General features: G+C 42.9%; 4 protein-coding genes across 4 annotated transcripts; all 4 read left to right on the top strand.

The window, feature by feature from the left end:
• The first annotated feature begins 27,582 nt into the window (after positions 1–27,582).
• LOC120049624 (regulator of G-protein signaling 12-like) lies at positions 27,583–81,820 on the top strand. Its single transcript, XM_038995936.1, has 15 exons — positions 27,583–27,820; positions 57,891–57,912; positions 59,693–59,865; positions 60,893–60,985; positions 61,277–61,420; positions 61,819–61,998; positions 62,354–62,507; positions 63,268–63,365; positions 68,052–68,249; positions 73,141–73,214; positions 74,581–74,707; positions 75,250–75,349; positions 79,228–79,298; positions 79,838–79,934; positions 80,178–81,820. Exons 1-15 carry the CDS (start codon positions 27,794–27,796, stop codon positions 80,786–80,788), a joined length of 2,169 nt encoding a protein of 722 aa, XP_038851864.1. The 5' UTR covers positions 27,583–27,793; the 3' UTR covers positions 80,789–81,820.
• An 11,297-nt stretch (positions 81,821–93,117) lies between these two features.
• LOC120049229 (hepatocyte growth factor activator) lies at positions 93,118–111,758 on the top strand. The gene is made up of 14 exons (XM_038995464.1): positions 93,118–93,748; positions 93,903–93,966; positions 94,648–94,741; positions 96,790–96,863; positions 97,190–97,333; positions 97,637–97,768; positions 100,299–100,409; positions 100,706–100,880; positions 101,672–101,769; positions 105,216–105,501; positions 106,413–106,552; positions 110,412–110,552; positions 110,815–110,957; positions 111,460–111,758. Exons 1-14 carry the CDS (start codon positions 93,695–93,697, stop codon positions 111,631–111,633), a joined length of 1,830 nt encoding a protein of 609 aa, XP_038851392.1. The 5' UTR covers positions 93,118–93,694; the 3' UTR covers positions 111,634–111,758.
• Positions 111,759–112,115: 357 nt separating this feature from the next.
• LOC120049482 (protein Dok-7-like) lies at positions 112,116–153,000 on the top strand. Its single transcript, XM_038995747.1, has 12 exons — positions 112,116–112,169; positions 112,268–112,313; positions 114,827–115,057; positions 118,000–118,200; positions 129,702–129,821; positions 137,063–137,167; positions 137,719–138,527; positions 143,358–143,406; positions 145,303–145,385; positions 146,554–146,623; positions 150,761–150,937; positions 152,864–153,000. The coding sequence occupies exons 1-12, from the start codon at positions 112,116–112,118 to the stop codon at positions 152,998–153,000; spliced, it is 2,082 nt and encodes a 693-aa protein (XP_038851675.1).
• Positions 153,001–224,087: 71,087 nt separating this feature from the next.
• Positions 224,088–225,380, top strand: adra2c (adrenoceptor alpha 2C). Its single transcript, XM_038995463.1, has one exon. It carries the CDS (start codon positions 224,088–224,090, stop codon positions 225,378–225,380), a length of 1,293 nt encoding a protein of 430 aa, XP_038851391.1.
• The last annotated feature ends 42,575 nt before the right edge of the window (positions 225,381–267,955 follow it).

Below are 267,955 nucleotides of genomic sequence, written 5' to 3'. Positions count from 1 at the left end.
AGGCTTCTGAATTTCCACTTTCAAATTGCAGACTTGATTTTCCCTTAAGAAAAATGTATCAACCCTTAAATAAAAGTGCATGAAATATAATCCACATCATTCACATTTTCTGTTGCTGCTGGATTATTTTCCTGCTGTAGCAAACTGGCTCAAATTAAGATCCTACATCTACACTACTGTTCAAATGTTTGGGGTCACTTAGAAATGTCCTTGTTTTCCATGAAAACATACATGAAATGAGTTGCAAAATGAATAGGAAATATAGTCAAGACGTTGACAAGGTAATACATAATTATTTTTAATTTAAATGAAAATGGTGTCCTTTAAACTTTGATTTTGTCAAAGAATCCTCCATTTGCAGCAATTACAGCCTTGCAGACCTTTGGCATTCTAGTTTTAAATTTGTTGATGTAATCTGAAGAGATTTCACCCCATGCTTCCTGATGCACCTCCTACAAATTGGATTGGCTTGATGGGCACTTCTTACATACCATACGGTCAAGCTGCTCCCACAACAGCTCAATAGGGTTGAGATCTGGTGACTGTGCTGGCCACTCCATTATAGACAGAATACCAGCTGACTGCTTCTTCCCTAAATAGTTATTGCATTGTTTGGAGCTGTGCTTTGGGTCATTGTCCTGTTGTAGGAGGAAATTGGCTCCAATTAAGCACCGTCCACAGGGTATGGCATGGCGTTGCAAAATGGAACGATTGCCTTTCTTCTTCAAGATCGCTTTCACCCTGTACAAATCTCCCACTTTACCACCACCAAAGCACCCCCAGACCATCACATTGCCTTCACCATGCTTGCCAGATGGCGTCAAGCACTCCTTCAGCATCTTTTCATTTTGTCTGAGTCTCACGAATGTTCTTCTTTGTGATCCGAACACCTCAAACTTAGATTAGTCTGTCCATAACACTTTTTTCCAATCTTCCTCTGTCCAGTGTCTGTTCTTTTGCCCATCTTAATCTTTTATTTTTATTGGCCAGTCTGAGATATGGCTTTTTCTTTGCAACTCTGCCTAGAAGGCCAGAATTCCAGAGTCACCTCTTCACTGTTGACGTTGAGACTGGTGTTTTGCGGGTACTATTTAATTAAGCTGCCAGTTGAGGACTTGCGAGGCGTCTGTTTCTCAAACTAGACACTCTAATGTACTTGTCCTCTTGCTCAGTTGTGCACTGGGGCCTCCCACTCCTCTTTCTATTCTGGTTATATTCAGTTTGCTCTGTTCTGTGAAGGGAGTAGTACACAGCGTTGTACGAGATCTGCAGTTTTTTGGCAATTTCTCGCATGGAATAGCCTTAATTTCTCAGAACAAGAATAGACTGACGAGTTTCAAAAGAAAGACCTTTGTTTCTGGCCGTTTTGAGCCTGTAATCAAACCCACAAATGCTGATGCTCCAGTTACTAGTCTAAGAAGGCCAGTTTTATTGATTCTTTAATCAGAACCAAAGTTTTCAACTGTGCTAATATAATTGCAAAGGGTTTTCTAATGATCAATTAGCCTTTTAAAATGATAAACTTGGATTAGCTAACACAACGTGCCATTGGAACACAGGAGTGATGGTTGCTGATAATGGACCTCTGTACACCTATGTAGATATTCCATTAATTATCAGCCGTTTCCATCTACAATAGTCATTTACAACATTAACAATGTCTACACTGTATTTCTGATCAATTTATGCTATTTTAATGGACAAAAAAATTTGCTTTTCTTTCAAAAGCAAGGACATTTCTAAGTGACCCCAAACTTTTGAACGGTAGTGTATCTGTATGTGATATATCTGATATGGCAGCTAGTGCCTTGACTGAAAAAGTCCTCATTCAGAGGGAAGGGATATACAATATATGTTGTTAAAACAATTTTTGGGGATCACATTGAGCGATTGATTGATAGTGCAAGACATCCTAATTAGACAAATCTAGGATATGGTTAGTGTTGTGGATAATTTGAGAAGACAGTTCCATTAACTCACTTAAAACCGCATTGTCTTGAAGTGCTCTCTTATGTGAAACCATGGGATTAAATAGAAGGGAGTTGAATGTAGTTTTGCCACATATAGGCTTTGCATTTTACATTTGTGAAAACAGCTAAATAATATACAGAAAAATATACAAAAAAATATCAATAGCCTGCTTATTCGATTCAAATGACTATCTATCACTTCACTATCTTACAAGGCCTAAGGTTTTTGTCCAGGGTTTTAGTAGGCCTAAACATACATAAAACTTCTCGGCTTTCACTGTTTCCATTGACTGACTCACTGTGTCTATTTGACTGTGGTGTGCAATAGGACCATGTGACTCACTCCCCTTGCGACCTTGCAGCATTTTGACCATAATTCACTGTTTTTTTGTTGTTGTTTTTCTCTCCTGGCAGGATGCAACAAATGATGACCCCTTGAGCGGTGTAATTCATCCTGTCATGTTAATTAGCTTGTTATATATCCATTATTAATTGTGTGGTGGTTGTTGCATTTAATAGCCATTTAGGCTACATCTGCATAGTTATTTGTAAATTAGCGCATGTTGGTAATGATATGTGTTTGAAATGTGGCCTGAACAACAACAACAATGTTTTTATTTAGGCTATCAATTTCAGATGATCAGAACCAATAGGATCACCGCAAATATTTGAATATTGAGCTCTCAGACAGGGGGATTGGCGAAAGAAATCACGTGCTCTGAAAACGATGTCATGGTTACTATGAAGGACGCTTTGTAATCCCCAACAATGAATGGATGCGGGTGGAGTTTGTCATCCGTGGTTTATGGAATACCATAATACTGGAGGGAAACTTTGGAAAATATAAGTTATATTACGGAAACTACGCACGTTTGGATTTCTAACTAGTTTGGACTGTTGGGAGTATGCAACCTTTAAACTGACTTCATGAAGCTTTGAAACGGTAATTTCAGTCTCAGCACTGGCAACATTGTATCTAGACGTCGAGAGTGTGGGAGACTACTTTACATTTAATACTAGGAAATATTTTAGCAAGGCTATTTTTTGTTTTGTTGTATTTTGATGGACAATGCCGAACTAATCTGCTGTTTTGTAAACATTTAACTAAGAGCGGTAGAGAAACGATGTCAAACGAAACCAAATCAAGGCGCTCGAGCATGTTTCATTAATAAACGTCTCGCTTGAATGCTCGTGCATTGATTGAACCGTTCTTGAGAAGGGGGCCAGCTGGCGCTGTCTACTCTATGGCAAGTAGATGGTTCATTTGCACGCTGACATGGGACGAGGCTAAATGGTCTCTTCAACCCACACTTGTCTGCTTAAACTATAACAACTCATACATATATTTTCGTAAAAAAATCTGGAGATTGTTATAGGGTGCAGCATTATTGTTGCAGAATGAAATCGTACAGTATTTTCTTAACAGTGAATGTTTCTAAAATATAGGGGAAATATATTTTATGGCTTTTGTGCACAATACATTGTATCACACCATTATTATTTCGTTTATACATTGTATAACACAATATGTTGTGTACCATAATGATATCACATGTTAAGTGTTACAGTTTCAGTTTGTTAAAAATAATGTTACAGTAGGCCTATGCCTAATCATTATTTGATACACTGTATCTCACTCAGCTTAAATCTCTCTCTCTTGTCTACTTTTAGTGTTTACACTTCAGTGTTGGCACTAAAGAGATATCACTCCAGAGTGACATTCAGTTCCAACGCTCTGCATCTGAAAAAACGGCTACATTCAGGATGAGGATGCCGGGACAGGCTGAAGGGGCGCGGAGGCGTCTGGATTTGACCTCTCCTCATGAAGTCAGACGGGTTGAGGTTGTTCGAGGACGTGTAGGATACGGGTTTACCTTATCGGGACAAGGCCCGTGCCTCTTGAGTGGTATATTGGAGGGCAGCCCTGCAGACCATGTGGGACTGAAGCAGGGGGATCATATAGTGAGTGTCAACGGAACTGATGTGGCAAAGGCATCCCATGAGGCTGTGGTGCAGTTGATTGGCACCTGTAAAGGCCCCTTACGGTTGGTGGTGCTTGTCGGGAGTGGGCCCTCGGTGGACCTATCCTCCAGCGACGAGGAGTTAAGGATTTCTAGAACAGAGGGAAAGGGGCTTTTTCAGAACGGGGGAGTTTTTCGCACTGTTTCGGACCACTCTGGCAACTCGTCATCTAACTCCGTAAATGCCACCCCAGCTAAACCAAGACCTGTGTCAGAACCTGACATGTCCCACTGGATCCAGCCTTCGAACTCCAAAACCCAGCCTGTCTTCCTATCTGAGGAGGAAACTGCCCGAGTGGCAGACGGCGACTCTGTTTTCAACGAGCAGGAGGATGATGTGAATCGAGACTGGAGTATTCTGAACACAGCCATGGTGGTGGGCTACCTGGGCTCTACTGAACTGATCTTGGCCTTGTCCAGACACGGCTCAGAGGACGACTGCCTACAGGTGATCTGCGGGTGTATCAGACATATGGGCACAGAGCAGGAGACCCACACGCTGGTGATGATGAAGATCATGTTCGACTGCGTCCGCCTCTGTGATGACACAGGAGCCATTCTGGCCGCCTTCCCCGCCGAGAACCTTGTCCTGGGTGTGGTGTGTTCCGAGGACAGGCGCTTTTTTTGTCTGGTCACCACTGCACACATCTCTGGCGGCCACGTTGGCCAGAACGGTCCCCTGAGTACCTCCTGCCACGTCTTCTTCATCGACCCCGAGCTGTGCCACCACAGTGACCACCTGGGCATCACAGGGCGCTTCGGGTTCGACTGCACCCCCGACCCAGACACCCAGGGCTGCCTGGAGTTCCCCCTCACTCCCCCCTCCGTCCTCCAGTTTGTATCTGTCTTATACTGTGACATGGGGGAGGCAGTGGAGAGGCTTAGAACCAGGCTGGACAGAGACTCAGCCCACCACCTCCACACGCAACAGAATCGCAGCAGTACCGGTAAGAATGGCAGCGCCAGCAGCAACGGAGACAGCGGGATCGGAAACACCTCCCCCCCTGAGGAAAGAGCGGACAGGGATTTCCCCATCGCCCGCGGAAACGACCCTGGGGGCCAGCTCCCCAGCTGTCCATGGGAGGATTACCCCCAGGCTGAAGGAGACCTCACCCAAATAGTAGCTCATCAAAATGGCTGCCTAAAACTAAACGGCCATCCTAATCCAGGCAGCACAAATTCCCTTTCCGAATCTCTACCTGGCCCGGCGTTGTTAACCGGCCCATCCGGTGGCCCTCCTCCCACGCTGGAGTTTCAGTTCAAGCCCCCGCCACCACCGTACCCTCTGGCTAAGAACCAGAAACAGAGCCTAACAGGAGGAGGCTCCTTCAGAAGCAGTCAGCGCTGGTTCTCTATGAGTGTTAAGCAGAGATGGCCTAAGGGCCGAGGTGGAGAGCCCGAGTCCCAGGCAACACCGGCCACTAACAGCTGGTCAGGACCAGCCATGGTGGGTAGAACCAACGCTCTGCCACCCCCCATGAGCCAGATCCCACCAGACAGGTACCTGGCAGCAGAGACCATGATGCTGCTGCCCCAGAGGGAGGAGTGGGCCAAACGACTCTGGAGAGTAGAATCTGGAGAGCTGCTGAATGGAAATCACAGGAAAGATGCCAATACCAAAGTAAGATAAGAAGAGGGAATGCTGTGTCAAAGCTTGTATGTGTTTACTGAATGTATTTATCCTTTATTTAACTAGGCAAGTCAGTTAAGAACAAATTCTTATGTACAACAGCCCACCCCAGCCAAACCCTAACAACACTGGGCCAATTATGCACCACACTATTGGACTCTCAATAACAGCCAGTTGTCATACTGCCTGGAATTGAACCAGGGTCTGTAGTGACTCTTGTAGCATTGAGGTGCAGTGTCTTAGACCACTGCGCCACCCGGGAGCCCAGAGTAAATTTTTCCAGGGTGTGACCGTAACCTAAAGTTAAGATAGCTCCAATATTTGCTTTGTGCAACGCAACAAAAAATACATTTGCATGCTCCCTTCTGTTTAGCATCTGGTTTTGTGTTTCTGTTTGCTTTATGTTCAACTACATTCTACAGGAAGTGATAAAACAGTTGCAGGAGTTGAGTTGCCAGGCACTGAGAGGGTGGACAGACCATTCACTCTGACACAACAGCCATTTCACTGCTCAATTGGCTGTGAATTGAGCTTGAAAAAGCCACCTGTTAGCTTATACCTCAATGATGTCATTGTCATAAATCCACTTCCAGAGAAAGTTCAGTTCCAAACAGCCTTTTCTGTTCATCTCCTCATTGTCCACAAGATGTCCCTGTTTCACTATTTAACTGTGATGGGAGTGAGTTTCCCCATGGAAGAAGTACTTAAATGGCTACTTACAGGTAACTGCAAAAATAATGGAAACACTTGAGTAAATGAGGGATACAAAGTTTATTGAAAGCAGGTGCTTCCACACAGGTGTGGTTCCTGAGTTAATTAAGAAATGAACATTCCATCATGCTTAGAGTCATGTATAAAGATGTTGGGCAGGCCATTATTTTGGCCATTATCACAGTAAATATAATCTTATTCGTCACATTCTTCATTAACAACAGGTGTAGACTAACATTGAAATGCTTACTTACAGGCCCTTTCCAGCAATGCAGGAGAAAGAAAATAGCAAAGTAAAAATAAATACACAATGAGTAATGATAACTTGGCTACACAGGAGGTTGGTGGCACCTTAATTGGGGAGGACGGGCTCGTGGTAATGGCTGGAGCAGAATTAGTGGAATGGTATCAAATTCATCAAACACATGGTTTCCATGTGTTTAATGCCATTCCATGTGCCTCGTTCCAGCAATTATTGCGAGCAGTCCTCCCCTCAGCAGCCTCCACTGCTTGGCTATATATATGGGGTACCAGTACCAAGTTGATGTGCAGGGGTATGAGGTAATTGAGGTAGATACAGTGCCTTCATAAAGTATTCATACCCCTTGACTTATTCCACATTTAGTTGTGTTAAAGACTTTGTTTCTCACCCATTTACACACAATACCCCATAATGACAAAGTGAAAACATGTTTTTAGATTTTTTTATCAAATTTATTGAAAATGAAATACAGAAATATCTTGTTTGCATATGTATTCACACCCGAGTCAATACTTTGTAGAAGCATCTTTGGCAGTGATTACCTCTGTCTTTCTGGGTAAGTCTATAAGAGCTTTCGACACCTGGATTGTGCAACATTTGCCCATTATTCTTTTAAAAATTCTCCAAGCTCTGTCAAGCTCTGTCTATGGTAAGATCATTTTCAGGTCTTGCCATAGATTTTTAAGCAGATTTAAGTCCAAACTTTAATTCGGTCATTCAGGAACAAGCATTTCGCTATACCTGCAATAACATCTGCCAAATATGTGTATGTGACCAATACAATTTGATTTGATTGATATTGTCTTCTTGGTAAGCAACTCTAGTGTAGATTTGGCCTTGTGTTTTAGGTTATTGTCCTGCTGAAAGGTGAATTAATCTCCCAGTGTCTGATGGAAAGCAGATTGAACCAGGTTTTCCTCTAGTATTTTGCCTGTGCTTAGCTCCATTCTGTTTAGTTTTTTATCCTGGAAGAACTTCCCAGTCCTTAACGATTACAAGCATACCCATAACATGATGCAGCCATCACTATGCTTGAGTGGAGAAAGTGGTAATCAGTAATGTGTTTTATTGGATTTGCCCCACTTTGCATTCAGGACAAAAAGTGACTTAATTGCTTGGCCACATTTTTTGCAGTATTACTTTAGTGCCTTGTTGCAAACAGGATGCATGTTTTGGAATATTTTTATTCTGTGCAGGCTTCCTTCTTTTCATTCTGTCAGTTAGGTTAGTATTGTGTAGTAACTACAATGTTGTTGATCCATGCATAGTTTTCTTGTCACGACTTCCGCCGGAATTGGTCCCTCTCCTTGTTCGAGCGGCACTCGGCGGTCGACGTCACCGGCCTTCTAGCCATCGCCGATCCACTTTTCATTTTCCATTTGTTTTGTCTTTGTTTTCTACACACCTGGTTTCAATTCCCCCATTACATGTTCATTATTTAACCCTCTGGTTTCCCCCATGTTTGTGTGCATGTTTGTTTTATTGTTCAGGCTGTTACTGACGGCTGGTATTTTGTTGCCGGGTTTTGTTATTACGCCCGTTTATCTCGTGGTACCGGTATTTTTCCCGCACCATAGTATTGTGTTTATACTGGTGTTATCTTGTATTAAATACCTTGTCCACGCATCTCAGCTCTCCTGCGCCTGACTCCTTTCACCAGTTACCCACAGCCTTGACAGAAACACGCACCCACTTGGAATGGAGTCAGCAGGAGCAGGTGCCCCTGCAGTAGGTGTTGAGGAGCGAGTCCAGCAGCACACTGCCATGCTACAGCATCTCGGCAGCGCCATGGATTGCGTTCTACTAACCATGGAGCGCTGGGAGAGAAGAGGAGTCCCTCCAGCGTCTCCACCAGCACCACCAGTCTCACCATCACTCACCCCTCCTTCACCCGGGCCCAGTGGGATTCGGCTCGCCCTCCCGAGGGAGTATGATGGAACGGTGGTGGGTTGTCAGAGGTTCTTGCTCCAGCTAGAGCTCTACCTGGCAACCGTCCACCTGGCTCCTTCGGGTCGTGAGAGCGTGGCCGCTCTCCTGCCTCTCAGGGAAAGCCCTGGAGTGGGCCAACGCCGTATGGGGGGAAGAAGAAGCGGTGTTGGACCACTTTGAGGATTTCACCCGTCTTTGACCACCTGCCTGAGGGTAGAGCAGCGGGTGAACGTCTCGTCCACCTGAGGCAGGGGACGAGGAGCACACAGGAGTTCGTGTTGGAATTCCGGACCCTGGCCGCCGGCGCGGTATGGAACGACAGGGCCCTGATCGATCACTACCGGTGCAGTCTGCGCAAGGATGTCCGTCGGGAGTTGGCCTGCAGGGACACCACTCTCACATTCGACCAGCTGGTGGACCTGTCCATCCGGCTGGATAACCTGCTGGCTACCCGCGGACGTCCAGATCGGGGTCTGTCGGTTCCATCCCCCAGCACCACCGCTCCGACGCCCATGGAGCTGGGAGGTGCTGCACTTAGGGCGACCGGAGGAGCGGCCGTTCCATGCACCATCTGTGGCCGCAGAGGGCACACTGCCGGTCGGTGCTGGGGAGGTTCCTCTGGGAGTCGAGGCAGCAGGCAGGGCGCTCTCGTGTCACCCCAGGTAAGTCGGCACCACATGTTTTTGTTTATTAATTTTCCTGAATTTTCCCCGCATTCCCAGCATAAGGCGCTCGTAGATTCAGGCGCAGCTGGGAATTTTATTGACAGATCATTTGCCCATAGTTTAAGGATCCCCATTGTTCCTGTGGATATGCCCTTCCCTGTGCACGTCCTAGATAGTCGACCATTAGGGTCAGGGCTAATTAGGGAGGCCACCGCTCCACTGGGCATGGTTACGCAGGAGGGTCACAAGGAGAGAATCAGTCTCTTCCTTATTGATTCTCCTGCGTTTCCCTGGTTGGCCTGTCATGACCCCACTATTTCGTGGCAACAGAGGGCTCTCACGGGGTGGTCACGAAAGTGCTCAGGGTGATGTTTAGGGGTTTCCGTCGGTGCTACTACAGTGGAAAGTCCAGACCAGGTCTCCACCGTGCGCATCCCCTCTGAATATGCCGATTTGGCTCTCGCTTTCTGTAAAAAGAAGGCGACTCAATTACTACCCCATCGACGGGGGGATTGTGCGATAAATCTCCTGGTAGACGCAGCACTTCCCAGGAGTCACGTGTATCCCCTGTCGCAAGAGGAGACGGCGGCTATGGAAACATATGTCTCCGAATCTCTGGGGCAGGGGTACATTCGGCCTTCCACTGCACCTGCCTCCTCGAGTTTCTTTTTTGTGAAGAAGAAGGATGGAGGTCTGCACCCGTGTATTGACTATCGAGGCATCAACCAAATCACTGTGAGGTACAGTTACCCGCTACCTCTCATCGCCGGTGCGATCGAGTCAATGCACGGGGCGCGCTTCTTCACAAAATTGGATCTTAGGAGCGCTTACAACCTGTTGCTTATCCGGGAGGGGGACGAGTGGAAGACGGCATTTAGTACCACCTCAGGGCACTATGAGTACCTCGTCATGCCGTACGGGTTGATGAATGCTCCATCAGTCTTCCAGGCCTTTGTAGACAAGATTTTCTGGGACCTGCACGGGCAGGGTGTAGTGGTGTATATCGACGACATTCTGATATACCTGGCTACACGCGCCGAGCATGTGTCCCTGGTGCGCAGGGTTCTTGGTCGACTGTTGGAGCATGACCTGTACGTCAAGGCTGAGAAGTGCCTGTTCTTTAAACAGTCCGTCTCCTTCCTAGGGTACCGCATTTCCACTTCAGGGGGTGGAGATGGAGAGTGACCGCATTTCAGCCGTGCGTAATTGGCCGACTCCCACCATGGTAAAGGAAGTGCAGCGTTTTTTAGGGTTTGCCAACTACTACCGGAGGTTTATCCAGGGTTTTGGTCAGGTAGCGGCTCCCATTACCTCACTGCTGAAGGGGGGACCGGTGCGTTTGCAGTGGTCGGCTGAGGCGGACAGGGCTTTTGGTCACCTGAGGGCTCTGTTTACCTCGGCTCCGGTGCTGGCTCATCCGGATTCCACTTTGGCATTCATAGTGGAGGTGGACGCGTCCGAGGCTGGGATAGGAGCCATGCTCTCTCAGCGCTCGGGTACGGCACCAAAGCTCCGCCCCTGTGCCTTCTTTTCGTAGAAGTTCACCGTGGCGAAACGAAACTATGACGTGGGGGACTGGGAGCTGTTGGCTGTCGTCAAGGCTTTGAAGGCGTGGAGACATTGGCTTGAGGGGGCTAAACACCCTTTTCTCATCTGGACGGACCACCGCAATCTGGAGTACATCCGGGCGGCGAGGAGACTGAACCCTCGCCAGGCAAGGTGGGCCATGTTCTTTACCCGTTTTGTCTTCACCCTGTCCTACAGACCAGGTTCCCAGAACGCGAAGACAGACGCACTGTCCCGGATGTATGACACAGAGGAGCGGTCCATGGATCCCACTCCCATACTCCCGGCTTCTTGCCTGGTGGCACCGGTAGTGTGGGAGCTGGATGCGGACATCGAGCGGGCGTTACGTACAGAGCCCACTCCCCTCCAGTGTCCAGCTGGGCGTCTGTACGTTCCGTTTGCTGTCCGCGACCGTTTTATCTATTGGGCTCACGCGTCACCCTCCTCTGGTCATCCAGGCATCGGTCGGACAGTGCGCTGTCTTAGTGGGAAGTACTGGTGGTCCACCTTGGCTAAGGACGTGAGGGTTTATGTTTCCTCCTGCTCGGTGTGCGCCCAGTGCAAGGCCCCTAGGCACCTGCCCAGAGGGAAGTTACAACCCTTACCCGTTCCACAACGGCCGTGGTCGCACCTGACGGATCTTCCTCTCTCACAGGGTAACACCACTATCCTGGTCGTTGTGGATCGGTTTTCTAAGTCCTGCCGTCTCCTACCTTTGCCCGGTCTCCCTACGGCCCTACAGACTGCGGAGGCCCTGTTCACACATGTCTTCCGGCACTACGGGGTGTCTGAGGACATAGTATCTGATCGAGGTCCCCAGTTCACGTCAAGGGTCTGGAGGGCGTTCATGGAACGTCTGGGGGTCTCGGTCAGCCTTACCTCAGGTTTTCACCCCGAGAGTAAACGGGCAGGTGGAGAGAGTAAACCAGGATGTGGGTAGGTTTCTGCGGTCTTATTGCCAGGACCGGCCGGAGAGTGAGCGGCGTTCATATCCTGGGCAGAGATGGCCCAGAACTCGCTACGCCACTCCTCTACCAACCTCTCCCCCTTCCAGTGCGTATTGGGGTACCAGCTGGTTCTGGTGCCGTGGCATCAGAGCCAGATCGAGGCTCCTGCGGTGGACGACTGGTTTAGGCACTCGGAGGAGACATGGGACGCCGCTCATGTGCACCTTTAGCAGACCGTGAGGCATCAGAAAGCCAGCGCAGCGAGGCCTCGGTTTTCGCACCGGGGGACCGTGTCTGGCTCTCAACCCGAAACCTGCCCCTCCGCCTGCCCTGCCGGAAGCTGGCCATTCAATGTCCTGAGGACATTCTCAGGCCGGTGGTGGCTGGTCCATTCCAGGAGTACTGGACTCGAGGCGTCGGTCGAGGGGCCTTCAGTACCTCGTGGAGTGGGAGGGATACGGTCCGGAGGAGAGATGCTGGGTGCCGGTGGAGGACGCATTGGACCCTTTGATGCTGCGGGAGTTCCACCGTCTCCATCCGGATCGCCCTGCGCCTCGCCCTCCGGGTTGTCCCCGAGGCCGGTGTCGGCGCACTGCTGGAGCTGCACGTCAAGGGGGGGGGGGGGGTACTGTCACGACTTCCGCCGGAGTCGGTCCCTCTCCTTGTTCGAGCGGCGCTGGTATTTTGTTGCCGGGTTTTGTTATTACGCCCGTTTATTTCGTGGTACTGGTATTTTTCCTGCACCGTAGTATTGGGTTTATACTGATGTTATCTTGTATTAAATACCTTGTCCACGCATCTCAGCTCTCCTGCGCCTGACTCCTTTCACCAGTTACCCACAGCCTTGACATTTCTTCTATCACAACTATTAAACTCTGTAACTGTTTTAAAGTCACCATTGGCCTCATGATGAAATCCCTAAACGGTTTCCTTCCTCTCCGGCAACTGAGTTAGGAAGCACGCCTGTGGCTTTGTAGTGACTGGGTGTATGGATACACTGCCCAATGTCTGCTTTTTTCTTCTTCTTACCCATCTACCATTAGGTGCTTTTCTTTGTGAGGCATTGAAAACCTCCCAGGTCTTTGTGGTTGAATCTGTGTTTGAAATTCACTGCTTGACTGATAATTGTATGTATGGGGTACAGAGATGTAGTAGTCATTTAAAAATCATGTTAAACACTATTATTGCAAATTTTTTACTCCTGAACTTATTTAGGCTTGCCATAACAAAGGGATTGAATACTTATTGACTCAAGACATTTCAGCTTTTCATTTTTTATTGACTCAAGACATTTCAGCCTTTCATTTTTAATTTATTTATTAACAAAAATTGAAAAACATAATTACACTTTGACATTATATGATGTATTGTGTGACCCCCCAAAATCTATGTTTAATCCATTTTCAATTCAGGCTATAACACAACAAAATGTGGAAAAGTCAAATGGTATGAATACTTCCTGAAGGCACTGTATGTACATACAGTATAACTATGAATAAATTGACTAGGCAACAGGATGGATAATAAACAGTAGCAGCAGCGTATGTGATGAGTCAAAAAAACTTTGCGCAAAAAGGGTCAATGCAGATAGTCCGGGTACCTATTTGGCTAACTATTTAACTAACTATTTAGCAGTCTTATGGCTGGGGGGTAGAAGCTGTTCAATGTCCTGTTGGTTCCAGACTTGGTGTATCGGTACCGCTTGCCGTTCGGTAGCAGAGGGTGGCTGGAGTCGGATGCCAAGCAGTTGCCATAACAAGCGGTGATGCAGCCAGTCAAGATCGTCTCAATGGTGCAGCTGTAGAACTTTTTGAGGATCTGAGGGCCCATGCCAAATCTTTTCAAAGCCTCCTGATGGGGAAAGGCATTGCCATGCCCTCTTCATGACTGTGTTGGTGTGTGTGGACCATGATAGATCCTTAGTGATGTGGACACAGAGCAACTTGAAGCTCTCGACCCGCTCCACTACAGCCCCGTCGATGTGAATGAGGGCATTCGGCCCTCCGTTTCCTGTAGTCCACGATTAGCTCCTTTGTCTTGCTGATTTTTGGCTGCCATGGCGATGCCCCCATAGGGTGACAATGCCCCCATCCACATGGCACAAGTGGTCATTGAATGGTTTGATAAGCATGAAAACGATGTAAACCATATACAATGGCTATCTTAGTTACCAGATCTCAACCCAATTGAACACTTATGGGAGATTCTGGGGCGGTGCTTGAGAGTGTTTCCCACCACCATCGACAAAACACCAAAAGTATGGAATTTCTTTTGGAAGCAACTAGTGATGCGCGGGTTGACTCATAACCCGTAGTCCCCGCGGTTATATGTGCGGGGTGGGCGGGTTACGGGTCATTTAATATTGTGAATAATGAGATGCATTAAAATCCATAAATGGGTAGAATAAAGAGAAAACAATGCATTAAATAAATAAATTCTTGTGCAATTCATGTCTATATGCTAGATTGAGGTTTTTCCTTTCGTTCTTTTTATCTGATGTTAGTGTGTAGCCTAAGCTTTAGGGCCTGACTAGCGTGCAAAATACATGCCATTTGTCAAATAATTTTTTTACTTGTTAAGTTAATGTCAATCTACTGAGACAAAAAGGACAATGTCGGTGTTTAATTCAAAAAGAGAAAAGCTTTGAAATAGAGAGTTGAAAATAAATAGAAGGGAGGGCCAGAACAGTAGTTTAATGTTTGGAAAAGATTTGGTTAAAGAGGATGATAGCAGTGTTATGTGTAATGATTGTGAGGTGCTATGGAAATTCGACAGTCGCAAGACAGGGACTTCAAAATGTCACTTCAAGGGAACTGTACTCTTCAGATGGGTTAAAAGTATTTGATGGTCATGTTGTTGTAAGGATTCAACAGAGCCACATCCAGTCTGCTCCTGAACTCTGGACACTGACTGTAGGTCTATAACCTCTCACATAGCTTAATATAGTGTTAACCTCTGCAGAATTAGGCATTGCTTGCAGTAAAATTATACACCAAATGTACGTTTTGACTCGGGAACAGAAATGTAGAAATATTATTTATTTATTTTCGCATCATGACAGAATTACAGACGGTCCCTAACGGCGTGTTCAAAGTGCTGTCTTTATCAGCATCATAAAAGCTGATTGTATTTCAACCACATAAAATATACATTCAAGCCAAACTGAAATCTTATCAAAAACATGTTGGGTCGTTTTAACAGCTTCTAATTTTCCTCAAAACCAAACTGATGTCATTTGGAAATTTTGCACAACATTTTTCGTTATTGCATATTCTCTGCTGTCCCTAAAAGTCTTTGCTGCTTGAGAGAAGCAGAGATAAAAGCGAAAACAAACTTTACCGATGTCAACTAGATTTAAGCATTCATTCTATTGTTTTATGACATTCTGGTGAGCAAGGGTTTGTTTAGTCTTCTAGGGCAACAAGTATTGACAGAAGAGAAGCTGCATCTATCTAATTACTAATCTAATTACTCAAAGTTCACTTTATCACATACTGTGTAGAAGGCCGGTTGCAGATGGGTTATTAGCAGTTGCGGGCGGGTGAACAAACGGCTGACCCACGCATCACAAGGTCCAACGCCCTATTAAGACACTTTATGATGGTGTTTCCTTTATGTTGGCAGTTACCTGTATACTGTATACTCAATATGTTTCCTGTTGACACAGAAGTAAAGGTGCATTCTAAACTTTTGGAAAAATCCTCAAAGCATATTAAAGTACTTTGAAAAGCCAATACAGAAAGTTAACCTTTTATAATATGTTTCTCCTGTGGCTACGCTATTGCATGCATGAGTACAGTAGATAAAGATGGATGTGTTCCATGGAAAATCAGGCATGTGGCAAAACAGAATCTTTGCACAAATTGAGAGAATCCTCCTCTACCATCTGATGCATTTTTTATTTCCGCTCTTCTTTCCGGTACAGAGAGCAGATTACCCGAGTCAGATGATAGGGGAAAATATTACGCTGTTTATCGTTGTGTTTGTCTCTCGCTGTTTATCCAAGCAAAAGTTATTATCCTGTGTGCATACACTGAATGAATAATGTGTCTGTCTGAAATGTCCTCTGTTCTGAAAATAAGTTTTGCACAGGAAGCTAAAGCAAATTACAGGATAGAGCACATGTGATACCATGGTAATTACCGGCAATTCTTTATTCCAGCTCAGACATTAGGCTGGGCTTTCACCCATCATTATAATAGCAGGGCTGCTGGCGAAATGTGTTTCTCATGCTCCTTTAGTGTAGCAGTGAAACGGTGAGATTAAGGTGCAGATGAAAGGGGAGGAGTTGAGTTTGATGGAGGCTTTTGAGGTAAAGTAGGTGAAAATCTATTTTTTCACTACCTCAGCCCAACTGGTGTCTGCAAAATCGTCAACATTGTGCAGAACTGAGACTAATGGGCCGTGTGTGTGTGTGGCCAATCCGTTATTTTTGTACAATCTGTTGGCCAGTCACAGTTATGTTGTCGGACAGGAAGGGAGTTGCGTGTCAGGACCCTTGTTTATTTAAGGACACGCCATATGGCCTGAAGGTCATGGCAGGAAGAACATCTGTCATCATCTTGGTTGGTTTACATCATCTTGGTTTAATTGCCCAGTGAGATAGTCCCTTATCACTCGCAAATCTCTCCAAAACGACAAGCTTGTACAGTGTATAGGGATATGCCTATTTTGTATGGAAGTGTATTCCAGACAAAGGGATGATCACCATTGACAAGTTTACTTTACTAATCCCTAATGCTTACATCATGTTAAAGGTGTTATGTCATGTTTATGATGGTGTTATGTAGGCTCATGACCCATAGCTAAGTATGACAGAAACCATGATAGGATCAGTGGTCCATGTAGTAGTGTGATGTTTTGGCAGACAGTCATTATCCCTTTCCTGCAGTCAAATGACCTTGTGGCCCCATGGGTGGAGTGTTAATAATATTTTTCATAATTATTCAACATTTAAAAAAATATATGTCGAACAGTTTTGTTATATTTCAGTCTTCTGTGATGTATATGAAGTATCAAAATTTAATACATTTCAACTCTATATCTGCATGGTACAGGTGTCTTATTTTTTTTAAGCCCATAACCATGTGTGTGAGGTGTGTACTTTTGTTTCAAAGTAGATTTGTTTAAGACTACTAAGAAATACTCAGTGTGACCCTGATTTAGCCCACTGCAGTAAAAGGTTCTCTCTGTTCTCTCTTCTCCCCATGAAAGGGCTCCAAGTTCTGGGGCATTGGCGCCGGCCGCTCCTCTGGCCGTCGCTCCTTTGGACACTCCAAGAGGCTCAGCCTGGCACGATCACTGGACGACCTGGAGGTAGGCCCCATGTCCAGTACAGTATTTATAACTGCTGTCATATCGTTTAAAACCTAGCACCATCCTACTCGGTTTGCCTGGTATTAACCCCATTTGTGTTTCTGGAATTGGAGTTTTTTGAATTAGAGTAAAATATCTGGTGTTCAATCAACTTAATTCAATAAAACTCTGTTCTGGCTTATTGTAACATTGTAAAATGGCCCATCTTTTATGGGAACTGCATTTTGAGGGCATGCTGCTCGCTTATATGCGGAGGAGTTGGTCAGCTTGACTAATTTGGACATTCAGCCGAACCTCCCTCCCCCGTTCTGCTCCAGTTTCCACTCTTTTTGAACCTTTCATTTCTGTTTGCCTTCAACTCTCATATTTGGTGCCACACTTACGGCGAGGGTGGCTCACAAAGTGGTCTTTGTGTGGGCTCTAGGCATGGGCCCTGTTGGTTTGGCCTTGTTAACGAGCAGCCTGAGGCATGGGCCTTGTTGGTATGGCCTTGCTAACGAACAGTGCTACTAAATGACGTTCCCACATTTCTCCCCTATTAGCATTGCTCAGGGATTCTACAGCCCCTTGCTATCACACATATACACACGCACACATGCACACAGACACCCTAAACAGTAGTGTCAAAAGCTTGAGGCATCTGATTCTCTGTTTAAGTTCAATAGGGTTTTCAACAAGTCTCTTTGGAACATAAACCTCTATCTTATATAAAATGGCGCCGACAGAGATGGTCGCCTCGCTTCGCGTTCTTAGGAAACTATGTGTCACGGCCGTCGTAGGGAGGAGACCAAGGCGCAGCGTGGTATTCGTACATTCTCTTTATTTTAAGAATGAACACTGAACAAAACGGACCATGAAGCTATACAAAGAGTGCTAACAGGCAACTATACATAGACAAGAACCCACAAAACCAAAAGGGAAAATGGCAACCTAAATATGATCCCCAATCAGAGACAACGATAAACAGCTGCCTCTGATTGGGAACCAATTCAGGCCACCATAGACCTACATATACCTAGACTACCAAAACCCCTAGACATACAAAAAACCCTAGACAAGACAAAACAAGCATACCCACCCTCGTCACACTCTGACCTAACCAAAATAATAAAGAAAACATAGATAACTAATGTCAGAGCGTGACACTATGCAGTATTTTGTTTTTTTATGTATTATTTCTTACATTGTTACCCCAGGAAATCTGAAGTTTTATTACATACAGCCGGGAAGAACTATTGGATATAAGAGAAACGTCAACTTACCAACATTACGACCAGGAATACTACTTTCCCGGAACGGATCCTCTGTTCAGACCACCACCCAGGACAATGGATCTGATCCCAGTAGCCAACCCAAAATAACGTCGCCACAGAAGGGGCAGACGGAGCGGCCTTCAGGTCAGGCTCCGTAGACGTGTACATCGCTCACCGCTCCCGATTATACTACTCGCCAATGTCCAGTCTCTAGACAACAAGGTAGACGAAATTCGTGCAAGGGTTGCCTTCCAGAGAGTTGCCAATGTCCAGTCTCTAGACAACAAGGTAGACGAAATTCGTGCAAGGGTTGCCTTCCAGAGAGTTGCCTTCTGTTTCACGGAAACATGGCTCTCTCGGGATATGTTGTCGGAATTGGTTCAGCCACTGGGCTTCTCCATGCATCGCGCCGACAGAGATAAACATCTCTCTGGGAAGAGGAAGGGCGGGGGTGTATGCTTTATGATTAACGACTCATGGTGTAATCATAACAACATACTGGAACACAAGTCCTTCTGCTCACCCGACCTAGAATTCCTTACAATCAAATGGAGGCCATTTTACCTACCAAGAGAATTCTCGTCAGTTATAGTCACAGCTGTGTACATTCCCCCTCAAGCGAACACCAAGACGGCCCTCAAAGAACTTCACTGGACTCTATGTAAACTGGAAACTATATATCCGGAGACTGCATTTAATGTAGCTGGGGATTTTAACAAAGCAAATATGAGAACAAGGCTACCTAAATTCTATCAGCATATTGATTGCACGACTCGCAGGGCTAATACTCTCGACCACTGTTACTCTAACTTCCACGATGCATACAAAGCCCTCCCCCGCCCTCCCTTCAGCAAATCCGACCATGACGGCATCTTGCTCGTTCCGTCTTATAGGCAGAAACTCAAACAGGATGTACCAGTGACGAGAAACATTCAATGCTGGCCTAACCAATCGGAAGCCACGCTTCAAGATTGTTTTGATCACGCGGACTGGAATATGTCAGCCTCAGAGAACAACATTGACCTATACGCTGACTCTGTGAGTGCGTTTATAAAGAAGTGCATTGGAGATGTTGTACCTACTGTCAATATTAAAACCTACCCTAACCAGAAAGCGTGGATGGCGGCATTCGCGCAAAACTGAAAGCGATATCCACCTCATTTAACCATGGAAAGAGGTCTGGAAATATGGCTGAATATAAACAGTGTAGTTATTCCCTCCGCAAGGCAATCAACTAAGCAAAATGCCGCTACAGGGACAAGGTGGAGTTGCAATTCAACGGCTCAGACACGAGACGTATGTGGCAGGGTCTACAGGAAATCACGGACAACAAAAACAGCCACGTCACGGACACTGCCGTCACGCTTCCAGACAAACTAAACACCTTCTTTGTCCACTTTGAGGATAATACAGTGCCACCGTCGCGGCTCGCTAACAAAGACTGCTTCTCCCCCCTCTCCTTCTCCGTGGCTGACGTGAAACATTTAAACTTGTTAACCCTCGCAAGGCTGCTGGCCCAGATGGCATCCCTAGCCGTGTCCTCAGAGCATGCGCAGACCAGCTGGCGAGTGTGTTTACGGACATATTCAATCGCTCCCTATTCCAGTCTGTTGTTCCCACATGCTTCAAGATGGCTACCATTGTTCTTGTACCCAAGAAGGAAAAGATAACTGAACTAAAGGACTACCGCCCCGTAGTACTCACTTATGTCATCATGAAGTGCTTTAAGAAGCTAGTCAAGGATCATATCACCGCCACCTTACAGGTCCACAGATGACGCAATCGCCATCACACTGCACACTGCCTTATCCCATCTGGACAAAAATAATACCTATGTAAGAATGCTGCTCATTGACTACAGCTCAGCATTCAACACCATAGTACCCTCCAAGCTCACCATCAAGCTGGAGGCCCTGGGTCTCAACCCCGCCCTGTGCAACTGGGTCCTGGACTTTCTGATGGGCCGCCCCCAGGTGTTGAAGGTAGGAAACAACATCTCCACTTCGCTGACCCTCAACACTGGGGCCCCACAAGGGTGTGTGCTCAGCCCTCTCCTGTACTCCCTGTTCACCCACGACTGCGTGGCCATGCACATCTTCAACTCAATCATCAAGTTTGCAGACGACACAGCAGTAGTGGGCCTGATCACCAACAACGACGAGACAGCCTACAGGCAGGAGGTGAGGGCACTCGGAGTGTGGTGTCAGGAAAACAACCTTTCATCAACGTCAACAAAACAAAGAAGATGATCGGGGACTTCAGGAAACAGCAGAGGGCGCACCCCCCTATCCACATCGAAGGGACAGCAGTGGAGAAGGTGGAAAGTTAAGTTCCTGGGCATACACATCACAGACAAACTGAAAGGGTCCACCCACACAGACAGTGTGGTGAAGAAGGCGCAACAGCCTTCTTCAGGCTGCTGACAAACTTTTACAGATGCACAATCGAGGGCATCCTGTCGTGCTGTATCACTGCCTGGTGCGGCAACTGCACCTCCCTCAACCGCAAGGCTCTCCAGAGGGTGGTGCGGTCTGCACAATGCATCACCGGGGGAAAACTACCTGCCCTCCATGACACCTACAGCACCCGATGTCACAGGGAGGCCAAAAAGATCATCATGGACAACAACCACCCGAGCCACTGCATGTTCACACCGCTATCATCCAGAAGGCGAGGTCAGTACAGGTGCATCAAAGCTGAGACCGAGAGATTGAAAAACAGCTTCTATCTCAAGGCCGTTAGACTGCTAAACAGCAATCCCTAACTCAGAGATGCTGCTGCCTACATTGAGACCCAATCACTGGACACTTTAATAAATGGATCACTAGTCCCTTTAAACAGTGCCACTTGAAATAATGCCACTTTAAAAATGATTACATATCTTACATTACTCATATCACATGTATATACTGTATTTTATACCATCTACTGCACCTTGCCTATGCTGCTCGGCCATCGCTCATCCATATACTTATATGTACATATTCTCATTCACCCATTTAGATTTGTGTGTATTAGGTAGTTGTTGGGGAATTGTTAGATTACTTGTTAGATATTACTGCACTGTCGGAACTAGAAGCACAAGCATTTCGCTACACTCGCATTAACATCTGCTAACCATGTGTATGTGACCAATAACATTTGATTTGATTTGTACAGAACAGCTTCACACAATGTAAAGTACATTTCTTATGTCTGACCTAATTGGTTTTGACATTTTGTTTTGCTCACTTTTGCGTTTAACTTCGAAGGAGTGGGCGGAAGACTCAACTTCAAAGCCTTCTGTCAGCACAGCGGCTGAATCACTCTTACCTCAACATGGCTGTTCATTAGTACTACACAGCAATAGGATGTTATGACTTAACGGTTTCTGCTTTTTCTGTCTGAGGGATTTCTGAGTCACTGGTACTGCAGAGGAGTGAAGATAAGATAATGGTATTGTCAGTCAGTGTGTGAATCCTGAACCGGGAACTCTATATATATAGATTTGCTCCACTTCACCGTTTTCGAACGCTAGAGCGATGTCATTGGTTAAAGCCATCTCAAATTCTTTCAAGTACACTAGGGCCTTGCAGCCTCTTCAGGGTCAAGTAAACTAGGGCCTTGCAGCCTCTTCAGGGTCAACAGCTACTGTGACGGCTATGGAGAGAGACGGGACATTTGACGTGTTGCAAGTGTCTGTGAGGTCAATAAAACGAGCTACAGCTTTCATACATTATGTTAGCATTAGCTATGATCTCTGTCTACAGAGCCTGCTAACTGCACATGCTGGGTGTAAACAACTGAATTATAGGATCCTAAAAAAAAGGTCTGCTATAGGCCTACACAAAGAAAACCTGCTACCTAGTAATGAACTACTTATAGCTCTAATCCAACAGAATAAATTGGATACAAAACGTTATTGTCCACACAACGAGGAAATTTACCCTGGGCTTCACATAAATTACATTTCTAGATACAAAACATATTGCAATACTAGGAATACTTTGTCATCAAAAGCATTTCAGTTGACATGTAGAACTATTATAGAGAGAAAAATGAACATTGGGCTAAGGTCAGCTCGTATTGAATTAAATAATAACAAATTTTGATGTCTCTTTTATAATTGGGCTTTCAGGGTAGTAGCTCATCCTACTGTTTGATCCTCTCTATGACGCAAACTGTAATTCTCTCAGAAATAGTTTTGGCCTAGCAAAACAAAAGGCTATATTTGGGTTGCCACAGACTGAATGGGAATCCCCGTTCAAATTGGGAACAGCAAGTAAGAGTAGTAGGATTTCCTCAAGTGTTTCCTGGAACATTAAGACTTGGGTGTATTCCACCAGCTAAATAGTATTTTGGTCAGCGGGTGGCTGCAGAGCAGAGTGGGGCTAAGGGAATTTTAACATAGTCCGGGAAGGGAATCCTGCCTTTACTGTATAGCATTTTCCTCAAGCTGTACTTTTCCAAGTTATGAAATGGTGGAGTTAATAATTAAAGGCCCAGTGAAGTCAAAAACATGATTTGTCATGTGTTTTATATATATTTCCACACTATGAGGTTAGAATAATACTGTGAAATTGTGAAAATTATGATAATACCGTTTTAGTGTAAGAGCTGTTTGAAATGACTGGCTGAAATGTTTTGTTGGGATGAAGTTTTGGCCTGCCTTGTGACATTAGTTAACCAATATCAAATCAAATCAAATGTATTTATATAGCCCTTCGTACATCAGCTGATATCTCAAAGTGTTGTACAGAAACCCAGCTTAAAACCCCAAACAGCAAGCAATGCAGGTGTAGAAGCACGGTGGCTAGGAAAAACTCCCTAGAAAGGCCAAAACCTAGGAAGAAACCTAGAGAGGAACCAGGCTATGAGGGGTGGACAGTCCTCTTCTGGCTGTGCTGGGTGGAGATTATAACAGAACATGGCCAAGATGTTCAAATGTTCATAAATGACCAACATGGTCAAATAATAATAATCACAGTAGTTGTCGAGGGTGCAGCAAGTCAGCACCTCAGGAGTAAATGTCAGTTGGCTTTTCATAGCCGATCATTAAGAGTATCTCTACCGCTCCTGCGGTCTCTAGAGAGTTGAAAACAGCAGGTCTGGGACAGGTAGCACGTCCGGTGAACAGGTCAGGGTTCCATAGCCGCAGGCAGAACAGTTGAAACTGGAGCAGCAGCACGGCCAGGTGGACTGGGGACAGCAAGGAGTCATCATGCCAGGTCGTCCTGAGGCATGGTCCTAGGGCTCAGGTCCTCCGAGAGAGAGAGAAAGAAAGAGAGAAAGAGAGAATTAGAGAGAGCATACTTAAATTCACACAGGACACCGGATAAGACAGGAGAAGTACTCCAGATATAACAAACTGACCCTAGCCCCCCGACACATAAACTACTGCAGCATAAATACTGGAGGCTGAGACAGGAGGGGTCAGGAGACACTGTGGCCCCATCCGATGATACCCCTGGACAGGGCCAAACAGGAAGGATATAACCCCACCCACTTTGCCAAAGCACAGCCCCCACACCACTAGAGGGATATCTTCAACCACCAACTTACCATCCTGAGACAAGGCCGAGTATAGCCCACAAAGATCTCCGCCACGGCACAACCCAAGTGGGGGCGCCAACCCAGACAGGAAGATCACGTCAGTGACTCAACCCACTCAAGTGACGCACCCCTCCTAGGGACGGCATGAAAGAGCACCAGTAAGCCAGTGACTCAGCCCCTGTAATAGGGTTAGAGGCAGAGAATCCCAGTGGAGAGAGGGGAACCGGCCAGGCAGAGACAGCAAGGGCGGTTCGTTGCTCCAGAGCCTTTTCGTAGACTACACTCAATCATATGACCCACTGAAGAGATAAGTCTTCGTTAAAGACTTAAAGGTTGAGACCGAGTCTGTGTCTCTCACATGGGTAGGCAGACCATTCCATAAAAATTGAGATCTATAGGAGAAAGCCCTGCCTCCAGCTGTTTGCTTAGAAATTCTAGGGACAATTAGGAGGCCTGCATCTTGTGACCGTAGCGTACGTGTAGGTATGTACGGCAGGACCAACTCGGAAAGATAGGTAGGAGCAAGCCCATGTAACGCTTTGTAGGTTAACAGTAAAACCTTGAAATCAGCCCTTGCCTTAACAGGAAGCCAGTGTAGGGAGGCTAGCACTGGAGTAATATGATCAAATTTTTGGGTTCTAGTTAGGATTCTAGCAGCCGTATTTAGCACTAACTGAAGTTTATTTAGTGCTTTATCCGGGTAGCCGGAAAGTAGAGCATTGCAGTAGTCTAACCTAGAAGTAACAAAAGCATGGATAAATTTTTCTGCATCATTTTTGGATAGAACATTTGATTTTTGCAATGTTACGTAGATGGAAAAAAGCTTTCCTTGAAACAGTCTTGATATGTTCGTCAAAAGAGAGATCAGGGTCCAGAGTAACGCCGAGGTCCTTCACAGTTTTATTTGAGATGACTTTACAACCATCAAGATTAATTGTCAGATTCAACAGAAGATCTCTTTGTTTCTTGGGACCTAGAACAAGCATCTCTGTTTTGTCCGAGTTTAAAAGTAGAAAGTTTTCAGCCATCCACTTCCTTATGTCTGAAACACAGGCTTCTAGCGAGGGCAATTTTGGGGCTTCACCATGTTTCATTGAAATGTACAGCTGTGTGTCATCCGCATAGCAGTGAAAGTTAACATTATGTTTTCGAATGACATCCCCAAGAGGTAAAATATATAGTGAAAACAATAGTGGTCCTAAAACGGAACCTTGAGGAACACCGAAATGTACAGTTGATTTGTCAGAGGACAAACCATTCACAGAGACAAACTGATATCTTTCTGACAGAGAAGATCTAAACCAGGCCAGAACTTGTCCGTGTAGACCAATTTGGGTTTCCAATCTTTCCAAAAGAATGTGTTGATCGATGGTATCAAAGGCAGCACTAAGGTCTAGTAGCACGAGGACAGATGCAGAGCCTCGGTCTGACGCCATTAAAAGGTAATTTACCACCTTCACAAGTGCAGTCTCAGATGGGGTCTAAAACCAGACTGAAGCATTTCGTATACATTGTTTGTCTTCAGGAAGGCAGTGAGTTGCTGCGCAACAGCTTTTTCTAAACTTTTTGAGAGGAATGGAAGATTCGATATAGGCCGATAGTTTTTTATATTTTCTGGGTCACGGTTTGGCTTTTTCAAGAGAGGCTTTATTACTGCCACTTTTAGTGAGTTTGGTACACATCCGGTGGATAGAGAGCCGTTTATTATGTTCAACATAGGATATGCAAGAGTTCCAAACCTCTTTGCTAGTTTTCAGTTTTCCCCTCCCCACACAGACCATTCCCAGACAGTCCTAGCAAAATTCTTGCTTGAGAAATTGCTCTTTGCTAAGAAGCTATTTTTTGTTTATTTTTGACCATTTAAATGAAAAATAATCAAATAATCACACAAGGTAATAATTGTTTCCCAGAAATGATTTGATATTAAGATTAAAACAGCTGCATTGGACCTTTTAAGGGTTTCTTAGGAATTGCTGGTCCTCTGGGAGTTTTTTTGTTGCTGCAAAACAGCTGTTCTGTAAGCACGTCTGTGGTCTGATAAGAACTTAACAGTGGCGTATTTGCACATTTATCATTGTGCAGTCATCATTTCAGCCACCCTGAAACCATGACAAAGTGAGTGCAATTTACCCATGCTGCTTTAAGTCATGGTATACATTCCAGGTAATTACTATGAGGTTTTCTTCTAATGGTGGCCAAAGGCAATTAGATCCTCATCTATGGCTGTCGCCCACCCCTGGTTTCCACTTCAAGGGCTCATCACCCCAAGGGCTCAGCATCACCATCCTTGCTAAACCAGACACCATTGTTTCACCGGAGAACGGCATTCAGTCAAGTTTAACTACGCTATAACAACTTCACATGATCATCAGTCAAAGATCAATGAGCCACGCCGCAAGGCTCAGTACGGGAAGGAAACATGAATATGTATGCACTCACTACTGTATGTCTGCTAAATTAGTCAATGTAGAGCAACAGAAACACATCATCTGCTCTTTCTTGATAAGGAAAGTGAGAGCCTCCATTTGGCAGGCATCCTGTAAAGACAATATATGGAATGACAAACTGGTGCATGTATTGCATGCTACATCAAAGGAGTTTTACACCCACAAAGTAAGATTCCCTATGTTCCTCACCATATAAATAGAAAGTGTCATCGTATCTCAGCCTCTCCAGATTACTAGCGTGCATCACGTTGGAATATCCCATTATACAGGGATTGGAAGGTGTTTTGTTTAGAGTGTTTTTCCTACCCTCATGATTCCTCAGTCCTGTCCTCGACTCCCTAGAATGTTATTGAGCCCATTTCTCACGCTGTGGCAATCCAAAATGTGATAAGCTGCCACTGGTCACTGCACACATCTCTACATGAGCGGACAACGTGGGCCCCTGGGAGACCCTTCCCGCAGCGCTGTGGTGAGACCCCTGCTTGTGGATAACCTCTCACCGCTTGACGCTACGGAAGCTGCAAGCACATGCGGCGGCTCTGTTGCTTTTTCCGTGGTTAGTCGTGTGCGTCAGAACCGTGGCAACAGGGGTCAGGAATCAGTAAACACTGTTATATTTGACCTCGCAGAGCCTCTGACATGTAGCTACGCCAGACTGTCCTCTCGGCTAGCCTAATCTGCTGTTTTCTGTCTGTTTCGCTTGTCCTGGTTGCCATTTGGTCTCAGCAGAGGAGCTGTGATGATCAGCGGTTGATGTATTTTGTGTGTGTGTGGAGATTACGCGATAGGAGCGTCTCGCTGCACGCTGGGGCTTTGTTGTTTGGGAACTTTGTATCTCTTCTATTTATTTTTCAGCACACTTGTCAAAGCCCCGCCGGCCCCCTCCCACGCCAATTCCTTCCTCATCTCAGACTTTAATTTCTGACTTAAATCAGATGCTTTGCACACTGAATGATAAGTGTGTGTGTGTGTGTTTGGAGTTGTGGTCTATGTGTACAAATAATACATTACAAATAGTGTGAAGAAATGCTTGTGAGTGTATGCTATTTTGTGTACCTATGTGTGTGTCAAGAGTTGATGGCCCTCCCTTATCCGTGAGTCTAAGGTTTTGCGTTCCCTCACACATCATAGGCTGGATAACAAAGCTTGGTTTGCCTGCCTGAGGCTAAGAGATCCACTTTGTGGGCGTAGCAGGAACTGTGAGGAGGAATGAAGACAGAGGGAGAGAAACATAAATGGAAAGGGAAGGATGATAGAGTGGGTAGAGGGAAAGTGAGAGAGGGAGGGAGGTAGGTAGGGAGTGAGAGAGGGAGGGAGAGAGGAAGCAAGGCACAGTAGCAGCAGGGGGAGGGTGTTTGAACTCTCAGTAGCTGTCAGGATCTTGGACTGCCGCTCTCCGCCTGAGCTTAGCTCTCCCTGGCTGCATACACACACACACACACCGCGGAGTGAGCCGACGAATGGACTTGTTTCCACACACCGGGCGTGTGGAGCTGCAGCAGCACTGAAGACAAGCCAAACACAAGCTGCACACAGCGCCATACATGGAGCAAACTTTAACTCTCAACTCTGTAAGTATTCTCATCAAACTCATTGAGCGTCTCTCTCTCTCTTCTTTCTCTCATAGTTCATGCTTATCTCTGTGCTGTGGTGTCTTCCTGCATCTCCCTGACAGTTTTCTTGCCTTCTTTGGGCTCTTTGTAACTCATATTTGACTGTTTAAGTGCCTCACAGTGGTTAGCTTGTGTGTTCCTTCAGAGGAATGTTTTGGTCAGCTCCAGCCTCTAACAGAGCTTGCATGTGTGTGTGGCTATGTGACACACTGTGCAGTTCTATACAGCGATACTGTCCTGCTTCCTGAATACTGGGACCGGGGACACAAACTGAATTTAAATCAGGCATCATACTAAAAGGGTTTTGTGAAGTGATGAGTGATTTTTCTCATCGTCGACTCTCATCAAGTGTTCTTTATGAACTGTTGACTGAGCGGCGCTGTGTTTGGAGTCCCTTGGCTAGTGACCCATTTCAAATTAATTAGTGTCGTTTGGAGGAGTGCAGCACAGTTTTGGTGTAAAGGACCCAACCGACATGGAGAAGAATTTTCTTTTTAGGGTTGCCCATAGCAGCTTGAGTTGAGGTTGAACTTGATGTGGTTGCATGTGGTTTTGCTCTGCCCCTCTCTGTTTACTGTGCACTGATTCACATCCTGCTGTTAGACAGTCAGTTATGTTTTTGTCTTAAAGGAACCAGTGGTGGCACATCTGTTTTTGGTATATGTTCTGTCTCTGGTCTATTTTTGTCTTAAAGCAACCTGTAGAAACATGTAGCCTAGGCTTAGTCTAGTTGTTTTATTCTAATCTAAATGTATGGGATCAGCTAGAGCCGTATATAGAGATACACCGTATGTATACGTCTGGATTCTGCTTGGGACATTATGATGCTGCTGCTGTGACTTGAAAGGCGGTGCAGAAATGGTGTGTTTTTGGGAGGATTAGCAGTCGAGGGAAGATCACGACACGCTTTTATCTCGCAGACGTCACAGAATGAGAGCGTCAACGTGTGGGTGGACAGTTGCTCTCACGAAATGTGTCCTCGGGCACAGCATTATGGGATGTAAAGAGCAAGTGGCCTGACATTTCCTAAATGCCTCTTCACAGCGGTGCGCTTTTTTCCCCCCTGCAGAGGTTTCATTGCGTTAAATAAGCTGCCTCTCTGCCCACAGACTGGGAAAATGGCTAGCTGCATTGGACTCCAGATTCAGTTAGCTGCAGAACTCAGAGGATGGAAACTATGTGACCAAACAGACAGATGCGACAGCGGTTGCTGACCACCTTGAGACCACAGAAGGAAAGCAGTGTCTGACCAACTGAGGTCAGAAATACAGTACTGTGTACTCCCACACTGACCATGTGGTTGGTTGGTTATTGTGCATAGTACACCCAGCTCAAAACTTAATGATGTCATCACAGTGACACCAAAACCATGACATCATTCTGTCAACATTTAGCCAACTGCCTGGTGGGAAAGGAGATGTATTAAATTAGTTGGCAACAGTCAGCTCTGTTTGTCCCATTTACCTGGTTGTGTTGAATAGCCTCCTCCTATCAGAGATATAGGCAGGCTCTGGGAATAAAGCAGTATGATTCACCTCCAAGGCCATTTACCCACCCACGCTATTTACATTCCTATTTATTTGTATTTCTTTCTACTTTTCATCCATTCCTTCATACTGCATTGTTTGCAGTACATCTCCTGCCATGGGTGTGGAAGTAAGTCAATGAAGGAAAACCATGGAACTAGGACACCGTTTCTCACGAAAGGAAACGGTTTGAACATGTCGGAGAGAGAAACTAGTACACACTTGTTTAAAAAAAAAAAAAGTTTTATTTGTCTTTAACCTCAAACCTGTGTCTGTTTCGTACGGGCGTGTATCGTGTTAGAACTAGCGTGCTAAGAGAATGCGTTTCTTCAATAATGCAGGGAATGAACGCGTTTGTTGGTATCTTTGGCCATATGTTGGCAGAGAATGTTGAGAAACAATGCCAAGGTCCTGTCTCCTTAGCACCATGGATAGAATAAACACAGATCTTTGTGAGACAAGTTCCTCCCCGACGCTATTGTGAGAGCTTTGCTAGGGCTTTGCTTTGCAAAGCCAAACACTACCCTTTTCTCCCTCGTGAGATATTTCAATAACTTAAATCTAGGACGTAGGTTTATATAATGTCTCCTTTTTGCACTCTTTTTATCCAAGCATCTTACAGTACTGCATACATACTTTTTCATATCTTGCCGCAGTGGGAATCAAATTTACAACCCTGCTGTTGCAAGCACTATGCTCTACCAACGGAGCCACACAGGACTAATGCAGTATTCTATTGTGTGACCTAGTTGCTTTCTGTTGAGCAAAACAGTAACTCCTGTGGTTTGTGCTATAAAGTACAGTACATGGTATGTGGTCATGGTATTTCCAAAGGCGCTTGAGGTGTATGTTGCCCCTAAAATGACAAATCTAGGTTCAGGTTACCCTCCCCCGTTCCCTGTAGGAGGTTATTAAAGGAAAAATGACCTGAGAACTGCCTGATATCATCACTGATGTAACATTCTAATCCCCCCAAAGGCGCAGCACACATGGGTGGGTGGATAAAAGTAGCATATAGATGTAAATACTAGGATTACTTAGCATAAGTATTTCAAATTTATTTCATTGCATTTATTTAATTGCGGGCAACAACTCTCTCTAGTAGGAAGATGTGGGTGGTTCAAAGGATGGATAGAAGATTGGCCTTTGGAAGCTAAATTGGATTAGATGACACCAGTGTGTTATAATATTTCAAGTTTATTTTTATACAGCGGAACATGTAACTCTCCCTACTCTCACCCACTCAGTCTCTGTAACAGTTTGTACATAAACACAGCAATCCTCACTGTCTCTGTCTGTTTCCCTCCAGAAACGTCTATTTTTGCCCCTCTGAGAGCTGCCCCGAACTTGTCCCCATGCCAAATACCAATGAGGACTAACTAGACGACGACATCTGTTCCCCTATGGGGACTGACTTAACCGAAACCCCCATCCCCGTTTTCTCTCCCAGTCTCCCCCAGCCAGTTAAGGTTCCCAGTATGACAGTGGTGGTCGGTGCCGTTTTAAGATGAGGGAGGACGATTCTTTTTTCATGAGCATGGCGTTATTTCTATTACAGGATATTGGATGACTGTTATTCATATTCTTTTCACCCAGCTCAATGTAACATCGATAGGTTTAGGCTACTTAACAATATACTATTATACTACATTTTCCCTATACCCATCATGAGGTTGGTACAAACTAGCCTATCAATTAAAGTTCACAACGTACACTCCAGTTCAAAAGTTTGGGGTCACTTAGAAATGTCCTTGTTTTTGAAAGAAAAGCAATTTTTGTGTCCATTAAAATAACATGTATTTGATCAGAAATGCAATGTAGACATTTTAATGTTGTAAATGACTATTGTAGCTGGAAACGGCAGATTTTTCTGGAATATCTACAGTTGAAATCGGAAGTTTACAAACACTTAGGTTGGAGTCATTAAAACTCGTTTTTCAACCACTCCCCACATTTCTTGTTAACAAACTATAGTTTTGGCAAGTCGGTTAGGACATCTACTTTGTGGATGACACAAGTAATTTTTGCAACAATTGCTTACAGACAGATTATTTCACTTATAATTCACTGTATCACAATTCCAGTGGGTCAGAAGTTTACATACATTAAGCTGACTGTGCCTTTAAACAGCTTGGAAAATTCCAGAAAATGATGTCATGGCTTTAGAAGCTTCTGAGAGGCTAATTGACATAATTTGAGTCAATTGGAGTTGTACCTGTGGATGTATTTCAAGGCCTACCTTCAAACTCAGTGCCTCTTTGCTTGACATCATGGGAAAATCAAAAGAAATCAGCCAAGACCTCAGAAATTGGAGACCTCCACAAGTCAGGTTCATCCTTGGGAGCAATTCCCAAACGCCTGAAGGTACCACGTTCATCTGTACAAACAATAGTATGCAAGTATAAACACCATGGGACCATGCAGCCGTCATACTGCTCAAGAAGGAGACGCGTTCTGTCTCTTAGAGATGAACGTACTTTGGTGCGATAAGTGCAAATCAGTCCCAGAACAGCAGCAAAGGACCTTGTGAAGATGCTGGAGGAAACAGGAACAAAAGTATCTATATCCACAGTAAAACAAGTCCTATATCGACATAACCTGAAAGGCTGCTCAGCAAGGAAGATATCACTGCTCCAAAACTGCCATAAAAAAAGCCAGACTACGGTTTGCAACTGCACATGGGGACAAAGATTGTACTTCGTGGAGAAATGTCCTCTGGTCTGAAAAATCTAACTGTTTGGCCATAATGATCATTGTTATGTTTGTAGGAAAAAGGGGGAGGCTTGCAAGCCAAAGAATACCATCCCAACCGTGAAGCACGGGAGTGGCAGTATCATGTTGTGGGGGTGCTTTGCTGCAGGAGGGACTGGTGCACTTCACAAAATAGATGGCATCATGTGGATGGAAAATTATATGGATATATTGAAGCAACATCTCAAGACATCAGTCAGGAAGTTAAAGCTTGGTTGCAAATGGGTCTTCCAAATGGACAATGACCCCAAGTATATTTCCAAAGTTGTGGCAAAATGGCTTAAGAACAACAAAGTTAAGGTATTGGAGTGGCCATCACAAAGCCCTGAGCTCAATCCTATAGAAAGTTTGTGGGCAGTACTGAAAAAGCGTGTGCGAGCAAGGAGGCCTACAAACCTGACTCAGTTACACCAGCTCTGTCAGGAGGAATGGGCCAAAATTCACCCAACTTATTGTGGGAAGCTTGTGGAAGTCTACCCAAAAGGGCTACCCTTCCACAATTGTTTGACCGAAGTTAAACAATTTAAAGGCAATGCTACAAAATACTAATTGAGTGTATGTAAACTTCTGACCCACTGGGAATGTGATAAAAGAAATACAAGCTGAAATAAGTCATTCTCTATACTATTATTCTGACATTTCACATTCTTAAAATAAAGTGGTGATCTCAACTGACCTAAGACAGGGAATTTTTACTAGGATTAAACACCAGGAATTGTGAAAAACTGAGTATTTGGCTAAAGTGTATGTAAACTTCCGACTTCAACTATACATATGTGTACAGAGGCCCATTATCAGCAACCATCACTCCTGTGTTCCAATGGCACGTTGTGTTAGCTAATCCAAGTTGATCATTTTAAAAGGCTAATTGATCATTAGAAAACCCTTTTGCAATTATGTTAGCACAGCTGAAAAGAGCCGACTCTGGGATGCTGGCCTTCTAGGCAGAATTGCTCTGTCCAGTGTCTGTGTTCTTTTGCCAATCTTAATCTGTTATTTTTGTTGGCCAGTCTGAGATATGGCTTTTTCTTTGCAACTCTGCCTACAAGGCTAGAATCTCAGAGTCGCCTCTTCACTGTTAACGTTGAGACTGGTGTTTTGCGGGTACTATTTAACCAAGCTGCCAGTTGAGGACTTTTGAGGCGTCTGTTTCTCAAACTAGAGTCAGTTAAGAACAATTTCTTATTTACAATGACGGCCTACCCCAGCCCAACCCGGACAACGCTGGGCCAATTGTGCGCTGCCCTATGGGACTCCCTATCACGGCCGGATGTGATACAGCCTGGATTCGAACCAGGGGCTGTAGTGACACCTCTTTCACTGAGATGCAGAACCTAAGACCGCTGCGCCACTCGTGAGCTTGTTGAAGCACCGTTTGCAGTGATTACAGCATCGAGTCTTCTTACAAGCTTGACACACCTGTATTTGGGGAGTTTCTCCCATTCTTCTCTGCACATCCTTTTAAGTTGGATGGGGAGCGTTGCTGCACAGCAATTTTCAAGTCTCCAGAGAGGTTTGATCGGGTTCAAGTCTGGGCTCTGGCTGGGCCACTCAAGAACATTCAGAGACTTGTCCCGAAGTCACTCCTGCGTTGTCTTGGTTGTGTGCTTAGGGTCGTTGTCCTGTTAGCAGGTGAACCTTCACCCCAGTCTGAGGTCCTGAGCGCTCTGGAGCAGGTTTTAATCAAGGATATCTCTGTACTCTGCTCCGTTCATATTTTACTCAATCGTGACTAGTCTCCCAGTCCCTGCCACTAAAAAACATCCCACAGCATGATGCTGCCACCACCATACTTCACCGTAGAGAGGGTGCCAGGTTTCCTCCAGACAGATGTGAAGCTTGGCATTCAGGCCAAAGAGTTCAATCTTGGTTTCATCAGACCAGAGAATCTTGTTTCTCATGGTCTGAGAGTCTTTAGGTGCCTTTTGGCAAACTTCAAGCGGGTTGTCATGTGCCTTTTACTGAGGAGTGGCTTCCGTCTGGCCACTCTACCATCAAGGCCTAATTGGTGGAGTGCTGCAGAGATGTTTGTCCTTCTGGAAGGTTCTCCCATCTCCACAGAGGAACTCTAGAGCTCTGTCAGAGTTACCATCGGTATCTTGGTCAACTCCCTGACTAAGGCCCTTCTCCCCCGATGGCTCAGTCTGGCCCTGGCGGCCAGCTCTAGGTAGAGTCTTGGTGGTTCTCAATTTCTTCCATTTAAGGATGATGGAGGACATTGTGTTCTTGGGGACCTTCAATGCTGCAGAAATGTTTTGGTACCCTTCCCCAGATCTGTGCCCTGACACAATCTTGTCTCGGAGCTCTACGGACAATTCTTTCGACTTCATGGCTTGGTTTTTGCTCTGATGTGTTGTGCAACTGTGGGACCTTATATAGACAGGTGTGTGCCTTTCCAAATCATGTCCAATCAATTGAATTTACCACAGGTGGACTCCAATCAAGTTGTAGAAACATCTCAAGGATGATCAATGGAAACAGGATGCACCTGTGCTCAATTTCGAGTCTCATAGCAAAGGGTCTGAATACTTATGTAAATAAGGTATTTCTGTTTTTTTTTAATTATACGTTTGCAAAAATGTTTAAAAAAACTTTGCTTTGTCATTATGGGGTATTGTGTGTAGATTGCTGAGGATTTGTATTTATTTAATCAATTTTAGAATAAGGCTGTAACGTAACAAAATGTGGAAAAAGTCAAGGGGTCTGTGTACTTTCCGAATGCACTGTCAGTGAAAGTGAGAACAAAAATTGCTAAATACAGCAATCTCTCTCTCTCTCTTTCTTGCTCCTGCTTCATTTTTGAATACATGAATTTGTTCAAAACTGTTCAACTATTGTCTTTCTCTCTCTTTGAGTCAACTACTCACCACATTTTATGCACTGCAGTACTAGCTAGCTGTAGCTTATGCTTTCAGTACTAGATAAATTCTCGGTGGGCAACATGTCAGTTCATGCTGCAAGAGCTCTGATTGGTTGGAGGACGTCCTCCGGAAGTTGTTATAATTACTGTGTAAGTCTATGGAAGGGTGTGAGAACCATGAGACTCCTAGTTTTTGTATTGAAGTCAATGTACTCAGAGGAGGACGGAAATTAGCTGTCCTACGGCTACACTATGGTGCTACCCTATAGAGTTGAGGCTACTGTAGAACTTCATAGCAAAACAGTGTGTTTTAATAAATTATTTGGTGACGTGATTGTATTTAGTATAGTGTAGCCACTGCAGTATGATCAGAAGAACCAACAAGGTACTGGATCACAAGGTCACGGAATTGAACATTACACTCAGCAAAAAGTCAGGGAATGGGACTATTTCAATGTCAAGGCCAAGTCCATCTCCCTTAGTCTGGTTACACACTGAAAAACTCCAAGCCTACAAATCACAAGGTCCTCTCATCATCATAGGCTCAAACAAAACCACCGGTGATGGCCGCTGATTGGCTAAGTACTCGGGGCAAAGCAGCATGACAGAAATATGATGCCAAGTTTTCAAACTACCATTAGTTTCTTTGAGAAGATAAAGTATATAAAAGTGATCTGTGCATTTGAACACAGCGTAAATACACCAATTTCAGTTTTGCACGTCAAAACCGAATGACCAGTGCTGCACATGCTGCCTCAGTTTTAACCAGATTAGATTTAAAATGAGCAGCCAGCTCACAAACGAACGAGTACACCAGGGAGAACGCAACAAGCATGCAGATGCAATAAGTGAAAACATATTATCTAACTGGGGATAGCTAGCTAACATAATGTCACAAAGCATGATGTGCTAGACAGTTAACGTTCATTCTGAAATAACTTCACATTTACGAGTTAGTCAGAACTGAGTTTAGAAAGACTTGATATTGGCATGGGCACTATCTAGCAAGCTACCAGCTACCTATAGATAGCTAGCTGCTTATCAAAGGTAGATAACTGGTTAATTCGACCCCCCCAATTTTTTTTTACCAAACTATTTCTCAATGTGTCTGAAAATTACTGTAGCTGGCTAATTAATTTGATCATGCTTTGTGATACACCCGGTTTTATGCTGTTTTAGTCCACACATGTCACCCTTTCACCTATAGTAGAACCTGACGAACAACATAGGGGGAAGCAGTAAGCCACCGTCATGCTTTTCTGTCTTACCAGATCCTTGGTGAGAAGGTTCTAGCGAGTGTATTCCTCTGTCCTTCGACTCTTGTTGGATGTAGATATCTGGTTTATTAGGTCCCAAGTTAATTACAATTAGCTTTTTGCTTCAACGCCATCTGTACCTGATAGAGCAGATCTAGTCTCACGTGCGGAAGTAAGGCGTCTGGCGCGAAAGACGTATTGGGAGGGAGACTAGATCAGGCCCAGAAGTTCTGACTGAACGCACATTTGAGCGCCCCAGGATGGTCCTTTTTTTTTGTGCTGTTATAATTTATGCTAGCAGTTCCCCATCATAGCCAATAGCTGGCAAAACAATCCAAGCAATGTTCGCAAAGCCTATGCACCCATGGAGGCGGAGATGCTGCTGCCGGCAGTCAATGAGGGGCAGAGTAGTAAGTACACTGAACAGTTTGTTTTGAACAATACATTTTTTAAATATATTATTAAAATATATTTATTTTTTATTTTATTTTGTTGACCAATCACAAGTGTTATTTTTTTTGACCAATGACAAGTGGGGCGTGGCTCCTAATGCCATAATAAGATCACCCTTGATTTTTAAAACACTGCATGAAACCCTTCAAGCTTTTTCTCTCTGTAGTGGGGCTATTTTTGGGAGACTAAGGGGGAAGAATCTAAGGGCTAATTACAAGTGCAAGGTTTCAGTTTGGAAAGCCCATTTCTTGTGTAGCTGTGGGAGAGAAAGTGAGGAGAAAGCAGGGCGAGGGCATGTTGGGGTCTAATGTGGCCAACTCTGCACACCTTTAAGGCACTTCTCTGTCATAGTCAACGAGGCTGTGATGTTTGAATATTTTTCTTGCGTGGACCAGTTCGATCTTCCTCAATGTTCCTCAACTGATTTACTGCAAAGATGTTTTCAGCTCAACGTTGAACGTCACACACTATGGAAGGGGGTGAGAACCATGAGCCTCCTAGTTTTTGTATTGAAGTCAATATACTCAGAGGAGGACGGAAACTATGTCAATGAAAGTTTGAGATGTCAGATGTTATCCAATCTATTCTCAATGAAGTTACCAATTTTTTACGCTTCCGCCACACTGACGTATCTGCATTCAGAGCGACACTAGCAATTGCTTAATGGAGCGAATGTCATGCCTCGGAAAGACATTAGGTCACTGTACCTGTACGAAGGGTCAGGCGGGGTTAAATTGATATTACCCGTCTTTGGAACAAGGAAGAAACACTCCGTTCTGACTGTTATATAGCCTGGGTTTGGTGTGTTTGACCCTGAGAGATGTAGAGCATCAGGAATGAGAAAGGTAAACATCTCCAGTGAGAGGAATGCTAACACAGTAACACTCCCAGCTAACGTGTTATCACTGTCATGGCTGCCCTAGTAAGACCTGGCTAACAGTGACACAGATATATACACTACATGACCAAAAGTATGTGGACACCTCCACGTTGAATATCTCATTCCAAAATCATGGGCATTAATATGGAGTTGGTCCCCCCTTTGCTGCTTTAACAGCCTCCACTCTTGTGGGAAGGCTTTCCGCTAGATGTTGGAACATTTCTGCGGGGACTTGCTTCCATTCAGCCACAAGAGCATAAGTGAGGTCGGGCACTGATGATGGGCGATTAGGCCTGGCTCGCAGTCGGCATTCCAATTCATCCCAAAGCTATTTAATGGGGTTGAGGTCAGTCAAGTTCTTCCACACCGATCTCGAGAAACCATTTCTGTATGGACCTTGCTTTCTGCACAGGGGCATTGTCATGCTGAAGCAGGAAAGGGCCTTCCCCAAACTGTTACCACAAAGTTGGAAGCACAGAATCGTCTAGAATGCCATTGTATGCTGTAGCGTAAATATTTCCCTTCACTGGAACTAAGAGGTGAAACTAGCCAGAAACATGAAAAACAACCTCAGACTATTATTCCTCCTCCACCAAACTTTACAGTTGGCACTATGCATTGGTGCAGGTAGTGTTCTCCTGGCATCTGCCAAACCCAGATTCGTGCGTCAGACTGCCAGATGGTAAAGCATGATTCATCACTCCAGAGAACGCGTTTCCATTGCTCCAGAGTCCAATGGCGACGAGCTTTACACCACTCCAGCCGACGCTTGGCATTGCTCATGGTGATCTTAGGCTTGTGTGCGGCTGCTCGGCCATGGAAATCCATTTCATGAAGCTCCCGATGAACAGTTGCTGACGTTGCTTTCAGAGGCAGTTTGGAACTTGGTAGTGAATGTTGCAACCGATGACAGACTGTTTTTATGTACTTCAACACTCGGCGGTCACGTTCTATGAGCTTGTGTTGCCTACCACTTCGCGGCTGAGCTGTTGTTGCTCCCAGACATTTCCACTTCACAATAACAGCACATACAGTTGACCGGGGCAGCTCTAGCAGGGCAGACATTTGTCAAACTGACATTTGTTGAACTGGAAAGGTGGAATCTTATGACGGTGACACGTTGAAAGTCACTGAGCTCTCCAGTAAGGTCATTCTACTGCTAATGTTTGTCTATGGAGATTGGATGGGTGCTCGATTTTATACACCTGTCAGCAACAGGTGCGACTGAAATACCCGAATACACTAATTTGAAGAAGTGTCCACATACTTTTGTATATATAGTGTGGGCGTACACACGGGCGCGCTCGCATACATGTACACACACACACACACACACACACACACACACACACACACACACACACACACACACACACACACACACACACACACACACACACACACACACACACACACACACACACACACACACACACACACACACACACACACACACACAGCTCAGGTAGTCTACAACAACATACCAGTTTAACACATACCAGTTTAAGTCCAGACTGGAGCCGACCCCATCTGCTGCGGCTGTAGCGGCTAATTGGAGAGCCAATTCTTCTTAAAGAAGAATGACTGTGATTAGCACAGATCAGGGAGATTAGGAGATGAAACGCAGCGGGACAATGGTTGTTGTTCACATGCAAATCAGACTGGCCTTAAATGACAGTTAAAGGTCTTTGTTTCTGGAATTGATTACACTAAAGGCTGAATGGTTGTGTACAGCTGATTGGTTCCAGTGGGCTCTAGTTCCTTGTTTGACCTGATCATGGACCTTCCTTGCTGCTCTTCAAGGCAAAGATATTTAGGCTGCGACATCGTGTATGCTTGTGAGAAGATCTTTGTAGTAGAATTATTCAAAACAAGTGGACATTTTATTGAATTTGCAAACAAATAGCCCCAGATAAGTGCTCTAGGCTACATCCAAACACCAGCAATGAATGATCACCCATTGAAGTCATGAACAATTTATGAACACTGACTGTATGCATGCCATGGTCAGATTTTAGGAATGATCCTCTCAGTTTTATCCTTGGTCTTACATGCCCACTTTGCCTTTAGGAAGTAGATGGCACATTTAGGGAGAGTCTACTCTAATTGCGTTCAATTTTTTTACTATCCCTCACTGTCACCCAATCATCGTTCATGAACTCATCATCAGATCTGAGCTGATGTTACAGTGTCTAGCAGACCTACAGGGACGTTGTGGCTATACAGATTTCCCAGTGAAAACATTTTGAAGCACACAACACAATGCTGTCGCTCTGTCTGGGGGGGTATCTTCACTCGCTCACATATTGCCAGAGGAGTCTCCATCCTCTCTCTTCTTCTCCTCTCTTTGTTGGGGAAGAAATGCATTTTCCATCTTATCAGTCAAAGGAAGCGGCTTCCAAACCCCTCTCTTGATGTTGTTTTCAGAGGAATAGTTTTTAGTCTGCCATAAGAGAGCAGGCAGAGATTAGTTGTCTGCTTCAATTGGAGATGGCTTTGTTTAGAACTTCTGACGAGTGCTGCCGAGGTCTTGTTGACATTGGAGTATTCGCATAGGAATAGAGTATAGGGAGGAAAGGAAATATCTGACTAATTGATTTGGTTGTGGGAGTGTTGGCTCAGGGATTATTAAAGCTGGAATCATCGATGGTAAAGCTGTCACATCCGTTTGCGATATTACAACAACAAAAAAGATACTGCAAACAACAAAAACAGTTGTTTCCTCTTCGGACATCATTACACATGCGATGGAACAGCAGAATATGTACTGCACATTTTTTTACCACTTTGGGCGACGCTCCTCTCCTCTGCTTCGTCAACAAAACAATAAGAAGGGCCGTGGGGTTGTTAGTGGTGCTGTTTCCCCTACTGCGGATTCCATCTTATGGAGTCTCATCATGGGATGCCTTCATTTTGAGTATTAGAACCACTGGGACTCAATAGACAATGGTTGGAACAGGCTGAGGCATTTTGGAAAATGTCAGTAAGCATAAAGTGTGGGAATTTTCTGCTAGGCTTTCTTCTTACAGCTCACAGTCAGTAAGCAAGAATCGTAAGCATGACAATTGGATGAGGAACTGATCTAAAAAGATGCTGCACATTAAATAAAAACAAATGGATTGGTTATTGGTTATTTGTGTTTGGTAAATTTGTACACATGCTATATTAATAATATATATGCCATTTAGCAGACGCTTTTATCCAAAGCTACTTACAGTCATGCGTGCATATATTTTATGTATGGGTCATCCTGGGAATTGAATCCACTATCCTGGCGTTCTCGCCCTTTGGCTATGCTAGTTACCTAGCGGATTTCTTCCCTGATAGCTAGTAATACTGTAGCTAGTGATCGCTAGTGATAGCAGAGAGGTAGAGGCGAAGCCAGAGGGCTGACTTTGCTCCAAAATCTGTCTGTGTTAAAATAAGCATTAACCAGTCAAAAAGGAGATTTTTTTGTATGGAGGTCAATGAGAGAGTGTCGAATACGTGAAGCTTATTTGATCGAATAGAAATTTCGTAATGTTTAGGTATTTACAAATGTACTGATATAAGCGGAAGACACGTGGCATCCCGGCAACTTTGAGAAAAACAATGTTATATCGGAGTCGTGCCTGTTATTCACTTGCGAATCTGCCTTATCATTGGCTAGAATGTTACCACCTTTTAAAGAAATGTATTCCCATAGTTACAACATTGAGTCCAGTCTCTTGTGGTGATAGTGATTCATAAGCAAGGTCTATTTGAAACATCGCCATCTCCTGGTAGCAGATTCAGAGGCTTAAAGCCCACAAAAGCTTGAAAACCCCATAACATTTTTGCTGACAATTTGGAAAAAACCCTCAAACTGAACATAATTCATTATGTTTTTTTTTGTTATTTTAGTTAGTTTTGCAGTCAAAGATAATAGTTTCAGAATAGTTTTAGTTTTTCAATCGGTTTAGTTAATTATTTTATTTAAGTTTACGAAATAGTTTTTTTCATGAATGTTTGTCTTTGTTTTCACTTTCGTTTACTACACAGACACACACACGCGAGCGCGCACACACACACACACACACACACACACACACACACACACACACACACACACACACACACACACACACACACACACACACACACACACACACACACACACACACACACACACACACACACTTTTTCTCTCTTTGTCTGTCTGTCAGTCTCTCTCGCTCTCTTTTGACACAGACCATGACATAGAGGACATTCACATGATAAACATTAATAGACCATAATATACCATGTTCAAATGCACTAGGACAGGGGTGTCAAAGTCAAATGGACGGAGGGCCAAATAAAAAATTTAGCTACAAGCCGAGGGCCGGACTGTTCGAATGTTCATTGAAAATTTTTTAAATGACGCATATAGTCTAGTGAACCTAATTGAACCTACTGAAAACCTAACAAATATATTCCAATATGATCAGATAAATAAAGCAATATTTTCTTATGGCTCTGTCAGTAATCTTTAATTTTCAACAGACACAAAAGACAAATTTCCTTTATATAAAAATCCCCATAACATGAACATTAAATGAAAGAAACCGGTATTCAAGGCACCATCAGTAGCCTATATTTTCTATTTTAGCAAAAGTGGGCTAAATTTACTTCAAAGAAAAAAACAATAATAGCAATTTTCTATCATCCACTCAACTGAAATATTTTTAAAATATAATTGGATTGAAATACAATAAAATAAAGTGCAAAAATCTAGCCTTTTGTAGCCTTTGTTCCATGTCCATATTCTTGTTTTTGTCCGCGTGTTTCGTTTCATAATGTCGTCTCAGATTATACTCTTTCAGTACCGCCACACTTTCTCCACACAGAAGACACACAGGTTTTCCAGCTACCTCCGTGAACATATACTCCGACTCCCACCTTGTTTGAAACCCCCGGTTCTCAGTGTCCACCTTCCGTTTTGCCATTTTTGATGGGTATCTGAAAGTTAATTTTACTGTGATGCTGACGACTGCTGTGCCAATAAATATTGAAATGAAGCAGCCTACTGCTCGGTGCGTCACCGTTGCATTGTGGGAAATGTAGTATTGGTGCGTGTAAAAGATCTGCGGGCTGCCGGCTTGCTGCGGTCTGCGGGCCGGTTCTAATAATAAATCAAGATCATCCCAGGGGCCGTAAAAAACCTTCTCGCGGGCCGGATGTGGCCCGCGGGCCTTGACTCTGACATATGTGCACTAGGACATCAAACAATCCTCTGTGAAATCTTAAGAAGTACTGCATGTGAAACCATGGTTACACGGCACTTCCAGGCCATGATGAAATGATGGGAACTCTGTGTTAAGAGAGGAATGAAATGGAATAAGGCTTGTCCATCAGCTATGAGAAAACCTTGGAATGGGCCACCCATGTTTGGGAAAATAGAGTGGGTTCCAAAGCAATTTGCACACAGATCCCAGAGATTGCCAAAGAACATCAGAACTGCGACTCAGTCCGACTCCAATGCCAAAGGTTTCGAAACGTATTTTCCTTCTCTTTTGTGGAAAGGAAAAACTGCTAGTAGAACCAGTCAAATAGTTGACAGGATTATTTTCATTAAATCATACATTGTTTTCTTGGTTATAGAAATGGTCCATTGCTTTTGTAGTTGGAGTTGATAGTTATGGTGGATCAAATTATAGCTGAACGGTGCAACCTGATGAGGATAAATGCTAAATCTTATTTGAAAATTAATCTGGTTTCAATGTATCAGTGACTCAAGCCCTCTCAAGGTAATGCATATAGAAAACTGTGTCTGGAAACAAAAGAATAGGAAAGAGGCCAATGTGGTTTGACATTTTTCGAGGAGGAGGGAGCAGGGGGTTGTGTTTTATTTCATCCGAATCCCTCACGCACTGTGGTTGCGGAGGCTGAATGTACTGTATTGCTCATGTGGGTTGCCATGGCAACAGTGAGCGCAGGAGTATAGGGGAACTGAGGTCCTCCGGTCCGGTACCTCTTCAAATTCCTCCGGCTCTCTCCGACTTGTACAGACTTGGTGGCAGCATTCGGGTGGGTACCAGTGGCGGAGCTTTCACTCCCATGGGGACCCCCTCGTTGTTATTCCTACCAATGAGGTCCTCGCCGGTGACACTGTCATTCCTCCCCTGCTCAACATACTCCTCCTGACCTGTTCTCGGTGCTAGCTGTCGGACTCGGAGCACCCTTTCCTCGCTTTATGCTGCCATGCAGCTGCTTCTCCTGTCATTGATACGGTCACCAGATTCACTGTCAGTGTCAGGGACATTGTTGTTAGTCTCAATCTTGTCATGCTGCTCAACTTGACTAAATAAATGTGTTAAAGGCCCATGTGACCAGGTTTTCCCTTCCTTTTCTCTTTGTGCTTCAGACCCAGGTTTATACCTACGTTCCATTCTAGCCAGAGCTCCGATTTTTAGCCGGCTAGCCGGCTAGATCTGACGCACATGAGCAGACTGTCACAGATTGGTCGGATCCTAAAATGCATTATGCGAATCCATGACAACGGACGAATGCGCCAATGATATGCGAGGTAATATCTTATATAAATGCAGATATAAAAGGTAACATTTTACAGGACACCCAGCGCGATAACACGTTATGACACGGTCATATTATAATATGTCATAACAGTTGACATAACTTGTTATAATAAGGTCATAAAATACTGTCATGACACATATTTAGATCTGTTGTGACATAAATTGCGTTATTTTATGGCTGGTTATGACACCTACATAAGAGTGTCAAAACCCACAAAACCTACCACACAAGGCAAAACGTTCCATACACCAAAGCCTACGTGTCAACTGTATGTTTATGTTATATATTAAAAATATATATTTGACCATGTTAAATTATCATTGTAATTGCGCACACATTGATGTCAGACATGCACCTACCCCAATGCTGTAATCTGGGATTAATGCAGGAGCAGATTTCAGGAGCAGGACAAGACACCCTCTTTTTGACTGATGACTGACCCACCACGCTGGCGTTACAAGCGCCATACTCTACCAACTGAGCTACAGTTGGGTGGCCGTGGTCTGTGGTCTCTAAGTAAGCATTTCACTGTAAAGTCTACACCTGTTGTATTCGGCACATGTGACAAATAAAATGTGATTTGATTTGATATAAGGGCATTTACGTGATAGGCCTATCTGGCTTATATGATTATGATGATCATAATGCTTCTTGACAGTCTCATAAAGTGTATTTTCTTAGTCCAAGTAAAGTGAAACAGGATAGTCATAATGCTTCATGACAGTGTCATAAAGCATATTTTCTACAAGTTATTTAAAATATGATGAAAAAACATGACTGTAAAGAATTCATTACAACAACAACAAAGGATTTTAGAAACAAGCTTTCAAATGAAAGGAAACTTCTTGGCAGAGAAAAAAACGAATTTTAATAAATGTGGGTTTTGACACCCTTATGTAGGTGTCATAACCAGCCATAAAATAACACAATATATGTCACAACAAGTGTAAATATATGGGTCATGACAGTATTATGACCATATTATGACAGGTTATAACAAGTTATGTCGGTTTTTATGACATTATGACATGGTTATGACCTTGTCATGAAGTGTTATGACACCGGGTGTCAAGTAAAGTGTTACCATATCATTTTATTTTCTTTGTCACCATTTTTTTTATTTGATATGACAAACATTCTTGGCGGCTCCCCTTATTGGCTGCATTGAAGCTCCGCCCCTGGTGGGGAGTGTTCAGGTATGCGCTCAGACACATATCTGTCTGCCTGTTAACATACACCAGACTCCGAGAACAATGAGTCTCAAAAAGAGACTCTCCTTCAAGAAAGCCTGGTACTTCAACACCGTAAGTAAACTTCTGAGAACTTCGTAGGAGAGTTTCATTCTTTTGTCTTGTGGTGGTAAAGGACTCCTGTTTTTGTTAAAGCATCTGCTTTAGTAATTACTCTCTCTCTCGTTCTTTTTCTCTCTTTTCCTCTCTCTCTTTCTCTATCCTCTCCTCCCACTCAAAACAGCTGTGTCGGGCGTTCTCTCTCACTAACATCAATCTGGAGTGGGGAATCACATTCATTGTGGTAACGTTTGTTTTCACAGTTGTGCTTTGGGACAGATGAACTGCTTCAACTTGCGTGAAGGTTGAAAAGGCATCTCTCTCTGTGTGATCAAGAAAGAGAATAGCTCTTAACCCAAACCCTTCTAAACAAGTGAAGAAGTGGGATGTGATCTGCCATAGTTTTAACTTCTTCTACAACTCTGGTCTTTAATATAATAATAATATACGTCATTTAGCAGACGCTTTTATCCGAAGTGATTTACAGTCACATGTGCATACATTTTTACATTAAGGGGTTCCTGGGAATCGAACCCACCACGCTGGCGTTACAAGCACCGTGCTCTACCAACTGAGTTACAGTTGGGTGACAGTGGTCTGTGGTCTGAGCTACATCTCAGCTGAGCTACAGTTTGGTACCTGGGTCAGTGTTGAATGTGTGCTGTTTAGGACAAACCTGCAGGGTTTAGGACAAACCTGCATTTGTGTTGGAAATGTATGCATAGCCTGTGGCTGTCATATGTTAATGCTTACATTGGAAAAGTTTAGTTTTATTTCTCTCTTAACATCATTGTGGTTGTACATTGTCTCACTGGATACAGTTGAAGTCGGAAGTTTACATACACCTTAGCCAAATACATTTAAACTCAGTTTTTCAAATTTCCTAACATTTAATCCTAGTAAAAATTCCCAGTTTTAGTTCATTTAGGATCACCATTTTATTTTAAGAATGTGAAATGTCAGAATAATAGTAGAGAGAATGATTTATTTAAGCTTTTGTTTCTTTTATCACATTCCCAGTGGGTCAGAAGATTACATACACTCAATTAGTATTTGGTAGCATTGCCTTTAAATTGTTTAACTTGTGTCAAACGTTTCGGGTAGCCTTCCACAAGCTTCCCACAATAAGTTGGGTGAATTTTGGCCCATTCCTCCTGACAGAGCTGGTGTAACTGAGTCCGGTTTATAGGCATTCCTTGCTCGCACACGCTTTTTCAGTTCTGCCCACAAATTTTCTATAGGATTGAGGTCAGGGCTTTGTGATGGCCACTCCAATACCTTGACTTTGTTGTCCTTAAGCCATTTTGCCTGTGGAACTGTGGAAATATGCTTGGGGTCATTGTCCATTTGGAAGACCCATTTGCGACCAAGCTTTAACTTCCTGACTGATGTCTTGAGATGCTGCTTCAATATATCCACATAATTTCCTTTCTCATGATGCCATCTATTTTGTGAAGTGCACCAGTCCCTCCTGCAGCAAAGCACCCCCACAACATGATACTGCCACCCCCATGCTTCACGGGTAGGATGGTATTCTTCGGCTTGCAAGCCTCCCTTTCCCTCCAAACATAACGATGGTCATTATGACCAAACAGTTCTATTTTTGTTTCATCAGACCAGAGGACATTTCTCCAAAAAGTACGATCTTTGTCCCCATGTGCAGTTGCAAACCGTAGTCTGGCTTTTTTATGATGGTTTTGTAGCAGTGGCTTCTTCCTTGCTGAGCGGCCTTTCAGGTTATGATGATATAGGACTTGTTTTACTGTGGATATAGATAATTTTGTATCTGTTTCCTCCAGAATCTTCACAAGGTCCTTTGCTGTTGTTCTGGGACTGATTTTCACTTTTCGCACCAAAGTACGTTCATCTCTAGGAGACAGAACGTGTCTCCTTCCTGAGCGGTATGACGGCAGCGTGGTCCCATGGTGTTTATACTTGCCTACTATTGTTTGTAAAGATGAACGTGGTAACTTCTGGCGTTTGGAAATTGCTCCCAAGGATGAATCAGACTTGTGGAGGTCTCCAGTTTTTCTTCTGAGGTCTTGGCTGATTTCTTTTGATTTTCCCATGATGTCAAGCAAAGAGGCACTGAGTATGAAGGTAAGCCTAAAAATAGATCCACAGGTACACCTCCAATTGACTCAAATGATGTCAATTAGCTTATCAGAAGCTTCTAAAACCATGACATAATTTTCTGGAATTTTCCAAGCTGTTTAAAGGCACAGTCAACCTAGTGTATGTACACTTCTGACCCACTGGAATTGTGATACAGTGAATTATAAGTGAAATAATCTGTCTGCAAACAATTGTTGAAAAAATTACTTGTGTCATGCACAAAGTAGATGTCCTAACCGACTTGCCAAAACTATAGTTTGTTAACAAGAAATTTGTGGAGTGGTTGAAAAACGAGTTTTAATGACTCCAATCTAAGTGTATGTAAACTTCCGACTTCAACTGTATGTTCGTTACACATGGCTATCATACGCTTGTCTTGATTTGATTTGATTTGGATGCCACTATCAGATGTACAGCCAGGTCCATAATTATTGGCACGCTTGATAAAGATGAGCAATAAAGACTGTATAAAATGCATAATACCAATACTGCAATATATCTTATGCAAAAAAATATATCATTATTTTATTTTATACTAATACAATTGCTCAGAGAAAGAGATTTTGTTAAACAAGTTATACAAATACATCTAAAAAAGCTAAGTGTCAATTATTGGCGTCCTTGTTTTGGCACCCTTGTTTTCCATATTCTGCATCCTTCTTTTGACGCCAAAGAGACCAATTTTCGTGTCATCTGCCCTTAGCACCGGTTCCAATCAAAGTGCCAATGCCGTTTAGCAAGCTCCAGGCGTTTACATTCATTGGTTGCTCTCAATAAAAGCTTGTTTTTGGCAACCCTTCCAAAGAGCCTATTGGCATGGTGACATCTAATTGTACATTTGGAGAATTGGTGACCCAAAGATGAGACCATGCTTTTCTTTGCCTCCCGAACTATCTTCCTCACTGTGCGTGGGGACAAGATACACTTGCTTCCAATACCAGGCAAGTGTACCACTGTTCCAGTGGTTTTAAACATATTATTTGTTGCCCTAATAGTGGTAAGTGGTATTTCATTTTGTGCAATTTTTTTGTACCCATTTTGTATCCAAATGTGTGTTACCTCATTTTTATACCCCAATGAAACAGGATCCATGTAAAGGCCACAATTAAACTGAGATTAACTTAAAAAAGTAGAATGTTAATGCAGATGGTATTTTGTTTAATTTTATTTATAAGAATCTTTAGGGGTGCAAATCATTTTTTACATATTTTTTACATCATTTTTTTATACAATAAAATCAGTATTTTTTTCTCATCTTTATCAAAGGTACAAACAATGTTGGACCTGACTGTAGCCTACATTACCTCTTAGGAATCAGTGTATAATCTGTGTTCCCCCCTTGAGTTCTCTACCAGCACCTGGGCTATATGAAAACATCAGGACTTCAGTAAAATGTTTTACTACATTTCTATGCAATTTAAAAACTCAAAAATGCTATTTGGAGAACATCAAAAATGTACCCAAGCCATTATCAGATTGGATGCTGTTGCTTCATTCATCTCAATCAATTTACAAACACATAGCCTATTAGCTATACAATTAGCCACTACACATGAACTCAGCACCGGGATTAAAAACTATAATTTTATACATACAGAGGGATCTGTTAGCAGAAAAAGTATTTTATTAAATAAAAGTTAACAAATACATTTGCTTTACAGAACTTTTTCTGTTGTTGCAGTTTTATAGCTACATTCCTACAATTCTACACATTTTGCCATGGGGTGGGGAGAGATTTCTGCAGTTTTAAAATATAATTTCCTGTAATTTGACACATTTTGCCATGATGTATGCCATGTTAATATGATATCTGAGTGAGATGACTAACAAAATCAACGTGGGCCCCCCTGGAGTTAAGGGACATGATTAGACTAACTAGACTATGGCTAGACTAACTAGACAAATTTACCAATCTAACTTTTTTTTACTGACATGGGCTAATTAATTGAGTGACATACAACAACATAATGGAAACTGCTGATGAACAACAGAGTTTCAAAATTGCACCTACTATTTTAACCCAACAATAAATTGAGTTCCTAATTATTTATTTTATTTTTAAAAATCACAGAGGTCCTGACCTCAGAGTCCTCATATGTAGCTACGGCCCGGCTGCCTAGTGCCACCCATGGATAGAGCCAGTCACTGGAGGTGTGAACAGAGGACGAGAGCAGAGCAGTTGAGACAACAGAGGTGGGCAGCCATCACTTGATCTCTTCACAGGGGTGTACTGCTGTTAGAAGAAATAATGAGCTGGAAAACACACAGAGGTGTGTGTGTAGTCCCAGCAACCACTATGGGCTGTCACCACACACACACACGCGCGCGCGCGGATGACGCACGCACACATACATACACACACACACACAGACACAGGCACACACTCTGTTTTGTGAATCAACAGTGTGACAACGTTCGTAGGTGTGGCGAGATAAATCAAAGGAGTGTTGAAATTGCTATTTTTTTATGGATTATGTGTCGTGAAGTGTTACCTACATATGTGAAAGGCAACCTGACATGACATGATCTGACATGTATAATTATCGTTCATCAGAAATGTTTCTCATATGACAGATAGTGATTTAGGAGGGAAGGTACTTGGTTGGCTATGATCCGCGATGTGTCATGATGAGATGTACTGTATTATGCTCTCCTATGAGGCAACATGAATGAAAGATTGGTTGGTAAGTCCATCATCCTAGAGAACAGGATATGGCTGGCATCTCAACTGTTTTTCCCATCAATGTAACACAACACAAGGCCTTGAAATGTCATACTACTACTAGGACTATACGGTATTTGGCTAGGCTTCTACTCTAGCGACGGATTTTGTGTTGACATTTGAGTCATTTAGCAGACGCTCTTATCCAGAGCGACTTACAGGAAAAATTAGGGTTAAGTGCCTTGCTCAAGGGCACAACGGCATATTTTTTACCTAGTCGGCTTGGGGATTCAAACCAGCAACTTTTCAGTTGCTGGCCCAATGCGCTTAACCGCTAGGCTTCCCAACACTCATCTGTATAACAGGGTAGTTCTAGGAAAATTGTGTCATTTTGACCAGCTTTTTATGTTTAAAAAAGTAATAATACTTAGTCAGATAATAGTCAACCCCTTAAAAATGTAAATTAACATACATGACTGCCTAATGTATTTTGCTATTTTTACAACATATTAAAAAAATACCTGTAGCGTTTCAGAATATAATTTGACTATTTAATTTGAATATATAATCAAAGACAGAAAAGTTTCATGATAATGAAAAGATGGCGGCCATAGTAGCTCAAACCACAATTATTTTTATCAAATTCCCTTTTCCCTTTACTGTAAACTGTGGAACACCGGTGACACATCTTAAGGCTTCACATGAAATTGCCAAATGAATCATCAAATTGCTAATAGAAGAGAGATTGCAAACTCACCATGTGCTTTTCAAAACAGCCCCACCTCCGAAGAACCTTTGACCCAGTAAGAAGCTGGCCAGCATGTTGCATGTTTTTTTATGGTGGTTTTTATAATGAGGTACCATGAGGGACATGAAATTGAGAGGTATTCCCTGTAAATTATTTATAATATTTAGTTCATATTTTAGTTTAAGTAATCCACTAAATAACTATAATAATTTCCTTTGTATTATGACATTTAAAGTGTGTAAAAAATATATATTTTCAATTCTAAATATGTCACTTAACCACGACTCCTGACCCGAGGGACAAGCTAGGATATATAAAACATTTTTTTTTTTACAATACAACTGTCTTAGTTTTATTAACACAAAAACACTTAAATTAAAACAAAAGCATATATTTTGTGTTATTATCTGACGTTTTTAAGTGTTTTTCCTCGTGGTTAAGGCGGTGGACTGGAAAGCAACCACTTTCGTAGAATGACCCAATTGCATGGTTTCAGTAGGGACTTTTTATGAGTTATAAACTAACCAAGACGTGTGTCATATCATAGATGATGGCTGTCTGTAGTTTAGAATAAAATGTGGTTAATGGCGACTACTCTGTATTTAAAGGTGGTGCTTTTAGTACTTTTAACTGACAGATCTACTGAAGCAAAAGTTGAGTGGGTGCTCTCTCCATCCCCCCTCTCTGTTTTCTATTGACCCCTTCATCTTCTCTCCCTTTGACTCCTGGCTGTATGTGTTCTAGCCACCACACAAGAGGTGGCTTTTAGGACCCGTCTGTATGAGGTTGGTTCAGCAGCCTTGTGGTTGTGGTTCTTGGGACTGCCCCTTGTTTCGCCTCTGTGAGAGAGGGAAACCCCTGAGGCAAGGTTTAAATATGGTCACAATGGGTAGCCGTTTGATTACCTGTTCAGGAGTCTTATGGCTTGGGGTAAAAGCTGAAGCTCTCAACTTGCTCCACTACAGCCCCGTCGATGAGAATGGAGTTGTGCTCGGTCCTCCTTTTCCTGTAGTCCACAATCATCTCCTTTGTCTTGATTATGTTGAGGGATAGGTTGTTATTCTGGCACTATCCGGCCAGGTCTCTGACCTCCTTCCTATAGGTTGTCTCATCATTGTCGGTGATCAGGCCTACCACTGTTGTGTCGTCTGCAAACTAATGATGGTGTTGGAATCATGCCTGGCCATGCAGTCATGAGTGAACAGGGAGTACAGGAGGGGACTGAGCACACACCCCTGAGGGGCTCCAGTGTTGAGGAGCAGCGTGGCAGATGTGTTGCTACCTACCCTCACCACCTGGGGGCGGCCCATTAGGAAGTTCAGGATCCAGTTGCAGAGGGAGGTGTTTAGTCCCAGGATCCTTAGCTTAGTGATGAGCTTTGAGGGCACTATGGGGTTGAACGCTAAGCTGTAGTCAATGAACAGCATTTTCACGTGGTGTTCCTTTTGTCCAAGTGGGAAAGGGCAGTGTGGAGTGCAATAGAGATTGCATCATCTGTGGATCTGTTTGAGCGGTATGCAAATTAGAGTGGGTCTAGGGATTCCCGGATAATGATGTTAATGTGTGCCATTACCATCCTTTCAAAGCACTTCATGGCTACGGACTTGAGTGCTATGGGTCCGTAGTCATTTAGGCAGGTTACCTTAGTGTTCTTGGGCACAGGGACTATGGTGGTCTGCTTGAAGCATGTTGGTATTACAGACTCAATCAGGGACGTGTCAGTGAAGACACCTGCCAGTTGGTCAGCACATGCTTTGAGCACACATCCTAGCGGCCTTGTGAATGGTGACCTGTTTAAAACTTCTTATGGCTGCAATCCCGTTAACGGGATGATATGACAACAGCCAGTGACAGTGCAGGGCTTAAATTCAAACAACAGAAATCTCATAATTAAAATTCCTCAAACATACATGTATCTTATACCATTTTAAAGGTAATCTTGTTGTTAATCCCACCAACGTGTCCGATTTCAAATAGGCTTTTCAGCGAAAGCACCACAAACTATTATGTTCGGTCACCACCAACTCACAGAAAAATTCAGACATTTTTTCAGCCAAAGAGAGGAGTCACAAAAAGCACAAATAGAGATAAAATTAATCACTAACCTTTGATGATCTTCATCAGATGACATTCATAGGACTTCATGTTACACAATACATATATGTCTTGTTCGAATAAGTTCATATTTATATCCAAAAACCTCAGTTTACATTGGCGCCATGTTCAGAAATGCCTCCAAAATATCCAGAGAAATTGCAGAGAGCCACGTCAAATAACAGAAATACTCATCATAAACTTTGATGAAAGATACATGTTTTACATAGAATTAAAGATACACTTGTTCTTAATGCAACCGCTGTGTCAGATTTCAAAAAGCTTTACGGCAAAACACAATATTCAATAATCTGAAAACAGCGTTCAGCCACAAAAGCAAGCCATACAGTTACCCGCCAAATTGTGCAGTCAACAAAACTCATAAAAAGCATTATAAATCTTCACTTACCTTTGCTGATCTTCGTCGGAATGCACTCCCAGGACTCCCACTTCCACAAGAAATGTTTGTTTTGTTCGGTAATGTCCATAATTTATGTCCAAATAGCTATTTTTGTAGCGTGTTTGGTAAACAAATCCAACGTCAGGAAGCGCGTTCACTAAAAGCTGACGAAATGTCCAAAAGTTCCGTAACAGTCAGTAGAAACATGTCAAACGATGTATTGAATCAATCTTTAGAATGTTTTTAACATAAATCTTGAATAATTACATTGACTTCAGATGAGCGATGGAACAGAGCTCCCTCTCATGTGAACGCGCATGGTCAAAGCCTGGTCAGGTCATGGCAGACCTGACTAATTCCCCTCTCATTCGGCCCCCCTTCACAGTAGAGGCATCAGACAAGGTTCTACAGACTGTTGACATCTAGTGGAAGCCGTAGGAAGTGCAAACTCATCCATATCTCGCTGTGATTTCAATAGGATCTTGGTTGAAAGTCGACCAGCCTCAGAATTCCCACTTCCTGTTTGGATTTCTTCTCAGGTTTTTGCATGCCATATGAGTTCTGTTATACTCACAGACATAATTCAAACAGTTTTAGAAACTTCAGAGTGTTTTCTATCCAATACTAATAATAATATGCATATATTAGCAACTATGACTGAGGAGCAGGCCGTTTACTCTGGGCACCTCTGTGCACCTTTCATCCAAGCTACTCAATACTGCCCCTGCAGCCATAAGAATTTAAAGGTCTTACTCACATTGGCTACGGAGAGCGTGATCACACAGTAGTTCGGAACAGTTGATGCTCTTATGCATGCCTCAGTGTTGCTTGCTTCGAAGCGAGCATAGAAGTGATTTAGCTCGTCTGGTAGGCTCGTGTCACTGGGCAGCTCGCGGCTGTGCTTGCCTTTGTAGTCTGTAATAGTTTGCAGGCTCTGCCACATCCAACGTGCGTCGGAGCCGGTGTAGTACAATTCAATCTTAGTCCTGTATTGGCGGGTTGCCTGTTTGATGGTTTGTCGGAGGGCATAGCAGGATTTCTTATAAGCTTCCGGGTTAGAGTCCCGCACCTTGAAAGTGGCAGCTTTACATTTACATTACATTTAAGTCATTTAGCAGACGCTCTTATCCAGAGCGACTTACAAATTGGAAAGTTCATACATATTCATCCTGGTCCCCCCGTGGGAAATGAACCCACAACCCTGGCGTTGCAAGCGCCATGCTCTACCAACTGAGCTACACGGGACTACTTTACCCTTTAGCTCAGTGCGAATGTTGCCTGTAATCCATGGCTTTTGGTTTTGGTATGTACGTACAGTCACTGTGGGGATGACGTCCTCGATGCACTTTTTGATAAAGCCAGTGACTGATGTGGTGTACTCCTCAATGCCATCGGAGGAATCCTGGAACATATTCCAGTCTGTGCTAGCAAAACAGTCCTGTAGTTTAGCATCTGCTTCATCTGACCACTTTTTTATAGACCGAGTCATTGGTGCTTCCTGCTTTAATTTTTGCTTGTATGCAGGAATCAGGAGGATAGAATTATGATCAGATTTGCCAAATGTTTGGGCGAGGGAGAGCTTTGTTCGCGTCTCTGTGTGGAGTACAGGTGATCTAGATTTTTTCCCCTCTGGTTGCGCATTTAACATGCTAATATAAATTAGGTAAAACTGATTTAAGTTTCCCTGCATTAAAGTCCCCGGCCACTAGGAGCGCCGCAACTGGGTAAGTGGTTTCCTGTTTGCTTATTTCCTTATACAGCTGACTGAGTGCGGTCTTAGTGCCAGCATCTATCTGTGGTGGTAAATCAACATCCACAAAAAAATAGATGAAAACTCTCTTGGCAAATAGTGTGGTCGACAGCTTATCATAACATACGCAAGCAAAATCTAGAGACTTCCTTAGATTTCGTGCACCAGCTGTTGTTTCCAAATATACACAGACCCCCCCACCCCCCCCGTCTTACTGGAGTGTGCTGTTCTATCTAGACGGTGCTGCGTATATCCCGCCAGCTGAATGTTTTCCATGTCGTCATTCAGCCACGATTCGGTGAAACATAAGATATTACAGTTTTTGATGTCCCGTTGGTAGGGTATTCGTGATCGTACCTCGTCTAATTTATTGGCCAAATATTGTACGTTGGCAAGTAATATTGATGGTAAGGACAGATTTCCCACTCGCCGTCAGCGGATCCTTACGAGGGACCCCGCCCTGTGTCCTCTATACCTGCGTCTCTGTCGCTTGCCAATGACGGGGATTTCGGCCTTGCCGGGTGTCTGAAGTACATCCTGTGCGTCCTGCTTGTTGAAGAAAAAATATTTTTCTAATCCGAGGTGAGTGATCGCTGTCCTGATATCCAGAAGCTCTTTTTTGCCGTAAGATACGGTTGCAGAAACATTATGTACAAAATAAGTTACAAATAACGTGACAAAAAACACATAATAGCACAATTGGTTAGGCGCCCGTAAAAAGGCTGCCATTTCTTCCGGCGCCATCTATATGATTTATCTCAAGCATTAGCCTGGTTGGAAGTGCCTTGTGTAGACATATCCAGTGGACAGAAAAGTACCTCGTACCTACGGTAAAATATGGTAGTGGATCTTTGATGTTATGGGGCTATTTGCTTCCACTGGTCCTGGGGCCCTTAAGGTCAAGTAACAGGACAATTTAGCCAAAAACTTGGTTGCCTCTGGCAGGAGGCTGAAACTTGGCCAGCAAGACAATAACCCCAAGTACTAATCAAAATTCACAAAGAAATGTTTAATTGACAACAAAATCAACATTTTGCAATGGCCGTCGCAGTCTCCAGACTTGAACCCCATTGTAAACCTCTGGTTTGAATTGAAGAGGGCAGTCAATAAGAGCAGACAAAGGATATCAAGGATCTGGAAATATTATGTATGGAGGAATGGTCAAAGATCCCTCCAAATGTGTTCTCCAATCAAATTTTTACATTTTAGAAAAAGGCTGTATCGTTATCCCTTTTAGAAATATTTTGAAATTACTTTTTAAACAAAATCTCTTCCACTGAGCAATTGTATTATTATAAAATATTCCATTTCTCAATTGTTTTGAGCATACAATACAGCTCAGTATTTGTATTATTTATTATATCGAGTCTTTTTTGCTCATCTTTACCAAGGGTGCCAATAATCTTGGAGGTGACTGTATCTACCAGCATGTTTACACTGAAGTGGCGTCTCATAACCTCATAGGGAATCATACTCTCTTTCTAAATGAATCCTCCAACACACTGATTAATAGTGTGTTCTTGGACAAAGCTGAATGATGCTCTACTCATTTCCTAATTTCCTCTTCCTCTTCCTCTGCATTTCCTGCTGCATTTGAAAATATTTGCCTTTCAGCTGTAAACCTTTATTTTAGCCTTACTAAACCAATGTTAACAGATATCCCTGGTTTTCTGCCATTCTCTCACCAGCAATGTCTTCAAATTGTTTGCTAAGTAAACATTTGTAGCTGCTGCATAAAATCAACCTATTCTTGTGAAGAGAAGAGACCATTTCACTAATAAATATGCCAGCAATGAAATTCCAGGAGTGTGTATTCATTACGGAAACCGTTTACCGTTTAAGAACCAAACGGAAACAAACCTACTTGAATTTGTCCAATAGAAACTCTTGTTTGCATTTTCTGTTTGGAGTAAACAGACAAAACGTTTTGCAACAGAATCGGCATAATGATTACACCTGGGCTTTGTGATTATAATTTTTTTGTCTTTCCGAAGATGCTTGTCAGAATTGCTGATCACTCTGTGGCCTTTAGTCTTGTATAGACTTTCATTGCCCACTCAGCCCCTGAATTAGCATGTGAAAAGTGGCTTATTAGTGCAAGCAAGGGCCGCTTAAGTGGCTCCTCATGATGACTTCTAGTCTGACCACGACACCAGTGAGAGGGAACATGCCACTTGGCTTTTGTGTGTGTGTGTGTGTGTGTGTGTGTGTGTGTGTGTGTGTGTGTGTGTGTGTGTGTGTGTGTGTGTGTGTGTGTGTGTGTGTGTGTGTGTGTGTGTGTGAGAGAGAGAGAGAGTGTGCATCTCCGAATGTGTTCTGAGTGTGTTTTTGTGTGTCCAAAGCGTGTGAGTCATGGGTAGTGAGTGTGTGTGTGGTGAGAAGTGGGACTCATTCTTGAGGTGTGAACAGCTGTGTGTGTGTGTGCAGAGGCCCTGGGCTGGATCCACCCACATTTCACATTAATAGCCACACACACACACACACACACACACACACACACACACACACACACACACACACACACACACACACACACACACACACACACACACACACACACACACACACACACACACACACACACACACACACTAGTGGGATGCCTGGAGAGACATTCTGTGCTCAGGCTCCAGTGGTTCCTTGCCTCAGAGCAGGAGGAGGTCATGACGGCATCTTCTCACTCATGTCTCTCTTTGTTGTCTTACAGTCGGCTGCTTCCTCAGAAGGTGGTGAGTACATTTCTCTTTTCATTACACTTGTTCTTACATTCACTTTATCTGGGATGACAGAACACAGCACATATGTTTGTTTCCTGCACCTGTATGTACTAGGCTAAGTAATAAGCTTTAAGTTGAGTTCAATGAAAGTGTTCCAAAACAAGCATGGGCCAAATGGGGTGTTTTGTCCCTCCATGGACATTTTTGTTGAACAATAATAGTCACTTTTTGTGTGCCTTTGTCTTGAATGCGTCTTTCTCCGTTTCCTGTATGTTTGCTTTTTATTGTGTGTTTATTAAGCTCTCCACAACACGCAACTCTGTGGTTATTGGATTTAACAGGCTTGCAGAATATGATGTCAACCTATTTATTTACTTATCTCAACAAAAGGCTCTTGTGCAGTGGTTTTAGGACAGGGTTTCCCAACTCCTCGAATATTCCAACCAGCACACATGTTTGTTGTAGCCCCAGACAAACTCACCTGATTCCACTTATTGAGGGATCGATGATTAGTTGAATCAGGTGTGCTTGTCTGGGGCTGCAACAAAAATGTGTGAAGTTCGGGACACTGGAGGAATGGAGTTGGGAAACACTGTTTTAGGATAGGGTTTGGCCTTGGGTGTTTGCTGTCGGTTCCCCCTTTCACAGACGTTTAATAATGTTTGCTGAACGCCATGTTCAATGGAGCTGTGGTTTTGGAGTAGCTGCTTAGCTCTTTCAATGAGCATGTGGCGAAGAAACTCTATGCTATTTATCCTGAAAACCATCTCATTAACAAAGCAACACAGGCCCCATATTTGCTCTCTGCTGGCAAAGTCAAGATTCCAAACCATCAAATCTAATACGGCTAACTCCTAACCAAATATCATGTCAACTCCAAACCAAATATCACGTCACTGAGGTCAATTGGCAGAGCTTTGAAATTAAAATATAAACAAATGTCTGGGACAAATTGATTGGTGTAATAGAAAATGGAATACATCTCTTGCGTCTTTTAATGGGAGATGTGAGGGCTTGTAAAAACCAGCTTGTTTTATGCCTTTACAGCTCTGCTGACACCTACTGATTCAGCTGGGCGAGTTGGCTAACAAAGGCATGAGCTTCTATAGTTAGACTGTATCCCGAGGCATTACTCACGACATTGTAAAGTAGTCAGTCACGAACAGTCATGATTCAGTGTCCAAGTTGTCATGTAATATTTGCAATAGCATTTAGAGGCTACATCTAATTATTATTTGTCCCGTGCTTGTGCATGCTTATCAGTGATCAGATACCCTGGTGCTGGAGGCTATGGATTAATCTGTGTAGTGTTTTCAGAAAGCTCCCGACAGAGGCTTAAAATTCCTCAATTCCGTAAGCATTGGCAGATTGTGAACACTTCTCTTGCCTGACGTTGACCATTCAAGAGCATTTTGGTAACAGACCTTACTGTCTTCCTTTTTGTGTTTTTGTTATTTTGCTGTCTGGTTGGTGGGACTTTGAAATGGGCATCTGCCACCATGATAGCAGGCAATAACTGTGAGTCCTTGGAAGTACTTGTTTAAATAGGCCTCTTTCTCTAGATTCCACAGTTCCCAAGCTATTCCCTTCTTTTTAGTGGTTTTGGACTAATAGCATTTTCTCCCCTCTCTTTGAACTAGCTTAGAATTGTGTCCCTGAATTAACTTTTCTCTGCTGTAGACTATGGTGCAGTATTAAGGCTGTTGTTGTCAGAACAGTCACTGTCAGAACAGTTCTGGTCCCTACCCCCGTTGTCCCCTAACCACTTTCCCTACCATTTCCCTCTCTCCAGACCATGGTGGTGGTGTGCAGCTCCAGGGCTGCTGCAGCCAGAGCAGTCTGAACAGCAACGGCAGTCTGCCCGGCGCCGGCAGCCACAGGAGGCTGTCAGAGCGCCGGGTGGCCAGCTGGGCCGCCTGCTTCGAGCGCCTGCTCCAGGACCCCATTGGCGTCCGCTACTTCTCAGTATGTATAGTAAAGAACTCTGGGAAATTTAATTTAATTATAGTTCACATCATTTTAGTTCACTGTTAGTTTAGTTATGTGATCTGAAACCCTCTCATTCTCCATTCTGTTAGATGAAATCTATACTCGTCTACCTCAGACGTCCAAAATTATGTTTTAGTTTGCATGTTACGTGATGTTACAGTTATCTCTCTCATTCTCCATTCTGTTGGATGAAATCAATGTGAAGCTACCTCAGACATACAGGGGTATTCAACTCTTACCTTACGAGGTCCGGTGCCTGCTGGTTTTTTGTTCTACCTGATAATTCATTTCCCCCACCTGGTGTCCCAGGTCTAAATCGGTCCCTGATTAGAGGGCAACAATGAAAAAACGCAGTGGAACTGACTTCGAGGTCCAGAGTTGAGTTTGAAGGCGTTAAACCATTCTCTTCTTATGGAATAGAAGCAATAGTTAACTATATAGTGTTAGGTTCTAATTATCAGAGTAAGAACTCGACGGACACTATGAAAGCTTAAACCAAGTTTATTCTTCACAAAGGATCGAGCAGCTGAACCGACAAAAACATGTTTACAATAGTGGTGGTATATGTATCCCACTTTGGATGGAGTCTCCTCCTTCTCGCTAAACATTGTATCTTTATTGCTAGGCAGGAAACGAAGTGATACAGGCAATAAACTTTTCCTTCTCCCTTAACGTGACCTGACCTGACCTCGACCCCCTTCATCACTAATCCATGACTCTCTCACCTTATCAATGCCTGCCACATATGATCGTTTTCCCTGCACTCAGCACATTCCAAGCTTAATTACACCCACCATATACCTTCCTCCTACAGATAACCATCCACTTCTGGTGTAGACCCTCTAAACCATAGCACTCAATATTTCAATAGAATACCTGATAATTAACTCTATTTCAAGTTTAGGCGTTAGAATCCAGAATCCATCAATAGCCAATCAACACTGGATCCGAACACTCCAGGCTTACTGCAGGTATGATAAAGCTGTTGTTTGTGTCTCCACAGGAATTCCTCAAGAAGGAATTCAGTGAGGAGAATATCTTGTTCTGGCAGGGCTGTGAATACTTCAGTCATATACCCGCAACGGACAAAAAGCAGGTAAGGTTCTTCCTCGTACACATCACCAAGACCAAACCATACTTTCCTATCTAGTCCATAGGCTTTGGATGTCATGGATTGATTAAAAAAGATCCCTCAATATACTGGACATGTCTGTGTGTCTCGACAGACAATTCCTTGATGCCTTTAGAAGTGCTGGTTGTGCAGCACCTTGTGTGGCTGAGTGAGGATCTGTGTGTAAAACACCAGAATCAGTCCCCTTCATAACAACGGACTAGGTTATGTCATAGTTGTGTGTGTGTTTTTAAAACATCTTCCTCTCCTCTCCAGCTATCCCAGAGGGCAGGGGAGATCTACAACAGCTTCCTGTCCAGTAAAGCCACTACTCCGGTCAACATCGACAGTCAGGCCCAACTGGCCGACGACGTCCTCACCTCCCCATGTCCAAACATGTTCAAGGCTCAGCAGTTACAAGTGAGAGGACCAACTGCCTACTACTCTATGTTATGTTGTTGAATAAATAATAATATACTTTATTGTCAACCCTCCCTTATACACACACACACACACACATAAGGCTGGGAGTAGCACAGTGTCAACTGCCGGGGCAGCACTGCTGGAACAATTTTTATTATTCAGTGTCATCTGCCTGTTTCCAAAATGGCTCTTGTGCTTTACCAAGGTCAAACACAAACTGGCATACACCCCCCCCCACAAACTCACAGGCCTGTACAACGTCAGTGTAGATCTGTCCAATGTTGTTACAAACATGACTTAATCATTGCTATTACCACATATGTCATAACACATGTCATAACTGATTGTGACCCTTCATAACACCAGACCCTTTTCCCCCCCAATTTTGTCTGTAGATCTTCAACCTGATGAAGTTTGACAGCTACTCCAGGTTCCTCAAGTCTGGCCTGTATCAGGAGTGCATGCTGGCCGAGGTGGAGGGACGACCTTTACCTGACCCCTACCAGATCCCCTGTAGCCCCGCCCCCTCCAAGCACAGCGCCAGCTCCTCTCTCTCCCTCTCCACGCCCATAAAGGTACCCGCCTTGTACTAAAGTAACCTTAACAGCCAAAATAGTATCTGCTATTGTCTTAGTAACCATCACAGATGTTTGTGTCATTCGCCTGTGGGATGCACATTTTATGTTGTAGCCAGTATAGGTGTTTGTTAACCTTCAAAACATCATGGTCATATTCACTAGATACCAAATGGAAGAAAACAGACCAAAAGGGACTACCTGAACTTGTCCAATAAGAAACTAATTTTCCACTGCAATTTCTTTTTGTTTCTAAATGTTTTCAATAGCAAAACGGTTTGCTACGTTGTGCACAAATGTATACAACCCAGGTGTTAGACATGTTGTTTGAACTAGTTGTTTTGTTGACCAATAGGAGGCCAGGAAGCAGAGATCAGGAAGGTCACTTAATGAGGACCCCGGAGACGAGCATGATGAGCATAAGAAACGGGGCACCTTCTTTTCTTGGTCCCGGAACCGGAGCTTCGGAAAGGGACCCAAGAAAAAGGACATTGGCGAAATCAACCTCGGTCAGCAATTCTCAGTCATAGAATGTCACAAGGAGTTAATCTTATGTATTCAATTCAAATAATGTTTTTTCCCTGTGAGGGAACTTCTTGTGTATGGTTTCAATATTGACATGAAGCTTTCTGGCATGCATTATGTTCTTTGGTCAGGCAATACACAGCACTGCACTGCATGCTATAAATTTGTTATGATGAAAGGTGAACTTCTGAAGCGGCATTTCAAATGGTGTTTTGAGCTTCATCTGATTTATGTCATTGGCGATGTTACACAAATGTTTTCCCTTGATAGTAGCTTATCTTTTATGTGTAGTTGTGTTGTGATGATGCTTGTCTTTTATGTGTAGTTATGTTGTGATGATGCATGGATAGTCGCTTGTCTTATGTGTAGATGTGTTGTGATGATGCATGGATAGTAGCTTGTCTTTTATGTGTTGCTGTGTTGTGATGATGCATGGATAGTAAGTAGGGATGGGATGATACCAGTATCGTGCTACTAGTTTGTATCGTGGCAGCCGAAAAAAACCCACAAAGGTAAACAGACCTAATGTTGGAAACAAACGTCATTATGTTGTCATCCAGAGTCACATGTATTTATTTCCCGAGCTATAGCACACAATATTGTACATACAGTAGGTTTTTAAAGAAACAAATAGTTATGTCTGCTTCTTGTTCTCCTTTTTTGCATGGAAAAAATATCGCAATACTGAGTTAATGAGTTCCTAACTGTGACCTCTGACCTCCCTGGCCTTCCTGTGTTGGGTAGATTCCTGGAGCAGCAACGGTCGGAGGGAATCACAAGGCTCCTTGTCCTCAGGTGCCAGTCTGGAGCTGGCCACTTCCTGTTCAGCGGGCAAGATGGAGGTAACATCCGCATGCACGGCCAGGCCAGGTCACCATGGCAACACTGAACCAAGATAGCTCTGTAGTAGCAGCAGACATTATACAGATCACGACTCTGTTTAGTTTTGTGGCATGTTGCCAGAAAGTCCTCTTGACTTGGGTATGCCGCTGTCAAAATGGTTATGACAGGTGTTATATGAAACATATGACTTAACTTCTTACTGCTGAGATCCCGTTAACGGGATCGACTTGACAACAGCCAGTGAAAGTGCAGGACGCCAAATTCAAACAACAGAAATCTCATAATTAAAATTCCTCAAACATACAAGTATTTTACACCATTTTAAAGATAAACTTGTTGTTAATCCCACCACAGTGTGTCACGATCGTCAAAGGGACTGAGAGAGGACCAAGGCGCAGCGCGTGGAAAGTACATCTTCTTTTTTATTTAAAGAAGGAACAAACAAAACAAAACAACAAACAGACGACCGTGAAGCTATAAATACAAAATGGTGCTGACACTGACCATTACACACTGACATAGACACAGCTAGACTACTATACTAAACATAAACCCAACTACTCTAATAAACCCCCTAAACCTTACAACCACCCTAGATACTACAAAAAACACATACATTCCCCATGTCACACCCTGACCTAACTAAAATAATTAAGAAAACAAAGAATACTAAGGCCAGGGCGTGACATAACCCCCCCCTTAAGGTGCGAACTCCGGGCGCACCAGCACAAAGTCTAGGGGAGGGTCAGGGTGGGCATCTGACCACGGTGGTGGCTCAGGCTCTGGGCGAGGTCCCCACCCCACCATAGTCAATCCCAGCTTACGTCTCTCCCTCAGAATGACCACCCTCATTATACACCCACTTAGGTTAAGGGGCAACACCAAGATAAAGGACAGCTCCGGGACGAGGTAGCTCAGGACAGAGAGGTAGCTCAGGACAGAGGGATAGCTCAGGACAGAGAGGTAGGTCAGGATAGAGAGATAGCTCAGGATAGAGGGGCAACTCCGGACTGAAGGGCAGCTCCGGACAGAGAGACAGCTCTGGACTGAGGGGCAGTTCAGGATTAATGGCAGCTCTGGGCTGAGGGGTAGCTCATGGCTGGCTGACGGCTCTGGACGCTCATGGCTGGCTGACGGCTCTGGACGCTCATTGCTGGCTGACGGCTCTGGACGCTCATGGCTGGCTGACGGCTCTGGCAGATCCTGTCTGGTTGGCGGCTCTGGCAGATCCTGTCTGGTTGGCGGCTCTGGCAGATCCTGTCTGGTTGGCGGCTCTGGCAGATCCTGACTGACGAATGGCTCTAGCGGCTCCTGACTGACTAACGGCTCTGACGGCTCGGGACAGACGGGCGGCTCTAATGGCTCGGGACAGACGGATGGCTCAGACGGCACTGGGGAGACGGATGGCTCAGACGGCGCTGGGGAGACGGATGGCTCAGACGGCGCTGGGGAGACGGATGGCTCAGATGGCGCTGAGGAGACGGATGGCTCAGATGGCGCTGGGGAGACGGATGGCTCAGATGGCGCTGAGGAGACGGATGGCTCAGATGGCGCTGCGGAGACGGATGGCTCAGACTGATCCTGTCTGGCGGGAGGCTTTGGCTGCTCCTGTCTGGCGGAAGGCTCTGGCGGCTCCTGTCTGGCGGAAGGCTCTAGCGGCTCCTGTCTGGCGGAAGGCTCTGTAGGCTCATGGCAGACGGGCGGCTTTGCAGGCTCATGGCAGACGGGCGGCTTTGAAGGCTCAATACAGACGGGCAGTTCATGCGGCGCTTGGCAGACGGACAGTTCAGGCGCCGTTGGGCAGACGGCAGACTCTGGCCGGCTGAGACGCACTGTAGGCCTGGTGCGTGGTACCGGAACTGGAGGTATCGGGCTAAGGACACGCACCTTCAGGCTAGTGCGGGGAACAACAACAGGGCACACTGGACTCTCGATGCGCACTATAGGCCTGGTGCGTGGTACCGGAACTAGAGGTACCGGGCTGAGGGCACGCACCTCAGGGCGAGTGCGGGGAGAAGGAACAGTGCGCACAGGGCTCTGGAGACGCACAGGAGGCTTGGTGCGTGGTGCCGGAACTGGAGGCACTGGGCTGGATACACACACCACAGGGAGAGTGCGTGGAGGAGGAACAGGGCTCTGGAGACACACTGGAAGCCTGGTGCGTGGTGTAGGCACTGGTGGTAATGGGCTGGAGACACGCACCACAGGGTTAGTGCGTGGAGGAGGAACAGGGCTCTGTTGACACACAGGAAGCTTGGTGCGTGGTGTCAGCACTGGTGGTACTGGGCTGGGAACACGCACCACAGGGCTAGTGCGAGGAACAGTAACAGTACGCACAGGACTCTGGAGACGCACAGGAGGCTTTGTGCGTGCTGTAGGCACTGTCTTAACCAGACGGCTAGCACGCTCTTCAGGACAGTCTGGAGAACTGTTCCCGGTGACATTAAGTCACCAACACGTTCATTCGGACGGATGCCGTGCCTCATGCACCAAACCAATACATCCCTCATAACTCTCTCCTCCAATTTCTCCATTAACTCCTTTACTGTCTCTGCGTCACTCTCCTCCAAATCCGCCCTCACCGGCTCCTTACGGTAAACAGAAGGAGTTGGCTCACGTCTCCCGACTGACCCAACTAAACTACCCGAGAGCCCCCCCCCAAGAAATTTTTGGGTTTGACTTACGGGCTTCCAGCCTTGTTTCCGTGCTGCCTCCTCATATCTCCGCCTCTCTGCTTTCGCTGCCTCCAGCTCAGCTTTGGGGCGGTTATATTCTCCTGGTACTTCGCGGTCCAGAATTTCCTCCCAATTCCAATAGTCCTGTGTAGGTGGGTCCTGTTGTTGTTTCACACGCTGCTTGATCCGATTCTGGTGGGGAATTCTGTCACGATCGTCAAAGGGACTGAGAGAGGACCAAGGCGCAGCGCGTGGAAAGTACATCTTCTTTTTTATTTAAAGAAGGAACAAACAAAACAAAACAACAAACAGACGACCGTGAAGCTATAAATACAAAATGGTGCTGACACTGACCATTACACACTGACATAGACACAGCTAGACTACTATACTAAACATAAACCCAACTACTCTAATAAACCCCCTAAACCTTACAACCACCCTAGATACTACAAAAAACACATACATTCCCCATGTCACACCCTGACCTAACTAAAATAATTAAGAAAACAAAGAATACTAAGGCCAGGGCGTGACACAGTGTCCGATTTCAAAAAGGCTTTACGACGAAAGCACACCATCTGATTATGTTAGGTCAGTACCTAGTCACAGAAAAACACAGCCATTTTTCCAGCCAAAGAGAGGAGTCACAAAAAGCAGAAATAGAGATAAAATTAATCACTAACCTTTGATGATCTTCATCAGATGACACTCATAGGACTTCATGTTACACAATACATGTATGTGTTGTTCGATAAAGTTCATATTTATATCCAAAAATCTTAGTTTACATTGGCGCGTTATGTTCAGTAATGTTTGCCTCCAAAACATCCGGTGATTTTGCAGAGTGCCACATCAATTTACAGAAATACTCATAATAAACATTGATAAAAGATACAAATGTTTTACATGGAACTTTAGATAAACTTCTCCTTAATGCAACCGCTGTGTCAGATTTCAAAAAAACTTTACGGAAAAAGCACACCATGCAATAATCTGAGTATGGCGCTCAGACACAAAAACAAGCCATACAGGTACACGCCATGTTGTGGAGTCAACAGAAGTCAGAAATAGCATTATAAATATTCACTTACCTTTGATGATCTTCATCAGAATGCACTCCCAGGAATCGCAGTTCCACAATAAATGTTTGTTTTGTTCGATAAAGTCCATAATTTATGTCCAAATACCTCCTTTTTGTTCGTACGTTTAGTTCCAAAATCCAAACATGACGCGCAGGCCAGATGAAAAGTCTAAAAATTCCATTACAGTTTGTAGAAACATGTCAAACGATGTATAGAATCAATCTTTAGGATGTTTTTAACATACATCTTCAATAATGTTTAAACCGGAGAATTCCTTTGTCTGTAGAAATGCAATGGAACGCAGCTAACTCTCACGGGAGCGCGCCTGAGTGAGCTCGTGGAACTATGCCAGACCCCTGACTCAATCAGCTCTTATTCCCCCCTCCTTCACAGTAGAAGCATTAAACAAGGTTCTAAAGACTGTTGACATCTGGTGGAAGCCTTAGGAAGTGCAATATGACCCCATAGACACTGTATATTGGATAGGCAAACCTACAAACCTCAGATTTCCCACTTCCTGGTTGGATTTCTTCTCAGGTTTTTGCCTGCCATATGAGTTCTGTTATACTCACAGACATCATTCAAACAGTTTTAGAAACTTCAGAATGTTTTCTATCCAAATATACTAATAATATGCATATCTTAGCTTCTGGGCCTGAGTAGCAGGCAGTTTACTCTGGGCACCTTATTCATCCAAGCTACTCAATACTGCCCCCAGCCATAAAAAGTTAATGGGGGTTCATTTCAAGGTTCAGACGTTCAACATAGTTTTTTTACCCCATAGGGAATTTTGGTTTGCAGATAGGACGAACATTTAACACTACATACAATACAAGACATAGAGACATTGTTGCTGTTTTTAACTCTTGGTCCTCTCTCTTGCTTCTATTGAGTTCTATCTCTGACTATGCTTTGTCCTGTGTAGGGGGACAACCGTCACTCAGTGCCGGTGTGGGACAGGTTGTCCTCCGCCAAGCACTGCAATGTGACCTTGCCGGATGGCTCGTGCTCCTCTGTGACTCTGCGGCCGGGAGCCACCATCAGGGAGGTGCTCCGGGTCCTCTGTCAGAAACTCTGCATCAATATGGTCGCCGTCGACCTCTTCCTGGTGGGAGGAGAGAAGGTGAGGGAAGCACACTGATTCTTAGCACAGTTACTGTGCATCTCAATGTGGATTTAGAGTGACATTATCCAGATTCACTGATGTATTAAGTAGGGCTGTCAAACGATTAAAATAATGAATCGGGTTAATGGCATTATTAATCGTGATTAATCGCAATTTTAGAATTTGCTCAAATTTGGCCCTAAAGAAAGATTTTTCCATTTAAAAAGCAGTGCTTTGCGTTACTGGTAGGGCTGTTGCAGTGACCATATTACCACCAAAACCGGCACTTATGAGTCATGACAGCAGTAAAATTCCACGTGGCCTGGTACTCAGGGCTCTATTGTCCCTCTAACCACTCTGACATCAATGCAAATACAATTGAAATTCACATCAAATACTTAACATCAAAACAGTATTGTGCTTTTAAAACTCACCTCACTGTGATTGATCTAGTTGAAGAAAGAGGTTCAACAACAGGTTGAAATTGAGTGTAAAATATAGTCCTTGTGGATGTTGTTTCAAAGCCTAATACAACAAAATGGACAGCGCTTTCTAAGGTGTTTTGCGGGTACTATTTAATGGAGCTGCCAGTTGAGGATTTGTGAGGCATTTGTTTCTCAAACTAGACACTCTAATGTACTTGTCCTCTTGCTCAGTTGTGCACCGGGGCCTCCCACTCCTCTTTCTATTCTGGTTAGAGTCAGTTTGCTCTGTTCTGTGAAGGGAGTAGTACACAGCATTGTACGAGATCTTCAGTTTCTTGGCATTTTCTCACCTTCATTTCTCAGAACAAGAATAGACTGGCGAGTTTCAGAAGAAAGTTATTTGTTTCTAGCCATTTTGAGCCTGTAATCGATCCCACAAATGCTGATGCTCCAGATACTAAACTAGTCTAAAGAAGGCCAGTTTTATTGCTTCTTTAATCAGGACAACAGTTTTCAGCTGTGCTAACATAATTGCAAAAGGGTTTTCTAATGATCAATTAGCCTTTTAAAATGATAAACTTGGATTAGCTAACACAACGTGCCCTTGGAACACAGGAGTGATGGTTGCTGATAATGGGCCTCTGTACGCCTACCGTATGTAGATATTCCATTAAAAATCAACCGTTTCCAGCTACAATAGTCATTTACAACATTAACAATATCTACACTGTATTTCGGATCAATTTGATGTTATTTTAATGGTCAAAAAGGTGCTTTTCTTTCAAAAACAAGGACATTTGAACTTCTTTGGGCTGCAAGCCCGAAGCCGGGCACAATATGACAACAGCCACTTCAAGTGCAGGGCGCGAAATTCAAAAGATATTTTTTAGAAATATTTAACTTTCACACATTAACAAGTCCAATACAGCAAATGAAAGATAAACATCTTGTGAATCCAGCCAACATGTCAGATTTTTAAAATGTTTTACAGCGAAAACACCACGTATATTTATGTTAGCTCACCACCAAATACAAAAAAGGACAGACATTTTTCACAGCACAGGTAGCATGCACAAAACCAACCTAACTAACCAAGAACCAACCAAACTAACCAAGAAACAACTTCATCAGATGACAGTCTTATAACATGTTATTCAATAAATCTATGTTTTGTTCGAAAAATTTGCATATTTGAGCTATAAATCAGTTTTACATTGCAGCTACCATCACAGCTACCGTCAGAAATAGCACCGAAGCAGCCAGAGTAATTACAGACACCAACGTCAAATACCTAAATACTCATCATAAAACATTTCTGAAAAATACATGGTGTACAGCAAATGAAAGACAGACATCTTGTGATTCCAGCCAATATTTCCAATTTCTTAAGTGTTTTACAGCGAAAACACAATATAGCATTATATTAGCTTACCACAATAGCCAGAAACACAAGCCATTCCCCAGCAGCAAAAGTTAGCGATCGTAACAAACCAGCAAAAGATATATAATTTTTGACTAACCTTGATAAGCTTCATCAGATGACAGTCCTATAACATCAGGTTATACATACACTTATGTTTTGTTCGAAAATGTGCATATTTAGAGCTGAAATCAGTGGTTATACATTGTGCTAACGTAGCATCTTTTTCCCACAACACCCGGATATTTTTCTGACGCTCACATATTCTGACCAAATAACTATTCATAAACATTACTAAAAAATACATGTTGTATAGGAAATGATAGATACACTAGTTCTTAATGCAATCGCCGTGTTAGAATTCTAAAAATAACTTCATTACGACATGCAGTTTACGTTATGGCGAGAGCGTGCCCAAAATCTGGGCGCAAACTACTAGTTCACATGTTCGACAGATATATGAAATAGCATCATAAAATGGGTCCTACTTTTGATGATCTTCCATCAGAATGTTGTACAAGGGGTCCTTTGTCCAGAACAATCGTTGTTTGGATTTAGAATGTCCTCTTCTCCAGTCAATTAGCACGGAAAGCTAGCAAAGTGGCGCGAAGCTCTCCTTCCTGAACATACGCAGACAAAGCAACACGCCTAACGTCCCGAAAAAATTTCAATAATCTAATAAAACTATATTGAAAAAACATACTTTACGATGATATTGTCACATGTATCAAATAAAATCAAAGCCGGAGATATTAGTCGTCTATAACGACAGCTTTACAGAAGGCAATACCAGGTCACTTCTCGCGTGTTCCAGAAAACAGGAAATTGGGGTCACGTCATGCCAAGAGCTTTTATTCGACCTCAGATCATGTTATACACTCCATTTCTTCTCTCACTGCCTGTTGACATCTAGTGGAAGGCGTATGAAGTGCATGTATACTAATAAATATCAAGCACATTTATAGGCAGGCCCTAGAACAGAGCATCGATTTCAGATTTTCCACTTCCTGTCAGGAAGTTTGCTGCAAAATTAGTTCTGTTTTACTCACAGATATAATTCAAACGGTTTTAGAAACTAGAGAGTGTTTTCTATCCAATAGTAATAATAATATGCATATTGTACGAGCAAGAATTGAGTACGAGGCCGTTTGAAATGGGCACCTTTTATCCAGGCTACTCAATACTGCCCCTGCAGCCCAAAGAGGTTAAGTGACCCCAAACTTTTGAACAGTAGTGTATGAGCCCGCAAAAAAAACTGAATTAAAATAATGATTGTGCCATTATACGATAGATAGTCTTATAGCCTGCCGCATATTACTCACGGCAGAAAAACATACAAAAAAACGGATTTAAGATGTCTTTGGTGTAAGATATAATTGGTCTAGCCCAGTGGTTCCCAAACTTTTTATAGTCCCGTACCCCTTCAAACATTCAACCTCCAGCTACATACCCCCTCTAGCACTAGGGTCAGCGCACTCTCAAATGTTGTTTTTTGCCACAATTGTAAGCCTGCCACACACACACTATACGATGCATTTATTAAACATAAGAATGAGTGTGAGTTTTGGTCACAACCCGACTCGTAGGAAGTGACAAAGAGCTCTTATAGGACCAGAGCACAAATAATAATATAATAATAATCAATCATTTTGCTCTTTATTTAGCTATCTTACATATAAAACTTTATTTGTTCATTGGAAATTGTGAATAACTTAACACAGGTTAATGAGAAGGGTGTGCTTGAAGGGATGCACATAACTCTGCAATGTTGGGTTGTATTGTAGAGAGTCTCAGTCTTAAATCATTTTCCACCCACAGTTTGTGCCTGTATTTAGTTTTCATGCTAGTGAGGGCATCAGTGTCTTAACAGCGCGATTTGCCAAGTCAGGATACTCAGAGCACAGCCCAATCCAAAAATCAGGGAGTGGCTTCTGATTAAATTAGATTTTCACAGAACCACTTGTTGCAATTTTGATTGATCAAATATCGGTAAGTGGACTGGAGGCAGGGCATGAAAGGGATAAGAATCCAGTTGTTTGTGTCATCCCTTTCGGGAAAGTACCTCGCTCAGATGCTTCACTATATCACATTTGACATTGTCTGTAAGCTTCATTTGCACACAAAAAATCATACAATGATGGAAAGACCTCTGTGTTGTCCTTGTTAATGCAGAGAGAGAAGAGCTCCAACTTCTTAATCATAGCCTCAATTTTGTCCCGCACATTGAATATAGTTGCAGAGATTCCCTGTTATCCTAGATTCAGGTCATTCAGGCGAGAAAAAACATCACCCAGATAGGCCAGTCGTGTGAGAAACTCATCATCATGCAAGCGGTCAGACAAGTGAAAATTATGGTCAGTAAAGAAAACTTTAAGCTCGTCTCTCAATTTAAAAAAAAACGTGTCAATACATTGCCCCTTGATAACCAGCGCACTTCTGTATGTTGTAAAATAGTTACATGGTTGCTGCCCATATCATTGCATAGTGCAGAAAATACACAACAGTTCAGGGGCCTTGCTTTAACAAAGTTAACAATTTTCACTGTAGTGTCCAAAACATCTTTCAAGCTGTCAGGCATTCCCTTGGCAGCAAGAGCCTCTCGGTGGATGCTGCAGTGTACCCAAGTGGCGTCTGGAGCAACTGCTTGCACCCGCGTTACCACTCTGCCCCTGAACAAGGCAGTTAACCCACTGTTCCCCGGTAGGCCGTCATTGTAAATAAGAATTTGTTCTTAACTGACTTGCCTAGTTAAATAAAGGTAAAAACATTAAAAAAAAAATGTAATACATGATTTGGGCTAGATGGACACAGTCTTCAGCGATTTAGCTAAAAACGCAAGCGTTGACTGTAGCTGTGTTCCATGTTGGGTTCTGCGTTGAAAAGGTTCCGTGCGGAAACACGTGCGCTTAAAACGTTCCGTGCAGTGAAGAAATGGAGCCTTGATTAATGGCGTTTTGGATAAAAGCGTCTGCTAAATGTCATATATATTATTATCATTATATTGGTTAGGCATTGCTTCATGGCTTTATGAGTAGTTTTTCATGTTGGTTTCAATTTTGTTTAGCCTTTAGTGCTGGACCAAGATTGCATGACCCTCAGCTCACGGGAACTCAGAATGGAAAAGCGCACCCTTTTCAGGTAATAGCAGATGCATCTACTGTATACACTATATGGCAAAAAAGTATGTGCACAACCATTCAAATTAGTGGATTTGACTATTTCAGCCACACCTGTTGCTGACATGTGTATGCAATCGAGCACACAGCCATGCAATCTCCATAGACAAACATTGGCAGTAGTATTGCCCGTACGGAAGAGCTCAGTGACTTTCAACGTGGCACCGTCATAGGATGCCACCTTTCCAAGTTCATCAAATTTCTGCCCTGCTAGAGCTACCACGGTCAACTATAAGTGCTGTTATTGTGAAGTGGAAATGTCTAGGAGCAACAACAGCTCAGCTGTGAAGTGGTAGGCCACACAAGCTCACAGAACGGGACCGCCGAGAGCTGAAGTGCGTAGCTCGTAAAAATCGTCAGTCCTCGGTTGCAACACTCACTGCCGAGTTCCAAACTGCCTCTGGAAGCAATGTCAGCGCAAGAACTGTTCCTCGGGAGCTTCATGAAATGGGTTTCCATGGCCGAGCAGCCACACACAAGCCTAAGATCACCATGCGCAATGCCAAGCATCGGCTGGAGTGGTGTAAAGCTCGCCACCATTGAACTGGAAGTGCGAGGAAATGCGTTCTCTGGAGTGATGAATCATGCTTCACCACCTGGCTATCCGACGGATTAATCTGGGTTTGGCGGATGCCAGGAGAATGCTACCTGCCCAAATGCAGAGTGCCAACTGTAAAGTTTGGTGGAGGAATAATGATCTGGGGCTGTTTTTCATGGTCGGGCAAGACCCTTAGTTCCATTCAAGGGAAATCTTAACGCTTCAGCATTCAATGACATTATAGACGATTATGTGCTTCCAACTTGGTGGCAACTTGGAAGGCCCTTTCCTGTTTCAGCATGACAATGCCCATGTGCACAAAGCGAGGTCCATACAGAAATGGTTTGTCGAGACTGGTGTGGAAGAACTTGACTGGCCTGCACAGAGACCTGACCTCAACCCCATTGAACACCTTTGGGATGAATTGGAACGCCAACTGTGAGCCAGGCCTAATACCCCTACATCAGTGCCCGACCCCACTAATGCTCTTGTCCCTGCACCAATGTTCCAACATCTAGTGAAAGCCTTCCCAGAAGAGTGGAGGCTGTTATTACAGCAAAGGGGGAACCTACTCCATATAAGTGCCCATGATTTTGGAATGATATGTTCGACGAGCAGGTGTCCGCACATATAGTGTATCTCTATATTATTATGTCTCTATATATCTCTCTCTCTCTCACATTCCATCCTTTTTATTTACCAATGTAAAATTTGAAATAACTCTTCGCACCTCCATTCTCCCAAGAGAATCTTAATGAAATCATCTGATTTATTTTCCCTCTATTTTTAGGCTGGACCTGGTACCCATTAATCGGTCCGTAGGCTTGAAGGCCAAACCCACCAAACCCGTCACCGAGGTCCTGCGCCCTGTCGTGGCGAAGTATGGCCTCCACCTCAACGATCTGGTGGCCAAAATAGTAAGTCTGGCTGGGTCGCCTCAAGGTTTTCTGTTTGCAGCTGTGTATCCAACCCACCCCAGCTCTTCTGTAGAGCATGACAGTGGCACTGGGTGGAGTCTCATTGGCTTGGAAGGGGGAAGGAACCTCATGCTCTTCAAATGTTACTGGGTGGTTAGCTCATTCTGACTCAACCAGCCTCAGATTTTGCAGAGAGAGGGCTATAATTATGAATGACTACACTCCTGAAACATGAGGGAGGAAGAGGGTAGAAAGACTCCTCCCTTTCCCCCAAATCCTTGCCAGCTAGTTGGTTTATTTTTGTCCTGTGGTGTGTTTCCAAGCATTTACCCCAGTATTATACAGGAAGCTAAAGTCACATTCTAAATAGAGTGAGGGCTTCCATGTCTTACATGGTTAATGATAGTACACAGAAGTTGAGATGATATGCTACATGTTTGAATGACATGCTAATATGGCATCATCCTAATCTGTTGAAATGGATGGGAACATGCTAATAATGCTAGCAAGGTAACTTTCTAAAATGCTGTGTATTTTGACAGAGTGGAGAAACGGAGCCTTTAGACCTAGGGGCGCCAATATCCAGCCTCGACGGCCTGCGCATAGTGCTGGAAAGAGCGGATCCCTCTGCTTCAGGGAAAGGTAAAACCACCCCCACACCAAACTCCAAAACACACGCTAAGACAAGAGACAAGGTCAACCAACCCTGAATAGGGTCACTGTTTCCTACAGTGACCTTGCATGGTCCCAGATCTGTTTGTCTTGCTAGTGTAACCAAGCTAGGAACGTACCACAAGCTCACTCCACAGCTAGCTTGAAATGTCACTGTTGGAGCTATCCAATTGGTACCTGTTCTATAGCTCAGACGGTTTTCACGGGCAGTCTGGTTCAAGCCCAGTCAGAGGTAGGTTCAGGGAGGCAGCGCTACATGCTAAGCTAGCACACTGACACCGATTATACCAACACCTATGGTTACTGTCCATAGGAGTTATCAAGACTGTTACGTGCCTCCTTGAAGGAGGGAGATGCAGGAATCAGGAGCAGGAGAGCAAGGAAATCCCAGTGGCACAATAGTTTATTAGAAGTCCCAACTCAACAACAACATGGGGGGGAAATACGGCCAAACGAGGTCGCCACACACAGGGAAAATAAACGCTACACACGGGGGAGAAACCTCTACTCCTTAACACATACCAAAACGGTACAACTGCCGTGAGAAAGAAAACCCGTGGTGCAGACACACACCCCTAACAAAGAAACCACAGCAAACAATCCCGCACATAGACTAGCAGGCAGCGGAGGTAAATAAACCCACCGAAATCAACTAATAGGACACAGGTGTAAACAATACAGACAGACACAAACGAAAAGGAAAAATGGATCGGTGGCAGCTAGAAGGCCGTCGACGACGACCGCCGAGCACCGCCCGAACAGGGAGAGGAGCCACCTTCGGTGGAAGTCGTGACAGTACCCTCCCCTGACGCGCGGCTCCCGCAGCGCGCCGACGCCGGCCCCGAGGACGATCCGGAGGACGAGGCGCAGGGCGATCCGGATGGAGGCGGTGAAACTCACTCAGCAGAGATGGGTCCAAGACGTCCTCCACCGGCACCCAGCATCTCTCCTCCGGACCGTACCTCTCCAAATCCACGAGGTACTGCAGGCCCCTCACCCGACGCTTAAAATCCAGTACGGATCGCATTGTGTACGCCGGGGCCCCCTCGATGTCCAGGGGGGGCAGAGGGACCTCCCGCACCTCAGCTCCTTGAAGCGGACCAGTTACCGGCCTGAGGAGAGACACATGAAACGAGGGGTTAATACGGTAATAGGGGGGAGCTGTAACCTATAACACACCTCGTTTATTCTCCTCAGTACTTTAAATGGCCCCACAAACCGCGGACCCATCTTCCAGCAGGGCAGGCGGAGGGGCAGGTTTCGGGTCGAGAGCCAGACCCGGTCACCTGGTGCGAACACCGGGGCCTCACTGCGGTGGCGGTCAGCGCTCGCTTTCTGCCGCCCTTCGGCCCGTTTCAGGTGCCCGTGGACGGCCTCCCAGGTCTCCTTCGAGCGCTTCACCCATTCCTCCTCCACAGGAGCCTCGGTCTGGCTCGGATGCCACGGTACCAGGACCGGCTGATATCCCAACACGCACTGAAAGGGTGAAAGGTTAGTTGAGGAGTGGCGGACTGAGTTCTGGGCATCTCTACCCATGGAACATACCTCGCCTACTCCCCTGGCCGGTCCTGGCAATACGACCGCAGAAACCTACCCACATCCTGGTTTACTCTCTCCACCTGCCCATTACTCTCGGGGTGAAAACCAGAGGTCAGGCTGACTTAGACCCCCAGACGCTCCATGAACGCCCTCCAAACCCGGGACGTGAACTGGGGACCCCGATCAGAAACTATGTCCTCAGGCACCCCGTAGTGCCGGAAGACGTGAGTAAACAGGGCCTCCGCAGTCTGTAGGGCCATAGGGAGACCGGGCAAAGGGAGGATACGACAGGACTTAGAAAACCGATCCACAACGACCAGGATCGCGGTGTTACCCTGGGACGGAGGAAGATCGGTCAGGAAGTCTACCGACAGGTGTGACCAAGACCGCTGTGGAACGGGGAGGGGTTGTAACTTCCCTCTGGGCAGGTGTCTAGGAGTCTTGCACATCGAGCAGGAGGAGACATAAACCCTCACGTCCTTAGCTAAAGTGGGCCACCAGTACCTCCCCCTAAGGCTTCGCACCGTCCTATCGATACCCGGATGATTCCCCGCTGCTCCTGAATCTACTAGCGCCTTATGCTGGGAATGGGGGGAAAACTCAGGGAAATAAATTAACACATACATGTGACCAACAGGGGGCTCTGGGTGAGCCTGGTCCTGACTCACCTGGGGTGTCCGAACAGTACTTGGCCTGCCGTCTCGACTCCCAGACGAGCATCCTCCAGCACCGGTCGCCAGGGTGCCCTCTCCGACCACACCCAGTGCAGGAGGAGGCTCCTCCTCCGATCGCCCTCGCTGCAGCACCCCCTAACTCCATGGGGGTTGGAGCGGAGGCGCTGGGGGGTGGAACCAACAGGACCCGATCCGGACGCTCGCGCGTAGCCAGCAAGTTGTCCAACCTGATGGACATGTTCACTAGCTGGTCTAGCGTCTCTGCATGCTAGCTCCCTGCGGACGTCCTCCCGTAAACTGCACCGATAGTGGTCAATCAGGGCCCTGTCGTTCCACCCTGCGCCGGCGGCCAAGGTCCTGAACTCCAGAGGGAAGTCTTGTGCGGTCCTCGTCTCCTGCCGTAGATGGAACAGACGTTCACCCGGCGGCGGGTGAACTCTGGGTAGTGGTCCCTCGCCGAGTCTGGTCCATCCCAGACCGCGTTGGCCCAATCCAGAACTTTGCCTGACAGGCAGGAGACGAGGGCGTTCACGCTCTCACTTCCCGAAGGAGCCGGGTGCACGGTTGCCAGGTAAATCTCCAGCTGGAGCAGGAAACCCTTGCACCCTGCAGCCATCCCACCGTACTCCCTCGGGAGCGCGAGCCGAATACCGCTGGGGCCGGATGACGCCGGAGAAGGTGGTGGTGCTGGTTGGAGTGTGGCTGGTGGAGGGATAGGCAGGCCACCCCTCTCCCATCTCTCCATCGTCGCCATCACTTGATCCATGGCGGTCCCGAGACGGTGGAGAACGGTGGTGTGGTGTTGCACGCGCTCCTCCATGGAAGTGGAGAGCGTGTCAGCTCCTGCTGATTCCATAACAGGTGCGGGATTCTGTTACGTGCTTCCTTGAAGGAGGGAGGTGCAGGAATCAGGAGCAGGAGAACAAGGAAATCCCAATGGCACAATAGTTTATTAGAAGTTCCAACTCAACAACAACATGGGGGGGAATACGCCCAAACGAGGTCGCCACACACAGGGAAAATAAACGCTACACACGGGGGAGAAACCTCTACTCCTTAACACATACCAAAACGGTACAACTGCCGTGAGAAAGAAAACCCGTGGTGCAGACACACACCCCTAACAAAGAAACCACAGCAAACAATCCTGCACAAAGACTAGCAGGCAGCGGAGGTAAATAAACCCACCGAAATCAACTAATAGGACACAGGTGTAAACAATACAGACAGACACAAACGAAAAGAAAAAATGGATCGGTGGCAGCTAGAAGGCCGATGACGACGACCGCCGAGCACCGCCCGAACAGGGAGAGGAGCCACCTTCGGTGGAAGTCGTGACAAAGACAGCACAAACAGATCTGGGACCAGGCTAATAGAGACCCACTGGCATACTCAAACCCCCAATCACCCTAAGTGATAGTGACTGGAGAAATTCAGTGGCGACACTTTTCCAATGTTGACCTTGCACTTCAGCCCATCTGTTTCCAGGAATTCAAACCGCTCTTGTAATCTATGTCCTGCTTTGTTGTCCCACTTACTTCTAGTGATAAGCAAAGATATCAGAGTTATGTAGGATGCATGGGATGGCTCGTTGGCTCAGATTCACCTCCATGTTGTTTTTCTCTATCTCTATAGATTCCAAGACCAAGTCAGCCTCCTTGAAAGCCCATCTGCCATCTTTGACCAGCAGGAGTCTTTCAGCAACAGTAAGGAGACTTCCTTCTTTTATCCCTGTTTTCACTTTTCTCAAGTATCCTTAAACTTCTAAATGTTCTGTCTCCGGCTCCCCTGCTATGCTGCTTCTTAACAATTTAACATCACATAATAATTGCTCAAGTGCTATACTCTACTTTGTTCAAAGTGGTTTCCTTGCTTGAATGCTGGCTGCAGCTGACTTGAACACTGACTGACCCCCTGCTTTGTAGTTCATCCTCCAGGTCGCCTTTATAGTTGAGACCTGACCTTGTCCCCTAGGGATATTACATTAACCTGCTTTACTAAGCACCAACGAAACAACGCGCATCAAAGAAACAACACACATATAAAAGGAACAACGGGCCTGTGTTTTATGTTGTTTTGGGGTTTTCCTTTACTTCTGAAAATAACAGGGCAACAGGTGCAAACACTTAAACACTCACAGTGTAAGTAAATCTGTCCGGGATGTGTCGTAGTGGTGTTAGTAAAGGGCATGCACAGCCTCCTCCCTCCCTCTTAATGGAGTGCGTTGTTATTGTTGCGTCTGCAGGGAGATGACAGGTCATCAGGAAAGGCAAGCGGACCAGAGCCGTCGCTCCCTACGGAAAAGAGAAAACCGAAAAAGATTAATATAGATGAAGCTGAAGGTAAATCATCCCCCTCTCTTTCTACTCTGTGGTGGCTTCTCTGAGCTTTGCTTCGCTGCGTCACCAACACCACCTCTTTGGCAGCATTAAAAGGAGCCTTCAACCTTCACAGTTATCTCTCAGTGCAGCGTGGGGCTGTGTACTGTACACGTTAAACTAACTAATCCCCTTTTTATCTGACCAGTTTCCTTGTTCTTGGGGAGGGTTTTAGGAATAGGAAGTAACTGCTTTCTATCTCTTTAGAATTCTTCGAGCTCCTGAGCCGGGCACAGAGCAGCCGGAGAAATGCCCAGAGAGGCCTCCTTAACAAAGAGGACCTGGAGTTACCTGACTTCCTGCGGTTAACCACCTGCTCCCCCTCCATTGCCTCCCTAGACGCGACTTGCTCCACCCCCACCTCCATCAAACAGGGCCAGGGGGCAGGCAGGGTGAACGGGGTGGGCGGCACCCCCGCCCGCGGTCCCCTCAACGCCAGCCTGCGCTCCGAGAGCCTGGACTCCTCCCTCAGCAGCGCCAACGGACACTCCCACTCCGCTGCGGGGCGCAGGGCACTGCCCCTAGCCCGCCACCCCATACCCACCTTCGGTGCCACCCTCTCCCCCATCCCCCGCCTCTTGGACGCTAGAGGCCCAGGCCTCAGAACGCTGGAGGAAGACACCCATGCTGACCTGACCCTGGTGGGAGAGGGGGACATCAACAGCCCCAACAGCACCCTTCTGCCCCCCTCACCGCTGCCGCTGTCCCACGAGGGTAGCCTGCCCGAGGCTAACTTCACCCCTCCTGCGCCCTGCGCCCAAACCTCCCAGGATGGATGTGGGGATGGTCAGTCCAGCTCAGGTATTTCCACATTGTGACTATGCATTAGCGTGTTGGTGTGTGTGTGTGTGTATGTGTTTGTATATGTGTGAGAGACGGAGAGTGTGTGATCGTGTGTGTCTGAGGGATGACCTGACTTCCAATGACAACAAATTTTATACTGACTTCAATGCACTTTATGTACAACTGCTCTCTCAGTTGTACCCCAATAATTTTTACTCCTTTGAATACTTTCTAATGAACATAGATAGCATTGTTTGTGGTCACTTTCAATAGTAAGTTGAGTTCAATTGTAAATAGTGATGTATATATTTAGAAATGAATTACATTTACATTCGCATACCACTGAACTGATGGGTTTTACAACCTAACTGAAATTTGAGGTGATAGTCAACTGTAGAAAGATTCTTATTGTTGTACCACAGAGTATATGAGGATACAGATTTGACCCAGGTGAATAAACTCATTATACATTCATAATGCTTTAATGGTCAACATACCAAATGTCATTACAATCCATGAAAAATAGTCCTACTATAATTTGACAGCAACCAATTGTAGCAAGCTACAATTACCATGCAGGTGTGAATTGTTTGGTTTGATTGATTGTAATAGAAAACCTGAAAGATTGCCATGAGTCACAGCCAGCATTCATGTCAATCAATAAAAGCTCTATGCTTGCATTGTGAGTTTATAATTGGTGTGTAGTTCTCTGCCCAGTACACAGCTACAGACAAGATAAAACGTAACCAAAGAGTTATGAAATTGTTATTTGAAAAGATGACCATGTCACAATACCTGTACATTGTATTATTTGTATTGAATTATTTGAATTGAAAAGCTGTATTTTCTTCCATCCCACCCTCTAATGCAATGCAATTCAACAATGCTAATAAGTATTTCACTCTGGTTTTAAAATTCAATTAAATATATAGAGAAAGAAAACTAAAATAGTTTTTTTTCCTTCACAAAATTGTGATAATTATAGTCAGTGATGATAGAGCTAGTTTAACATGAATGGTATCATTGTTGAATTGCATGTCACACTCTGTCTGGAATCATCCTTTCCCTCTGTGGATGCCTGTTGTAGATAATCATGAAAATTAATTCTGTATCTGTGTTTGATTAGATCTAATAAATGTTAGACCTGGAATCACATCGTCTGTCTTTTTACACGTTTGTAATCTCAAATTCAGTTACCACTCCATGTCTCCTCTTCACCAACTTTCCCCAACACGACCTGTATCTCTTTCATTTAGTTTGTCTTCCACCTCCTTCTCCCTGTCCTGTTCTTGCATGCTAGCTGCTTTGTCTGTGGGCTTCTGAGAAGGTTGTGGCGTCTGTGTCTGGGTATTTTTGTTGTTGCTGTGTTTGTGTGTAATTCTGATTGTTTTGTCTGTGCGAGAGGGTCATTCGGTGTTGTGTTTGTGTGTAATTCTGATTGTTTTGTCTGTGCGAGAGGGTCATTCGGTGTTGTGTTTGTGTGTAATTCTGATTGTTTTGTCTTTCTAAGGGATTGCAACATTTCTGTAACTTTCCCAAAACCCCCAGGTTTTCCAGAACTCCTGGTTGGAAGATTATTTCCTCTTGATTCCAGGAATCTTCCAACCAGGATTTCTGGAAAAAAATGTATTTACTGTAATGTACTCATCTAATGTATAATGCTTTTAGTATGAGCCGTGTATATCTGTATCACTCCTGGATTTTCATTTCTCATACCCCTTACCCACTGGTCAGTTTCTCGTTCTCCACTATATACAGTAGGTCCTTTAAGTGAGGTTGATAGTTGTGGTGAGCCAGAGAAGTTGGTGAATGCAGTCAACTAACTCCTGATAATTGAAGTTTTAGAGTTCCCAATTATTTTGTTGCTCCTGATAACGGCATGCTCTGATTGAATGCACGCTGCCACAACAGTCCCAAATTAATCTAGTTTTGCCTGTTATCATTCACTATCTAATGTCTATCTCTATTGGGGTGGGTTAGTCTGTCAAAATGGAATGAGCAGTGATGGGAATCGATCACAATCTCCAGCATTATTATCTGCAACTGGTAGTTTGCCATGACAGAGTCAGTGTTAGCCAGTTTATCAGTGTGATTTCACCGTAGTCTAGGTGTCACACTGGTGTTCAGACATCTATTAGAATAATAACAACACGCTTTGAAATCCCAATTTAAAAGTGAGCCTTATCCAGCTGTGCTGTTTGAAGAACTGTACAGCAAAGAAAATCTGTCAAGAAGCAAGATGGCTAGAATTACATAAGGTGTTTACATGTCTCAGCTCATCTATTTAGTATGTATTATGATCCCCATTAGCTGTTGCCAAGGCAGCAGCTACTCTTCCTGGGTCCAAACAGGATTTAAACAATTATATCACAACAAAACAAAACAACAGCCTACGTCATAAATATACAATACATCATACAGGACATTATTACTCTCTAATTACAAATGTACAATACTACAATATAGCAATATTACAATGTGCTTGTGTGTAGAGTGTATGTGTGTGTCTCTCTTTGCTGTCCGTGTTGTGAGGTGAGGTTTTATCTTTAAAAAAACAGATTTAACTGCTCACTTGAATTACTACGTAGAGGCATGTAGTCACGGCTCTACGTAGTACTGTGCGCTTTCCCTGAGTCTGTTCTGGACATGGGGACTGTGAAGAGACCTGGTGGTATGCCTTGTGCGGTATGTATGGGTGTCTGAGTTGTGTGTTAGCGGTTTGAATAGACAGTTCGGTGATTTCAACATGTCAATACCTCTCACAAAGACAAGTAGTGATGCAATCAATCTCTCCTCTACTTTGAGCCAGGAGACATTGACATACATGTTATTGATATTAGCCCTCCGAGTACATTTAAGGGCCATCCGTGCTGCTCTGTTCTGGGCCAACTGTAATTTGTCTATGCCCTTCTTTGTGTCACTTGACCATATAACTGGGCAGTAGTCCAGGTGTGATAAAACTAGTGTTTTTTTGATTATGATGTCAAGAAAGCAGAGCAACGACCTATATGTTTTGACTTATATGTTTTGACCATGTCAGTTTACAATCAAGGGTTATATCCAGCAGTCTCCAAAACTTGCTCAATTGCCATTTTATTCATTACAAGATTTAGATTAGGTTTAGGGTTTAGCAAAGTATTTGTCCCAAATAAAATGCTTTTAGTTTTTTATATATTTAGGGCTAGCTTATTACTAGCCACCCATTCTAAAACTGACTGCAGCTCTTTGGTAAGTGTTGCAGTGGTTTCACTTGCTGTGGTAGCTGACGTGTATAATGTTGAGTCATCAGCGTACATAAACACACAGGCTTTACTTAATGCTAGTGGTAGGTCATTAGTAAAAATAGAAAAAAGTAAGGGGCCAAGATGGCTACCTTGAGGTATGCCAAACTATACCTGGTTTATGTTTGAGAGGCTTCCATTAAAGAACACCCTCTTTGTTCTGTTAGACAGGAAACTCTTGAAACATGATATGGCAGAGGATCTAAAGCAAAAAAGTGTTTTCAGCATCTGACCCGGGTTCAAATAGCATTCATTTTGTTTCAAATACTTAAGCATGTGCTTGATCAAACTTGTCTGACGCAATGGAACCAATAGAATAGTCCCCAAAGTGCAAACCAATGGAATAGTCTTCTGAAGTGCATCCATCTAGCACTCCAGGCAGGCTCAATCAAAACATTGAAGTATTTGAATGAAAACAAATTAAGTTTAACCCATGCCTGCAGCTCAAAGGGTGGCACACTTCAAAGTACACCGAGTCCGTCACTCCGGAGGACACAACGTGTCTAGCCCTGACCTTTTCTAAATGGCTCTGTCAATAGATATCTGTAAGGTGATATGTGTACACAAAATGATACGAGTGGGTAGAATAAGACTCACAGTCTCTCTCTGCTCGTCTTTTCTGGTTACTAAGCGCATCAGCCTGATTCTGCCACATTGGGAACCATGGTAACAGGTCCGCCTTGCATCAGTTGACTGTGCTGCTGCAGAGAGAAACTGTTGCTATTTTCTCTGTTTCTGTCGTTTTCTCTCGCTCTCACTCTCACTCACTGCCCGCTCCAAGCTAAACAGAAAGCCTGAAAATGCATATATCCCTGCCTGAAAATGCATATAATTTTTGTTCTTTATTATGCATGCAGTATTTATGTTCTGTTCTTTACCTGTGCCTTGCGGAATGTTCTTGCTTGCACGACAGCCAGTACGCATCTGTATGCACAACAGCCAGTACGCATCTGTATGCACGGAGGAATGCGGCATGCACACAATTAGTGACAGTACATCTGAAAGGTAACATTTTTCTGTCACATTATGATGGCCTGGAATGAATTACCTTTGACCTTTAAAAAAGACAAATTGACATATCATCAGAGAGAAATAATTGTATGCAGTGCATCAGGCATATTTCTGAGTAAACTCAAATAATTAGATGTTGTATCATTAATTTACATATAAATGCAATCATCTCGCACTTCAGTCAATCAAACAATTGTCTTCTTAATAATCAGTGGGATGAGTAGAAATTAAATCATTCCTCTCTTAGTTTATGTTATGGCTACTGTCAAGACTACCATTCTCTGCTGGAGAAGGTTAACAGACGCCATATATTACAAACCAAAGGATTCATCTAACTAGGAGCCAAGGGTTTATGTTTCCTGGGGTTTACTTATACGAGTGGAACGGAGTTCACCTCTTATAGCAGTGGAATGAAGTTCACCTCCACTTTGGCTTAGATGTTAATTAACTAATATCTGTTCAAGTTTTGGGCTCCCGAGTGGCACAGTGGTCTAAGACACTGCATCTCAGTGCAAGCGGTGTCACTGCAGTACCTGGTTCATATCCAGGCTGCGTCACATCTGGCCGTGATTGGGGGTCCCATAGGGCGGTGCACAATTGGCCCAGCTTCGCCTGGGTAGTCCGTCATTATAAATAAGAATTTGTTCTTAACTGACTTGCCTAGTTAAATAAAGGTATAACAAAATAGGATGAAAAAGCTAGTATTGTTCTCATACAAACACAGAAACCCCAGCTGTAGCTCAAACATATGTCCCAGTTAAAGGAACCCTCTTCCAGCTTTTACTGACTACAGGTAGGCCCTAATATTTGTGTTTGTAAACTGAGGGGTTTTGGCAAATGTAACTTATGACAATAAGGGTGGTTTTGGGTAGACTGGTCCCAGATCTGTTGTCTCCTCCTATAACCTGGTCCCAGATCTGTTGTCTCCCTCTATAACCTGATCCCAGATCTGTTTGTGCTCTTGCCAACTCCATTCCTTTCATTGTCCAGCCAAACATGTTTGCATGACAATGAGTGTGACAGGGAGTTGGCATGATAGCATCAACAGACTGGCACTCAGACAGAGAGATTCTGGGGTCAGCTCCTATAGGATATCCCAATTCAATCCCTGACTACAGCATTAATGTAAACTTATGTTGAAAAACCAAACACAGGTCTGCTAGCGTCACCCCACCTAACATTTGAAATAACAATCAATTTGACCTCATGAGTGTGTTCTGTTGAGATACATTTACCGTTGTAATATCTCAAATATACTGTATAATCTGATGATATCTTAATTATGTGTTTCCTTTCCATGTCAAATCAAATGATGGTTGTGCAGCTGGTCAGATAAACATGTATTGGTCATTATTTGTTTAATTAATTATTTTGGCCACTAGAGGGCGACAGTATACAGTATAACTGTTCCTCCACCACCACTTAAGGCATTAATAACCTCATCTACCATACTAGGGTGTTCGAGGATGAGCTCAAAACTGTTCAGTTTTCTAGTCATAGTAAAGAACCAATGCATAACATTTGATGCCGTGGTTTGGTTATCATATTTTTTACTGTATTTATCATAGCAAGTGCATTTTTTGAAAAGGACTTGTAAGTAAGCATTTCACTGTTAGTCTACACCTGTTGTTTACGAAGCATGTGACAAATACATTTTGATTTGATTTGTATAGTGATTGGTCCTGATTCTAAGACTTTGTGATATCATTGGCCTCTCACACAAACTTTGCATAAATGGGACTTATTTGTCATTGCCCATATCCAGAATTTAGCATCCCGAATGGCAACCTGTTCTCCATATAGTGCCCTGGTCAAAAGTATTCCACTATGTAGGGAACATTGGGAAGCAGTCTGGCTGACACACCTGAAAGCTGGATACCGCTGACCCTCAGTCTGTCTTATCATCAATCTGGCAGTAACCAAGGGGCCTTGGGGCTGATCTCAGCCAGTCTGAGCTGTGCGGCTGGTTCTGTTCCAAACTGGCCCTGGGGAGAGCTGGTCTGTCAGGCAAGTCTGGTGCCCTAGGACATTGACATAAGACACCTGACAGACAGCCAGAAGGCTCATGTTAACAGCAGTGCTAAGACAAGAATTACACCTCTTAGCTCAACTCTTTAATGAGAGCTAGACGTTTATTCCAAACCACTTCAATCGCTCAATATACTTCTCATAATTCCCACTGTAATAATTTGCTGTTGACTATTATTTGAAGTAGCTTCATGAGACAATTTTGAGCACATCAACTTTTTACGTAGGCCTACGCTTGGCAAAGAGGTTGCTGTGTGTGTTCAGCTGTGAGAATGGGAACGACGTGGAGGTTGTGTTTATAATACTGCATCGATTCTGTGAATCAGAGGCGTAGGAGCTCAGAGGGTGTATGTGTTGGAGTCACTTAGACCTCTTGTTTAAGGGCCACAGGAGGGATGAGGAGAAGTATTACTCATTGGAACTGTAATATCACAGTTACAGATGTAGCATCATCATTTGTTTCACTACTGGATTGGTTTCATAAATCAACTATCTTCTCACTCTTGAACCCTCATTTCCTGGTTTGTAGGAACATTCTCAGCAACAAAAGAGTGATCAAATTAAGATCCTACATCTGTAGCTTTGGACTCGACTCACACTCTCTCAGTATCATAGAGAAGTGTTACAGCGGAACTGAATGAGTCGGCGCGCTCTAGAACCAATTCTTCTAATGTGATGTCTCATTACGTACACTGGCTTCAGTGCAGATATTCTTTCTCCATCTGTGATAGTCACTCTTGTCAACACTTGTCAAGATAAAAATACAGCTAAAAAAAACTCACTGAAATGTGCCATGGCCATAGTGACACAGCTCCATTCTGACTACAGACTTCAATCTGGATCCAAAAATGCACCTTTGATAAAGTTCTGTATTATGTACCTCTGTTTGACAGTGTATCATCATAGCAATGCAACACTGCTCAATTTTTGCACAAGTGCCACGTTTGGTTGACATCCAACACGTGGAGACCATAGTAGTCGAGCACGGTACACAGCGGACCTAATGAATAACCAGGAAGTTAAACAGTGTCCGTTTGTTCTTTTGAATCTAAGCAGACAAGCTGAAAGGCACGCATAGCCCTTGTTATGGTTGAGATGGTTTCATGTTGTTAGATCATAGGGCGCAATGATCTGAACTGGTCCTGGACCAGAAGCCATCAAGCCAAAATACTCTGAGCCTGATGCTTTGTCACCTACGGGTCACTGCTCTGAGATCAGCTCAATGGACATACTGCATTTCAAGGGTCAGAGGGTTTCTTAAAAGGTTGTGTCTGGATTTTCTCCCCTCCCCCTTGGTTCCGCTGTTCACTCTTTTTGTCCTCTACCATCAAAAAAGGGCGTATGTCAAGACAACCCACTGTGGACAGATGTCAATTCAGCATCTATTCCACGTTGGTTCAATGTTATTTCATTTAAATGAAGTTGATTCAACCAGTGTTTGCTCAGTTGAAAAGCGCTGGTGGCCCTATGACTCTGTTTTACACTGATTATAACATGGATGATCAGATCCTCTGAAAGACTTCATACCACATGCACTGCAGTAAACCGTCAGTGAATCATTAGCAACAGTTTTGGGGAAGCTATACTAACGCTACCCTTAATGAAAGCATATTTTACTTAACTGAAGTTACCTTGAAAAAGTAGTCCACTACATCCAAAATACTTTGTTCAAAATTGTCCTTTGTAAATCTGAATTGTCATCGACTACAAACTGCAAGAACAGTTTACTTTGGGCTCATATGTTAACAGAATGTAATTTAGCCTATTAAAGTCAAAAACAATTTGTTTCAAGTGACAATGTATTATTGTGTCATCTATGTATCACCTATGTATTATTTTCTTGGTAGTGTTAAGTTCAGTAGTTAGTTAAACCGCTACATGGCAAAAAAGTTGTTAACTACTGAAAACACTACCAAGATTGGAATTTAGTTCAACTACCACCAAGCTACTGGAAATTGTAGTTCAATTACTAGTTGAACTACATGTAGTTTACTACTCCCCAACACTGATTAGCAATTATATTAACCAATTCATGATAGATTGGAGGCCTCAAGGCTGTGGAGTATTGGTACTTATCCTCTTTGTTGACCACTGTGGCGAATACTTCAGTTGGAACACAGTTGGAGAATCTCAATTGCATACTCCTCGCGTCCTCTCTCCTCGCCGTCTTCTCAAAACCCATTGGATGGGAAAGCCAGAGGTCCCACCCCTCTGACCTTCTCCCCCAATGGGTTTTTGAGGAGTTGAGGAGAGAGGACTCTAGGAGAATGCAATTGAGATTCTTCCAATGGCACATCCTTCTATTAATAATTCTCCCATCTCTCCCTTCCTTACCCAGAGAGAAGAAAAAGAGCATGTGCTCTTGACCGCTCTCACAAGAGGGCGCCGTGTCTTGGAGCACTCCGCTCTCAGCCTGCCCTGCAGGAGGTGATGGACGTGGAGGGAGTGTGTCTAGAGGAGGGGGAGGAGGAGGGGGAGGAGAGAGATAAGGTGGGGGAGGTCACCATCATCCGGGGAGAAGACTCCGAGCTCAGCCTCAGTTTCCAAGGGTATGCCACTGAGCTCCGGCAGTGCCAAAGCCGGATGAAGACCTCCCAGGTGCCCCTCAACGCCCGCGACCAATCAGAGGGGATCCAAGACTCCAACACTGACATGTACAAGGCCACAATCGTGTGAGTTCTGAGGCTGAGCAACCTTCACAAGCACTTTCCAAGCTTGAGTCACTGTCTGTTCAAACAGGAACTTACTTGACAAACAAGGGACTTTAACCGCAAAAAGCTATTGATTTTCCCTCCAGAACTGATAGAATGTATAATAATTGTTTTGGTGAAATATATTGTATTATTTAACATTACTCTGGTGTGTGTTTAGTGGGTATACATGAAAAGAAAATGAATTGCCAGTTCAGATTGATGAACAATTTGGTAATAAACTACTGTTTGGGAATTTATCAAGGGACAGGCGACCTTGTTTAAAACATGGTTGCTGATACTGTAGGTACTGCAAGGCAGGGGCTATAGAACTTAACCTCTTTCAGGTAGATGAGAAGATAGGATTCACAAATTGTAGGAACACGAGAACCTCCTCGCAACTCTAGTACATTTTACTGTATTATTCTAGTCGGCAGGTAGCCTAGCGGTTAGAGCATTGGGCCAGTAACCGAAAGGTTGCTAGATTGAATCCCCGAGCTGACAAGGTAAACATCTGTCGTTCTGCCCCTGAACAAGGCAGTTAACCCAGTGTTCCCCAGTAGGCCGTCATTGTAAATAAGAATTTGATCTTAACTGACTTGCCTAGTTAAATAAAGGTAAAATAAATAAATATATATATATATATATATATATTCCACGCTTTCATTGGGAACAACATATGATCCTTCTTCATATCTGTAAATGTACCATTACAGTATTATGATTGCCTTCATGTTTGGTTGTTGTTCAAATTCCACCCAATAAACATGCCTACCTTTATAATTCCAGCATGGAAGCCTCTGTCGTTAGTCATTTTGATTTCTGTATGGTAAGGAGTCATATGTTGAAGGATTAAATTAAAGGGTCAATCTGGGATTTCAAACAGCTCCACTTGATGGGGGTATGTTAGAAGAACTAAACTCACGAGGCATTTCTAAGTTATTTTCTTCAAGAATCAATGGCTATGTACTACCGTTCAAAAGTTCAGGGTCACTTAGAAATGTCCTTGTTTTTGAAAGAAAAGCACATTTTTTGGTCATTAAAATAACGTCAAATTGATCAGAAATACAGTGTAGACATTGTTAATGTTGTAAATGACTATTGTAGCTGGAAACGGCAGATTTTTAATGGAATATCTACATACAGTAGGCATACCGAGGCCCATTATCAGCAACCATCACTCCTGTGTTCCAATGGCACGTTGTGTTAGCTAATCCAAGTTTATAATTTTAAAATGCTAATTGATCATTAGAAAACCCTTTTGCAATTATGTTAGCACAGCTGAAAACTGTTGTCCTGATTAAAGATTAAAGTCTTCTTAAAGTCTGATTAAAGTCTTCTTTAGACTAGTTTAGTATCTGGAGCATCAGCATTTGTGGGTTCGATTACAGGTTCAAAATGGCCAGAACAAAGAACTTTCTTCTGAAACTCATCAGTCTATTCTTGTTCTGAGAAATTAAGGCTATTCCATGCGAGAAATTGCCAAGAAACTGAAGATATCGTACAAAGCTGTGTACTACTCCCTTCCCAGAAGAGCGCAAACTGGCTCTAACCAGAATAGAAAGAGGAGTGGGAGGCCCCGGTGCATAACTTGTGCTGATGATAACCATATGTATCTAACCCGGTTTCTGTGGATCCAGCTCTTACAGTAGATAGGAAAGAATGTAAGTTCCCATTCCGTCAGGGAGGAAGCATTCACCACCACTGTATCACCATCAGTTCATCCAGACCTTGGTGAGTCCAGTGTCGGTCATCTCAGCTTATTGTTAGTTACTCTAGTATCCAGTGTTTTGGAGAAACAAACAACCATTTCAACCAAATACACACAACACAACATTGCCACACGTTTCCATTACTCAAAGAGGTACCTCACTCTTCTTGTACACTCAAAAGGGGTTTCCCAGTTATTGACTGGTTGAGGTGACACAATCACACACACATGCACGCACGCACGCACGCACGCACGCACACACACACACACACACACACACACACACACACACACACACACACACACACACACACACACACACACACACACACACACACACACACACACACACACACACACACACACGATGTGTACTACTCCCTTCACATCAACTGGCAGCTTAAATAGTACCCGCAAAACACCAGTCTCAACGTCAACAGTGAAGAGGCGACTCTGGGATGCTGGCCTTCTAGGCAGAGTTGCAAAGAAAAAGCCATATCTCAGACTGGCCAATAAAAATAAAAGATTAAGATGGGCAAAATAACACAGACACTGGACAGAGGAAGATTGGAAAAAAGTGTTATGGACAGACTAATCTAAGTTTGAGGTGTTCGGATCACAAAGAAGAACATTCGTGAGACGCAGAAAAAATAAAAAGATGCTGAAGGAGTGCTTGATGCCATCTGTCAAGCATGGTGGAGACAATGTGATGGTCTGGGGGTGCTTTGGTGGTGGTAAAGTGGGAGATTTGTACAGGCTAAAAGGGATCTTGAAGAAGGAAGGCAATCGTTCCATTTTGCAACGCCATGCCGTACCCTGTGGACGGTGCTTAATTGGAGCCAATTCCTCCTGCAACAGGACAATGACCCAAAGCACAGCTCCAAACAATGCAATAACTATTTAGGGAAGAAGCAGTCAGCTGGTATTCTGTCTATAATGGAGTGGCCAGCACAGTCACTGGATCTCAACCCTATTGAGCTGTTGTGGGAGCAGCTTGACCGTGTGGTACGTAAGAAGTGCTCATCAAGCCAATCCAACTTGTGGGAGGTGCTTCAGGAAGCATGGGGTGAAATCTCATCAGTTTACCTCAACAAATTGACAACTAGAATGCGAAAGGTCTGCAATGCTGTAATTGCTGCAAATGGAGGATTCTTTGACGAAAGCAAAGTTTTTAGGACACAATTATTATTTCAATTAAAAATCATTATTTATAACCTTGTCAACGTCTTGACTATATTTCCTATTCATTTTGCAACTAATTTCATGTATGTTTTCCTGGAAAACAAGAACATTTCTAAGTGACCCCAAACTTTTGAAAGATTGTGTACATCATTAATTTCATTCAACAATAGATGTACAAATCTCAGATTGCCCCTTTAATGATTAATTTAGCTTGAGATAAAACATTTTTAGAATGCAAATCCTTGTTACCAAACCTGGTTCAAACATAGACCTGTAAAACCCTTATCATTTGGTTTATAAGATTTTCACATTCCAAAATTCTCCTTGGTGTGTTTTGTCTTCTCAGTCTGTTTGCCCAGTTGGTCAGAATGGTAAATTATTAACAGTGTTAGTTATCATTAAAGTGAACAATTTCATATTTGAACCGCACATTATAACCCACTTTTTTTTACCGGTCTTGTAAACTGTCAGAAATCTTGTAAGAATAGGTCTCATTGTGTAATTTACTATAGCATCTGCAGGGATGTCAAATATTGCAACCTTGGAAAATTAGAGGCTTGGTTATGGGACAGTGGGTATTCTTGCCACAGCACGCCGCACTTGGAATGTTTACAACTCTGGGACGCTGCATGGCGACCAAGCTCAGATCGAGAGGAGGGACCCCGCACCGTCACCCGCCCCCATCTGCCAAAAGGTTACTTTCCATTACATCAAAATATCCGCTCTTTCAAGATCTTGCAGGTTTCATCGTGGGCGTGTCGCGAGGGAAAACGTTCGATGTTTTGCGTAGAATAATGACCATAACCGAAAAGTCTGTCTAATGACGAAATTGATTTACTCAATAGAGTTTGAGTTTATAGAGGACAGTATCGCTCTTGCAGGATTTCCCACGTTCTCAATGACCAAAAGCAGACTGAGTTCTCTGGAGTTGACAGATAAGACGTGACAACGTTTATCTAACGGACCTGCTTCAGGAAATTTACTTCTAAAAAATTTGCGCATGATATCTAAATCAGCGACCAAACAAACAAAAATATTATGATGCTATACTTTGTGTTACTTTTCCTACCGTATGTCCTCAGTGCACGGACGGTACGTGAATTTAAAAACAGTTATTTCTTACAATTATTGCAGTTCTAGAGCGCAACCAGTGAACCTTTTGGAGAGGCATATTTTTACGTGCGTAATTTGGAAACAAAGTAAACTAACAATGCATTACTTTAACTTTGTTTCACTTTGATAACAGCGAATGGTACTGCCTGGATATGAAACGTTACGTACGAGAAATGGGAACGACAATAGTCATAAAGGTAATTATTTCCTATTCACGTTAACAACACAAAGCACCTGTTTAATTGATTACAGCTTTGTGCGTAATCTTCACTATCCTGTAGCCTCTTTGTTTATGAAATGTTGAAATATCTTGTTTGTATAATAACTTTACACAATTGTACAATACAGCCCATCAACCATTTTACCAATCAAGAACTCAGAGATAATGATCTCATTTGTCGATGCAGTAGGAATCCAGTACTATTCAGTTTGTGTTAAGGGTCCACATCTCTTTTCATACCAGAACAATGATTAGGCTGTTTAAGGGAAGGATGAAGTTATGAGATTTATGCTGCCCTTCTACTGGGCCTCCACAGTAATATAACTTAATTGGGTCCTGGCTGGAGCCACTGTCAAACTCAAAGGATTCATTGTCCCTCTGGCGCCATGGGAGAACACCTGGTTGTTCATTAGCATATTCACATTAAATTGCCTCTATTCTGCCACAAAGTGTTTTTGTTTTTTTGAGTTTTTACTTTGAATATGATTTTTACTTCGAACTTGATCTTGTACGACAAACTTCATGAAAAAAGTTGAAATAAATTTTCAATTTTCTTGCAGAGAATGCAGAATTGACCACTAGAATATGTGTATAATAAAATATGATGACTTGTGCTGATGATAACCATATGTATCTAACCCTGTTTCTGTGGATCCAGCTCTTACAGTAGATAGGAAAGAATGTAAGTTCCCATTCCGTCAGGGAGGAAGCATTCACCACCACTGTATCACCATCCGTTCATCCAGACCTTGGTGAGTCCAGTGTCGGTCATCTCAGCTTATTGTTAGTCACTCTAGTATCCAGTGTTTTGGAGAAACAAACAACCACTTCAACCAAATACACACAACACAACATTGCCACACATTTCCATCACTTAAAGAGATACCTCACTCTTGTACATTCAAAAGGGTTTTCCCAGTTATTTTTTAGTTATTTTATTTTACCTTTATTTAACTAGGCAAGTCAGTTAAGAACAAATTCTTATTTTCAATGACGGCCTAGGAACAGTGGGTTAACTGCCTTGTTCAGGGGCAGAACGACAGATTTGTTGACTGGTGAGGTGACACAATCACACATGCATAAACACACACACAGACCATCCATCTCAATACCTTATATTACTATAATAAATATAATGACTTAATTATAGTCCTCATTAATCCAAAGGGAATTGCTCTAAAACACAATGAGGTGACTGTATGCAATCTTCCACGAGCTAATCACTATGTGACCTAATTCAGCTATCTTAAATGGCCTCATATGTCATCACTAGTCAGCACTGCTAATTTATTCACCATAAACTGTAATGAATATGCTATATGCTATAACATGTTTATAACACGGTTACTCTGGTTTTATAACCTGAGTTAATGGTTTAATGCAGTGGTGTAAAGTACTTAAGTAAAAATACTTTAAAGTACTACTTAAGTAATTTTTTGGGGTATCTGTACTTTACTTTACTATTTATATCTTTGACTACTTTTACTTTTACTTCACTACATTCCTTAAGATAATATTATACTTTTTACTCCATACATTTCCCTTGACACCCAAAAGTACTCGTTACATTTTGAATGCTTAGCAGGACAGGAAAATGGTCCAATTCACGTACTTATCAAGAGAACATCTCTGGTCATCCCTACTGCCTCTGATCTGGTGGACTCACTAAACACACATGCTTTGTTTGTAAATTATGTCTGAATGTTGGAGTGTACCTTTGGCTATCCGGAAATTGGTGCCGTCTAGTTTGCTTAATATAAGGAATTTGAAATGATTTATACTTTTACTTTTTATACTTTTTATACTTTTAGTAATTACATTTTCTTTTGATACTTAAGTATATTTTAAACCAATTACGTTTAGACTTTTACTCAAGTAGAATTTTACTGGGTGACTTTTACTTTTACTTGAGCTATTTTCTATTAATGTATCTTTACTTTTACTCAAGTATGACAATTGGGTACTTTTTCCACTACTGGTTTAATGGTGTATATTAATGATGTCATGTCTCAAAATACAGTCTTTACTTGTTTTGATTAAATTCTTGTATTGTGAAAACGATGAGACCACAGATGTGTGTCTCAATAACCACAGCTGTTGGACAGGAAGTGCTATGATATATGTCATCATCTGTGGAACTGCGCTGCGACTGCAGGGCAAATCCACTCAGGCTATGACAGGGCTATAGGCGTCTGCAAGTACGCACAACTAGGATGTAATTCAATATGGATGGTGTTCTTGCCCTCTTCCACTCAGTTCTCAATTAACAGCAAGAGCCTAGTGCTGGCTCATCTTTAACCGTGTGGGATTTTGAGGGTGTGTGTGTGCGAGTGTGTGTGTCCTCTTAGAACCTCAGCCGCTGGAAGTCCCTTTATCCCTTAGTTTTTTTTTCAAAGGTTTTTTAAACCCAATGTATTGGGTTTGATGTATTGGGTTTATGTAATGGACGAGGTTTTAGTTAGTGGGTGTGGGTGTGGATGGATGGGTGGATATCATTTTTGTCCAAAAAGGATTAAGGAAGTGCAACGTTATTAGGACCTTCTCCTCAATAAATCTTAAAGACAGTCATTATTAAATATGGTATCAGTTTCAAACCCACCTCCTGTACGTACAGTGCTACTTACTGAGACATACAGGTTTCTGAGGAATAAGGGTCCATTTTAGTATGCTCACAGTTCTTACCCAGGTGACTGCTAGTTGTCAATGCGCTGTTGATTTCTTATCTGACTCCTTGATCTCAATGGCTAAGTTGAAACTGTTGTGTGTGCTTTACAGGAATGTTTTCTTTTCTGAATCATAGGTGTTCTCTGACGCACAATTTTGATCGGGACTTTCTGTGGGGATACTGTGCAGCTGTGACCACTCAACCCAGTGGTAAGAGGTCATTTCTGTAGAAACTATGGACAAGACTTCATGGTCTACTAAGTCTCTATTGTCTCTGTGTATGTATCTATAAAATCTTAGATACACATTTCCTGCTATTTATAGTACTGGTATGCATTATCATGTACTATCTTTCAATCCGCCTGAATCTTAGTGCGTTTTCCAAATGTTCTCTTACAGCTTTAAAGCTAATCATACTATACATACTGGTACATACTTGGTACATACTATATTCTGATGTTACTGATGTACTATACTGTTTCTTACTAATGTTTTCACTAATATAGTTCCTTGTGTATTTGTTTGATGTGTTTTAGTGTTCGTCCACTCATCACGCAGATTCACAGACTTGTGTCAGGTGAATCCATGTCAAAATGTCGGCATCTGCACTCTGGTCCCCCACAGACGCTCCTTTGAGTGCTCCTGTCCAGAGAACTTCACCGGGAGGCACTGTGATCAGAGTGAGTCACTCACTATCATACTTTCTATATGAACTTGTGTTTCAAAGTAGTTTCAATGAAACTGAAGCAGTTATACATTCAGCTTAGAGTCAATTGCCAATGGGGTTTTACTCTACATTTAGAGGTGTGGAGGTGGTAGAGAAACTGTCTACCCTCTTGAAAAATAGAGCATTGACCCATATCTTGCTCTTCACAGTGCCAAACACAAACGATGCCCCCTATCACCTCATTGACCTGTTCCCTTCCTCCTCCTCTCACATTTCACCCAACTACCTTTTATCCCTCTGTTCTCCCCTTTGTCAGGGAAGTGCTATGAAACCATACACCTGAGATATTATGACATCGGAGAATCCTGGGGAAGGATCTACCACCGTAATGTGGAACGGTGCACATGTGTGGACGGGGAGATCTCCTGTGAGAGAGTGCGCTATACCGGTAACGTTCATGCTTTCTTTCAACCTTTGTTGCTTTAGCCACTCCTTGCCATGTATTTTTTGTCTTGTTATCTTTTGTTAAAAATGTGAGTGGAACCTTAGACTTGATGAGGTGCTGTCTCTTGGCAGGGGAATGGGCCCCACAGGGGCCCCTAAAACCTTTGGAGTATGAGGGCTTCTTTAGTAAATCTCCGTCTCAATACTTCCCATTCCGACATTCCTCAATCTCCCACACCTCTCAGATGATCAGGCTTTAGTCTCAGCTGTGTTGCCAAGCATCACACTGTTTTCTCAATGCCTTAATGGTTGGGGGCGGTTTGGGTGAGGCTACCAGGCCTTGAGAAAGCCAAAAAAACAAATCACCTCACGTTTGTTCCCATAGAGCAGGGATGGGCAGCTTTGATAGGGGTGGGGACACAAATAAATGGAACTCATCATGAGGGGCCGCAATGGCTCGTGGGTCTGCGTACCACCCCCCACCTTGTGAGCAAAACATTTTAGCTGCACCCCGCATGACAGTGAAGATAAATATTTTTAGTTTTAAAGTTAATTTCCAGCAATTCTGCATATTTTGCCATGGGGCTTAGAAAAAATGTTGCCGTTTTAAAGCAAGTTTGCAGAAATTCTACACATTTTGCCATGGGGCAGAGAGAAGATTTTGAAATGGTATAACAAATTTTGTGCAGTTCTACTCTTTTTGCCATGGGGCGGATAGAAAAATGTAAAGTTTTAAAGCAAATTTCCTGCAATTCTCCACATTTTGCCATGGGGTGGAGGGAAATGTTTGTGGTTTTGATAACTGATGATCAATGGGCCCAATCCCGGGCGGTAGTTCGACCATGCTTACTACAAGTTTAGATAGCTGGCTGTTAGACTAACTTACCAATCTAAAACAATTTAGCTGACATGGGTTAATTGAGTAACTGCTGATGTACAATCAAATTTTGAAATTGCACTTTCTGTATTCTACTATTCAAACTCTCAACAGTAAGTTGAGACCCGGACAATTGGTTTGTGGGCCTACTATAGAGATACCAAAAGCAGGGTTGGCCGTCTCTTTGATTCTACTCTCCATGGTTACAAGTGTAGCCTTGCTGTAGCCTTGCTCCAGACCTTGATGAGTCCAGTGTCAGCCATCTCAGCTTATTGTTAGTCACTCTAGTATCCAGTGTTGCCACACGTTGCCACACCTCACTCTTGTACACTCAAAGGGGTTTCCCAGTTATTGACTGGTGAGGTGACACAATCACACACGCATAAACACACGCATAAACACACGCACACACAAACAAACACACACACACACACACACACACACACACACACACACACACACACACACACACACACACACACACACACACACACACACACACACACACACACACACACACACACACACACACACACACACACACACACACACAGAGAGAGAGACACACAGAGAGAGAAAGAGACACACACACTGTGTGCACAAAAAAAGTACCTAACCACTAACCCCACAATGTCTGTGACCATCCATCTCAATACCTTATATTACTATAATAAATATAATTACTTAATTATAGTCCTCATTAATCCAGGAGGAATTGCTCTACAACACAATGAGGTGACTGTATGCAATCTTCCACGAGCTAATCACAAAGTGACATAATTGGGCTATCCTAAATGGCCTCATATGTCAGCACTGCTAATTTATGGGTTAATTGAGTGACTGCTGATGAAATTGCACCTTATTGCATTCTATTATTCTAATGCGTAACAGTAAATTGAGACCCCGACAATTGTTCCACGGGCCTACAAAAAGGGTGCCGCCAGTTGCCCATCCCTGCTATAGAGATACCAAAAGCAGGGTTGGCTGTCTCTTTGATTTTACTCTCCATGGTTACAAGTGTAGCCTTGCTGTAGATGAAAAGACAGATTACATGACTCAACGTGACTCAGGAGGGGAGTGTGGGACACGCCCGAATCTCGCCGAAGGGTCTTTCATCTCAATGGGGGGATGTTTTATGGGACTTACAAAAGAGAAAGGCATTTTGGAGAGCTCGTTTGACCGGAACCTGTTTTGTCATGGTAGGAAGGATTTTTATAAGGTTATGCAAAGAAATGGGATTTTGCGCTACCATTTACTGGCAGAACTTCCCCTTCGTCTAGTTTGGTACAGAAGGACTTGCCTTTTCCTGCTTCCACCTTGCCAGCCTGTTATGTAGGCTTTTCCCACTTATACTGTCCCCACAAGGCCACACCAAGAACTACATGTCAAATCTGACAACTACACCGGTGTCTGTGTTAGTGAATGCATTTCTCCCACTATACTTTTGCAACCCTGAACCATAAGCACTCTAATGTAGGTAGTCTACTGCTTCATGTTTGTTTTGGTCCAAGTTAACACCCTTAAAGCACTGATGCAAGACCAGCTCCTGTGTTTATCATGCAATGGTGGGAGGCAGGAAATGGGTGGTTGGAACTGATCCCAGTGCTGTGGTTTGTCATAATGTAATATACCTGATGTAGTGTGTAACTGTCTTCAGTCTGCAGTGAGAACCCCTGTGAGAACGATGGCACGTGCCGTCTCATCACAGCCACCAGGGAGGAGGTGTGTGCCTGCAGGCCTGGCTACAGTGGACCCTACTGTGGCATCGGTTAGTCCAACCGCTACATGCTAACACAGTTACATTTACATTGCTAGGTTAGCCTAGTTTAGCATAGCATAGCTTTAGCTTAGAATTACTAGTCTGAGCCAGAGGTCATTCATTGAGATAGAGAGTAGATTTTATGATGTTTATCTTACTCTGTGGTTACATGTAGACTATAAACATTTAGATATTCCAAAATAAAGCAAACCGACGGTCATGCACACGCTCTCATAAACAAACACATAAACACAGGAAACTGTGATATACTTATTTTCTTATCCCTCACATCTCTTGTTGTTCAGCTCCAGAGGAAGAGTGCTATGACAACAAGGGCATAGACTACCGTGGCGTAGTGAACACCACCGTCTCTGGTGCCCGCTGTCTGCCGTGGAACTCTGACCTATTACATGATGAACTCCACATGGGCACTGTGGAGCGCGCCACCCTCAGGGGCTTGGGGGAACACTCCTACTGCAGGTGTGTGCGGCATTATGAAGTGTTTATTTCTTTAAGTCTTTATTGACAACCAATCTGGCAACCCAGAACAGAAGTGTAAGTCTGTCTATGCTTCATGCCACCGCTATCACAGCACTATCATTCGACTCCCCCCCCTGTCTGTCTGTCTGTCTGTCTGTCTATCTGTCTGTCTGTCTGTCTGTCTGTCTGTCTGTCTGTCTGTCTGTCTGTCTGTCTGTCTGTCTGTCTGTCTGTCTGTCTGTCTGTCTGTCTGTCTGTCTGTCTGTCTGTCTGTCTGTCTGTCTGTGTCTGGTTTAGATGGTGATATGGTTATTCTACCAGCTACAGCCAGAGGAGGGGCTTCCCCCTCTGACTCTGGTTCTTCTTGTTTTTCAGTGGCATTCAAACTTTTTCAGCAGGGACCACTTTCTGGCGACCCCACCCCAAATATAATGAAGTAACCTTTACAATCGGTATACTTATCAAAATGAAAAGAAACCGATAAACATATTTACTCGATAACATTATATTTTTCAAATTGTCTTTCTCTAAAACATTTGTATATTGTCCCATACAATAATCTGTACTCTGAATGTTTTGTTCCTAAAAAAATTTTTTTTTTTGGAGAGAACCCCTGCGAGAACGATGAGAACAGTTTTGTCGCGACCCCGACTTTGAATACCACTGCTCTTGAGGTTTCTTTCTTCTTGGGATTTTTTCCTTGGAACTGTGCTTATGCTTGCTCTTTTGGGGTGCAGGCCGGGTTACTGTAAAGTGTGTCATAACACCAGCATAACATGTCCACTGTCCAGAAACCCAGACGGGGACAAGATGCCGTGGTGCTACACCCTCAATGACAGAGCCATCTCCTGGGAGAACTGTGACGTTCCGTCTTGTGTCATGCGTTTATGTGAGTAACATGAGTGCTATACTGGGGCGTCACGAAAGCAGTGTTTTTTTAGCTGCTACACTGGAGGCTTCATTTTTCCCAGCGTGAAAAGAGCGCAAACCACTTTATCAAGTGTTCTCAGGCGTGAGCCGTGTGTCGAAATTTTGTCGCGGAGAAGCACTGCTTACTCCCAGGTTTCATTGACAATAATAATGGGAGTGTTGTCACGCTTGGCAAAAGTTATGCGTCGAGTGTAACAGGGCTGGTTGACGCTTTAGAAGAAAGTGGGTGGAAGTGGGAACATGCTCCCAAGGGGTGTCAAATTGGAGGTTTTCAAAATCTATGTTATTCATTGAGTGAGATTGATTGTCATGACAATTTGCCACTGTACTCATCTGGTCATTTTGAGAAATGCCCTTGTCATCTCACTATGAATAACTTGTTAGATGACTGCATTTAAAGGATTGATTGATTATATCTTTGTGGATGAAGTTTACTTTAGAAAATAGAGTTGGGATAAATTAACCTGATATGAATGACAGAGCTCAGCGAGTCTCTCTGATCCGTGAGGGGCTTTATCCTTGATCGAGGGTGAAATATGCATTTGTCAGTCTTCAATTTGTACTCCCTTAAAACCTTTAGGGGAGAGTGGGGTAAATTGAGCCAAGTTGAGACATCCTTGTTTCTAGGAAACCATACATGTATAATTTGACCAAATATTTAGGAAGAGGTCATCATTTCATGGAGTCTGAGGAGGAAGAAACCACATGGAAAAAGTGGTAAGTTAGGTAAAAAATAGAAGATTTTCACTAAGTCAAATTTATTTATTGTGTTTCATGATACTTGTATCTAAACCAAAGTATCTAGATAATTTTTGTAGATAATACTAACTAACTTGTTCTATATATCAGTTGGGGTCTCTATAAGCTTCAATATGAGGTCCTAAACCTAGCATGAAAGTGTATCCTTGTAGCTGTGTGAGCTAATATAGCCAAAACATTTGCCTTGGAGTATATTGAGCCAATGGCCATCAGGTAAGTTGAGCAAATTGTTGAGCCAATGGCAAGTTGAGACAAATTGAAATGTTTTCTTCCCAGGAGTAATGCAAGGCATTATCGCTGGGATATGAGGTAATAACAGGGTCTGGCCTATGTTAAAAGTATATAAAAAAGGTCAAAGTGTTTGTTAGTCACTCTAGTCACTCTAAAGACAAACAAGCGATTGTGATTGTGTTGAATTGTGTTTGGGAAATAAAGATAGAAATGGTTTTAAAAATGTAGTGGTCATATTTCATTCAGTACAGAATTGTGTAGGCGACTTAACTTACCCTGTCCTGCAGCTCTATTTAGCCCATACCTGGGGTAAGTTGTGCCAAAAGACACATTTTTTGGGAAAAGCTGTTTTCAAAACTATAATGTTTACATGAATTCTGATCATTTCCAGGGATACACAACATCCTGAAATATATGTAGGTATCTTTGTTAGAATGAATACAATATTTCCCTTGAGGGAATGATGCTGAATGCAAAACATACTTCACCTTCCCCTACTGTATTATAACGAGTAATGAAGAGTTGGACAGCTTTTTGAATCTCACCAACAGCTGCATCTCATTTAAGTGGAATAGAACCATCTCTGTTTTTATATTCCACCAAAAATGTTATTCTCTGCTTTCACAGAACAGTGACATAACCCATGACACCTGCCCTACGTAAAATTCAAAGCTCAGCACTTTTTAATAAACAAATGGCCCTATTAGTGATAAAAAGAAGATTACTACACTTAACTTTCCTGTACGACTCAGAAGAGAATGCTATCTTGACACCGGTAGCCTAATGTTTAAATAGAAAGTTAGTCAGAATAGCTAAGAAAAATGTGTAAATTGAGATAAGGAAATTGAGAATCATTCAGAAAGTGCCAAATGCTTCTGCAGTAACTCGGCCAACTTGGCTCTGTTATATCGATGTCATGATGTCGTGGGTATGCACAGAAAGCAAAAAGAAATGTTGGGCCAACTGCTATTCCACCACATCATTGAATGGTAATTGTTGGGTGGCAAATGGTATGCTAATCTGAATTTCTGGCAATGTGTTATTGGGATTCTTTTCAATACTTTCTATAAAACAGCTCTATTTGTTGGTTGTCTTTTCAGGGGGAAATGAGCCACTGGTAAAGTCCAAAATGTTAAGAAGAGGTATACTTAGAAGCCTTGTATGTAGCAATTAACTGTATGCTGGTAGGTAGTAATTGTAAGCCTGTTAGCAGCAGTAGTAGTGTTAGTAGTAGTTGTAGTAGTAGTAGTAGTAGTGTTAGTAGTAGTAGTAGTAGTAGTAGTAGTAGTAGTAGTAGCAGCATTAGTAGTAGCAGCAGCAGCACTAGTAGTAGTAGTAATAGAAGACTACTACTAGTAGTAGTTTAGTATTACCAGTTTATGACTAGTATTACCCTATCACATGTTGACAATGAAATCAGTGCTCTTCACAGTGAATATGAACTGATTTGAAATGAAGCCCTTCTAAACTTAAATATGTAACATGCAGAAATCGCTCCCCCATTTCCTGGTTGCCAAAATTCTAATAGTTCACCTAATTTCAGTTTATGTGACAAATTAAGCAAGTATAGTGTAGAGAATCATTGTACCATCTAAATCGCTGTGAAATATATTTTCCATAACCAAACATATTATATTTTCAGCTGTTTGAAGCTGGTGTACAAAAATGCAGGTAAAAGATGGAAAAATGAAACTTAAGAACTAAAAGCATAGAAATGGGACTTCTTAGACTTGCTTTAATGAGAATTTATATGTGAAGTTGGTCACTCCGGATTTGTATGAAATATGACCTACAGTTCCTTCAGAAAGTATTCACACCCCTTGACTTTTTGAAAATGTTGTTGTTACAGCCTGAATTTAAAATTGATTGAATGGATTTTTGGGGGGGTCATTGGCCTACACACAATACCCCATAATGTCAAAGTGTAATCATGTTTTTCAAAAATTTTGAGTTCAAATATTAATGACCACTGATTGGCCAGCTCATCCTTCTCACGGCTATCACATCTGGAGCGGCAGGTAGCCTAGTGGTTAGAGTGTTGGGCCAGTAACCAAAAGGTTGCTAGATCAAATACCTGAGCTGACAAGCTAAAAATCTGTCATTCTGCCCCTAAACAAGGCAGTTAACCCACTGTTCCTAGGCCATCATTGTAAATAAGAATTTGTTATTAACTGACTTGCCTAGTTAAATAAAGGTAAAATAAACATCATTCTCTATGAGGAAATAGCAAGCGTTTGTGAAACAGTCTGTTTGAGGCGTGGAGTGTTTTTACTTAAAATGATCCTTTGGCCACAAATACGAGTATAGGACGAGTCAACAATGTTATTTGGGTATGAGTTAACAGAATATGAACTTTAAAAGTGCCATTTTCCCTGGACAGTTACTTTAAGTCTGCTTCCCTGTTCCCTCACACAGCTTCTTCGCGGAGAGTGGTACAGGTGCCACGGCCGCCACCGCCACCTAACGTCCTCCCTGACACCAACCAAACCAATGACGCCAAGCCAGCCAAGAAGCCTGTGTGCGGAAAGAGGCATAAGAAGAGGATATCAGTGGCCAAGGGTCGCATCCTGGGTGGCAGCTCTGCCCTGCCCGGTACCCATCCCTGGATGGCAGCCCTCTACATAGGAGATGACAACTTCTGCGCGGGCACCCTGGTCTCGTCCTGCTGGGTGGTCTCTGCCGCACACTGCTTCTTTCGCAGGTACTGTAGAATTAGAAGATATAGACACTACACTACTACTTGCAGCATCCATTTGTGTTGATTATGTCGTCACCTATTTGGATTTTATGCCACTACGAGTCAGTTCTCTGTGGAACGGGTTCTAAATGGAACCGAAAAGGGTTCTACCTGGAACCAAAAAGGGTTTGTCAAAGGCTTCTCCTTTGACAGAATTGGAACCCTTTTAGGTTCTAGGTAGTACCTTTTATTGTAAGAGTGTACTCTTAGGGTGCTTCTTATTTTGTCACCTGTTTGTGTGGTATGCAACTGTGATTCAATTCTACCATGCTGCATTTCTTGAGGGACCATGTACAATAACAACTAGATGTTAAGCTTAGTAAGAAATAAAGAATGTCTGATCATTTCAATATTTGTATAGGTGTTTGCTTGGAATGGTTGCAATGGTACGTAAGGCAGCAGAGAATACGATGTTTAGTGTGCTAGCTTTCACATTCAACCTTCAACCTCACATTTTCTCACAGACACTCATGACATTGACTTTAACATTGCCATTTTATGATCACAAACTACAGTATAATTAGACACAAATATTGAGTTTGAGTAAAAACTGAAGCGCTCTGGGAGGATTTTCCTTGAAGATTCCTCGTTACTATGGTCTTGGGTCTTTAGGTTTAAACCTTTCAGTCCAGGTGCCAGAGTAGGAGTGCTTAGGCTCAGTTTGACCTTTTTAAATCACAATGACTAAAATGACATGGACAAGGGGGACCTGATCTTAGATCAGCTACTCTGAGACACTTGATACAGACGGCCCCAGGACATAAGGCATTAATATCATACAAATGAAATGTAATTGTATTCAAGTGAATTCATGTGACATAATGGTCCACTACTAGCGACATAGAATGATGAGAAGGATGTGTTTCTGTCCTCAGTCCCCTTGTGTCGAAGATTCGTGTGATTCTGGGTCAGCATAACTTCAACGTTACATCTTCGGACACCAAAACCTTTGGAGTGGAGAAGTACATCTTTCCAGACCGTTTCTCTGTCTTCAATCCAACTCTCCATGACATTGGTAAATATACTATGTGTCACGCCCTGACCTTAGAGATCCTTATTCATTCTCTATGTTTGGTTAGGTCAGGGTGTGACTCGGGTGGGAGAATCTATGTTTTCTATTTCTTTGTTGTTTTTGCCTAGTGTGGTTCCCAATCAGAGGCAGCTGTCTATCGTTGTCTCTGATTGGGGATCATATAATAGTTGTCATTTTCCGTTTGGGTTTTGTGGGGTGTTGTTTTCCATTTAGTATCTGTGCCTGACGGAACTGTTCGCTTTCGTTTTTGTATTCGTTATTTTTGTTTGAGTGATTCTTGACAATAAAGATCATGAACACTTTCCACGCTGCGCTTTGGTCTCATTCCGACGACAGCCGTTACACTATGTCACGTTCCTTTTCACTCTCACTGATTATTTGCATACACACACTCACACAAAGTTGACATTATTGCACATGCTCTAACACTGACTCACACACGTCTTCCTAGACTACAACACTCAGTCTACGTGTCTGCAGCGCACACTCTGTGCTCGCAGCTGTGCATCTTGGAACAGCTGTCTCCAATGTGAAGACACACACAGACACACACATACATTTGGGTATGACAGTGTCTGAGCATCTGTGTCCATTCAAAAGGTACTCCCTCACTTTTTTCTCTCTTTTCTGATCTTTCCCAATTTTACAAGAGCTATTTTCTGAAAGCAAAACAGACATTATTTAATAGTGGAGCAATCGTTCTGTGTTTTCATGATTCAAGATTTTGAATAACGACTACACTACATCATACAGCGTTCTTGTCACGCCCTGGCCTTAGTTATCTTTGTTTTCTTTATTATTTTGGTTAGGTCAGGGTGTGACATGGGGGATGTATGTGTTTTGTCTTATCTAGGGGTTTTGTATGTTTATGGGGTGTTTACTAGTCTATGTGTTTGTATGTCTATGGTTGCCTAGATTGGTTCTCAATTAGAGGCAGCTGTTTATCGTTGTCTCTGATTGGGAACCATATTTAGGCAGCCATATTCCATTGGGTATTTCGTGGGTTATTGTCTATATGTAAGTTGTAAGAGGCGGCATTTTGAGGAGCTAGCTTGGCAGCGCGGCTGGAAGCCTGAGAGGCAGCCCCAAAAATGTCTTGGGAGGGGGCACACGGGGCGTGTGGCGAGTTCAGGTAGGAGACCTGCGCCAACTTCCCGTGCTTACCGTGAGGAGCCGAAGATGGAACCAGAGCCAGTCGGGGTGGAATTGGAGGTGAGCAAGGGGAGTGAAGCAGAGACTCTGAAGGAATTAATGGGGAAATTGGAAGAGAGTGAAATGAGGGAGTTGCTGTGTTGGTGCATGAGGCACGACATCCGCCCGACGGAGCGTGTCCGGGATTTGATGTTACCTGAGTCAGCTCTCCATACTCGTCCTGAGGTGCGTGCTAACCGTCTGGCAATGACAGTGCCAGTCCCACGCACCAGGCCTCCTGTGCACCTCCCTAGTCCTGCACCTCCTGTGGCAGCCCCACGCACCAGCTCTCCTGTGGCAGCCCCTCGCACCAGTCCTCCGGTGCCGGCGCCACGAACCAGGCCTCCAGTTCCAGCACCCCACACTCGCCTTGAGGTACGTGTCCCCAGCCCAGTACCACCAGTGCCAACACCACGCACCAGGCTTCCTGTGCGTCTCCAGAGCCCTGTACGCCCTGTTCCTCCTCCCCGCACTAGCCCTGAGGTGCATGTTCCCAGCCCGGTACCACCAGTTCCGGCACCACGCACCAGGCTTCCTGTGCGCCTCCAGGGTCCAGTATGCCCTGTTCCTTCTCCCCGCACTCGCCTTGAGGTGCGTGTCTCCAGCCCGGTACCACCAGTTCCGGCACCACGCACCAGGCCTACAGTGCGCCTCGGCAAGCCTGAGCTGCCCGTCTGTCCAGCGCCGCCTGAGCTGCCCATCTGTCCAGCGCCGCCTGAGCTGCCCGTCTGTCCAGCGCCGCCTGAGCTGCCCGTCTGTCCAGCGCCGCCTGATCTGCCCGTCTGTCCAGCGCCACCTGAGCCGCCCGTCTGTCCTGAGCCGTCAGAGCCGCCCGTCTGTCCTGAGCCGTCAGAGCCGCCCGTCTGTCCTGAGCCGCTAGAGACGTCCGTCAGTCAGGAGCCGCTAGAGCCGTCTGTCAGTCAGGAGCCGCCAGAGCCGCCCGCCAGTCAGGAGCCGCCAGAGCCGCCCGCCAGTCAGGAGCCGCCAGAGCCGCCCGCCAGTCAGGAGCCTCCAGAGCCGCCCGCCAGTCAGGAGCCGCCAGAGCCACTCACCAGTCAGGAGCCGCCAGAGCCGCCCGCCAGTCAGGAGCCGCCAGAACCGCCCGCCAGTCAGGAGCCGCCAGAGCCGCCCGCCAGTCAGGAGCCTCCAGAGCCGCCCGCCAGTCAGGAGCCGCCAGAGCCACTCACCAGTCAGGAGCCGCCAGAGCCGCCCGCCAGTCAGGAGCCGCCAGAACCGCCCGCCAGTCAGGAGCTGCCAGAGCCACCCGCCAGTCCGGAGCTGGCCGTCAGTCCGGAGCTGCCCGTCAGTCCGGAGCTGCCCGTCAGTCTGGAGCTGCCCTTCAGTACGGAGCTGCCTTTCAGTCCTGAGTTACCCCTCAGTCCTGAGCTACCCCTCAGTCCTGAGCTACCGCTCAGTCCTGAGCTACCGCTCAGTCCGGAGCTGCCTTTCAGTCCGGAGCTGCCTTTCAGTCCGGAGCTGCCCCTCAGTCCGGAGCTGCCCCTCAGTCCTGAGCTGCCCCTCAGTCCTGAGCTACCCCTCAGTCCGGAGCTACCCCTCAGTCCGGAGCTGCCTTTCAGTCCGGAGCTGCCTTTCAGTCCGGAGCTGCCCGTCAGTCCGGAGCTGCCCCTCAGTCCTGAGCTACCCCTCAGTCTTGAGCTGCCCCTCAGTCCTGAGCTGCCCCTCAGTCCTGAGCTGCCCCTCAGTCCGGAGCTGCCCCTGAGTCCGGAGCTACCCCTCGGTCCGGAGCTGCCCCTCAGTCCGGAGCTGCCCCTCAGTCCGGAGCTGCCCCTCAGTCCGGAGCTGCCCCTCAGTCCAGAGGCGCCCCTCCGTCCAGTGGCGCTCTCTACGATGGTCTTCAGTCCGGGACCCGCTGCGAGGGTCCCCGCTGCGAGGGTCCCCGCTGCGAGGGTCCCCGCTCCAGAGGCGCCACCAAAGTGGGTAATGACTATGGTGGAGTGGGGTCCACGTCCCGCACCCGAGCCGCCGCCGAAGGCCCACCCGGACCCTCCCCTTCTGTGTCAGGTTTTGCGGCCGGAGTCCGCACCTTTGGGGGGGGGGGGGGGTTACTGTCACGCCCTGGCCTTAGTTATCTTTGTTTTCTTTATTATTTTGGTTAGGTCAGGGTGTGACATGGGGGATGTATGTGTTTTGTCTTGTCTAGGGGTTTTGTATGTTTATGGGGTGTTTACTAGTCTATGTGTTTGTATGTCTATGGTTGCCTAGATTGGTTCTCAATTAGAGGCAGCTGTTTATCGTTGTCTCTGATTGGGAACCATATTTAGGCAGCCATATTCCGTTGGGTATTTCGTGGGTTATTGTCTATATGTAAGTTGCCTGTGTCTGCACTTGTTTAATATATAGCTTCACGTTCGTTTGTTGTTTTGCATAGTTTGTTTAAGTGTTCTTCGTTTCGTTAAATAAATAGAAGAATGTATTCTTATCACGCTGCGCCTTGGTCCTCCTCTCTTCATCCAAACGACGAACGTGACAGTTCTATAACTTATTTGGATGACTTCCCCACTCCAGGTCGTAATCATAGGAAATGAACAACGGTTCTTAATGTACACGCCAAGGCTAAATAAAGATTAAATAAATACAACTTTTCTTCATCTTTTCCTGTCTTATGATAAGAATGTTTCTATTCCAACAGTTCTGGTGAAACTGAAAAAACAAGATGGCCACTGTGTGAGAAGGACTCAATTTATACGGCCAATCTGCCTGCCTGATAAAGCCATGACCTTCCCAGACTACTACTGCTGTCAGATCACTGGCTGGGGCTACATGGATGAGAGTAAGTGTTGTGTCAAAAACAGTCATCTGGTGTATTGCGTGTCCTTCACTGTACTGGTCAGATATGTCAGATATGTCATCACAACAATGTAACATCTCAAATAGACATCAATGCACCATGTCCAATCACATGTTCTTCCATATAGGTCCATGTGTCCTATTCATGTCTTCACATGAATGTAATTGTTATCATGTGACCTAATGCTTACAGTGTATAAGTCTATCCAAGCCATTATGGATTTATTTGCCTTATTTTTCCAAAGAGGCGAATAAATACAGCAACCTGCAGGAGGCCGGGGTGAGGATCATCCCGTTTGAGAGGTGTATCCAGCCTGAAGTCTACGGCAACCATGTGACATCCAACATGGTCTGTGCCGGGACCGACCGATGTGTGGATGCCTGCCAGGTAAGAGTGCATAGACCTAGGGCTCCTTTTCTGGACCAAAATAGAATAGAAGAGCATAAATGTTTTCTTGTACATTGTACAGTCAGCCATGTGATAAGGATGTGTAATGAGTGATACAGTATAATATATAGAGGAGCCTCTGGACTGTTTTGGTTTGAGTATAGTGGGTTGCGTTCACAGAACATGCATATGGAGGAGGCTGCTGTATAAATTGCATGGCTTTCAGCTGCATTCTCTTTAATGAAAGGTTATGGTTAACTTCCCACCTTGTTTATATGTTGTGTTGTAATGACACAAATATTGAATGTAGGTAGGAGTGCACTTGGTTTGTGTAATATAAGGTTTCAAGGAGATGACTCATTGTGTGTGTGTGTGTGTGTGTGTGTGTGTGTGTGTGTGTGTGTGTGTGTGTGTGTGTGTGTGTGTGTGTGTGTGTGTGTGTGTGTGTGTGTGTGTGTGTGTGTGTGTGCCGGTTTGTGTGTGTGTCTGCTTGTTCCCCCAGGGTGACTCAGGAGGCCCCCTGGCCTGTGTGAAGGATGACGTCAGCTTCTTGTATGGAGTCATCAGCTGGGGTGATGGCTGTGGAAAGACTGGGAAGCCTGGTGTCTACACCAAAGTTGTTAGCTATGTCAACTGGATCAACACAATTATCAAGCGCAAGCCCAAGTCTAAATGAATGGACATCAGCCTTATTGTATGGACCTTACAGCTTGTGTCCTATTGTGGAAGAATAGTGATTTTTGCACAACTGTGAAATAAAGATTATTTTGTGACTGAATAAACATTGTAAATATTGTTAAATGTGTGTGTAACAATTCATTATTTATGTATTGTTAGTGAGCCATCCCCAAATGATAACCTTTAACTCATTTAGTCAATTGCAAGTAGCATTTCTTTAATATATTTTGATTAATATCACCTGTTGAAAAATCACCTGTTGAAAAATCACCTGTTGAAAAATCACCTGGGAAATTCTGTAAGTTTGGGTGGGTGCGTTTCTGTGTGTTTGCGTTGGTGTCGGATGGGCGTGCACGAAGCGCGTGTACAAGGGGGAGTGTGTGCCCCTCACCAGTAGGCTAAAGCTATTTTGAAAATGACCTCTCATTCGGGCACCGGACAGCGACACCGCAGCTGTTTGGTTTGGAACCATGACTGAAGATGACGGATTCAGTTGTCGTGGAGGGATATGTCAAATTCAGAGATGGAAAAAAGGTGTTTACAAAACAAATTAATTCAGTGAATTTGAATGTGCATCAAAGTTATACAATATTTTAATGTTTGCGTCTGTTTCGTACGGTTGTCTCTTTCAGTGGAAGGATAGGTGGGTTGCACTCCGCAAGCCATCGCCTGTAGCAGGTACGTCGCTCACTGTTCTATATTCGATGGCGCGTAACACACGTTGTTAGAGAAACATCAGCGCATAACTTTACTTTGTTTTTCTTTGTTAAATGTATATGGTCATGTAATAGGCCTACAATTCAATTCGAAAGTTTACTGCTTGTGGTCTATTTACTACCGTAGTAAATCGATAAATAACTGTCTACTTGTCATTTAGCCTACTAAACATCCCCCAAAAAAGCAACAAAGTTGCATTACTGCATGCCATGGAATGTAATATTTTCCCATGCATAGGCTACTGTGCTGATAGTTTCGAATTTTGGGTTGCTCCTTCAAACTTTGGCTGGCCCCGTATTAAAGTTAATGTGTTCTGGTGCTAGGCTACATTTAAAGAGGCCGCTGCTCTATGTGTGTTTATAACTGGTTTATAACCATGCATCAGGCAATTACGCTGTAAATACAATGTAGGAAATGTAGTTTTATGTCAAATGTGTCTGTAGTTATTAAGAATGTAAACTATAGTCTTCCGATTGGAAGTGATTACCTATTACTGTGCTATAGGCTAGTTATTGTGTCTATTGATTAAATATGTTCAGATCAGTGGAGGTTGCTGAGGGGAGGACGGCTCATTATAATGGCTTTAATGGAGCAAATGGAATGGAAACAAGGAAACCGTGTGTTTGATGTATTTGATACCATTCCACCCATTTCGATCCAGCCATTACTACGAGTCCATCCTCCCCAATTAAGGTGCCACCAACCTCCTGTGGTTCAGATATAACAGTAAATGCACTCACAATGTTATTGTGGGATATCATGTGTTGTCAGTAGCGAGGAGCACTGGCCAACTACTGTGGACCAACTTCTGTGGACCAGCTACTGTCTGTTTTCACCATATGCCTGTACGGTCACAGTAAATGCCAAGCACCCAAGATAACCATTCCCCCTGCCTTTCATACTATGTCAAGAGGTACTGGTACTTACAGTAGGCCTGGCATATTATGGGCTCTGGCCATGTCTTACAAGTGTCAGGTGCTGCCAACAGGTTTACTCAAAGTGCAAAAGTCGCTGATTGACTTATCATTGTGTTGAGTGTAGCCTTTCAGGATAATATAGGAAGTCAGAGTCCTTTTGATATTTTCGAAGCAGGCCAGACAATATGGTCCATTTATTTAACTCGTATTCTTCTCTAGACAGTAAGGATGTACTGAAGTAGAGTATAAAACTCACATTTTCTAATGGTCTTTCTTCTTCCTCTATTTCATCCTCCCACCTCAGAACTGACAATACAATACATTACAATACATTACAATACAATACAATACAACATAATGCAATACAATAACATAACATAATACAATACATTACAATAAAATATAATACATTATAATTCTATATAATACATTACAATAAATTACAATACATTATAATTCTATATAATACAGTACAATAAATTACAATACAATATAATACTATGTAATAAAGTACAATATAATACATTACAGTACATTACAATATAATACAATACAATATAACATAATACAATACAATATAACATAACATAATACATTACAATAAATTACAATACAATACGGTACAATACATTACAATATTGTACAATACCATACAAAACAACACAATTCAGTTTAATATAATACAATACAGTACAGTACAATATTGTACAATACAATAAAATATATTTTAATACAATACAGTACAATACAATGCAGTACAGTATATTACAATAACATAAAATATAATATAATACAATGCAGTACAATACAGTACAGTACAATACAATAAAAAGCTCAAATTGATTCTTACTCCACCCTATTCACTGGAAGGCTTCTCAATACAATGATAACTCTATGCATAACAACGTTTCCTGGCTGTAATTAACTTCCTCATACCTAGCCTCTACATTCACTAACAACTAAGACTGCTTTAAGACTAAACATTGTGGGAAAGGTTCCTGGACACAGATTAAGCCTAGTCCTGGACTAAAAAGCACTTTCAAAGGATATTTATTTTGAACTGTCACGATCGTTATAAGGAGTGGACCAAGATGCAGCGTGGTATGTTCCATCCTTTATTTTGGAATAGAAAACTTTAAAGAACAAAACGAACAAACGAAACGTGAAGTTAATATAATGCTCACAGGCAACTATACATAGACAAGATCCCACAAAGCACAAAGGGGAAATGGCTGCCTAAATATGATCCCCAATCAGAGACAACGATAAACAGCTGCCTCTGATTGGGAACCATAACAGGCCAACATAGACATAAAAACACCTAGATGACCCACCCTAGTCACACCCCGACCTAACCAACATAGAGAATAAAAAGCTCTCTATGGTCAGGGCGTGACATGAACACACTTTTTAGTCCAATAATAATCTTAGACTGTCCAGGAAACTGACCCTTTATGTTGTAGGATACAACTGTTATATATCATCAATTTTATAGATCATAATTTTGTGAAATTTAAGTTTTTCCTTATGTTCTCTCTTCTCTCCCAATTTTCCCAGACTGCTTGGTACTTCTGGTCTACAAAGACAAGTCGGATAAAGCCCAGGGCCACCGGGAGAGGGTCAGCGTCACCTTGGAGGACATCTGTGGTCTGGAGACAGGTCTCTCCTATGAGGGGGTGGGCTACACGCTGGTCATCCTCTGCCTGGGCCAGGTTGTCATGCTGGGCTTCGACGGAAAGGAGGCTCTGCTGGCCTGGGACATCCGCATCCGCTACAGTCTGGGGGAAGGTGGGAGATGCACTGGTTTATGGTAGTCATTGTTTGTGTCCCATATTTGTACTATGTGGATTAGTTTGTGAAGTAATAAGTTGAACTCATGTAGTAGATTTTAGCCTTGGACATCCGTGTCCCCTTCGGCCTGATGGTTATTGCAGAGGGCCCATGTAGGTAGTATGTAATGTATATAACTCTGTTAGGCGTTGAGTCAAATCAGCGTGTTTTTAGCTGGTATCTGCTACACTACATCCTAGGCAACAGGCAGTCTTACGGGTAGGTCCTTGTTGACAGTGTTCTCCGATGACGTGCTCTTCTGGGTGACCCAAGTGTTGTGCAATATGAATTTACATAACATGTGCATCAAACCAAATCATTTCAAAGTAAGGTGTTTTAGATGTCAGTTTGATGACTGATTGAGCATGGAATGGGGTATAACTGGTTGTATCTACTCATATCCCTGTCACCATCCGGAAATATGTATTCATGAATGTGTTTTGACTTTTTTATGCTCTGATTTTGGTGTAGAAGTTTAATAAGGCAATTTATATTTTGTAGAACTCTTATTGACTCCACAGAGTCCAGTTGAATTGTGTTGTGGAACAAATGAGTGTAAAAAAAATCAGATGTATTGGATCTATTGTGTGGAGTGTAATTGGAATGGTCAAGCGGACATATTGCAGCTGCCCTGTGTGTGTGCTTGTGTGTGTGTGCAATGTAAATGCCAGTGTGTGTGTGTGTTCCACTGTGTGTTTGTGGGTGAGTGTGGTAATTGTCGTGCTCTGGTGTGAAGTGTCAAATCAAATCAAATGTAATTTTATTCTTCACATGCTTTGTAAACAAGAGGTGTAGACTAACAGTGAAATGCTTATTTACAGGCCTTTCCCAACAATGCAGAGAGAAAGAAAATAGAGAAATAATAGAAAAGTAAAACACGCAATAATAAAATACACAATGAGTAATGACAACTTATATACACGGGGTACCAGTACCGAGTCGATGTGCAGGGGTACGAGGTAATTGAGGTATATACACTACATGACCAAACTGTTGCAACAAAGTTAGAAGCACAGAATCGTCTAGAATGTAATTATGTGCTGTAACGTTAAGATTTCCCTTCACTGGAACTAAGGTGCCTAGCCTGAGCCACAAAAAACAGCCCCAGAGACCTTTATTCCTCTTTTAGGGCATATCCTGTATTGTAGCTGGCCACCATGTCCAGAAACAAGTCCATACTTTCTGGAAGTAGCACTGTTCAATACAATCACATTTTACCAGGATAACGTTCTGTGAGTTTGTATGGCTTACCACTTCGTGGCGGGGACGTTGTTGCTCGTAGACATTTTCACTTCACAATAATAGCACTTACAGTTTACTGGGGCAGCTTTAGCAGGGCAGAAATTTGATGAACTGGCTTATTGGAAAGATGGCATCCTATGACGGTGCCACATTGAAAGTCACTGAGCTCTTCAGTGTGGTATTCTACTGCCAATGTTTGTCTATGGAGATTGCATGGCTGGGTGCTCGTCTGTCAGCAACAGACGTGGCTGAAATAGCCAAATCCACTAATTTGAAGGGGTGTCCACATACTTTTGTATATACAGTGTATCAAGAAGCTGATTAAACAGAATGATCATTACACAGGTGCACCTTGTGCTGGGGACAATAAAAGACCACTCTTAAATGTGCAGTTTTGTCACAATACAATGCCACAGATGTCAATAAAATAAATTATGAAGTGACAGATAATGAACAGTATGTGTATATGATGGGTAAAAAACATTTGTGCAAAAAGGATCAATACAGATAATCCGGGTAGCTATTAGGTTAACTATTTAACTAACTAGCTTGGGGGTGGAAGCTGTTCAGGGTCCTGTTGGTTCCAGACTTGGTGCATCGATACCGCTTGCCGTGCGGTAGCAGAGAGAACAGTCTATGGCCAAGCATTTGCCATACCAAGCAGTGATGCAGCCAGTCAAGATGCTCTCAATGGTGCAGCTGTAAAACTTTTTGAGGATTTGAGGGACCATGACAAATCTTTTCAGCCTCCTGAGGGGGAAGTGGCGTTGTCGTGCCCTATTCACAACTGTGTCGGTGTGTGTAGACCATGATAGATCCTTAGTGATGTGGACACGAGGAACTTGAAGCTCTTGACCCGCTCCACTACAGCCCTGTCGATGTGATTGGGGGTGTGCTCAGCCCACCGTCTTGCTGACTTGTGGCCAGGCACGTAGAAATGTCACCTGCCAGCCTGTGCCTGAGGGCCGTTGTGTGCCAGCGCTTTTGTTGTGATTTGTGACACCCCATGAATCTTTCTCAAACTGAGCGATGACACGCCGGGACTGGCTGACATTTTCTCATCTTTGGCGCCATCAATCTCTCTTCTAACAGAGTTTACTCACTGGTATCACTCATGTATTTTAATGTAGTTCCTGTTTGGTATCGAGAAACTCCCATTTGTACACGTACTCACACACTGTTTCTCAAGCACTTAAAATTCACATACACAAAACACCCAAAAGTCTACACACACACACACTTAAAACATTTATAAAACAGATAAACAGACAACACAGGTTCCTACCCTGACCAGGCCTGCTGTCCCTCTTGTGTTGCACATTAGCAAAAATATTGAGTCAAATACATTGGTGTTTGTGACAAGCTCTGATTGATTACATTTGGGCTTCAGATCTGAGCTCTACTCTGTTCAACTTACCGATCTCACTCTCAATGCACTCCGCTGTTTTCCTTTTTTTTAATACTATACAGTTAAATCACAGCCATACTGGAGCAATAATGTTTAGGATGAAATTGTTATTTCTATCCCTTTTTCAGTTATTGGCTACCACTAAAACAATTGTTTGTGTCGAGGTAGTGATATGTTTATATTAAATCAATAATTTGTTTTTATTGTATTTTGTTTAACTGGTTTCCAACTTCTCTTCTTCTCTGTCCAGTCCACAGGTTTAGCGTTGGTATCTTACCAGGCACCATGTTGGAGAGCGGGCCTGCGACCCTTCACTTGTGTAACAACCTATTGGTCCTGGTCAGGGACATTCTCCCCGTTATCATCGGCCAGTGGAACCTTCCAGACCTACGCAGATATGGGCCTGTACCAAACGGCTTCGTCTTTGAGGGGGGGACGCGATGCGGCTACTGTGAGTTGATTGATGTCGCTGTTGTTGTGCTACAGCTACTAACCATTGTGCTCTCATATTGTGTCATGAAAAAGAAGAATGGCATTGTCATTGGAGATTTCCAGTTTGACATTAGGCTTTAGCAGGTAGATCCTTTAAATCTAAGCCCAATGGCCTATAAGATTAGTTTTGGACCATTTATTTAGGAACTGAAACAAACTTCTATGACTATATGATCTGATTAAGTATCATGGAACTAATAAAGCGTCTGTTTCTGCTTGGTCATAAGAATACTAATCAATACAGTACATAACAACAGGAAATCAGACTCCACAGTTGATCTTTGATAGACTCAAATTCAAGGTGAATGTGGCATTAAGGAATTTTCTGTGGGTTATACAGGTAACTGCCAAAATAAAGGAAGCACCAACATTTAAGTGTCTTAATAGGGCATTCGGCCACTACGAGCCGCCAGGAAAGCTTCAATGCTCCTTGACATAGATACTACAAGTGTCTGGAACACTATTGGAGGGATGTGACACCATTCTTCCATGAGAAATTCCATCATTTGGTGTTTTGTCGATGGTGGCGGGAAACACTTTTTATACATGACCCTAAGCATGGTGGGATGTTAATTGCTTAATATACTCAGAAACCACACCTGTGTGGCAGCATCTGCTTTCAATATACTTTGTATCCCTTATTTACTCAAGTGATTCCTTTATTTTGGCAGTTACCTGTATATGGTGGCTATTATTTATGGTGACCTTTGGGACTAAACTTGATTTTATTGAGTGGACAATTACAGAAGTTAATTCAAACGACATATCCAAGCTTTTGTCAAGTTTTTTTTTTCTTCACATACTTTGGTTACTAGACTTCGGTACCACTGTTTACAACATGTGTTTCATGTTCACATGGAGCGTATGTTGGCATGTGCTTTCAGCCGCTTGTATCACTCCACAATTTGATCTAATTTACATGTTTCTGGGATTTATCTCATCACTGAGAGCATGAAAGATGAGTTTGGCATTCAGTGGATTTAGATCATTACATTTTCCTGTTTTTTTTCTCTCTGAGTCGTCTACCCTGTAAGAACAGCGTGTCAAATGGCATCATTCAGGCGGAGAACATTAGTGTCGGGACTATGACTACTGAGAGTGGTAAACAGAGTTGCTGGATGTTTCTTAATTTTTATGACTCATCCTTGGGGCCAGACTTACATTACATATGCTCAATGGTGTTTGACGAGACACAGAATCATAAAAATAGCTCTTTGTACGTTAGTTTCTTCTCCGCAATGAGTCGGGAACTGATGATTTTTAGGATGGAAATCCATTCTAGACCGTTTGATTGGTCCCAAAAATTGATGGGTTGGGTGGGCAAGAACACACGTGGGTAAAGCGGAATTTGAAAATGCGTCTTTGGCTTTGATACTCTGATTGGTTAGAGATGATCCAATCGCTGATGACTTCTCATTTTGACTTCACCACAAACGACTTCAACGATGGTAGTCTCAGACTGAAGTATGTAGTGAACATAGAACAGCGGAGGAATTCAGTTTGTCGTCCGACAAGATGGATCAGACGTATAAACATCTGCTTTTGTAACTTGGGTAGACGACATGAAATAAAGTACTTGTTGTCATGGCCGATTTTGTTTCACAAAGCTTGCAAGCTTTGATTAGAAATCCAATCTCATTTAGCCTTGGTCCAGCAAAACATAATCTCTAAATATAAAGTCAATGAAGTCATACTTGAGCAGAGAGCACGTTAAGTTTATTTCCATGGCCTGTGTATGTGATTGTGATATGGTATTTTGCAGTTTACATCCTGGAATAGACTCTAAACCGTTAAAGGTGGAACGGACGCGTGTCAACACCTGTAGTGGACACAGACAGGAACGCAAAGTACGCTGCATAGCTGAAGACATCAGAGTAAAATTAATACACACGATGAACTGGAAACAGGAGACTCCAGTATGTGATCCGTGATTCATTTAGCTCTATTCAATCTTCGGCTAGAGGCGCAACTTAATATCGTGAAGGTCACATTCGGGGAGAGTTTTCCAATCCATGCGTCATAAATAAAAGGGAATCACATCCCTTTTTCAAAGACGGGAAAAATGTATGTGTGTGTGTGTGTGTGTACACGGGATCTATACATGGGCGCGTCTGAATGTTTAAGTGTTGTGAAGGGCATGCATTCCAGAGATACGTTGTTGCAGCACAGTTTATCCACAGCAGATGGAGAAGTGGGGCGACAGTGTTACTGGACCTCTGGCTGGGGGGTAACGTTGCTGCATGGTGTCTGGTGGTGAATTGGCCTCTTCAGTCTTTCCCATGTAGACTATCTCTAAGGCCAGGCTCAAAGTCTGTCTAAAACAACTCCTAGGGATTGTCAAATATCAAAACTGAGATGTTTCAAAGCCATGTTATGACAATGGGAACGGGGATGGATAACAAAGCTACAGTATAACGAGAGAGGAAATATTCTACAGACAGTCTGCACTGGACAGCAGCTTACCAAGGAGACCTCAAAACTAAGGATACTTCCATTGAGGAATACAGGGCTTTTATAATGATTTTAAAGAGCAGGGACAAGGCCGTCTGAACGCAGATATACATTAATAAGTGTGTTCCTATATGATTCACTGCTCATTCAGTGCTGGGTAGTTTCTTTCTAAATCTAAGCTGTCACAGTTACTAGTTACTCAGTGCTCATTCAGTGTTGGGTAGGTTCCTTTCTAAATGTAACCCGTAACAGTTACTAGTTACTCAGTGCTCATTCAGTGTTGGGTAGGTTCCTTTCTAAATGTAACCCGTAACAGTTACTAGTTACTCAGTGCTCATTCAGTGCTTTCATCTCCTGGTACTGGTGTCAGTTAATGGCCGCTGCCAGGGTTGGCTAGGTTCCTTTCTAAATGTAATCCTTTACAGTTACGAGTTACTTAATGCGCATTCAGTGCTTTCATCTACTGCTGCTGGTGTCAGTTAATGGCCGCTGCCAGGGTTGGCCAGGTTACTTTCTACATGTAATCCGTTAGTTACTAGTTACCTGTCCAAAATTGTAATCGGTAACATACCTTTTGGATTATCCAAACTCAGTAACGTAATCGTATTACTTTGTTACTTTTACTTTCCTCTTAAATGCCACTGTATGGTCAATCCGACGTCGACATTGGCCGTGCAGCATCTACAGTGATACGGCATCTGCAGAAGTCAGGGCATTCATACTTATTGCGCTTCGCAGGGCAGCGCAGAGCTGTTGTGAAGGAAGTTGTCAAGGAAGTGAGTTTGAGTTTATACAGGACCTCTCGCCCCCACCTACCGTCAACCAATCATGTCAATGTGGAGCTGTACGGAATTCTGCGCATTGTTACAAAATTTGGTAGGCACACGGCGATGCGAACCACATTTTCGGATTAAGGATAAATTAACCCTAAATTTAACCACAGTACTAACCCTAACCTCAAATTAAGACCAAAAAGCACTCCCCCCCCCCCCCCCCCCCCATAAATGTTTACAATATAGCAAATTTTGACTTGGCCATCTAGTGGAAATCACCCAGTTCTGCCTGAAAAATGTATTCCATTGGCTGCATTTGCTATTGGCCTATTGTTTACGTTTTTGTAGGTGAAATTTTAATATCTCCATAACTTGCAGCTGTTTAAGTCTATCAAAATTGTCCAAGTTTGAGCATGTGTCCGTTAGGCCAATATATACTTTTTTTAACTAGCACGAATTAAATTGAGCATTAAAAGCCCCACTCATGGTCATCTTAAATTGAACTCGTATGGAGCACAACATAACGGGGGAGTTTAGAAGGGAGGATCTCAAACTTTTATTCCATAGGCTGGGATCCACACGATGCAGCGGTCACGAGCGCATTTTTCACTGGCTGTCCACTCAACACAGTCTCACATTCAATTCGCGCATATATGTACAAAATGTATTTCAGCAGATTTCGTGCGTTTTTGTGCATTTTTGGGGTGGTTCAATTCGTTTGAAAATACACGAATTTCTGTGCTACTTAATTCGTGCGAAAATACACGAATTTCTGTGCTACTTAATTCGTGCGAAAAGACACGAATTTAACCAGTAGGCGACACACAAGCCTTTGCAACAACCATATAGACGCGATAGTCTATATTTCATTTTTGTTCTTCTTAATGGCTAATTCAACGTCATGAATATACAGAAATGTTGTCTTTGTTTAACCATGTTTTAAAATGTGTCGTTGTATGCCTATATGTACTGTTTTAGACTTGCTGAACAGAATTTTTGAGAAAAGACGCACATTTACGTGCGACTTAATTCGTGGGAAATATTGTTTTATTAATGCCAATGCTGTTTTCTGTGCTTGATTTCGCTTAATACTTTGGATACTGGTGCACTTGTAATCAGAACGCCTTTTTGTCATGTAGGCAACCATACACGATTTTCTTCATAACCCATTTCATATTTCGTGGAGCCTAAATTACACCATTTTCTTCATAATGCATGTATTACATGTTAATGTAAAATAATGAATTATGTTGGCTTACACTTATGGCCTTTCCAAGGCCCTTCCATACCTTAAGGGAACATTTTAGCACTCGCCATATGGTTAGTGAGAAACGCCACATTGCAAATGTACGGTCCCTTACTAGACGTCCTGCAACGTTTCTAAAATTCGCGGACGCGTCGGGCCGTGCACGGGGGAGAGATCTTTCAGGAAGTCATCAAACGAAATCTCTCGGACGTTCGGTTTCCGTTTTATAAAAATAACAAATTTTGGTCATTTTTCCGCAGTCTCGGAAATTCCCACCAGAGGGAAAATAAATCATATTGCAAATGCACAAGCACATTGCAAATGCACGTGGCCTTTTCTCCTAAACTTATTTCGAAGACGAAACTTGGTGAGCGTAGGTTTGGCGTAATGGACAGTTGGCCCCGAACAAGATGGCGTCGAGGCCTCAACGCTTTTTGAGTTATGGCCATTTTTCTGGGATTAAAGGTCAAAAACGCAAAGTAGGGTGCTAATTTGACCGCTTCACGTCAAAGTACATAAGCATACGGTGTCAGGAAAAAAAGAACCAGCCATTTATCTATCGTAATTTAAGAGAAATCGTACATTGACAAATTGGTAATGTTCACAAAAAGGAGTTAAAAAAAAAAGAAGTTACAGATCCAGTTGCAGTGTGTTCAGACGAACATTTTTTAAGTGGGTCTCGAAGCTCTGCGAGAATTCTGTGATTTTATGTGATTTTATGAAATAACACACACTCATTTAACCCTCTGTAAATAAGTCAGTTCTTAACATAAAGACTTAAAACTCAATATTATATAAGAGCCTACCCCAAGGAGGATATGTGTTCACTTTCAGCTTCCTATGTCAACCGGAAGTACCTTAAAATGGTGCCATGGGGTCAGTTTCGAAGGGTTAAAAAGGTCAGATCTTTTCAAAACTTCACTTGTGTGATTAGGCAACCCTCATGAACTGTAAATCAGTAATTTCTCTCAACAGATGTCAAAGAAAAGCTCTCTCACACACACACACACACACACACACACACACACACACACACACACACACACACACACACACACACACACACACACACACACACACACACACACACACACACACACACACAGCAAGGATGGAGTGAAAAAGTACGGTGCTTAAAGACACACAAAGCCTGCAATTGCATTACCATTATCTCCAGGCCATGCCGAGTTCAACGAGATGCCCCGCTTGACCGTAGCTCGCTCGGTCTGAGTGCAGCGACAGTGACAAGAAGAAGGACCCAAATGACCCTTTGACCTCAATTTCATATTTTTTTGCTTTTGGGAGACAAAGAGAGAACCGTTAAGGTTAGAAGCACAATTTGACCTCAGGAACGTTCCTAAGGTCCTCCCGATCTGTGCAAGCCTAACATTGACCATGTGGCATTAACCCTTAACAGTTAAAAGAAGGTGTTAACATCAAACAGTTTACAATGACTGTTTGAATACATTGCCTGCTCCCCTAAATTCAACCTGAAGCCTATGTAGGTTAATAATGCCTTATGAACCTGTCTTCGATGACAATCCATCAGGCCACTACGAGGTCTACCTGTGTCGATTCTAAGCTTCCTGGAGCAACCGGAAGTGGTTAAATCACCCTAAAAGTGTTTGCCATACCCAACCTGCAGTTTGAGAGAAATAGTGCATTCAACCCTATGTAAATCAGTGAGTTCTTAACGTATAGACTTAAAACTCAGGATTCTGTAAAAGCCCACTCCAATGAGGATATGTGTTTACTTTCAGCTTCCTGTGCCAACCGGAAGTGCCATAATTGGTGTCAAAAGGGCTGTTTCGAAGGGTTAAAAAAGTCAAATCTTTCCAAAACTTAATATATGTGAATAGGCAACCCTCATGAACTGTAAATCAGTCATTCATCCCATCAGATTTCAAGGAAAAATTTACACACCCACACAGAAAGGATGGAGTGACATACTGAGGGGCTTAGAGGCAGACAGTGCCTGCAATAGTTACTTTTGTTCAAACTTTTAAAGAACCGTCAGACCTAGAGTTCTGAAACTTTACAAACCTGTTCTAGAGCTCAGGTCGATTAAGCACGGTGAGTTATGTGGCTCTAGAAGGTTCTCGGACCGATTAAAAGCCTCGTGCATTTGCAATGACTTCAATTCATTTTGAGCATTACAAAATGGCGACGTTTAGAAAAGTCCCAGAGTTGCAAGACTAGGTGCATTGAAACCGGCTCGGCCCATAGAGACGGACCCCGACATTTCTGTCCGATAGCTCATTCAAGGACCCCGTAGCAAGGCATGGAAAAAAGTGGAATTTCAGCACCAATTAAGGTTTTGCTCGGGCACCGAATGACCTATCGAGCCGAAACTTGGGATTCGAGGTCGCCTCACATAGGGCTAAACATAATGTGAGAACTGGACCCGCAGCTAGAACATAACTACGTATTATTTGTTTTATTATGGTTTAAATGGAAGGCGCTGTGAATTTCGGGCCTGCTCTGAAATATGTGATAGTTGGCTTCTAAACGAGTTGGAAAAAGTGAGTTTGGAGTCAGATGGTATCAGTTTGGTGTCTGAAAATATCTAATTGACTGATGGACACTGACTTGCTAGTTGACTTTTGTGCATTTGCAATATGTTTCAACAGTGAGGTACCATCACCAAAATTGACATGATGAAATTTAACACAACGAGCGATGGAGAGGTCCCACTATCACTGCCCGGCCATCCCGAGGTCATCAGGCCAGTCATTTTTGCATATCTGCAGTATTTAAGAGAATGCCAAATTCATGGCCAAATTCATGGTACATGCCCATTGAATCCTATTGCAAATGTAACGTTACATTTGCAATATGATGTGATGTTTTTCACTGTTGAATCATATTGCAAATGTAATGTGCATTTGCAATATGTTTAAACAGTGAAAAACCACCAAAATAGCATTCTGAAATCACCACTAAAAATGACATCACCATAGTCTCCAGGCCGTGCCGAGTTCAACGAGATGCCCCGCTTGACCGTAGCTTGCTCGGTCTGAGCGCAGCGACAGTGACAAGAAGATGACCCTTGACCTACATTTCAAGTCTTTTGCTTTTGGGAGACAGAGGGAGAGCTGTTAAGGTTTAGAAGCACAATTTTACCTCAGGAACGTTCCTAAGGTCTCTGTGCAAGCCTAACCTTGACCGTGTGGCATTAACCCTTAACAGTTAAAAGAAGGTGTTTACATCAAACAGTTTACAATGACATCTCACCCCATAGGAGCTCATTGCCTGCACCCCTAAATTCAACCTGAAGCCTATGTGGGTTATGAATGTCTTATGAACCTGTCTTCAATGACAATCCACCAAGCCACTATGAGGTCTACCTGTGTTGATTCTAAGCTTCCTGGAGCAACCGGAAGTGATAAAATCACCCTAAAAGTGTTGCCATACCCAACCAGCAGTTTGTGATATATAGTGCATTCAACCCTGTGTAAATCAGTCAGTTCTTAACGTATAGACTTAAAACTCAGGATTCTGTAAAAGCATACCCCGATCAGGATATGTATTTACTTATAGCTTCCTGTGCAAACCGGAAGTGCCTTAAAATGGGGTCATAGGTGCTGTTTCGAAGGTTTAAAAAAGTCAGATCTTTCCAAAACTTTAAATGTGTGAATCGGTCAACCCTCATGAACTGTAAATCAGTCATTTCTTTAAACAGATGTCAAAGAAAAGCTCTCTCACACACACACACACACACACACATACACACACACACACACACACACACACACACACACACACACACACACACACACACACACACACACACACACACACACACACACACACACACACACACACACACACACACACACACACACACAGCAAGGATGGAGTGACAAAGTATGGTGCTTAAAGACACACAGAGCCTTAAATTCTTTTAGGGGGGATCCAGACTTCCATACCCGCTCTGGGAGCACTATACTACCGCCCCAAATCAATGGGTGCTGGCCTGAGTGATTTATGGAGGTTTTCAAAAAATATTCAAACTTTTCGTGCACCTGGTATTTTTTTGGGGTTACCAGGCGTCATTTTTCAAAACGGTTGAAATTGCTTTTAGGGGGCATCCAGAGTGTCACATGACCGGATGAGGTAACTATTCTTGTTCTTCTTGTAACTTTCCGGTAGGCTAGAAGCTTTCCGGTGTTTTGCTGCTCGACACAGGTCGACGCAGGTATTGCACTTGATTTATCGTTATCGTAACCGTAGGTGCAGCCAAGTGGAAATACGAAAGGTTTCTAGCTATTTCGCACTGACGGTAATTTGAACACAAGAACGTTTCTAGGGAAAAGGTGTTTACACTCAGAGCCATGTATTTACATTCAGCCACCCTAGCCTTATTACGGGTTAACGTTTTGGTAATTTTGGTTGGCCAACAAAATGTAAGACTACAATGACTGCATACGTTTCCCCAAATGTTATACGAAAAAAAAACGTTTTGTTATTGATGGACAATGGCAAGGCTGCCATTGTATTTTCAGTTACATTCTGGTCAATAAAAATGGTTTACACGTTTGTTTTTTAAGAAATACATGGAACTACAACCGAATAAAACACCATTAGCCATCATGCATTGCATGATTCATTCTATACTGAAGTCTGTTCAGAAAAATCGAAAACAGTACATATAGGCATAAAACCACAATGTTTTAATAGGGATTAAATAAAGACAATATATATATAACCTCTTATGGTTATATGGTTAAAAAAAAGACAAAATATCTATATATTCATAACGTAAAATAAATAAATACAGGCGATCGCGTCTATGGTTGTTGCAACGGCTTGTGTGTCGCCTACTGGTTAAATTCGTGTCTTTTCGCACGAATTAAGTAGCACAGAAATTCGTGTATTTTCGCACGAATTAAGTAGCACAGAAATTCGTGTATTTTCAAACGAATTGAACCACCCCAAAAATGCACAAAAACGCACGAAATCTGCTGAAATACATTTTGTACATATATGCGCGAATTGAATGTGAGGCTGGGCTGGTCCACTTCATTACGTCGATTCTGGTGCAAAACATTTGTTAAACGGAAGCAAACAGAACGAAACGGGGAGGAACCTACCTGAATTTACCCAATAGGAACTCTTGTTTTGCCCTGTTTGCTTCCGATTTGTTTCTTTGTCACAAAAACAATGATTGATAGGCAGTTTAAACTACTTCAGTTCAACCATTATTGGGTTTAAATATACAAAAACATTTCTGAAAAGCATCCAAAACAATAGCAGAGCAGCAGTGTGATTCACATTAATGGCTTATGTAACCTAAAGTAGACCTAATTGATTTCCGTATCGCCGGAAGGCTGCATCCTTACCTCCAAGCGTTTATTCAAGTTGGATCATCTTTGGATGCCGACAGCAGTCGCACCGTTGGAAGACATAGCTTGGACTGTAGCCTACAAAAGACTAATATTCCTGCTATTTTCTCGCGATCTATCAAAACGCATTTGGTGTTATCATAGTGGTCTTGTGGTCAGACTCGCTCAGGCAGAACAAACTTAAATTTGTAACTTTCTTCAATGCTGATTTGAATGTCATTGAGAAAACAGAAAGGTGTCACATTTTTGGGGGGCAAACATCCTTTCTGAATTTAAAAGTAATCAAGTTTTTCAAAAGGATCTGTAATCTGATTACAATATTTTTGCTGGTAATGTAACAGATTACAGTTTAAAAAAACGTAATATGTTACTCCCCAACCCTGGCCGCTGCTTGGACGACTGTCAACTGCTACTGATCCTGGATAAAAATAAGAGACCCAAAATTGACTCTCATTGCTTCACCGCAGAGCTTAGAGTTTACTTACATGCCAGTCTAAAACCCTGTCCCCCCAGCAAATGGCTGAGCCTTGGTTTGGTCCTATGATTCGGACTCTATAAGACAGAAGTGGAGGGGTTCATTATGTTAGGGTGGGGAGTGTGCAAGATGTGCTGCTTAGCTTTGTTGAAGCATTTTCATGATGTCATCATTCAGGAAGTATGTTATTTCACTTGTTGTTGTTGTAGCCAGAGCCTTACATTGTTCTCAAAGCACCACTCATACTTCAGGTGAACAATGATGGATTACTTTCCACCCAAGTACTGACATAAATCAATACATAGGTGCAGTAGTAGACATTGCAGCTATTGAGAATCCATGAATACTGTAAATTATTCTCAAGTCAGATTGTTAATTAACCTTGTGAATTAGCCATTTTACTCAGAACAGGATGATAGACGACAACAGATGACTGCAGACAGGAGAAGTTGTAACATGCTTCTTGAGTCCCCCTCAGTGTAGACATCTGAGTGGTCTTAGCTGCTAACCTCTGACCTCTTCTTAGGGTCGGTGGCATCTAAAGAATGTGACGGGGGCCAGCTCTGTGGTGGGTGGTCTCAGGACCAAGTGACAGAAGGACCCTCTTGGTGACCTCTCTGGTGTGTCTAAGGCTTGGGGGTGATGGTTAGCAGCCTTGGTTGTTAGCGGAGAAGGCAAAATAACTCCTGACCCATTAACCCTAACACCCTCTCAACCTATACCAACTTTACGCTTCGAATTTGACATTTTGAGTGACCGGAGCTGTATATCAGAGATTGAAATTTTTACAGTTAATTTGTGTTGTGTGAGGCTTTATTTAGCCGTAGCTTATGTACATATTCTAGAATGTAGTGGGTTAACATAATCTAACTTCAGCGTTTTATATCTATGAAAGTTCAAGGTTGCTCTTATTTCACTATCTGGCTAAGTTAAAATGGACCACAATTGTCTGGTTGACAGTCCAGAATCATGTCCATTCACTCTGCAAACAAAATTAATGGGTGCTAGCAATTGCTATGCTTGTGAGCCAACTGGCCAGTACAAAGATGCATCACTGTACTCTACTTCCATCCATTTATAATTGACCCAGACGGGTGTAGTGAAACATTCACCACAATCTAAATAGTGGAATGTGACATTAAGCCGTCGGACTATGTGTGTTTCCTACAGGGGCTGGCGTCTTCTTCCTATCATCCATGGAGGGTGAGCAGATCAGCTTTCTGTTCGACTGCATCGTCAGAGGCATCTCCCCCAGCAGAGGCCCTTTTGGACTTCGGCCAGTCCTGCCAGGTCAGTACCAAAGGTGTTTACTGATGCGTAGGTATGAAGGTTGTCACGGCTAAATATACGGCTTGCCTAAACAAGCACAGACCGATCAGGGTGGCGTACAGAACATATTTCAGCTGGGGTTATTTTTATCAAATTTCTGGGCAATTTAAATGGGGATGGATGAAATGTATCCATTGGGGTCATTCTGAGATAAGGTATATAGAGGTAGAGTATCCATTGCCTTTTCGCCTTCTGAGTTGGCAAACACTTAAATTGAACACTTACCGTCTTAATCAAAACAAGTGTTCTTCGAGACATACTTCGAGTGGGATTTATCCTCTCTATAAAAGAGGTCCACCCCATGTGCTTTCTGGAATGTAGCCACTTGCAGAGCATGTTACATTGCATGGATTCCATGCAATGTACTCTGATCCAACAGAATGATGACTGACAGCTGTTTTATACATAATTGGATTAGCTGGGTACAGACTGTAATATTAGTGAATATAATAAGATAACCACTGAACTAACTGTACCATAAGCAGCATATACAACGGGGCCACCTTATACATATGTAATAGGATAACCACTGTACTAACTGTAACTATAGCAACAAATTAAATCCAGTCACCTCTGAATGCTCTGTCGCATCGTGAGAGAGGTACGGTAGAGGTTAGGGTGTGCGCTGCAGCTGTGGCAAATTCTCCAGTGTTAAATCAACACTGAGAGTGTTACATTTAACACTGGTCCAGTGTCTATAAGGATCCACAATCTTCAGTGTTAAATTAACACACTGCTTAGTGTAAAGCCTTATTTGCATATTTCCCAGAGTGTCTTGCCTTTCAAGTGAATAGTAGAGTTACCACCCATGACTGTTATTGTTAGTGACAGATACTGTACATGGTTGTTGTATTCGTCCATTTTCAGTCCTGTGGCCTTCACCAAGTGAAATCCTAAACAAATATGTTATCATTCAAATTAAATTATTTAACACAATACAGCACGTGTTTCATAAGGCCTTATTTTGAGGGCCTAGTTTCAACCTAATACAGTGGCCTGAAACTCATGGTTTACAGGCCACATCAGGCCTGCAAGTCACATTATGCTGGCTTGCAAAGTGATGTGTAATTTTTGTTGGAATACAGCCAGAGTGGGGATATCCAACGTTTGGAATTTTTATTCACCCGCAACCTACATTCGGAATGATTTCCGGGTTGGGAAGACTAAGATATTAGACTACCTAAAACATCTTAACTGGAACAATCATTTCATTAACAGGTGCAATAAGTCCAAGTAACAGATTGGATTAGTTTAGAATAATTTATGTTATTTATATTTGACTAGCATAAAATGTATTTAATCAATCAATATACATACAAAACATAGACACTGAAAGAAACATAATGGGAAATATGTTAATGAGGGGTGTGGTTTTGGTTTAACACTGGTTATTAACACCAACACTGAAGTTATTTTACACCAATGAGTGCTAATTTAACACTTACAGAGTTAATTAAACAGCTGAATTAACACTAGAAATGTTAGACTGAAAATCAACACTAGGTAACACTGGTCAATTTGCCGTGTGGGTATTCCTGGGTTCACACATCCCCCTCGCCCAATCAGGCCTTGAACTAATTTTCTATTATTGTAGTGAGTAGTAGAATAAATACAGGAGACGATGTCAGAGGGAAAGCGGGGGGGTCAAAGTCACAGTTCACACAAACAGAGCGCACCAAACCCTTCTAATCACTCTGAGCATGTGTGTAACCTCATCCCCATGATTCCAGTGTCCCCTGTACCCCCCCACCATCACACACTCGGTGCCTCTCTCTCACACACACACTCTGTGTACATACACTCTGTTCCTCTCTCTCTTTCTCTCTCATTGCCGTCCTCCATCTCGTTGTGTTATTTTCTCCCTCTCTCCCCTTCAATCTGTTCCTTCCTCTGTCTTCCCCTCTTTCTTGAGTAATTATACTCTCTCTCCCCCTCTCTCTCTCTCTCTCTCTCTCTCTCTCTCTCAATCTGTGTGTCTAGTCTCCTTACTCTTCTGTAAACACCACTGTCCCTTCTCGTGCAAGGGAACACGGTTGTTAACAAGAAGCTGAAGCAGATGTCAGCTATTACAGTCCATTCCTTAACAGCTAGATAACATATTGAAATTATTGTGGTAGTCCTTTGCCATTTGTATGTCATTTTGCACTCTACTTGCACAACCAAAATGACAATGACCCTTGGGAAGCACCCTTTCAAAAATATGGGTTGACCAGGAAATAATGTAACTTAGCAATAACAGCTGATTTTGGGTTAGGACTAAGGTAACTTATATAAGATCCTGGCCGCGGTATTAACAATCCGTCGCGTGTACCACAAATGCCACGTGGCAAGCAGTGCTATTAATAAACACATGTAGTGCTGCATAAACAGCAAGGTGTTCCCATGTGACTCTGTTCTCTATTAGCCCTCTGAAGGCCTAGCGTTCTCACCCTCACAGATAGAGGGCACACCGTAGCAAAATGTTTTGCAACCGAAAACAGAAATTAGTGTTCTTATAGAGAACGTTCAGGTAATACCTTTCTGTTTTATCCAGCCCGGTCCAAGCTCTTCTCTGTTCTGGCAGCCCAATGGTGGAACCAGCTTTCCCCTGAAGCTAGGACAGCAGAGACCCTGCCTATCTTCGGAAAACAACTGAAATCCTACCTCTTCAAAGAGTATCTTAAATAATCCCACAGCACCCAGCCTCGCATCTCCTTCTCACTCCGATCCCCCCCACCTTTCGTGAACTAACACTCACACTTGACTTTTTTGACCCCCTTACTAGCTCTGACAGCTACTTTATTGAGGAATAATTTACTTACTATGACTGTGTAACGTTCGTCTTCCTCCTCGTCTGAAGAGGAGCAAGGATCGGACCAAAACGCAGCGTGGGTTGAATACATAATATCGTTTATTAAAACGAAGACAAAAAACACTTGAACAAACTACAAAACAATAAACGACGTGAACAGACCTGAACTTGAGAACATATAAAACATGAACGCACGAACAGGAACAAACGAACGAAACAGTACCGTGTGGCGAACAAACACAGACACAGCAACAATCACCCACAAACAAACAGTGAGAACAGCCTACCTTAATATGGTTCTCAATCAGAGGAAACGTAAAACACCTGCCCCTGATTGAAAACCATATCAGGCTAGTTGACAATGAACCCAACATAGAAACACATAACATAGAATGCCCACCCAGCTCACGTCCTGACCAACTAAACAAGACTAAACAAAGGAAAATAAGGTCAGGAACGTGACAGTACCCCCCCCCCCCCCAAGGTGCGGACTCCGGCCGCAAAACCTGAACCTATAGGGGAGGGTCTGGGTGGGCATCTGTCCACGGTGTCGGCTCTGGATCTGGACGTGGTCCCCACCCCACCATAGTTAATCCCCGCTTCCGTGGCCTCCTCCTAATGGCTACCCTCCATATTAACCCCACTGGATTAAGGGGCAGCACCGGACTAAGGGGCAACACCGGACTGAGGGGCAACACCGGACTGAGGGGCAGCACCGGACTGAGGGGCAGCTCCGGACTGAGGGGCAGCTCCGGACTGAGGGGCAGCTCCGGACTGAGTGACGGCTCTGGCAAGTCATGGCTGGCTGACGGCTCTGGCAGGTCATGGCTGGCTGACGGCTCTGGCAGGTCATGGCTGGCTGACGGCTCTGGCAGGTCATGGCTGGCTGACGGCTCTGGCAGGTCATGGCTGGCTGACGGCTCTGGCAGGTCATGGCTGGCTGACGGCTCTGGCAGGTCATGGCTGGCTGACGGCTCTGGCGGCTCCTGTCTGGCGGGCGGCTCTAGCGGCTCCTGTCTGGCGGGCGGCTCTAGCGGCTCCTGTCTGGCGGGCGGCTCTGGCGGCTCCTGTCTGGCGGGCGGCCTGGCGGCTCCTGTCTGGCGGGCGGCTCTGGCGGCTCCTGTCTGGCTGACGGTTCTGGCGGCTCCTGTCTGGCGGACAGCTCTAGCGGCTCCTGACTGACGGACGGCTCTGGCGGCTCAGGACAGACGGGCGGCTTTGAAGGCTCAGGACAGACGGGCGGCTTTGAAGGCTCAGGACAGACGGGCGGCTTTGAAGGCTCAGGACAGACGGGCGGCTTTGAAGGCTCAGGACAGACGGGCGGCTCAGACGGCGCTGGGCAGACGGACAGCTCAGACAGCGCTGGGCAGACGGGCAGTGCAGGCGGCGCTGGGCAGACGGCAGACTCTGGCCGGCTGAGGCGCACAGTAGGCCTGGTGCGTGGTGCCGGAACTGGTGGTACCGGGCTAAGGACACGCACCTCAAGGCTAGTGCGGGGAGCAGCAACCGGGCGCACAGGGCTCTGGAGACGCACAGGAGGCTTGGTGCGTGGTGCCGGAACTGGTGGTACCGGGCTGGAGACACGCACCACAGGGCGAGTGCGTGGAGGAGGAACAGGGCTCTGGAGACGCACTGGAAGCCTGGTGCGTGGTGTAGGCACTGGTGGTAATGGGCTGGAGACACGCACCACAGGGCGAGTGCTTGGAGGAGGAACAGGGCTCTGGAGACGCACTGGAAGCCTGGTGCGTGGTGTTGGCACTGGTGGTACTGGGCTGGGGCGGGGAGGTGGCGCCGGATATACCAGACCGTGCAGGCGTACTGGCTCCCTTGAGCACCGAGCCTGCCCAACCTTACCTGGTTGAATGCTCCCCGTAGCCCAACCAGTGCGGGGAGGTGGAATAACCCGCACTGGGCTGTGTTGGCGAACCGGGGACACCATGCGTAAGGCTGGTGCCATGTATGCCGGCCCGAGGAGACGCACTGGAGACCAGACGCGTTGAGCCGGCTTCATGGCACCTGGCTCAATGCCCAATCTAGCCCGGCCGATACGAGGAGCTGGGATGTACCGCACCGGGCTAAGCCCACGTACAGGAGACACCGTGCGCTTTACCGCATAACACGGTGTCTGCCCGTACTTTCGCTCTCCACGGTAAGCTCGGGGAGTTGGCGCAGGTCTCCTACCTGACTTCGCCACACTCCCTTGTAGCCCCCCCCCCCCCAAGAAATTTTTGGGCTTGACTCACGGGCTTCCTACCGCGTCGTCGTGCTGCCTCCATTCGCCGGTATCCCTCCTCACACTGCTCCAGAGAATCCCAGGCGGGCTCCGGCATTCTCCCTGGGTCGATCGCCCACCTGTCGATCTCCTCCCACGTAGTGTAATCCAGACTCTGCTCCCATGTCCATTCCTCCTTGCGCTGCTCCTGCTGCCGCTGCCTGTTACCACGCTGCTTGGTCCTTGGTTGGTGGGTGATTCTGTAACGTTCGTCTTCCTCCTCGTCTGAAGAGGAGCAAGGATCGGACCAAAACGCAGCGTGGGTTGAATACATAATATTGTTTATTAAAACGAAGACGAAGAACACTTGAACAAACTACAAAACAATAAACGACGTGAACAGACCTGAACTTGAGAACATATAAAACATGAACGCACGAACAGGAACAAACGAACGAAACAATACCGTGTGGCGAACAAACACAGACACAGCAACAATCAAACACAAACAAACAGTGAGAACAGCCTACCTTAATATGGTTCTCAATCAGAGGAAACGTAAAACACCTGCCCCTGATTGAGAACCATATCAGGCTAGTTGACAATGAACCCAACATAGAAACACATAACATAGAATGCCCACCCAGCTCACGTCCTGACCAACTAAACAAGACTAAACAAAGGAAAATAAGGTCAGGAACGTGACAGACTCTGATATGTGGTTGTCCCACCTAGCTACCTTAAGATGAATGCACTAACCTTAAGTCGCTCTGGATAAGAGTGTCTGCTAAATGAATAAAATGTTAATGTAAATGTAGCCCAGAGAAGCTAGCTAGCTAGGCAAATTGAGGTCACATGTTGTTCTTTCTCATCAACCCCATTCAGATAAAACAACAGCCTACCTGTTGGTTACTCATTGTAGCCTACTCCTTCTCATTTCGCTAACTTTTAAATCCGTAATTTTATTCCATCTTGCATTGCATTAGTGAACTCTCACTCCACTTGCTACATGTTGAGCCTCTGCCACTTTGATTGGCCAGCATAAACAACAAGCTACACATGTGACAGCTACCAGTCTTTTTATGGGGTGCACCATCACACCATAAAAACTACATAGAAAAGTTTGTTGTTTTATTAAATTAATAACTCGAAATGTCATGGTATATGTAACAATGTCACATGGATATTTTAATTTAATTTAGAAAAAGCCTTTTCAGTGTTAAAATCAGGTTAACGTAGGCCTAAAGTGCATATAGAAAGACTACACCCGCTTGGATTTCTTCACATTTTATTGTGTTACAAAGTGGGATAAAAATGTATTTAATTATACTTTTTTATCAACTGTTTACACTAAATACTCTGTAATATCAAATTGCAAGAAAAAGTAATACAAAAAAGATGAATGAAAAATAAAACACTAATATACCTTGATTAGATAAGAGTCAATAGAAGTTAGAAACCCCTTTAGCTGTGATTACAGCTGTGAGTCTTTTTGGGTAAGTCTCGTAAGAGCTTTGCACACTTGGATTGTGCAATATTTGCTCATTATTCTTTTCAAAATTCTTCAAGCTCTGTAAAGGTGTTGGGGATCATGGATAGACAGCAATCTTCAAGTCTTGCCATATATTTGCAAGCATATTTAAGTCAAAACTGTCCACTCAGGAACGTTCACTGTCTTCTTGGTAAGCAACTCCAGTGTAGATTTGGCTTTGTGTTGTAGGTTATTGTCCTGCTGAAAGGTGAATTCCTCTCCCAGTGTCTGGTGTAAAGCAGTGTTCTTTTGCAGTATTACTTTAGTGCCTTGTTGACTGAGAACACATTCTCATTTGCAGCAACGACTGAGGGAGAGGATGGGGGATGAATGAGCCAATTGGAAGCTGGGGATGATACGTTTTGCATATTTTTATTCTGTATACTTTTATTCTACTTTTCTCTCTGTCTTTTAGGTCATTATTGTGGAGTCACTACAATGTTGTTGATCCATCCTCAATTTTCTCTCATCAAAGCCATTGATCTCTGTTGTTGTAAAATCACCAACGGCCTCATGGTGACTTCCCTAAGCAGTTTCTTTCCTATCCTGCAGCTCAGTTCATCATTGTATTAGTGTGTTATTGATACTACGTATTTTTGTTGACTGTTGACTCCTGGTAAAATACAGGTAAAATCAAATTAACACTGTTTTGTGTTTCACTCTGACAGACACCAACGCTGTCGCTAGCCAGGCCTACTCTGAGAAGAGGGTGAACCATGAGGCCCAGGAGTTGGAGAAACGACTCACCATGCTGTCTCACCAGAGCAGCACAGGTGCTGTATCTCTTCGTTTATTCTATTCCAGCCATTACAATGAGCCCGTCCTCCAATTGAATATCTCCACCAGCCTCCACTGCCACTCCACCATTTATCTTCCCTCGACAACACTAGGAAAACACCAACCTTTAGTTTCATAAACAGACCTCACTTCCTTTCACTTTAAACAAACTTCAGGAACTACCACCCCTCTAACATATGTAACGTGTACTAGTGTTAGTGTTATTATTCTCCATGACTAATCCATGGAAAATGATGCATTCCCAGTAATGGTGCTTGTTGCTTTAAAGTAGCCTTCTAAATAAACCTTCTAAATAAAACATTTTTTAAAGTACGTTTCTATAGCGTCATATTTATTATGTTGTTGATTAATTGTGAGTATTATGGCTGTGAATACCAGTCAGACAATTGACTGAGGAAACTTATTTTGGATAATCTGATATGTTTTTTTTGATGTAGTGCCTCAATGTGTTGTGTAGATACGGTATATAAGTAATAATTTTGTTTTTAAAGAATAAATAATGCGTTTTCGTGTGTTGTTTTGGCAGGTTCCTCCACATATGGTCTGTCTGTGGCGGGAGATGACTGCAGCATATCAGGCTCCTCTCACACCTCCGACACCAGCCAATCAGACTCCATCATCGGCAGCCGGCTGGCCATTTGGACTGAGCCTGTCACAACAAGCTCTGCCCGCACAGAGACCATCATTGGCCAGTTACAAGCCAAGGAGAAACCGTCCGCCAGCCAGGTGGGTGGAGCCCGTGTAGTAGCCAAGATCCCTCGGTCCCGGCAGCTGCAGGAGATTGGTCGCCAGAGCTCATCCGACAGCGGCATCGCCACAGGAAGCCACTCCTCCTACTCTGGGAGTTTCTCCTCCTACGTGGGTAGCCTGGACATTGGCCCTGGGGGGGACGACTTTGGCTCCCTGCTCAGCCTGCCCCCTCACCTGTCTCTAGACCTGGCCCCCTGTACCTGTCCCCATGCGCCAGGACATGAGTACCAGGTACCCACCTCACTGAGGTACATCTATGACAGCCCCCGAACTCTACTGCAGGGGGGAACAGGAGGGGCCAGGGGGCAGGATACCTCCACAACACCTATAGACCAGGTGGCCAGTTCACCCCCATTATGTGAGTCATCACAGGGGGGGAAAGATGCTCCTCTCAGGGGTCTCTCGGACAATGTTGCCAGGCGGTCCACCACAGAGCTCCTGCAGAGCCAGTCTGAGGAGAGTAAAAGAAGGGTGGCGCCCCCTAGTGACAGTCAACACCCAGAGTCCTGTCAGGTCTGCAGTAGTTCCCAACCCACTGCCTCCAAAACCCTCCTCACTATCTGCCCCACCTGTGGAGGATTCAAGGTACAGAGAGCTGGGGTGAATCTTCTTTATTCCTTGTGTCCTCTCTCCTCGCTTCCTTCTCAAAACTTATTGGAGAAACTTAGGATCCTCTACTCCAATGTGTTTTGAGAGGACACAAGGAATCAAGGAAATACAATTGAGATGCTCCCCTGGTCACTTTTATTAATCTATGGATGAAAAGTGTTAAAAAAGAAAAACATGTTTATCTTAATCCTATTGACTGTATTCCACTGGTTCGTCTCACTGTTATTATCATCAAATTGACACAGTTTGTGCCAAAATGTTTAGTTTCTTCAGAGTTCCTTTGTTTTTCTCATGAGTACCAACTACCAAAGTACAAAAATACTGTCAGCTGCTTTTGATTAGACTTCACTTTATAACAGCTTGTTCGACTGTGAGTAAACCCTTGTCATCTTGGTATCATCTGTTGCCGGCTATAGTTGTCAATGCATCCCTTTGTGTGAAATCTATCTCACAGCAATTGGTGTTGGAACATTAATAATCTTGCTGCCTGTCTGTCTGCCTGTCTGTCTGCGCTCTACTCAGTGTTGGGGAGTAGTGAACTACATGTAGTTCAATTAGTAATTGAACTACAATTTCCAGTAGCTTGGTGGTAGTTGAACTAAATTCCAATCTTGGTAGTGTTTTCAGTAGTTAACAACTTTCTAGCCATGTAGCGGTTTAACTAACTACTGAACTAAACACTACCAAGAAAATAATACATAGGTGAAATAGGCAATAATTTCCTTTCTTTTTCAACATCAGACCTGTCACTTGAAACGCTTTTTGTGTGCCTAATTCTCACTTTCTGTGTTTAACAGGCAAAGTCACACATTCTGTTAACATCTGACTCCAGAGCAATCTGTTCCTGCAATTTGTAGTCTATGACATTTCAGATTTAGATATGATATTTTTTCACAAAGTAGTTTGTTTCAAAGTTTCAAAGTAACTTTAGTAAACTATATTTTTCTTGAGTGTAATTTAGTATAGCGTAACTTCTTCCAGTGTGAAGGAGTAGGTAGCTTGGTAAACTATATATTCAGAGTAGCTTCCCCAACACTGACTCTACTAGGCATTTGAGATATCAGCTGTCCTCTCACTCAATAAGGTCAGGAAATGCTCTTCTGTGTGTAGATGTTGTTCATGGTCGATTAAACACCCCCATCTCTGTAGAAAGTGTGTTTATAAGAGCATCTGTGTCACAATAGTTACTGCTCTTCTAAATGGGCCTCCATCTTGAGTTTGTACTACCATTCTGGGTTGTCTTGGGCTTTTTAAAGGCCCAGTGTAGTCAAAAACGTTATTATCCTGTGTTTTATATATATTTCCACACTATGAGCCTGGATGATAATACCGTTTTAGTGTAAGAGCTGTTTGAAGACCTGAAATGTCAGCTTGTTTTTGGTGGGATGGCGTTTTAGCCTGCCTGGTGACATCACCAGACGGTAAATTAGTTAATAGACCAATAAGATAGAGGGTTCCAAACCGTTCTGCCAATAACAGCTATTTTTCAGTTTTCCCCTACCCATTTAGACAACTCCCAGACACAATCGGAGCAAAATTCTTGCTTGAGAAATTGCTCTTTGCTAAGAAGCTATTTTTGTTTATTTTTGACAGTTTTAATTGAAAACAATCACAGTAAGGTACTTGATTGTTACCCAGAAATGATTTCATATTGAGATAAAAACGGCTGTATTGACCATCTTCTCTCTCTTTGAGGTCATCCAAGTGCAGGGAATTGATTTTTACTTATTTTCTTTTTACAAACTTTTTTTCCTTCCGCTTTCTTGGCTTGTTATGGAACCACAAGAAACAATAACCCTTCAGTTTGATCTTTGAATAATCTCATTTACAAGTGATTTACAACGTAAAACCTCATGCTTATATATTTTGAAAGAGGGATTATTCATACACAGAGCATGAGACTTTTGATTAGATCAAAATATTTTCAAAAAAATTGTCAGTCGAATAGAATAGCTGATTGTAGGCATTTTTTGTTAATCAAAAATATACCTATTTTATTAAGCAGTGCTTTTGATTATATTAAATCAAATAAATGTTATTTGTCTCATGCGCCGAATACAACAGCTGTAGACCTTACCGTGAAATGCTTACTTACAAGCCCTTAACCAACAATGCAGTTCAAGAAATAGAGTTAAGAAAATATTTACTAAATAAACTAAAGTAAAACAATCAAATCAAATTAAAAAGTGACACAAGAAAATTACATAACAATAACGAGGCTATGTACAGGGGGTACCAGTACAGAGTCAGTGTGTGGGTGTACATGTTAGTCGAGGTAATTTGTAAAGTGATAATAAACAGCGAGTAGCAGCAGTGTCCAAACAAAGGGGGGGGGGGGGGGTCAATGTATATAGTCCGGGTGGCTATTTGATTAATTGATCTGCATTCTTATGGCTTGGGGGTAGAAGCTGTTAAGGAGCCTTTTGGTCCTAGACTTGGTGCTCCGGTACCACTTGCTGTGAGGTAGCAGAGAGAACAGTCTATGACTTAGGTGACTGGAGTCTTTGACAATTCTTTGGGGCTTCCTCTGTCTAGTATATAGGTCCTGGATGGCAGGAAGCTTGGCCCCAGTGATGTACTGGGCCGTATGCACTACCCTCTGTAGCGCCTTACGGTCAGATGCCAAGCAGTTGCCATACCAGGCAGTGATGCAACCGGTCAGGATGCTCTCAATGGTGCAGGTGTATAACTTTTTGAGGATCTGAGGACCCATGACAAATCTTTTCAGTCTCCTGATAGGGAAAAGGTGTTGTCGTGCCCTCTTCACAACTGTCTTGGTGTGTTTGGACCATGACAGTTCGTTGGTGATGTGGACACCAAGGAACTTGAAACTCTCGACCCGCTCCACTTCAGCCCCAACTCCTTTGTCTTCAGCCCCATGATGTTAATGGGGGCCTGTTCGGCCCTCCTTTGTCTTGCTCACATTGAGGGAGAGGTTGTTGTCCTGGCACCACACTGCCAGGTTGCTGACCTCCTCCCTATAGGCTGTCTCATCATTGTCGGTGATCAGGCCTACCACTGTTGTGTCTTAATGATGGTGTTGGAGTTGTGCTTGGCCACGCAGTCGTGGGTGAACAGGGAGTACAGGAGGGGACTAAGCACGCACCCCTGAGGGGCCCCAGTGTTGAGGATCAGTGTGGCAGATGTGTTGTTGCCTACCCTTACCACCTGTGGGCGGCCCGTCAGGAAGTCCAGAATTCAGTTGCAGAGGGATTTGTTTAGTCCCAGGGTCCTTAGCTTAGGGATGAGCTTTGTGGGTACTTTGGTGTTGAATGCTGAGCTGTAGTCAATTTGCAGCATTCTCCCATAGCTTTTCCTTTTGTCCAGGTGGAAAAAGACAGTGTGGAGTGCGATTGAGATTGCGTCATCTGTGGATCTGTTGGGGTAGTACACAAATTGGGTGGGTCTAGGGTTTCCAGGATAATGGTGTTGATGTGAGCCATGACCAGCCTTTCAAAGCACTTAATGTCTTCCGACGTGAGTGCTAAGGGATGGTAATCAGTTAGGCAGGTTACCTTCACTTTCTTGGGCACAGGGACTTTGATGGACTGTTTGAAACATGTAGGTATTACAGACTCGGTCAGGGAGAGGTTGAAAATGTCAGTGAAGACACTTGCCAGTTGATCCGCGCATGCTTTGAGTACACGTCCTGGTAATCCGTCTGGCCCCGCGGCTTTGTGAATGTTGACCTGTTTAAAGGTCTTGCTCACATCGGCTACGGAGAGCATGATTACACAGTCGTCTGGAACAGCTGGTGCTCTCATGCATGCTTCAGTGTTGCTTGCCTCGACGCGAGCATAAAAGGCATTTAGCTCATAAAAGGCATTTAGCTCATTTAGCGAATCACTGCTACTTCCTGCTTTCGTTTTTGCTTGTAAGCAGGAATCAGGAGGATAGAATTATGGTCAGATTTGCCAAATGGAGAGTGAGTGAGAGCTTTGTATGAGTCTCTGTGTGTGGAGTAAAGCTGGTCTATAGTTTTCCCTCTGGTTGCACATGCTGGTAGAAATGAGGTAAAACGGATTTAAGTTTGCCTGCATTAAAGTACCCGACCACTAGGAGCGCTGCTGGATGAGCATTTTCTTGTTTGCTTATGGCCTTATACAGCTCGTTGAGTGCGGTTAAAAAGAAAATTAATGAAGAAAAATTCAGACCATAAGAATTTCAAACATCTTAAACCAAATTGCTCTTCTTTCTTCGAAGGGAGTCTGTTTCACTCTCTGATGAAACAACTTCAAATGATGTTCATGTTTTTTTCTGCCCCGTATACAGTATGTGACTTTATTGATCTTTTAAATCTAGAGCTCCCTCTGCTGGTGGTGCATTTAGATATTAATAATCCCATATTGCTTTATCAAGGTTAATTTCTGATGACCTTTGTAGAAAACAAAAAAGGCATTGTTCTGTTGATTCCTCTGACTTGTCTTTAGTGTAGTCTTCGGTCACTTTGAAAGATATTCCCTATGAGTGCCGTAAAGGTCCAGCCTTACAGTACAATAATTCCTCTGTTAGCTGCCCAGCACCGGTCCTATTGGATAAAGCATTGTGTGAGTGCACATCTATCAACGTCGTTGTGATACTCAACCTCAGCTAGGAAAACAAAGACCATTAAGCGCCCTTAGGTTCCAATAAGTCATTGTAACTCTATGTGAGCAAGCCATAGTGGCTCTCATGTTTTTACATAAAGACAATGCCCTAGTTATATTAGTTGAAAGACTGGCACAAAAAGAGAAAATATTGTGTGAAAGGAACTTTTTCATCTAGTCTGAATAATTGAAGATATTCTCTTTCCTTATTTTCTCACAGGGGAACCCGCTCTCCTACACAGCGGGCTCAGCAATGCCAGCCATAACAGGTAAGTCTGTTCCACTGGCTGTGTGCGTGTGTATGCACACCGATGCTATTATATGCCTTTAATATCTCTCTCCAAGCATGAATTTATTTTCAGACTTGTTTATTTTGCAGCATGTTTAGATAAGTAGTTTGTTCTTATTAATGAATCCCATGAATTATTAAACCGATGTACAGAACCTGTATAACTAGATATGCGTTGAGCTGCAAGCACAGAACCTATGGACTGAGGTTATCGAGACCATGCCCTCACCTGCCTCAGTGATCAATCACAGCTCTGAGAAGCTGAAGAGGCTGAAAGAGGAACCAGCAGCTCTCAGCTGAGCTATTAGGCACCCGCAGCACAACCGGAGAGCCAATGTAAAAAGACAAACACACTGAATCTGTATGAGTCAACGGCCTCTGCTGAGCTTACGTCCCAAGAACTTGTTACCACCTGCAGACCTTTGCGTGATCTGAACTCGACATGACAAGGCCATAAGGGGGAAAACAAGGGGACTATCATTTTACGAAAACTGCTTCAAGTGCAAGAACGGGGAGGAGTGCTATTCGCCCACTAGGGTGACACCAGCATTGCCCGGGAACAGCGTTGTCCTATAGGTTGGTCAGATTCACCACAGTGGTGAATGTTTTGGACAGCCACTACCCTCTGGGCCTTGCTTGGAGAATGGTGTGGACTGTGAAGGGACACCTAAAGAAGAGAAGCCCATTGAAGTGCAACTGCTGGACCCTAAATTACAAGATGGAGGCCTTCCATGTGTGGAGGTGAAAGGTCATTCAGTTCCGTTGAAGGTAAGAGAGCGCTCCCCTTCCGATTTCCTCCACTCTTTATTGACTGAACTCCATGCTAACAGACAAAGCCTGCCTCTTCCTTCATGCATTCCTCCCTCCGTTTATTCACTTCTTTCCCTGTTCTCCTTGACTAAGATCTTTTATTTTCTGTATTTTCTGGACTATTTCTCCTCCCCTTGTTAAGGTGTCGATGCCTCTCCATGTTTCTACATGCTGCATTGATTTTGCGATTGAGCTGCTTAGACAGTTGGGAGAGATGCAGAGAATCTCAACCAGTTGCTGCAGGAAGAAACAGAATGTTATAAGAAGCAATATAATTTTACATTACTGTGATGGTAAACAAGAAAATTACTAACTAAATAGACCATTGTCATATTTGTCCAGCATGACCCCAGATTGTATAGCATTACGCTGACCGTTATTTAGACAATGTGGTTTTGTGGAGGTTTCCATTTGTACTGGAAATGACATCTGGGCCACTGTGTTGGCTGCTGTGCTCGTAACAGAGCCATCCCCATGAGTAATACAGCACTTATCCCAACCACAGTAGGGAGCTCCAGACAATGTAATGCTAAAGTATATCCTGTCCTCTGACATGTTGCGGTCTTGTAAGACGTTGATTAATCAATCGCCTGCAATCATCGTCCCCAATCGTTTCCTATCCTAGATCAGACAGGTTACATGTTTGGGCACCAAGAGACACCGCTTCTTTGACTGCATTAGTTCACAGCATGTACAGATGTAGGATCTTAATTTGGAAATGTAAAAAGTGTAGTGTAAAAGTTGTGCATTTGAGGTTTAAAAAGGCTCCTGAAGTTTGTAATTTCCACTTTGAATTTTAAGACTTGATTTTCCCTTACGAAAAATGTATCAACCCCTACAAAAAGGTCCATTAATTATAATGCATGTAATAATTCACATTTCCTGTTGCTGAAGGATTATTTTCCAGCTGTAGCAAACTGGCTCAAATTAAGATCCTACATCTATAGTAGACAAAAAGGAAAACCTGATATAGGGATATTTTTCTCACAGGCTTTACTGCAGTGTAATAGGAGTCTGATGTGTAGTTGCACATCTCAAACACACTTTATTTTCCTCTCGCCACCAGACAAGAAGCTGAAAAGTAAGGAGGAGAGGAGCAAAGTTGAGTATGATACTATGGATAGCCGGGCGTTGGAGAAGAGTTCAGAGGTAGGAGGTTTATGAATGGGATTCCTCACTCCTCTTACGATCATCACACTCACATCCTTCAATTGTTTTTATTACTATGGTCCAAACTTAAAAGGAAACACCTGTGAGGCCAAATGTCTATGGAAAAAAAGGGAAATACTTTATTTTTTGAGATAGTAACAGCAAAGATTACAAGATATTGCATAGTTACTTAGAACACTTTGGGTTGTTTAGAGATTTTTCATAATTTATCCAGACATTTGCAGTCTGCCATTTCTTTGCGACCCTAGTATTTAACATGAGTGGAACAAATATTGATGAATGTCAACAATGTTTATGTGATGTGTCAGTACTGCTCTTATACACAATGGTGGTCTTAAGTGACAGTCCTTCTCATCTTAAAGATGCACTCTGGGATCTTAAGCACAAGAGATGTGTAGCATATCGCACAAATTGCAAAATTCGTATGATATACGAATTGCTACATTTGTAACATATCACACAAAATGGATTATGTAGTACACCGTTGTATTATGTAGTACACAGTTGGATGATGTAGTACACAAAAAAAACAGTGACCCATTTTGGCTCGTGAGAGCCACTTTCAAATTTACTGGCTGAAATTATACAAAAGTTTGAGAGTGCATCTTTAAGAACAGTTCATTAAAATAAAGTGACAGTTATTTTTGGGAGGATTATGTGGGTGTGCCAAGCAAGTCAGTGTAACACACTGTTTGGCAGCTATGGAGCAGAACAGACAGAACACATTGTGTAAGAGCTTTACTACCTAAGTCAGGATCTCTTACGCTTCAGTCTGACAGGAAGCATTGAGCCTGCACTTTTCCATCATGTTTTCACACCAAAGACTGTAGCAAAACCCCCAGAACAATGGACTCAGAAGAAAAGGCATGAATAAGCCTCAATAAGAACAAGAGACACTTCAAGCTACATGCTCCTTTCAGCTTAAGTAGACAAGCCTGTAAGATTTCCGTACACTCCAATTAGTCAATTGAACTGTTGAGTAGAGATCATCTTTAAGTCTGGGTTTTAGTCTGTTGTTGAAATATATATTTTTATTCAAGTTGGACTGAATTCTTTGTAATTAACTACAGCCTCAGGCTTGACTTAGTTTGATGTAAGCCACCCCTTCTAAACAAGCATGTTACTTATTGTGTACTGTGTCTTTCAGCCAGAGGAGAAAAGCAAGTATGAGCTGGTGGGCAGTTGTGGACAACAACGGTTCCTTCATGAGACTGAAGGTGAGTGCATTTAATATTCCAGTCTTCTGTCCCACAATAGCCGAAAATGAGCGTGGAGAGAGCAAGATAATGAGGTTTGTCATTTATGTTCGTTTTTTTTTGTCTGAATACTGAGCCAGTCAAAACATTGCACACACTGTATATAGATTTTTCTATTGTGTTATTGACTGTACTTTTGTTTTATCCCACGTGTAACTCTGTGTTGTTGTTTTTTGTCATACTACTTTGCTTTATCTTGGCCAGGTCGCAGTTGTAAATGAGAACTTGTTCTCAACTGGCCTACCTGGTTAAATAAAGGTGAAATTATTATTATTTTCTAATCTACAAAGGTTGCCCTTAATGTGCCTCTGACTGATGAGCAGTTTATTTTTGTTTATCTTCCTCAACAGAAAATGTGGGGTTTCGCTTCTAGGCCATCAACTTCTCAGGTCAACTGAGGTAACTTCTTAATTCTCAGTTGTCAATCGGAGGCAAGTTCTTAGCTGAACTTCACCTTTCAATTTCTCGCCAAAGTTCCTGTGCTCTCTCTCCATTAAAGTGGATCATTTTGATGAGTTACTCCCTGCTGTTCAGAGTGTGTGGAATGACATATTGACCATCTGGAATGGCAAACAGACAGACAAACAGCATCCTGGTGGATTGAGACAAGCACCAGATGTAGGGGTCAGAGAGGGCAAAGAAGAGGTACAGACAGGTCTGTGACACCTGGAGTGCTCTGTGAGATTGAGCAAAGGTAATAGACTAGCGCCTGACAGGGAACACTTCATTTGACGAGGTGTACACTTTAGAACACCTAGCGTGCCTTAACCTGAGCAGTGTATTTAGAGAGTTGGGCTTATGCGGTTTCTGCATTATGATGCATTTACATCACATTTCAACATTCTATAGCAGCCATGTTTTCTCCCCATTAACATTACATAGGGAACAATGCTACATAACTAAATGTCTCGAATTAGAACAGTATTCAAAACTCTAAACGTTGGCCTAATTCTCTAAATATATAGCTCTGGCCTTAACTAACGTCTGATAAATAGTATTACAGAACAGTAGTGCCTGTGTCAAACTAGCTTTTTGCGCCGCCAACTCAATTGAATTATTGTACAGTACAGTGAGTAAAAATGTGTTTTGTTCTGTTGTTTTACATGCTGTACACTTCTCAGGCTTCTGTCTCTGCTTCCATGTCTATTGTCATCTCTGTGTGTTCGAAAATGTCTGAGCGCTTCATCCTGCCTTTGTATTTATGTAACTCATGTTGCATAAGGAGCACACATTTTTGTTACAGCTGTGAGAAGAACACTCACTCTACTGTTGTACTGTCGGCATACAGCATTTCCGCAAAGGATGTCCAGGCAGTGAAGTGCACATGACAGAGTGTTGGCCATGATGTGAGGTGAAGGGACAGTCATCAGGGTCACTTAGGCCGCCCACTCCCACGTCCTCTCAGTCCTTTACACACCTGTTCTGGAACTCTCCTCACCGCTGTCACACAGTGGCACCACACCCATCACTCATTCTACCACCATTTTCCTCCCACACTTGGCTTCAGTTCCCATGTCACCTTGCCACCCTCCTCCTGTTGAAGCCATAACATTAGTTAGTAGTTAGTGCCCCTCAGGCTTGCTGGAACTCTCTAGGACCGGTCTTCGGTCATGAGTGCTGGGGACACTGTTTACCTTACAAAAGCATCAGCTCTCTAGCGACTGTACTTTTTTAAATGTCCAACAACCTGTGCCAAAAAATTCCCTGAACTTCTCAAAACTGGCTACCTTCAGCTCCTTATTAAAAATAAACTTACTTCAAAAATTTCACAGAACTTCAGTGAAAAAATAACCTCTCACCTGGGCTTTATAAAACAAATTCCTACCCACCAGAGTACAACAAAAAGCTAGAGTAGCAGCATAGAGCCCCTGCTTAGACAATTGGCTCAGACCATTAGCACTCTGTTCTACAAGCCAAAGCAGCCGACCTTCCAAAGAGAATCCACAGAGCGGTGCTGCTCCACAAAGAGCTGTCTGCCAAAATGGCTGCCCCCCTGCTGGGCTTACTCTGTGTGAACGGAGGCTAAAATATCCCGGCTTCTGAAGCTGTGTACATGCCCACTGTCGTAATGGGCTGCCATTACGGCCTGCTGTGATTGCAAGGGATGGTTAATGTCTGATCAATTAGGCATCAGTACTCTCAGACGATACCAAAGGAAAGACCCGCAGAGAGACTGCCAGTCTCGAATGGCTTCTCAATTACTTTGGAGAAATATTGCCCTGACACTGTTGGTGCTCAGCTGGTTAAGGTGCCAATGACGCCATTTTGAAGGATTGAAATGGAATGAAGGAATGAAATCACTGTAGAAGTAGGTAGCCTTTTCTGAGCCAGTGTAGCCCATAGGGCAGGAGCCTATCTCCTGCTTCTCTAGCGTGAGGCAGCTTGATGTACAGAACGCTAGTCCACTAACGTTGCGTTTTATGAGGGATACTGTAGTTTGACTCTCTTGAGAGAAGCTAAATGAAACAGAGGCTTGTGTCAAACACTGTGTGTACTAATAGGGAGAACGTTTTATCCTATAGTTGTATTTGTGAAACATTTCTACAGTATCTGGTGCTTTTAGATCCTAAATCCAGCTAGCTGATTTTACAGGAAAAAGTGACATAAATCCTCCCATGGTCTGTTTAGAACTATCTGTTTAAAGCGGTATCGGTTTTGCTATCCCACTGTTTTCACAGTAAGACGACCACCATAACTGTTTTATATAGAAAGGGCCTTTAATGCAGTGTTTGTTCTTCCAGATAATGGCCCCTGGCTATAGGGAGTAGATGCACTGACCTAGAAAGATGAATGTGATTTAACAATGTTTACTCAAGAACAGCTGCATCCAGTGTTTTGCATCGTGCAGTTGGTGATAGCAGATACACAGGTTACAATAGCAGATGTAGTAACATCTTACTGCAGTTTAAGTATTTTACTGAAGCATTTGAAACATTACTTGAGCAGTAATGATTTACATCGCTATCTAAAAGGTTAACACCAAATTCTGTAATAGCCCTTGAATCAGATCCTTCACAAATCCCTATTTGTAGGTTGTAGTTGTATACGTTATTTAATTCAAGGCCGGGAACGCCGTAATGGATCAGGTTATGAAAAGCGATTGCACCTGCTGTAGCTGATAAAAAGCGACTACTCTGAAATGTACATATTTTAGCTATGGTCTATACCATTGTACGAATAAGACATTGAGGTCAATGGCAGTCAACCACCCAGTAATGTATTCCTCTCTTTACCCTGAATGGCTTTCAGCTTTAAGACAGGCAAAGCTCTTTGGGGACTTCCTTCTCTTGTCTCTCTACACTATCTGAGAGCAGGTGCAAAGCATGTGGGTGGAACACATTGACTTGCTGTATTTGTCTAATTTCTGTGTTTGACAGGAAAGACTGTTAAAACTGATACAATACACACCTTTTGGTTGTTTTAAGATGTATTTTTCCCACTATTTCAACCGTTCAGCAATAAATAATAACTTTAGTCCTGGGTATGTACAGATACCATATCTTAATTTGAGCCAGTTTGCTACAGCAGGAAAATAATCCTGAAGCAACAGTACATGTGAATTGTAATGTGGATTATAATTAATGTTTTTTGTTTTGTTGTAGGGGTCGATACATTTTTCTTTAGGGGAAATCAAGTCTGAAATATTTAAGTGGAAATTACAAACTTCACAAACCTTTTTAAACCTTGAATACACTACAAGTTTGCATTTCCTGCGGTGCAGGAAAATTCCTGTAACAACAGGATGATCAAATTAAGATATGGCATCTGTACAGTAGGTTCAGTTGCACACATTTGCTAATACCTTTTGTAGGTCCTATCAAGGACTAGATTTTTCTATGAGACCATTGCTTTGCCCTGATGGAGACACCAACAGAAACTCACAGCAGCATGTTAAGTGCCACAAAATGGCCACCAGTGGGTCACTAATATTGAGAATATGGTAGAGTGTAGAGAAGTTAATTCTGGAAATAACACTCACGTGTGGTTCAGATTCATATTTTTTTTTAGGTATGCATCACCTGTGCCTGCTGATAAGTCAGCCTCATTAGGCCTCCAGAAAGATCTGTGAATAACACCCTGGTATTTCTCTATTGGCAGGGGCCAAGTTTGTGTTTCCGCCAGACATGGTGGCTCCAGAAAGACCCCGCGGTGATGGTGTGACATACGTCAATATTCCCATCAGCCCCATGTCTAAGAAACAGCTGAACTACATGGAGCTGGCGCATCAGGAGCATGCTGGGGTCAGGGGGACTGGCCAACACCTTCCAGGACAGAGTAAGAGCCCATTTTCTCAATAACAACCTGTCTTTTATGGGTCTCTGGTGGTCCGCACTTCTGTGATTTCAATGTCTTCTGTCTTGCTATGAATTTTTCTATAGCCAATTGAAATTATGTGCATCTTGAAGTGCACTATTGTACATGGCTAATTGGGGAGGACAGGCTCATAGTAATGGCTGGAACGGATTAAATAGAATGGTATCAAACATATGGTTTCCATGTGTTTGATACCATTCCCTTCACTCCATTCCAACCTTTATTATGAACTAACCTCCTCTCAGCAGCCTCCTGTGACATGTAAGTACACTGTATATTGAAGGTGATATTGTGATCAAAGACAATATCAAGTGGAATACAGTATATTTCTTGCGTGAGCACAAGACTCAAGTGTGACCATTTGTATTTCAGATTTCTTGGTTGCACGCAAAAAGAAACAGAATAGTAGTGCTGAGGGATGAACCAAAATGTCAATTTATTCCCGGTTATTAAACAACTGACCGACATCAAGAACTATGTGGGATGCTGGGCTGAAGGGAGTTGTAGTTTTCATAAGCAAATATTCATCTAGTTCAGTGCAGAAATGTAGTAATTAACTACAATGACGATAATTCATTGCGCCAGCTCGGACAGAGACTTTCCACCTGCTAAATTAGGTTAGATACACATAGACCACATGAGAGTGAGGAATGTGCATAATACAACTACGAGAAGGATAGAGACCGTTTGTGAAAGTATGCCTTATCTACTTTGAAGAACTAGTTAAATAATTTTGTCAGACAGCTCTGCAGAATACTTAGGCAGGCTAGTCTAGATAAATAGGATGACGAAAGACAGCACAGTATGGGGAGCACAGAGATAACGTAGGTTGTCTGTCTGGCTGGCTAAAAATAATAAAGTTAGTAAATAAAAACTAATTAATATACACAACTGAAATATTGTATTATTTCATAGTCATTTCCTATTTTTCTATTGATGTCTATCCAATGTGGACCTGAGAGAGGCAATGGAATATTTTTAATCTTTTGGAAATTTAATGTTCACTATTTTTGGCTTTGGGATTTTAATTGAAAAGCTCTAAAATAATTTTATTGTCTTTATTTCATCATGTATTTAGTGTTTGAAAAATCATCGAAACCAAAATCTGTGATTTTTTAAAATGTATTATAATAAACTGAACCGACCTCAAAAAGCGCTAATCGCTCAGAACTACAGAATGGTGAAGAGGGACAGGGTAGTTTGCGACCACTGGCGTATCGATTCCAATAAAACTTGAGAGACTCTTGGTAAATGATAATCCCCTAATTCTATTTCTCCATTAGTTGGAGATTGCTCCCGGTCTTTCCGAGTGACAACTGAGCCGTCACCGTTATCAGCGTGGTCTAATCGGCAGAAAAGTCAACCGTTAACGTCATTACTCTCCGGGAATATGAGGGACAGTCTTGCTCAACGCGAGAAAGGTTAATTTCCAATGTCAGCGAGAGGATTTCCGTCCCGGTGTGTGGCATCATCTATATATCACTTGGAGGAGCAGCGTTCCAGTTTAGCCGCGACAGAAGGTCATAGGGCGTTCGGAATATCGTGGTGAAGTCACTCGCTCTAATGTGGTCATCTTCCCAGAGTGTGTTGACGTGTGTGTGTGCGTGCGAGCATGTGTGTAAGGATTTGTCCACTTTATGAGATCGCCTGGAGAATGCATAACTGAAGCAATCTTGAAGTCAATCTCATTGCTTCCTCTGTAGCTCAAGGACAGGAATATATTGCTGTTCTCTCATTTGAATGGTAACCGTACACAAGAGTGATCACTCAGTGTTTTTAAATAAACCTCTCTACCGTGTTCATTCTATTTTTATGCATGATGTCCTGAATGGAGGGTCAACAACATTACTGATCTCATGGACTGTCTGGTGTTTCTTCACTCTACAGGGAAAAGTTCCTCTAAATATGCCCAGATCGACATCACTGCTACGGATGCCGCCCACAAAACGGGTACCCAGCATGCCTTGGGGAGAGAGGAGGGTCTTCACACCCTGGAGCAGAGGAGGAGGGTAGTACCACAGTGACATCCCACCTCCAATCTTGACCTCCACAGGGCATCTGACTGGCCTAGACCAGGCTGTTTTATAGAATTCACCAGAAACATGGATTTTCTGGGACGCCTCAAGTTGCCATGATGTCAAACTCCTCAAAGATCTGCCAGATTTGATATCTTTAACACCAATTGTTGACAGCTTCCATTGAATTCTGTCCCAATTACTGTGCTCTTCCGGGGAAGGCTAACCCCAAGAATCACGCCTTCTGCCCTCAGTGTGAATTATACCGACAGTAGGCCTACAGCACTGACGCTCCACAATCATCACGAAAGCAACATGAAATCAAACTCTAAGAAAAAAAAAAAAATTGCTGCTTGGATGGAAGGGAACATTTCAATCAAGGCTCTCTCTAGCTGTGTTCACATTGGCAGTTTAAAGTGACTCAAATCCTATTTATTTGCATTTCTGATTTGCATCGGTTCTTTTTCCTGCAGACTGACCAGCCCAAAAGCACATGTAATCGGATATTTCAAGCTACATTTCAAACCACATTCGTAGGTGGATCAGATACAAATCTGATTCCTGGCCATGTAAATTGTGGCTGAACGGTCAAATCGGAATTATTTGCCCTCAAGGTGTTTTTAGACTGTTATTCGGCATATCTTGTTGCTTGCTAGCTGCTCTGTTGGCAGTTTGACGTGAACATGTGGTAGCTAACTAGCTTGTTAATTGTTTACCAACATGAGTGAATGTGCTAGAAAGCTAAACAGCTACCTAGCTAACTAGTTGACTGCTGTGGCTAGCTAACTAGTTACCTGCTGTGGCTAGCCAAAATAGACTGGATCATTTTATCCTTTGCGTCTTTAAAAGTGTTCTTACACTATGATTTTGAACATTCAAAGCAACTGGGAAATGTCCATGGCAGGCATTGTTGCCACCTTATCTTGCTACCTAACTTCTGAGGGTTAGGATGCACAAGCACCACCACCAATCAGCCTACAACACCGCACACACATCCGTCATTACTACTAGCATAGCTTTGTCAGCAAATGGTGTCAGAACACACTAATCCGATTTTGTCACTTGTAACTTGCTGTTTGGACATTCAATAGTCCAGAACGGATTTGAAAAACACAACTGATTTGAGCATTAAGGCCTGCAGTGTAAACAAGGCTTTTGTATATTCAGAAATATCATTAGAAGGCATTATGTCACTGTCACAGCCCGGGCAGACTTGGGTGGAGTGGGGGGCTGAAAGTGCCAGTCTTAGGGGGAGTCATTATCCGGACGAGCAGTGGGTTTTTCATAGTCTTACCAGTGCCACCCCTAATCAGATACAATACGATTAGGATCTCATTTGGGGAAGATGAGGGAGATGAAAAAATTAAGAGCGTCCCCCTCCATAACTCCTCTCTGATTATCATTGTATTAATTCTACAGCGGTTAGTTGTATGAAAGACTTGATTGAGGCCTTTTAAATCAGTCTCTATTTGTCCTGTACATTACATGCAGTCTTACTCATTCAGAACGCTTACCACGCTTTTTAGAAACTTTGTGAAGCTAATGCAACAAAGTGGGCATAGAAGCTGCGGCGGTCTTTGTATACCGATGAGAACAACACAATTAAATCCTCATTAATGGCTTCTGATGACTCAGCCCAGGCTTGTTATTGTTCTGTGTTGTCTAAATGAACTTTGGTTGGCTTGAGTGCGGCTAATTGCCCACTGTTGACCACATATGTAGAGTTCATTTCTAGGTGCTCTCCATTTGTTTTTCAGCTTTCACGGTTCACGTGGCTTCGCTGAGGGACAGACAGAGCTTTAGCAACACACACCCTATAAATAATTCAGAACATGTCGAAAGAAAATTCATAGGATTTTTTTTCAGCTTTGCAGAAATGAAAAATGTAAAACAATATCCCGGAAATGTTTTTTAGAAGTGCCTTTGGCCCCCATTATGCACACATACATTTTTGAAATAGATAATTTAAGACAGGAGTTCCTTTGTACATTTTACCTTAGAGGAATATAAATTGCTTCTTGTCTGTATTCCCTACTGTTTGTTGAAAGTTTCACCGACAGGAAAAGATTCTACCGTAGTAGTCACTACATCATTCTGTAGTAAACTGTAGTATACTGTAGAATACTATATTGCACACTGTAGTATCCCTCGATTGTGTAGTGCTTCCAATATAATTGTGTAAACAAGTATACTACTAAATTATATAGTAAGTATACTTTGCTACACATTGTAGTATCCCTTGATTATGTGTAGTACTTACTATATAATTTAGCAGTATACTGGGGAATACAATGCCACATCCTGTAGCATCCCTCGATCGTGTGTAGTACTTACTATAGCATTTTGTAATATACTGTAGAATTCTATAGTAAATACTACAAAATTATCCGCAAAATATAACAGTAATATACGCCTAAACACTACAGTGTCCTCAAAAACACTACAGTTTTTAAACAATAGTCATACTCCTGTATTTAATTTGCATATACTCCACCCATTCCCGTCCCCCATATCCTAATTTGTGCCACCCATGATTGAGAAACCTACATGCTAAGTATACACTGGCGATTTTAGAATGTAAATTGTGGTGAGGGGTGCAAACTCCCCCAAAAATGTTTGGTTGCATGCCAGCAAAAATGAAACAATACAATACAATACAATACAATACAATACAATACAATACAATACAATACAATACGGTGCCCACAAACTGTTAGGGACTACATAAAGTTGTCCCAACAGCAGAGCTTTCTTTTCAGCACCATGGAGTGAATCCTTACCACTGCTACACCTGGCTACCAGTGGAGCCTTCTCTGGCAGCGAAACAGTTCATTCAGCCTCATTTACTGCCTTTTAAAAAACATAGCTGATATGGCTGACTTGCTTAAACAAATGTGGTTTCTACTGACAATTGAGATGTACAAACCATGGCATAAGGGGACGATGAGTGGATAGGAGGCAATCCGTAATTTCGATTAGGACATTAATGAGCGAGTTAGGATGGATGTAGTCAATAAAACGATTTACTCAGCACTTTTGAAATGTACAGCAACATAATTCAGAACATAGGCGTTTTTAACAGTATTCACCCTGTACACCAAATCAGAACCGTAGGATAGATAAAGGGGGCATATAAGCAAATAATGAACGCTCTTACAATATTCGATGATGACATTTCTCTAAAACAGGCTATAGGCTACATGTGCATCACCAACAGCTAACAGCTTACTACACAACATACACTTAGTAATGTTTTCTTGGCTACAGTATACATATCTCCCTGGCATATTACATCATTTTTGCAGCAGCATACAATACATTTTTGGACTCACTTGAACAGGAAGGTGGTGCGGCGGTCTTTCGTTGTCACGTTCCTGACCTGTTTTCTGTTGTTTTTGTATGTGTTTAGTTGGTCAGGGCGTGAGTTGGGGTGGGCATTCTATGTTATGTGTTTCTATGTTGGGTTTAATGTGTTGCCTGATATGGTTCTCAATTAGGGGCAGGTGTTTGACGTTTCCTCTGATTGAGAACCATATTAAGGTAGGCTGTTCTCACTGTTTGTTTGTGGGTGATTGTCGCTGTGTCTGTGTTTTGTTGCACCACACGGTACTGTCTCGTTCGTTCATTCGTTTTTCCTGTTCGTGCGTTCTTCGTTTTATGTAGTTCACAAGTTCAGGTCTGTTTAACGTCGTTTGTTGTTTTGAAAATTATCAAGTGTTTTTCGTGTCAGTGTTCGTCTTGTTTAATTAAATCATTATGTATTCATCACCCGCTGCGTCTTGGTCCACTCTCTCAACGAAAGACGACCGTTACAGAATCACCCACCAAACCCAGACCAAGCAGCGTGGAGACGGGCAGCAGCGACAGCAGCAGTGGTACAAGGAGGAATGGACATGGGAGGAGATTCTAGATGGAGAAGGACCCTGGGCAGAGCCAGAGGAGTGTCGCCGCCCCAAAGCGGAGCTGGAGGCATCAAAGCGGAGAGGCGGCATTATGAGGCGCTAGCAAGGCAGAGCGGCTGGAAGCCCGAGAGGCTCACCCAAAAATTTCTTGGGGGGGGGGGGGGGGGGGGGGGCTAAAGGGGAGTGTGGCGAAGTCAGGTAGGAGACCTGCGCCAACTTCCCGGGCTTACCGTGGAGAGCGAGAGTACGGGCAGACACCGTGTTGTGCGGAAGAGCGCACGGAGTCTCCTGTACGTGTGCTTAGCCCGGTGCGGGTTATTCCACCTCCCCGCACTAGCCGGGCTAGAGTGAGCATTGAGCCAAGTGCCATGAAGCCGGCTCAACATATCTGGCCTCCAGTACGTCTCCTCGGGCCGGTGTACATGGCACCAGCCTTACGCATGGTGTCCCCGGTTCGCCTACACAGCCCAGTGCGGGTTATTCCACCTCCCCGCACTGGTCGGGCTACGGGGAGCATACAACCAGGTAAGGTTGGGCAGGCTCAGTGCTCAAGGGAGCCAGTACGCCTGCATGGTCCGGTATATCCGGCGCCACTTTCCCGCCCCAGCCCAGTACCACCAGTGCCTACACCACGCACCAGGCTTCCAGTGCGTCTCCAGAGCCCTGTTCCTCCTCCACGCACTCGCCCTGTGGTGCGTGTCTCCAGCCCGGTACCTCCAGTTCCGGCACCACGCACCAAGCCTCCTGTGCGTCTCCAGAGCCCTGTACGCACTGTTCCTTCTCCCCGCACTCGCCCTGAGGTGCGTGCCCTCAGCCCGGTACCACCAGTTCCGGTACCACGCACCAGGCTTATAGTGCGCTTCGAGAGTCCAGTGTGCCCTGTTCCTGCTCCCCGCACTAGCCTTGAGGTGCGTGTCTCCAGTCCGGTACCACCAGTTCCGGCACCACGCACCAGGTCTACTGTGCGCCTCAGCAGGTCAGAGTCGGCCTGCCTGCCCAATGCCGCCTGCACTGCTCGTCTGCTCAACGCCGCCTGCACTGCTCGTCTGCTCAACGCCGCCTGCACTGCTCGTCTGCTCAGCGCCGTCTGAGCTGCCTGCCTGCCCAGCGCCGTCTGAGCCATCCGTCTGCCCAGCGCCATCTGAGCCATCCGTCTGCCCAGCGCCATCTGAGCCATCCGTCTGCCCAGCGCCATCTGAGCCATCCGTCTGCCCAGCGCCATCTGAGCCAGTCAGGAGCTGCCAGAGCCGCCAGCCAGTCAGGAGCTGCCAGAGCCGCCAGCCAGTCAGGAGCTGCCAGAGCCGCCAGTCAGTCATGAGCCGCCAGCCAGTCATGAGCCGCCCTCCAGTCATGAGCCGCCCTCCAGTCATGAGCCGCCCTCCAGTCATGAGCCGCCCTCCAGTCATGAGCCGCCCTCCAGTCATGAGCCGCCCTCCAGTCATGAGCTGCCCTCCAGTCCGGAGCAACCATTCAGTCCAGAGCTGCCTCTCTGTCCGGAGTTGTCCTTCAGTCCTGAGCTGCCCCTCTGTCCTGAGCTACCCCTCTGTCCTGAGCTACCTCTCTGTCCTGGGCTACCTCTCTGTCCTGGGCTACCCCTCTGTCCTGAGCTACCTCTCTGTCCTGAGCTACCTCTCTGTCCTGAGTTGTCTATATTTAGGAGGGGCCTTGGTGAAGTTTCCTGGACCATGGTCGGGGGCGAGGGTCGCCACTCAAGGGACGCTAAGGAGGGGGACAAAGACAATGGTGGAGTGGTGTCCTCGTCCTGCGCCGGAGCCGCCACCGCGGACAGATGCCCACCCAGACCCTCCCCTTGAGTTTTAGGGGTGCGCCCGGAGTTCGCACCTTGAGGGGGGGGGGGGGGGTTCTGTCACGTTCCTGACCTGTTTTCTGTTGTTTTTGTATGTGTTTAGTTGGTCAGGGCGTGAGTTGGGGTGGGCATTCTATGTTATGTGTTTCTATGTTGGGTTTAATGTGTTGCCTGATATGGTTCTCAATTAGGGGCAGGTGTTTGACGTTTCCTCTGATTGAGAACCATATTAAGGTAGGCTGTTCTCCCTGTTTGTTTGTGGGTGATTGTCGCTGTGTCTGTGTTTTGTTGCACCACACGGTACTGTCTCGTTCGTTCATTCTTTTTTCCTGTTCGTGCGTTCTTCGTTTTATGTAGTTCACAAGTTCAGGTCTGTTTAACGTCGTTTGTTGTTTTGAAAATTATCAAGTGTTTTTCGTGTCAGTGTTCGTCTTGTTTAATTAAATCATTATGTATTCATCACCCGCTGCGTCTTGGTCCACTCTCTCAACGAAAGACGACTGTTACATTCGTGGGCAAATTTTGACATCAAACTTTGTCATCAGAGTCTGGCATTCTCTGAATTTATGGTGCACACACCAACTCCACTGAATAGCAGGCTAGTGATTGCTTTGCAACTCTTGAAGTTAACCACAGATTCCTCCACTCATTGTAATGTTTATGTCCAATGGCCGATGAGCACCAATACGTTTCATCTATAATTTCTCTTCATATGAGAAGGACTGCAAGCTTGCTATCTAAGATTTTGAAAGTACAATGTTGACATGATCAGTTCAATCAAAGCTACGATAGCTATATCGTGATTAGACATTATTTTATCTGTGGCCAGGTGCTTGAATTTCCGAGCTCTCCGCCTAGATTTTGGGGGGAATCATGTAGTAACCAAAAAAAAGTGTTTAACAAATCAAAATATATTTTATTTCTGAGATTCTTCAAAGTAGCCACCCTTTGCCTTAATGACAGTTTGCACCCTCTTGGCATTCTCTCAACCAGCTTCATGAGGTAGTCACCTGGAATGCATTTCAATTAACAGGTGTGCCTTGTTAAAAGTTAATTTGTGGAATTTATTTCCTTCTTAATGCGTTTGAGCCAATCAGTTGTCTTGTGACAAAGTAGGAGTGGTATACAGAAGATAGCCCTATTTGTTAAAATACCAAGTCCATATCATGGCAAGAACATCTCAAATAAGCAAAGAGAAATGACAGTCCAACATTACTTTAAGACATGAAGGTCAGTCAATCCGGAACATTTCAAGAACTTTGAAAGTTTCATCAAATGCAGTCGCAAGATCTATCAAGCGCTATGATGAAACTGGCTCTCATGAGGACCGCCACAGGAAAGGAAGACCCAGAGTTACCTCTGCTATAGAGGATAAGTTCATGAGAGTTACCAGCCTCAGAAATTGGAGCCCAAATAAATGCTACACGGGTTCAAGTAACATGCACATCTCAACATCAACTGTTCAGAGAAGACTGTGTGAATCTGGCCTCCATGGTCGAATTTCAGCAAAGAAACCACTACTAAAGGACACCAATAAGAAGAAGAGACTTGCTTGGCCCGACATTAGACTGGTCGAAATTTGTCCTTGTCTGATGAGTCCAAATTTGAGATTTTTGCTTTCAACCGCTGTGTCTTTGTGAGACTCAGAATAGGTGAGCGGATGATCTCTGCATGTGTGGTTGCCACCGTGAAGCATGGAGGAGGTGTAATGGTGTTTTGCTGGTGACACTGTCTGTGATATTTAGAATTCAAGGCACACTTAACCAGCATGGGTACCACAGCATTCTTTAGCGATACGCCATCCCATCTGGTTTGCGCTTGGTGGGTCTATTATTTGTTTTTCAACAGGACAATGACCCAACACACCTCCAAGGCAGTGTAAGGGCTATTTGACCAAGAAGTAGAGTGATTGAGTGCTGCATCAGATGACCTGGCCTCCACAATCATTCGACCTCAACCCAATTGAGATGGTTTGGGATGAGTTGGACTGCAGAGTGAAGGAAAAGCAGCCAATAAGTGCTCAGCATATATGGGAACTCCTTCAAGACTGTAGAAAAGGCATTCCTTGTGAAGCTGGTTGAGAGAATGCCAAGCATGTGCAAAGCTGTCATCAAGGCAAAGGGTGGCTACATTAAAGAATCTAAAATACTGGTTACTACATGATTCCATATGTGTTATTTCATAGTTTTGATGTCTTTACTATTATTCTACAATGTAGAAAATAGTACAAGTAAAGAAAAGCCTTTGAATGAGTAGGTGTGTCAACTTTTGACTGGTACTGTATATTTCTCCAGTATCTGTAAATACTTTCCCCTGTTTTAATTCTAGTCATCTTGGTTTTCTCATACATTATACATTTGAAGATATGTGTACAGATCAATGTAAAGCGTTTTAAAAACAATGTCTGTATTTTTACAAAAGCCTTATTTTCATTTTCATAAATTGTATTTATAACATTGTTTTGATGTGTGACTGGTTCACTCATGGGACTAATTTTATCCTCATGTGGCTAATTGAACATAAACCCAATGGTTACACTGTAATAAACCACCTACAACCAAATGGTTGTTTGTTTTGGTTGGAGTGAAAGATTATTATTCTGCTTGTTTTAGGGACCAAATGTTGGAGAAACCATCAGGGAAGTAACAGGAGGCAGCAGGATCAGGTGCAAAACCGTGTCCAGTTTATTTACAGTGAAAAGGTGGAAGACTCAATCCAATCGATATTTACATAGGGCTATAAAAATATTTACAAAATAGAGAAATTCTCAGTCACTGCTAAAACACTGGTTCGAATTAAATCAAAAGCTAAGGTTCAAAATCAGGCCTACCCTGCCAAAACAACTATAGCAGGTTGGGGTACACCGGGCTAGTGACTAGCTGATGGGATCAAACGTCTTTCATAATTAGCTGTGATGAGCCGTTGATAACAGGCTGCTATTCAGCTGTAAGCAGCAGATTTTCGACCAACCGTTACTTGGCGATACTTTTCAACTCCCATGGCTAGTTGCAGGGGGAACGTTTGAGTTGAGAATTGTTATTTATTCAAATAAATCTCCCTTTTCTCCATGATGTTATCCAACCAGAAGAGGCTGGTGGGAGGAGCAATAGGAGGACAGGCTCATTGTAAAGACTGGAATGGCGCAAAGGGAACGGTATCAAACATATGGAAACCACATGTTTCACTCCATTCCATTAATTCCATTCCAATGAGCCCGTCCTCCTAAAGCTCCTCCCACCAGCTTCTTCTGAATCCCAAAATGTATATGCTGCCATCTTGTCTATTTCTGATCCTCTTAATCATCAAGCCTGGGGTGTATTCATTCCGCCGATTCTGTTGCAAACGTGTCTTAAATGGACACAAACGGAAAAAAACGGGACCTACTGTACCTGAATTTGTCCAATACAAACTCTAGTTTTTCACTGTTTGCTTCTTAAACAGTAAACGGTTTCCGTAATGAATACACCCCAAGTTGAGTGTCTTTCAAAGTGACACTTGATTTCTGAATCTCGGTCATGCCATGCAGCACTTTGGGGTGGACACCCACCTGTCTCAATCAATAAGAGAGTATCAGAAATAGACAAGATAGCGACGTATATTTCATGGAGCAAAAGATTATCTAATTCAATAACGGATAATTTTCCCAATCAAATTGTCCTCCTGCAACTAGCTATGGGAGTTTAGAAGATACTGGTGACTTCCAAGTCGAGAATAAAGAAAGGTTCGCCATGTAAAGGATGGTTGAAAATCTGACACTCACGACCAAATAGCAGCCTGTTATCAACGGATATCACAGCTAATGATGAAAGATGTTTGATCCCATCAGCCAGCTAGTGACAGCCTCCTCACAGCTCACATACCTGAGCTAGAATAGAAATGAAGCACAGCACCCTTGAGAAACAGACAGCTTTATACCTATGGTCCCTCCCCATGGACCATACCATTAACCATGGATAGGTTTACACTTAACCAAAACTGGCATCAACTCAATGGTCGCGTTCCCCTGCTCAGATGTTCCATGCATCACCCAATGGTTGCATGCTACATCATCGACTGTCTCATCGACTGATAGATTGCTATAACATATGATGTTTCACGCAACCATTGGTTGATGCATGCAATGTCTGAGCAGGGAAACGAGACCTTATGTAGCCTGTCTAAATAGGCTGCGTTTACAAAGGCAGGCCATTCTGATCTGATTAGTCAAGATATCAATTAGTGGCAAAAAGATCAGAATTGGGCTGACTGTGTAAACACAGCCATTGACATCTCAAACATTCCTGGCTCAAACTCAAAGCCGCAACACTTTTAATGAATATATATTTCCTAATATATAATAGTAGGCTAATGCAGGCCAATATGCGGAAAAATGTAAATGGAGCTGTGCGAGCTCTCCCATATGACTGACATGACAGATAGCTAGACAGACAGACATGGAGCTCATAGACACATGACTTACAAACAAAGGAAACATAGGCTATATGGAAATAAACTAAACTTTTTTATCGTGAGTATTAGTCTGTACCTAAGCTTCGCATTCACTTGGAGGATTGCAAATGGGTATTTTTACAGCGTTTAAATATCAAACTGAAATGTGCGCCAATAATTTGACCAAACATTTACTTGACACGTGATTAGACTTGCACACATCGTGCATTCAGGCCTTCTTCGTGTTATGCAAGTGTTGATGTAGCTTCTGGCAAAAAAAAAAGGATAGTTATAATAATGTCAATGAGAAGGCTTACAATCAAATGCAATGTGCTTGTTAGATAATTAAGTTAAATATTAGAAAACCCCAAAGATATTTTCATGCAACACAGAATGTGTAGTTAATTGATCACACACACTGTTTTTTGTTCCAATACCTCTGGGCCTAAACAGCATGCTTACCAGTTTTACAGAAACATGATGTGAATTCTTCATAAAAACATTATGAATTAACTACATAAGCAGATCACCACAAAGTAAATAATACTTTGCGCAAATCACCGACAACGCCAAAACACTGTCCAAAGCTGCACAGATGGGCGTCATCCCCAAATCACCCAGCTGCACGAGATCTTCAATCAACACCACTTTAGGCTCCCAAAATGGCAACTGGTAAGCTTCTGGCAGAAATGGGGAAGTTCTTCCCATGATCGCTCTCACACACTTTCCCCCTGTTTATAAATCCCACAGGTAACACAGTTCTCCACTGACCACGTTTATATATGCAGAGTATTCCGGATAGTAGCTCATATCCAGCTTAAGGTCTACGAGTAACCATGAATAAACAGAATATTCCTAATATTTAAATGGAATAGTAACTGAAATATGGACACCGGAGGAGGTTGGTGGGAAGCTCTATAGGAGGATGTGCTCATTGTGATGGCTGGAATGGAATAGTAACTGAAATATGGACACCGGAGGAGGTTGGTGGGAAGCTCTATAGGAGGATGTGCTCATTGTGATGGCTGGAATGGAATAGTAACTGAAATATGGACACCGGAGGAGGTTGGTGGGAAGCTCTATAGGAGGATGTGCTCATTGTGATGGCTGGAATGGAATAGTAACTGAAATATGGACACCGGAGGAGGTTGGTGGGAAGCTCTATAGGAGGATGTGCTCATTGTGATGGCTGGAATGGAATAGTAACTGAAATATGGACACCGGAGGAGGTTGGTGGGAAGCTCTATAGGAGGATGTGCTCATTGTGATGGCTGGAATGGAATAGTAACTGAAATATGGACACCGGAGGAGGTTGGTGGGAAGCTCTATAGGAGGATGGGCTCATTGTGATGGCTGGAATGGAATAGTAACTGTAATATGGACACCGGAGGAGGTTGGTGGGAAGCTCTATAGGAGGATGCTCATTGTGATGGCTGGAATGGAATAGTAACTGAAATATGGACACCGGAGGAGGTTGGTGGGAAGCTCTATAGGAGGATGTGCTCATTGTGATGGCTGGAATGGAATAGTAACTGAAATATGGACACCGGAGGAGGTTGGTGGGAAGCTCTATAGGAGGATGTGCTCATTGTGATGGCTGGAATGGAATAGTAACTGAAATATGGACACCGGAGGAGGTTGGTGGGAAGCTCTATAGGAGGATGCTCATTGTGATGGCTGGAATGGAGTAGATGGAACAGAGTCCAACATGTGGTTACCATTTGCTTTATATGTTTGATACCGTTCCATTTATTCCATTCCAGCCATTACAATGAGCCTGTCTTATAGCACCTCCCACCAGCGTCCTCTGATGGACACTGACTGTAGGCCTATAAACTCTCACATGTAGCATAATATAATATTAACTCCTGCTGAATTATTCATATCTTGCAGTAAGATTATAGAACAGATGTTAATTTTGTCTTGGGAACAGGATTGGAGAAATATAATTTCTTTCTTTCAGCATCTCTTGAGAAAATGTGAATGCACTGTAAAGTGTTATCTTTGACACTCTTATGCAAGCAGACAGTATGTCAACCACATAAAATATGCACCCAAGACAAACTGAAGTCTTATCTGAAACGTGTTTCATAATTTTTTCAGCTTTTCATTTCCTCAAAACTGATGACATTTGGACATTTTGCATAGGTCCAATCTTTCCACTGTTTTGGAGTTATTGTGTTCTCTCTAAACGCAGACCTAAACGAAACAGGCATCTTTACCAGTGTTAACTAGATAACTAAGGTATTCATTCTATTGATGTACGACATTATTCTGGTGAGCACTACTTTATTTAGTCTTCTGAGGCAACAAGTTATGACTCAAAAGAAGCTGCATGTATCTAACTATAGTCAACAAACAAATGGTCCTACCAAATGTCAGAAATTATAATACGGCCTACCAAATGTCGGAAATTATAATATGGCCTACCAAATGTCGGAAATTATAATATGGCCGACCAAATGTCAGAAATGATAAGCAGAAACGTGTCTAAATTAGGGGTGAAAGTAGCCAGTAGGCTATACAGTCTAGTATGGAGTATCAGCTAAATAAATTATTATGGAATTATTATGGTGGATAGAACTGCGCAGGTAGCCTACTTTTTGAAGTGATTTGTTTGACAATCAGATGAAAACATCACACAACATCTATGATATGCGAAACTGAGCCTGCGCAGATCACAAAAAAACTACAGTAAACGGAATAAGATGTTTACATGCCACAGTATCCCGTCTAAGATCATCATATCCCACACATCTTATCCGGGTTTCTCATAACCGGGATACAAGCTTTTTCGGGTTATTGTAAACGGGATATGATGTTTATATGCGTCAGCTCAAAAACAGAATTCTTGACAATCACGAATAATAACGGGATATTGGTGTGCATGTAAACGTGGTCATTGTTTCCTAGGATTGTGTTACCTTTGTAAACTCTGGCTTGGTAGGCTTTAGGCAAGCCAGGTCACCATGGTAACCCATGGATAGACAGACAGACCTAGATGCCAACAAAGTGTTCCTGGATGCGAAATAATATACAGATAGCCTAACCTTCACATCAATCAATGTACTGGAGTTTAATTTGAACTTTGACGAAACTTTAATTGATCTTTTGTTGAAATGTGAAAGGTTGAGGTCACACCATCTGCAGCTCGGATCAGAGGGAGATGGGTCTGAGGTTTTCTCAGGACGCCATGCCGAACAACTGCCCACAATGTGACCAGTTAAGTGCAGTGAAATCTGTCTGTCACTCAACTGTGTTTTAAAGTGATGTTTCTGACTCTTTTGATTGGCATGTATAATATTTTCAAGCCCTCTACCACCAAGCAGGGTTGATGTGAAGTGCCTAAGAAAGCAATGAAGTAGCTGACCAATGAGAGCGAGCACTTGATGAGTTCACTCGGAAAACCTCTCGCTCTCAGCTTCGGAGAAAATTATATCTGTTGAATTAATAATGACGACCCTGAAACGGAAACGTCATCAGGTTTGCTTTATCAATCTTCCGTCTTGTCAAAACAAATTTAAATAACTGCACACTTCTCAATTATTCAGGTGGAATTCAGTTGGAAAATCTTTACTCTACATGCCTGGTCTTGCAAGTCTTTTCGAGCAACATAAAACAAATAAATGTCCAAATTCAATAAATAGTTCAACAACAGAGGAAGGCTTATTTGCACCTTACCATCAAACACCTAGAGTGGACAACACAGGAATAGCAAACCCTGAGCATGGTGATATGCTTTAGTTAATAACGTGCAGTGGCTTGTGAAATTATTCACCCCCCTTGGCATTTTTCCTATTTTGTTGCCTTACAACCTGGAATTAAAATAGATTTTTGGGGGGTTGGTATCATTTGATTTACACAATATGCCTACCACTTTGAAGATGCAAAATATATTTTATTGTGAAACAAACAAGAAACAAGACAAAAATACTGAAAACTTGAGCGTGGATAACTATTCCCCCCCCCAAAATGAATACTTTGTAGAGCCACCTTTTGCAGCAATTAGAGCTGCAAGTCTATTGGGGTATGTCTCTATAAGCTTGGCACATCTAGCCACTGGGATTTTTGCCCATTCTTCAAGGCAAAACTGCTCCAGCTCCTTCAAGTTGGATGGGTTCTGCTGGTGTACAGCAATCTTTAAGTCATACCACAGATTCTCAATTGGATTGAGGTCTGGGCTTTGACTAGGCCATTCCAAAACATTTAAATGTTTCCTCTTAAACCACTCGAGTGTTGCTTTAGCAGTATGCTTAGGGTCATTGTCCTGTTGGAAGGTGAACCTCCGTCCCAGTCTCAAATCTCTGGAAGACCGAAACAGGTTTCCCTCAAGAATTTCCCTTTATTTAGTGCCGTCCATCATTCCTTCAATTCTGACCAGTTTCTCAGTCCCTGCCGGTGAAAAACACCCCCACAGCATGATGCTACCACCACCATGCTTCACTGTGGGGATGGTGTTCTCGGGGTGATGAGAGGTGTTGGTTTGCGCCAGACATAGCATTTTCCTTGAGGGCCAAAAAGCTCAATTTTAGTCTCATCTGGCCAGAGTACATTCTTCCATATGTTTGGGGAGTCTCCCACATGCCTTTTGGCGAACACCAAATGTGTTTGCTAATTTTTTTCTTTTAGCAATGGCTTTTTTCTGGACACTCTTCCGTAAAGCCCAGCTCTGTGGAGTGTACGGCTTAAAGTGGTACTATGGACAGATACTCCAATCTCCGCTGTGGAGCTTTGCAGATCCTTCAGAGTTATCTTTGGTCTCTTTGTTGCCTCTCTGATTAATGCCCTTGCCTGGTCTGTGAGTTTTGGTGGGCGGCCCTCTCTTGGTAGGTTTGTTGTGGTGCCATATTCTTTCCATTTTTTTATGATGGATTTAATGGTGCTCCGTGGGATGTTCAAAGTTTCTGATATTTTTTTATAACTCAACCCTGATCTGTACTTCTCCATCAACTTTGTCCCTGATCTGTTTGGAGAGCTCCTTGGTCTTCATGGTGTCGCTTTCTTGGTGGTGCCCCTTGCTTAGTGGTGTTGCAGATTCTGGGGCCTTTCAGAACAGGTGTATACATACTGAGATCATGTGACACTTAGATTGCACAAAGGTGGACTTTATTTAACTAATTATGTGACTTCTGAAGGTAATTTGTTGCACCAGATCGTATTTAGGGGCTTCATAGCAAAAGGGGTGAATACATATGCACCGACCACTTTTCAGTTTTGTATTTTTTTTTTTTTTTTAAATTTCACTTCACCAATTACATGAAATCCAAATAAAAATCTAATTAAATTACAGGTTGTAATGCAAAAAAATTGGAAAAACATCAAGGGGTATGAATACTTTTGCAAGGCACTGTAGAGAATATGATGCTATTAGATTTATTTGAGTAGGCTTTATAGCGCCGTGGTGGGAATGAATCAGCATACTGTAGCACCATGTAAATTCTATCATGTCAACATGATCACACAGCAACATTTTTCACCTTTCCCCCCCAAAAAATATTTTTCGTTTGAATTACGTGCAGGAGAGAGAAAAGAGGGATGGCTCGCTAGAGAAGTGAAGGGCAGAGGAGTAGAGGTATAGCAAACCAGCTCTATGGTTACAGTCACTCCTCCACTAGGCTCCATCTTCCCCATCCTGTCTCCATCAGTTTCCTTAACAAACGCTTTAGAAATCAAAGGTCCCCCGGAAGGCACTGTGAAGGTCAGGTCACTGATGATGACTAGGGAGCATTAGCGAGGTCGGGCACTGATGTTGGGCGATTAGGCCTGGCTCGCGGTTGGTGTTACAATTCATTACAAAGGTGCCTGATGGGGTTGAGGTCAGGGCTCTGTGCAGGCCAAGTTCTTCCAGACCGATCTCGACAAACAGTTTCTGTATGGACCTCGCTTTGTGCATGGGGGCATTGTCATGCTGAAATAGGAAAGGGCCTTCCCCAAACTTTATGCTGTAACATTAAGATTTCCCTTCACTTGAACTAAGGGGCCTAATAAAAAACAGCCCCAGACCAATATTTCTCCTCCACCAAACTTTACAGTTGGCACTATGCATTTGGGCAGGTAGCATTCTCTTGGCATCTGCCAAACCCAGATTGGTCTGTCGGACTGCCAGATGGTGAAGCGTGATTCATCACTCCAGAGAAAGTGTTTCCACTGCTCCTGAGTCCAATGGCGGTAAGCTTTAAACCCCTCCAACTGACACTTGGCAATGTGCATAGTGATTTTAGGCTTGTGTGCGGCTGTTCGGCCATTGAAACCCATTTCATGAAGCTCCCGACGGACAGTTATTGTGTTGACTTTGCTTCCAGAGACTCATTAGTGAGTGTTGCAACCGAGGACAGACAATTTTTACACTCTACAGTGCACCTGGAAAGTATTCTGACCCCTTGACTTTTTCCACATTTTGTTACATTACAGCCTTATTATAAAATCGATAAAATTATATGTTTTCCCCTCAATCAATCTACACATAATCCCCATAATGATACAAAACAGAAATACCTGATTTACATATGTATTCAGACCCTTTGCTATGAAACTCGAATTTGAGCACAGGTGCATCAGGTGTTTCCATTTATCAGCCTTAAGATGTTTCTACCACTTGATTTCAGTCCACCTGTGGTAAATTCAACTGATTGGACATGATTTGGAAAGGCACACATCTGTCTATATAAAGTCCCACAGTTGACAGTGCATGTCAGAGCAAAAATCAAGCCATGAGGTCGAAGGAATTGTCCGTTGAGCTCCGAGACAGGATTGTGTCGAGGCAGAGATCTGGGGAAGGGTACCAAAACATTTCTGCAGCATTAAAGGTCCTTAAAGGTTCAAGATTATATGGTCTGATTAAACCAAGAGTCACATCTGGAGGAAACCTGGCACCATCCCTATGGTGAAGCATGGTGGTGGCAGAATCATGCTGTGGGGATGTTTTTCAGCGGCAGGGACTAGGAGACTAGTCAGGATCGAGGGAAAGATGAACGGAGTAAAGTACAGAATGATCCTTGATGTGCTTAGAGAGTGCTCCAGAGTGCTTAGGCCCTCAGACTGGGGCGAAGGTTGACCTTCCAACAGGACAATGACCCTAAGCACAAGGCCAAGATAACGCAGGAGTGGCTTCGGGACAAGTCTCTGAATGTCCTTAAGTGGCCCAGCCAGAGTCCGGACTTGAACCCGATCGAACATCTCTGGAGAGACCTGAAAATAGCTGTGCAGCGAGCGACATTCCCTATCCAACCTGACAGAGCTTGACAGGAGCTACAGAGAAGAATGGGAGAAACTCCCTAAATACAGGTGTGCCAAGCTTGTAGTGTCATACCCAAGAACACTTGAGGCTGTAATCGTTGCTAAAGGTGCTTCAACAAAGTACTGAGTAAAGGGTCTAAATACTTATCTAAATGTGATATTTCAGTTTATTTTATTTTATACATTTGCAAAAAATCTAAACCTGTTTTTGCTTTGTCATTATGGGGATTATGGGATTATTATTATGGGGTGTGTAGATTGATGAGGGAAAAAATTACTAACCCATTTTAGAATAAGGCTGTAACGTAACAAAATGTGGAAAAAGTCAAGGGGTCTGAATACTTTCCGAATGCACTGTATGTGTTTCAGCACTCGGCGGTCCCGTTCTGTGAGCTTATGTAGCCTACCACTTTGCGGCTGAGCCGTTGATGCTCCTAGACGTTTCCACTTCCCAATAACATCACTTACAGTTGACCTGGGTAGCTCTAGCAGGTCAGAAATTTGACGAACCGACTTGTTGGAAACATGGCATCCTATGACCGTGCCACGGTCAAAGTCACTGAGCTCTTCAGCACGGCCATTCTACTGCCAATGTTTGTCTATGGAGATTGCATGGCTGTGTGCTCGATTTTATACACCTGTCAGCAACGGGTGTGGCTGAAATAGACAAATTCACTAATTTGAAGGGGTGTCCATGTAGTGTATGTCAGAAAGGAAGCAGTCACTCTTTCAAAGGCATTCAGTTGAGCACTGGAAAACACAACCATGACACACTTGAGACATTCATTTGACATTTGAATGCCTTTGCAGTCGTTCGGTGTGTTGCTTGCAATGTGAATGTAAAACAATGCACGTGTCACTTCAAATTACATGTACAGCATCTAGTGCTAATGTGAATTGTCATATTATGCTTATGTAAGAATGGAGAAGACCTCATATATACCCGTCACAACATAACCACTGATTTTTTCAAGCTTGTACATGTATAAGTGTCATGCTCGTCTTCCTTGTGTTTGAAAATGGTTTCCAAGTGTTTAAAAATGGTCTTGGATGCACATTGGCGACTCCAACATTCAACCTCCATTGATTCTACTGCTAAGCCTTCACAAATAGCAGCTGATCAGTTTAGCTATCGGACGTGATTTGTTGCCAACGGTCCAGGCCTAGAGGGCTGGGTAACATTTCCAAACGCCAGGCAACCAAATCATTTGCGGCCACTGACCTTTCTGTCCTGGTCATTGGCCTGTTTAATGCAACTCGATTACAGCCCCTAATGTCCCACAGAAAGCAGCTTGTACAGGCAGTGCCCACGAGGCATAGTGGGGGAGAAATGTCCTAATCTTTTTTTTTTTTTTTTTTTAAATGTATACCATCCTCTCTTTCTGTGGTTGCTGCTGCTTCACTGGCTGATGCGCTCTCTCTCTCGCGTGCTCTCTCTGTCTCTGTCTCTGTCTCTGTCTCTGTCTCTGTCTCTGTCTCTGTCTCTGTCTCTCTCTCTCTCTCTCTCTCTCTCTCTCTCTCTCTCTCTCTCTCTCTCTCTCTCTCTCGCTCTCATTGCTCTCGCTCTCCCTCTCGCCGTCGCTTTTGCTCTCGCTTTTGCTCTGGCTCTCTCTGAATACACGTTACACTGATGTTACACTGGTTTAAATCCATTGACACATCTTGATGAGAATACTTTTGTTGTTGTTGCTAAGACTATAGAAGTGATGTTCTTGTAATGAATCTAGAACTAATTTAACTTAAATAAATAAGAAACAAATAAATCATGTGAATGGGTACACTCAATACTGTTTGTCAGTTTTAGGCCCTTCCTTGTTTGTGTCATCAGAGGTTACCCACTGGGAACAGACGTCAATTCAACGTCTATTCCACGTTGGTTCAACGTAATTTCATTTATATGACGTGGAAACAACGTTCATTCAACAAGTGTGTGCCCAATGGGTAGGTGGGTGGGTGATGCAAGAGTGACTCGATGTTGGCTTTGTGGAAAATTCCAGAAGTACAGACAAGGCTTACGATCGGAACAAAACAACCTTATCAGTTAACAACCTTTGTCTTTGCAACTTATCGCAAACTCGTTGCTAGTAACTCACCGCAGTATACTGTGCTACACGGGGAGTCATGTAGGCTAACAAGGTTACTTCTGGTTACCCAGAGGATGTGATGAGTAACACTTGAGCAGCATCATAATCCGCCTCTCATACGTTGACCTTTGACTGTTGGGCGCAAGTACCTTGGAGTGGCTGCAGAGCATCCTCCTCGTCCGCAAAACGAGAGCCCCATTTAATTAAGAAAGCAATCGACTTATTAGTGACATTACTACGTTGATTATGTAACCCAACACTCATTCTTGATGGGATTTCGACTTTTCGTTGTTTTATTTTCATGGTTATTGATTTCCGTTGATCTCGGTCATAAGGTGGTGGTCTGATGAAGGGTGGAGTGTGATATCATGATATGGGCCAACTGTCTTAATTTGAGCCAATTTGCTACTGCAGGAAAATAATCCTGTAGTAACAGGAAATGTGAAATATTATGTGAAATATAATTAATGGAAATGTTTTATAGGGGTTGACACATTTGTCGTCAGGGAAAATCAAATCTGGCATTTTTAAATGGAAACTACAAACTTCAGAAGCCAGCAACAGAAGATGGATCAAACTTCAGAAGTCAGCAACAAAAGATGGATCAAATTAAGATCCTACATCTGTAAGATTATGACCTCCCTAGGTCATTGACGTCATCTTGAAATACAGTCAGCTTGTTTAGTCAATGACTGTGTACCATTGTGATGGCTGATACAACTATTATGTTCACTCTCACCTTGACTCTGTAGTGCTCTCACATTGCACTTCTAGTAATAGTCAACACATTCAGCTCTGTGTGATTCCAGTGCACTGGTGAAATGACAGAGTGAATCTGGCTGTAAGTCAGTAAACAGTGCAATGACTCATGTTCTAGCATTAGCCATTCAGTGATGTTGACCTGACCATTGAGGCAAGACCTACTTACCGCTTAACAATTGAACTGCAAATTGCTTGCAAATGTCAAGTTCTTAGATAACCTTTAATGTTTAATTTAGTGTATAGTGTGGGTTTTCTGTTGGAGGGGAAAGCTTTGAACAAACAGCTTTGAACAAATCAATATATGCCTTTCCATTGAAATAACTGTAAGGCAGCAAGTGTGTGAATACTGTATATATTTACAGTTTAACGCACAGAGCGATTCAGCCAAGGTTTGAGTACAGAGACCTAGCTGTTTACCCAAGGTTGAAACCTTAAATACAAAATGGACCAAATTATTATTGCTATCCTTCCGTCCTTTCCATCATTCCAGAAAATGAAGTGAGTCGTTTGCTGGTTTGGTATTAACGATGTATTATGTGCTATGACCTATTCATTGTATGTTCTATTTTAACTTTATTTATAGCTGATTTCTTTGAGAACAGTGCCTCTAATTTGTTGAGACAAATGCCTTTCCCATATCAATTTGAGCAGTAATGTTCGAGCCTAAAATAACTTGTCTTTTACAGAAAAGGTGTAGATTTAAACACTAACAGACAAAAAGAAAACCAATGAAGGCTAAATGATTCCCGCTGTAACCATTTAACCCATCTATGTATATATTAAATCTGTCTTATGACAGTAGACCATGACGCAAATCCCAAATGGATGTTTTTAGCTGTATTATTAGGATTTATTCATATCTCATGTGTTTGAAGTAGGTGCTTAATTGACAAACCTTTTATTTTACAATTTGCATATACGAGAGGGTAAATGGGAGAAGGTAATGTACACGCTTACACAAACCCTTTTGTTTTCCCAGCGAGTAGTATTTTATAAAGCATGTTCAAAGATACACAGAGAAATTGATTTTATCTGAGCGTACGTGATTGCTGATGTGATGTTGGCCCACTCATCCATACAGACCTTCTCCAGATCCTTCAGGTTTCGGGGCTGTCGCTGGGCAATCCTAAGGAGCCACTCCTTAGTTGCCTTGGCTGTGTGTTTCGGGTCGTTGTCATGCTGGAAGACCCAGCCACGACCCATCTTCAATGCTCTTACTGAGGGAAGGAGGTTGTTGGCCAAGATCTTGCGATACATGGCCCCATCCATCCTCCCCTCAATACGGTGCAGTCGTCCTGTCCCCTTTGCAGAAAAGCATCCCCAAAGAATGATGTTTCCACCTCCATGCTTCACGGTTGGGATGGTGTTCTTGGGGTTGTACTCATCCTTCTTCTTCCTCCAAACACAGCGAGTGGAGTTTAGACCAAAAAGCTATATTTTTGTCTCATCAGACCACATGACCTTCTCCCATTCCTCCTCTGGATCATCCAGATGGTCATTGGCAAACTTCAGACGGGCCTGGACATGCGCTGGCTTGAGCAGGGGGACCTTGCGTGCGCTGCAGGATTTTAATCCATGACGGCGTAGTGTGTTACTAATGGTTTTCTTTGAGACTGTGGTCCCAGCTCTCTTCAGGTCATTGACCAGGTCCTGCCGTGTAGTTCTGGGCTGATCCCTCACCTTCCTCATGATCATTGATACCACACAAGGTGAGATCTTGCATGGAGCCCCAGACCGAGGGTGATTGACCGTCATCTTGAACTTCTTCCATTTTCTAATAATTGCGCCAACGATTGTTGCCTTCTCACCAAGCTGCTTGCCTATTGTCCTGTAGCCCATCCCAGCCTTGTGCAGGTGTACAATTTCACCCTGATGTCCTTACACAGCTCTCTGGTCTTGGCCATTGTGGAGAGGTTGGAGTTTGTTTGATTGAGTGTGTGGTCAGGATTTATACAGGTAACGAGTTCAAACAGGTGCAGTTAATACAGGTAATGAGTGGAGAACAGGAGGGCTTCTTAAAGAAAAACTAACAGGTCTGTGAGAGCCGGAATTCTTAGTGGTTGGTAGGTGATCAAATACTTATGTCATGCAATAAAATGCAAATTAATTACTTAAAAATCATACAATGTGATTTTCTGGATTTTTGTTTTAGATTCTGTCTCTCACAGTTGAAGTGTACCTATGATAAAAATTACAGACCTCTACATGCTTTGTAAGTAGGGAAACCTGCAAATTTGGCAGTGTATCAAATACTTGTTCTCCCCACTGTACATACGACCTTACAACTTGTATAGCTCAATTCAAGAAGAGCCCTTCACCTAATTTCATTCTGAACTATACGGTTTGTCCAATGCCACGTAATGTAGATCCATTGGACAATATATATGAATAAATGCACAGTTCTAATGAAAATATAAGTGGGAAAATGTAGGTGGAAATAATCCTTTGATGGTATACTGTGTATACTGATATAGCCATGGAATGGCTACTCTCAATACCGTTGAAACTATTTCTTTGAAGTTAAAAAAAGGTAATATTTGTAGCTACCTTTTTAAGCCTTGTGAGTCACTCACTGTTGTGCAGCACATGCCAGGTGATCTAGTTACAGTATGGAATTCACAACTAAATGTCTGCCAGCTGGATGTATTAGAACTATTAAAGTTAAATGTCTAAAATGTGTTAAATGCTCAGCAGTTGTGAATTTAGTTTGCTAATTTAATGGTTAGCTTCTTGCAAAATTAAGCTTCTATTGGTAGCAGCAGAGAATCCCCTTCTGGATAAAGTGCTTTTCTGTCTAATATTTGTAACTCTGAGGTGCATTTTTGAGTTAATTGTATAACTTTATAAGCTGGGATGTTTGTCCTGCAAATAGTTTGTCAGAGATTGTATAAAACGTTTGCAATGCGCTCGTGAGCATTTAGCTAGCATACTTGTTAGCGTTGCTAATCTTTGGGTTACAGAGGCTCAGTGGGTTTGAAAATAGTGCCCCTTGTGTTCAGTGCCGGTTTTACCACATTTACCGGGATGGCACCAGGTTGCTATGACTATCTGGATACCGCCCAAGCCTAGAGGAAATGGAAGCAAAGACAAAGACATAAACACGACAGCATCTTTTTCTAATAATACACTACATATATAAAAGTATGTGGACACCTTCAAATGAGTTGATTCGGCTATTTCAGCAACACCCATTGCAGGCAGGTGTATTCAATCGGGCACGCAGCCATGCAATCTCCATAGACAAACATTGGCAGTAGAATAGCATTATTGAAGAGCTCAGAGACTTTCAACATGGCACCATCATAGGATGCCACCTTTCCAACAATTCAGTTTGTCAAATATCTGCTAGAGCTGCCCCGGTCAACAGGAAGTGCTGTTATTGTGAAGTGGAAACGTCTAGGAGCAACAACGGCTCAGGCACAAAGTGGAGGGACACACAAGCTCACAGAATGGGACTACCAAGTTCCAAATTGCTGTGGAAGCAACGTCAGCAGAAGAACTGTTCATCGGGAGCTTCATGAAATGGGTTTCCGTTGCCAAAGATCACCAAGCCTAAGATCACCATATGCAATGCCAAGCGACGGCTGGAGTGGTGTAAAGCTCACCGCCATTGGACTCTAGAGCAGTAGAAACATGTTTTCTAGAGTGCTGAATCACACTTCACCATCTGGCAGTCTGACGGACAAATCTGGGTTTGGCGGATGCCAGGAGAACACTACCTGCCCAAATGCATAGTGCCAACTGTAAAGTTTGGTGAAGGAGGAATAATGGTCTGGGGCTGTTTTTCATGGTTAGGCTAGGCCCTTTAGTTGCAGTGGAGGGAATTCTTAACGTCTCAACGTACAATGACGTTCTAGATGATTCTGTGCTTCCAACTTTGTGGCAACAGTTTGGGGAAGGCCCTTTCCTATTTCAGTATGACAATGCTCCCGTGCACAAAGCGAGGTCCATACAGAAATGGTTTGTCGAGATCTTTGTGGAAGAACTTGACTGGCCTGCACAAAGCCCTGCCCTCAACCCCATCGAACACCTTTGGGATGAATTGGAACGCTGACTGCGAGCCAGGCCTAATCGCCCAACATCAGTGCCCGACCTCACTAATGCTCTTGTGGCTGAATGGAAGCAAGTCTCCATAGCAGTGTTCCAAGATTTAGTGGAAAGCCTTCCCAGAAGAGTGGAGGCTGTTATAGCAGCAAAGGGGGAACCTACTCCATATTAATGCCCATGATTTTGATGCAGAAAAATGTATCCATGCTTTTGTTACTTCTAGGTTAGACTACTGCAATGCTCTACTTTCCGGCTACCCGGATAAAGCACTAAATAAACTTCAGTTAGTGCTAAATACCGCTGCTAGAATCGTGACTAGAACCAAAGAATTTGATCATATTACTCCAGTGCTAGCCTCCCTACACTGGCTTCCTGGTAAGGCAAGGGCTGATTTCAAGGTTTTACTGTTAACCTACAAAGCGTTACATGGGCTTGCTCCTACCTATCTTTCCGAGTTGGTCCTGCCGTACATACCTACACGTATGCTACGGTCACAAGACGCAGGCCTCCTAATTGTCCCTAGAATTTCTAAGCAAACAGCTGGAGGCAGGGCTTTCTCCTATAGATCTCAAATTTTATGGAATGGTCTGCCTACCCATGTGAGAGACGCAGACTCGGTCTCAACCTTTAAGTCTTTATTGAAGACTCATCTCTTCAGTAGGTCCTATGATTGAGTGTAGTCTGGCCCAGGAGTGTGAAGGTGAACGGAAAGGCTCTGGAGCAACGAACCTCCCTTGCTGTCTCTGCCTGGCCGGTTCCCCTCTCTCCACTGGGATTCTCTGCCTCTTACCCTATTACAGGGGCTGAGTCACTTGAGTGGGTTGAGTCACTGACGTGATCTTCCTGTCTGGGTTGGCGCCCCCCCTTGGGTTGTGCCGTGGCGGAGATCTTTGTGGGCTATACTCGGCCTTGTCTCAGGATGGTAAGTTGGTGGTTGAAGATATCCCTCTAGTGGTGTGGGGGCTGTGCCTTGGCAAAGTGTGTGGGGTTATATCCTTCCTGTTTGGCCCTGTCCGGGGGTATCATCGGATGGGGCCACAGTGTCTCCTGACCCCTCCTGTCTCAGCCTCCAGTATTTATGCTGCATTAGTTTATGTGTCGGGGGGCTAGGGTCAGTTTGTTATATCTGGAGTACTTCTGTCTTATCCGGTGCTCTGTGTGAATTTAAGTATGCTCTCTCTAATTCTGTGGGCTGTCGATTATTCTGTGGGCTGTCGATTATTCCATTGGGCTGTCGATTATTGTTCCAATGTCCATTGGTCGTGTGAGTACCTGTGCTATGTTGTTTTGGCTTTCATGCCACGTATATTGTGCAGATGATTACGGGTCTCGTCCCAGTGATAATCATTGTGCAATTGTGTATTTATTCGAGGTACTCCTTGCTCTTTTGTTTGGGTTTCTACTCTGTGTTTGTCACGTTCCTGACCTGTTTTCTGTTGTTTTGTATGTGTTTAGTTGGTCAGGGCGTGAGTTGGGGTGGGTATTCTATGTTGTGTGTCTAGTTCGTCTGTTTCTATGTTCAGCCTGATATGGTTCTCAATCAGAGACAGCTGTCAATCGTTGTCCCTGATTGAGAATCATATATAGGTGGCTTGTTTTGTGTTGGGGATTGTGGGTGGTTGTTTCCTGTCTCTGTGTTTGTGTTCTGCACCAGATAGGACTGTCTCGGCTTTCACGTTTGTTATTTTGTTATTTGTTAATGTTCATTGTTTATTGTTTAATTAAACATGTTGAACACTAACTGCGCTGCATTTTGGTCCTCTCCTTCATCCCAGGAAGAAAGCCGTTACAGTGTTTTATATACGTGTTTGTTTGGTCTTCGTCCCTTCGTCCCCTTCGTCCTTTACACGGCACGCCATAATTTGGGTATAATAAAAAAAACTAGTACGCATTCCTGCGCCTGTCCCCCGACCCGTCATACCAGCGTGACACACGTTGTAAGTCAATGAAGGAGGAAGTTTACAGAAATCTCACTACCTGTCTTGACAATCAGAGATGTCTGAACAGTGAACGCCTGGCAAATATCCACACTTTTCAGATAGAGACCTTATAGTGGTTTCCGGTCTGCTAAGAAAATGGAAAATGCAATAACCACAGACTTCCTCGCTGCCCTGATACAGGCCTGATAATGGGTTTAACGGGGGACGGAATCGATACGCCTGTCCCCACTCTCTGCCATGGTTCCGTCGGCTGGAGAGCTCACATAGAAAAGCAAAGAGGACCAGTGTAATCACTGATGGAGAGGAAGAGAAATGGTTCACTCCTCCAGACAGATTTGACTCATATTTGAAGATGTATTCTGTTGAAAGCCCAGTGCAGTAGTCAAACATTTGATTTTTATGTGTTTTATATATATATATCCACACTGAGGTTGGAACAATACTGTGAAATTGTGAAATTTATGATTATGTCCTTTTAGTGTAAGAGCTGTTTGAAAAGACCGGCTGAAATTTCTGGCTATTTTGGTGGGATGGAGTTTTTGGCCTTCCATGGTGACATCACCATGCGGTAAATTAGTTAATAGGCCAATAAAAGAACATTCCAAACCTCTCTACCAATAACAGCTAACTTTCTGTTTTCCCCTCCCCAGTCAGACCACTCCCAAAGAGTCCTATCAAAATTCTTGCTTGAGATATTGCCCTTTGTTAAGAAGCAATTAAATATCATGTTAACAATGCATACAAAATGACCAAATCCTGCCTCTGTAGAAACAGTGTTTCATAACATCCTCCAAATTCACTTCAGTTTTTGTCAAGTGTCCTCTGGGCCAACTCACTCTAGCACTCCTCTCAGACTGGCCAAACGCCAAGTTTCTCTCTCCTCTGCCTCATTGTGGGTGAAGAGGTTACATAAAACACAATCAAATAACCTCTGCATTTACTTGGAAATATTCTGAAATACGCATCGCTCTTCCCAGGAAGTGTAGTATCAGCAATCATATCAAGTTTTAAAGTTATTGAGCAAAAATAGGATTGGTCATACATTATATTGTGACTTGCCTAGTTAAATAAAGGTTAAAAAATATATAAATATATTGTAAGTACAAGAATGTAAGCCCTTGTCCTCAGCAAAGCAGTTGAATAACACTCACCTACGTTAGTAATGAAAGAGTTTGGATACCTTTTAGAACCATACACGAAGTGTAGCAAGAGCCCTAAGGGGTTATTCCAAACACCTCACAATGGCAGAAAACAAACAGAAAGCTGCTGGGAAACTCCTGGAAAGAATTCAAGAACAAACAACATATTTAATATGGAAAACAGAAACAAAAAGGTCACTTTGACAAATTAGTTTGTGCCGAGCAAATAAAAGCTTGTTACGTAATGTTCTGAAAGTCCCTATGTGATGTTCCATGCAACAGTATAGGCACAATGTTTCATTGGAAATTATTAAAAAACATGAGCTGGCGCACACCCAGAAAAATGAGTTTGTGTGTAGGTGCTGACTAACGGCGAATAAACTATAAAAATAAAGAAAGTAGCACACTCCATATATAAACTCCCAGCAATTTAATGGGTATTTACCAACGTTTCGGCATCAGTGTGCCTTCCTCAGGTCACCCAAATTATTGAAATTAAATTATAAGACGATTTTCTATTGTATTTTTTAAAATTGAGGTAAATGTCACACTTACTTGAAAACCGGCAAACAATGAACAATTAAAAATGGTGCTACGTGACATTCAACGCTTAAAAGGCACACGTAACGACTTAATTGTACATGTTACATGAAGGTTGGACCACATAATAACAGTCTGTGGGTGGGGGAAGAACAGATGTGACAGATATGGCTCCTCATCTCTACAACTTGCTCTTCTTTTTGTGTGAACAGAAGTCCAGGCCAGGCTGTGATTTACTCATGCTTTCAGTCTTGAATGCAACATGTACAGTTGAAGTCGGAAGTTTACATACACTTAGGTTGGAGTCATCAAAACTCGTTTTTCAACCACTCAACAAATTTCTTGTTAACAAACTATAGTTTTGGAAAGTCTTTTAGGACATCTACTTTGTGCATGACACAAGTAATTTTTCCAACAATTGTTTACAGACAGATTATTTAACTTATAATTCACTCTATACCCACAATTCCAGTGGATCAGACGTTTACATACACTAAGTTGACTGTGCCTTTAAACAGCTTGGTAAATTCCAGAAAATGATGTCATGGCTTTAGAAGCTTCTGATGGGCTAATTGACATCATTTGAGTCAATTGGAGGTGTACTTGTGGATGTATTTCAAGGCCTCCCTTCAAACTCAGTGCCTCTTTGCTTGACATCATGGGAAAATAAAAATAAATCAGCCAAGACCTCAGAAAAAAAGTTGTAGACCTCCACAAGTCTGGTTCATCCTTGGGAGCAATTTCCAAACACTTGAAGGTACCACGTTCATCTGTACAAACAATAGTACGCAAGTATAAACACCATGGGACCACACAGCCGTCATACCTCTCAGGAAGGAGATGCATTCTGTCTCCTAGAGATTAACGTACTTTGGTGCGAAAAGTGTGAATCAATCCCAGAACAACAGCAAAGGACCTTGTGAAGATGCTGGAGGAAACAGGTACAGAAGTATCTATATCCACAGTAAAATGAGTCCTATATTGACATAACCTGAAAGGCCCCTCAGCAAGGAAGAAGCCACTGCTCCAAAACCGGCATAAAAAAAGCCAGACTATGGTTTGCAACTGCACATGGGGACAAAGATCGTACTTTTTGGAGAAATATCCTCTGGTCTGATGAAACAAAAATAGAACTGTTTGGCCATAATGACCATCGTTATGTTTGGAAGAAAAAGGGGGAGGCTTGCATTCCAAAGAACACCATCCCACCCGTGAAGCACGGGGGTGGCAGCATCATGTTGTGGGGGTGCTTTGCTGCAGGAGGGACTGGTGCACTTCACAAAATAGATGGCATCATGAGGAAGCAAAATTATGTGGATACTGTATATTGAAGCAAAATCTCAAGACAGGCCTACAAACCTGACTCCATTACACCACCTCTGTCAGGAGGAATGGACCAAACTTCACCCAACTTATGTGGGAAGCTTGTGGAAGGCTACCCGAAACGTTTGACCCAAGTTAAACAATTTAAAGGCAATGCTACCAAATACTAATTGAGTGTATGCAAACTTCTGACCTACTGGGAATGTGATGAAAGAAATAAAAGCTTAAATAAATCATTCTCTCTACCATTATTCTGACATTTCACATTCTTAAAATAAAGTGGTGATCCTAACTGACCTAAGACAGGGAATTTTTACTAGGATTAAATGTCAGGAATTGTGAAAAACTGAGTTTAAATGTATTTGGCTAAGGTGTATGTAAACTTCCAACTTCAACAGTATATTGTGTATTGTTTGTCTTAGTTCTGCAACAAGCTCAAATATCTGGATGGAACATGCACGCATGTACTGTAAACACACAATGCGTACACATGTTGGCACGCATTCACGCACACACAGATAACATAAGAGGGGAGAAGGTAGCCTAGCGGTTAAGAACGTTGGTCAGTAACCGAAAGGTGACCGGTTTGAGTCCCTGAGCCGACTAGGTAAAAAATGTCCTTGTGCCCTTGAGCAAGGCACTTAACCCTGACTGCTCCTCTAAGTTGCTCTGGATAAGAGTGTCTGGTAAAATGCATATGTGGGAGAAGAGATAGCACCATCTTTGTTGTCAAGTCTTGGGGGGTGACAGTTGATATGGACACTGTTATAGCTATAATCATACAAGCTGTTATAGCTATAGTCATACAAGCTGTTATAGCTATAGTTGTACAAGCTGTTATAGCTATAGTCGTACAAGCTGTTATAGCTATAGTCGTACAAGCTGCTATAGTCGTACAAGCTGTTATAGCTATAGTCATAAAAGCGGTCAAACTCTGAGAAAGAGGAATGTTGGGGATTGATCTAGTCATAGTGGGTGGCAGGTAGCCTAGCAGCAAGAACGTTGGGCCAGTAACCGAAAGATAGCTGGTCACTGGTTTAAATCAAATCAAATGTATTTATATAGCCCTTCTTACATCAGCTGATATCTCAAAGTGCTATACAGAAACCCAGCCTAAAACCCCAAACAGCAAGCAATGCAGGTGTAGAAGCACGGTGGCAAGGAAAAACTCCCTAGAAAGGCCAAAACCTAGGAAGAAACCTAGAGAGGAACCAGGCTATGAGGGGTGGCCAGTCCTCTTCTGGCTGTGCCGGGTGGAGATTATAACAGAACATGGCCAGATGTTCAAATGTTCATAAATGACCAGCATGGTCAAATAATAATAATCACAGTAGTTGTCGAGGGTGCAGCATGTCAGCACCTCAGGAGTAAATGTCAGTTTGCTTTTCATAGCCGATCATTAAGAGTATCTCTACCGCTCCTGCTGTCTCTAGAGAGTTGAAAACAGCAGGTCTTGGACAGGTAGCACGTCCGGTGAACAGGTCAGGGTTCCATAGCCGCAGGCAGAACAGTTGAAACTGGAGCAGCAGCACGGCCAGGTGGACTGGGGACAGCAAGGAGTTATCATGCCAGGTAGTCCAAAATACCCGATCCGACAAGGTGAAAAATCTATTGATTTGCACTTGAGCAAGGCACTTAACCCTAATTTGCACCGGAGCGCTGTACTATTATGACTGACCCTGTAAAACAACACATTTCACTGCCCCTATCTGGTGTATGTGACAATAAAAAATATATATATATTAGTGCTCCAGCTAAAACTGAAATGACTAGTCCTATATTAAATATAATCCGACCTTTAGCTGGACAGTTGAACCAAGTCATTAGTCAAGGAACATTAATAGCAGTGCCTGTCTTCTAATGATTTTCCATGAACTTTTAGGGAAAATGTCAAGAATATGCCATCCCATAATTGTTAAGCCTTTTAACTGCAAAAATTGCAGCTAATAATTATTGAATGTGCTATTAGTGGGTGCTAAGTAACTACACAATATAACAATTTCTCAGAATATGCATTATATCGCAAACCTCCGTATCTAAATGACTTAATTTCAATTCAGACTGATCTTTGCCTTTGATCTCTCTCGTCTCATCTCTCTCCTCACTCCTTTTTCACTCACTCCAGCTTTCTGTCACGCTCTATGACACACAATGTGAGCTTTGCCCATTTGCCCATTTGCCCACCAAAAATCAAATTTCTTTCTTGACAGCTAAATTGTTTTACTTCAAAGCCCAGCACATAAAGAATACATTTTTGCAATGTATTCCCAATGGAGCTGACTTTCCTATCGCTTTCGGTTGAACAAATCTGCCTACTATGAAAATATGCTTTAGTGTCATTAACTGATTTGAACAGCACTGTGCAATTCTAAGTTGCTTAGATTTAACTCACATAGTGACAATAGGTGGTACAGCGGCATTCATTTAAAATGCGGCTTTCAATTTATTTAAGAAGAGACTTCAATAAGCTTTCCTTTGCCTTAAAATATACTACTTATAATGTAAAATGTATATCTTCGAATTAACAGGAAACTAGTTTTGACAAGAAGTTTACCACAGATTGATTCCAGATGAATGCACATAGCTCAGTCCATAGGTGAAACCTGTGAAGAATTTTTACTGTAGAAACTGTAGTTGGGCCATTATCAAATCCATCCACTGTGACACAAAACATATTGCCTTTTGGCACATCATTATTTGCTCTTGAATAAAAAGGCTGAAAGGTCATCAGTTTCCAATCTCACTGGGTAAATAATGACCAAGTCTCATACTATCTAATAGTTTCTAAATGGACATGTTACATTAGAATGGGCATCACTGCTGAACAAGTAAATGAGCTATATGTGCTTTAAATGGGGATAAGGTTAGGGTTAGGTATTTACATCTCATTTGTGGTTTACTACTGTCATCTCCAGCTTGTCCAGATAGCCTAGTAACAACTGTGAAAGTAATGACTGTGAAGTCCCATGTGTGCGCTCAAGGTAACAACCACACGGTCCTTGCGGTGCAGTCTGGGATATGTATGAATGACCCTTAACCTCCCACTGACCCTAACTATCCCTCAATGGTCCTCCCAGGGGGGCATAACAGCGACAGTGATCAGGTGCCTCCACTTCCACAATCCAACGCTCTGGGCTTGCATAACAACAACTCATAAAGACAAGAAAGGAGATCACAGAAATTGTGAGCAATAACAAAAAGCTAAGGAATGGAGAAGACAATAAAGGATAAATTGAATACACTTTGCCCCGGGGAGATGATGTTATGCGTGGAGATTACTGATGTCCAAGGAAACCTACTTGGGTCTAAATTAGTCCGCCTGACTCTATGTGAATACTAACGGGTAGTTGTAGATCCAGAGTTGAGAACTGCCTGGACAAGTTACACTGCATTACCTGCCAATTGGAGGAGTAGTGTCATGGATGTTAATTAGGAGAAGTGGACATCTTAATTTAGATTTTAATTAGATGACAAGGTCTTATTGTGGGATCTATTAGCTGTTACAGATGGGTTCAATTCCTTGTTATCTGTGAGAAGGGAGTACTATTCAGAGGTCATTGTGTGAATATTCATCTTCAAATGTTTTTCTCAATAATAAAGGGGAAAGATTCGTTTTTTTTTATGGTGAGTAGATCAAAAGGCATGATAGAATTGTATCATATGGGCACAGCTTGATTATTGAAGGTGTCACATGGGATGACGCTGGAGAGACGAAGCAGGTACGGGGAGTCAAACATTTAGTAAAGAACGGACATGGAACGAGACAAGAACAGCGTCAGCAAACTAGTAATACAAACAAAAAACAATTAATGCAGAAGCGGGAGAGCAGACGTGACAAAAGGTAAACTGTGTTATTCCTTAACTGAGGTCTTGGTAGCAAGGATGAATTCTGAGGTAGAGGTTCACAGGCTGTATTTTGGGAAACATTATGGGGGAAAAGCAAGTATGTTGGCCAAATGTCTGAGGACTTACTGCTCATAGAAACAGATTTAGAGGTGGCCAGGCTAACGCAAGAAGCTGCACCACACGTGTCATTAGTCCAGTTTAAAATCCCCAAATTTTCTTATGTTATCTATATTTCAACCTTCCTCAGACTTTACTACAGTTCTTCAACATGGCTTTTATTGTTAATGGAGAGTGTGTGAAGCCCTGCACTGGGAGCTTAAATGTGTCTGCCACGTCAAATTTTCTCTCAGAAAGTGCTCCCGAAAGGACAGACATCGAGGTTACAAAGATGGTGAGAAACTTTCTCTTGGCGATGAAAAATCCCTTTGCATTGAAACAATTGCTACCTTTACCATTCTGTTACAAGCCTCTCACCTCTGGCGTTTCAATTTGCCCAGTCCAGCTGTCACTGTTCTGGAAGTAACCTGAATTTGGAGACAAAGATTGAGGGGGGAAAAATAGCAACTACACGGAGGAGAAATGAGACATTCAGGTAAAGGTTTGAGAGCTTTTTCTTTGATATAAGAAAAAGAATGCAGCCTATCTATTATAAACAAGAAAAGCATTGACCATACAGTATGCTACAGTTTATTTAAAAAATGTTATTCAAATAACTTTTCAGTGCTGTAAACTCGGGTCTACTCTGTACTCATGGTCTTTCTAGCTTTCACTCTAATTCAGCGTTTCAACATTCCGCCGACTTCTTCTGAGCATTTTCATTGATATTTCCACATTTCTACAGCGGCTGCCTTTTCAAGGATCAGTGAGGTAGCATGGACGTTCGACAAGTTCTGGGCCTGCTACCAGGTTAGGTTGGTCAAGGCTGCTGCCTCCCATGGCATGCTCTTCCTCTTTCCTTCAACGTTATTTATTTGGGGTTTGGATTACTTCCTAATGTAATTCCTAAATTACCTGTTCTCTTTCTCGCTTTCATAAGAGAGATTGCTCACAGCTTGAGTTTTCCTCTCAAGTTTAGGTTTAAGCGATGAAGCATGATTGTGAATGGTTTTCCTCCTGACTTTTTCTTTATTGAACTTTCCTCCTTTCTAATTTAAATGTAACATCCATGCTACCCAGGAGCACTCGACCTGATTTACGTAGTGCTGAAAATAAGATAAAATGCATGAGAGGCTAGTTCTCCTAAAAAATGTGATAGCCGTTGCAGGCAGGGATAGTTGATTGAATTTAGCAGGTGGTTTTGAAAAGGGATATAGAGACGGAGGGATAGCTTTGAGTTGGCATTTATTTCAAAGATTTCCACTTGGTTTTAAAGATGTCTTTATTTAACAGACATTTTAAATAATTTACCGAAGTGATTCAGGTGATGTTGTGTCATTACTCACAAGGGCGGGTAGAGTCAGCATTAGGATTCAAACTTGTGGCCCTGTGGTCACCAATCTGATCCTTTCATCAACAGTTACTGTTCCATGCTGCTGGCTCTGAAACCCCAGGGGGCCTGTTCAGGAGGTTGCAATGACATAGAACATTCAGATAGAAATGTATTGTGTAGAATATTCAAAATATTTTAAAAGTTCTAAATGTTTCAGCTCATTGAACATATCCCAGGTTGTGAGATCTCATAGGTTCTCACATCACCCTTTATCATTGATCTACCATCATGACTTTGCCATGCTGCTCTATAGGCTATGATGGAAAGATAGCCTATTCTGGGGATCTTTAACATTGAATCAACCTCAAATAGGAGACCAAAATGTTAGCAGACAGTCTTGATTCCTGTGCTGAGCCTGGCCTTTTGGTGGCTTGACATTTATGGCCAGTTCTGATGGCTGAACGAGAGGAGGTACCGTACCCTCTCATGTGCTTCCTGCCTAGGCCCTGTTCCCCTCTCCCTTTCAATTAAGGATGGTTATGTCCTGAGGGCTGACCCAGAAAAGGCTAGGAGCCTAACCAACATATTGTGTGGCCTTATAAAGGTCACGTGAACTTGGAATTCATGGCCTTTTTGTAGACAGATAACTTCCTTTAAGGCTACATATTGAATATGACTGTTCAAGCACGGTGATCAACCAAGTAAACTAAGCACTAATCATTTTGTGAGATAGCTGCTATAACAAAGATATGATTTGTGAAAGATGATCGATAATCATAGTGGAGAGTAGAGAGACTACAATTAGACGTCTTAGAATATGCTGTTTGAAATTACTTATGGTCCTTGGCAACAAAATAAGCCAGTTGTCATTGTTGTAGTCTCTTGTATGTGATGAGTGTATTTTGAAAAGTTACTTGGAGCGCCCTCAAAGCCTGCTTGAACCTGTTGCCATGGAAATGTATTGGCACAGTTGTAAAGAAAGAACAGTTCATTTGGAGCTTCAGAGAACTCTTCTTTCATGTCCTTATGTCAAACAGTATAAAACGTTTTTGTGAATCAGGTTACGGGTGACCGCTACTGTATGAATAGAATTCATCCATCCCCATTCCTCAAATTAACCTCTTTCTTTAGCTTGAGAGGAATTTAGCCAGCAAAGATGTTAGTCAAATATCCAGTTTATTCCAGTTTGTCTAAGTTTCCCATCTCTGCAATAGCCAGGGATGCACTGAAAGTGAAGTACTGGTAGCTGCAATAGAGATAAATGCTACTTGGAGGAGATATGAAGTTCAATTGATTCACATTCATGACAGAATGGTTGTCGTTGCCGTCTTGTTTCCCTGTTGTTTCTTGTTACATTCCAGTCATTACCCTGTTATGTCAGCAATGTAAACTGAAGTGCTACCATATTGGTATTATTCCAGACATAAATCTCTTTTGAATTGCTTGCGGGGTTAACTTGTTTATCACAAAGGCATTCCATTAAAGTAAGTAAAGTCCTCACAGCTACAACTTTGCCATTGACGATATTGGTTGGATGTATTGAATATAGTTCACTGGCGTAACACAGTTACTCTGTTTTAAAATCACCATTGTCCTCATGGTGAAATCCCTGAGCAGTGTCCTTCCTCTCCAGCAACTGAGTTAGGAAGGACACCTGTAACTTTATAGTAACTGGGTGTATTGATACACCATCCAAAGCCTTATTAATAACTTCTCCATGCTCAAAGGGATATTCAGTATCTACAATTCTTTAAACATCTACGAATCGGTGCCCTTCTTTGCGAGGCATTGATAAACCTCCCTGGTCTTTTTTGTTGAATCTGTGCTTGAAATTCACTACTCGATTGAGTGACCTTTCAGATAATTGTATGTGTGAGGTACAGAGATGGAATAGTTATTAAAAAAGAATGGTAACCACTATTATTAAACACGGAAGTCGATGTAACCTATTATGTGATTTGTTAAGCACATTTTTACTCCTGAACGTATTTAGGCTTGCCGTAACAAAGGGATTGAATACTTACTGACTCAAGATATTTCAGCTTTACATTTTTTATGAATTTTTAAGATTTTCCACAAACAAAATTCCACTTTGACATTATGGGATATTGTGTGTAGATCAGTGACACAAAATCTCAATTGAATGAATTTTGAATTCAGGCTGTAACACGACACCATTTAGAAAAAGTAAAGGGATGTCAATACTTTCTGAAAGCTATATATATATATATACACTGTATATATATATACAGTATATATACAGCTATATACAGTATTTAGCTGCTATTTATAAACTTTACACATCAACTACCCTAACAATGAGAAAAAAATCAGTCTGCTTGAGGATACATTTAGCCACTATTTATTGTTGAACTAATCAGGTTTTGTCTGGCTAATAGCCTACACAAATGGGATGTAATCAAGGGTAAATTAAATTCAACTTGAGAGACTCCCCTGGTCATCTGAAGTCCTCCTGAGACATTGTTCAGTATATGTCCATTGCGCTGCACACAATTTAAACGTAGTTTTGGCCAAGTTATACCAGAGATAAGGGACTGTTGATATTGCAACCACACAACTCAAATATCGGTTCACATCGCAAACTGCTTTTTTAGTTTGTGCCCAGCTTCCCTGATGTTGCTATGGCAATCAAGCTGTTTTCAACCATCCTTTTAACAGTCACTTCTACGGAGAGATCGTTTTCTAAACTAAAACTCATAAAGAACTACCTAAGAATGAATCATTGGGCTCTCGGTCTGATATGGTGCTTTTGAACACCTGAGTAAGCTCCACTCATTGCATCAATGACAGGCGCATGGGCCCTCAGAGCTCGTGGGCCCCCCAGACTGCTGTGGGCTGCAGGGGTGTCCAGTATGCCAGTAATATAGTTAGGTGTGCCGGTTAACCCAGAACTACAATCTTGCGTCATTTGGTCAGCTACTCGATTAGGTTCTGGAAGAAGCGTGTTACCAAAGTCTCCACCCTCGCTATGGGAAATCTTCACCCGTCGAAGCGAAGCACGTTAAGCACCGCCTTCGCCCAATCCTGACACGTCCAAATAACCAGTGACTCGGAACTACTGATGTTCGTTATCTCACGCATCCCATAGCATGCCGACAGATCTACTGTTCCAGTTATGCTTAGGTAGTCTGTCCACGAGAGATTAGATATTGTCCAATCCTGTAAATGAAGACAGATAGGCCCTTACAGGGTATACTGTATATTGCTGCCTGCTTCTATTCAGAAAGAGCAATGTTCCATCTTCAGAAGCCTTAGTCACCAACACCAGTAAACATTTTGGGATATCACCCAATCACTCTTCCTTTTAACATCCAGTTTACACAGATTTCCTCCTGCTCCCTTGACTTTACAGGCTGATATGTGACAGTCATTTCTTAGCCTCTAGTGCTTGTTGATATGATCACAAATAAATGTGATTCACAACAGAACTCTCTGACCTCAATCGGAGCCAATTAAAATACCCTTTAAAACCCAATATACACTTGTAATTTATTAATGACACCATAGCAATGAAACTCTAATTTAGCTCCAGCCTGCTGCCGACAAAGGTGCGACATTACTAATGCAGGCGCCAGGCAACCCGACTCTAAAATCTATTAACCTTCACTTTCCCAGTGTTTCATTATTATCTGCGTGAGATATTGTCACGGGGAACTCAATTTGAGAAGCGAAGCTACTGGGTTTCAAGAGGGGGTGATAGGACCATGTTTGTTTTAGCCTGTCTGGCTGGTCGGCTGGCACACACCATGCATAGTCAGCCTCTCGCTCGCCGAAGTGATTCTGACTCACCCAGATAAGGATAGAGTTGGGAGAGCGCCATGATTCATTATTTCATTTTCACATGGCGCGAGACGCATCATTTGTGCAAATGAAGGGGGAAGACGGTCTGATGTATGGCATAGCTGGGTTGCGTTTGTCTCGCTGAACTGATAAATGCAGATACAAAAGGTCTATTGTGTTTAGATGGACTTCTGTTTGAGTCATTGGGAAAGCCACAATGGCATGATGTGAGGACTCTATACTTCTCCTTTTATTCTGAAAATTTGGCCATTTCATTGAGTCACTGGACCGAGGTAGACCTGGAAGTCGAGGTAGTACAAATACATCTGGCTAAGCAGCTAAACAAAAACAAACACACTTTTGCCAACTCCTACCCCCTCAGTTTCAAAACAAGTGCAGGCCCAGGGGCAGCCCTTTTGACCGAATTATAAATGCAGCTTTAATGTCAAAGTCACTCATCTCGTGATGATAACACAATGCAAATGTTTATCCCTCAATCATGCAACACATGTTATTCACTCCTGCACCATATGGAATACTGTATGATGCAATACTATGTTTATTTCATTTTTATTATTGAGAAACCAATCAAGTACTGTAGGTTGAACAGAAACTATATGCAACTCCCGTTGAAGGATTGAGTAGAAGCAAGTCCCATTTAAATCCTGTCTTGTTGTATACCTGTCAATCACAGTCAAATCTACTATCCATATTGTTACTACACAGAAAAGCAGGATTATGTTGGACCACAATATGATCAGTTAATAGAATATTGTAAGCACTACATGTCCAAAGTAATTTTATCATGTGGCCCCTAAATATTTGTTGATTATAGATTGTGTTTGTCTTAAAAGCTTCCAAGTCATAGTGGACTTGTTTGTGGCTTCAGTATGAATTTGGGGGAGAATGTGGTAAGAGCAGATAACCTGCACCGTTTCCTGAGAGCAGAGAACCTGCACCGTTTCCTGAGAGCAGAGAACCTGCACTGTTTCCTGAGAGCAGAGAACCTGCACCGTTTCCTGAGAGCAGAGAACCTGCATCGTTTCCTGAGAGCAGAGAACCTGCATCGTTTCCTGAGAGCAGAGAACCTGCATCGTTTCCTGAGAGCAGAGAACCTGCATCGTTTCCTGAGAGCAGAGAACGTGCATCGTTTCCTGAGCCTCAGAGAACAAGACAAACAAACTGAAGGTCATGAGCTGTTTAGAGATGAGTCCAACAAACAGCCTGATGTTGTTCTCAACCAGCGTTTAGCCAAATATTCACTTGGCATGGAGGATGCAACAAATTTCACTTTCAAGCCAGATATCATAGGACTGGATACACTTTGGCCTCCTCATCATCTTGGCCTCCTCATCATCTTTGTTGCTGTCATCATCACCACCACCACCATCCACTTCCCAGCATGTTGATCCTATTCTCTACACATCATCCTCATCACACTCCTCATCCTCCTCACCACCATCATCATCCACTTCCCAGCATGTTGATCCTATTCTCTACACATCATCCTCATCACCATCCTCTTCATCATCATCACCCCCACCCCCACCAAAATCAGTTCATGAGATCACTGGGATCTCCGCAAGATCCACTCAGGCAAGCGTGAGCCATCTGGCAAAAAATCTAATAGCACACACGACACAATCTTCCCAAAGATGATCACAGTCATCGCATAAGTCTCTAATTTTCATTAGAGCAATTTCATTCCCACTGACATGGGGGATAAGTGCTGTGGTGTAGAAGCCATCTGCCTACGCTGGTCCTAGGTCAGCTCTGCAGGGGTAGTGAGGCAGAAGACTCTCTGTACTGTCGTCTTCAGTTTAGGTCTGGAATGGAGTCGATCTGGAACACCATGTTCTTTAAACACAATACAAAGTGGTTGACCTCTAGAATATTCATCTCAGTCAGTGGCAAGATTATCCTGTTCTTGGGTTGTCTTCAACCCTTTACTTGTATCCCTTATGGGATTTTGATATCGTGAACAATGGATGTCATTTATAAAAAATGTATGAAAAACAAAGCGTTTGTATTGAAAGTTTTATCACAGAAAAATGACTTACCCCCATGTGGTTTTTGGGTCTGGACTGATCCAGGCAGGTAGATGGATGAGAATGTGCATAGGTTCATGTTAAGTCAAGGACGATCCATGTTGTAATATTTGCTTCTTTATCTTGAAACTAAACAACATCTCTTGACGTTTTTGCAGCTAAGCCATCGTCCCCGGAGATGATAATTTTCAGTGCATTTTGCATAAGTAGCGTTTCTTGAGCATACTAAGCAGAAAGATAAGGCCTTTGAGAGCTGTAAACTCATGTACTTCATCAAAGCATTTCTTAGACATCAAGGTTTTTCCGCTGGGAATCCGTCCAACCCCCACCTGACTTTGCAGGATGTCACTGTCCTAGCTGGCGTAAACAGGTGGCATTCTGAGTAACATAACCTTCCGAGCTTTGTAAAACAGCTGATTATTAACCTTAGAACCTTCTTAGAACTTTCTTAAAAGTGTCTCATGAAGCAATCTGGCATGCAGTCCTTCAGTCCTTCATGTGTTTAGTTAATTGTTCAACCATTCGTTTATTTATTAATTCGTTCTTTTATCTTGTTGCTGTATATCCATTATCTTTGATTTCATGTTTCTTTTATGTTGTTACTCATTTATTCACCTGATTATTTACTTCCGGGGCTTGGGTTGAGGTGAGGACCACTCCTGATGCCATTTGTTGGGAAGATCGGTGAGAAGACATTAAGAAGAGTGACGTCTGTTTAATGGGAGATATTAGATGAGTAAAGTTGTCCTTTCCCCCAAAAAAATGTTGTAAAAACTTCTCCAGACCACGAACGAGCCGTCAAATCAAAAATCTTCACAAATGCTGACCGACTACCAGTCTTCGACACCACCCTCTCCCTTTAATCCCTTTAAAGCAGCCGCCTGCCTCCTAGCCACGGCCAGCAACCCTTCAATGGTGTTTGTTGTCGTGTCCTTTACTGTCGGTGCTAATTCCCTCCAATTTGTTCTCTCTCGCTCGTCCTCAGGTTGAGTGCATCGTTATTCTCTTTGATTTTAATTGCTTATTGCTTCATGAAGACAGCTATACCCTCGACACCTTTGCGGTTCCCTGCTGAGCTTGGTTAAAGACGAATGACATTAATGTTTCAGAAGGTCATGACAGCATGGCAGACGCAGCATATGGCTCGCATCCCTCTGAAAAAAAGTGTGCCTGATCAATTATTCATCATGGCGTCTTGTTTATAATTTCTCACCTGACACAAAATAAGTAGCTAAAGCCAACTTAATATCACTCATGTCACCGTAATCAATAAGGTACAGTGCCTTCAGAAAGAATTTACACCCCTTGACTTTTTTCACATTTTGTGTTACAGCCTGAATTTAAAATTGATTACATTTAGATTTTGTGTCAGGGATTTACACACAATACCCCGTCATGTCAAAGTTTAATTATGTTTTTAGAATGTTTTACAAATTAATAAAAAATTCTAAGCTTAAATGTCTTGAGTCAATAAGTATTCAACCCCTTTCTTATGGCAAGCCTAAATAACTTAAATAATACTTTTCAAGGATTCACTCTGTGTGCAATAATAGTGTTTAACGTGATTTTTTTAGTTGTACCTCACACATACAATTATCTGTAAGTTCCCTCAGTCGAGCAGTGAATTTCAAGCACAGATTCAACCACAGTGAGGTTTTCCAATGCCTCGCAAAGAAGGGCATCTATTGGTAATTGGGTAAAGAAAAAGCAGACATTGAATATCACTTTGAGCATGGGGAAGTTATTAATTACACTTTGGATGGTGAATCAATACACCCAGTCACTACAAAGATTAAGGCGTTCTTACTAACTCAGTTGACGGAGAGGAAGGAAACCTCTCAGGGATTTCAGGCCAATGGTGATTAAACGAGTTAGAGTTTAATGGCTGTGATATGAGAAAACTGAGGATGGATCAACAACATTGTAGTTAATCCACAATACTAACAGAGTGAAAGAAGGAAGCCTGTACAGAATAAAAATATTCCAAAACATGCATCCTGTTTGCAACAAGACACTTTAGTAATACTGCAACAAATACATTATGGCAAAGAAATGAACTTTTTGTCCTGAATACAAATCATGTTTGGGGCAAATCCACCACAACACATCACTGAGTACCACTCTTCATATTTTCAATTATGTTGGTGGCTGCATCATGTTATGGGTATGCTTTTCATCTGCAAGTGCTAGGGATTTTTTAATAAATAGAAAAGGAACAGTGCTAAGCACAGGCGAAGTCCTAGAGGAAAAACTGTCTGAGTCTGCTTTCCTTACAGACACTGTGAGACAAATCCACCTTTCAGCAAGACAATAACCTAAAATGCAAGGCCAAATATACACTGGAGCAGTGGTGATTTTAGCATGTAAATCTTTGTGGGGCAAAAAAAAACAATTGTGGGATGCATGCCAGCAAAGCCACTACATAACACAACACTAAACAATATATTAATTGCACTACAATGGTGACAAATGGTTTCCACAAACTGTTAGGGCCTACATAAAGCTGTCCCAACAGCAGAGTCCCAACAGCAGTCCCAACACCTTACCACTGCTACACCTGGCTATCAGCGGAGCCTTGTCTGGCAGCGAAACAGTTCATTCAGCCTCATTCACTGCCTTTAAAAAAACATAGCTGATATGGCTGACTTGCTTAAACAAATGTGGTTTCAACTGACAATTGAGATGTACAAACTAAAGTGTGGCATAAGGGGACGACAAACGGATGAGGCAATCTGTAATTTCAATTAAGACATTAATGAGCCAGCTAGGACGGACGTAGCCATAACTATTTGTTCAGCACTTTTGAAATGTAAAGCAACAGAATTCAGAATATGGGCCGTTCATAGTGTTCTCCCTGTACACCAAGTCAGAAACGTAGGATAACTGAAGGGGGAATAAAAGCAGACAATGAAAGCTCTTACAATATTCAATGATTACATTTCTCAAAAATAGGTTATAGGCTACATGTGCACCACCAAGTCAGAGCAGTAAGCGAAATTAAGAGGTGAAAATAGACCAAATTATTAGGGTGAGGCACATTGCCAACTAACAGCTTACTACACAACATACACTTAGTATTATTTTCTTATATTACATCATTTATGCAGTAGCATACAAGACATTTTTGGACTCACCTTGTTGTGCTGTGCTCACTTCAACAGGAAGGTGGCGCGACGGTTCTTCATTGGCAAACTTGTCATCAAACTTTGTCATCAAAGTCTGTCATTCTCTGGATTTATGGTGCTTTCAAGACAACTGGGAACTCGGAAGAAAAAAAAGGTTGAATCATGATGACATCAGTGATCTTCAGGTCGTAGCTCTAGAAAGAGGCCGGGGTGCCCTATTTACAATTCCGAGTTGGATGACTTTTCAAAATGTATTTTCCCAAGTTCCCAGTTGTCTTGAACTCACTAAAGTCAGATTTTGCAGTTCCGTGTTAACAGTTGTTTTGAGCACGGCACAAGTCATGCTTCATTGACAGCATGGCCAATGTTGAATGTGTATAATTTTAAAATAGGAAAAGAGACCCTTAATCTTAGACTTGTGACCACACAGCCACTCCACTGAATAGCAGGCTAATGATTGATTTGCAATGGTTGCAGTTAGCCACTGACTCCTTCCAAACCACTCATGGTTGAATTTGCGATTTCCAACTTGTTGTGTAATGTTTATGTCTAATGGCCGATAAGCACCGATACGTTTTATCTATAACTTATTTTCACTATTTCTCTTTAAAAGGATTAAAAAGGATTTGCCAGTAGATTGTCGACTTGATTCATGGTGATGACTGCTAGCTAAGATTTCCAATCAAAGCTACTGTAGATATAACGTGATTTGATGTAATTTTATCTGTGGCCAATGACCTTGAGCCTTTTTGGATGGGCACTTCTAATGTAACTCTATGGCAGCACCCAAGGGCTTGAATTTTCTAGCTCTGCCCTTAGACTTGGCGGTGACGTAGTGTCCCCATGAGTGACAGAACACTGAGTCAAACACGATGCAACGCCCCGTATTTTCTGCTGTCTTGCCCCACCACCACAGAAAGCACTGAGCTAGGTTGAAACACCTGCATTTTGGAGCTGCCTTACTCAAGAAAACAAAAAAGACACCATGTTTGTATGCGGCTTTATTAACTCAGTGATAGATATACATATATATATACAGTTGAAGTCGGAGGTTTACATACACTTAGGTTGGAGTCATCAAAACTCGTTTTTCAACAACTCCACAAATGTGTTGTTAACAAACTATAGTTTTGGCAAGTTGGTTAGGACATCTACTTTGTGCATGACAAGTCATTTTTCCAACAATTGTTTACAGACAGATTATTTCACTTATAATTCACTGTATCTCAATTCCAGTGGGTCAGAAGTTTACATACACTAAGTTGACTGTGCCTTTAAACAGCTTGGAAAATTCCAGAAAATTATGTTATGGCTTTAGAAGCTTCTTATAGGCTAATTGACATAATTTGAGTCAATTGGAGGTGTACCTGTGGATGTATTTCAAGGCCTACCTTCAAACTCATTGCCTCTTTGTTTGGCATCATGGGAAAATCAAAAGAAATCAGCCCAAGTCCTCAGAAAACAAATTGTAGACCTCCACAAGTCTGGTTCATCCTTGGGAGCAAATTCCAAATGCCTGAAGGTACCACGTTCATATGCACAAACAATAGTACGCAAGTATAAACACCATGGGTCCACGCAGCCGTCATACCGCTCAGGAAGGAGACGCTGGAGGAAACAGGTACAAAAGTATCTATATTCACAGTAATACGAGTCTTATATTGTCATAACCTGAAAGGCCGCTCAGCAAGGAAGAAGCCACTGCTCCAAAACCGCCATAAAAAAAGCCAGACTACTGTTTGCAACTGCACATGGGGATAAAGATCGCACTTTTTGGAGAAATGTCCTCTGGTCTGATGAAACAAAAATAGAACTGTTTGGCCATAATGACCATCGTTATGTTTGGAGGAAAAAGGGGGACGTTTGCAAGCTAAAGAACACGATCCCAACTGTGAAGCACAGGGGTGGCAGCATCATGTTGTGGGGGTGCTTTGCTGCAGGAGGGACTGATGCACTTCACAAAATAGATGGCTTCATGAGCAAGCAAAATTATGGGGATTTATTGAAGCAACATCTCGAGACATCAGTCCGGAAGTTAAAGTTTGGTCGCAAATGGGTCTTCCAAATCGACAATGACCCCAAGCATACTTCCAAAGTTGTGGCAAAATGGCTTAAGGACAACAAAGTCAAGGTATTGGAGTGGCCATCACAAAGCCCTGACCTCAATCCTATAGAAAATTTGTAGGCAGAACTGAAAAAGCGCGTGCGAGCAAGGAGGCCTACAAACCTGACTCAGTTACGCAACCTCTGTCAGGAGCAATGGGCCAAATTTCACCCAACTTATTGTGAGAAGCTTTTGGAAGTCTACCCGAAACATTTGACTCAAGTTAAACAATTTAAAGGTAATGCTACCAAATACTAATTGAGTGTATGTGTCACGTTCTGACCTTAGTTCCTTTTTTATGTCTTTATTTTAGTTTGGTCAGAGTGTGAGTTGGGGTGGGCATTCTATGTTGTTTTTCTATGTTTTGTTCTATGGTTATATTTCTATGTGTTTGGCCTAGTATGGTTCCCAATCAGAGGCAGGTGTCAGTCGTTGTCTCTGATTGGGAGCCATATTTAGGTAGCCTGTTTTCCTTTGTGTTTTGTGGGTGGTTGTTTTCCTGTGTCTGTGTTTTCACCATACGGGACTGTTTCGTTTTCGGTTTGTATCATTCACGTTGTTATTTTTGTATTCTTAGTGTCCAGTTATTAAATTTAATATGGACACTTACCACGCTGCGCTTTGGTCCTCAACTCATTCCAACGACAAGCGTTACAGTATGTAAACTTCTGACCCACTGGGAATGTGATGAAAGATATAAAAGCTGAAATAAATCATTCTCTCTACTATTATTCTGACATTTCACATTCTTAAAATAAAGTGGTGATCCTAACTGACCTAAGACAAGGAATTTTTACTACGATTAAATTTCAGGAATTGTGAAAAACTGAGTTTAAATGTATTTTGCTAAGGTGTATGTAAATTTCCAACTTTAACTGTATGTATATATTTTTTTTACATTGTATGCAAACTGATATGTGACACGTATTAATGCCAAAGTAACATGCAAAACAGGAAAGCCCCTACAAAAATAATATATATACTTTTTGGGGGGGGGGGGGTAAAAATGTAGGGCTCAAAACAGGTGGGTCTCTGACCGGGTCGCCCCGTCATTCAGGGCAGGTTTCTTACCAAAACGACATTGAATGTTTTTGAGTGGACTAGTTGCAGTTTGTACTTAAATCAAATTTATTCAAATCAAATGTATTTATATAGCCCTTCTTACATCAGCTGATATATCAAAGTGCTGTACAGAAACCCAGCCTAAAACCCCAAACAGCAAGCAATGCAGGTGTAGAAGCACGGTGGCTAGGAAAAACTCCCTTGAACGGCCAAAACCTAGGAAGAAACCTAGAGAGGAACCAGGCTATAAGGGGTGGCCAGTCCTCTTCTGGCTGTGCCGGGTGGAGATTATAACAAAACATGGCCAAGATGTTCAAATGTTCATAAATGACCAGCATGGTCAAATAATAGTAATCACAGTGAACAGGTCAGGGTTCCATAGCCGCAGGCAGAACAGTTAAAACTGGAGCAGCAGCACGGCCAGGTGGACTGGGGACAACAAGGAGTCATCATGCCAGCTAGTCCTGAGGCATGGTCCTAGGGCTCAGGTCCTCAGAGAGAGAGAAAGAAAGAGAGAGAGAAATAGAGAATTAGAGAGAGCATACTTAAATTCACACAGGACACCGGATAAGACAGGAGAAATACTCCAGAAAATATATACTCTTGTAAATATATGGAAAGACTTAAATGGCTGTCTAGCAATGATCAACAACCAACTTGACAGAGCTTGAAGAATCTTTAAAAGAATAATGCGCAAATATTGTTTGCAAAGCTCTTAGAGTCTTACCCAGAAAGATGCAGCTGCCAAAAGTGATTCTAACATTAAGAGGGTTGAATACAACATTCGTTTTTTAATTTTCCATTAACAAATTGCTTCCACTTTCCACAGAGTATTTGTGTAGATAATTTATAAAAATTGTAAATTAAATCCATTTTAAGCCCACTTTGTAACGCAACAAACTGTAGAAAAAGTCAACGGTGTGCCTTCTGAAGGCACTGTATGTCCATGACTGTTCGAACAAGGCCAGAAATACTCAAGTCATTGGAGTTGTTCAAAACTATTTCAAAACTTTCTCAATTATCCATGGGGGTCATGAGATTTGGCACTCTGACTCTGAACATACTGTATGTATCACTCATTGGAGGTAGATTTGACACTCTGACTCTGAACATACTGTATGTATCACTCATTGGAGGTTGATTTGGAACTCTGACATATGTTCAACTTTACACATAGTGAGCTACCGATGAACTATGAACGAATTGTGTGAAACAGCATTGGATACAGAATGTACAGAACCGGCTGTAAGCAGTGTTGCCAAATATGTTTAAGTGAGAATCACTATTGGCTCCTTGATTTGTTGCTAGATTATGTTTTGCCATTGCTGCTATGATGTCACTGCACGAATTTACCTTGCTGCGGCATGCGGTCCCCGATGTAACATTTTTGCCCCCCTTTCCCGCCGCACACTGTCTCTGCCTGTGTGCGCACCGCTGCTGTGACTTCTGTTGCACTAACATAATGTAGCAGGTGTAAAAGAAACGCCTGAGCAGTGTTTCATTCTTTCTGGTCCTGGTAACTGTGCACACATACAGGTAACTGCCAAAATAATGGAAACACTCAAGTAATTGAGGGATACAAAGTTTATTGAAAGCAGGTGCTTCCACTCAGGTGTGGTTCCTGAGTTAATTAAGCAATTAACATCTCATCATGCTTAAAGTCATGTATAAAAATGCTGGGCAGGTCACTATTTTGGCTACCATGGCTATAGGATGGCAATGCCCCCATCCAGAGGGCACGAGTGGTCACTGGATGGTTTGATGAGCATGAAAATGATGTGAACCATATGCCATGGCCGTCTTATAGGAGATTCTGGAGTGGCGCCTGAGACAGTGTTTTCCACCACCATCAACAAAACACCAAATTATGGAATTTCTCGTGGAAGAATGGTGTGGCATCCCTCTGATAGAGTTCCAGAAACTTGTTGAATCTATGTCAAGGTTCATTAAAGCTTTTCTGGCTCGTGTTGGCCCAACGCCCTATTAAGACACTTTATGTTGGTGTTTCCTTTATTTTGGCAGCTACCTGTATGTCCCGAGGGCCTGTGAACCCAACTCATTACCTTATCAAACATGTTATACATACATCATTGGGGCAGCAGGGTAGCCTAGTGGTTAGAGCGTTGGACTAGCAACCGAAAGGTTGCAAGTTTGTAATCCCCGAGCTGACAAGGTACAAATCTGTCGTTCTGCTCCTGAACAGGCAGTTAACCCACTGTTCCTAGGCCATCATTGAAAATAAGAATTTGTTCTTAACTGACTTGCCTAGTTAAATAAAGGTAAAATAAAAAATAATTATTAAATACATACATCATTACCCCACTACAGTGGCGCCGGAATAGGACAAACTGTATCCTTTTATATTTAGTTGAATAAAAAAAATAAACACATGAAAGGAAGAGATGTTAGCTGCATGCTCAGTCACTTGAATCACAGCAGTGCTGGAAAAACAGATGCACCAAGTGAATCAAAGCTTAACCAACTTGAACTGATCTACTTCAAAACAATCAGAGGAAATGGAGAGCGTATATAGCTATTCAGCTATTGAGACGCATGAATCAAAACACCCAGGAGAGCTTTGTCTCTCCGATGAAATCTGTTCACATCCAATTTGTATTTTAATATATGTGATGGAGATTTACCATCTCAAAGGACCAGTGTTGCCTCAATACCCTTGCCTTGCTACCCAAACTCCTTGTACTGGCCAAATGCAAAGCCACGCCCAGGACATTAGTTTCTTCTCCGCAATGAGTCTGGATCTGAGTACATCCCCAACGATTTCTGGAATGCAAACACATTCTAACCATTCTGATTGGTCCCAGAAATGGATGGGTTCTACCAGAACACGTGGGTAAAGCTGCGTATTGAAAATGCATCATTGGCTTTGATACTCTGATTGGTTAGAGATTGTCCAATCGCTGATGACTTTGTTTTGTACAACACCCATCATTTTGATGTCACCACAAACGACTTCAATGATGGTAATCTCAGACTGAAGTCTGTAGTGAACATACAGCAGCGGAAGAATTCAGTTTGAGTCGTCAGGCAATCAATACCGTGTTTTACAATACATATCAAGTAGACAGTAGTTAATACTTAATAGAACATTATGGACTCAGTTCTTTGTTGTTACTCGCCAAATAAGAAAAACTAAATTAAATCATTGATTTAATACTGTGTATACTATAAGATTCTCAATCTCTACAGTGCTTTATATGATCATACACTACACTGTTGTGATGATCATTCTATTGGCATGTACACCCTTCAGTGAACCAATAGGATGTGAAACTAAGTAAATATAAGGGCTACCTGCCTGAACAAGCAAACTTAAATCCGTTTTACCTCATTTCTACCAGCATGTCACATGTGCAACCAGAGGGGGGAAAAACTCTAGACCACCTTTACTCCACACACAGAGACACATACAAAGCTCTCCCTCGCCCTCCATTTGGCAAATCTGGCCATCATTCTATCCTCCTGATTCCTGCTTGCAAGCAAAAACTAAAGCGGGAAGTACCAGTGACTCGCTCAATACGGAAGTGGTCAGATGACGTGGATGCTACGCTACAGGACTGTTTTGCTAGCAGAGACTGGAATACGTTCCCGGATTCATTCAATTGCATTGAGGAGTATACCACCTCAGTCATCGGCTTCATCAATAAGTGCATCGACGATGTCATCCACACAGTACGTACATATCCCAACCAGAAGCCATGGATTACAGGCAACATCCGCATCGAGCTAAAGGCAAGAGCTGCCACTTTCAAGGAGCGGGACAATAATCCAGACACTTGATGGTTCGCCCTTAGACGAACCATCAAACAGGCAAAGCGTCAATACAGGATTAAGATTGAATCGTACTACACCGGCTCTGACACTCATCGGATGTGGCAGGACTTGAAAACTATTACGGACTACAAAGTGAATTCCAGCCACGAGCTGCCCAGTGACGCGAGCCTTCCAGATGAGCTAAATGCCTTTTATGCTCGCTTCGAGGCAACAACACTGAAGTATGCATGAGAGCACTATCATGGTCCAAACTATCATGGTCCAAACACACCAAGACAGTCGTGAAGAGGGCACCTCAGGAGACTGAAAAGATTTGGCATGAGTCCCCAGATCATCAAAAAAATCTACAGCTGCACCATCGAGAGCATCTTGACTGGTTGCATCACCGCCTGGTATGGCAACGGCTCAGCATCTGACAATAATGCGCTACAGAGGGTAGTGCGTATGGCCCAGTACATCACTGGGGCCAAGCTTCCTGCCATCCAGGACCTATATACAGTACTAGGTGGTGTCAGAGGAAGGCCCAAAAAATTGTCTAAGACTCCATTCACCCAAGTCATAGACTATTCTCTCTGCTACCGCACGGCAAGCGGTACTGGAGCACCAAGTCTAGGACCAAAAGGCTCCTTAACAGCTTCTACCCCCAAGCCATAAGACTGCTAAACAATTAATCAAATGTCCACCCGGACTATTTACATTGATCCCCCCCATTTGTTTTTACACTGCTGCTACTCGCTGTCTATTATCTATGCATAGTCACTTTACCCCTACCTATATGTACAAATTACCTCAACTAACCGGTACTCCCACACATTGACTCTGTACCGGTACCCCCTGTATATAGCCTTGTTATTGTTATTTTATTGTGCTACTTTATATTATTTTTTACTTTAGTTTATTTGGTAAATATTTTCTTAACTCTTTCTTGAACTGCATTGTTGGTTAAGAGCTTGTAAGTTGTCACGAGTGTTGGAAGCATACTCGGACCAACGTGCAGCGTGATCTGGGTTCCACATCTTTTATTAGAAATAAGTGAACCACACAACAAAACAATAAAGACTAAACGAAACGACAATGGAGTGCTAACATGCAACTACACATAAACAATATCCCACAAAACACAGGTGGAAAAAAGCTACCTAAATCTGATCCCCAATTGGAGACAACGATTACCAGCTGCCTCTAATTGGGAATCATACAAAATCACCAACATAGAAAAACAAAACTAGAACCCCACATAGAAAATATAAACTAGACTAACCCCCCAGTCACGCCCTGACCTACTCCACCATAGAAAATAATGACTCTCTGGTCAGGACGTGACATAAGTAAGCATTTCACGGTAAGGTCTACACCTGTTCGGTGCATGTGACAAATAAAGATTGATTTGTATTAAATAGATCTGCAAAATCCATGTTAATTTCATGGTCTCACTCTTATCCCATAGAGTATACCGTAAGTCCTTTGAGTATATTCTTAGAAAAAAGGGTTCTAAACGGGTTCTTCGACTGCTCCCATAGGAGAACCCTTTTTGGTTGCAGGTAGAACCCTTAAGGGATCCATGTAGAACCCTTTGTGGAAAGGATTCTACCTGGAACCAAAAGGGTTCTTCAAAGGGTTCTCCTATGGGGACTGCCGAAGAACCCTTTTAGGTTCTAGATAACACCTTTTTTCTAAGAGTGTATGATTGATATCATAATTAGTATAATGAAGATCTAAATTAATCTTCTGTTGTTTACGCACATAGATTTTTTTCTCTATGGAATGCAAGTTGGATGTTAATTCAAACTGAAGTACCGGAACACAGTTGGGAACTGATATCCTAGACGAGCTCTTATTGGCTTTTCTAGGCATTCCCATATGGCAAAATACTAAACAATCCCGATTCCTTTGAATTATTAAATGATCAATTGTGAATTATTTAGTTGGTTGCATTGCATGGCGCCCTGATGATATGGATTGAAAGGTGTGTTGTTTAAATGTTTGCTCCCTAAAGGGCTGCTTTCCATTACTTTAGTGCAGACAAATTACAGTACTATTCATTTACAGTAACTTTTAACCTGGGCTTGTTATGGTATGTAATCTGCATGTGATAGGCAATATGTCTTCTTTGTTTATGTTTACTGATTAATCGGCAGGTACTTTGTCTCCATTGCCATATACAGTAAATGCCTATTGATAGTAAAGTCTTAGTAAAATGCACTCCCTCTTCCAACAGAGTTCACTGCAGAAATTGATACCCAATGGGCCAACAGAGAGGTTTTTTTTCTCCCCGTGAGGAAACTACAGTATGTGGGAACTGTAGTTCCTATTGAGATGCCAAAGGCCAACTCTCTCAGAAATATGATAGATGGGTATCTTGTATGTCTACCTTTCCATTAAGATATCAATCAGAACACATTCATAGTTAAATGAGTTGGACAGGTTGTGTGTGGATGTGTTCCTTCTACGTCGTTGACAGATCGACATACTGTGATTGCAGACGAACCGTCACTTTGAATTCAAGAACCGTTCCAATTTCAGTGGGGCACTGATAGGGAATACAGGTAGCGGCAGGTAGCCTAGTGGTTAGAGCGTTGGACTAGTAATTGGAAGGTTGCAAGATTGAATCCCTGAGCTGACAGGGTAAAAAACTGTCGTTCTGCCCCTGAACAAGTTAACCCGCTGTTCCTTGAAAATAAGAATTTGTTCTTAACTGACTTGCCTAGTTAAAAAAATACAAATATAGAATCAGCCAATGTTCTCAAAGATCTTACATGATACTGTAGGACAGGGGTATTCAATTAGTCTTGAAGGGCCATATCACTGCTGGTTGTCATGATTTATCTTTAAACAGGGAATGATTCAGACTTGGGACCCCAGGTGGGTGGACACTGTGCCAATCAGTGACATGAATTGATCAATTGATTAACTTCCAGAAAAAATCTGCAGTACTTAGGACTTCGATTGCCGGAACGGAATAGCCCGGACCAATCATCATAGCTGCAGTTTCTTCTAGGGTGTCTAGTTTCTGTCTCCTTTTTGGAAGACTACTTCTTTTATTTATTTATTTGATTTCACCTTTATTTAACCAGGTAGGCTAGTTGAGAGCAAGTTCTCATTTACAACTGCGACCTGGCCATGATAAAGCAAAGCAGTGCGACACAAACAATAACACAGAGTTACACATGGAATAAACAAGCGTACAGTCAATAACACAATAGAAAAAAAGAAAGTCTATATACAGTGTGTGAAAATGGCGTGAGGAGGTAAGGCAATAAATAGGCCATAGTAGCGAAGTAATTACAGTTTAGCAAATTAACACTGGAGTGATAGATGAGCAGATGATGATGTGCAAGTAGAAATACTGGTGTGCAAAATAGCAGATAAGTAAATAAAAACAATACGGGGATGAGGTAGGTAGATTGGGTGGGCTATTTACAGATGGGCTATATACAGCTGCAGTGATCGGTTAGCTGCTCAGATAGCTGATGTTTAAAGTTAGTGAGGGAAATATGAGTCTCCAGCTTCAGCGATTTTTGTAAGTCGTTCCAGTCATTGGCAGCAGAGAATTGGAAGGAAAGGATCTCTTTCAATAATGGCAGGAATGGAGGAGGTCTTTATCCTAGTGAGATTGCTAAGGCGAACACCGCCATGTTTAGTTTTGCCCAACCTAGGTCGAGGCACAGACACAGTCTCAATGGGGATAGCTAAGCTGACTACACTGACTATGCTAGTGGCAGACTCCACTAAGCTGGCAGGCTGGCTAACAGCCTGCTGCCTGGCCTGCACCCTATTTCATTGTGGAGCTAGAGGAGTTAGAGCCCCGTCTATGTTAGTAGATAAGATGAGAGCACCCCTCCAGCTAGGATGGAGTCCGTCACTCCTCAGCAGGCCAAGCTTGGTCCTGTTTGTGGGTGAGTCCCAGAAAGAGGGCCAATTATCTACAAATTATATATTTTGGGAGGGGCTGGAAGGTGTCCTGCTGGAAGGTGAACCTCCGTCCCAGTCTCAAATCTCTGGAAGACTGAAACTGGTTTCCCTCAAGAATTTCCCTCTATTTAGTGCCAACCATCATTCCTGACCAGTTTCCCAGTCCCTGCCGATGAAAATCGTCCCCACAGCATGAGGCAGCCACCACCATGCTTCACTGTTTTAATTCTCTATTTGGTTCGGTCAGGGTGTGACTAGGGTGGGTAATCTATGTTTTCTATTTCTTTGTTGGCCTGGTATGGTTCCCAATCAGAGGCAGCTGTCTATCGTTGTCTCTGATTGGGGATCATATTTAGGCAGCCTTTTCCCACATCTTGTTTTTGTGTAGCTGCCTGTGAGCAGCCCAGAACGTCACGTTTTGTTTTCTTCTGTATTGTTTTTGGTGAGTTTCATATTTATTAAACATGTGAAACTCTAAGTACGCTGAGCCTTGGTCCATTCATTCCGACGAACGTGACAGTAATGGCCAAAAAGCTCAAATTTAGTCTCAACTGACTAGAGTGCCTTCTTCCATATGTTTTTGGTGAACACCAAATGTGTTTGCTTATTTTTTTCTTTAAGCAATGGCTTTTTTCTGGCAACTCTTCCATAAAGCCCAGCTCTGTGGAGTGTACGGCTTAAAGTGGTCCTATGGCCAGATACTCCAATCTCCGTTGTGGAGCTTTGCAGCTCCTTCAGGGTTATCTTTGGTCTCTTTGTTTCCTCTCTGATTAATGCCCTCCTTGCCTGGTCTGTGAGTTTTGGTGGGTGGCCCTCTCTTGGCAGGTTTGTTGTGGTGCTATATTCTTTAAATGTTTTAACAATGGATTTAATAGTGCTCCGTGGGATGTTCAAAGTTTTTGATATTTTTTTTATAACCCAACCATGATCTGTACTTCTCCACAACTTTGTCTCTGACCTGTTTGGAGAGCTCCTTGGTCTTCATGGTGTCTCTTTCTTGGTGGTGTTGTAAGACTCTGGGGCATCATCATCATGTGAAACATAGATTGCACAGGTGTACTTTATTTAACTAATTATGTGACTTCTGAAGGTAATTGGTTGCACCAGATCTTATTTGGGGGCTTCATAGCAAAGGGGGTGAATACATATGCACGCATCACTTTTCCATATTTTTCTTTAGTAACATTTTTTTAAACAAGTTCTATTTTTAATTTCACTTCACCGATTTGGTATATTTTGTGTATGTCCATTACATGAAATCCAAATAAAAATCAATTTAAATTACAGGTTGTAATTCAACAAAATAAGAAAAAATGTCAAGGGGGATGAATACTTTTTGCAAGGCACTGTATCTAGATCACTGGCCAGGCAGTAGCCACTAACTAATTGTGGACGCATGACCTATTCTTTGATACATTTGGTTTAACTTGCTCATATCACGCATCACATACCAGACCGTATGTGGAAAGGTAAAAATAACAATTAGTGGGCAATTTTTTTGAATGATCAGACAGTGAAACTAAAATAGATTGGTATCTAACTGGTGACGCTTTCCTTTTATTCCCAATTCATTTGATCAAGCTGAAGCTGGATTTCTCAAGTTGTTCGAGCAGTGCTAACTGCTCATGCCAGCGGCACGAGCTAGCTAAACAGACGGCTCTGTAGAGCATCTGTGTGACGTCACACACTCAAGAAGGCTCAAACAATCACCCGACAGGTTCTATGTGAGACTCATGAATATTCATGAACATGCCCCACCACCTTCCTATGGAAGGAAATTTTGCATACTGTACTCCCGGTCAGATCCTCTGTTACTCATCCATTTCATAAACAGTAAGGTTATGTACAGACGCAAATTCATTAGTGAGACCTGTCATTTATGATACAGTATAGCTACATCCGAGGAGCTGGTTCATATTTATTGGTTTGGCGTCTGTAGATCGGGGAATAGGAATGGGCATAGAAATACTGTGGAAAGATATGTCTGCTTACGATATGTTATTCTCTCTTTCTGTCCTATTGTCTCCATCAGTAGTATGCATGATGTACGGTGTTTGTGGACAGTGGGTGTGTGGGAAAATGTAGTATCACCTGGTAATGCTGCAGCAAACAAAATTAATATTGTGTCTACTGGTAGTTTAATCAAAGTTTGTAATTTGCTTTGTTTTATACATTCGTATGAAAAAGGAAGTAGCTAAGTCGCCCAAGACACCTGTTTGATGTCTCTACCTCTTGGCTTCTCTGTAATTGCCACTAAAGTGGTCAGGGAGGTTACGAGCAAACAAAACCCTTTCCTGCATCACTCACTTTAAGCAATAAACACTTCAGATAAACACTTTGGTCTCTGGAAGAGAAGTTCTAACTCATTTTTATGATAATGACTGAAATGGTTGTTGGCTTTGGAAAACAATCGATTTTAGAAATCTTTTCAAAAGTAAACAGGTTATGCTGTCAACATTATACAGTTATTACACATCAGTGCACATAAATACACCAGCAACTATCAGCCAACAATCTATAAATAAAATACAGCGTCTCTCTCTCTCTCTCTCTCTATGGCTGTTCCTATGGGCTTGCTCGCAATGAGCTTTGGCGTACAATGTGGGTTCTCCAGCTATGGGGATGCCACAGGTTCAGTTAGGTTGTCAATGACTGCATGGATTCAGTGCGTCCCATATGCAACTCAGCATCTGGTGTATGAAAATGTTCTTTCAGAATGGGTGGATGTGATGAAAATCATCCTACCAGTTGACCGATAATACTTTGATTTGACTTGTGAGACATAGTGCCAGGTGTATCTATTGTGTGGAAGCTAATGATATCTCCATATACTGCAAGTATGTGTATTACATACTTGTGAGGGTATGTGTGTGTGAGAACTCTTACTGACCTCTGTTTGTAGTCTATTACAGGTGATTAAATCAATGTCATTTCGGTGATGGGAACTTACTGGACAAATATGGGAGCATGCACGACTTGAACGATTATTCTGTATCGTGGTAAACACTTAATTGTGCCAATTGAGGCATTTATTGATTGACACCAGAATGTACACAACAACCCAGCAGGAGTCTGTTTGAGTCTCTTCCAGTGAGCTCATGGCTCCTCATGTGAGGTCATCAGAGGTGACGCTCTGACAAACTTCCCAACTCCCTCAAAAGTCAAAGGTTCACATCCTCCGTTGATCCCCTTAGCTTTGCTCCTGATCAGTGAAGAAGCATGACCTTCATTATGATTGTTATGCAGACAGGTCGCCATTGTTTGCACGACTAAAGAGGAACCTCTGACAGATGGCACCATTAAACAGGGCTGTCTTGGGAGAGCGAGTTGAAAGTTGTGATTGATCAAATGACTGGCCTGCGCAGTTCTAATTAAATTGCAGCCTATCGCCCGTTGACGACGCTCACGTCGACGAAACACACTCCCAGGGCGTTTGACCATTCCAAACACATTTCATCCCCTTGACAACGGTTCACCCCAAATGAGCTGCTGCAGTTTACTGTCACTGGGAGACTGATCAGTGGATCAGTGCTCTCCATGAATTCTGCTCTCCAGGCCCATTGACCATTCTAGAGTGGCTTACTCAATGACAAGTCCCCTTGAGATTCATAACAAAGACGTGTAGCGTGCGTCATGTCTCACCTTTGAGTTGTGAATGTCTTGTCATCTAAATTTCCTTCTTATACATTGTAGTAATAGCCTAACCATTCAATTACATGTTAATACTCATTAATCAGTTCATGACTTGAGAGAACTTAATTAGCTTTTCCACGCTGATTAAAAATAAACTCCACACATAACAAGCAGCAAACAAAAGAAACCCCACCCAATTTGTTCTGTACTGTAAGTCCCATCCAATTGTTTAGTATTTGTTCTCATGCCTCAATTCGCAATTGGATTTCTACACACATTTAACAGTATGCTTCTCACACTTCAATGGCAGTCTTGGGAGAACATTTGTTCCTTCAGTTCCTCTTGACTGGCTGCTAGGGCCGGATTTATGTCTGTTGAATCCTACCCTGTTGTAATGGCATTAGAGCCACCCGCCCGCACACTCGGCCTCGGCACAGGAAGCAACCGCTTCTGCGTTTGAAGTGAAATCTCTTTTCTCCTTCGCTCTGTGGCTGCCAGGGAAGTCAATTCTCACACCCAGCGTGTGAGCTGCCATCCACCCAGCACATTATTAATGTGTGAAGGGTATGTGAAGGTGAACGTGACACCTAATCAGATGGAGGCGGGAGAAGACGTTGGTGTCTTAATTAAGCTTAAACAGGAGACTGTGGGGCTCAAAGTGTGATACATTTTTTTAGATGATATGTTCCGGGGAAATTGCTGACTTTTTTGGTCTCCCTGGATTTCTTGTTTTTATAGTGAGATTATTCAGAGGCCTGGACTAGGGTAGGCTACTTGTTATCACTATCCTCCTTTAAAAAAAACTCACACACACACTTTCCCCTCACACACACATTCAGATATCCACATGAAGGCTACTCCACTTTAGGAGATACCTGAGGAAGAAATTGAAAATTAGACCTTGCCATTTAAAAAACATGTAGGAGATGTGAGCAATAAAAAAAACTATGAAATTGAATCTCAAAATCTAATTTTCAACACTGAGAACATACAAGTCAAACAACAAAACAAGCTGAAAATGGCATTCCTGTCGGGCTGTATCACAACCGCAGGGCTCTCCAGGACAACAACTACCCGAGCAACTGCCTGTTCACACCGCTATCATCCAGAAGGTCAAGTCAGTACAGGTGCATCAAAGCTGGGACCGAGAGACTGAAAAACAGCTTCTATCTCAAGGCCATCAGACTGTTAAATAGCCATCACTAGGACAGAGAGGCTGCTGCCTATATACACAGACTTGAAATCATTGGCCACTTTAATAAATGGAACACTAGTCACTTTAATAATGTCATTTTAATAATGTTTACATATCTTGCATTACTCATCTCATATGTATATACTGTATTCTATACTATTCTACTGTATCTTAGTCTATGCCGCTCTGACATTGCTCGTCCATATATTTATATATTCTTAATTCCATTCCTTACTTAGATTTGTGTGTATTGGTTATATGTTGTGAAATTGTTAGATAATACTTAGATATTGCTGTACTGTCAGAACTAGAAGCACAAACATTTCACTGCACCTGCAATGACATCTGCTAAACACGTGTATGTGACCAGTACAATTTGATTTGATTTGATTTGAAAGACATGGCTTTTATATTGTTGTACATAGTGTTCTGTGTTATCAACAACATGAAATTATAGCTATTTGTGTCAAACATACTCTTTCATCAAGACTGTACTTTCATATTTAACAGTTGGGGTAATTGGTTTTTACATTTAACAGTTGGGTAATTGGTTTTTACAGTGAGTTACGAGACAGCATTGGAATGCAGTGTGCATTGCTGTCATATACCATAGCATGTTAAGAACAACCCAACTTCTAATTGCAGTACATAATAAATGTGGAGCTATGGCTCTCTAAACGTCGTAATGCCTTGGCATTGGCCCAAGTAATACCAATAACATGCTTAGCAGAAGCAGGTTCTCTTCAGTCCTCAGCATTTGTGTTAAATATCTCCTTTGTGAGGAAGTCATTGATTCCTCTTGCCTGAAGTGGACCTACTAAATAGTCAAGGACCAGCCAAATAATTTTAGTGCCATTCAAAAGCTTCTGACTCAACTAATGGATACAGCTTCTGCAAATCGCTAGCTATAACAGTTATCAGGGCCTGTAGTTATTAAGGATAACAAATACTTTCGATAGCACATAGTTTGTTTCTGAACCAGGCTGAATATCATTAGCAAATACCCAACTGTATGCATGAAAATGGGAATAAGACATGCTTCTACTGTATGATGCAACAGTTTGTGTTTCAGCTCCTGCAGAGAAAGTCATTTATCCTACATGACCTACAGCACATGTAAACATCCTTTGACAGTATACAGTAGGTAATGTTTTCTGTGGTCTTAAAAACCCCAGGTGGCTTCACAATATAATTGCATCAAAAGTGTTACTTATCTATACAGTATGTTCAGGAGAGGGTTCAATTAATAACTAAGAAAGAAGCATTAACACAAGTTATCTGTTGCATTATTAATAGTGTGTTGACAGCTTGACAAGCCCATCGTTCTGTAGGAGCACTCTGCACTAAAATATATCCACAGACTTTTCAATCAGCATGGTTCTCCAGCATGGTTCTCCAGGGGAAAAAAAACAAATTAATATAGCTGCGAGCAGCAGTGAACGAGGTTCACAGGTTGACAGAAAGGACACAAGATCCGTTGGATATCAAAGAAAGCAGTCTTATCATGTAGGAACTTCCTATATGTGCAATCATTGAAAGCATTACCATGTTTCTCTCAATACCACAACGATGACACAAATGAAGTTAAGTCTAGTGCTGTAGGTCGGTTATCTTTGAATGCAGCAGGTAATCATTCTCAAATTAATTAGAGGCTAATTCAGTGAGTCTATAAACTAAATCAATCTGACTTATGGTTCATGAGAATAAGATTTTGAAAGTATTTTTTGCATTAGCACATGTGCTAACATGCATCTATAGGTACATTGTAGCCATATTTCAATGCACCAACAAAAACAAAATCTGGAGTGAATTGACGTATGGTTCAAGAGGAGAAGATAATTGCAGAGGATTTTGAGCATTAGGGTTACATATGCAAATAATGAGTTGTTAATAGTTTCCTTGTTTTTTTACATCAATACCAAATCAGCGTGTTTCATCTTAGTGATGTCCATGATAGTAATGACAAGAGACAAGTTGATAGGCCACTGTGGAGTGGATTAAAAGGGTAAAATCTGATTTTTTTCGTACTGGTCAGGCACCGTGTTATGCGGTGGAGCGCACGGTATCTCCAGTGCGCGTTCACAGCCCGGTGCTCTACATCCCAGCTCCCCGCATCTGCCGGGCTAGGGTGAGCATCCAGCCAGAACGTGTTGTGCCAGCTCTAAGCTCGAGACCTCCAGTGCGCCTCCACGGCCCAGTGTATCCGGTGCCTCTGCCAAGGACAAAGCCTCCTGTATGTCTCCCCAGCCTGGTGAGTCCTGTGCCTGTTGCCAGAACCAGGCCTCCTGTATGTCTCCCCAGCCTGGTGAGCCCTGTGGCAGCTCCACATACCAGACTGCCCATACGTCTCCTCACTCCAGTGATGATCCATGGCACGAAGCCTCCAGTGATGATCCATGGCAAGAAGCCTCCAGTGATAATCCATGGCACGAAGCCTCCAGTGATGATCCATGGCACGAAGCCTCCAGTGATGATCCATGGCACGAAGCCTCCAGTGATGATCCATTGCAAGAAGCCTCCAGTGATGCTCCATGGCACGAAGCCTCCAGTGATGATCCATGGCAAGAAGCCTCCAGTGAGGATCCATGGCACGAAGCCTCCAGTGATGATCCATGGCAAGAAGCCTCCAGTGATGATCCATGGCACGAAGCCTCCAGTGATGGTCCATGGCAAGAAGCCTCCAGTGATGATCCATGGCACGAAGCCTCCAGTGATGATCCATGGCAAGAAGCCTCCAGTAATGATCCATGGCACGAAGCCTCCAGTGATCATCCATGGCAAGAAGCCTCCAGTGATGATCCATGGCACGAAGCCTCCAGTGATGATCCATGGCAAGAAGCCTCCAGTGATGATCCATGGCACGAAGCCTCCAGTGAGGAGTCATGGCACGAAGCCTCCAATCTCCAGCCTCCAGCTACGGTCCCCAGTCCGGAGCCTCCAGCGACGGTCCCCAGTCCGGAGTCTCCAGCGACGGTCTCCAGTCCGGAGTCTCCAGCTACGGCCTCCAGTCCGGAGTCTCCAGCGACGGCCTCCAGTCCGGATCCTCCAGCGACGGGCCTCCAGTCCGGGGCCTCCGGGGACGGCCTCCAGTCCGGAGCCTCCAGCGACGGTCTCCAGTCCGGAGCCTCCAGCGACGTTCTCCAGTCCGGGGCCCGCAACGAGGGTCCCCAGTCCGGAGCCCCCAGCGACGGTCCCCAGTCCGGGGCCCGCAACGAGGGTGCCCAGTTCGGGGCCCGCAACGAGGGTGCCCAGTCCGGGGCCCGCAACGTGGGTGCCCAGTCCGGGGCCCACAACGATGGTACTCAGTCCGGGGCCCGCAACGAGGGTGCTCAGTCCGGGGCCCGCAACGAGGGTGCTCAGTCCGGGGCCCGCAGCGAGGGTGCCCAGTCCGGGGCCCGCAACGATGCCCTTCCAGACTCCCTCCACCTACCCAAGGATGTAAGAGTACAAAAATCAGTTAACCACCTAACTGAGGAACTCAATTTAACCTTGCGTAATACCCTAGATGTAGTCGCACCCCTAAAAACAAAAAACATTTGTCATAAGAAACTAGCTCCCTGGTATACAGAAAATACCTGAGCCCTGAAGCAAGCTTCCAGAAAATTGGAAAGGAAATGGCGCTACACCAAACTGGAAGTCTTCCGACTAGCTTGGAAAGACAGTACCGTGCAGTATTGAAGAGCCCTCACTGCTGCTCGGTCATCCTATTTTTCCAACTTAATTGAGGAAAATAAGAACAATCCAAAATACATTTTGATACTGTTGCAAAGCTAACTAAAAAGCCGCATTCCCCAAGAGAGGATGGCTTTCACTTCAGCAGTGATATATTCATGAACTTCTTTGACGAAAAGATTATGATCATGAGAAAGCAAATTACGGACTCCTCTTTAAATATGCGTATTTCTCCAAAGCTCAGTTGTCCTGAGTCTGCACAACACTGCCAGGACCTAGGATCAAGAGAGACACTAAAGTGTTTTAATACTATATCTCTTGACACATTGATGAAAATAGTCATGGCCTCTAAACCTTCAAGCTGCATACTGGACCCTATTCCAACTGAACTACTGAAAGAGCTGCTTCCTTTGCTTGGCCCTCATATATTGAAATTAATAAACGGCTCCCTATCCACCGGATGTGTACCAAACTCACTACAAGTGGCAGTAATAAAGCCTCTCTTGAAAAGCCAAACCTTGACCCAGAAAATATAAAAATCGGCCTATATCGAATCTCCCATTCCTCTCAAATTTTGGGGGGAAAAAGCTGTTGCACAGCAACTTCCTGAAGACAAACAATGTATATTATGGTTTTAGACCCCATCATAGCACTGAGACTGCACTTGTGAAGGTGGTAAATTACCTTTTAATGGCATCAGACCGAGGCTCTGCATCTGTCCTCATGCTCATAGACCTTAGTGCTACTTTTGATACCATCGATCACCACATTCTTTTGGAGAGATTGGAAACCCAAATTGGTCTACACTGACAAGTTCTGGCCTGGTTTAGATCTTATCAGTCTTATCAGAAAGATATCAGTTTGTCTCTGTAGATGGTTTGTCCTCTGACAAATCAACTGTAAATTTCGGTGTTCCTCAAGGCTCCGTTTTAGGACCACTATTGTTTTCACTATATATTTTACCTCTTGGTCATGTCATTCAGAAACATAATGTTAACGTTCATTGCTATGCGGACGACACACAGCGGTACATCTCGATGAAACACGGTGAAGCTCCAAAAGTGCCGTCCCTGGATGCCTGTGTTTCAGACATAAGGAAGTGGATGGCGGCAACTTTTCTACTTTTAAACTTGGACAAAACAGAGATACTAGTTCTAAGTCCCAAGAAACAAAGAGATCTTCTGTTGAATCTGACAATTAATCTTGATGGTTGTAAAGTCGTCTCAAATAAAACTGTGAAGGACCTCGGCGTTACTCTGGACCCTGATCTCTTTTTTGACGAACATATCAAGGCTGTTTCAAGGACAGCTTTTTTCCATCTACGTAACATTGCAAAAATCTGAAACTTTCTGTCCAAAAATGATGCAGAAAAATGTATCCATGCTTTTGTCACTTCTAGATTAGATTACTGCAATGCTCTACTTTCCGGCTACCCGGATAAAGCACTAAATAAACTTCAGTTAATGCTAAACACTGCTGCTAGAATTTTGACTAGAACCCAAAATTTGGTCATGTTACTCCAGTGCTAGCCTCTCTACACTGGCTTCCTCTTAAGGCTAGGGCTGATTTCAAGGTTTTACTGCTAACCTACAAAGCATTACATGGGCTTGCTCTTACCTATCTTTCTGATTTGGTCCTGCCGTACATACCTACACGTACGCTACGGTCACAAGACGCAGGCTCCTTACTGTCCCTCGAATTTCTAAGCCAACAGCTGAAGGCAGGGCTTTCGCCTATAGTGCTCCATTTTTATGGAATGGTCTGCCTGTCCATGTGAGAGACACAGACTCGGTCTCGACCTTTAAGTCTATTGAAGACTAATCTCTTCAGTAGGTCCTATGATTGAGTGTAGTCTGGCCCAGGAGTATAAAGGGGAACGGAAAGGCACTGGAGCAACAAACTGCCCTTGCTGTCTCTGCCTGGCTGGTTCCCCTCTCTCCACTGTGATTCTCTGCCTCTAACCCTATTACGGGGGCTGAGTCACTGGCTTACTGGTCCTCTTCCATGCCGTCCCTGGGAGGGGTGCGTCACTTGAGTGGGTTGAATCACTGATGTGATCTTCCTGTCCGGGTTGCCCCCCCCCCCCCCCCCCCCCTTTGACCTGAAGTGTATATTAAGTTAATCATATCAACACAAATTAATTTATCAAATGAGCTAACCATAACAGCTGATTTAGCTTAATTGACTAGGTTGACCAGGTATAGTCTTTGCTTTTCAAGTTCAGATTTTACTTTCAATTGAGCTCTTCAATTAGGAGTCTGGACACTACCCATCCCCCAACCTGTTCTTGTTGAACACCACACTTGCTGACATGTTTCTCAAAGCTGCACACACATGGCCTCCTCCATGTGTTCCATTTTGTCTTCACAAACTGAAGAGGAAGTGGCCCATCAAGAATATGGAACCTCCCCTTCAAGATGCCAATCACCCGCTCTATAACAAAATGTACATGAATATTTCCATAATATTATTTTGGTTCATGAAATATGTCTTAGAAGTTTTCCACATAGTTTGGTCTTTCGGCCGACGCGCCGTCCCTGTTCATCCTATAACATCCTGACTATTCTCTACTCTGCTGTTCTCGGGCATGTTCAGGAGGATGCAACGTTTTAAAACATTTGTTTTAAAACATCTAGTGTGGCTGCGTTCAGTCGTTATGGTCCGGGCCTTTGGAACTAACCTGGTCTCAGAGTATTTCGTATTACTCTGTAGGTAAATCCGAAACACTCCATTTAGTATGATATGTTACATTTTGTATGGTATGTATTCATTTGTGGATGTCCAACACCCATGTCATTTGATATGTTACGAAATACAATTGAAATTATATGTAACGAATTTGCATAACGTACGATATGATACTAATTTGAAAAATGTACTATAAGTTACGAATTTGAAAATGTTATAATATTTTACGAATTCTAGCTAGATGGCTAGGTGGCTAATGTTAGCAAGCTGACTAACGTTAGCTAGGCTAGGGGTTAGGATTAGGGGTTAGGGTTAAGGTTAGGGTTAAGTTTAGGAGTAAGGTTCAAGGGTTAAAATTAGGGTTAGGAGAAGGGTTAACTAACATGCTAAGTAGTTGCAAAGTAGCTAGAAAGTAGTAAGTAGTTGAAAAGTTGCTAAAATGCTAAAGTTGACCCTGATGAGATTCGAGCTCGCAACCTTTTGCGGTATACGTCCACCCATCCAGCCCGAACAACCACCCTACTTTCGTTTTAACCATCTATCTCACAAAGCATCCTTCACTCATGCTGCCAAACATACCCTCGTAAAACTGACCATCCTGCCGATCCTCGACTTCGGCGATGTCATTTACAAAATAGCCTCCAACACTCTACTCAACAAATTGGATGCAGTCTATCACAATTACGCCGTACCGTAGAACAAGCATGTCTTTCTAACACGTAGAAATAAAGAATCCTTAGGAGTCCTTCCTCTTCCTCAAACCTCAAGACAGTAGCATCATCATCATCAGGAACCTGCTTCCAATTGGCTCTGCAATGTTAAAAATCCAACAGGAAGGTGTGCCGACAAAAGTTTTTTTTAAATTATAATAATAATAATAACTTCAGAAGAAATTAGGAAACTATTTCAGAAAAGTGCAAGGGTGTCAATATACTTGTATGGCACTGTAAATTCACGATATCAGGATGGTCTGACTCCGCTAGTTTGTTGCAACATCAGACAGACTCTAATCGTCTTAATGAGCTCATGCAGTCCTCTTTTGTCGGCACATCACACATCAGAACTGGGTTCAGTCCATATAATCAGCTGTGTTAATGCCATAACTCAATGTGATAATTGTGAATGTTATTATTTTAGATGTCTGAAGCATTATAACAGATTATAACATGCATATGATAACAGGTGTTATACCATGGTTATTAGGATCAAGTAGGTTTCATGATAGTGCTCTTATGCTGTAGCAATTTCAAGACAGCACCTGGAACACAGTGACAATATGCTGACCTATACCCGTGTTGACAGTTACCTGACAGCAGCACATCGAAGTTGACTGTGGACAACATGACTTCCAAACGTCAGCACGCATTTCAAAGCTGAGCCCTCAGCTGAACTGAGGAACACACAGGCTGACATCAAGACCTTGTGGAACAACCAGGTCATTCTCATCATCACAACAGGCTGATGCACTGTACTTTCAAAGCTGTCGTCACTGTGCTATGGCAGTTAAGGCAAATAATTAAGTTGTATTGCTCCATTACCAGTAACAGAAGTCCTCACAAGAATCGTAAATCAACTAAAATTAAGAGAAGTTTTGACATTTTGCCATACCTCCCTTGTAAAAATACTATTTTAGGCTGAGGGGTTAGGTTTAGGGTTAGAATTAAGGTTAGGGGTTAGGAGTTAGGGTTCGGGTTAAGGTTAGGGGTTAAGGTTAGGGATTGAGGTTAGGGTTAAAGTTAGGGTTAGTGTAAGCGTTAGTGCTAGGGTTAGGTTGAGGGTTAATATGATTTTGAATGGGAATCAATTGTTGCTCCCCAAAAAGCACTCACAAGTATAGTAAGACGTATGTGTGTGTGCGTGTGTGTGTGCGTGTTTGTGTGTGTGTGTGTGTGCGTGCGTGTGTGTATGTGTGTGTGTTAGGAGAGGGAAAGAGATAAAAATGTTTATTCCTGCCATTAGTTGGAAACACTCTTCTGTTATAATGTGTCTCTGTCTGCTGTCTGCCTCTGCTCAGCTGATGAGCTCAACTCAAAACACCCAAAGGGCTCACAAAATTCCACCTTCCTCAATCTGCCACCAAAATGCTCTTATTGGGCTTCATTTGGTATGCAAATGAACACTTTCTCATTTTGTCTTTCCGTGGTTCTGACAATTTGACAAGCCCAAGCCCCAACTCTCTCTCTCTCTCTCTCTCTCTCTCTCTCTCTCTCTCTCTCTCTGTTTCTCTCTATTCTATCTCTCTTGCGCGCACAAACACACACACACACACGCACAGGAGCTTCCTAAAGGAAGGAATCAAAGTAAACCAAGTGCCTTTGATTTAATTTTTATCCCGGTATGTTTTTTGTGTTTCAGTATTGTAATGCCGATCTTTAAAAATGTTATATGGTAAGGAGTGATGATTGTCCGGTACAATTTTAAGTGACAATAAACATTTTCACATCCTGTCAAGGAAGGAACCCGCTAACAGGGCGTCTTGAGGGTATTCAGTGATGTTCCCATTAGGTCCCTTAAAGGATAAATCCACCCAAAACCACTCATTCCTATAGTTTACAGTATTAAATAACACTAATATGTGAGAACAACATTTTTTGTGAACAAATGTTTCATTTGGTCTTATAATAAGGTTGGTGGCAACATGTGAACATTGTTGTGGAAATCTGTTGCAGCTCAAGTCGACTACTAAACAGTATCGGTGCATGGTAAAAAAGCTAGCGTGGGTGCGTGAAACAAAAAATACTGAGTCACCCTACTTGTAGACTAGTTGAACGCCAAAGCCATCCTCTCTTTCATGTTGGCAAAACGGTCTAAGGCTCTGTCATACAGTACACTTTTAGTTTTTAGCTAAAATGCTTGCTACTAGCCTAGGTTCCTTGCATGGGAAACAATGAACCAGCTAAGTTAGCTAGCTAGTTAACATGAGCCTACTAGGCTACATATTGAACTTCAATCGTCTCAGGCCAGTGGCACAACATGTTAATTTATGGTTAAATCAGACTTGCCGTCATAATCATTGCCCTGTAGAGATAATTAAGTCAAAACCACAAGTCCAAATCCCCATCTCCATCAATGGTTTAGGAAAGGGACGATTTAGCAAGCTAGCTACTGCAGGACAACAGCACAAGCTGACCAGGAACAGAAAATCATGTTTTTCTAAGGAAATTATTTGATTGGTATGTAGCCAAATCCAAACTGGCCTCGTTTGGGGGGTGTTTTGCTGCACCAGGACAACCCACAGCTCAGCTCAACGCAGATTGGCTAAATATTATAATTTACTTATCAAAGCAGGCCAAATTCTTGCTGGCGTCAATCAATCAAATTCTATGGCGGCAACATGTTTTTTGGTCAAGACAGTATCAGATACGTGGTCTACACTTACTGAGACAGAGGGGCACTGTTGCCCTTGCTCTGAGGATTTCTCCGGTGAGATTCAGCCACACGGGAATTGACTGAAAACTTTCTTGGGACGTTGTGTCATGGTCCCATGAAGGTTTTAGTCACTTGATGGTCCCAGGTGTCTCAAACCATTATAAGTAAAGTAATTAAATGGTATGGGGGTTTTAAAGTAAGTGGTAAGCTGTTCAGCTGAAATAGTGTCAAAATCTTTCATCCATTTGACATGATCACTACTGACTTCTCATTATGACCCTTCCTGGGATTTGAATTCACAACCTCTGGATCTTTGGGTATGCTGATCATTCTGCTGCGCCACAAATTCTGTTGAATTTATTAAGTCCCCTACATATTCATTACCTATAATGCATCTCTGCATTTAGCAAAAGAGTGCCATCTGCGCTGCTATTTTAGTTATGAGTTAATCTGACTATTCTCTCATTGATTTCATTTACTTATTTCAGCAATTTGAGTTTGGGTTTTCAGTATAGTTGTCTAATGTAGGTGAGGCATATTATTCTGTTTTAATGTTACTCCTGAATCACTACAATAAATATAATCATTTTTCTTCTGTGTATTTTTAACAGAGCTGAGATTTACTTTGAAGTGTAAAAGGTAGGAATAGTCCTACAGGTGAAATCAGTCATTGAAACAGACATGGTGATGTAGCAGGAATCGGAATGCCATGAACCAAAAGGTTGTCATTTCAAATGCCAGGGGAAAACATCTTAAATAATAATTACTGTATGAATACACTATGTAATCATGAATGTCAAAGTGTGTCCAAACGTAAGTTAAATGCAATGTTTGTGTGGGTATCCCCAGCATTGCCAAAAGACAAAGCTGTGACTAGATCAGTGGTTCACAATCAGGGCCTTGATGGGCTCAGCAACAGTAACAGGGGGTGATGTGTAATGAAACTAGGGTGCGCTTGCCCTGGGTAGAGCTCTTTTTGGGGGGTGGGGGACGTTTCTTTGCGACCATCAGGTGATGTCCCCGAGACAAACCAGGAACTAGATAAAAATCATCCAGGGGACCATGACACAACGTTCCAAGAATGTCCTAAAAATGTCCTTGGGGACGTCTCAGGGGCCAACCGGGAACTAGACAAAACCTCCAGTGGACCATGACACCATGAGTAAAGCAGTATGTTTACATACAGCTTTATTAATCTCATATGTATATACTGCATTTCATTCTACGGTATTTCAGTTAATGCCACTCCGACATTGCTCGTCCTTATACTTACTTTAGATTTGTGTGTACTGTTGTGAATTGTTAGATATTACTGCATTGTTGGAGCTAGGAACACAAGCATTTCGCTACACCCGCAATAACATCTGCTAAATATGTGTATGTGACCAACAACATTTGGTTGTTGACTTCAGGCGAACATTTCGTGAGGTCCCAAGGACGTCCTAAAGACTCATTATTGTTTGCAGGGGATTACATTAGTAGATGCAGCAATACTGACCTCCAGCGTTTTAGGATAAAGGTGTGCCTAAATCACATTGACATTCAGGGCGCATCTCACATCTCTGAAATATGCGTGTGTTCGCAAATGTACTTTTCTCCCTAATTTAATAATTACATACTTTTTTTGTTATCCAGTGTATCGGCGTGATTGACATGCAACATGTGTCATCAATACATCATATGATCAAAGCCTAATGACAGACAACGTATTTCACTATAGTCGTCATTCACAAAATAGCCTATTGAACTGATATAACAAATAAAATAAATAAAAGCATCGCATACTGTAATTCAATGAGGTGACAGTTAAGAGGGCAATGATTCCAGAAAATAATGCACTCTGTCGGGGGCGGGGCAGAAATCAGTTAGTTGTATGTGAGCAACACATGAGCGCTGACTAAGACAGCTTTCTTATGTAGAGCTCAGCACGAGCGCTGAGAGAGAGCCAGCAGCAGCCGATAGAGAAGGATTGCCTGTCATGCTATAACAGTATGCATGTACAAGGCAAGGTGGCATGATCGTTTAGTTAATTAACCAGATATATATTAGGTAATTATTTGCCGTCTAATCCACGAGACATGCCGTCAACATTGTGCTCATTTTCATTTTGGCAATGAAAATACCGACTAGTTATCATGGACTCTACATGCATAAAGTGAATGTCTTTCCCTGAATCAACCATTCTGGAATAAAAAATAAATACATGGACGGAATGGATTCGTTTAATTCAAGCGGAGTTGACACGTTCCCTGTTGTCAACTTAAATTCCTCATCAGAAAGTCCATATTCTTCGGCTACAATAGCGAGTCTTGCAGCACTTGTAAGTTTTCTTATTTTGTTTACAGTGGTCGGGAACGTTCTGGTTGTAATTGCGGTGTTAACAAGCCGGGCAATGAAAGCTCCCCAGAATCTGTTTTTGGTTTCGTTAGCCACCGCAGACATTCTGGTTGCCACTTTGGTGATGCCATTTTCTCTGGCAAACGAACTTATGGGCTACTGGTATTTCGGCAGAGTTTGGTGTGGAATTTACCTCGCTTTAGATGTCTTATTTTGCACTTCGTCCATCGTCCATCTGTGCGCAATCAGTTTGGACCGCTACTGGTCCGTTACGCAAGCTGTTGAATATAATCTCAAACGGACTCCTAAACGAGTGAAGTGTATTATCGTCATTGTATGGCTTATATCTGCCATGATATCTTCTCCTCCGTTAATATCAATAGACAAGAACAATGATAACTCTCAGTACCCAGGGTGTGAGCTGAACAATGACACTTGGTACATCCTCTCCTCTAGCATTGCGTCATTCTTTGCGCCTTGCCTAATCATGATATTAGTGTATATTAGAATATACCAAGTGGCCAAGACGAGGACCAGGGGCATGTCGGAGAAAAAACATGGTCCAGGTGAACCTACAATGACTGAGAATGGGCTAAGCAAAGCCGCCTTGTGCAAAATCAACGGGGACAGAGAGACCGGGCACTGCCAGTGCCCACCCACGCCCAGCATGATGACCACAGAGGTTCATGATGAGGGGGACCTGGAGGAGAGCTCCTCCTCAGAGGGCAAAGGTCACACCAAACCTCAGGACCTGAACCATAAGAGGGTCAAGCGGGCCAGCCGGAAGAACAGTGCCATCTCCAAACACTCCAGCCGGATCTCTAGAGCCAGCAACAAATCCATGGACCTGTTCGCCTCCAGGAGGAAGAGGAGGAGGAGCTCTGTGTCCATGAAAAAGGTCTCCCAGGCCAGGGAGAAGAGGTTCACCTTTGTGCTGGCGGTAGTCATGGGGGTATTTGTGGTGTGCTGGTTCCCATTCTTCTTCAGCTACTGCCTGCATGGAGTGTGCGGGGACCCCTGTAAGATTCCCGATCCCCTCTTTAAATTCTTCTTCTGGATTGGTTACTGCAACAGCTCACTCAACCCCGCCATCTACACTATTTTCAACCAGGATTTCCGACGCGCCTTTCAGAAAATCCTTTGCAAGTCGTGGAAAAAATCCTTCTAGATATATGTGATAATGGGAGGGACAAGCCATGACTAAATATGCCCTGAGATGACCATGACAATCTCAATATGGACATATGAAATCTACCATGAAATATTAGTATGAAAGAAGCCTTTTTTGTATTCAACCATATGAACAATGCAACGTGCGTACTGTACTTACAGTGGTCATACACATTGTCATGCTGTAACTCAATTGAGAGAGCATCATTCTGACCTACGCCTTCATATTCCCTCACAGGCAACTCTTGTGCTCTCATTACCCAACATATTTATGTTACTGGCCTGCATATTTGCCATTGACGTTCAGTGTGTGCATAGTGGTTCCCAGAACAAGATGTTCTGAAGTGTATCGCAAGGCTTTAACTCAATGTCACATTAGATATCTGGTACTCCTGAGTCCTATACAACCAAAGTAACACAATTTCCAGGCTAATCATGCTAATGCGAAAACACAGGCGAACTAGCCGGGCGCATCAGTAGTCAAATCCACTATGTTGACTTGTCATGGGTAATGATTACCAAGTGGACCCTAGGGATTACAGACAAATGGTTGAGGTGTTGAGGGCTGAGTATATGTTTTTAAAACGTGGGCTACGGTTGTTCCTTTTATTTATAATAGTAAGAAAGATCCATATTTTTCACCCTGGATGCTGATTAATAAATACCTAAGAATAAAACATAAAGTATTTATTTGAAGTACCTCTCTTGTGGACTGTTTCTGTTAAATTATTTTGCATATTTAACATTTTGTTTTGCAAGTGGTGCTTTATCTTATGCTTAAAGTAGTGGGCTATCATGCAAAATAAACGCTGAAGAAATCTTATCTGAGCTCTATTGTGATGTTGGACTTCTGTCATATGTATATACACACTGGAGCACTCTGAAAATGATGCACATGTGTTTTGACATGCTTGAGTGATTGAGAGATACTGGGGTTGCCAAGTGTTGTCTTATGCAAGGGATTCTGAGATAGTGTGCTCTGCCAGCATCAATCAATGTCTAACGTGCACTCTCTAAGATGTCTGGCAACCCATTTGTCCCTCAGATGGTATACAAATAAGCTTTTTATGTTTAGACACTATAAACATGGCAACAGAACAGCTCCAGGACAACCATGCATTTACGTAATCCTTTCTATTCATAGACATTCGCTTGCACTGTCAAACAATTTAAAATGCAGGTGAAATATAATTAGGGAATGCTAAAGGGAGATGGTTAAAATGTCGCTGCAACAGCTTCCTGGGAAAAAAATCTGTAATTAGTTGCCTAAATCATTATTTAGGGTAAAAACAATTCCTTTTTGGGAATCCTAATCAAGACTCTATTATCACACTATTGATATCATGTCTAATATCCCACCCATCCTATTGACTGGCTTGGGGGTGTTCTCACCATAGCTGCTTACCGATTCTCCTCCCTTCTCTCAAAGCGTGCACGTGCACACTCCCAGTCATGGATCTACAATCCAGGAGAGGGAGTGTGCAGGTGCACACTTTGGGAGAAGTGTGGAGAATTGGTATGCAGCCCGTTTTTCCCTCACCAATCCATAACATTCAGATTAGTGTCCATTCACAAAGGGAATGAAACAAGGAAGTATTCCAGAGTATTGGGACGTAGCCTGTTTGTTTTACTAAGTAGCCTCAGATCCCTAGTGTAATGTAATGGCAACATTTTCTGAAGTTAACTATGAAAATGATAGAAGCTGCAGTAATGGGGTCAACCAAAGTTCTCGTCCCCCTGACACAGACTGGCCATGTCAATACCAGGGTGTTGGTGACCTTTTAGCACAACAGGTTGGCTGAGAGGAGATAATCCAATATTCCCCACTGCCCTGTGGACATCAGCAAGGTGGAACTGAATCTTTCCTCCACTTTAAACTGCTGCTGTGTTTGGGGTGCCAATGTAACAGCTCTTTGTAATGGTCTACATCTTTTGTGTTTGTTCAAATGCAGTTCAGGATCTTAAGGATATAACGTATCATACGAAATGGATGACCAGGTACACAATTGGATGACGTAGTACACAGAAAACAGGGACCCGTTTTGGCTCGTGAGCACCACTTTCAAAACTACTAGCTGAAATGATACAAACATTCTGGAGCATCACTTAAACTGCTGTTAAGGTGTCACAGTAAATGTAGACATGTAGACATAGAGGTTGGTTGGTTTTATTCACCAGTAAAAAAAAAACAGATTACATATACTGTATATGATATTGATGTAGGCTTTTTAAAGGAATTATGTTAACCTTTTAACCTAACTAAATCTAACTAATTTAATTTGTATGTTTTATGATTTTCCATTGAGATCAGTTTAGCATTAACTGCATTGGACACATTACCCCCATTGACTTCCTGTGTAAAGGATAGGGTTTCCCCACACAAACATGAGGGAAGCTACTAGGCAACACGCAGACCATCTATGATACATTGGACTGTTATAAGGGAATACATACAACAGCATCCACAAAGTTCAGTTCATGATTGATCCCAAATGTCTTACAAAACTTGCGTTTGTCATTTTATCTCACTCTGTCAAATACTAGTGCTGAGCGATTGTTAAACAACTAATTGACCGACGACATCGGTTCAATTACTTGAATTCCATTTAGTTCCGTTTTTTTGTGAGCTCATTGTGCCGTTTCTCTAGAGAGAAATCAAATCAAGAAGGAACTGTGGAACGCTGTAGGGAGTTTTTAATAGGCAAATATTCAATCTGGTTCAGCGCAGAAAACGTGGTAATTAACTACAATGACTAGAATGAATTGTGCCTATTCTGCTCGGGCTGACACGCATACCGAGTGAGAGGAACGTCAACAAAACAGCGATGAGAGGGATACAGACTTTTCAGGACTCGGGGTAGCTCTACCAGATTGATAGTTGTAGCAGTCTTGAAATCTTATCTACTTTGAAGAACTACTAAAATAGTGATTTCTTTAGACAGCTCTGCAGCATGAGCAGCTGTGGCAAACCAATAATCACGGGCTACCATTTTCACTAGCCAACTAGGTAAATAGTATGACTCATTGGGGAGTACAGAGATAACGTTAGATGGCTGTCTGGCTGCTACTGCGTGAGCAGAGAGGAGATAATGACTTTAAGAAATTAAATAATAAAGTAATCAAATAAAAAATAAGTAAGACACAAAACTGAAATATTTTATTTAAGTAAAGTAATGTGAATAAATTATGGTTAATAAGTGATAAGCAGTAATCGGCCATCATGGGGCTATTTTTAATTGATTTATTCTGTGTTGTTAGAGACAATGGAATGTTATCTGTTGTCTTTTTATATATATATGTGTGTATATATATATATATATTTTTTTACCCCTCCCCTCTTTGGAGGACAAATATATTTGAGTTTTTTTACAGCTTTTCTGCTACATATACAGTTAAAGTTGGAAGTTTACATACACTTAGGTTGGAGTCATTAAAACTTGTTTTTCAACCACTCCACACATTTCTTGTCAACAAACTAGTTTTGGCAAGTCTGTTAGGACATCTACTTCGTGCATGACACAAGTAATTTTTCCAACAATTGTTTACAGACAGATTATTTCACTTATAATTCACTGTATCACAATTCCAGTGGGTCAGAAGTTTACATACACTAAATTGACAGTGCCTTTAAACAGCTTGGAAAATTCCAGAAAATTATGTCATGGCTTGAGAAGCTTCTGATAGGCTAATTGACATAATTTGTGTCAATTGGAGGTGTACCTGTGGATGTATTTCAAGGCCTACCTTCAAACTCAGTGCCTCTTTGCTTGACATCATGGGAAAATCGAAAGAAGTCAGCCAAGACCTCAGAAAAAAAACACTCAAATGATGTCATTTAGCCTATCAGAAGCTTCTCAAGCCATGACATAATTTTCTGCAATTTTCCAAGCTGTTTAAAGGCACAGTCAATTTAGTGTATGTAAACTTCTGACCCACTGGAATTGTGATACAGTTTATTATAAGTGAAATAATCTGTCTGTAATCAATTGTTGGATAGATTACTTGTGTCATGGACAAAGTAGATGTCCTAACCGACTGCCAAAACTATAGTTTGTTAACAAGAAATTTGTGGAGTGGTTGAAAAACAAGTTTTAATGACTCCAACCTAAGTGTATGTAAACTTACGACTTCAACTGTAGATGGTACTTTTATATAAAGCTGTCACATAACAACAATACATTACCAAACATAAGCTCTTTAATCCCTCTCAGCTCATCCCACCTATCACCATAGACCAGCCTCGTTGGTTTCCATGTGCATATATTTTTAAATTGTAATGTGATGTTTTACATCATTTTTTTACCTTTCTAATCGTATAGTATCCACAGATTGTGAGCTAAAGATGAAAACCTTTCCTACGAGTATTATTATATTATATGTTATGAATGTTTTGGCAATTGAATGTTCTCAATATTTGGCTTTGGAATTTCCGTAAAAAGGTCTAAAATAAATTCCAGGTCATATTTCATAATGCAATGAATAAAAATAATTGAAATCGAAAACCGTAATTATTTTTTACAAACCAAACTGAAACTGTACCGTCCTCAAAAAGCACTAATCGCTCAGCACTATCAAATACTAAAGTGGCACTTCATGCTACACTGGTGTCAGATCTCTTAGCAAACAGTTGTATTGAATCTCTTTCTTTATAAGGTCAGACAGATTTTTTGCTTTATCATAGTTTACCATGCCACCATCCAATGTTCTTCTAGTAATTTAATGGCAGATTTTGGTAAGGCCAGTACTATCATAGTGTCAAATAAAAGGGAGCAAGTACTTAAAACAAGGACCGAGACGGTGTGATTGTAATTCTTTGTGATTAATCCTTGTGTATTTCATCTTACTCAGCTCAAGCAATTGAGGTTAGTATTAAAAATGTATCACTGAAAGCTTTATATAACAATATAGCGTTGATTCTTATATGAAAATACAGTGCATATTTGCTTTCAATTCCAGGTAAATCTACATTTGTTGAAATCAATGGGGGGGGGGGGGGGGGGGGGGGGGGGGGGTAGGAACCTCTGTGTTGGTGTGATACAGATATGGCACATGGTTCCTCAAGTGGGAGCATTAAGAGGGAATGACATTCGGATCGATATTGTACATAGGCCTACTGTACTGTATAGTACTACTAATGGAGTATGCTCTTACCAAAGTTAAGCCTCCGAGAAGACCTTGAATGCAAACCTCCATGGAGAGAAAAGCTTGTTATCAAGAGAATATTTCCTGATGATTTGTTTCATTCATTCTGTGAATCTAACAGGTTTGAGAGGTTGGATTTCTGCTGCAACAGATACCAACAGGTTATGCAATAGGTTCGGATGGCTGTCTTTGTTTTAATCTTTCCTGTTTGCTTTCCTGAAAATGCAGCAGTGTTATAAACAAGAGCATTGTAACAGTGTAGTCAGTCCTTGCTGATTTGTATGTTTATTTTGGCTTGTGACTGTCATGGTTAACAGCCTGGAAAATCCTGCTGATTAAAATGGAATAGAATGGTCTATACCATGTCTCATTGGAGAGGGAAACAGCATTCCTTCTCTGTAATGGGTATTTACGGTAAATGCAGGTTTTTATGCTGTTTCGGTTTGTCAAGTAACTGAGTTGTACTAAGGTTTAATTCACTGTGCTCATGTGGTTTTATGCTAGTTAAGATTGAACAGGATCTTAAGCACTTAGAAATGTTGTAACATGTTGTACAAATCGGAATTGGTAACATATCATACACATTTTTGCAAGACGTAACATATCATACGAAATGGAGGACGTTGTACACAATTGGGCACAATTGTCGGGGACTCATTTTGGCTCATGAGCTCTACTTTCAAAACTACTGGCTGAAATTATCCAAAACCTTTATAACACATCTTTAACTGTGATATGACATGACTCTCACGAGAATCTGCTAGGAAATTGAACATTTGTAGTGGGCCAAGCATCAAGCCCTGAGGTACTCCCAGCGAGATCGAAAGGAATTCACTCGAAACCCATCTTAAGAACACTCTACCAAAGTACAAATGAGGAAGAGTTCCACTTGAACGTGACTAAACTCACTGTGACATAACAGGCCATTTCCTAAAGGAACTTAAGACTAGGGATATCAAGTGGCTAACAAGGTCTGCGTTTATCAGCCTTGGACCACGAGCAAAATGGATTTGGGCTTTATTGGAATAGTTGAGACTCTTTTGTCTTGGTAAAAGTAATGGATGAAAAGATCAAGCCTCGGCTCACAGCAGAAATAAACAATTATGCTCAAGTGCCTGAGACCTGATGATAGCTAGCTCTCTAAAACCTGAATATTTATTCTAAAGAGTGGATAGTATTGCAGACAGTATTGCGGTCATTTCAGTCACTCGTAATTACTGTGAAAGTCCTCCTTAAGCACTGTCTCATTCAGACAATTGTAATTGTTTCTCCTCATCTGGGTAAATGGACCCACTGTCTGCTTCTATTATAAATGAGTCTCTAGTTGAGGTACGATCAGTTTTCATAATACCACTAGATGAACAACCTGCAGAAGTTCAGTCACAGCATTACAGAATGTCATTATGTAAATAAGCCTGTCAATACTAAAAATATAAAATCAATGCAAAAAATATTCCAAGGTTTCATATTCAAAATCTGATCTCAAACACACACACATATCCTCAACGGAGGATTCTTTAGTTTTATCTAGGGACAAATCCTGTTGGCTTCTCAGCTTGATCATTTGTGAAAGGGAGCTAACTGGATGCATACAGAGAATGTGTCCTCCACTAGGTTCATTTTACAGACAGCAGTCAGGCCTGAGGGAAATGTGGCAGTGACCAGAAGGTGGCTAGAGCAATCCCAGGTGGGCTGTTCTGCCATTGAGCCCTTCAGCAAAACTCTTCAACCCAAAGACTATCTGTCTGTATAAAAGGCAGGGTATCCATCTGTATAAAATGTATAAAGTTGAGCTTTGCTTTGGCAACATTTTCAGGAATTTCAACCTTTCTTTGATGCCATAAGGATAGGAGGAGGTACTACTGCCCACTGAAAATATTGCTATCTCAGATAACATCACCAATCAGTACTTTTACCAATCAGTACAGTTTCATTCATACAAGTTGCCCTTATACCTTTGTAATTACACAGTAACAACATTGTAATGACTTGTTGTTACATAGTGTAGTAACAGCTTATTTTCCTACAGTGTGCGTTTCATTGAATTCCAGTCCTGTGTAGATGTACAGTACTCAACGTGTTGAATGAAGAAACACTAATTCCCCATTTGTTCATTGCACTACAGTGTACTGTTTGATGCACTATGAATTAGTGACCTCAATTTATCTTCTCGCCCATACATCAATGCGTACTTGTCAGTACTAATGATGGAGGGCAGCTCAGATGGTATCCCACACACTCGTTAACACTCTCCTAGCTGAGCTCACAGCTTTCTGCTAGATTCTGCAGCAGTGCCTCAGTGCGTTGGCACCTTTTCACTCCCCCGTCAAATAGCTCAAGAGAAAAACTGAGTTAGAAACTCTTAACTCTTCGTGTGTGCTTGTTCTTCGTAGCTTTTCTGTCCACTTCTTTGTTCTCTACCTCAACAACAAATCGTTATGGCACATGCTGCATAGCTGCTCCAACTCTGGAATGGCCGTCATAGCAACAGTTATGGGTGAGCAGATAAGTCAGAAGACGAGTCAAGAGACAGAAAGGGGACATTCCTTTCGTAGCTCACTGAGTACAGAAGATACTTGTTTTCACTGTAAAAAGGACGTAGCCTATACAGTGGCTTGCAAAACTATTCACCCCCTTGGCATTTTTCCTATTTTGTTACCTTACAACCTGGAATTAAAATAGATTTTTGGGGGGTTTGTATCATTTGATTTACACAACATGCCTACCACTTTGAAGATGCAAAATATTTTTTATTGTGAAAATAACAAGAAATACCTAAAAAAAACAGAAAACTTGAGCGTTAATAACTATTCACACCCCCAAAGTCAATACTTTGTAGAGCCACCTTTTGCAGCAATTACAGCTGCAAGTATTTTGGGTTATGTCTCTATGAGCTTGGCACATCAAGCCACTGGGATTTTTGCCCATTGTTCAAGGCAAAACTGCTCCAGCTCCTTCAAGATGGATGGGTTCCACCTGTGTACAGCAATCTTTAAGTCATACCACAGGTTCTCAATTGGATTGAGGTCTGGGCTTTGACTAGGCCATTCCAAGACATTTACATGTTTCCCCTTAAACCACTCGAGTGTTGCTTTAGCAGTATGCTTAGGGTCATTGTCCTGCTGGAAGGTGAACCTCTATCCCAACCTCTATCCAAGAGGGGATCGGTTTGTGCCAGACATAGCGTTTTCCTTGATGGCCAAAAAGCTCAATTTTAGTCTCATCTGACCAGAGTACCTTCTTCCATATGTTTTTGGCGAACACCAAACGTGTTTGCTTATTTTTTTCTTTAAGCAATGGCTTTAGTCTGGCCACTCTTCCATAAAGCCCAGCTTTGTGGAGTGTACGGCTTAAAGTGGTCTTATGGACAGATACTCCCATCTCCGCTGTTGAGCTTTGCAGCTCCTTCAGGGTTATCTTTGGTCTCTTTGTTGCCTCTCTGATTAATGCCTTCCTTGCCTGGTCCGTGAGTTTTGGTGGGCGGCCCTCTCTTGGCAGGTTTGTTGTGGTGCCATATTCTTTCTATTTTTCATAATGGATTTAATGGTACTCCGTAGGATGTTCAAAGTTTCGGATATATTTTTTTATAACACAACCCTGATCTGTACTTCTCCACAACTTTGTCCCTGACTTGTTTGGAGAGCTCCTTGGTCTTCATGGTGCTGCTTGCTTGGTGTTGCCCTTTGCTTAGTGGTGTTGCAGACTCTGGGGCCTTTCAGAACAGGTGTATATTTACTGAGATCATGTGACAGATCATGTGACACTTATATTGCACACAGGTGGACTTTAGTTAACTAATTATGTGACTTCTGAAGGTAATTGATTGCACCAGATCTTATTTAGGGGCTTCATAGCAAAGGGGGTGAATACATGTTCAAGCACCACTTTTCTGTATTTTTTTTTTTTCATTTCACTTCACCAATTTGGATTATTTTGTGTATGTCCATTACATGAAATCCAAATAAAAATCAATTTTAAATTTCAGGTTGTAATGCAATAAAATAGGAAAAAAAGTACAATAATCCGATTGTCACATTGAGCCATAGTCCAAATCATAAGGAAGTGGACGAGACAGGCACAGGTTTTAGATCCCAGCTCACATAGTGATGCCCAACAATTAGTGACTCGGAGTGTGTTTAGCCCTCTTGCCGAGTAACTCTGTTAAGTTGCACACGGTACTGCAGATTTAACGTGACTACATTGTTATGAAAACATTGAAGGCCTTGAGGTGTTTTCTGCACAGTGGTTTATTATATTCGGTGCCTTGTGTTCTGACTAAAAGAGAAAGCCAGGTGTCTAATGTTACATTCCATTTGGTCCTTCTTTCCATATCCTGTTTCTTTCATTCTTAGCCCCAATGCCTGGGGTGTTTTTCACTAGGAACCAAACGGTAGAAAACGGGCCGAAATTAATTCTTCCAATAAGAAATCTTGTTTTTTGTTGCAAAACTTTTCCTCACTAGCCAGCTACCACCCAGTACTCTACACTGCACCTTAGAGACTGCTGCTCTATGTACTGTACATAGAGTCATTGAACACTGGTCACTTTAATAATGTTTACATACTGTTTTACCCACTTCATATTTATATACTGTGTTCTGGTCATGACTCATCCTATATAACTACTGCTCTACACACCTTTTCTATTCATATACTGTCCATACTGTCTATACACACCATCATATACATATATATTTATTTGTATTCCCGGACTCTGATATTAGTTCTTCTGATATTGCTCATTCTGATATGTCTTAATTTCTTGTTCTTTATTTTTGTTTCATTTTTGGATTATATGTTTATTGTTATTGTATTGCTAGATATCTGCACAACTGTGTACGCAACCAATAAACTTTGATTTCATTTGAAAACGTTTTGAAAATATTTCCTATGGTGTGCACTAGTGACGTCACCGCTCTGCACTCCTAAAGGTGTATAACTCATTTAACATGAACGTCACACCAGGTTTGGCTCAGGCATTGGGAGCAGTCGCCATTCAAACACCCTTAAGTCACCTTTATCGTTCCATTTTCTTCACAGCGATGTGGTTAAAATGCCCGAGGGGAGATCATGTTGTGAAAAACAATTAACACGGAGGCTATGACCGACTGCTTTGCATCACAAATCCCTTCCAAAACAGGTTAAAGCTGGAAGGCCAAATCCAATCAGGCAACCATTGAACAGAAAAGTGTAATGGGTTATTTGCCACGGCAACAATGCTGTAAAAGTTAGGTACAATCTAATTGGAGATCAAGTTGATATCTTAGATTGTATAGATGCTAGATTAAACCAGTGTATGTTCAGTATGTCTGTGGTAGACAGTGATTTTCAGGTCAGTTTAAAGTGTGATTGTCTGAGATGAAGTTGGATTTGACAAAATAACACACAAATGTGCCAACCTGCTGCACTAGCAATATATTTTGTAGCTATGGATGACTGATGGCTAATAACTTCCGAGTCTGTAGTACATTACTCACAACTCTCTACCTACACAGACATTTCCCTTTTGCCGGTTTTCAATCGTGATCTCCGTGTCTATAATTCCAAACCACCTGCTATGCTGTTATTCCTCAGCCCATCCATGAACAATGGGCTTGCTACCGAGAGCGTAGACGTGCTTCCTATCATAGAGCTCCTACTCTTTAATTGGCTTGTCATTGTGAAAGGGAAGGATGAGGTGGGTGTGGGGTATAGAACATTCCATTACCATCTCCTGCTGTTGAGAAGCTTTTAGACACTGAGGATTCGGCGTGAGGTCAATCACTGGCATCGCTGGCACAGAGGTGCTTTCAAAGCCACAACCGCCCCCATCTGTGGGGACGCATCATACCCTTGTGGTCCTAGCCACCTAGTCACCCTCATAGGTCAGCTTGAAAGATCTTTTTAATGCCAGATGTTAATTTTTCAACATGGGTGGCGTATTTGAATCCATCTCACATGTGCAGTTTACCTGTTTGCTTCTCACACGTGCTAAGATTCCGGTTCTGATATGCCGACTCCCCTGCCGGTCCACAAAAACATTCCAACCTACCCCTCCTTGTTACTCTTCTCCACATGAGACTCATCTGCGCCCAGAGGAGGTCTTGGCGTTTTGATGAAAGGGGCTCTGGGGCATTGCGGTTTATGAGATGAATTAAGTTTTCCACAGGGACATGTGGCTAGAGGCATCAGCAATCAATGTGAATGTGAGATGAGCTAGGATGTTCATTAGATGGGTCCAGTGCAGTCAAGCATCGATTGTGTGAGGCAAAGAGAAAAACATTTTAAAGTGCAAAGTAAAAGTACTGTCCCAACTTCAACTTCCCCATTCCCCTCTCCCTAAAATAATAGATGGCTAAGAGGGTTGGATCCAGTTTGGCCCTGGTTCAAGGAACCAATTCTTAAAAATTTGTCCCATTTAATTTCTGTACAACAAACAGGAGTGATGTGCTGGCTGGGGAAAGTGCCAGCTAATTTACTGACCATGTACTCGACTATAGTGCTCTAAGATATTAAAAACCCAGCTGTCTCCACTGGAATCATTGCACTGCATTGACAGTCAATTAGTTGGTATGACTGGTTTTTGCTTCCATGGTTAATTATTTAGGCTTTAAATAACAGTGTGTGGTTCCTTTAAAAATACTCAACCATAAGTGATGTTCCTCCTAAAACAATGAATATCTGACTTTGTAGAAGAAAATGTTTGTCACCGTAAAAATCTTGCAGATCTTGAGCATTAATTTATGTGGTAATATAATCACATGTAATGCTTCGGAAGCTTCAAAATAAAACTGCATTTCTATGAAGCTCCTTCCCCCTGAAATGTCTTTTTCACACATTTTTATAATGACAAACCGCAGCATCCTTGCAACTGAATCCGAAAGCGGATGATAATAGCCTACAGAATTCTGTGGATTCAGGTTTCAATTAACATCCAGATAGATTTGGTGTGACTGTTTTGAAGACTGTAAACAGCGTGAAGCACTGGGAGACCTTTCTTTTCAGGTAAACAATAATCTGAGTGACATCACACTATTCAACCCGAATGGCAGTCTGTTGATTTGGGAAAACACCAAAGGCTATGGATGACATCATCTCTAATGGACAGTAGCTCAAGCAGTTGAATACCCTGATCAACTTTATCCATTACAGTCCCCACTCTCTTCCCTCTTAAAAGAGGAGGAAGTGATATACCACCAGGACAGACTGAATCTTTGATGTGAAAGGCGAGATAAGACAAGCTCCCTCTGTGACTTACGTGTCACGACCCTTTGCATCTCCAATTTGGCCCTCTAAAAGTATTCTCTGTTGTTCACTTGCCGTGCCTGCAGAGCTGGAACAATGTGTCTACTTGAGAAGTAGCATACATGCAGACATGTATTAAAATGTTTATATCAAATTAAAACAAGCTTTTGTAGGTACGTTTGACTGGAATTTAGAAAGCTTCCGAGTACCACAGGTGTGCTACAAATGAAGATGTCTGAATATTTTTCACACACCAGTGGTTATAGTCTAGCTTTTACTGAACAGGACATTTTTTTCTTTCATTCTAAAAGCATGCTCTCATCTGCACTTTTGTCTCTATAGTCTTGCAGGACGCAAGCTGCTCCCCCAAATGTTTTACTTCATCTCTTCTAAATGACATTTCAGTGATTGCAAGTTAAATGTCAATTGTTGTCTTTTTCCCCCCTATTCTATAATGTTGACCTTTTATGCACCCGGTGTTAATTCTTCTTCTCCAATATTGCTTTTTCAATTGCATAGCTTGACCCCTCAATTTGAATTCCCTCATAATACCATTGAGATAAGGCTAAATGAACTGCTGATGAAATGGAGAGCAGAGGGGTCACGTGGGAATCTAGCACAATGTAGCAGAGTTATTGATTTTTGCCGATTCATTGCAGGGATTTTTGGTTAATGGAGTGCCTCTCATCCAGCAGCACACAGCTTCTAAGTCTTAGTATTCCATGAGGAATTATCGCCACACTGAAACAACTGTTCCGTGACAAATGTAATATTATATGTTGCAGTCCAGGCGACAGGGAAATCAGTGGGGCACAGCATGATATTACTTCCGTGTAGGTTTTGCAGTTAGAAAATATGCCCAACATAAACTCTACCTATATATAGAGAAATACTGCCCTGGGGAACAGTGAAGAGACTAGAAGGGCTGGGAACTTGATAGGCATGAATCAAATATGTTTTATTGAAGCTTGTTTGTGTGAGAATTGAATTATGATATAGACTAATGAGTGCAAAAATATTGTAACGTTTCACCTGAATGCCTTCCTGACAAGCTCCCAAGAAGCTATTTGACACATTTCCCAAGTATAAATATTACTTCAGGTATACAGGTATAATAAATCAATCAATGTCTTGGCCTACATTTGAGCTCTAGTTATTTCATCAGTGAAAGGAAAAAGCTGTAGGCTCACTTTGTATTGCACTATTCCAGTTTGGATGCATTCATTCTATGAGGGCTTTTTTGTCTTTTAACTATATGCAGAAATCCTTACCCTGTCTATAGTTCCATGTATCCGGCAGCATACTCTCATTACACCCCTACCAGGCAGACATCAAATAATTAACATTCTGAATAAAAAAAATTAAGAAGAAGAATTTTGTTCTCTTCCTTTGTGTCCTCAGTTCATACATTTCGGTGGCATCGAGCTGCCACCTGATTTTGGTATAGTCACACTGCTGGTTCCACCTGCACACTAAGCTGCTGGTGAATGAATAAATGAAAAGATGAATTCCTCTGTTCATGCCTGAGATGACATCTGTGATTCTGATTGGGGTGTTTGATGTCTGCAGCTCCAGTTTTTAACAAATCCTTTTAAGGTTTAACGTCCTTCTCCAGTCTCCTTTTCACCTCATTTAACACCTGATTTACGCAGGCTCGTTAGAAAGCGGATGTGTCCGGTCAAGGTATGACATGACATGTACACGTGTGTGTGCATGTGTGTGTGTGTTTGTATTTGTGTCTAAAAAACTAAAATGTTTCTCAAAACATATTAATTTTACCCTTTAGTGTGTGTACTTTACTGTATTTATACTTGGGTTATCGCTTCAACAGGAAAAGTTCAAAAACCAGGGTCACACAGAGTGTTACTTGGTAGTCTTAAACAAATCTACTTTGAAACCAAAGTATACACCTCACACACATGGTTATGGGCTTAAAAAATAAGACACCTGTACCATGTCAGATATAGAGCCCCACAGTGGAGGTGTCATAATACCCATAAAACCTAGCGGTCAAACACCATTAATTTTTCTCATAGGATATTTTTGAAACACTTAAAATAAGTGCTGTGTTTTGTATAGGCTTACCCTGGCGTAATGATTTGATAACCATGTAAATCTCTCGGACAAGGTAACTTTTATCAATATATTCGGTTCTATTTACTCTTAGATTCAAAAATGCTAATTAGCATCAAATTAGACATCATGCAAAACTACAAATCCCTGCAAGCTCCCGTACATCATCTCTAGCTGACACTTTTGCTAACAGGTATTGTGTCGATTTAAAACATGCACAAGACAGTTCACAGAATTGTCCATTTAAGACATTTTGCCAATTTATTCATTACTACATTTAGCTAACATTAGAGAGTTAATCCTGAGATTCTTACCTTTGCCTCGATTCGGCAGTCTCATCCAGATCATCATGGCATTTGTAGTTCTTTATGATTGCCACCTGAGCAGCTAATTAGCATTTAATTTTGGAGGGGGTAAATACAGGCAAATATATTGATACAAGTCAACTTGTCCTAGAGAGACTTACATGGTTTTCAAAACGTCACACCAGGGTAAGCCTACATGAAACACAGCCCTTATTTGCCCTATGGGCAAAATGAATGGTGGAAAAACTATTGGAACCATTTCCCTGTTTGACCACTAGGTTTTATGGGTATTATGACTCATACTGTGGTACCTTATAGTTGATTTTTTGTTGTTGTTGTGTTTGCACCCCAATATTACACTTAATATACATCACAGGAGACTAAAATATAACAAAACCGTTTGACATAGAAACACCAGATTTTCGGCTGTTTAAAAATATATATGTTTATTAATTATGAAATTATGAAAGAATATTAAGAACATTCCACACATTAGGCCACTAGTCATTTGACTGCAGGAAAGGGCTACAGTAGGGAGCTGTAGATGAGTAACTTTGTTTTCAACAGCTCGCTATCTAGGATAAAGAGCATTGCCAGCCGTATCACCACACCATGAATGGAGATTAATTTCCCCTCTTCTTTATGCCATGATATGCTTCTTTTTGGGCAATTGAATGTACATAATATGTCTATATACCTTGATATAAATGGCTCATCGTAAAACACAGTACCACTGCAACATCTAGCAAGCATGAAACATATGTGTAAATAGCCATCAAGAGACATTGAACTCCAGGTCGATGGCGCTTAATTATACCGATTTGTTTTTCAAGCTACAGGATATAAGCTATAAGAAACCAATCTCACGAGTATATGGTTATTCCTGTAGAACTTACATGTAATACACAACACATTCATTACACGTGGAAAGCATTGCCGGGGGTAGCTAATAGGTGCATGAAAGTGAACATGAAACCCCCCTGAGGCCACCTAACATTTAGTTCTGCATCCCAAATGGTGCCCTTTTCCCTATGTAGTGCACTACTTTTGACCAGGGCCCAAAAGTAGTGCACTACATAGGGAAAAGTTTGCGATTTGGGAGACTCCCTAATTACTTGTTAGGTTGAAGCTAAGAAGATGGCTTGGGGAAGACAAATGAGTCTCTAAACCATTACCTACAATGTATCTTATTTACCAGCAGGAAGGTCTTGTAGACATGCCGTGGCAGTTTTAGAAAATGGCAAAGAAACCCAGCATATGGGGGTTATGTATCGCAAAGCATTCACATCAGACAGGTCTAGTGACTTATTGGAAATGTTTTTGGAGTGTGCCCTGGGAAATGGAATTGGAAGGAATATAGGAGATCTACAATTTGTTTAATATACAGTGCATTCAGAAAGTTTGCAGACCCCTTGACCTTTTCCACATTTTGTAACATGACAGCCTTATTAAAAAATATTTTTAAATTGTTTTGTTTCTCTCATCAATCTACACACAAAACCCCATAATGACAAAGCAAAAACAGGTTTTTAGAAATGTTAGCAAAGAACAATAACAAAAAACATATTCACGTAAGTATTCAGACACTTTGCTATGAGACTCGAAATTGAGCTCAGGTGCATCCTGTTTCCATTGATCATCCTTGAGATGTTTCTGCAACTCGATTGGAGTCCACCTGTAGTAAATTCAATTGATTGGACATGATTTGGAAAGGCACACACCTGTCTATATAAGGTCCCACAGTTGACAGTGCATGGTCCCCAAGAACACAGTGGCCATCATTCTTAAATGGAAAAAGTTTGGAACTACTAAGACTCTTCCTAGAGCTGGCTGCCTGGTCAAACTGAGCAATCGAGGTAGAAGGGCCTTAGTCAGGGCGGTGACCAAGAACCCAATGGTCACTCTGACAGAGCTCCAGAGTTCCTCTGTGGAGATGGGATAACCTTCCAGAAGGACAACCATCTTTACAGCACTCCACCAATCAGGCCTTTATGGTAGAGTGGCCAGACAGAAGCCATTTCTCAGTAAAAGGCACATGACAGTCCTCTTGGTGTTTGCCAAAAGGCACCTAAATAATTACCAGACCATGAGAAACAAGATTCTCTGGTCTGATGCAACCAAGATGGAACTCTTTGGCCTGAATGCCAAGCATCACATCCAGAGGAAACCAGGCACCGCTCATCACCTGGCCAATACCATCCCTACGGTGAAGCATGGTGGTGGCAGGGATTGAGGCAAAGATGAACGGAGCAAAGTACAGAGATATCTTTGATGAAACCTTCTCCAGAGTGCTCAGGACCTCAGACTGGAGCGAACGTTCACCTTCCAACAGGACAACGACCCTAAGCACACAGCCAAAACAACGCAAGAGTGGCTTCGGGAAAAGTCTCTGAATGTCCTTGAGTGGCCCAGCCAGAGCCCGGACTTGAATCCAATCGAACATCTCTGGACAGACTTGAAAATGTCTGTGCAGCAACGCTCCCCATCAAACCTGACAGAGAGGATCTGCAGAGAATAATGGGAGAAACTCCCCAAATACAGGTGTGCCAAGCTTGTAGCGTCATACCCAAGAATACTCGAGGCTGTAATATCTGCCGAAGGTGCTTCAACAAAGTACTGAGTAAAGGGTCTGAATACTTATGTAAATGTGATATTTCTGTTTTTTTAAGTAGATTTGCAAACATTATGGGGTATTGTGTGTAGATTTATGAGGAGGTCAAAAACAATGGAATCCATTTTAGAATAAGGCTGTAACGTAACAGAATGTGGAAAAAGTGAAGGGGTCTGAATACTTTCCGAATGCGCTGTAATCACATAATGTTCAGGAACCCGCCAGAAAGTTGCTGCAAGATCTTTAATAATTTGTATTGCACTCCCGATATGACCCATTTACCTCAGATGTTAGGGATGCAATGTCTACTTATGCTGAGAGAACATACCACCGCCGACACCAAAAACAAATTATAGAATCGAATGTAAAATCCCACCGGTGACACCACTTGACCCGCAAGCCTTGTGTGAAGTCTTGGAAATGCAGTATGATTATTTTATTTTAAAAGATATATACAGTATAATGTATATAATGTATATAATACCCTTTTTTTCAACAGGGAGTCCCATTGAGACCAAGGTCCCTTTCACAAGCCTTGCATTTTACAATTTCCCGCATTTGACTAAATACAAGTGAATACAAAATACAACAATACAGACACATTGGTCAACAATAACTGCCTGAGAGGTACCAATGTATCTAGTTGAAGGGAACTCTGAAGACTTTGATCCATACATGGGATACATAGAAACTAAAGTCTGTATCAACAGATATTTCCAGATATTTCCAGAGTTAACCATCCCTGTGGTCGGGTATGGTCCCACTGGGCACAAACTGGTTAAATCAATGTTGTTTCCATGTCAAGGAATTTCTGTTTTTCACCTAACCTTTAACCTAAATCCACTGACACGGTTCAAATTCTTATTGATTTCATGTTAAATTCAGGTTAGTTGACAACTCAATGAAATGTAAATCTAAACTAGACGTTTTTTTGTTTTTGCAATAGGACTTTATAAACGAATCAGAGGCAAACCCACTTTCCGATAGAGCAAGCAGTGATGAGTGCAAAACCTGTCACCTGTAATAAAACTAAGTGCACTATGGAAAACTGTATCTAACAGCTTCAATGACGTGGCAGCTGCATTCATTAAATTAAAATGGTATCACCATAGTCTAGGACCAAATGAAACATCGACTGAAGCATCTGCATTCTTTATCTAGTGATAGGCATGACCTATTTCTATAGAAGAAGCCCATTGTTATTCTCAGCTTCTTAACTAACTCATCAATATGCTTTTAAAAAGACAGCTTATCGTCTATCCAGATGCCCAGATGTTTGTAAGCAGGAACACGATCAACGTGGGCACCATCCAAAGTGCATCAAGTAGTACACGTCCTTCTCCTTTCCTTTCTGCCCTGTGAAAGGCTTGGCTGGGTCGCAGTGGGAACAGCAGTGATATTTCACAGAGACTGAAATTACATTTACTCGGTTAAAATCTCTCTGAAAGCATCTCTAGCCAGATAGAAACCATTACAAAGGTATAATCAACATGAAAATGGGCAGATCCATAAAGGGAGCGAAAGCAGTCGCTATTATATTACATGCTGAGTGCACCGTATGGAAGAACCCAGTCATGACGGTAATTTCCCAGTCAAAGAGCTTATCAATCAGATCCATCCCATTCCTCAGCACTTTTGAAACCAATGATACAATTACCCGTTGATAGAAATTAAATCATTTCTGAGCATCACGGGCGATATCGTATTTTGATAATTGCAGCTATGATGGCGGATCATCTTTGCAGCTTTAAACCAATTACACTTTACATTTTGAAAGGAAGGTATACAATTATGCCGTTTCCATTCATAGAGAGTTTTATTGAAATGCATCACTTTCCCTCTGATGGTCTTCTTTGAACATCTTAGAATAAATACAGAATATTCAATCATCTCTACATTCAATTCAAGTAGTATTCCCTTGCCACTGCATTACTTTTAAACAAGCATATCAGCAATCACTTTATTGGAAAATCCTTTTTTAAATAGATTGTAATTTGATACATTGTTTATCCCACTTGCGCCGGCTAATGTTCAGCGGTCTGATTGATGCTCTTGTCAATGACAACACCACGTCACTCTTATCAATGAGTGTCCTCTCTTCCATGTCAATGAAGTGAATGTCATGTAAGAACAAAGTTTGTTCTAGTGTTTGTTCAAGAGGTTAAAAGGTCAAATAGGGGGTGCTTATATTTGTGCAAAAAACACATTTCCATTTCAAACCTCACACTCATACAGGTTCCCCACTTGTACATGCTGACCTGAAGCTAACTGTGCTAAGGGAGTACATGGACACGCTATTCATGTTTGGCTATCTCCAGATGATGTATCATTAGGTTACTATAAAAAAAAGAGTAGACAACACAATCAGACTTCGGCCCATGTCTCATCTCTGGTCAGAACCGATGATGACTTTACTCAATGCAAGATAGTTTGTAGATGACCAATCAGTGACATAAGGAATAGATGTTTAGTGAACCGATGTAGTCTGATGGGGTAGGGATTCTGGGCAAGCGTGTTTAATAGATAATCCTTTGACTCTCTGATCAATTCGTATCATCAGCGTCAGTCTGATGCACCTCTTTTAAGCCAAGGGGACAAGATGTTATACTCTTTGCTCCAAAATTACCACTTATTCCTCAAGACCAGGCGGCTGAGCGCTTTAGCGTGTGTGGGTGAACTCATTTTGTCATCTGGATTGATATTGCTTGTCATACCCTCTGGGGAAGAGCTATTAGTAGTGTACACACAGCGGATTCTGTGTTGTTATCTCTACAAAATCCTCAATTCCTTCAGGATTCCCCACAGATGTTGACTTAGAAAAGGTGGCGTGAGATTTAGAGGCGTGGTGAGACAAAGGGTAATTGAGAGTTAAGATTTTCATTTAAGATATTATTCGGCAAGCAAATGCAAAGGAATTGGCCTTCGCATATCTCTTCAAAGATGGACATGGCGTGATGTACAGAGCGTTTGGCAGCATGTTGTTTAACCTGTCATCTTTTTTTGCAGCGAAGGTGTGTGTCTGCGAGTGGGTGAGTGTGTGTATTTGCGTGTGTGTGTGTGTGTGCGTGTGCGTGTGCGTGTGCGTGTGTGTGTGTGTGTGTGTGTGTGTGTGTGTGTGTGTGTGTGTGTGTGTGTGTGTGTGTGTGTGTGTGTGTGTGTGTGTGTGCGTGTGCGTGTGTGTGTGCGTGTGTGTGTGCGTGCCTGTGTGTGTGTGCGGGTGTGTGTGTCAGACCAGTCTTCTTTAATATATCATACAAAATATAATGGCCTCACCGACATAACTGTTACATTGGTAAATAATGCAGTAGGGAGGAAACGAATGTCTCAAGGTCTAGTTGGGGCAACGGTAATGATGGTGATGGACTGTTCAGTGTAGTTAAATACCTACTATTGTACTGTTCAATGTAGTTAAATACCTGCTATTGTGATGTTCACTGTAGTTAAGTACCTGCTATTGTACTGTTCATTGTTTGAGAAAATCAGGACAAACAGGGTCAAGGATTTTCCTAGATATTTTATATATATATATATATATACACTGCTCAAAAAAATAAAGGGAACACTTAAACAACACAATGTAACTCCAAGTCAATCACACTTTTGTGAAATCAAACTGTCCACTTAGGAAGCAACACTGATTGACAATAAATTTCACATGCTGTTGTGCAAATGGAATAGACAAAAGGTGGAGATTATAGGCAATTAGCAAGACACCCCAATAAAGGAGTGGTTCTGCAGGTGGTGACCACAGACCACTTCTCAGTTCCTATGCTTCCTGGCTGATGTTTTGGTCACTTTTGAATGCTGGCGGTGCTTTCACTCTAGTGGTAGCATGAGACGGAGTCTACAACCCACACAAGTGGCTCAGGTAGTGCAGCTCATCCAGGATGGCACATCAATGCGAGCTGTGGCAAGAAGGTTTGCTGTGTCTGTCAGCGTAGTGTCCAGAGCATGGAGGCGCTACCAGGAGACAGGCCAGTACATCAGGAGATGTGGAGGAGGCCGTAGGAGGGCAACAACCCAGCAGCAGGACCGCTACCTCCGCCTTTGTGCAAGGAGGAGCACTGCCAGAGCCCTGCAAAATGACCTCCTTCCTAAGTGGACAGTTTGATTTCACAGAAGTGTGATTGACTTGGAGATCCATTGTGTTGTTTAAGTGTTCCCTTTATTTTTTTGAGCAGTGTATATATGAAGTCGGAAGTTTACATACACCATTGCCAAATACATTTAAACTCAGTTTTTAATAATTCCTGATATTTAATCCTAGTAAAAATTGACTGTCTTAGGTCAGTTAGGATCACCACCTTATTTTAAGAATGTGAAATATCAGAATAATAGTAGAGAGAATTTTTTATTTCAGCTTTTATTTCTTTCATCACATTCCCGTTTACATACACTCAATTTACATACACTCAATTAGTACTTGGTAGCATTGCCTTTAAATTGTTTAACTTTGGTCAAATGTTTCAGGTAGCCTTCTACAAGCTTCCCACAATAAGTTGGGTGAATTTTGCCCCACTCCTCCTGACAGAGCTGGTGTAACTGAGTCAGGTTTGTAGGCCTCCTTGCTCGCACACACTTTTTCAGTTCTGCCCACACATTTTCTGTGGGATTGAGGTCAGGGCTTTGTGATGGCCACTCCAATACCTTGACTTTGTTGTCCTTAAGCCATTTTGCCACAACTTTGGAAGTATGCTTGGGGTCATTGTCCATTTGGAAGACCCATTTGCGACCAAGCTTTAACTTCCTGACTGATGTCTCGAGATGTTGCTTTAATATATCCACATAATTTTGCTTGCTCATGATGCCATCTATTTTGTGAAGTGCACCAGTCCCATCTGCAGCAAAGTACCCCCACAACATGATGCTGCCACTCCAGTGCTTCACGGTTGGGATGGTGTTCTTCGGCTTGCAAGCATCCCTGTAACGATCCTCTTCGTCTGATGAAGAGTAGTCAGGTTCGGACCAAAATGCAGCGTGGTAAGTGTCCATGTTGAAATGTATTTAACTCAGAACACTAAGACAAAATAAAAAAAATAGACCAACACGAAACAGTTCTGTCTGGTGCAGACACAAAGACAGAAAACAACTACTCACAACACACAGGTGGAAAAAGGCTACCTAAGTATGGTTCTCAATCAGAGACAACGATAGACAGCTGCCTCTGATTGAGAACCACACACGGCCAAACACAAAGAAATAGAAAGCATAGAAAAATTAACATAGAATGCAAGACATAGAATGCCCACCCCAACTCACGCCTGGACCAAACCAAAATAGAGACATAAAAAGGATCTAAGGTCAGGGCGTGACAGTACCCCCCCCCCCCCCCCCCCCCCCCCCAAAGGTGCGGACTCCGGCCGCAAAACCTAAACCTATAGGGGAGGGTCTGGGTGGGCATCTATCCGCGGTGGCGGCTCTGGCGCGGGACGTGGACCCCGCTCCACCTTAGTCTTGGCCCACTTAGGTGGCGCCTCTGGAGCAGGGACCCTTGTCGCCGACCCCGGACTGGGGACCCTTGCAGCGGGCCCCGGACAGAAGGGCGACTCTGGCAGCTCCGGACAGGAGGGAGACTATGGCAGCTCCGGACAGGAGGGAGACTCTTTATCTGACTCTTTGTAAACTGGAAACCACACACCCTGAGGCTGCATTCATCGTAGCTGGGGATTTTAACAAGGCTAATCTGAAAACAAAACTCCCTAAATTCTATCAGCATATCGATTGTGCTACCAGGGCTGGTAAAACCTTGGATCATTGTTATACTAACTTCCGCGACGCATATAAGGCCCTCCCCCGCCCTCCTTTCGGAAAAGCTGACCACGACTCCATTTTGTTGCTTCCAGCCTACAAACAGAAACTAAAACAGCAAGCTCCCGCGCTCAGGTCTGTTCAACGCTGGTCCGACCAATCTGATTCCACGCTTCAAGACTGCTTCGATCACGTGGATTGGGATATGTTCCGCATTGTGTCCAACAACAACATTGACGAATACGCTGATTCGGTGAGCGAGTTCATTAGAAAGTGCATTGACGATGTCGTACCCACAGCAACGATTAAAACATTCCCAAACCAGAAACCGTGGATTGATGGCAGCATTCGCGTGAAACTGAAAGCGCGAACCACTGCTTTTAACCAGGGCAAGGTGACCGGAAACATGACCGAATACAAACAGTGTAGCTATTCCCTCCGCAAGGCAATCAAACAAGCTAAGTCCCAGTATAGAGACAAAGTAGAGTCGCAATTCAACAGCTCAGACACAAGAGGTATGTGGCAGGGTCTACAGTCAATCACGGATTACAAAAAGAAAACCAGCCCCGTCGCGGACCAGGATGTCTTGCTCCCAGACAGACTAAATAACTTTTTTGCTCGCTTTGAGGACAATACAGTGCCACTGACACGGCCCGCTACCAAAACCTGCGGGCTCTTCTTCACTGCAGCCGAGGTGAGTAAAACATTTAAACGTGTTAACCCTCGCAAGGCTGCAGGCCCAGACAGCATTCCCAGCCGCGTCCTCAGAGCATGCGCAGACCAGCTGGCTGGTGTGTTTAAGGACATATTCAATCAAACCCTAGACCCACTCCAATTTGCTTACCGACCCAATAGGTCCACAGACGACGCAATCGCAACCACACTGCACACTGCCCTAACCCATCTGGACAAGAGGAATACCTATGTGAGAATGCTGTTCATCGACTACAGCTCAGCATTTAACACCATAGTACCCTCCAAACTCGTCATCAAGCTCGAGACCCTGGGTCTCGACCCCGCCCTGTGCAACTGGGTCCTGGACTTCCTGACGGGCCGCCCCCACGTGGTGAGGGTAGGTAACAACATCTCCACCCCGCTGATCCTCAACACTGGGGCCCCACAAGGGTGCGTTCTGAGCCCTCTCCTGTACTCCCTGTTCACCCACGACTGCGTGGCCATGCACGCCTCCAACTCAATCATCAAGTTTGCGGACGACACTACAGTGGTAGGCTTGATTACCAACAACGACGAGACGGCCTACAGGGAGGAGGTGAGGGCCCTCGGAGTGTGGTGTCAGGAAAATAACCTCACACTCAACGTCAACAAAACAAAGGAGATGATTGTGGACTTCAGGAAACAGCAGAGGGAGCACCCTCCTATTCACATCGACGGGACAGTAGTGGAGAAGGTGGAAAGTTTTAAGTTCCTCGGTGTACACATCACGGACAAACTGAATTGGGCCACCCACACAGACAGCGTTGTGAAGAAGGTGCAGCAGCGCCTCTTCAACCTCAGGAGGCTGAAGAAATTTGGCTTGTCACCAAAAGCACTCACAAACTTCTACAGATGCACAATCGAGAGCATCCTGTCGGGCTGTATCACCGCCTGGTACGGCAACTGCTCTGCCCACAACCGTAAGGCTCTCCAGAGGGTAATGAGGTCTGCACAACGCATCACCGGTGGCAAACTACCTGCCCTCCAGGACACCTACACCACCCGATGTCACAGGAAGGCCATAAAGATCATCAAGGACAACAACCACCCGAGCCACTGCCTGTTCACCCCGCTATCATCCAGAAGGCGAGGTCAGTACAGGTGCATCAAAGCGGGGACCGAGAGACTGAAAAACAGCTTCTATCTCAAGGCCATCAGACTGTTAAACAGCCACCACTAACATTTAGTGGCCGCTGCCAACATACTGACTCAACTCCAGCCACTTTAATAATGGGAATTGATGGAAATTATGTAAAAATGTATCACTAGCCACTTTAAACAATGCCACTTAATATAATGTTTACATATCCTACATTATTCATCTCATATGTATATGTATATACTGTACTCTATATCATCTACTGCATCTTGCCATCTTTATGTAATACATGTATCACTAGCCACTTTAAAATATGCCACTTTTTGTTTACATACCCTACATTACTCATCTCATATGTATAGACTGTACACTATACCATCTACTGCATCTTGCCTATGCCGTTCTGTACCATCACTCATTCATATATCTTTATGTACATATTCTTTATCCCTTTACACTTGTGTGTATAAGGTAGTAGTTGTGGAATTGTTAGGTTAGATTACTTGTTGGTTATTACTGCATTGTCGGAACTAGAAGCACAAGCATTTCGCTACACTCGCATTAACATCTGCTAACCATGTGTATGTGACAAATAAAAATTTGATTTGATTTAAACTCTGGCAGCTCCGGACAGGAGGGAGACTCTGGCAGCTCCGGACAGGAGGGAGACTCTGGCAGCTCCGGACAGGAGGGAGACTCTGGCAGCTCCGGACTGGGGATCGTCGCTGGAGGCTCCGGACTGGGGATCGTCGCTGGATGCTCCGGACTGGGGATCGTCGCTGGAGGCTCCGGACTGGGGATCGACGCTGGAGGCTCCGGACTGGGGATCGTCGCTGGAGGCTCCGGACAGGGGATCGTCGCTGGAGGCTCCGGACTGGGGATCGTCGCTGGAGGCTCCAGCCTGGGGATCGACGCTGGAGGCTCCGGACTGGGGATCGACGCTGGAGGCTCCGGACTGGGGATCGACGCTGGAGGCTCCGGACTGGGGATCAACGCTGGAGGCTCCGGACTGGGGATAGACGCTGGAGGCTCCGGACTGGGGATAGACGCTGGAGGCTCCGGACTGAAGGGCGTCACTGGAGTGGAGAGACACACAGGAGACTTCGTGCCATGGATCATCACTGGAGGCTTCTTGCCATGGATCATCACTGGAGGCTTCGTGCCATGGATCATCACTGGAGGCTTCGTACCATGGATCATCACTGGAGGCTTTGTGCCATGGATCATCACTGGAGGCTTCGTGCCATGGATCATCGCTGGAGGCTTCGTGCCATGGATCATCACTGGAGGCTTCGTGCCATGGATCATCACTGGAGGCTTCGTGCCATGGATCATCACTGGAGGCTTCTTGCCATGGATCATCACTTGAGTGGAGAGACACACAGGAGGCCTGGCTCTGGGAGCAGGCACAGGACTCACCAGGCTGAGGAGACATGCAGGAGGGTTAGAGCTTAGTACAGGCACAGGACTCACCAGGCTGGGGAGACATGCAGGAGGCCTCTTCCTTGGCCGAGGCACCGGATACACTGGGCCGTGGAGGCGCACTGGCGCTCCACCGCATAACACGGTGCCTGACCAGTACGACGCCCGCCACGGTAAGCACGGGGAGTTGGCTCAGGTCTTCAACCTGGCTCAGCCAATCTCCCCGTGTGCCCCCCCAAAACAAATTGGGGGAGTGGCCTCCCGGTATTTAGTGCCAGTCTTGTTCCTGTGTAATCCCTGGCCCTTTTCCTAGCTGCCTCCGCCTTCCTTGCTGCTTCGACCTGCTCCCATGGCAGGCGATCTTTTCCAGCCAGGATCTCCTCCCACGTGTAGGATCCTTTGCCGTCCAGGATGTCCTCCCATGTCCAGTCCTCCTTACCCCGCTGCTTGGTCCTTTGGTGGTGGGTAGTTCTGTAACGATCTTCTTCGTCTGATGAAGAGTAGTCAGGATCGGACCAAAACGCAGCGTGGTAAGTGTCCATGTTAAAATGTATTTAACTCAGAACACTAAGACAAAATAACAAAAATAGACCAACACGAAACAGTTCTGTCTGGTGCAGACACAAAGACAGAAAACAACTACCCACAACACACAGGTGGAAAAAGGCTACCTATGGTTCTCAATCAGAGACAACGATAGACAGCTGCCTCTGATTGAGAACCACACACGGCCAAACACAAAGAAATAGAAAGCATAGAAAAATGAACATAGAATGCAAGACATAGAATGCCCACCCCAACTCACGCCTGGACCAAACCAAAATAGAGACATAAAAAGGATCTAAGGTCAGAGCGTGACACTCCCCCTTTTTCCTCCAAACATAACGATGGTCATTATGGCCAAACAGTTCTATTTTTGTATCATCAGACCAGAGGATATTTCTCCAAAAAGTACAATCTTTGTCCCAATGTGCAGTTGCAAACCGTAGTCTGGCTTTTTTATGGTGGGTTTGGAGCAGTGGCTTCTTCCTAGCTGAGCGGCCTTTCAGGTTATGTCGATATAGGACTCTTTTTACAGTGGATATAGATACTTTTGTGCCTGTTTCCTCCAGCATCTTTACAAGGTCCTTTTCTGTTGTTCTGGGATTGATTTGCACTTTTTGCACCAAAGTACGTTTATCTCTAGGAGACAGGACGCGTCTCCTTCCTGAGCAGTATGACGGCTCCATGGTCCCATGGTGTTTATACTTGCCTACTATTGTTTGTACAGATGAACGTGATACCTTCAGGCGTTTGGAAATTGCTCCCAAAGATGAGCCAGACTTGTGGAGGTCTACACATTTTTCTCTGAGGTCTTGTCTGATTTCTTTTGATTTTCCCATGATGTCAAGCAAAGAGGCACTGAGTTTGAAAGTAGGCCTTGAAATACATCCACAGGTACACCTCCAATTGACTCAAATGATGTCAATTAGCCTTTCAGAAGCTTCTAAAGCCATGACATAATTTTCTGGAATTTTCCAATCTGTTTAAAGGCACAGTCAACTTAGTGTATGTAAACTTCTGACCCACTGGAATTGTGATACAGTGAACTATAAGTGAAATAATCTGTCTGTACACAATTGTTGGAAAAATTACTTGTGTCATGCACAAAGTAGATGTCCTAACCGACTTGCCAAAACTATAGTTTGTTAACAAGACATTTGTGGAGTGGTTGAAAAACAAGTTTTAATGACTCCAACCTAAGTGTATGTAAACTTCCGACTTCAACTGTAGATATATGTATAGTGCATGCAGAAAGTATTCAGACCATTTGACTTTTTCCACATTTTGTTACGTGACAGCCTTATTCTAAAATGTATTACATTTTATTCCCCAGCAATCCAAACACAATAGCCCATAATGACAAAGCGAAAAAAGGTTTTTAGATTATTTTTCAAATGTATTAAAAATAAAAACAGAAATACCTTATTTACATAAGTAGTCAAACCCTTTGCTATGAGACTCGAAATTGAGATCAGGTACATCCTGTTTCCATTAAGCATCCTTGAGATGTTTTTACAACTTCATTGGAGTCCACCTATGGCAAATTCAATTGATTGAACATGATTTGAAAAGGCACACACCTGTCTATATAAGGTCCTACAGTTGACAGTGCATGTCAGAACAAAAACCAAGCCATGAGGTCGAAGGAATTGTCCGTAGAGCTCCGAGACAGGATTGTGTCGAGGCACAGACCTGGGGAAGGGTACCAAAACATTTCTGCAGCAAGATTTTCTGGTCTGATGAAACCAACATTGAACTATTTGGCCTGAATGCCAAGCGCCACGTCTGGAGTAAACCTGGCACCACCCCTACGGTGGGTATGCTGTGGGTATGTTTTTCAATGGCAGGGACTGGGAGACTAGTCAGGAACAAGGCAAAGATAAACTGAGCAAAGAACAGAGAGATCCTTGATGAAAACCCGCTCCGGAGTGCTCAGGACTTCAGATTGGGGCAAAGGTTCACCTTCCAACAGGACAACGACCCTAAGCACACAGCCAAGACAACGCAGGAGTGGCTTCGGGAAAAGTCTCAGAATATCCTTGAATGTGCCAGCCAGAGCCCCGACTTGAACTCGATCTAACATCTCTGGAGAGAACTGAAAATAGCTGTGCAGCAACGCTCAACATCCTACCTCAGAGAGCTTGAGAAGAATGGGAGAAACTCCCCAAATACAGGTGTGCCAAGCTTGTAGCGTCATTCCCAAGAAGACTCGAGGCTGTAAATGCTACCAAATGTGCTTCAACAAAATGTTGAGTAAAGGGTCTGAATACTTGTGTAAATGTGATATTACAGAGAAAAAAATATATATACATTTGCAAAAATTTCAAAAAAACTGTTTTTACTTCGTCATTATGAGGTATTGTGTGAAGATTGATGACTAAAAAAAATGATTTAATCAATTTTAGAATAAGGCTATAACGTAACAAAATGTGGAAAAAGTCAACGGGTCTGAATACTTTCCCAATGCACTGTATATATATATAAATATATATATATATACAGTACGAGTCAAAAGTTTGGACACACTCACTCAAGGTTTTTTGTTAATTTTTAAAATGTTCTACATTGTAGAATAATAGTTAAGACATTAAAACTATGAAAAAACACATATGGAATCATGTAGCAACCAAAAAAAGTGTTAAACAAATCAAAATATATATTCTATTCGATATTCTTCAAAGTAGCTACCCTTTGCCTTGATGACAGCTTTGCACACTTTTGGCATTCTCTCAACTAGCTTCATGAGGTAGTCACCTGGAATGCATTTCAATTAACAGGTGTGCCTTGTTAAAAGTTAGTTTGTGGAATTTCGTTCCGTCTTAATGCGTTTGAGACAATCAGTTGTGTTGTGACAAGGTAGGGGTTGTATACAGAAGATAGCCCTATTTGGTAAAAGTCCATATTATGTAGATAACAGCTCAAATAAGCAAAGAGACACAGTCCATCATTACTTTAAGAACTTTGAAAGTTTAATCAAGTGCTGTTGCAAAAACCATCAAGCGCTATGATGAAACTGGCTCTCATGAGGACCGCCACAGGAAATGAAGACCCAGAGTTAACCTGCAGAGGATAAGTTCACTAGAGTTACCAGCCTCAAAAATTGCAGCCCAAATAAATACTTCAGAGTTCAAGTAACGGACACAACTCAACTGTTGAGACTGCGTGAATCAGGCCTTCATGGTCAAATTGCTGCAAAGAAACCGCAAGTAAAGGACACCAATAAGAAGAGACTTACTTGAACCAAGAAACACGAGTAATGGACATTAGACCGATGGAAATCTGTCCTTTGGTCTGATGAGTCCAAATTTTTGTCTTTGTGAGATGCAGAGTAGGTGAACGGATGATCTCCGCATGTGTGGCTCCCACCGTGACGCATGGAGGAGGTGGGATGGTGCTTTACTGGTGACAATGTCTGATTTATTTAGAATGCAAGGCACACTTAACCAGCATGGCGACCACAGCATTCTGCAGCGATACGCCTTCCCATCTGGTTTGCGCTTAGTGGGACTATCATTTGTTTTTCAACAGGACAATGACCCAACACACCTCGAGGCTGTGTAAAGGCTATTTGACCAAGGAGAGTGACGAAGTGCTGCATCAGATGACTTGGCCTCCACAATCACCCTTCAACGCAGATGGTTTGGGATGAGTTGGATCGCAGAGTGAAGGAAAAAAGCAGCCAACAAGTGCTCAGCATACGTGGGGACTCATTCAAGATGCCAAATGTTTATTGAAAATATAAATACATTTGCATAATGTGTAATTGTGGTCTCAAAGACATCATTACAGTTGTTGGCTGGATACCTTGCAAATCTTAGCCATTGAAATGAAATCAGTCAAAACAGGACATGGTATCAAGAACAAGATAAAACTGAAATGATCCACCTACAATTCCCCACATGGCATCTTCTTGTCATTGTTGCTAGCTATCTGACCATTCAGAATCATTACAAAGCAAGGCTTCCGCCCCATCGATGGGCACGCATCATTTTTGTGACATTGTCAGCCAACCCATCTATAAAACAAAATGTTACTTCAATACAAAAGCAAGCACACAATAGCCTAACATTTTCAGGTGATTTGGTGATTCTAGCAGTGACCTCAAGGTTGGTGGTGAGGTTAACAGCACTAATCTGGAGGATGTGGGTGTTACATGCGCCTCTTGGAGATGAAACGCAACACCCTGCTACAACTCAACTCCCATGGCGTGAAAGAGGTATGGGAGTGTAGGTACAAGTAAGGATGACAAAAGCACAGAATTTACCATTTACTGGGAATGTATGTATTCCTTCACACGGTAAATTTGGAAGGGGCTGGACGGAACCAAAGCAAAGAAAGTAAATGTCAAAGCCCCCTCTCCTACCTACCCACTACTTAACTTTACACCACCTGGTGCGCTAACCAAAATACAGGGGGTGGTCCGCCCAGGTCTTACCTAGTGTGCAGACAGTAAATACTAGGGGTTATGTATGCCCGCAGGCCTCTTGCCTAAGCACTCCCTAGGTGCCTTCCCCTTCCCCCCTGGGAACAATAATCCAACCGTAAGTAAACAATTTCAATAATCAAAACAGTCCTTTGGACATAAACATACCTCCGCAGGACCAGCTACAAACTACTTCACAAAAAAACTCTGAGAAACAACTAACACAGGACATCAAAGAAGCTCTGTCTGAGAAACACCCAACACAGAACATAAATCAGCTCTCTCTGAGGAACACCCAACACAACAATCAGCTCTCTCTGAGAAACACCCAACACAGAACATAACAATCAGCTCTCTCTGAGAAACACCCAACACAGACCATAACAATCAGCTCTCTCTGAGAAACACCCAACACAGACCATAACAATCAGCTCTCTGAGAACAAAGGAACACTGGCTTTTCTAGCTTCAGAAGGAGTCTGTAATGGGATACAGCTGTATCCTCTAACGAGAGGGCGGGGTCAGCTCCAATTAGCAATGGGGCCGAACAATCAGCTGCTTGGGGGAATTTCAGGAATCCATCCTGAAACACACATACAAACCAAACCACAACACAGAAACTGGGGAATGTGACAGTGAGGGTGAGGTTAACAGCACTAATCTGGAGGAAGTGGGGGTGAGGTTAACCGTACTAATCTGAAGGAAGTGGGGGTGAGGTTAACCATACTAATCTGGAGGAAGTGGCGGTGAGTTTAATCGTACTAATCTGGAGGAAGTGGGGTGAGGTTAACAGCACTAATCTGGAGGAAGTGGGGGTGAGGTTAATCATACTAATCTGGAGGAAGTGGGGTGAGGTTAACAGCACTAATCTGGAGGAAGTGGGGGTGAGGTTAATCGTACTAATCTGGAGGAAGTGGGGTGAGGTTAACAGCACTAATCTGGAGGACGTGGGGGTGAGGTTAACTGTACTAATCTGGAGGAAGTGGGGGTGAGGTTAACCGTACTAATCTGGAGGAAGTGGGGGTGAGGTAACCATACTAATCTGGAGGAAGTGGGGGTGAGGTTAACAGCACTAATCTGGAGGAAGTGGGGGTGAGGTTAATCATACTAATCTGGAGGAAGTGGGGGTGAGGTTAACAGCACTAATCTGGAGGAAGTGGGGGTGAGGTTAACAGCACTAATCTGGAGGAAGTGGGGGTGAGGTTAATCATACTAATCTGGAGGAAGTGGGGTGAGGTTAACAGCACTAATCTGGAGGAAGTGGGGGTGAGGTTAATCATACTAATCTGGAGGAAGTGGGGGTGAGGTTAATCATACTAATCTGGAGGAAGTGGGGGTGAGGTTAACAGCACTAATCTGGAGGAAGTGGGGGTGAGGTTAACAGCACTAATCTGGAGGAAGTGGGGGTGAGGTTAATCATACTAATCTGGAGGAAGTGGGGTGAGGTTAACAGCACTAATCTGGAGGAAGTGGGGGTGAGGTTAATCAGACTAATCTGGAGGAAGTGGGGGTGAGGTTAACAGCACTAATCTGGAGGAAGTGGGGGTGAGGTTAATCGTACTAATCTGGAGGAAGTGGGGGTGAGGTTAACAGCACTAATCTGGAGGAAGTGGGGGTGAGGTTAACAGCACTAATCTGGAGGAAGTGGGGGTGAGGTTAACCGTACTAATCTGGAGGAAGTGGGGGTGAGGTTAACCGTACTAATCTGGAGGAAGTGGGGGTGAGGTTAACCGTACTAATCTGGAGGAAGTGGGTGTGAGGTTAACCGTACTAATCTGGAGGAAGTGGGGGGTGAGGTTAACCGTACTAATATGGAGAAAGTGGGGGTGAGGTTAACCATGCTAATATGGAGGAAGTGGCGGTGAGGTTAACAGTGCTAATCTGGAGGAAGTGGGGTTCTCCTAGATCTAAGATTAAAGGGGCAGTTCATTGTTTTACAACATATAATGTTAGATGGTTCCTCAACCTGAACGTAGTCTAACATTATGTTGTAAAATACTGCCCCTTTAAAATATACTTTTTATAAACCCCCTGTGTGTACCACCGGGTATAAATTATTCAAAACAAATAATGGCTCTATATTCATATAATACATTATTCCTCACAGGTGGGAAGTGTTTCCTAAATTACTAACATTATTACATTTCCGGTGAGTCACTACTACTTCACTGACTCACATCAATGTGGTTTGAATGATTGAGCCAGTGCAAAACCCACTACTGCGAGGACAGAGAGAGGAGCCTCATGGGGATTATGAGTCTGTGATCCTGATTACGTTTTTTTTTTTTTTTTTTTTTGTCATTTAGCAGACGCTCTTATCCAGAGCGACTTACAGTAGAGTGCATACATTTTATTACATTTTTTACATTACATTTTACATACTGAGACAAGGATATCCCTACTGGCCAAACCCTCCCTAACCCGGACGACGCTATGCCAATTGTGCGTCGCCCCACGGACCTCCCGGTTGCGGCCGGCTGCGACAGAGCCTGGGCGCGAACCCAGCCCAGCCTGGGCGCGAACCCAGAGACTCTGGTGGCGCAGCTAGCACTGCGATGCAGTGCCCTAGACCACTGCGCCACCCGGGAAGTTACCTGACAGACAGGTACGTGACCTGCAGACTGCATCACCACGGCCGCTTTCTAGTTCTATCGATGCTATGAGATGAAGACACACACGCATACTCATACACACACACACTCTCTGCGTGGAAATTCAGCTCCGCCATTACTGGGGGAATGAAGGCTGAATATAGACGGGGGCTAAGTGTCATGCGCCGTCTGCGAAACTGATAAGAAAGTAAAGGGAAAGGGGGATACCTAGTCAGTTGTACAACTGAATGCATTCAGCTAAAATGTGTCTTCCGCAAAATTACGGTAACTTTACCAGGAAACCTGGTTGAAGGATTCTCGGATTTCCTGCTTATTCCCTCCTGATTCCGTGAATCTTCCAACTGTGATTTCTGGAAAACTAGGGAATTTGGGGAAAGTTACTGGAATTTTGCAAACCTAGGCATGGGGCATTGTGCTGCCAGAAGATCTATGGTGGCAAAGCCTCAGTTGGCTGTGATCTACTGCAACGTGCCTTCAATTTACCTGCACGGGAGACAACTCATCTTCAGAGGGGAATAGGGGATTTTGAATATCAAAAGTCCAGCGAGGTTGGGATTGGTTGGGGCCTGAATGGAAGACCTTTGAGGGAGGAAATACGCAGCTGTTTAGGAAGAATGTTGATAGACCTTTGTTGTTTGGGGAGGATGCGATGCTCTATACATTGAATCATAGTCAATGGCATTGCATATTTGATTAACCTAAAATACTGTACTGTATGTTAACAAGCTCCTAAGCAGTAGTAATCACGTATTTAAACAAGACAACTGATGTTTCCCGTTAACTGGAAAAACATCAAAAACCAATAACGAGCATGTTGGGGACATATCTGGTTACATATCAGACATTCCTTAACAGTAATTATAAACTGGGTGGTTCGAGCCCTGAATGCTGATTGGCTGACAGTATAACAAAATATAGATTTTTACTGCTCTAATTATGTTGGTAACCAGTTTGTAATAGCAATAAGGCACCTCGGGGGTTTATGGTATATGGTCAATATACCACGGCTAAGGGCTGTGTCCAGCCACTCCGCAATGAGTCATGCGTAAGAACAGCCCTTAGCCGTGGTATATTGGCCATATACCACACCCCCTCGTGCCGTATTGCTTAACTATAACACATGCTTCTGTTTATATTTGAGAACCAGGTACAAGGTCAATAAATACTGCGTATGATACAATACACCGTACCTTCTCGCTTATTACATAGGCCTTTTAGTGAATGCCACTGTAGTTGGAATATAAAACAAAGTATTTGACTATTTACTCATACAGGGGGTTTAGTCCAAGAAGACAGACAGTTGGAGGTTATGTAAATGACTGTACTCTAACTGGGCTCCCAGGAACTGGCTGCCAACAGAACATATGCCAACCGCACATTGATTTTCTAAATCCAATTGAAGTGAAAGCCCAGCAACACTCATTAGCATTATGCTAGAAGTGTTTGCCTTATGGAAGCGGGATTGATTCTCACAACAATATATATAAGTACAATATCAGTCAAAAGTTTGGACAAACCTACTATTTGTACTATTTTCTAAATTGTAAAAGTAGTGAAGACATCAAAACTATGAAGTAACTCATATGGAACCATCTAGAAAACCAAAAAAGGGTTAAACAAATGCAAATATACTTGAGATTCTTCAAAGTAGCCACCCTTTGCCTTGATGACAACTTTATACACTCTAGGCATTCTCTCAACCAGCTTCATGAGGAATGCTTTTCCAACAGTCTTGAAAGAGTTCCCACATATGCTGAGCACTTGTTAGCTGCGTTTCCTTCACTCTGCAGTCCAACTCATCCCAAACCATCTCTGGGTTGAAGTCGGGTGATTGTGGAAGCCAAGTCATCTGATGCAGCACTCCATCACTCTCCTCGGTCAGATAGCCCTTACACAGCCTGGAGGTGTGTTGGGTCATTGTCCTGTTGAAAAACAAATGATAGTCCCCCAGATGGGATGGCCTATTGCTGCAGAAGGCTGTGGTAGCCCTAGCTGGTTAACTGAAATGCATTCCAGGTGACTACCTCATGAAGCTGGTTGAGAGAATGCCAAGAGTGTGCAAAGCTGTCATCAAGGCAAAGGGTGGCTACTTTGAAGAATCTCAAATAGAAAATATATTTTGATTTGTTTAACACTTTTTTGATTACTACATGATTCCATGTGTTATTTCATAGTTTTGATGTCTTCACTATTATTCTACAAAGTAGAAAATAGTAAAATAAAGAAAAACCCTTGAATGAGTAGGTGTGTCCAAGCTTTTGACAGGTACTGTATATTATTATTATTATTTATTTAATCTTATTTCTTAATGGACCAGAGCCCAAATTCACAAAACACTTCTCACAAAAATGTATTTTTAAGAATTAAATTTCATCTTAACTTTTTGCTTAAGGAGAAACATAAGAAATAGTGCAAGAACATTTCCAATAAACTTTTTGAGGAATAGCAACTTTGCTTAATGTTCTTCATAAGTCTATAGTTAATGGAAAAAATGACAGTTAAGAACACATTTTTCTTAAGAAGGTTTTGTGAATCCGGGCCCAAGTTCTTCTAATTCACAGGTGTCAAACTCATTCCACGGGGGGCCGAGTGTCTGCGGGTTTTCGCTCCTCCCTTGTACTTGATTGATGAATTAACATCACTAATTAGTTAGGAACTCCCCACACCTGGTTGTCTAGGGCTTTATTGAAAGGAAAAACCAAAAACCTGCAGACACTAGGCCCTCCGTGGAATGAGTTTGACACCCCTGTTCTAATTGATTTAATTCATTGAATAGGCAGAGGAGAGGAGACGGCGTGTGGGGTGCACGAGAACAAGTCTTCATAGTCTCTGTCCAATGAATTAAACTGTACAGTATTTATGGTGAATTTGAATGGGATTGTGTTAACTGCACTCTGTAGCCAGGGCTCCTCCCTAGCCACAGACATCTAGAATTGGTGTGCACAAGACAGGACCCCGACAGCCATGTGTAATTACAAAGAGATGCTGGGGTTTGATTCAACATCAGGTTACTAGTCAGATCTTCCGTTCTCATACTCCCAAGTTACGTTCATCACTAGGCTGTTGGTGTGAGGGAGCCTGGAAATCAAAGCTAGTAGTAGGATGGTGGAATTCAATGCAGCAATTAGGGCAAATCTGTTAAACAGTAGACATGGACGGACAAATCAGGTTGAGAGAATGGGGCTTCCAAAGTACCCATATAGACTCTTCTTAGAGAGACAGCTGAATTGGCCTTCAGACCCAACCACTTGGATCCAGTCTGTATTTATACCATTGGCCATATTCTTTCTAGGGGTGCAGTTACTTTAGTAGTCTACAATGAATTTAAGTTATTAAGTCAGTCTCAGGTCAGGCCCTCTCTTCGATAATCCTTCTCCCGCTGTCTGAAGTGATGATCTTGACCCTTGACCCAATGGCCCATGTCTTGTGTTTATCTAGTGCAGTGTTTCCCAATTCCAGTCCTACAGTATCTCCAACAGCATTTTTGTTGTAGCTCCGGACAATAAAACACCTGATTTAACTCATTGAGGGCCTGATGATTGGATGACAAGTTGAATCAGGTCTCCTTGTCCAGGGCTACAATAAAAGTGTGTACTGTTGGGGGTACTGGAGGACTGGAGTTGGCAACCACTGATCTAGTGAACTTGTCCTATGAGAACAAAATATACTGTGATGCTACCAGGCTGCCCTGGTGTGAGGTGGAGTAGAATGAACTGAGATAGCACAGGGCTTACTGTACTAAAATGGTTTTGCTAGCCTCTTTCAGCAGACAGGAAACGTGGGGGTTTATTTACAAGTTATTAGGTGGATGACAACTGTGGTGATCTATTCTAAGTGCTGTTATTACACTCAGACATAAGGGATGATTACCGCTGCCACAGCAATATCATAATACATAGTCATTATCTTCTACAAATTGTGTCAATTTTGTATTGCAACAGCCTCAGAGTTCTGATAGTACAAGCTCAATGCACTGTTCATTTCCAACCTCCCTAGAATTGACTAAGAGACAGCCTTCGGAGGAATACAATTTTCAAAGGGCACTCCATCCCTCTCTGGCTAATTGAGCTCATATTGTTAATGAAGTGTAATTATAAAGTGTTCATATTATTACCAATGTTCCATTGATACAGTGTACGTGTGAAACTTTCAACTAGGCGACAGTGATTTTTACATTTAGTTCACAGTAAAGCCAAGCAACCATAATGTATCTCTACAACACAAAATGACTGAAATCCCATTTCTGTGTAAGCTCTCTCTCAGCATAGCAATTAAGCCTGGGGACAAGGTTAACGTTTGAGAGACGCCCTGAGATGTTTCTGAGGTTGGGGTCTGGAAGAATCTCAAACTCATCCCACTAGTAAAGGATACTGATTATCTCAAATAAGCAGTGTTTCTCATTCATAGCAGGGAGGAAAACATAATAATCAAAGATGGAGATATCCACATTTCAAGATTGCAGCAATTATGCCAGTGTGTTATTTGCATAAAAATACCTTGATGACATGCTCTGAGTCTTTCTCTCTCCCCCACCAGCCCCGCTTTTGTGCAAATATAATTTGATCAATTTTAGTGCAGCGTGATGTCATTTACAGCAAAGAAATATGATAAGATTTGATAATCTTGGGTGACATATGATAATGTAATTTTGCTCTCATGCAGTTCACAATGCCTCGTTGATAAATGAGCCCTACGCGGTTTCCTAGACTGAATTATCTATTAATGAGCTTCATATCGGTGGCTGCAGAGATTATACTGAGGCCCAGTGGCTTCTGTAGGGAGAAGAAATGTCAACACGATGAGATGGGACAGAGCTAGCTTCACATGTTAAACGCCATCGTTAAATCACCTCTTGTTTTCTGCATCCGTCTCTCTGTTTTCCCCGTGCTAACATTTATATGGCTATCTTGTACAACGTCAACTTGTACCATTTCACATTTTTGCTAATGATACTCACTTGTGTAGACAGTACACCTGTTCTATAGTATGCTATGGAAAAACTATAGTCATTATGCAATCCCATATAGCTTGAAAACTGTTACCGTGCTAGTGGTATGAAACGTACATGATTTGGAATAGTGACATACTGCCATCCAGTGACAAAAGAGCGACATTGTAAACAGGGCCAGTAAATTGTGCCTTTATAATTGGGCATAGAATCCCTCTACTGGACAAACTCAAATGATGTACCGTTAAGTACAGTGTCTGTGTGAGGGCCCCACTTTAAAATAAGTGTCACTGATACTTATGGTAGTTACTTAGGCACACTATGTACAGTGTTAGCACAATTTACACTGATTTATTATAAGTATTATGTAACACTGTAATTGCACTGTACCTGCCTATGGTAATGGGACTGACGTGTAAATCCATATCTTTAGGGATGTATAAATGTGCTAGCCTCGTAATCACAAGACGGATGCACCGACCATTCGCGAGGCATAAAAGTGCATGTAAGTTACTTATGGAGCAGCAGTCACCTGCAGCTTTTGGAGACTAAGGGATTGCAGGCTTTTGTTTCAGCCCAACACTGATTCCTTTCATCATCAAAACCATGATTAGCTGGATCAAGGTGTGCATGTCTGGGCTGGGTCAAATGCCTGGACACCCTGCAGGACAAGATAGAGTTTGTGACCACCATAAAGTGCTCCCGAGTGGCGCAGCGGTCTAAGGCATTGCATCTCAGTATTAGATGTGTCACTACAGACCCTGGTTCGATCCTAGGCTGTATCACAACTGGCCATGATCAGGAGTCCCATAGGGTGGCGCACAATTGGTCCAGCATCGTCCAGGTTAGGGGAGGGTTAGGCCGGGGTAGGTCATCATTGTAAAATAAGAATTTGTTCTTAACTGACTTGCCTAATTAAATAATGGCTAAATAAAATGTAAAAATTAAAAAGACATGCTCTATGCAGAATGGTAGTGGAACTTACATTGCTGCCCTCTTCTGGTAAAAAAAACCCAGACATTATTTAGTTTCAAATAATTCTCTCTGCTGGGACCTCTACTCCCACATGAAAAAAATACTATAGCAACATTTGCACAACTGAATTCATTCAACCGAAATGTGTCTTCCACATTTAACCCAACCCCTCTGAATCAGTATATTACAGTATAAATACTGTAGTATTACTATATTTATATTTATAGTATTCACTGTAGTGTTTTTGCAGACTTTACTGTAGTATACTGTTATATATACAGTTTACAATAGTAGAAATACTGTAGTATTACTATAGTAAAAAAAACTATAGTATATACTTTAACAATCACTATAGTGTTTGTGTAGATGTTACTATAGTATTTACTAAAGTGTTTTTATTCAGAGCTTCTGCTCTTTTCTATAACCTGTATGGAACACAATATATGGTCTATACTTGGCATGTTGGTTTCTTACTGATGGGTGGCACATATTGAGATAATCGGGATGAAATGGATGGAGTTAATGCAAATGAAATACTGTAGTATTACTATAGTTAAAAACCTGTAGTGTTTTTGCGGACTGTAATATTTTTGCGGACTCTATAGTATTTACTACATTGTTTTTTTTGCGGATAATACTGTAGTATTCTATAGTGTACTATGAAATGCTATAGTAAATACTACACGTGATCAAGGGATACTACAGTGTGTAGTGTAATTTTCTACAGTATACTACAAAATGCTATAGTAAGTACTACACATGATCAAGGGATTCGGGTGGCAGGTAGCCTGGTTAGAGCGTTGGGCCAGTAACCGAAAGGTTGCTAGATTGAATCCCCGAGCTGACAAGGTAAAAAATCAGTCATTCTGCCCCTGAACAAGGCAGTTAACCCACTGTTCCTAGGCTGTCATTGTAAATAAGAATTTGTTCTTAACTGACTTGCCTAGTTAAATAAAGGTAAAAAATACTACAGTGTGGAATATAGTATTCTACAGTATAGTAAACTAAATATTTTGGCTGGTCTTTGAGATCTAGCTATAATTAGTTCCAACAGCATACTCTAACTCCCAGGCCCTTGAGCCATAATGGATGACTGGGACCTCTACTAATCTCTGAGATCTAGCTATAGTTAGTTCCAACAGCATATACATGTAGCTCTCTGGGCTTTGAGCCATAATGGATGAACAGCTGGGTTGAACATGACATCAGGCTTGTAGTATTTTCTTTCAAATTATGTGTATTCTCCTTCAGGCTCCAGATGAGTCTAACAGTGTGACTCTTTTAACAGTGGCAACACTGACAACCTGTTAACAATAAACAGATAGGTTCCCTCATTATGAACCCCAGCCATATGTGGCTATAGGTCTATCCCGATGGTGTCCTGACTGTATCCATGCGAGTTGTTGGGCTTTAGATACAGAAAAGCTGGGTTACATTTCCTTTGACCTGGGTACCTGATGTCATAATAACAAGCCAACCTGTTAATCTGCAGCATTATAACTTCTGACACCACCAGCTGTCACTCGATGGTGCCCTTCAGTCCCCCCCCCCCCCCCCCCCCCCCCCCCCATCCATTACCTATCATTAACGATTTAAAGGAAAGAGGACATAGGCTACAAATGCAAAATTCTATGCATTATTTAACTTTAATAAGAATTACAGTGCTATTAAAGCAATTTTCCCTGTCCCTGTGGACAGTAAAGACTTTCTTCGATTAATTTAAAACGTGGAACTTTTTCTAACAGTCACTTTTAATTTATTTCTTAAGTCCACCATGAATTTAACCATAATAATGCTACATTTGTAGCACATTGCTTGGTAGGCCTAATTGCCGCGTAGAGAATTGACCCCAATATTACACACGTCACTTCTTTGAGTGAAGTTGAACACATTACTCGAAGTATAATTAAAATAGTCCCTTTCAATAACAAGAGAATCGACGTCATTTGCACATTGAATCTCAGTAATTTGTTATAGGTCCTTACATTTAATTCATTAGAGTGCACGCCCTTTACATCCGATATCTTATTACTTTGAAAAGAGGCTTTAGGAAACAATTTGCAGTTTCCTTTTGTCGCAGTGTCAAAGTAAGTGGGGATGACACCCTTGTTTTTGATCACGCAGCATGAAACGCGCTTGCTTGGTCGAAAAGAACTTCGCTCAGGTGAGCAAGAAAATCAGAGCTGACAACTGAGTTTCCTCTAAAGCCTCTCAGTTTAAAAAAACAAGAAGCAGTCCTGTAATTAAAGAATGACCTCTGCATCTATAGGCTACTGCTAGGCTCTTTGTTTGGGCATGCAACCCTCATAGCAACCACTTTGCGTTATTCTCTGCTGACTCACTCATTTTAAGATATAGCCTACGTATAGGAGAAAATGGGCTACACTGAGATTATGTAGGTTTATGCTAAAATTATTTGACACATAAAGAGGTAAGTTAATAATAATTGTAACTGATTGATGTTCGGTGAGAATGGCCTACGGCCTGTCGATTCAGCCCTTTGCTTGGATGAAACCACTCAGTACAAGCCTCAGTACACTACCTGAATTCAGAAGAGATTTGAATGGAATATGTTGTCTTCATTTGCTTGTATGAACCGACGTGTAGGCCAATAGAAAATACATTCCATCGAACTAATGGAATAGCCTCCATTTTAGTTAACAAACAAATACATTAACATGTTTCAGTTGAATACAATACGCTACAAAACTAGATATAGATTTATCAATAATGGCT

Source organism: Salvelinus namaycush, chromosome 6 (assembly GCF_016432855.1).
Source record: "Salvelinus namaycush isolate Seneca chromosome 6, SaNama_1.0, whole genome shotgun sequence".
In the NCBI taxonomy this organism is placed as follows: domain Eukaryota; kingdom Metazoa; phylum Chordata; class Actinopteri; order Salmoniformes; family Salmonidae; genus Salvelinus; species Salvelinus namaycush.
This window is presented reverse-complemented; position numbering and strand designations above follow the sequence as displayed.

Coding starts and splice junctions, on each gene's coding strand:
- LOC120049624 (XM_038995936.1), top strand. CDS start 27,794: ATGGAGCAAACTTTAACTCTCAACTCT. Junction 60,986..61,276: donor CCGCAACGGACAAAAAGCAG/GTAAGGTTCTTC, acceptor TCTCCTCTCCAG/CTATCCCAGAGGGCAGGGGA. Junction 61,999..62,353: donor CCCTCTCCACGCCCATAAAG/GTACCCGCCTTG, acceptor GTTGACCAATAG/GAGGCCAGGAAGCAGAGATC.
- LOC120049229 (XM_038995464.1), top strand. CDS start 93,695: ATGATGCTATACTTTGTGTTACTTTTCCTACCGTATGTCCTCAGTGCA. Junction 101,770..105,215: donor GTCTTGTGTCATGCGTTTAT/GTGAGTAACATG, acceptor TCCCTCACACAG/CTTCTTCGCGGAGAGTGGTA. Junction 106,553..110,411: donor TCCAACTCTCCATGACATTG/GTAAATATACTA, acceptor CTATTCCAACAG/TTCTGGTGAAACTGAAAAAA.
- LOC120049482 (XM_038995747.1), top strand. CDS start 112,116: ATGACGGATTCAGTTGTCGTGGAGGGATATGTCAAATTCAGAGATGGA. Junction 118,201..129,701: donor GGGGACGCGATGCGGCTACT/GTGAGTTGATTG, acceptor TGTTTCCTACAG/GGGCTGGCGTCTTCTTCCTA. Junction 146,624..150,760: donor GTTCCTTCATGAGACTGAAG/GTGAGTGCATTT, acceptor CTCTATTGGCAG/GGGCCAAGTTTGTGTTTCCG.
- adra2c (XM_038995463.1), top strand. CDS start 224,088: ATGGATTCGTTTAATTCAAGCGGAGTTGACACGTTCCCTGTTGTCAAC.